Genomic DNA, 288,358 nt, shown 5'->3' with positions numbered 1-288,358 from the left:
GAAAAAAAAGGGGAGGCATTAACAATATAGAAACATTTGAAAATATTTCTGGGGGCCGACACCGTGGCTCCCTTGGTCAATCCTCCGCCTGCGGCACTGGCATCACATATGGGCACCGGGCTCTAGTCCTGGTTGCTCCTTTTCCAGTCCAGCTCTCTGCTGTGGCCGGGGAGGGCAGTGGAGGATGGCCCAAGTGCTTGGGCTCCTGCACCTGCATGGTAGACCAGAAGGAAGCACCTGGCTCCTGGCTTCGGATCAGCACAGCACTGGCCATTGCAGACATCTGGGGAGTGAACCAGCAGAAGGAAGACCTTTCTCTCTGTCTCTCTCTCTCATTGTCTATAACTCTACCTGTCAAATAAATTAAAAAAATATATTTCTATTCACTGTAAAGGTAAGAGGTAGTCAAATTCAGAATGCTCGAATATGAGTACTGTAATGGTGGTACATAAATTACTTTTAAATCTAGCATAAAAGGGGCCAGCACTATGGCATAGTGGGTAAAGCCACTGCCTGTGGTGCCAGCATCCCATATGGGTGCTGGTTCAAGTCCTGGCTGCTCCACTTCCAATCCAGCTCTCTGCTATGGTCTGGAAAAGCAGGGAAAGATGGCCCAAGTCCTTGGGCCCCCGAAGCCAAGTGTGAGACCCGGAAGAAGCTCCTGGCTCTTGGCTTCAGTTCAGCACATCTCCGGCCATTGTGGCTAACTGGGGAGTGAACCATTGGATGGAAGACCTCCCTCTCTCTCTGCCTCTCCTCTCCCTGTGTAACTCTGACTTTCAAATAAATGAATAAATAAATCTTTAAAAATATTTTTAAAAAATCTATCATAAATATCAAAAGATAAAAGGAGTAAATAATATAGGTTAAACAATTTGTAATGGATGTATGCTATAAGATGTAAATTGTGATATCAGTGATGCAAAGTATCAGGAGGGTGGAAGTTCAAATGGTAACCAGCAGAGAATAGGAGTGGTTATATTCAATAGGCAAAAAAATCCTTAAGTAAAAACCATCACAAGAGACCTAGAAGATCATTATAAAAAGACAAAGATGTTAGTCCACCAGGAGTATGTAATAAACATAAGTAAATATATATATCCAACATCATATCATCTAAACTTACAGAAGTAAAATGGCCTCTATTTGAAGATGACATAATATCATATAAAAAAACTTCACCAAAAAAAAAAAAAACCGTCTGGATGAAGAAATTCATTAAAATTGCAGAATACAAAATCAACTTACAAAATTCATTAGCATGTTCACACACTAACAATGAGCTTTCCAAAAAAAAAAAAAAAAAAATAGGTGAAGGAAACAACTCCATCTGTAATAGCATCAGAATACATTAATAGGAACAGAATTAACCAAGGAAATGAAAGATCTACACATTAAAAGCTGAAAAACACTGCTGTGAGAAGTTAAAGATACAAATAAATGGAATAATATTCTATGTTCAAGTATTATATGACTTAATACAGTCGTCATATTCACGCTACTCGATCTATAGATTTAATCAATCCCTATCCAAAATTCCAATGGCATATTCCACAAACACATAAAACAATCCTAAAATGTATAGATAACCCCCAAAACTCTGAATAGCAAATACAATCTTTAGCAAAAAGGAAAAATAACCTGGAGATGCTACACTACCTGATTTTAAAATATATAGAGAGCTATAATAATTTCAAACAATGGGACTATAAATATACATACACCTACAATCACACACAAAATGGAACAGAATAGGGAGCCCAGAAATAATCTCACACATTTATAGTCAAGTGACCTTTCACAGGGGGCCAAGAATACAAAACAACAAAAGCATTGTCTCCAATAAATGATGTTAGGGAAACTGGATATCCACAGAAGAAAACTGGATCCTCATAGCACACGCAAAAGTCGATTCAAAATGGATTTAGAGAGTTCTATAAAATTTGAAACTATAAATCTGATGAAGAAAACAGGGGAAAAGTTTATGATATTGGTTTGGCAGTAACTTTTTAAATATGGTCTCAAAAAATACAGATGGCAAATGCGAAAACAAACAACTGAGATTGCATCAAACTAACAAAATTCTGCAAGCAAAGGACAAAGTGAAGAAAACAATTATAGAATAGGAGATAATATTTGTAAACCATCTCTTCCTAATTGGCTGCAATGGCCAGGACTGGGCCAGACTGAAGCTAAGAACCAGGAGCTTCATCACCTGGGGCAGGGGCCAAATACTTGAACCATCTTCTGCTGCTTTCCCAGGCACATTAGCTGGGAGCCGGATCAGAAGTGGAGTAGCTAGGACTTGAACTGGCACTCACATGGAATACCCATATTGCAGGCGGTGTCTTAACACACTACACTACAATGCTGGCCCTGATACTCTGTTTCTTAACCTTTAAAATGTGGTTAATAACACTTTATCCTACTGATACTATCAAGAATTAGAGGCAATATACAAAGCTCTTACCACATTACAGATTTATACATTTTAGTATTAGCACAAATAAGTAGCGAAAAATGAGCTTTACCTAAAGGGAGATCTGACCTTTTGTTCTGGCTTAGCTCAAAGGAGATGACCTCTAAACTGTTGGAAATTCTCAAGTGCTAGGAGCATCTTTACTGCTCAGGGTGGGTCCCCATCAGGTAATGGACTCTCTCATAATGACCCCTCTCTGCTACCTAGATGACTCGGGATGGTAACGGACTACACCAGAAGATCAAGGGTGAGGTTAGAGGGCTGGGGCTTTGAGCCGTGTGATACCAGTCTGACCTATGGAGGGGAAAGAGCTGGACACTGAATTCAACTGTCTGAGCAATCGCGCTATGTCAAAGAGTCTCAGTAAAAAGTCTGGATTCTGCAGGTCAGGTGAGCTTCCTGGGCTGGCAATAGTTATGCACATATAGTCAGCTGCCCCTTCCAGAAGCACACCGTGTCCCTCAGGGCTGAGAATCTTCAGGTTTGGAACACTTCTTGATGAAATTACACCAAAAAATTGCCCAAGAAATTATAAGGCAATTCATAGAACTAAAGGAGAAGCCAAAGAACCAAATATTAAAATTCCCTGGGTGCAAAAGAGGGTGCCATAGCAGAGTGTTGAGTTCAGTTCTTTTATTTTCAAAGCCATAACCGGTGTTTACAGAAAGGAGGAGGGGTAATTTACTGCAGAGAAATCAAATGCTACTACTATAAAAATGACAAATACATGAACAATCGAGAGGGAGGAAAGTAGTTGGAGAGACAGAGACAGAAAGATCCATACCAAGGGGAATTAGTGGGTTTACACAAAGAAGTGTAAGAGAGACATTAGTCACACCCTCAAAGGAAAGTTAAAAAAGCTAAAGAATTCCACATTTACATATCTACACAAAACAAGTTGACAGGAAGTCTTCATTAACATTAGTTTTGTGTTCAGTGGAAAACCAACCAAGACAAATGAAGTTCTGAATCATTAAAATATACTACAAATTTTAACTGGCTTATCTGATTTTCCCAATACTTTACAATATATTATAGTGACAACAATGACAGCAACAAAATGGAGATAGCATCACATCTCCCTTTAATAAATATTTAATAGTATGCATAAATATAGAATGTTTGCTGGGAACAATGCAGTTTTTTCAATACTTTATTTCTAATTTGAAAGGCAGACACACACACACACACACACAGATCTTCTATCCACTACTTTACTCCCCAAATGCCAAATGCTCACAACAGCTGGGACTGGGTTAGGTCAAAGCCAGGAGCTAAGGTCAGGAGTCTTACATGAATGGTAGGGCACCCAGGAGCCATCACCTCCTGCCTCGCAGGATGCTTTGTAGCAGGAAGCTGGAATTGAAAATGGAGTCAGGATTCAAACCCAGGCTCTCTGATACTGGATGTGGACATCTCAAATGGTAACTTAACCTTATGCACCAAATGCTTGACCCACAATGCAATTTTAAAGTACAGATCCCATTTCCACTAAGATTATCATGTCTAAATCCTGTGAGTGGTTATTCGGATTTGTGGCGCAGTAGGTTAATCCTCCGCCAGCAGCGCGGCATCCCATATGAGCACTGGTTCGAGTCCCAGCTGCTCCTCTTCTGATCCAGCTCTCTGCTGCGGCCTGGAAAAGCAGTAGAAGATGGCCCAACCTGCACTGTGGCGCACTGGGTTAACATTCTGGCCTGAAGCGCCTGCATTCCATATGGCCGCAGGTTCAATTCCTGGCTGCTCCTCTTCTGATCCAGCTGTCTGCTATGGCAGTAGAAGATGGCCCAAGTGCTTGGGCCCCTGCACCCACATGAGAGATCCAGAGGAAGCTCCTGGCTCCTGGTTTCAGAAAGGCACAGCTCTGGCTATTGCGGCCATCTAGGGAGCGAACCAGCTGATGAAAGACCTCTCTGTCTTTACCTCTCTCGGTAACCTGTCTTTCAAATAAATAAAAAATAAATCTTTAAAAAAAAAATAAAAAAAGATGGCCGAAGTGCTTGGGCCCCTGTACCCATGTGGGAGACCCTGAAGCAGCTCCAGGCTCCTGGCTTCAGATCTGCGCAGCTCCGGCCATTGCAGCCATTTGGGGAGTAAACCAGCGGATGGAAGACCTCTCTCTCTGCCTCTTCTTCTTTCTCTGTGTAACTCTGACTTTCAAATCAATAAATAAATCTTTTTTTAAAAAATTGTTCCTTTTCAACCTAGACAACAAACCAAAAGTATCTTGAGCTTGGGATTGGAAATGACTTTTCCTGAAATCAAGTTACCATCTGAAGTATATAATTTGAAATCAGAGCTGAAGATTAGCCTTAAAATTTCCAGGTGCTAAAGGGACATTCAGAACTGTATAATATTGCCATACCCTTATGTCTCATGTTTATAAATTGGACTGATTTCCTTTTATTTATGACTTCTAGAAAAGTTGTTCAGTACCTAAATCTATGGCAGAATCAAATTGATCCTCATAAGTAATTCTTTTCTGATTTTACTAGTATCAACAGAGACTTTTGGGTCTATTCTCTTCCCATGTCTCCTCTCTTGACATCCATTTTTTTTCTTGAATAAATCAAAGTAATTTAAAAAGCAAATTAATAATCACTCCTCAAGTAAGTGAAAAGAGTATTTTCCAAATGCCTTTGACCTGAGCATCCTATGGAATGCTATTTTTTTCCTCTTTACTCTTGCTCAAAAAAAGTGACAATTTTTCACAACAGGTTAATACATAATCACTTGAAATCAGATTATATTCTTAACACACTGTAACAAAAGGAGTCAATTTCCTGAATATAAACAGTAATTGAGTACCATGATAGCAAGCCTTTTATTTATGAATTGTTCATTGTAGTTCGGCACCCTTATCAAATAATTATTTTCTACCAATTTCATGAAACAGAATTCCCATTAGACTGAATTTGTTAATCCATATTTTAATAAAGAGCTTTTTTTTTTTTTGCTCACATGCATGCTTTAAAAAAGGGAAGGTAGTTGTAAAATATACCTTGTGACCCAAAACAATGAAGAAATTGATGGGCTACTCCGAGTCGGGAGTGAGGACAATGGTCTGGAGTGCTGAAAATATCACATTTAGGCATATTAACAAATACAGCAATGAGGAATTTCAAGGGATAACTGATAAATAAGTAAATCTCTTAAAAATTATTTGAAAGGCAGAGTTACAGAGAAAGAAGGAGAGAGGGAAAGAAGGAGAGAGGGAGAAAAGAGAGAGGAAGGAGAGAGGGAGAGAGAAGGGGGAAGAGAGAGAGAGAAATGAGAGAAGTATCTTCCATCCACTAGTTCACTCCCCATATGGCTACAATGACTGGAGCTGGGCCAGCCCAAAGCCAAGAGCTTCTTTTGGATCTCCCATGTGGGTGCAGGGGCCCAAGCACTTGGGCCATCCTACATTGCTTTCCCAGGCACATTAGCAGGGAGTTGGATTGGAAGTGAAGCAGCCAGGACTCAGATGGGATGCAGGCACAGGCCACAGCTTAAATCACTGCACGGGAACCAATTTCTCTTGCAAGCTATAAGTTTTACTCATGAATTTCTGAATAGGGATTTGGTAGGAAGATAAATAAAAGAAGTCATTATTAGGAACCAGAACAAGACTTTTAAATTTACTGGACTGTTACAATTTCCATAAGTGGGCGAGAGTATTTGGTGCAGTGGCTAAGATGCTGCTTACAATGCCAGCATCCAGCATCAAAGTGCCCAGATTCGTGTCCCAGCTATGCTTACAATCCCAGCTTCCTGCTAATGTGTACTCTGGGAGGCAGCAGATGTTTGCTCAACTACCTGGTACCAGACAACCATATGGGAGACATGGATTGACATCCAGGCTCCTGGCTTTGGTCTGTCCCAGCCCTGGCTACTGAGGGTATTTGTGGAATGAATCAATGGATGGAAGATCTCTTTCTGTCTCTCTCTGATTTTCAAATTCTTTTAAAAAATGAAAAAAAGAAATCCCATAATTGCACAATGCAAAGAAAAGGAGAATAGGTACAAAGAAAACAAAACTGCTGTGGTCAAGAGACATGGCATTAACTAGTTTGGTGGCCTTGTATAATTCTTTGGCTGTAGTTTCCTCCTTAATAAAATGAAAATCCTGTAGAAACTCCTTAGGTTTTTACCTCTCGTATTCAAGGAATCTGACATTCACGTAATATACTGATTGCATTTAATGGCCAACTTGAATTTTTCCATGTGAAGGGGCACATATAATCCCAGAGGTGATCTTTGGAGTAATGGTACTAGAATCTAATGGGTGAAGGCCAGGGAAGCTGTTAAATATAAAGAGACTTCAAAAAAGTTTGCAGAAAATGAAATTAAAAGATAAGTATTTTTCAGTGCAAAAAAATTTTGAAGCCTATACATACATGGTTTTTCATGAACTTTTTGAAAACCTTTTGCATGGATTTCAATGTTTTTGACACCAAAATAAACTTCTGTTTTAATTCTATTTCCATGAACTTTTGAAGTCCCCTTGTATGCTACAAAAAACATGGAAGTCCCCAAAACAAAAATTCTCTAGCCCCAAATGTCAATAGTCCTGAGGCTGAGAAACTCTGACATAGAACAAAATTTTTTATATCCAGTTTTTTATGGATCAGTTCAACAGGCTTAGTTAGAACGTATTTAAGCATTTGAATTGGCAGAATCTGGCATGAGAGATTTCTTTTGTTTACATATTTTTTGAAAGGCAGAATATAAGAGAGAGGAAGAAAGGAAAGAAGGAAGGAAGGGAGGGAGTAAGGGAGGGAGGAAAACTTCCATCCACTGATTCATTCCCCAAGTGGCTGCAACTGCCAGGCAGGGCTGTATCTAGCAAAGCCAGGAGAGCCAGGAAGCCCATCAGCATCTTTCATGTGGGTGGCAGGGACCCAAGCACTTGATATCTGCTGCCTTCCAGATGAGTTAGAGAGTTTGATTGGAATGAGAGAAGCCAGGATTCAAACCCATGTTCCAATAGGGAATGCCAGGGGCTCAAGTGGCAGTTTAATCCACTGTGACACAACACCTATCCCTGGGATCAGAGATTTCTGAACAAGTTTACCTTGAAAATATCCACTAACAGGATAAGAGTCTCAAAACCATATTGTTCATAGAATAGCTGTGGAAAATTAGTGATGTCCTATTTAGTCAAGAAAGTACATTCTGGGAACCAGAGATATGGATTCCAATGTGTTTGATCTTGTTCTGTCATTAACCAATTGTAACTGGAACAAGTAATTCAGTCACTGAGATTTGTTGTTAGGAATTTAGAGTTGATATTTGTTTTACCTTCTATCAAAGTTGCTATGAAAATCAACTGAAAGTGATTTGAGAATATAAAAGTGCTTTTTTGAAGACAAAAAAGATCATTTATGCTTGTGTTTGATGATATTTAAAGCATTGTCTCTAAATCTTGTTATAGCAAGACCCTCAAAAAGTTCATGGAAAGTGTGTGTTATGAGAAAGCTGCATGAATTTCAATTTTTTGCACCAAAATGAATGTATCTTTTAATTCCATTTTTCCACAAACTTTTTGAAGTAACTTCATATATTAAACTGAGCTCAACAAAAGTTCAGATTCCAATTTGGAAAAGCACAGCATTAGATATCATTCAGACTACAGACTCCAAAAAGCAAAGTAAGGATCTTCTCACTGAGTTGATAAGTTTGGTTTGCTAAATGTATTACTTATCTATGACTTCAATAAGGCTTCATAATAAACAAATACAAAAATCTAAGTGCCATGTGACATGAAGCATTTTATTGTTCATGTTTCAAATCAGCTGGGATTTGGCCAGACAGCTTTCTCTTGGCTTAATTTACTCATGTATGTGGACATTGGCTGGCTGTCAACTAATCTGGGATGCCTTGGCTGCAGCAACTGCCTCTGTTTCAAGTTGCCTTCATCCCTCTGTATGCTAATTATGAAAATGTCTCCTGTTAATGGGAGAGTGCAATCATCTGAGGACTTCTTGTCCCCTAACATTCTAGTGGCCAAAGCAAGTCACGTGGTTGAGCTCAGAGGTAAACACTGGTGAACAACATTTTATGTCAAGTGAATGGACACCACAAAGTTTATGGAAAAGATGTGGACACGGGAGTGGTTAAGATTGGGCCAATGGCATGATCCATTTCAGGAAATCAATACAGTCCTCGGAATGAAAAATCACATCCAGGTCTGATGGAGAGGATTATGCACCACCAGATTTTCTGGACTTTTCATTACATGAAGTTGCTAAATGTAACTCAGTAGAAGTAATGGGTCCCTTTTACAAATAAGCAAAGATATTCTCGAATATTCAGTTGGCACACTGACAGACAGTGGAAAAGCCAGCAAACTGTATCAAAGTTGGTGCTTCCTTTCCCCTCTATGGAGAATCAATGTGGAATCATGTGATTAGTTTTTTCCAGTGGAATATGAGAGGAAGTAAATGTGTCATTTCTAGTACAAGGTGGTAAGGAAGTGCGTATGTATTTCCTTTCCTTTCTTTCCCCTTCTGCTGAATAGAGGCAAAATACTTCAAGACCCTAGGAGATGACACAACCCCAAAGTCTGAGTCCAGGAATATCCATACATTCTAGAGAGTTAACTGCTAATCACAAATAATAGCTTGACTTGAGTGCATGAGTGTGAAATAAATAGTTGTGTTAAGCTACTTAAACTTTTAGATTTCTCACATCAGCTAGCATTATCCCAACACAGGATAAATTTAAGAACACTGTTATCAATTTAAAAAATAAAAAAATCTATGTATTAAAATTTTCTTAGAAATTGAGCACAGCTTCCCGACCAAATTTGAGAACTGAAATCTCTAACACATTCTTACCAAGCAAGTATCCAGTCCATTTGTGTATTTCCAGTAACAGCAAGCTTAAGTAACTTCTGAAACAGCCATTTCTCTTTTAACAATTTCTGTTGTGGCCGAGGCTTTCCCTGATTTGCTGATCACTATAGTTCTACCCTTCTTCCCACCCCAAAAGGACTAAATAGAAGCTTATTTCTTCTTCTAAACTACAAATTTTTAATTTTCCAAGATATCTATAGATTCTACCTCAAAAAATAAGTTTTTTCATCTCAGTTCTCTGTACTTTCAGGAAAATAAACTTTAATCTTTCTTTGTGAAACTCAATAGCAGGAATTATACATTAAAGCTATAAAATGCTTTATAATCTGTGATAGCTAAAAACCACATTAACACTATGACAAGTTCACTTTCATTGTATAGTTGAAAAAATCATATTAAAAAATAAAATGTAGGAAGTCACGAAATATGTCAGCACAAAAACAAATATTTGAGTCTAAGGGTTCTAAACATGGAGTGGTAGAAAGAGGCCACAAAGAAATTTTGTGAATATATAGATTTTACTATGTTTGCATTTGATAACATTTTGAGGTTTCCTTTCCAACATTTTGACATAAAGACGGATTTGTATTTAACCAAGTCAACTAGAAGAATTTTTATGTAATTTCTAAGAAATTCTGTGTTTTGAAGTTCCGTAACACCAACATCTTGTATCCATTATTTTTATTTATACTTCTTTTTCTGACTTGAATATTGGTTCAATTATGCAAAGCTTCCAGAAGGAAAGCTTCATATTGAAAACTTCTGACCCTTTTGTGCATTTTTACTGACCAATCAGACATTCAGGATTATTTTCCCTCCTCTGAAATGCTAGAAGGTGGTAGATGACGACCTCTACTGGCTATCAGAGATTGTCAACTGAACCACCTCAACAATTTAGGCAATAGCAGCCACATCTGTGTGATGCGTAGGGAAAAATTACCAGAATGAATTGAAAACTAAGTGTTTATGTGAAAAAAAAAAGACCCTTGCTTGTTTTAATTCAGTTAAAGTTCTATATGCAATAATTTTAGTTTAAAAATGCATTGAATTTTGCTCCCATTTCTGTTATTTATTTTTTGAAAAATAAAAATATAGCTGTTCTAGAGTCTGTAGAATACATATTTCAAAGAAATGCTGCTGAATACACTTATGCAAAATGACCGTGTTCAAGATATCTTCTATTCAACATAGTGTCTATTGTTGACAGCGACGGTATTGCATACCTAAAATTCTAGAGTGTAGATATCATGTTAGATATTCTTATCATAGAACAACAGGTAGAAATAAAGAATGCCCAATCAATTTTTACTTACTGCAACAGGAATATAAGCATGTTGTGAGAAAAAGAATCCAAATACTCACGAAGTAATATTGGTAAAAAAAAAAATGAGCCTCTTCATTGCCATTTGCCAGAGTCAAATTTTCCAAGATTCAGATTAATCTATCATGTGAAAATTTATTTTTAATGTATGGATTACTTGGTTTGAGATTCTAGGTTTTCAGTCAGGGAGATGAAATTTAAACATGCATAGACTCCCAAAGTAACAAGGTGAGGAGAAAAAAATTTTAAAAATTTAAAAACATACTCTCCTTCCATGACTTTAAAGAATTAAGTGTTCTAGAAGATTGCCTGCTGGTTTTGCCAAATGGAAGATTTAACCCATTTCTCCTAAAAGTGTCTGAGTGCTGTTATCAATTTTCAAATGGAAAGAAAAAAGAACCAAGTGTGCTTCTAAGTAGGTATCTGAAATGTAGGTTTTCAAAGTGTAATGAAGGGATAAAACTCAATTTTTAGATTCATCTTTCATTTGCAGTGGAATGTTGCCCAATCAGCATAAATAAAGTTCTTTTTTCATATTAGCTCAAATCTCTTTTAAAAATATTGAAAGTTGCTGAATAGCAAGGATTTTTAAGTCTCCACTTATAGATCATTTGTGACTAGACATTGAACACAAGATAATGCCAACAGAAACGAGGAATCTTAGTAGTTTCATGGAGCTCATGATTTGATTTTACCTATAGAAAAGAATCTTAGGCTGAAAAGAGCTTATTTAGAATGGAAAAAAGAAGAATTAAGAGTCTATTGCACTCTTAAGTCAGAAACCTTACTAGTATTTCAAGACATATTGATAGCTATGATACAAACTGCTAAAACGTGGGTAAAATCCTGCCTTTATCAAGTCCTTAAAAACAGGAAGAAAACAGAAGAGAAACTTATTCCAATGAATTTATTGAATGGATAGAAAAGGACACATTATTCTCTTATAAATGTAAATATTCACCAAGGGATTTAATCACCTCTTCCTAAGTTATAGGTGTTTGCTTTTAATAGAGACATTGGAAGTTTTGAGTTAGATATTAATGCTTGGCTAGGATACAGAACTAGGTGGTGCTAAAAAAGAGAATCAGGCAAAGCAGTCATCGGCTGTGGGTCTGTAGCCCAGTGCTAGTTTGTCAGAGTATTTCCACTTGTCCACAGTGAGGTTAGAACGTAAAGATAAAGGAAGATACTTTTTCGTGAAATTAAATACATTAAATTTAAAGATGTGCCCTTTAAACTATAAATGCATATACTGCAAATTATCTTTTTTGTGTATGTGAAAAATAGAACAAATCAAAGTCGGTAAAAATGAATAAAAATACTGAACTTATTTAGCAAAAGTCAAACTGAGGATGCTCAGGCTTTCCTTCCCTGTACTCTCGGAATTTTACTTATTTTTAAAATCCCACAGAGCTGGTGCTGTGGCTTAGCCAGTAAAGCTGCTGCCTGCAGTGCTGGAATCCCACTTCCAATCCAGCTCTCTGCTGTGGCCTAGGAAAGCAGCGGAAGATGGCCCAAGTCCCTGGGCCCCTGCACCCGCATGGGAGACCTGGAAGAAGCTTCTAGCTCCTGGCTTCGGATTGGCACAGCTCCAACCATTGCGGCCATCTGGGGAGTGAACCCTCGGATGGAAGACCTTTCTCTTTCCCTCTGCCTCTCTCTGCCTCTCAAATGAATAAATAAATCTAAAAAAAAAAAAATTAAAAAAAAAAAAACAACTCCAAGCCTGTGTCACTGGCCTTTCAATCTTCCATTTTCAGAATTGTTTCAAAACAGACAAGTTAGCCTTACTTCTCAGCGATGCAATTTCCGATCTGTTCCCTCAGGTCAGAGTTGGTACAGAACTTACAGAATGTCCCACTTTACAGAACAATACTGTCAAAATACAATGTGACTTATCATCATTCCTAAAGAGTTATAGAATGCCTGTGTTTTTTTCTTAGAGTTTTTGAGAAACCCTGTGAAATCCACATGTAGATCAGTGGGATTTATCTTTCACAATTGGGAAGATATGTTTTGCCAGTCATAAATGAACTGTAATCCCCATAGACTCAAGTTTAATTCAAAAACACTCTCTCCAGAGCTGCTATATTTGGCAACCCACATTCTCCCCTCCATATGCTATCCTTGGGGAATCTACATACATTGTCCATAATGGTTTCTACTTAGGATGTCTGGAAAAGGAGAGATTATGGTCGCAGAAGGGCCATTAAAGGGAATTTGAAAACAGATCCATTAAGTTGAAGTATTCAATTGTAAGAGTCTTCAAGTTGGATGGACTATGCTAATTGATATTCAAGGAGTAACTCCATCTGTCCACTGCTTATATCACAGCCTTTAACTACTCATGCTTGCATAGCTTACCAACCTGGTTTGGTGTTCTCCCTGGAGAGAGAACTATTACTGGAGAACATGGTGTGCATAAAAATTACAGGAGATAAATAATGAATTGTCCCTAAATATGGACTTCATTTCCATCCCATTCTGCTGTTCAGAGACCTCACTGTTTCAAACTGCCATCTTTTTTTCATTAATTACATCAGTGCGGCTTTTGTTATGTCTTGTTGGAAAAGAGAAAAGAAAGTTTCCATTATTTCTCTCCTAGACTGTGAAAAAAAAAAACAGTTGTTGTGTTTTGGAAACACGCAGCCTTATCTTCAAATCTCTGGTCAGTTTTCGAGTGGCTTTAAAGAATAACTTTCCTGTATTTTTATGCTAAGCTTCCCCTGAATTTTGAGTTTAAGTTTCTTTTCTTTCTCAGAGCGTCTTTTTGTGGCCCTACCCTTCTTCCCGCACCTGGCTCTCATTTCCAAGCCTAATAGCTCTTAAGAACAACAAAAGTTTCCCAAAGGTTTCCCAGCTTGGCCCTGTCTCAGCAATATATGTGAGTTTCTCTCTTCCTTTTTTATATTCTAAGTTTGCTTTCCTTCCGTTGAAATGATTTTCAGGGAAGTTTCTCCCAGGCAGTGCATGCAAGCTGCTCTTGGTTGGACAGCATCTCTGAGGCCCTTGTCTTCTTGTCAGCTAAGGACGAGCAGTGTTACCCACTCTAGGTAAATGCTCACGAGACAGTAACCTTAGGAACAACACTGCCATCTGAGTGTTTGAATCTGGACAGGACTTGGTCAGTTTTAAAAGTTCTTACCCATCTGTTGTCTCATTTGACTGTCACCAAGATTCCCTCTATGTTATAGATCAGGAATCCTAAGGAGTTGCGTGACGGGGCCACAAACCGTGAGTCCTAGCAAATGGTGAGAGAAGCAGCGGCAGCTTGCTCATCTGTCTTTAGTGTTTTCCACTACTTTTCCTGGACCTCTCTTTCTTCACACTGCCCTGGTGTTGTTATGAGTATAGAGTGAGGGAATTTGGAAAAGGCACTTAGAATAGTGCCTGGCCCTTAATAAGTGCTCGACAAATATTTTGTCATGTATCAGATAAATTGGCAGAATAGCATACCAAGGTAGTTCCTAACTTTATATACACATAGGAATGTACTAATCTGAAAAGGAGAGCTTTTAAGCAGTCACTCAGAATACTGTGAGGGGAATTTCGTTTGGTTCCGGCTGCACGCATCACCTCCCTTTTCCTAAGGCAAGCTCGGGCGAGTGGGAACAAGAAGACATGAGTGTTTCCATTTTAAATCAGACTCAAACTTTTGATTAGAACACAATACCAGATGTTTGCTGATCCAAACAGAGCCTGGAGCAGAGTGCAGAGAAGAGAATCTGGGTTCATATCACGTCTCACAACTCACAAGCTGCGTGGCCAAGGTCTGAGCAAGTTATCTCATCTCTCCTTGCTTCAGTTTCCCTATCTGAAAAATATGGCTACAAAGCCTGATCAAAGTACATTTGTTGAGGGAAGTAAATGAGAATAGGGATGCTTAGTTGGAATTTTATTATTTTTTGAAAAGCAGACAGATACACAGAGATTTCGTGTCTGCTGATTCCCGCTCCCAAGTGCCCGTAAACAGCTGGAGCTGAGCCAGGACAAAGCCAGGAGCCAGGAACACAATGTGGGTCTCCTAGGTTGGTGGCCGGGACCCAACTGCTTGAGCATCAGCAGGAAGCTGCAATCGGGAGTAGAGGCGGGACTTGAACCCAGGCACTCTGATATGGAATGTGGGCATCCCAAGCAGTGACTTAACTCATTTACCAAATACCTACTCCTACCTGGAATTTTTAAAGGTTTTTATTAATATAAAGAGAACAGATTTCAGACATCTCATAGATAAAATTCTAAGAAAATAACCATACTTCCCTCCCTCCATCAATCCATACTTCTTCCTTTTTTTCCTTTAATTTTTGCAATAATATAATTTCCATTTACTTTATAGGCTTAATGCACCACTAACCATAATGATCAACAAGTCGATTTTTGATCAAGGCACCAATATATGATAAATACCAGATACCACAGACCCTCAAAATGCAAATTTACAAAGAAAACACTCCTGTGCACTGCCTTTACCCAGGAGTCCTTAAGCAAAACATGGATATAAACATGCCGGAAGAGTCAGAATCTGGGCAGGATTTGTCCAGAGGCTTTGTTGGGCCAGAGCTGCCTTGCCTACCTCCTCTTGGGGAGGGTGTGGTTGTGCTGGCTCCCAGGGCCAGGTCGGACGGAAGAGGCATTTCCGAGTCCTCTCAGGGAGCGCGGTAGAGGCTCCTGTGCCCTGTGGACTGTGGTTTACTTATCATCTGCTGCACTAAAGGCAGCTGATGACAGTAGAGCCGGACGCAGCATCTGAGAAGTAGCTACAGCTGTCCTAACGGCGGGTTCGGGGCACGATGTGGAAACCATGACCGTGAAGTCAACCTGGGTTGTTTATAAAAGGATCTCGCTCTCACACACGTCTTCAAGGGAACGGGGATTGCAGGCATAAGCAGTTACACTAGCCGGGGCTGAAACGGAGGGGAGGGTGGCACAGGCCTGCCAGAACTGAGACCCCGGCCTTGAAAAGGGAGCTGCGTTTGGAGGGTCCCTGGAGAAAGTCCCCAGAGACGCAAAGGTTCCCACGAGAGAGCGATACGGCGAGAAACAACCATTTCTGCACTCCCCCCTGCAGAAAACGCTGCCAACTCACAGAGCTCCTTTCTAGGGAAAGCGCTCTCCCTGCATCTCCTCTCGCCCTGAGCTTTTCTCCACTGCTCTCTCCCGTTGCAAGCCGCTGACCGAAGGCAGGCTCTGGCCAACGGAGCGCGGAGACAGGCTTGTTTTCACTCTAAATCAGGCTCAAACCTGTAGTTTAACAAAAACAGATGTTTTAAATTATAAACTAGACTGTATTTGTGACTTAAAGTGACTGTAGGACCACTATCTAAGTGTAACAAGAAAAGCATAGGTGGGCGCAAGCTTTCATCCCAACAGAACAAGGAATAGCCGCACTGAGCAGTACTGAAGGGAAAGAGAGGGGGAAACTAAGACCATTTTAGAATAACTGTGTATAATGCATGCTATTATATAACAGACATATTAGGTTTGTGGTCAACTCAAACCCCTCAGATTATTTTCGTAGGAAATAACCTCTCAAGTCAGCCTCTCCTCACCCTGTACTCATATGGGAGGGGACATAATTTTAAACAACCTCATTTTTATCTCTTTTCCCTTTTAGTACAATTCTGTGGAGCTATTCCTTCCCATATCCCATGGCTTCTGGTTAAGATCAAGTAGGTAAAAACTTGAATATATTATGTCTTCGAAACTATTAGTGGTGTTTTGTTTTTCTTCACTCTTCAAGCCTACATTCTTATCGGAAAAGTGAAAACTCTGAGTGCAAAAGAAGATTAAGAAAATGTAAAATAGATTCTGTCATCCAATGTAGAATAACCAAAGAGCCATGGAATTTCTCCTTGATTGCACCTTGTAACTCACTACCTCATTAAACTGACTATTGGAAACCCACATATGTCAGAAAGTTCTTTCTTAAGCAAAAAAAAAAAAAAAAAATTCATATATTTTCTATCTATTTGTTCATGTTTCATCCCCTAGAGTAATACATTAGCTAAAATTTTATGGCTTCAATTTTATCCTCATTTCCACACCGTATTTGAAGACAATTATGTTGTCCCTCGGTTCAATACCAGGCCCAGATGTAACGTAAGAGCAGCACTCATTTAGCTGTCATATAACACCCATGCTCTGTTTAGGGTCAACTCAAAATGGCTGCCATGGCTGGCGCTGCGCCGATCCGAAGCCAGGAGCCAGGTGCTTCCTCCTGGTCTCCCATGGGGGTGCAGGGCCCAAGGACTTGGGCCATCCTCCACTGCACTCCCAGGCCACAGCAGAGAGCTGGCCTGGAAGAGGGGCAACCGGGACAGAACGAGCACCCCAACCGGGACTAGAACCCGGTGTGCCGGTGCCGCAGGCGGAGGATTAGCCTAGTGAGCCGCAGTGCCGGCCGGAAGTGTCCATTATTAGCACTGAAAACTGACCACATATGTGTGATAACTCACAGAAATGAAGTAATAAGAATGGATCACAGGCTTGCTGTCCTGCTGGCCTTGAGCACTGTCCTGGCTCCTTCAGTTTATGTATTTATATCCTGACCCATTGATTGTAAATATTACTATGTGCTTCTCAATGAGTAATTCTGCTTCCTTTACTCATGAGTTTTCATGGAAAGGAAAAGTGTCACTTTTTGTACTCAGGTCCAGCTTACAGGTGTGTTTTACACTTTTTTTAAGTAGTTGAATCTGTACTCTCTCATTCATTTCTGACATCCTTGAGAAGACGGATTCTCATCATCAACCTAGTAAAAAAGGAAAATATTTGAGCTTCTGGCTCCTGCATGCTAGAGAGAGTCCTGAAAAAAAAAGTATCTAGTTAGAATTGGTGAAGGTAAGCATCTGGCCTTCTGAGTTTTCACAAATTCCTACATCATTTCAACACAAGGCTGCATTTGACAGTTAATGGGCTGGTAGAAAGTCTGCAATGCTGTGTTGGAGATGCTTACTGGCTCTGTCTGCCTGGCCCGCCTGCTCTCTTCTGGTGCAGGCGTGTTGATTTCCTGGGAGCCCTCCCTCACACCCACCCCACCACTCTCAGCTGAAGTAGCTCAGAAGGGGCTGATCTGAGTTTGCAGGCTGCAGAAGTAGATAAAGAACTCAGGCTTAGCTAATCTTGCCCTGCTCCTGTGGCGAGTTCAGGGAGATAGATAACCTGACCCAAGCTAGGCCAGAAAGGTTTAGTTGCAAAGCTTATGATAGAATTGTGGGAAAAGAGAAATGTTTCCCCTTCCTGGGGCCTGCGCTGTGGCTCAGGTTAATGCCCTGGCCTGAAGCGCTGGCATCCCATATGGGCGCCAGTTCGAGTCCCGGCTGCTCCTCTTCCGATTCAGCTCTCTGTTATGGCCTGGGAAAGCAGTGGAAGTTGGCCCAAGTCCTTGGGCTCTTGCACCCATGTGGGAGACCCAGAGAAAGCTCCTGGCTCCTGGCTTCGGATTGGTGCAGCTCCGGCTGTTGTGGCCATCTGGAGAGTGAACCAGCAAGTGGAAGACCTCTCTCTCTGTAACTCTGTCTTTCAAATAAAATAAATCTTAAAAAAAAAAAAAAAAAATTCCTCCTCCTTAGATTTTGCTAGCAGCATGCACTAGAATCACATGTCAGCCTAGGGAGGCCATGGAAAGAGCTGGCCGAGAGAAGAAAGCAAAAACAAGAGTTGACGGCCGGTGCCGCGGTTCACTAGGCTAATCCTCCACCTTGCAGTGCCGGCACACCAGGTTCTAGTCCCGGTCGGGGCTCCGGATTCTGTCCCGGTTGCCCCTCTTCCAGGCCAGCTCTCTGCTGTGGCCCAGGAGTGCAGTGGAGGATGGCCCAAATGCTTGGGCCCTACACCCCATGGGAGACCAGGATAAGTACCTGGCTCCTGCCATCGGATCAGCGCCGGTGTGCCGGCCGCGATGGCCATTGGAGGGTGAACCAATGGCAAAGGAAGACCTTTTTCTCTGTCTCTGTCTCTCACTGTCCACACTGCCTGTCAAAAAACAAACAAACAAACAAACAAACAAGAATTGACAAGAGGTATCTACCTTCGAGACAATGATATTATTCGAAAACTTGGATGCATCTGCATCTGAAGTAGATTAACCCTAAGAGTTTTCAGAAATGTGATGCGCCTTTGGTCTCCTCATGCTGTATCACAGATTGGGTAAGCTAAACAGCAGACAGTGATTTCCCCATGGTAATGGAAACTGGGAAGTTCAAGATCAAGATGCTGGCAAGGGAGGTTTCATTTCGAGGCCTCTTCTCTTGGATTGTAGGCAACTGCCATCTTTCTGTGTGCTCACAAGCCCTCTGCATGAATACTTACAGAAGAAAGGGAGAGAGAGACAGAGCAAGCAAGTGAGAGCACAAGTTTGAATAAGCTCTCTGGTGTTGCCTCTCAGAAGGACTAATCCTATGGTATCAGGGTCCCATGCTTCACCAACTCTACACCGGAGGTTAGGCTTCAACATACAAATGCCGACCATTACACAGTTCAGTTCATAGCATGATAGTAAGTCTCTACCCCCTGCTTTGATTATTTATTTATTTATTTGAAAGGCAGATTTTACAGAGAGACAGAAGCAGAGAGAGAGAGAGAGAGAGAGAGAGGTCATTCATCCTTTGATTCACTCTCCAAATAGCAACAATGGCCAGACCTGAGCCGATCCAAAGCCAGAAGCCAGGAGCTTCCTCCAGGTCTCCCGTGTGGGTGCAGGGGCCCGAGGACTTGGACCATCTTCCACTGCTTTCCCAGGCTGTAGCAGAGAGCTGGGTCAGAAGTAGTGTAGCCGGGACTCGAACCGGCGCCCATATGGGGTGTTAGCACTGCAGGTGGCAGCTTTACCTGCTATGCCACAGTGCAGGCCCTGATCCCCTGCTTTTCTTCTTCCAGAGAACTTTGGGTTGGGTTTCTAACCCTCAGTAGGACAGGATTGCAAACACTGTTGCCATTGCTGTTGACCTGAACTCTCATCTCACTCTGTGCTATCTTTGTGTGTCTGTCTGCCTTGTTAAACAGACCAGTGCAAGAGCGGGACAAGGCCTTCAGGATGGAAAAGGCCAATTAGTGATGTGGTTCCAAGAAAAGCCTCTGATGTCTGTTGCTATGGTTAAATTCCAATTCTGCTTTACTTAAACTTCCTCTGAATGAACTCTTCTGTGGAATGGTATATACAACATTCCCTCCCTCTGGAATTATGAGGATTTGATGCATTAATATTAATCAAGTACTAGAAAAATCCCTGGCACTGTGCTGTAATAATATTTGCTAACTTCATCTATAGACTGAAATGTATCTGCCTATATCTTTATTAATGTGTGTCTGTATGTTACCTAATTTTCCAAGCCTTTTTTTCCCCCAAATAGACTAAAAGAGAATGGACGGATGGCTTTGGGTAATAGCACATGTGAATTTACCACCCCGGGTCCAGACACAGTAAACACTGAATCCATGGTGCGTGAACAAAGGAGTATTTTGCAAGTAGAGAATGAAATTCCCCCTTTTTGTCTTGAAACGTTCATTTGGAAATCGAGAACATTATTTTGTGGCTACTGGTAGATTTATTAGAGTCATCTATTTTTCTCTCTTAAGAAGGTATTAGCTATCTAATGCTCAATTGTGATTACATGAAAATGACAGTTGTGCCCAAATAAGGCACAATAATTTAGATGAGTATTTGGTAATAGTGTTCTCAAAAATTCTTATAAAATCTGTTCTGAAAAAAAAAAAAAAACACTAGGGTAAAGTAGAAGTCTAACTAGACTTTTGTAATTAGCAATTATTTAGGAAGATTGCTTTTCCAAGAAACTTTCTATAATAGAACAGACCATAGGTTGCCTAGTGAAATGGCATTCTGTGTATTGAAAACATGAAAAGCAGAATGAATTGTCTCTTTCTAACTTCAGTCAGTGGAGGGGCCTGTTCAGAGTTCTACCTGACAACAGATGCGATTTATATAAACGTAATTCCACTTCAGACTCTGGAACTAGCTTGAGTTAGAAAAAAAGATGCTGATGATATGATTTTGTAGCCAGATTCACATTATAAATTAAATCGTTCCACATTGCCTGTGTCTGTGTCTTGAAAGTAGACATCTCTCTTAGGGAAATGGATTCTGGACCCAAATAGACTATGAAAGTTATTTGAATGTTTGCTTCCACTTTTGCGCTTAAAATGTTTTCCATTAAAAAATTATTTGTGAGTTGGGTGTGTTTGGCACAGAGGTTAAAGTGCCATTTGGAATGCCCACATTCCATAGAGAAGTGTCTTGGTTTGAGACCCAGCTCTGCTTTTCATTCCAGGTTCCTGCTAATGTGCACCCTGGGAGGCAGCAGATAATTCTTGTTCCCCGCCACCTTCCTGGGATACTCTGAATTCTGGGTTCTTAGCTGTGACCTGCTGCATCTCTAGGTGTTGTGGGCATTTGGGGAGTGAACCAGAGGATGGAATCTCTCTCTGTGCCTGTCTCTCCGTTTTTTCTTTCTTGTCTCAATTTCAAGTAGAATTATTCCCATAAAAAGTCAAAAATAAAGATATATTTAAAGAGAATGTTAAACAGTATATTTTTCTCTGCTCCTCATATATAGTCTTTCTGCCTAAAATAACCAATATCATCAATGTATTTTGCTTTTTCACGAACATGAAATTGTACAAATTGCTACATTTTGTTTATGTTATTGCTGTTACCTTCTTGCTATGGACATGCCTCCTCCAGGGCAGTGCATTTAGCTCAAACACATTCCTTACCTAAGGGCATCCTATTTCAACAGGGACAGAATATTTAAGAGAGTTTGCACCAGGACTTATCACCAGCATATTTAACGTGCTTTCGGGTTTTGTTTTATTTATTTATTTTTTTTTGGCCACTAAAACATGCGCCAATAAACATGCATGTGTTCTTATGTTGACAAACGATGAATGAGATTTCTTTAAGGGGCAGTTATTTTAGAGTAATTTGAAAATAGTATCACATCCTTCAAACACAAAAGAACAAAATAATGACCCTGGTCGACAGGAAACTGATAATCAAAGGACATAAAGAGCACATTTAAGTCATTTAGGTCAAAAGTGATCTTATTCATTTTTGCAATGCAGTACTCACACTCAGCCTTCTTAAATCATTTCTACATCAATGAAGAGGGATACTGAAGAGATGAATTTGGGAAGGTGAAGTTGTCCAGTTCCCATGCCTCTGCCCTTGCCTCCCTATCTCTGTGCTCTCAAGCTTCTGTCTCTGTATGGTAATTGCTGTCATGGTAACTGTCAGGTTTGTCCGCTTGGCTACTGCTCCCAGCCCCGTTAATGTAATGGGTTGACTCCAGGCCACTATTGTCTGCAGGCCCATGTAAGTCACTCAGGTATGTGGCGGGATGTAGCTATGTGTGGCTGTCTGTACACGTCTCGGTGTGTGTGTCTGACCACCGCCACAGACACAAAGGCGGATAGCTCCTGTGGCCCCGCCCCTGTGGGGGGCAGGTGACTATTCTTTGTGCATTCCACATCGCTATTGTGAGTAAAGGAGATGCAAACCAACAAATGGCTCCAAGTCGTCCTCAGACTTGTTGGCATCTGAGTCTGCTTGTCCTGGGTCCTAAGCCCTGGGCATACAAGGCACATGAAGTCTCCACAGTCATTTGACAGCCTTGAGTAATTTCTCAAAGTATGGTCCCAAGAGACTGGTGGAACTCACGTGCAGTGCGTGCTCACAGCATAGAATCCATTGTTCCACAACCCAGAGATTAGTATTCAGAGAGATTGCAGTGATGCCCAGGTAGCCTCATTTTTCAACAAGAAGTCCCTGATGGAATTGCTAGGCAAAACCCTCCACCTGTTTTTTTTTTTTTTTTTTTTTTTTTTTTCTTTTGGACAGGCAGAGTTAGACAGTGAGAGAGAGAGGCAGAGAGAAAGGTCTTCCTTCCATTGGTTCACCCCTTAATGGCTGCTATGCCCGGCACGCTGCACTGATCCAAAGCCAGGAGCCAGGTGCTTCCTCCTGGTCTCCCATGCGGGTGCAGGGCCCAAGGACCTGGGCCATCTTCCACTGCACTCCCGGGCCACAGCAGAGAGCTGGACTTGAAGAGGAGCAACCGAGACGAATTTTGTTTTTTTAATGTCCCAAACTTATGTCTTTGTGAAAATAGTGAAAAGCATTTTAAAAATAATTTTTAGACTTTTAATACATTATTTATTTATTTACTTATTTGAAGGCAGAATTACAGAGGGGCAGAGGCAGAGAGAGAGAGGTCTTCCATCTACTGGTTCACTCCCTAAATGGCCTCAACCACCAGAGGTGAGCTGATCCAAAGCCAGGAGCCAGGAGCTTCTTCCCGGTCTCTCACATGGGTGCAGGAAGCCAAGCACTTGGACCATCTTTTACTGCTTTCCCAATTCATAAGCAGACAGCTGGATTGGAAAGGGAGCAGCCAGGACACGAACTGGAACCTATATGGGGTGCCGGCAACACAGGTAGAGGCTTAGCCTGCTATGCCACAGCACCAGCTCCAATTTTTACATTTTTAAATAGTTATAAAATATAAAAAAGAATCCTATTTCATGAAATATGACAATTATATGTAATTAAAACTTCAGTGTCCACAGAGAAAGTGTTATTAGAACATAGCCTTAGTCATTAGTCTGCAAAGGCAGAGTGGAGTAGTTTCTACAGAGACCATATGGTGATGAAGTCAATGTATTTACAATCTCACACACCCCTAACAGGGAAAGTTTTTCAAGTCCTGGATGAGATGATACCTGGGGTACCAGTCCTGAGTTTCTGAATATTTTTTATTCACCATAGTGATTGACCTCCTTCGATATGCAAACACACTGCCAGACCCTAGAGCTGGTACAGATCATGGAGGTCAAAATGGGGATGAAGGTCAAAAACCCTTGAGACGAGTTTCTCACATGTCACTTATAATTAAGAAGCGCCCGGTAACAAATGATCCATTAGCACAAGTGTAAAATGGGTCATGACTGCCGTACTTCCATTGCACATAATACCCAACAGGCAGTATCTGCCGGGTCTGCCATGCATCAACTCAAGTAATCCGCACAGTTCTGCGATGCGGGTACATTGTTGGCGTTTTATAGTTGAGGAAACTGAGGCATAGAGAGGTTAAGTGACTTGCCCAAGGTCACATAATTATCAGTAGCAGAGCTGGAATTTGAAACAAGGTGGCTAACCACAGAGTCAGTGCTTAAATCCACTAAGCCTTAAACAATAAGGTAAAAGGAATTTAAAGGTAAAGGGGATCTATATGTTGAGATTTGTATCTCCTTTCCAACCAGGGGTCAGGAGAGAAGGACACCACCCTCTGATGAATAGTACCTCAGATTACACACTGTCACTAGGGTGTCCTCAGGGTCTGTTGGGAATGAGTGAAGAACAAAGCTCACTCAAAGCTCCACCTCTTTGCCTTTTTTTGATAGCACCATGGAAACACCTGCACAGGGGGTTCCGCTCACCTTTGGGTTTGCTGGGGACTGTTTACCTGGGGAGGCCATGCTCCCATGGAAAAGGGACCTGCTGCTCATCTCTGCATTCTCTTTAACACGCACAAATGAGACCAACTAAGACTTTAGTAGGATAATCTCCCAATACGTAAGAAGACAGCAATTAATTCAAATATTAAAAAGAAAACTGTCTAGACCAAACAAAGTAAGATTTCAGGTGACCACTGTGTGACCCAGGCTTTAGTGGTTTCCTCTTGAGGCTAAGTCATCTTAATTCCAAGCCTTCCCACATGGTTCTCTAGGCCCAGACCTTTAATCAGAATCATAGCTGCCGCCTTGAACTGGTGCCAAGCTTTGCAGTCATTGTGAGCTGATGAGAGTTGCTTTCAGAAGTTGGAGTCCTACCTGGAAGAGAGTTATGTCATGATCAAGGCTAATGCCCTCCTCATGTTTGTTACGAGAAATGTCTGCTTTAAATTAGAATACACCATCTTTACTGGGACCAGCGGCATTGATAAGTGCTTTTCCTTACTTGAAAAACATATTTTCATAGCTTTTCCAGGAATATCTTGGTGTTTTTAATGGAGCCATCATCCATTCCCTTATTTAATCTTCTACCATATAATGCTTGTGTCTTTGAAGATAATGGCTTATATGCCTTCTCTAATGACCCCCAAAATAGGACACTTTTTAAAATTTGGAAGTGCTGAAGAGCAGAGTACACAACAAAGAAAAGGACAACACAGAAAAATGCCAGTGGTTTATTTGAAATATTTAAAAAACAATGTTTGTTTTGAGGCCAGAGGTATGGCACGCTAGGCTAAGCCTCTGCCTGCAGCATCAGCATCCCATATGGGAGCCAGTGTATGTCCCAGCTTCTGATCCAGATCTCTGTTATGGCCTGGGAAATCAGTGGAACATGGCCCAAGTGTTTGGGCCCCTGCATCAGTGTGACGACCCAGAAGAAGCTCCTGGCTCCTGGTTTTGGATTGGCCCAGCTCCAGCTATTGTGGCTATTTGGGGAATGAACCAGCAGATGGAAGACCTCTCTCTGTGTCTCTCCCTCTCTCTGTCTGTAACTCTATCTCTCAAATAAATAAATAAACAAACAAACAAAAAACCAATGTTCGGAATATAGTAAATTTCAGTGATAAATCACTGTAATAAAAAAATGAAAATCATTTCTCATTTTGACAATCTGAAATCATATTTAAACTATCCAGAAATTTACTAAAAATCTACCTTGGGAACTTTCAGATCCCATAAAAAACAAGGTTCTATAAAGTATTATTTTAAAATATTTTTCATGAGCATTAAAAAAAATGCCTTCAAAGGAATTTCAAAATCAGTCAAAATGTATTGTTCAAATTTGACATTTATGTGTTCTGGGTAGAGTTCATGGACTCCACACAAAGTAACATTATTTTGAATATTTTCAGTTACTTTAATGTATGGTGTTATAAATAAGAGATAAGTTGTCTTCAGAGGCCTGCCTGTGAGTTTGGAGTGTGAAAAACACTGCACTTTGGCACTTAACAGCAATTCTCAAATGCACACCATTGCATTAAGTGCTTTCATAGAATCACCAAAGGACACTGAATTAAGAAATGTGGAATTTTACAAAATATTAATCATAAAAAATTTGCAAAACACTAAATACAACATGGCATCCTGGTAGATTATAAAAGACATTAGTGGAAAACTACTGAAAAATAAAGTCAGACATTAAATTAATGGTAATATACCCACAGTTCTTAGGTTTGCCAAATGTACCGCGAGAATGTAAAATGTTGAGCAAAAGTTTCCATCTCTTGAACAACAAGGGCCTTCTGGGGGAGGATGTGCATTTTACCATGAGGAGTCATCTGGGGACTCCAGTGGCCCCATTCGTCTCCTTGTTCTGCCGAGGGGAGCTGAGAGGAGTCAGGGTTTGCACCAAGTGCTTCCTGGGTAAGGATGGCTCCCACAGTCTCATTGCCAGCGTCCCTCCAGCTTACAGTAGGCACAATGGTAGGGGCCTACCGATGGGCTCCCCCTGGCGGTCAGGGTCACTCACTGGTGCTGCTGCCTCGTCTTGGTGGGTGCCTGTAGTAAACTGGAGAACTCAAGACCAAACAACCTGCCTGCCTCCACGTGGTTTCATTGCCATCCTGATCCACATGTTTTGGCTAAAGCCATATACCACAAAGGCGATGTCCGCCACTAGAGAGGGATTAGTTTCAGGATTGACAGCCAACTTCTGAAGCTTCCTCAGATTGCCCGGATCCTCTGAGATAGGAAGTAGGTCTGTGGAAACCTCTGCCTTCTCTGGGCCTCAGTATTCCAGGAGGTCTGCTGTTTGAGACACTCCCTTAGCATCTTAGGGAGGCAGAGAGATTTCTTCTTGTTCTTGCTGACCCTCTCATCTTGCTCCAAGTCCTCAGGGTGCATGCTAACTTCTTCTTGTCTATAGCAACATATCCCTGTAATGGCCCTAATTTCATTAGGTCCTTTGCCATGGTGGCACTCTAATTTGGAGCCATAAATGACTTCCACACCTCGTCAACAGGATAACTGGCAGCTGCTGGTTAGCTTCCTACAAGGCTTTTACCAGCACAGTTCTGCTATGAGAAGAGTGCTCGTTAGGGTTGGAATCTGTGCTCAGGTGGTGCTCCGAGTTGTAAATCATTCCCTGAATCAGTGGCCTGGTTTCCTGAGAGTCAGCGCTCAGGCCTTTAACACGACCCTTCCAATTATTCTGTCAGAGCTGGCGGTGGCCCATGCACCTTTATCAAGCCTTGTTCCAGTCTGGAACCTGCTGGAGGGGAAACACTCCTCCCCCAGGTGGATGGACAGTGTAACACTGATGCCCAGGTAACACTGATGGTGTCATTGTGCTAACCAAACTGCTCCTGTAGGGTGGAGGCTCACTGTAGAGCCTGGGGAGTCAGGTGGGAGCTGCTGGGTCCTCTTTTCAGCTTTTATTTTTCTCCATTAAGGGCTTTCAGAATAGAATGACTTTATTTCTTATTTGATTTTTCTCCTCTTCCTAGGACATAAAAAAGTCAGACAATAAAGGCACAGCAACTGCACATCCCACTGAGATGAAGCCAGCACCCAACAGAGCAAGTTTGCTGCAGCCCACAATGATGCTCCAGGATACATGATAGAAAAGAGCTTTGTTCCACTGGGCAGGAATTGAAAACTGGTAAAGCTCGCAAGCCGTTAGAGAATGTGTGAGCAAGGAAGAATAAAATCTCACACATAACATCAAAAACAGGAGAGACAAACCAATATATCACAAACATGAAGTTCCCTGTAACTTTCTCCCTACTGTCTGGAGAGTTCCCTAAACCTGCATAAAATGGTGACATGCCTAAGAGACACGGAAGAACAGAGTCAAGTAACCCAAGAACATGCAAAACTCACATCAGCACATCAGGATGGCCACTTGGGGACAAGCGCTGCTCCTGGACCATGGACCAGACACATGTTCTGACCTGGTCTCAGAGTGGTCAGTGGAGGGGCTGAATGGCCTGCTATTTCCTAGCCCAGCAGGATCTAGGAGTCCAGTGACCTGGTCTCCCAGATTCTTCCATGGGCACAGGTTCTGCAAGCAACCCGGGAGGGAGGAAGGGCACCTGCAAGAAGAAGGAGAGTTGCTGTGCAGGTGACTCAGGTGGTACGATTCCTGCCATTCCTGTGGGAGACCTGGATTGAGTTCCCGGATCCCAGCTTTGGCCATGTTCCACCCCGGGCTGTTTTGGGAGTTTGGGAGTGAACCACTGAATGGGTGCACTCTGTCTCTCAAATAAACAGATTTTAGGGGCCTGCACTGTGGCACAGTGGGTTAACGCCCTGCCCTGAAGTGCCAGCATCCCATATGGGTGTCAGTTCCAGTCCTGGCTGCTCCTCTTCCAACCCAGCTCTCTGCTATGGCCTGGAAAAGTGGTGGAAGATGGCCCAAGTCCTTGAGCCCCTGCACCCGCGTGGGAGACCCAGAAGAAGCTGCTGGCTCCTGGTTTCGGATGGGCGCAGCTCCGGCCATTGTGGTCAGTTGGGGAGTGAACCATTGGATGAAGGACCTCTCTCACTCTCCCTGCCTCTCCTTTCTCCATGTAACTCTGACTTTCAAATAAATAAATAATCTTGAAAAAAAAGATTTTAAAAATTTGAAAAAATTACTATATAATATAAATATACTAATTTATTTACTTTTGAATTCCTATTATCATTGCTTGAAAAACTTTACTTAGAAGTAAACAATTTTCAAGTTCTAGTTTTTTATGTGCAGATTGATTTTTTTTAATGTTTGTCTATTTTTTTATTTACTTGAAAGGAAGAGAGATAGAGTGAATGAAAGAGAAAGAGAGAGAGTCAGAGAGAGAGAGAGAGGTCAGCCATCTTCTGGGTCACTCAAAAAAATTCATGTAAGGGCCAGGGCTGAGCCACACCAAAGCCAGGAGCCCAGAACTTCATCTGGGTCTCCCACATGGGTGGCAGGGGCCCAAGAACTTGGTGTGCATTCGCAGGGAGCTGGATCAGAAGCAGAGGCGAGACTTAAATCCAAGTACTACTATATGGGACGTGGGCATCCCAAGTAGCAGCTTAACTTGCTGAACCACAATGCCCGCCTCAGCTTTTGATATTTTTAATACTAGTTCTGTGGCTCTAAAGTATCTTCAAATGTATCCCATTGAAAAGCATGGTTTTCAAACACTATCCAACACAACCTTATTACTAAGTCCTCTTGCTTCACCAAAAGGCTGCACGTGATAGGTTTTGTTTTGCTGTACAGAAAGAGGCATTCATGGAGTGTGTTGATGGGATACATGTGTCAGCATGCTGAAATAAAATTCCTAAGTCTCCTTCCAGACAGGATGCAATAGATCACAGCTGTCTAATACTTCCATTGTGACAAGGAGAAAAAGGGGAAAAAGTACAAATAAGTTGTGATTTAAAAGATAGCAAGACAAAAAGGAAATAGCATAAACATGAGTTGCAAGGAAAGGAAAACCATCCTGAAATAAACTGGCAATGCTTGGTTATCATTTTCCTTGGGAGCTGAGATCTAAATCAAGGCAGAGAGCTTCTGGGGAAAAAGAGATCCCAGCAAAGCTTTTAGTTTTCTGTGTAGGTGTGGAGGAATCCATAGGGAACTTTAGGGGTCTCAAAGACCAAAGATAATGGTGGAATATGAAATGCAAGTAGAGACTTGTGCCAGAAAATATAATTTTTAAAGCTTTTATTTATTTATTTGAGAGGTAGAGTTTCAGACAGAGGGAGGGAGAGACAGAAAGATCTTCCATCTGCTGGCTCACTCCCCAAATGGCTGCAACAGCCAGAGCTGGGCTGATCTGAAGTCAGGATCCAGGAGCTTCTTCTTCTTGGTCTCCCACGCGGGTACAGGGGCCCAAACACTTGAGCCATCCTCCACTGCTTTCCCAGACCATTAGCAGAGAGCTGGACTGGAAGAGGAGCCGCCGGGACACGATCCGGAGCCCATATGGGATGCTGGCAACATAGGCAGAAGCTTAGCCCTACTACGCCACCGTGCCAGGCACCAGAAAATATTTTGATATGGCAAGATCTTAGGAATGGGGATTAGGTATAATGATCTGATTGACACAGGCTCTACACAGAAACAAATGGTGGAGGAGGGACAAGACACGTGAATGATTCCTTTTCATCACTTCCTATCACTCCAGCAGCAGACCCTGTCGCTCAGCCACCTCTGCTCCAGTGCCAGTTCCTACGACAAAGTTCTAGCGCATGAACCCATTATAAAGAGCACCTCCAAGTCCAGTGCTGATGGTATTGTGTGCATAAGCCCTTGGGAGCAAGCCCTTTCCTGGAAACTGAAGGGATTCACAGATAGACAAAGCACAAGATGGGGGCATCTATATAGATTTACCATGTTCATAGAAGTTCCATATTCCATAAGGAACTTGGTGTCACTATTCAGTAGCTTTTATGACTCTACCCCAGGTGACACCAAGACTTCATTACTATGGAAGACCTTCAACCCTGTGAATTAAATAAGTATAACACTTTTCTTTTAATATAGATGAACTGAAACCATTTGCTTTGAGGGTGCCAGACTCTTTAGTTTGTACATAATAGGCTGCGCTAATGAAAGAGCAGCAGCAGCAACTCTGTGCAACAAATTGCACAAAGGTGAGAGAAAAGCAATGCTGCAGTTAAATTAGACAGAAACGGTTTCCTCTTGACAGTCTGTTGTTAATTTTTAAATTTAAACTCCAATGTTCTTGGCATCATTCCAACATGCATTGTTATAAGAAGCCATAAAGGGAATGTCGAATTCTAATTTCTTGGTACACTTAATTTGTCACCACACAGTAACAATGTAAAACCTGACTCAGCAGATGGATTTGCTTCTAGGCCTGTTAATTTTAGTAGAACTAAAAAATTGAAACTTGATGTCATGACCCTGGGAAATATTTCATTGTTTTTATTTCATCCTCATCTCACTATATAATCAGCCACACTTAACAATTTGCAGTTTATTTATTGCAACAAAGAATTTGTCACATGAGTTAATCTCTAAACAATTTCAGTTTGTCCTAGTTGTCTGTCATGCAGGGCATGCATTATTCAGAGTGGCTTCTGCTCACCCAATTCTCTCTCTTTCTCACATGCTCAGTGATCAAATATTGAGATTTACATAAAGTTTTTGAGCTAACATTAAAAAGGCAACAATGGAATGAATTACAAAATGCAATAATGGCTACAGAAAATCAAATCTTTAGAAACATTGCCAGTATGTGAGAAAACAATGGAGTATACATTTTTATTTTCTTTTGTTTTACTGATTATGCATTGTAAGTGCTCATAAATGAAAAGCATCAGAAGTTATTTAAAAATCTGTCAAAGTGGCTTGATTTTGTGTTTATCACAATGTTTTGCTTAGTGAGGGCTTCAATTTGAATTTTGATAATAGCATTTAATAAAAGGAAATTGGAGCCAATTTAATAATGTTTTTCTGGTGACAAAGAAAAATTTACACTTATTCTTACTGAAGATTCTAGACGTAGGAAAATAGGAGTTTAAATATTAACAAATATTAATTTGCAAACACCCTTTTTCATTAATTCACATACACAGAGCAGCTGTTATATGTTATATATTTGAACATAAACCTATTTAGCAATATTATCTATATTCATTTATTTTTTAAGATTTATTTATTTACTTATTTGAAAGCCAGAGTTACAGAGAGAGAGACAGAGAAAGAGAGAGAGAGAGACAGAGAGAGAGGGAGAGAGAGTTTCCATCCGCTAGTTCACTCCCCAAATGACTTCAATGGCCAGGGCTAGGCCAGGCCAAAGCCAGGAGCCTGTAACTCCCTATAACTCCTGTAACTCCCAGAAGCCTTTAACTCACGAGGGTGCAGAGACTCAAGAACTTAAGCCATCTTCTGCTGCTTTCTTGGGCTCATTATCAAGGAGCTGGATCAGAAGTGCAGCAGCCTGGACTTGAACTGGTGCACAAATGATATGCCAGCATTGTAGACAGAGTCTTAACCCACTGCTTCACATGCTAGTCCCTAGATTCATTAATTTACAGAAAGTCTACAGTAGATAGTAATTACCACACATTTATTAAAAGTAATACTGGTTGTAGAGGATTTTTAGAATCAAGCTAATTTTTAAACTGGTTTATATACTCGTTGCTTCCCGTCACAGCATCCTGTACATCTCTGTCATTGTATTTGTCAAATTATACTTGATTAATTGTGTATGTTTTGATAGATATAACACTCTTACTATTCTGTTTTGACCTCTAGGAGGGCTGGAATTGTTTTTTTTTAAATTTTTTTTTGTTTTATTTATTTGAAAGGCATAGTTACATAGAGAGGGAGGGAGGGAGGGAGGGAGGGAGGGAGGGTTGGAGGGAGGGAGGGAGAGGTCTTCCATCTGCTGATTCACTCCCCAAATTGCCTCAGTGGCCATAGCTGGGCCAAGCTGAAGCCAGGAGCTTCTTCCTGGTCTCACACACGCAGGGGCCCAAGTACTTAAGACACCTTCTGCTGCTTTCCCAGGTGCATTAGCAGTGCAGCCAGGACTCCAACAGGTGCCCAGATGGCACGCTGGCATTGCAGGCGGTAACTTAACTCACTCTGCCAGGATGTCCGCCCCTGGGATTGTTTCCTTACTCACTACTCAAGGGTTAATATTTAGCTGAAGATTAAAAGCATAAACATGTGGAATAACAATATGCTTAATGAACGCAAAATTAAATCACATTAATTAAATTAATTGATTGAATTATCTGCACCAGGGTGGGCAAATTCAACACCAGCCCATTGGTTGCTTTTTATAAAGGCCCTCAAGAATGTCTTTTTTCCATTTTAAAATGGGTCTATTTTTCAAGTAGTTATAAAAACACCTAAGTAATAGATTCAGTTTTGCCAGTTGACCCATAAATCCTAAAATTTTTCTTATGCAGTCCTGTAAGAACACATTTTCTGTCCATGATCCAGTCCAGCACCGTCTGATAGAATGTTTGTGATGATGTAAATATTCAGTATCTGTGCTGCCGAAAGGATAGCCATGAGCTACACGTGTCTATTGAGCACGTGAAACTTGTTCACTGTGACTACGGCATTAGAGTTTTCATTTTAATTAATTTAATTAACCCTTTGTGGTTGGACATCATATATAAATGGGTAAACTTCATGTAAATATAGGAAGTAATTACTTGGGGTTCAACTAATAAGGAAAAATTGGAAAACATGGGCTAATTTTTTGCAGTTATTTGGTCTTTCTGGCAATAAAAGTAATAAAAATTTTTTGATTATCAGTTCACTAAAACAACTAATGTCATGATTATACTTTAAAAAGGCATAACTATAAAAATTATTTCATTGATTTTCATAGGTACACAAGAACTCATTCAGAACGAGTAGAGGTTGTTCATTCTATGACCTGTGGAAAGGAAAACAGTTATTTTGAATAAAGCAGATAATGTCAATGTTCTATTAATAACTGAAAGCAAGAAATTGGCTTTATGAAGATTTTAAAGCTTTTCTTTGTATTATTGATGAAAACATCACTTATCTGCAAAAAAATTCTTGAAATGAGGAGAGGCCTATTGGAGTAAAATGTGCTGTAGCTCTGTAGAAAAACTTTATAGTATGCTAGCATGTAAAAATCTAGAAATGTCCTCAAATAGCATTAAAGTATAATGAGTTAAGATTCAAATTGTTGAGTGAAATTTACAACACCCACATCCATATATGATTTCAAATCTTTAAGACAATAATCACTTAAAGGAAAGTCTAAAGAATGTGCTATTTAAATTTGCTTGGTACTGTTATTTGTAACACCTAAAGTAAGTAAAACATTTGAAAATTGGAACACATTTCTTTTTCATGCTGATAGTGTTTCTGAGAAATACGGCTATATGAAATAATATCTCCCCAAGTAAAACAACTTTGGCTGCACTCTTTAATTTCAAATGATTTTATCATAATGGAAAAATTTGAAATCATGGTGGACAAATAATCACTTAATATTTTTCCTGTCTAGCAAGTAATTTGTCAAAGCAACCAATTTCCAAACACATACAAACTCAGTAAGACACTGAGCCAACGCATCTGTTCCTCTCTGTGTTTAGAGGCTGTACAAATGACTTTTCACTTTGGAGAAAAATGCTTAGATTAAATTTTCTAAAAGGACAATTGTGTTCTAGTATAAGATATCATTCAATTTCTCATTGATAAAACTTTAAGATTTTTAAAGTAAGACTTTTATGAGATAAAATTTATATACAATAATATTCACTCCTTTTTTTTTTTTTTTTTTTTTTGACAGGCAGAGTGGACAGTGAGAGAGAGAGAGACAGAGAGAAAGGTCTTCCTTTACCGTTGGTTCACCCTCCAATGGCCGATGCTTCTCCTGGTCTCCCATGCAGGTGCAGGGCCCAAGGACTTGGGCCATCCTCCACTGCATTCCTGGGCCACAGCAGAGAGCTGGACTGGAAGAGGGGCAACCGGGACAGAATCCGGCGCCCTGACCGGGACTAGAACCTGGTGTGCGGGCACCACAGGCGGAGGATTAGCCTAGTGAGCCGCGGCACCAGCCAATATTCACCCCCTTAAAGTATACAGTTTAATGAGTTTAAATATACAAACTAATTGTGCATCCTCCACCAAAATTAAGATACAAGACATTTTCATCCCAGAAAGTTCTTTCCTGGCCCTTTGCAGACAATGTCTATTCACTCACAGCCCATTTGCAACCAGAGATGTTTTGTTTCTACAGTTTTGATTTTTCTAGAATGTCATAAATATGAAAGCATATTGCCAAGTAGTCTACTGTGTCTGGCATATTTTACTGAGTCACTTAGTGTATCACTTTTGAGTGGCGATGATGTAGTGGCATGCATTGGTAGATTGTTCCCTCTCTTTCCAGTATATGAATATGAATACAGCACAATTTTTTAAAAGGATTTATTTATTTGAAATTCAGAGTTACACAGAGAGAAGAGAGGCAGAGAGAGTCTTCCATCCAATGGTTCACTCTCCAATTGGCCACAACGGCTGGAACTGTGACGATCCGAAGCCAGGAGCTTCTTCTGGGTCTCCCACGTGGGTGTAGGGGCCCAAGGACTTAGGCCATCTTCTACTGTTTTCCCAGGCCATAGCAGAGAGCTGGATGGGAAGTGGAGCAGCCGGGTCTCGAATCGGTGCCCCTATGGGATGCCTGCACTCAGGCCAGGGTGTTAACCTGCTGAGCCACAGCACCGGCCCCAAGCACAATTTTTATATCCATTCTCCTGTGAATGCACTCTTGACTACTACGAATAAAACAAACACTAATATTTGCTATATGGACACGTGTTTTCATTTAGTTTAGACAAATACCTATGAGTGGAATTGCTGGATCACATGATAAGCTGTTCTCCAAAATAACAGCAACATATCAGTGCTGCCATTGTTCTACAGGGTCTCCAACAGTTGGAATGATCGGTAGCTTCTGGCCACTCTGGTGGGTGATCAATGATATCTCCTTGTCCTTCTTATTCATAGCTCCCTGATAACTAAATCTTGAGTATTGATCATGCATTTACTGGCCATTTAAATATTTCCTTTACTTTAAAAAATTGTTTATTTCCATTTTGTTCGAAACAGAAGGAGTGAGAGAGACAGAGAGAAAGAATATATATTCTTTGGTGAAATGTTCTTTCAGATTCTTGGCTTCTGTTTTTACTGTTTTATTATAATGATTGTGTATTCTAGTTCTTTATCAGTCAGTCACAGGATTCACAATGTTCCCTATTTCGCTGTGTTTTGTTTGTTTGTTTGTTTTGTTTTTTAAGGAATCTGTGTCCTGTCTCCATTTCCTTACAGTCTCTTTTGGAGACCAGGCAATTTAAACACTGAAGTCCTAATTGTCAAATTTTTTAGTTTTTGTCTTGTGTTTTTTTATGTCCTAATACGTCTTTTATTTAACCAAAGGACACAAAGATTTTTTTTAACCTACTGTTTCTTCTGCAAGTGTTTTAGTTTGCCATATTTACTTACCTTGTTGTTTGAGAAGAAATCCAAAGCATGTCTAGACTGTCAGAAGGGCTTAGGGCCCAGAAGCATTTAGCAATGCTTCCTGTATTCCCACCCCCCAGGAATGCTGCTTAGGTTGTCTTCCACCCTGGGAGGTGGATTAAAATGTCTTCAGGGGCTGGCCCTGTGACTTAGCCAGAAAAGCCACCACCATCCCATATGTGTGCCCAGTTCAAGTTCAGGCTGATCCACTTTTGATCTAGCTCCCTATTGTGGCCTGGGAAAGCAGTGGAGGATGCCCCAGGTCCTTGGGCCCCTGTACCCATGTGGGAGACCCAGAAGAAGCTCCTGCGTCCTGGCTTCAGATCAGCTCAGCTCTGGGTGTTGCGGCCATCTGGGGAGTGAAGCAGCAGATGGAAGATTATACACACACTCTCTCTGCCTCTGCCTCTTTGTAACTCTGCCTTTCTTTTTTTTGTGTGTGTGTGTGGTTCATTATTTTTATTTTTTTTTTAATTTTTTAACTTTTATTTAGTAAATATAATTTTCCAAAGTACAGTTCATGGATTACAATGGCTTTCCCCCCAATAACTTCCCTCCCACCCACACCCCTCCCGTCTCCCACTCCCTCTCCCATTCCATTCATATCAAGATTCATTTTCAATTATCTTTATATACAGAAGATCAATTTAGCATATATTAAGTAAAGATTTCATCAGTTTGCACCCACACAGAACATAAAGTGTAAAATACTGTTTGAGTACTAGTTACAGCATTAATTCACATTGAACAACACATTAAGGACAGAGATCCCTCATAAGGAGTAAGTACACAGTGACTCCTGTCGTTGCCTTAACAATTTAACTCTGCCTTTCAAATAAAGAAAGTCTCAATGTTTCAGTATAGAATACTGCAGTGCTACCAACTTTTCCTTATTCAATTTACATAATTTAGTTCAATGAACCTTAATTGAACATGTGAGATTAGACAACATTCCCTGTCAAAGATGAATCAGGCGTTCTTGGGCTGGGCAGATCTTGGGTCCAGTTTTGTAGGTGGATACCCAAGCAGGCTATGGCAGCATCCTGTTGATGTGTTCGCTGAGCACACATGGGAGAGACCTATATACTGTCCCTACCTCTCTCTTCGGTGATGGTGGAGGTGTGGGCAGAATACCAGGAAAAGCTTCCCACAGTAAGACACATATGAAGAAACTAGAAGAATAAGAAGGCATGAAATACAGGTGGAAAAGGCTTGCACACACAGGAAATATGGACAAGCATCAGATTCGTTTCTCTGCCAGAAGTTACAGGGCAGAAGAATGGTCATGTGGAGAACGATGCATTGCCTGCTCCAACTGCCCCGCAGGCACCAAAGAGAAAACCATTCTTAAAATGCAGACGCCAAAGTGGGTTCCCACTCTTGACTAGACTATTTAGTTTGCATTTACCATTTTTTAAAGTTTTATTTATTTAAAAGGCACAAAGATAGAGACAGAGAACTCCTATCTGCTGGCTCATTCCCCAAATGCCTGCAAATGTGGTATCTGGCCTGGGGCCAAAGCTAGGATCTGGGGACTTAATCCAGGTCTCCCAGGTGGGTGGCAGGACATTCGTTAAATGAGCCACTTGCTGCCTCTCAGGGTCTGCGTTGGTGAGAAGCTTGACTCAGAAGCCAAGCAGGTAACCTGGGCACCTTAATTGCCAGGTTAGATGCATGTCCCTTGCCATCGTATTCTGGCAGACAAAGCTCTCTCCCGGTTAGGAGGCACAGAGCCCCTAGCTGAAGGAGCCCTCTGGCTAGGGCCCCTTCCTGTTTCTCATGCCCTTCCTCAGCCCATCCTATCACCGTCCCTCCTCACCTTTAGCGATTGTCCTTCACTCCGGGACTGGAGGGCGGCACTGGATTCTGCACTTAAATACCGCAGCAGAACAAACAGGAGGAATGCCTGGGTGCCGATTCCTGGATTCAGCTTTTCCTTCAGTGCTTGAGCCCCGGTGATGCTTTCTAGCTACTCTCTCGCGCTTGATTAAATCAGTCATTGATTGCAGACTGAGCGGAGATTATCACTCAAAGAGCTCCCTGGTTGGACTGTCCTCCAGTGTTTCCGCAAACCCCGAAGCAGCAAGGCCTGCTGAGCCTATTAGGGACAACTGATTCTTTGTCACCAATTTCAGCTATGACACAGCTTTTGCTGCTCCTGCCCGCCAGCGTCCTTGGGACCATTTCTCTGTGAAGAGCTCCATTGGCTCTATGTGTTTCAGTAGCTAAAGGAGACAGATTCTAGCTGCCCACTGGGAATATGCTCACTAAGACAGGTGTGTAGATAACAACACTTCATATCTGAGGAATTATTTAGTTTGTGCAAGAATTACTCGTCAGTTGTCCTCAGGGTGACTTGCCTTCCAAAGTGTCTACTTCTAGTTGTTGAGGTGCTACATCGTCTTGAGGGAGAGGATGGTACTCCATCAAAAGGCTTTTGCAGAGAGGGAATATTGAAAATTTTTGATATATTTATTTATTTTATTTGAAAGAGAGAGAGAGAGAGAGAGCTCACATCCATCTGCTGGTTTACTTCCCAAATGTCCGTAACAGCCAGAGCTGGGTCAGGTTAAAGAAAAGAGCCCAGAACTCAGTCAGGATCTCCCACATGGGTGGCAGGACTCCAAGTACTTGAGCCATCACCACTGCCTCCCAGGTGTTCATTGGCAGGAAGCTGCATTGGAAGCAGATCCAGGCTCAAACCCAGGCACGTTGATCTAGGACACAGGGATCCCAAGTGTCTTCTTAACCGCTGTGCCAAAAATCTGCCATCAATAGGGAGAGCATTTTAAATTATGATCTCAAAATTTCATGACTTTGCTTACCTGACATTATTTTTTTTGCTTGGAGAATAGGCTAGGTTTTTATTCCCCATGGAGGATCAATGTGTTCACTTCCTCCAACGCATGTTCTGAGTGCTTTTGCTACAAGGCACAAGACAGTTAAAATGATATCTTTTCTGCCCCTCCAGATTGAATAGGGGGATATAAATACTTTAAAATTAAATACAATAAAGTGCTATTTATGCTGTCATAGGCTTCTGTACAGGGTATAGTTGAGATAATAAAAAGATAATGATTCAGAGGCAGAGGCAGGGTCATAAATATTGAAGGGCCATGTAGGAAAGTGTTGACAGGAAGAGAAGGGAAGTTCGCCTTCCTGGAGGAGGGATCAGGGAGAGCAAAGTCCAGATGGAGGCAATACTTGAGACCTTGTGGGAGTTACAGAAAGTATGGATAATTTGAAACCTAGGGTTGGATGGAGTGCAGCAAATGACTATGTTGATGAAGTAGCCAGGGGAAGCATCAAGGAGGGTATGGGCTTTTGTGCAAGAAAATGGGCCATAGAAGAGTTATAGCAGGGTTAAGAGACTAACGCCAAGGACATCGGAAGGGTGGTTTGGCTGACCTGAACTTACACTGTAGCAGTAGGACTGGAGAGGCCAGGCAGTCGAGAGAAATGTCAGAGGGAGAATGAATATGACTGAATGATTACATGGATTTGAAGGAGAAAATATTCTAGAATAACTTTGGTTTTCCAGCCGAACGTTTCCTTCACTGAAGAGGGTACTAACGAAAGGGCAGGTTCGACAGGAAAGTTCAATGTTAGACATGTTGATCTGGGGAGCTGGTGAAATGTCCTGGGGGACTGGAATTGTCCACTCAGCAGTTGGATAAGCAGAACTGGAGCTCAGGAGAGATTCAGGGGAGATATTTACCCTAGAGATTAGGATCTAAACGTCACCTGCAGAAGTGAAAGCCACAGCCAGTTTCCCTGGGAAGCGTGAAGATTGAAAGGCATAAGGTCAGAACCCTCAATGGAAAGGGCTACTCTTTAAGGGACAAATAGAGAAGAGTCTGAAAAGAAGACTGGGAGGGAACACAGAAAGAGCGGGAAGGGACAGCATATGGGTAGTGGCATTTTTGGTTTCTAGGAACAAACTCTGGGCTTATGTGTTCCCTGCCACTTTCTGTAGCTTATAGTCTTTCTCTCTCTCTCTGTATGGACTTCATCTTCACTGTCTCCTGATCTCTCCCTCTGCTCATTCATAGTTTCTTTCTTCTCGTAACAGTAGCGTCTAGAATTTCTTAATATATTATGACCTTTCAGTCCCTATGCCCACAATATTTTCTATTCCAAATTCTTGAGAAAGAGAGAACCGGATTAGCTCTAACTTTTCCTTTTGGCCCAGGTCACACATCAAGGATATCGTTTGCCTTGACCAGATGTCCACCTCCACCTCCATCAACTGGTCCCAAGAGCCTTGGATATAAAACATGGCTGCCTGGATTCACTCTTTTGGCAGATGTGGACAGGGAGGGTAAAATACAGTTAGGGCAAATGATAGCTGTAGTTTAAGGAAGTGTAATAATAGGAGTCCATAACCTTGGCAGATGCCATGAGCATTGTCAATAAAAAGTCCTTTAGGTTTGGTGATATGAATGCCCACAGGGAGGTGTTGACATGGGACATAGACCCTAGTGGTAGCTGACTCTCTTTTCCCCTTCTAAAACTTGTCTTCTAGGATTTTAGGTGTTTGCTTTTTTTTTTTTTTTTTTTTTTTTTTTTTAGAGTATAGGGGTGTATCTGGACTTACAATTAGAGAACTATCTTTAGAAAAAGGGATTTCTTTAAATGAGACTGAGAAGGAGAAATGGAGATGAGTGTGAGGTTGGTCAAGTGCACTGAATCCTATCCTGCAAAGTCTTTCTCCTTTTTCTGCTTTTCCCTTCTCCAAGAGTTAACTGATAATCTAGGGCTCTGGCAGATGCTCAGAGTATCTCACATAATACCACAGGCAATCAAATACATTATCCTTGTTCTTTAAGGCTGAACCAGTTCTGTTGTTCAGGGCATCTCCCCAGGTAAAGCTAGGCTTCTGGCAGATTTGCAACACACTGCAGTTTTCCCGATGGCCACCCACAATGCTCACCTGTTCACAGGGTTTTCAGCCAGCCCAGCATTCCAGAACAGCAGCCCTACTCTGCATTCTGTCCCCTCAACCTAACTGTGACCATGGTGTCATGAGCTATCCATAGGTAGTTTAGAAATTGTCTAAATTAACACTCTCATTATAAACATAAGCAAACTAAGACCTGGAGGGGTGAAGTAACTTCTTCCAGGTCATACACCTTGCAGAAAAGCAGGAAGAGAGCACAAGCTTCCAAACTCAAGGCTCAATATTATTTTATTTTATGTTGTGTATAATCATTTGCCCACTAATCTAATATCCTACTTATATCCACAATGAATGTCTAAGTGAGTCCTGCCTTTGAATTAGATTGATATTTCAAGGTTCCAACCCAAGTCAGATTTCAGACTGTATTCAGCTACCCTGAAATAAGATTTTTCACTACTGGGTAATTAGAATATAGAATCTGGGCCACCGCCGCAGCTCAATAGGCTAATCCTCCGCCTGCAGTGCCAGCAACCCGGGTTCTAGTCCTGGTTGGGGTGCTGGATTCTGTCCCAGTTGCTCCTCTTCCAGTCCAGCTCTCTGCTATGACCCGGGAGTGCAGTGGAGGATGGCCCAAGTGCTTGGGCCCTGCACCTGCCTTGGAGACCAGGAGAAGAACCTGGCTCCTGGCTTCGGATCAGTGTGGTGCGCTGGCCGCAGTGGCCATTGAGGGGTGAGCCAATGGAAAAGGAAGACCTTTCTCTCTGTCTCTCTCTCACTGTCCATCTGCCTGTAGAAAAAAAAAAAAAAGGAAAAAGAATATAGAATCTGGAGCAAACCTAATCTAATACAGGCTTTTATATACATTTTCATTTTTTTAATAACAAACCATAAATGCAGTTGCTAATTTTTTAGTCATGGTTTTCTTCTCTTTTCCTGATGTAGATGGAATCAAGTGAAACAATGTGGAGAAAAGGGAATCCAGTACAATGTTGATGGTTATGTAAGTTAGTACAGCTACTGTGGAAATAATATGGAGGTTCCTCATAAAACTAAAACCCTCAGATGCAGAGTAAAATGGTAGAGAGGAGATGTGGCCAAAGGGTACCAAGTTTCAGTTAGAGAGTAAGTTTTAGTGATTTATTATAAGGCATGATTACCAAAGTTAATAATAATGTATTTATGTCCCAAAATTATTAAAAGGGTAAATTTTAAATGTTCCCATTCCCCCAAAAAATAGCGGGGAAGGTAATAGATACGTTAATTAGTTTGATTTAGTCACTTCACAATATATACATGCATCAAATTATCATGTTATTCTATGAGTACACACACTTACTTTATTGCACTTCACTTTATTGCTGTTGCACTTTAAAGATATGCTTTTTACAAATTGAAAGTCTTTGCCAATCCTACCTCAAGAAAGGCTATCAGTGCCATTTTTTTCTAAGAGCATGTGCTGAATTTATGTCTCTATGTCACATTTTGGTAATTTCCACAATATTTCTATCTTTTTCATTATTCTTCTATCAGTTATGGTAAATTATAATCAGTGATCCTTGATGTTATTATTAGAATTGTTTGGGGGTAGCATGATTCGTGCCCATGTTAATGCAGCAAATTAATCAGCAAATGCTGTGTATGTTTTGATTACTCCATCAACCAATCATTTCCACATCTTGTTCTTCTCCTTGGGCCTCTCCATTCTCTGAAATACAGCAATATTGGAAATAGGCCAGTTTTAAGCATACTTGGCCTCCAAAGTGTTTAAGTGAAAAAAGTGAGTTACATGCATTTCACTTTAAACAAAAAGCTAGAAATGATTCAGCTTGGTGAGGAAGACAGGTCAAAAGCCACAATAAACAGAAAACTAGGTTTCTTGCGCAAAACAGTCAAGTTGTGAAAGCAAAGGAAAAATTCCTGAAGTAAATTAAAAATGTTACTTCAGTGCACACGTGAATGATCAGAAAGTGAAGCAGCCTCATTGCTGATATGGAGAAAGTTTTAATGGTCTGAACAGATTAGAGCAGGCACAACCCTTAATTTCAATTCTAGTTTGGAGCAAGGACCTAACTCTTTTCAATTCCAGGATGAGAGAGTAGTAAGGAAGCTGCAGAAAAGAAGTTTGAAGCTAGCAGAAGTTGGTTCCCGAAGTTGAAAGAAAAAAATCATCTCCATGAAATAAACATGCAAGGAGAAGCAGCAAGTGGTTGATGTGTAGGCTTCAGCAAATAATCCAGACTCTCTAAGATGACTGGTGAAGGTAGCTTCAAAGTTTCAACTTTGACTCTCTTGTTAAAAGCTAACATATCAGGTGACTTAGTTGAATCCAATGGTCATTTACCATTCCAAAAATCCTAAAACACATAAAGTTACACCAAGTCTACTCTGCTTGTGCTCTATAAAGGGAACAACAAAGCATGGATAACAACATATCTGTTTCCAACATGGTTTACCGAATATTTTTAGTCCATTGCTGAGACATACTCAAAAAAAGATTCATTTAAAAATATGACTGCTCATTGACGATGCACCTGTCACCTTAGAGCTCTGGTGGAGATGTACAATGAAATTTCTGTTGTTTTATTCTGCCAACATGACATTTATGCAGCAGCACATGGATCAAACAGTAACTTCATATTTCAAATTTTATTATTTAGGAAATGTATTTTGTAAGATTACAGCTGCCATAGATAGTTCTTCCTCTGATGGATCTGGGCAAAGTAAATTGATAGTCTTCCAGAAAAGATTCAGCATTACAGATGCTATTAAGAACATTTGTGATCTATGGGAGGAGGTCAAAATATCACCATTAACTGGAAGTTTATTTCAATCTTCATGGATGACTTTGACTTTGAGAGGGTCAAGACTTCAGTGGAGGCAGCAACTGCAGAGGTGTGGAAATAGTAAGAGACCAGAACTACTAGCAGAGCCTCAAGATACTGAATTGCTACAATCTCATGGTAAAATGTGAACAAATGAGTAGTTATTTCTCTTGGATAAAGGGAGAAAAAGACTTTTTGCTATGAGTTCTACTTTTGGTGAAGGTGAAATAACAAAGCAATCGTTTGTGAAAGGAAGAATAAGTCCATGTGGTATGTATCATTGCTTTATTCCCCTTGTTGCAGTGATCTGGAACCAAACTTGAAATACTTCCAAGGTATATCTCTGATAGTTGTCAATTACAAATAAAATATTTAAAAGTTCAAAACAAAACATTTATAAATTAAAAAAGATACTGCAATTTATTGAATGCCCTAATATAATGGCAAGCCATTTCATCCACAAAATGATCTCTTTCCAAATCATGGAAATTTTAAACACTGCTCAGACTCCACATGAGTTCCTGATAGTTTTCTTACCTGAGGTATTGTCCATTTTTGAGTAACTTTCAATGAAGCACATGTTCTCTGTATTTCTCCAAACATTGTGCATATGTAATACAACAAAACACTTCTCTGGTAATCTATCCATCCTCATACTCCTACTTTTTATTTTTGGTTGATGTTACAACCTGGTGTCAATTTCCTCAGTTTGTTTCATACAACTGCTGTACCTCATTATTACAGACTTGACCAAAAATGCAAAACTCTAGCATCATCACCCAGTTTCAAGAATTATCAAAACTTAAAGACATGTGTTTCTTTTACACATCTCCCAGCTTCTGGATTATTCTTAAGATAACTCAAAGACATGATTTGATCCATACCTACATCAATATCACAATTATAAAGGCTAAGTCTTTTAACATAAACTTATTTGATTTTCATATTCCAAATTTAACAACAATTTCATATTGTCTGATGATAAGTTGATATTAAAATTCATTCCATTTGTTCTGTGAAAATCTATTTTTTTAATTTTTGTTCCATTTGTCTTTGTAGAAACTTCTTTTCTTTTTGAGGATTTATTTATTTATTTGAATGGCAGAGCTGTTGGTGGGGGTGGGGAGAGAGAGAAAGCGAGACACACACACACACACACACACACACACACACACAGAGACAGTGAGAGAGACAGACCTTCCATCTACTGGTTCACTCCCCAGATACACACAACAGCTAGGCTGGGGCACAGGCTGAAGCCAGAAGCAGTAACTCCATGTTGGTGCTGCTCTGTTCTCCTCCCTCTCACTCATTCCTGCACTGCTGCCATCCTTTCCATGGAGGTCTTCTGCAAATCCCTAAAACCGGAAAACCTACTACCCTATACGATGGATATTTTCACTAAATCCCTCCTCCCCTGAAGTTTTCTAACTCTCAAGGTGCTGCTTCCCCTGCTGCTTTCTCTAAGTGCTGGATGCTTATTTCCTCACATAACATTGACCATTAGGAAAATCCAGGAGGCTTAGTTGCTCTTCATCAGTAATTCTCCACTCAAGTAAAAGGCTTTGATGATGTTAGCCAGCTAGAGCAATTGCTATAATTTGTCTTCTACTCCATTGTCTACAAGACTTGGAATCTGTCATTAACTGATGGTGTAGGTTAATTTTGGAATGACATTTTTTCAAGTACGCTTCTCTTTCCAGTTTTCCTCAATAACCACCCAAACATAAATGACTTAAATACTTCAAGATCTTGAGCTCAAACATTCCTACGGGCTCTAGAGTGTATATCTTCATTTTGTGTTTTTTTTTCAGATGCAGCACATCCAAAATTGAACATTAATCTTCCTAATCCCCAAGCAATTCTTTAGTGCTTTGTCTCCCTAGTTTTGCTGCATCAACTAGTAAACGGTTTTTTTTTGTGCAACTAACTCTCCAACTTAAAAACTTGCTGTATATCCCAGACTTCATTTTCTTCCCTTCCTAAAATCAACAAACAAGTCATAATAATTTTATTTCCTTGACTTCTCTCAGATTTTTTTGTCCATTGTAATAGCCTTTGTCTTAATTTAGGTATTATCACTTTTCATTTAGATTTCTGAAATGGGGATCTATGTGCTATTCCAGCCTCCAGACAAGATGTACTCCAGCCTAGAGTGTCAGGATGAATTTTCTAAAATAGAAAAATCAATCATATCAGTCCCTTCTTAAAATCCCTTAATGGATCCTTCTGCCTCATTGGCAAGTTATTCAAGGTCTTCCATATCTAGGACTCTGTCAAACTCTATGGTCTATCTCAATACTCATGTTTCAAGCCCCTAATTGGCATCACGCTGTCTCATTGCTAACACTTATTGAAACACTTTTAAGATGAAGGTTTTTTATTAATTGACCAATTCCTTCTCACAGTCCTATGTGATATGTTGCTGCATTTCCCCAAGTTGACAGATAGGGAAAGTGAGGCACAAATAACTACAATTGCCTAATCAAGCTCACAAAGCTGGTAAAATGCAAGACTGAGGTTTGAACTCTATAAACCTTCACCTAGGGTCCATACTTTAAAAAAATTTTTCTGTTCATTTATTTTTAATTTGTATGTATCTCATAAATACATTATGAACACAGTAATCCTTACCACTGTACCACACTTCCACCCATTATCCCCTCCCTGCTACCTCTCCTGTTTTATCCGAGAAAGAAAAAGGAAAAGAAAGAAAGAAAAAAGAAAAAAAAGAATGAATGGAATAAAAAAACTAAGAGAACTGTTCCTCAACAGTCTATACAAGGGCTGTTCCATGTCAGAATCCGTACTTTTAACTACTATTTATATAGCTACCACAGTGTTTTTTTTTTTTTCCCTAGATTATCCTCTTGTTTTTCTTCACTTAGTTTACAGCATACTTAATTATCATCCACTTAATCTGGCTTCTGCTTCCTTCTAAAGTCTGAAAAATCTCTCACAAAATATTAATTCTGAACTTCAAAGGGATATTCTCAAATATTTCCTTAGTTGAACTTCCAAATGCTTTCAACCACTTGGTACTCTGTGGCCTTGAAATACTCTTTTCCTTGCTTTATGATAGGCTTTTGGTACTTATGCTGCATTTTCGGATGTGCTTTCTCAGCCTTCTCTACAGAACCTTCATCTTGGAATTATTCAAGATTCAATCCTTCTTTCCTCATTCTTCTCTTTCTATGCTTTCTACACTAACTGATCTCATCCATATCTTAGCTTAAATTCTCATTTGCATGTTATAACTTTTTTTTTTGAATTTGAAGGTTTTTAATACAGAGCAGGCAGCTAAGAACATTTTCAATCAACATTTCTAGGACATATACTCCCAATTAGCTAAATGAAAAATTAGGTTTGATTTTTGCAAATTCTCCGGTGAATTATTGAGTATAAATCCAACACTGTGGCTATGTTCTTCACCTTTTAAAAATGTCTTAGAGTTACTTGTTTATTTGCAAATTTATTTATTTTTCAGAGTAATTTTTTTTGTATCAGCATTTTTAATGTTTTTTTTTAACTTTTATTTAATGAATATAAATTTCCAAAGTACGACTTATGGATTACAATGGCTTCCCCCCCCATACCGTCCCTCCCACCCACAACCCTCCCCTTTCCCACTCCCTTTCCCCCCTCTCCCCTTCCATTCACATCAAGATTCATTTTCGATTATCTTAATATACAGAAGATCAGCTTAGTATACATTAAGTAAGGATTTCAACAGTTTGCTCCCACACAGAAACATAAAGTGAAAAATAATAGATGATTTTTTTTAAATGATGGTGAAATCAGATCAGACCTATTGTCATGTTTAATCCCAGTGAGAGTCAAGTTGGGAGTTGATAATTTCTTTTTTTTTTTTCTTTTTTTTTACAGAGGATCAGTTTAGTATACATTAAGTAAAGATTTCAACAGTTTGCACCCCCATAGAAACACAAAGTGAAATATATTGTTTGAGTACTCGTTATAGCATTAAATCTCAATGCACAGCACATTAAGGACAGAGATCCTACATGAGGAGTAAGTGCACAGTGACTCCTGTTGTTGACTTTACCATTAGCAATCAGGGAAATGCAAATCAAAACCACAATGAGGTTTCACCTCACCCCGGTTAGAATGGCTCACATTCAGAAATCTACCAACAACAGATGCTGGCGAGGATGTGGGGAAAAAGGGACACTAACCCACTGTTGGTGGGAATGCAAACTGGTCAAGCCACTATGGAAGTCAGTCTGGAGATTCCTCAGAAACCTGAAGATAACCCTACTGTTTGACCCAGCCATCCCACTCCTTGGAATCTACCCAAAGGAATTTAAATTGGCAAACAAAAAAGCGGTCTGCAGCCTAATGTTTATTGCAGCTCAATTCACAATAGCTAAGACCTGGAACCAACCTAAATGCCCATCAACGGTAGACTGGATAAAGAAATTATGGGATATGTACTCTTTAGAATACTATACTGCAGTAAGAAACAACGAAATCCAGTCATTTGCAACAAAATGGAGGAATCTGGAACACATCATGCTGAGTGAAATAAGCCAGTCCCAAAGGGACAAATACCATATTTTCACCCTGATCGGTGACAACTGACTGAACACCAAAAAGGAAACCTGTTGAAGTGAAATGGACACTATGGGAAACGGTGACTTGATCAGCATAGCCCTGACTGTTAATGAACAACTTAATACATTATCCCTCTTAGTAGTTTTTTTGTCTGTTCTACTTAATATGACTGGTTTAGATCTGTAATTAATACACAGTTATTCTTAAGTGTTGAAATTTAACTGAAATGTGATCCCTGTTAAACATAAGAGTGGGAATAAGAGAGGGAAGAGATGTATAATTTGGGACATGCTCAAGCTGACTTGCCCCAAATGGTAGAGTTAGAAACATACCAGGGGATTCCAATTCAATCCCATCAAGGTGGCATGTACCAATGCCATCTCACTATTCCAAGTGATCAATTTCAGTTCACAATTGATCATAATGAAAGGACTAAGAGTCAAATGAAGCACATAAACAAGTCTAGTACCTGCTAACACTAACCGATAGAATAAATAAAGGGGAGAGTGATCCAACATGGGAAGTGAGATACTCAGCAGACTCATAGAATGGCAGATGTCCTAAATAGCACTCTGGCCTCAGAATCAGCCCTAAAGGCATTCGGAGCTGGCTGAAAAGCCCATGAGAGTATTTCAGGCATGGAAAGCCAAGACACTCTGGCAAAAGATCTCTGTGAGTGAGATCCCAGTGGAAAGAACAGGTCTTCAAAGAAGGAGGTACCTTTCTCTGAAGGGAGGAGAGAACCTCCACTTTGACTATGACCTTGTCTAAACAAGATAAGAATCGGAGAACTCAGAGGGCTTCCATAGCCTTGGAAACTCATGACTGGAGCATAGGGAGATTACTGATGCCATAGACAGGAGTGTCAATTTGTAAAGTCAACAACAGGAGTCACTGTGCACTTACTCCTCATGTAGGATCTCTGTCCTTGCATGTTATAACTTTTAAATTAAATTTATATCAAAGTCTCCTCTTGTGCTACAGAAATTTAAAAAGACCAGCACTTCTTTAACAACACACTAATGTTTCAAAAGCATCCTAAATTCAATGTATCCAAAAAAGTAATTTGCATTTTTCCCCACAAATACTGCTTTTTTTCAAATATTGCTCTTACGTGAGCTTTAGCTATACATTTTATCTATTCAAATAATCTAAAAGTAACCAAATCTTTTTGAAAAAGATTTCTTTCTTTTTTTTTTTTTTTTTTTTGCAAGGCAGAGATACAGAGACAGAAGGTGAGATAGAGATAGAGATAGAGAGCGAGAGAGAGAGAATCTTCCATTCACTGATTCACTCCCCAAATGGCCACAGTGGTCAGGGTTGGGCCAGACCAAAGCCAGGAGCCAGGAGTTTCTTCTGGTCTCTCACATGGGTTTAGAGGCCCAAGCACTTGGGCCACCTTTCGCTGCTTTCCTAGGCACATTAAAGGAAACTGGATAGGAAATGGAGCAGCTGAGACTCAAACCAGTGCCTATATGGGATGCCAGCACTGCATGTGGAGGCTTAGCCATCTATGCTACAGCATGGCCCCTATCATATCTTTTTGACTAAGGAGTACTAGGACCATACTTACAGTCTCTGCCTGCTTTACCTTGCTTTCAGCAGCCAGAAAGAATGCATTCCAGAGGAACAATGGTTATCTCAGTAAAAAGGACTTTTCAGAAGCTTCTTGTAGGATTTGGGCTGGTATTGCATGGCTGTAGGGTGGATTAAAATCATGGAGTCCGGTTCTGGATTATTTATTGCTCTCAAAAATCTGAGAAAATTCAAAGAATGGAATATTTTATTATTATTATCTAGGAGAGAAGAGGATTAAAGTGACCCTGGAGTAGTTTTTATGTGAAATAAATAGGCTGGCAGATGGTTAGGTCTTCACAGCCAAAAGTCACAAACTGCCCTCCTACTCCTCCATCTCCCACCCCATATGCTCTCCTACTTGTCAACCAAAGCGCCAGCCTTCCTATGATGCACCTGTTCTATCTGGAAATCTGGTGCGTAGGGGACAAAAGGAGGTGGAAGGTGTGAGAGTGCCCTTGGTCTTAGATCTCACTTAGAGCTATGGCATGCATCTTTCCAGCAATGCTCAGATGAAGCTCTTCCACTCTTCTACCTTCCTATTCTTAGACAGGCCTTCCCATCCACACATAATTTATAGGCAACTCTGCCTGCTCATGTTGTGTATTTCTTTGTGTCCGATGGCCCACGATCACATGTGAATGTATGTTTATTCCCTCACTGCCTAATAAACTTTATTTCCTTTTGTACACAATACCAGTTTTTGCTTAGTGTTTATATCTCTGTGATATACAAGAACTTGGATTGAAAATGAATAAATTCATTAACCACATCAGTTATTGCTGTAGAAGTCATTCATGCTTATTTGAGTCTTAGCATTTTCTTATTTATTTTGAGTTTTAACTTTTTCAAGTTTTAGCTAGTTAATTTTGGGAAAAGTGATTTTAACTTGTTGTAATTTTTCCAATATAAAAATTAAAGCAAACATATATTATTTTCAACAGAGACTTCAAATTATAGAGTTTTAGTTCTATACCTATTTCCTTCTGTTTAATACTGAGTCATGTTTAACATGACTACAATGAAGCCAAATATTATGTTACTAATTTGCAACAACAGTTCCATCTACTTGGCACACCATAAGACCTACTCTTGCAGAAGCAGAGCAGTCACGGTATCACCATGACTATAACGTTATATGTCCAGGAATATTTTGCTTTTCTCATGAGGCAACTATGAAATGCAATATCAAAAGAGAATCCTCAAATAATTAAAACAGAATCAGGAGTGGCTAAATGATTAGACTAAAATTAGACTAAGATTCAGAATGCTTGAATTTGAATCTTGATCTTACCATTCATTAGCCCCCTCTACTTACCCCTACTTGTAGTAAGTTGCTTGACCTCTCTGTATCTCAATGCGTCTTTAGTAAAGCAGGAGAAATAATACAGCTCCTTCCTCTTAGAATTCTTGTGAGGATTAAATAAGTTAATATATATAAAATGCTTAAACAGCACCTAGTGCAGAATAAGACTAAAAAAAAATACTTAGTTGGCATTATTTTTATAATCTGCCATATCATTTGCAGTTTAAAAAACTTTTGAAAGCTGAGAGGTTGCCAAAAGCACTGTGTTTATGAATGACATAAAGGCATAAAGGAGAAATCTAAAGTTCGAATTGCCTCTAAAATTTTTTAAACAGAGCTGACCACTCAAGAACACTCCTTCTGAGAGACTTACTCATATGCCAGCACACTTGAGAACAGTGAATCTGGAATCATGTTAACGCACTAGAACCTTGTATGGAGACTGGGATGGTGAAACAACAATTTGAAGAGTAGACTTTCAAAAATGTCAAAAAAATTGATGATGTACTTTTTCTTGCCAAGAACTGGCTTATGTAACACCTTTGGACTGAATATGAGGTCAGCAAAACTGGAAATTCAGTGGGATTCCACGAAATCTATAACTCCCCATTCATCAATTGCTGTCGAGCTGCCACTTTGACATCTATTGCTAATACAGGTATATGGAGTAATGTTTTTGATGTCATCTGTTTAAACTGGGCTTTGGTGTCTATTGATAATTTAATTTAAGCTATATACGGTTTTGTATTTACTTCATTGGAAGTAATTTATCTGGGACAAAGAAAACAATTTACAACATTGATGAAATTATAGGTTACTTTGTTAGTTATAAGTGGCACATATGGAATGATATGTGTATATTTTGTGGCTGGCCATTTTGGGGGGGAATATATTTGAATTAAATTTATTGGCACATTTATGTGTAAGATTAGTTATATAAATTGATTTATGTCAAATCATTAATAGATTACTACCTTTCTCATATTTTATGTACAAATATCTAGGCATAAGAATGACTATCAATGATTTCCTGAGCTGGCAGCTTTTATAAGAGGAGCACATAAGTTCAATGTCTCATATATTTGCTTAAAAATTGGAAATTTGGCCATAGGAGTTTCAAAGGGGCTTATAAAAAACACATTTCCCAAACAGTAGTATATCAAATATCCCTTACTTCTGGGATTATATCCTCTGGGAGAGTAGAAATAATTGAGGAAAATAAATACTGCTTTATGTTCAAAGGCATTCACAATAGTCTTATGGATAATAGCAAGAAATTAAAAACAACCTAAAGATCTAAAAATGGAATAATGGGTCAAAAAGTATATTTAATTAGGATGGACTCCTATGATGGCCTTATAAATAATCATGAAGGCAGTATAGAACGTGGGAAAATGTTTACTATATTTGTTTAATGTTAAGAAATCAAGGCAGAATGTAAAATGACATGTTCACTGTTAAGGCAAATATAGATGTGTACATTTGAGCTAAATGGAAATATCTCCTCAGTGGTGGGACTATGAGCAACTTTAAATATATTTGCTTCATTTTTTCTTAGCAAAAAGAGACAAGTAAACAATTTAAGATGGTATGACTGTATAATTCAAGAGCCAATTCCCTTGCTCATTTTTTATGAATTTGTAAAAAGCACAGCTTGTATGTTAAGGTAATTTTGAACTTCAGCTCAGGAAGTTGATTTGATTGCTTCTATAGAGTCATAGAATCTTGATTTTTCTTGATAAATTTTCTTGATAAATTCTGTAACAATTCCAATGCCAACTGATTTGCTATTATTAATTAAAATGTTTATGATATGAAAAGATTCCATGTTTGAAAAGATAACCATAATCAGAGATAAATAGGGAGAGCATAATATATGGTATTCAGAGCTCACAAAAGATACAAAGGCCTTCTGAAAAATTATGTTTCCCAAATTACAATATATAAAAATTAGAAGTTAGATCTTATGGTAGGTATATAGATGTTGAACAACATTTATACAACTTTAAGTTCTATTTTCAAATGAAATCTCTTAGTGTAATTAAAAGATACAGCCATATTCATTTATGAGAAATGGTTAAAAAATACTTTGAAACTAAACTTCATTAATAAACTCCCTTACAGAAATCCCCATCAAAAACACCAGGTGAAGGCAGGGGGTATTTGGGAAGTGTTGGTCACTTACCTGGTTTTTAGTAGTGACTGCAGGGAAGTTAAGTCGGAGCTTACAAATAAACTTCTTGAGGATGACTCAAGAAGTGGATTCACTTCATGCAAGGCTGAGAGACTGCTTATGGGACTTGCATGCTCTCCCACTATGGAGTACAGCAGACACTGTGGAGCCAGACAGAGCTCTCTGCGTTCTTGGGCACTATCTCAGAGACACTTTCTAAAGGCTGTAATTCTCAAACAAGAGTTACTTGGGAAGCTTCTTAAATTGCTGTTTCTGCCTGAGTAAGACAGGGTGAGGACTGAGATTCTGCATTTTTAACAGGCTTTCAGGTGATGCTGATGTTGTTGGTACTTGGGTTGTATTTTTGAATTAGTGAGATTTCAAGCTTATTTACTTGACAGAAAGAAGTGATATAAGAAATTCTCAATTCTCATATTATCTCTGGCACTGAAAATTTAAACTTTGGACAAGAAAGCATGTCATTTGAGTAGAATCCAATGTAAAAAGAAGTGTTGTACCTGGGAACAAGATTTTACACTTGTGTCCAGAAAGGTGTGTTTTGATTATCAACAAATGTACCCTGTAACTCTAGGTAGAAGTCTCAGGCATTGGTACATGGCCATCAGCTTTCTGAAATGAGAAAATGTGATTAAGCTGCTTGTTTGAGATTATTGTTGTATTAACATCAAATATTATATTTTATTATTGTATTATTGCATATTAACTATTGTATGTTCGTGTCAAAACACCTAACAACAGCTTTGGCAATAGAGAATTGCCTAGACTTAATTTTCAGAGGTCTTGATAGTTAGGACTGCTAATCATGTCAAACACAAGACATGGAAGTCAGTGATAAAGTCTTTAAAAATATGCATATGATATTGGGAGGTACAATAGGGATGTTTCACAAGAGAATTTAGAATCTGTAAAACATTTTAAAAATTATTTCCATGACCGATTCTTCAAGAACAACTTTAAAGTTTTGATTTTTCTATTCAAATAAAAAGCAACTGATTTTTTAAAAAAACAAATGGCTTAACATTATGACATATGTTCAGTTGACTGCTTTTGAGAATTTGCTTTGGAATTTTTCAAATTTCATTTCTAGATATATTTCTTTTTAAAAATTCCTCTCTGATTTTTTGGTGACCCTTAGGTATATGATATATAAAATGCCTAAATATTTAGCATTATTAATCACCAATTATTTTAAAGCTTATTTTTAGTACTTATCTTTTTTTATATTTATATAATTTATTATTATGGTGCTAATAAATTGTGTACATGTCGACCAAATAATAAGATAAAATAATCTATTGTTTTTATATATACATTTTTTTTATTTTATTTAATGAACATAAATTTCCAAAGTACAGCTTATGGATTACAATAGCTTCCCTCCCCCATAACTTCCCTCCCACCCGCAACCCTCCCCTATCCCACTCCCTCTCCTCTTCCATTCACATCAAGATTAATTTTCAATTATCTTTATATACAGAAGATCAATTTAGCATATATTAAGTAAAGATTTCCAGTTTGCACCCACACAGAAACACAAAGTGTAAAATACTATTTGAGTACTAGTTATAGCATTAATTAAACACCTAAGAGTAATTGTGTATTTTTTTTCCCTCCCACTCACACCCCTCCCATCTCCCGCTCCCTCTCCCATTCCACTCACATCAAGATTCATTTTCAATTATCTTTATATACAGAAGATTGATTTAGTATGTATTAAGTAAAGATTTCATCAGTTTGCACTCACACAGAAACACAAAGTGTAAAATACTGTTTCAGTACTAGTTATAGCATTACTTCACTTTGGACAACACACTAAGGACAGATCCCGCATGAGAAGTAAGTACACAGTGACTCCTGTTGTTGACTTAACAATTTGACACTCTTGTTTATGAGGTCAGTAATCTCCCTAGGCTCTAGTCATGAGTTGCCAAGGCTATAGAAGCCATTTGAGGTCGCCGACTTCGATCTTATTCTGACAGGGTCATAGTCAAAGTGGAAGTTCTCTCCTCCCTTCAGAGAAAGGTACCTCCTTCTCTGATGGCCCCGTTCTTTCCACTGGGATCTCACTCGCAGAGATCTTCCATTTAGGTCTTTTTTTTTTTTTTTTCCCAGGGTGTCTTGGCTTTCCATGCCTAAAATAATCTCATGGGCTTTTCAGCCATATCTGAATGCCTTAAGGGCTGATTCTGAGGCCAGAGTGCTATTTAGGACATCTCCCATTCTATGAGTCTGCTGTGTATCCCGCTTCCCATGATGGATCGTTCTCTCCCTTTTTGATTCTATCAGCTAGTATTAGCAGACACTAGTCTTGTTTGTGTGATCCCTTTGACTCTTAGACCTATCAGTGTGATCAATTGTGAATTGAAATTGATCACTTGGACTAGTGAGATGGCATTGGTACAAGCCACCTTGATGGGATTGTATTGGGATTCCCCTGGCATGATTCTAACTCCACCATTTGGGGCAAGTCTGATTGAGCATGTCCCAAATTGTACATCTCCTCCCTCTCTTATTCCCACTCATATTTAACAGGGATCACTTTTCAGTTAAAATTTAAACACCTAAGAATAATTGTGTGTTAATCACAGAGTTCAACCAATAGTACTAGAACAAAACAAAGAGAAAATACTAAAATGGATAAAGTATTACATTGTACATCAACAGTCAGGACAAGAGCTGATCAAGTCACTGTTTCTTATAGTGTCCATTTCACTTCAACAGGTTTCCCCTTTGGTGCTCAGTAGTACTTATCTTAAAATTATTTATAAATTAAAATTTGTATCTTGGACAGAAATCTCAGCTTCCATCAACCTTCCTAAGTTATAATTGTTTAATTCTCTCAAAAGTGGCTTCAAGCTGAACTTTTTCTTTAAATTGCTAAGTTCTACCTCTAACTTATCATATAATTATAAGAAAATTAAAAGTAAATATGTGTGGGCTCTCGATTCTATTTCATTGATCTATTATGACAATAGTACACTGTTTTGCTACAAGAGCAGCCTTCAAATTTATAGTCAATTTAATCTCAATAAAAGTGCCAAACAGTTCATTACAGAAAGAATAACCTTTCTGACAAATGACTCTCAGCTACCAGGTATCCTCATGCAAGAAAATGAGGCTGAAATACTTTATTTACACCATATCAAAACATTAATTCAAAACTGATCATAGACCTAAATGTAAGTGACAACACTATAAAACCTTTAGAAGAACACATAAGCCAAAGTTTTTATGACTTTGAGTTAGAAAAGACTTCTTAGTCATGGCACCAAAAGCTCAGACAAGAATAACAACACAAATAGATAAGTTGGATTTGAAAATTAAAAATTTCCATGCCCCAAATCCATCATTTAAAAAAAAGCAAAGATAACCCCCAGAGTGGGAGAAAATATTTGTAGCTCATGTAATAATAAGAAACTTGTATCTAGAATCTATAAAGAAAACTTACAACTTAATAATAGAAAGCTAAATAATCTGTGTAACTTTTTCAAATAACTAAATCTTTAAAAAAAAAAAAAAGATATAAACACTATGCCAACAAACCTTGAGAACACTGCCCCTTGTGAGAACAGAGAAATGGCATTTCTTCCGCTGACTGCTCCATTCTCTAAGATGAACACAGAAATGCCAAGTGAAAAAGTTTATTCTCGCTCTGAAAGTAAGCATTCAGGTTCTTCACTCACCTGTGAGCCCATGAAAAGAGATATTTTGACCTCTCACTGTTCAGGAGTTTCCCAGACCATCAGAAGCAAAGCACAGATACCAGCTCTTCTGAAGTCCAAGTCTACTAGTAGGTATAAAGAACTCAATTCTGAAGCTACAGGGCATTTTCCTGAGGTACAGCCACGAGGATGTTTAAACGTTCCTACCAAACCAAAGTGCTCAATTCTGCAGGAAGAGTATGCTGAGGTGAAGACCCTCAGCACCAATTAGAAAATGCTATGGGAAATGAAAGTCGATGGGCTACTGTATTTATCTGTACAGAACTCACCTGTACACTATTCTATGATGGATGGAAACTATGTAGAAAGAAAACCCAAGGCCCAGGAAGATGATATAAATTTGGATGTGAAAAACCCTTTGGTACAAAAAGAAGTAAAATTTGTTGAGACGTGTACTGAAAAGAGTAAAAAGCATGATGAAGATAAGCCAGTAGGAAGTAATGATCAATCCTGGAATCAGGAAATAAAGTTGGAAATTCCTTCATTCTGTGAAGGCGCCAGCTTCCTGGTTAACCTGCAGTAGAGCAGAAAACGGCGATTTATCTGAATCTGACATTCCAGAAAATAATAAAATGCCTTTTAATCAGAATAACGAGGTATACATAAAAGAATCTATTTGCATTAAGGGAAATGCTCGGGTGGTTAATGCCTGTGGAACACCAGAAAAAGAGTAAAAACAATCAGTTTCGTGTCTGTCTGAATCAGAACGTCCACAAATTGACTCCTCTCTGAGTAGCAATTCTAGGATCTCTGATGACATTACAGACATGTTTTCTAAAAGTCATACTGATAGTGAAGCTCTTAATGGTGTGCATGAATCTATAAATAATGTAACACAACCATTTTTGAAGATAACTTTTAATCTGAACCATTTTGAGATCAGTGACACTGAGGATGAATCACAGGAAAGCAACAAAATTTCCCAGAATTCAGAAAATGGAATAAAAGAAATGTTGGTTAATGATAGCAATTCGTGTGTTCAGAAGAGATGTAAGGATATAAGCCATCAAGGTACAGGTAGTGAACATTGGTGGCAAACCTACAGAAACATGTCCTATTAAAGAGATTCTGCCATCACAGTTTTGTGATAAAACTTGTGTGGGTTTTGACCTTGCAAAGCTAAAAACGTTGGGAAAAAATAGAGGAAGAGTATCATGACATATTAAGCAATTTTGATTCACCTTTAGAGTAGACTAATAATGTTTCTGTAGATAATAAAGAAGATGCTAATAAATATCTCCAAAAAGTCAGAATTAGCTATGATTTTCCTTCACTCCCAAATAAATCTAAAGATACAAACATAATCACAATCAGATGCCTGAAAACAATAGTCTATTTTCAGAAGATGTTCAACCTCAACCTTCTATTTTAGGAAGTGAATTAGACAAAAGTGATCAGATTTTACCATCAACCTCTAGCAATGACAACAATATCCAACTATTAAATACCAATCATAATCACTCTGGAAGTACAGAGTTTGATAAAACAAATACTCCAGATTCCAATTCTTTGTTTACCCTCTAGATAAAAGACTTCCTATTTCCTCAGGCACCAAACTATATATTCCTGAATCTGAAGATTTATGAAAGTTTAGACATTTACCGAATGATCAGATAGAAGTCAAAACTGCCAGACAGAGCAAACAATACTGGAATAATCCTAGAAATTCCTCAGAACTTTCTGGATTAGTAAATATCATTTTACTTTTAAGGTCACTGTCTGAACACAGTACAGCTTTAGACAGCTTGGAAATATTGAAAAAGAAAAATACTAACCTTCAACAACAAGAAACTCAGCAGAGGAGCCAGATTGTTGTCCTAAAGTTAGGAAACCATTTATTACGGTAATTCCACAATCTGTACCCAAATCTCCTCATTGGAACCAGGATTCTCAACAGATACTAAAAGAAAATGAAGTTGAACCAATGAACCATTCCAGTCTTTGCCATTCTTTTCCTCGGGGAGTGAAGAAGAGAATGGTTTTCTACCTGGTACTCCTAAACAAATACAGAGAAAAACCCGTGAGACTAAGGGCACCTGATGAAAGGATCAGCTACTGGCGGTGCAATGACCAGAGGCTACATCTCACAGCTAGGAAGCAGTCAGTTCCCAAGTACCACTGAGTATGAAAACTTCATGACAAAACCTGCTTTTTTGACACCGAAGTTGTCTAGCACTTGTATACAGACAGAGTTCTTTCAGTGGGTGAAGCTGCCACCTGAGGTACCAGCATCCCATATGGATGCCAGTTTGAGTTCCAGCTCAAACTTCTGATCTAGCTCTCTGCTATCGTCTAGGAAAGCAGTAGAAGATGGCCCAAGTCCTTGGACTGTTGCACCTGCATCAGGGACCTGGAAGAAGCTCCCAGCTCTCGCCATTGCTGCCATTTGGGGAGTGAACAGCGGATGGAAGACCTCTCTCTCTGCCTCTGCCTCTTTGTAACTCTGCCTTTCAAATAAATAAATAAATCTTTAAAAAACAAAGGCTAGGTAATATTCCATCACACACACACACACTCAATTTAACTATTCATTTGTTGAAAGATACTGTTTTTTTTTTTTTTTTCCGTGTCTTGACTGTTTTAACACTGCAATGGATAATACTGACTATAGTTAATTATCTTTAATTGTATACTGGAAATTCGCTGAGAGAAAATCTGTGTTCTCACCATATACACACAGAGAAATTTTGTGGTACATATGTTCATTAGTTTGATTACAGTAATAAGTATATGTATTTCAAAACATCATGTTGTATACATTAAATTATGCAGTTTTTATTAAAAATGCCCAAATCAAAAATAAGCAATACATCCCACATATCTTTATGTATCAGTGTATGTACTAAAGCTTCCTCAATCTTTTTTAACCTCATGCTTATTCATGGATGCATAGTATGCCAATATATAGACATATTATAATATTTATTATCTTAAATTTTATTCAAGGTATATAAATTTCATGTATTTCCCATATACAGACTCAGGAACAGGATGGAAAGTATCACTACATGTTTTTGTTTTTATGATGTAACTCCACTAGGCTACTGTGACCTTCAGAAGTCCACATCATTTATTTAGTTAACTAAGCTCTATGATAATTAGTTTTAGTTTTGGAGATTTTGGTTGTTTTTTTTTTTCCCTTGCTTCATTGTCTTAAAGGTAGGAGGTATGTTATTAATGGTAAATTTTTTAATGAAAGCCTTTCTTCTCCAAGCATTTACATCCAACATATTAGAATAAAAACAGTAACAATAATCACATTAACAAGAGTGATTATGAAAACTGTGTTAGAGAACTAAATATATTTTTGAGAACTAAATATTTTTGAAAAATGGAAAAATCACCAGCACCGTGGCTCACTAGGCTAATCCTCCACCTGCGGCACCGGCACCCCGAGTTCTAGTCCTGGTCAGGGCACCGGATTCTGTCCCGGTTGCTCCTCTTGCAGTCCAGCTCTCTGCTGTGGCCCGGGAGTGCAGTGGAGGATGGCCCAGGTCCTTGGGCCCTGCACCCGCATGGGAGACCAGGAGGAAACACCTGGCTCCTGGCTTTGGATTGATGCAGCGCGCTGGCTATAGCAGCCATTGTGGGGTGAACCAACGGAAAAGGCAGACCTTTCTCTCTGCCTCTCTCTCTCACTGTTCACTCTGCCTGTCAAAAAAAATTTTTTTAAAGATAATAAAAAAAAAGAAAAATGGAAAAATCGTCCATGTTATATGGACTGGAAGAATCAATATCATCAAAATGCCCATTTTTCCAAAAGCAATTTAAAGATTCAATGTGATACCAATCAAAATACCAAAGACATTCTTCTCAGGTCTAGAAAAAATGATACTGAAATTCATATGGAACCACAGGAGACCTCAAATAGCTAAAGCAATCTTACACAACAAAAACAAAGCCAGAGGCATTGCAATACCAGATTTCAAGATATACTACAAGGCAGTTATAATGAAAACAGCCTGGTACTGGTACAAAAACAGATGGATAGACCAATGGAACAGAATAGAAATGCCAGAAATCAATCCAAGCATCTACAACCAACTTATATTCGACCAAAGAGCTAAAACAAATCCCTGAAGCAAGGACAGTCTCTTCGACAAATGGTGCTGGGAAAAATGATTTCCACATGCAGAAGTATGAAGCAGCACCTCTACCTTACACCTTACACAAAGATCCACTCAAAATGGATTAAAGACCTAAATCTACAACCCTATACTATCAAATTACTTGAGAGCACTGAAGAAATCCTGATAGACATTGGCACAGGCAAAGACTTCCTGGAAAAGAAGAGACACAGGCAATAAAAGCCAAAATTAACGAATGGGATTATATCAAATTGAGAAGCTTCTATACTGCAAAAGAAACACTCAGGAAATGGATGAGATAACAGACAGAATGGGAGAAATTATTTGCAAACTGTGCAACTGATAAAGGATTAATAACCAGAATATACAAAGAAACTGAACAACAAAACAAATTACCCAGTTAGGAAATGGGCAGAGGACTTAAACAGACATTTTGCGAAAAGGGAAATCCAAATGGCCAAGAGACACATGAACAAATTTTCAGGATCACTAGCTGTCAGGGAAATGCAAATCAAAACCACAATGACATTTCACCTCACCCTAGTTATATTGACTTTTATGCAGAAATCAACAAACAACAAATACTTGTAAGGATGTGAGGAAAAAGGTACCCTAGTCCATTGTTGGTGGGAATGTAAACTGGTAAAACTACTATGGAAGATGGGTTAGAGATACCTCAGAAATCTGAATATAATCCTACCATGTGACCCAGCCTTCCCACTACTGGGAATTTAACCAATGGAAATGAAATTAGCAAATAACAGAGTTATCTGCACCCCCATGTTTATTGCAGTTCAATTCCCAATAGCTAAGACATTGAATCAAACTAAATGCCCATCAACTGAAGTCTGGATAAAGAAATTATGGAATATGTACTCTATGGAATACTACACAGCAGTAAAAAAAAAATTAAATCCCGTCATTTGCAACAAAGCAGATGAATCTTGAAAACATCATACTTAGTGAAATAAACCAGTCCCAAATGAACAAATACCATATGTTTTCCATGCTCTGTGATAACTAACAGAGCACCTAAAAGGAAACCTGTAGAAGAGAAATGGACACTTTAAGAAGCAATTACTTGAAAAGCCCTTGTCTTGACTGTCGAGGAGTTTTTTTTCTCTTCCTTCTTAATACCATTGGTTGAGCTCTTTACTTAATATATAATTAATCATATGTGTATAAAGTCAAGTGAAAATAGATCCCAGTAAAAAACAAGAGTGGGAATAAGAGAGGGAGGAGCTGTATAGTTCTGTATACATTCCTACTGACATACTTCTAAGGGTACAGCTAACAACTTGCCATGGGACTCCAAATCCCATTAAGCTGGGTGATAATAACGCCATCTTAGGTGTTAAAGTGATCATGTTAAGTGTTACATTGGTCATATAGATAGGATTAAGTGTTAAATGGGACACAGAAGTAAGATCAAGTGCCTGGCAATACCAATAGATAGAACTAGGGAGAGAATGCTCCAACATAGGAAGCAGCCCATACAGCACTCTAAATAGCACTTTGACCTCAGAGTTAGCCCTTAAGGCTTTCTGGTCAGGCTGAAAAGCCCATGAGAGCATTTCAGGCATGGAAAGCCATGACACTGTGGAAAAAAAAAAATCCTGCATGAAGGATCTCTGTGAGTGAGACCCCAGTGGAAAGAAAAGGACTTCAAAGAAGGATGTACTTTTCTATGAAGGGAGGAGAGAACTTCCATTTTGCTTATTACTGATGGAGACTATGGACTCAAAAGACTTCCATAGCCTTGGCAGTTCATGTCAAGAGCCTTGGTGATCACTGACTTCATACATAAGAGTGCTAATTCTTAAATTACCAACAGGAGTTTCTCTGTACTTACTTCCTATGCAGGACTTCTGTTCTCAATGAGTTGTACTGTGAGAATTAACTATAAAACTTGTTCTCAAACAGTTTTTATATTTTGTGTGTATGTGTGCAAATTGTTGAAATCATTACTTGTATAGAGTTGGTCTTCTGTGTATAAAGTTAATTGAAAATGAATCTTAATGGAGTATGGGATGGGAATGAGAGACGGAGGAGGAGGTGGGGTGGGAATGTGGGTATGGTGGGAAGAATCTCTATATTCCTAAAGTTGTACATATAAAATTTGTACTCATTCAGTAAAAGGTTTCTTTAAAAAAAAACTGTGATAGAGAACTAAATATAAAGTGTGCTTGTGAAACAATTTCAAATCTAATTGTAATATAAATATTGTTATAAGTGAGAGAAAAACTTACCTAAGAAATAATTCATCTGTGACAGCTTTCAATTCTCACACGCTAAAGGTTGAACTTCAAAATCTTTCAAAATCATTCTTCAGTACACTGTACTTGCTGTTAAGGAGTGGCTGGCTTTCTGAACTTCCTACACCCAATAGCAGCTGTCATGTGAATGGAAATGTGAAACCTTTAAAGGCCTTGTCTGTTTACATAGAAAAATGTCCAACATTTATACGTTACAAGTGAACCCTCTTTAGTCTTCAATTTTATTTTTAGTTCTGCCCTTTTGAGTTAAAGTGGACGTACAGAAATGGTACTTTTCGTTTGTGATTTAAAATTTGCCTCATGCATTTATTCACAGAGGTTTACTTATACAGTTACACTGTCTACTAAAACTAGAAATATCCTGAAACTACCAGAAATCCGAAATGTCTGTTATTATCATCGGTATCTGGAATTGTTTTATCTTTCCCTTCATGTTTGTTATTCGAGTTCACTTTGCTTGATGGAAAACCACCATTCAGATCAAGTTCTTTTCTTAGGAGCCGCAGAGGTCTTAGAAGTCTGTGGCTTCTTTTCTGAGACGGCAGCTAACTCAGAATGTATGTGCATTTAATTCAACAGGATCAGCTAAGGCACACAAAAATCCCATCTTGACTGACAGGAGGTACGTGGTGAATTTTAGGCTGGAATTTGCAAACTTTGTCTATTTTTCTAAAATTCAGCATGTTCAATCATAGCTGTCTTAGCACAAGTTAAAGGCGTTTCCTCCCATGAGGTATAAATACATGCTACTTCGTTCTGTGTTGAAATGTGTTAATTCTCTTATGCTGGATTGTGCACTGGAAAATTCTAATAAAAACAGCAAGGTTTTTTAAAAAAATCCTTCCATTGACAGAACATCTGCAAACTTAATGAGGCAATCCACTGAGATAAATACATCAACTAATAAATTCCCACGCACACAGACAGTAGCATCGCCGGCCAAGTACAAGCCATCTGGGGAGGTTTGGGGGAAAGGAGTTCCTTTGGTCACAGGTTAACCAGAGCACATATTTCATACAGCAGATTATTTCTTAAACAGTTCTATTCAATGAAAACAAGCCATTCTACTGAACACATTTTAAAACAATGTAACGGAAACTATAATTAACAAGGAGAATAGGACCGAAGTGAATGATTCTAGGATTCTGTATTTGTGTAGCAATTTTCTTTTCCTCTGCCCCAAAGTCATTATTTAAATATTAACTCTTCCATATATTTATATTGTGATTCAATGACTAACTTATAAACTCAGGAAGATTAAGAACTATAGTAATGTTAAAATATTTCTTTTCAACCTTTAGTTTCCAGCATAGTAGCTATCTAGCAACTAAGTTTTTGATGTCTTAGTCATCTCTGTGTGTTTTTTTTTCTTTTACTAACTACTAATCTTTTGATTTTTTTAGTCTTTAATGGGTTTTACTTCTTTTAAAAATTTTTTATATAAGGTGAACAAATTTCATGTATTTCAAATACACAGATTTAAGAGCATAGTGATACTTCCCACCCTCCACTGCCTCCTGCCCATGCTCCCAAACTGAGTCCTCTACCTTTTCTAATTTTCTTTAATTTTTACAATGACATACTTTCAGTTTATTTTATAATCACAAGTTTAACCCTCCACTAAATAAAGAACTCAACAAGCAGTAAGTAGAAATATACTCATGTTTGAAGCTAATGTTCTTCCTTTTAGTATGATTTTTATCCCGTTCCACAGGTTTTACTTTGTAATTTTTTTCACTACAATTCAATTTTTCATTATTATTCACATAAAAATGTTTTCTAATTTCCACTATGATTTATTTGATCCAAAAGCTATTTAGCTGTATAGCTCTAAAATTTAAAGCACATGGCGATTTTAAAATATATCTTTAAAATACTTTTTTTAGCTTAAATACAGTGTAGTCAGAAACAATGTATATGATTTCAGACGCTTGAAATACATTGAATTTTACTTTAAAGACCAGCATGTCAATATTTTAAAATTCTATGTGTGCTTGAATAAGCTACATGTTCAGTGGTGACTGGGTAAAGTGTACTACATTTGTTTACTGGGCCAATTACAAAACACATCATACAGATGTCATACCTTCATTTTTCTAATCTATCTGCTTTATCCATCTAATAACTAGGAGTATGTATATAATCTCACATGATTATGTATTTATCTACTTTTGTTTGTAGTCATTGTAGTTAATTTTACTTTATATATTTCATGATTATATTTTCAGCTGAATATAAATTCAGAATTATTATGTTTTCCTGGAAAATTGAAAAGTTTTCAGTTATGAGGGATATTTCATCATTAAGAATATTTTTTGTCTTACATTAATTAAAATATTACTTAAAGTCCATTTTGACACTGACATGGCTTCCTTCTGTTGAGTTTTTACAAGTATGCCTTTTTCCCTCTCAGTAATTTTAACATTTGGTATCTCTTCCAAATAGCATATTTTTGGGCTTTATTTTTCCAAATAGAAAATCTTTGTGTCATAATTGAATGATTTAATTTAAATTTGATTTAATTGCTGATATATCGGAAGTCTACCAATCTCATTTTTTACTTTCTAAATGTCCTGTTCTATGTTTTTTTTTTTTTTTATCTCTCTTTTGTCTTTTTTGAGGGGGAGAGAATGAGGACCCATACCACACTCTCATCTGGGCTACAGGGTCACTTGTCTTGAGCCCCATACCTCAAGGGTTCCTGCACACTGGAATCCTCTCTGGTGCTTGGGACCATCTGGGTTAACACTGCCATCTTAGCAGAGCAGCGCAAACCCAGAATAAAATCTGCTTTTGTCCTTTTTATTCCCTTTGTGTCACTCTTCTACCCAATGTGTGAGCTCAATCAGATATCTCCAACCCCATTCTGAGAATTATTCTTTGGAATTTAATTTGTGGCACCATTATTATTATTATTATTATTACTATTGCTGTCAACAGTCGTCTGAATTACCCATAATTTAGATGTTTTGCTGGCCTTCCTTTGTTCTATATTACACAATCTTTTATCTTGAACAGTTTCTCTTCTGCTTGAAGAATACCCATTATTATTTTAGTACAGAAAAGCCACTGCAATTCTATTATTTATCTGAAGCTATCTTTATTTCACCTTAACTATTATTATTATTATTATTATTATTTGGTGTATAGTATTTTTACCTAGAAACCTTTTATTTAAGAAATACAAAGTTCATGCATTTCACATACATAAATTTGGGAACATAGGGATTCTTCCTCCCTTCCCTCCCTCTTTCCCACACTCCCGCCCTTCTTCCTTCTCTCTCTCCTATTCCCATTTTTATTTTTACAAAGATCTATTTTCAATTAACTTTATGCTCATAAGATTAACCCTACACTAAGTAAAGAGTTTAACAAATAGTATGCACAAAACAAAACTGTTTCTCAACAGTCCAGACAAGGGCTGTTCAAAATGGAATTACATGTTTTCCTTCAGCAATATAGCTCAATTGTCTTGTGGAGGCTTTTGGTTCTACCAAGAAGCTCAGTGTCAGACCAATAGCTGTTTCTAAGTAGTGATGTGGTTTGTCATTGCTGGCCAGGTTTTAGACTTTCATGTTGTTTCTGCTTTTTAGCAATTTTGATTTGCCTAGATATGCATTTTCTAATTTGCTTCTTAAATCTGTGACTTGATTATTTTTCATTTAAAAATATTCTGAGTCATTATTTTTTCAAAAGTAATTCCTTCCCATACTTTATCCTTCCTTCTGAAACTCCGGTTATATATGCTAGATGTTCTCAATGTGCCTTATCTGGTTTTCTGATCTTTTTCTATCTCTGGGCTTCATTTGAATTCTTAATTTCAAATTCTTTCAAGTTCATTAATTCACCCTTCAGCTGTGTCTAAACTCTATTAAGCCCATTTAACTCATTCTTGATGTTACTTAACGTATTCTTCACTTCTAGAATTTCCTTTTTTTTTTTCTTTGACAGGCAGAGTGGACAGTGAGAGAGAGAGAGACAGAGAGAAAGGTCTTCCTTTTCCATTGGTTCACCCCGCAATGGCCGCTGTGGCCGGCGCATCGCGCTGATCTGAAGCCAGGAGCCAGGTGCCCTTCCTGGTCTCCCATGCAGGTGCAGGGCCCACTGCCTTCCCAGGCCACAGCAGAGAACTGGACTGGAAGAGGGGCAACTGGGACAGAATCTGGTGCCCCGACCGGGACTAGAACCCGGTGTGCCAGCGCCACAGGCAGAGGATTAGCCCAGTGAGCAGCGGCACCGGCCAGAATTTGCATTCTTTTTTTTATTTTTATTTATTTTTATTTTTTTATTTTTTTGACAGGCAGAGTGGACAGTGAGAGAGAGAGATAGAGAGAAAGGTCTTCCTTTTGCTGTTGGTTCACCCTCCAATGGCCGCCACAGCCGGCACACTGCGGCCAGCACACCGCGCTGATCCGAAGACAGGAGCCAGGTACTTATCCTGGTCTCCCATGCGGGTGGAGGGCCCAAGCACTTGGGTCATCCTCCACTGCACTCCCAGGCCACAGCAGAGAGCTGGACTGGAAGAGGAGCAACCGGGACAGAATCTGGCGCCCTGACCGGGACTAGAACCTGGTGTGCCGGCGCTGCAATGCGGAGGATTAGCCTAGTGAGCCGCGGCGCCGGCCAGAATTTGCATTCTTTATAGCTTCTAGTTTTCTGCTGAAATTCTCACTCTCTTCATTTCTGGGTTATGTCTAACAACTGAAATACATGGGAAATCTATGGGTTTATTTCTATTCTGTAGTTCCTATTAATTTTTAACCTCCCTGTACGCATGTTAGGTCATTTTTGATAGTGTACCAGACATTTATTTGTAGAAAATCTTGATGGTGAAATTGTATGAATACTGTGAAGCCTAGAATGACAATTTTTGCAGAGAAGATTAATGTTAATGTTTGCTAGTTTTCTAATATACAAAATGGGGATAATGACAGACCTGCTTTGTGAATTGTTGTTAGGATTAAATAGGTTAATACACACAAATGTGTGAAGCAAAGGTACCGCTTTCTGTAGGCTATTTTGGTAAGTGATTTAAGGCTGATGATACATTCATGTGGCAAATAGTGATCTCAGTGTTTATGTTGCAGAGACTGTGGTAAATGCTAAGAAAAAAAATCATATTTCTGGGGCCGGCACCATAGCACATCAGGCTAAAGTCTTGGTCTGAAGCTCCAGCATCCCATATGGGTGCCGGTTCGAGACCTGGCTGCTCCTCTTCCGATCCAGCTCTCTGCTATGGCCTGGCATAGCAGTAGAAGATGGCCCAAGTTGTTGGGCCACTGCACCCATGTGAGAGACCTGTAGGAGGCTCCTGGCTCCTGGCTTTAGATTGGCACAGCTCCAGCCATTGCAACCATCTGGGGAGTGAACCAGTGGATAGAAGACCTCTCTCTCTGTCTCTACCTCTCTCTGTAACTCTGTCTTTCAAATAAATAAAATACATCTTTAAAAAAAAGTCGTATTTCTAATAGTGTTGGGGTGATGCATTCCACCATGATTCCAGAGTGGCAGGTTGGTGATGGAGTCATTTTTTAGAAGTTACACCCAGAAGTATTGTAGGAGGCTCGTTTGTGCCCCTGTTCATTCTAGGCCTCCTGAGTAATGGTTCTTAAGGCAGGATGACCAGTAGTGAATTTAAGGTTAGAAGCCTGTTCACTGTGTCTGCTATAAAAGCATGTCTCTACCAAAAACTGACGGCAGCAATATTCTTATATGGCTCTAGGGTAATTAATTAAAGTTGGAGAGATTTAAACAAAATGTGTTTTCTTGTTTCCACAAAAGAAACTTTATAGAATGGACAAGAATAGCAAGAAGCCAGAAATTAAACAAAACAAAGAATAATCAACTTAGTTCATAACCCTCTAGGAAATGATGGAATTTCATGAATAAGACTATAGATTAACGATGTATATTAAACTGTGTAATAATAATACATATTAACAATAAATAATAATATACGATGATTAGAACCACAAATAAAAGATTAAACTTCAGATGCACGTAATGGGGAAGGACTTTTTGTATTAGTCCTTGCATTGCTTTCCACCAATAGATATAGGAATAATCACTAAGTTAGAAAAGACGGAAACATAGTAGGTAGAAATTAATCTAGAAATTAATACTAATCTGAAGGTAATACATCATCCTAGCAAGCAAAATTACTGTAAAACTAATGTATTTAAGGTAATGTGTTTAATCCAGGAGTCAAATCTACTCTGAAAAGTGGACAATTTCTCTGATTTTTGAATATTAAAAATCCATTTTTTAAATTGATTACAATTTAGAGCACACATTTTTCCTATAAAATCACTGTTGTAAATATGATTAACTTCCCACTTTGTCCTTCTAGCACATTTTACAAATACAGCTATTAAATACTATGCCTGGGGGCAGTGGGGAACAGGTGTTTGGTACAGGAGTTAAGATGTCAGTTGTAGAACTCACCTCCCATATCAGAGATGCCTGAATTTGAGTCCTGGCTCACCTCCTGATTCCAGCTTCCTGATAATGTATGCCCTAGAAGACACCAAGTGATGACTCAAGTATTTGGGTTCCTGCTTCTCATAGAGGAGACCTACATGGAGTTTCAGGCCCCTGGCTTTGACCTGGCTCAACCCTGGCTGTTGTGGGCATTTGAAGTCTTCAGTGGGAATTCCATCTATTATCTCTATCTATCTATCTATCTATCTATCTATCTATCTATCTATCTATCTCTTACATCTGTCTTGCAAGTAAATTAAAAAATAAATACTATGCATTATTTGCCAAGCATGAAGTTTTTTACATCAAGAACTACAACCGTGTACATCAGCATGATGGAGCTCTTGAGTCTAAGAACTGAAACCACCTGTGTCAACATGATTTATTTGTTTGTTACAGGAAAACTTTGCCTAGGAAAGATAAGCCTCTAAACCAATAAATAATTTTATTGTTTATTTCAGGAAATTGTAGTATTCTAACTTATCTCAGACAAACAGTTTTCTCACGTTTGCAAAGAGCTTACTTATCCAGTGACAGTTTTCTTAAGACTTGCTTTGAGACCCTTGAATTGCTGTATATACTAATCCTAAAATATTACATCATGAACTTTCTCAAATTCCACTCTGTTCTACTCCTTTTGACCCAGACACACCAGCCCTGTAAATATTTTTTTCCTGATTTTGCCTTTTACAGACATGGTCATGACTGTCAAGGCAAGCTCCACCTGTACAATTAGCTTCACTTTTTTTTTTTTTAGTGCTATTTTGGAGGAGTTCCCAACACATATTGATTCACTTAATTCTCATAATAGCTTCATCTAGTTTGTGCTTATATATACTATAGCTGAGACTGGGTAGTTTATGAAGAATGTAAATTTATTCTTTTATGGTTCTGAGGGCAGCAATGTCCCAGATCAATGTGCTGGCACCTGATCTGAGTCTCCCTATTGTGTCTTCACATGATGGAAGGAGGAAGGGCAAGAGAGAATAAACTCATTCTTGAAAACCTCCTCATAGACGCATTGATCCATTCATGAGGGCGGAGCCCTCAAAAACTAACCACATCCTAGAGGCTACACCTACCCACAGATCTATTGGAGATTAAGTTTCCCCTATATGACTCAAACAAACATCAAACAAGTTTATATGCTTCTAAAATAAAATGGTGGGACACGGATAGCATAGTCATTTCCATTCTAGAAGTGAGAAATAGGAAAACAGAAAAACAGAGGAGTAACAAGTTCCAAATAGGTGTGAAATCCAGCAGGGCAGACATGATACCTCAAGGTTTAAAGGCTTGAGAGTAATCTTTTTTTTTAAGATTTTATTTACTTATTTGACAGGTAGAGTTACAGACAGTGATAGAGACAGAAAAAGGTCTTCCTTCTGTTGGTTCACTCCCCAAATGGCCAAAATGGCCAGAGCTATGCCGATTCAAAGCCAGGGGCCAGGTGCTTCTTCCTGGTCTCCCATGCTGGTACAGGAGCCCAACAACTTGAGCCATCTTCTACTGCTTTCCCAGGCCACAGCAGAGAGCTGGACTGGAAGAGGAGCAACTGGGACTAGAACTGGCGCCCATATGGAATGCCAGCACTTCAGGCAGAGGATTAACCTAGTGTGCTACAGCGCCGGCCCCTGAGAGTAATCTTCAACTTCATATCCTGGGGTACAGTGGGGCAGGGGTTGAGCCCTCAAGGCCTCAGGTGTGCACAGTTCTGAAGGGCCCAGCCCACACTAAAGCTCTCATGCATTGGGATTACATGCCTATGGCTTGTCGAGGTTGGTGCTGCATGTAGTTGGCTCTTCAGTTGTAGGCTCTTAGGAGATGCGCTGCTCTCACAGCTATACCAGGCATTGCTTTAACTGGTGACTCTCTAAGGCAGCTCTGACTCTCAGTTCCACTGAACAAGCCTTAGTCAGGGCTTTCTGTGGTAGCTCTGTCCTGACATAGATCTCTTTCTGGTCCTAAGGCTCTTTGAAGCTCATATGGCACCCATATGGGATGACGGCAGAGCAGGTGGTAGCTTAACCTACTACAGCCCCAACCAAAAAGTATTTCTCAAAGAGCAGTTTTTTCAAGATGGTGTTCTGGAAACATTGCAATGGGATTACTGTGTATAAAGCTGCAATCTTGCTAAATATTGCTAAAAATATTGCTATCTTGTTAAAAATATTTTGTTTTTTTTTGCTGAAACACTGTCTCAGTGTGATCATGCAGGTTGTTTCATTTTGATTAATTTTTTTGTAATACATTTGACTAATAGAAATGGAAAATATTAATTAATACAATTTCACTTAAAACACAGGGAAATTACTATGTTTCCTTGCATTAAATCAGTTGTAATTCAGTTCTATCTATTAACTGGTGTCTTACAAATGAGGTTTTAAAAACTGCATTTATAAAGAGAAACAAATGTTACACGAATATATGAGAACTAGGGAAGGGCTTAAAAATTTCAAAATTTTAACAGGAGGTAGAGTTATGAAAGGGAAGAGAGAATAGGCTGCAAGGGCTTTCTAGTCCTTCAAGACAGCTACTTATACAGCAAACAATACCAGGAAATAAAGTACCAGTATGCGGAAACAAAAAGGCAATTTAGCAGAAAATAATGAAGAATGCAGTCATATTGAAACTGGAGAGGATTCCCAAGCAAGCAGTATGAATATGGTAAATCAACTCATAGTGTGTTTTTCTCTCTTACTGCTTTCAATCATTGTTAGTGGTTGCTAAAACCATTAAGAGGAAGGTTGATGGAAATTTTATACTTGGTAAGTCAGGCTCAAACCAAATGAAGTCGCTGATCAATCTCAGTACCACTAGTTGTGGGACAGCACTCATGGTACACCTCCTGATGTGATACAACAGAAGGTATAGAACACACACACACAATATCCTCATCTAATCAAGATTCTAGATCTAAACGTTTACAGGAAATATTTGGGATGGGTGAATGCATTAAGGAGTTCTACAAAGGCATAATTAGATAAATCTCAAAGTGGAATAGTCTATAGAATAAATGACCTGACCTGATTTTATTTTTAGAAAGATAAAAAAGGCATGAGATTTTTAAAAATGGAGGCTGATATTTTGAAAATAACCAGAGTCATATCAAGTGTAAATACGTAACTCTGGTTTGGATTCTGAATTGAACAAACTAACAGAACAAACTGCAGATATGGGAATGAGGACAACCACCAATGTTCTATGGGCAGCAATTAAAAGATAACGTGGGGGCCGGTGCTGTGGTGTAGCGGGTAAAGCCGCTGCCTGCGGTGCCGGCATCCCATATGGGCGCTGGTTTGAGATGCCGCTGCTCCACTTCCAATTCAGCTCTCCGCTGTGGCCTGGGAGGGCAGTAGAGGATGGCCCAGGTCCTTGGGCCTCTGCACCCATGTGGGAGACTCGGAGGAGGCTTCTGGCTCCTGGCTTCAGATTGGCGCAGCTCCGGCTGTTGCGGCCATCTGGGGAGTGAGCCAGCGGATTGAAGACCTCTCTCTCTCTCTCTCTCTCTCTGCCTCTCCTCTGTGTAACTGTGACTTTCAAGTAAAATAAATAAATCTTAAAAAAAAAGGATAATGTGAATTAAGAGATAGTATAAGCTTTTCATTACTTTTTAGCAATCCACTCATATATAGTGAAGCATTTATGAGAAATAACAGACTGCTTGGGGCTTGTGTAAAAGTGTCCAGGGGAGATGGGTGTGGGTGAAGTGTAGGCATTATGTACCTTCAAGTTTGTACACAGGACTCAAGATTGGTAAAATACTGATTACTGTTTAAGTTTGTGAATGACTACATATGAGTTCTTATATTCTGATTTGCATATTTGGATAGTTTTGAAATCTTATCTAATATTTTACTGCTGTACAAACTACCTGCTCATTTATACACATCCTGCCTGCTAACTCAGTATCAATACTATAACCTACAGCAAAACAATTACTCTCCTCATCTATGCGGAGACTGCAAAATTTAAGAAAGTTACTTTTTCTGCTTTGAAGAACTTTATAATCTCTTTGGCTCGGCATGAAGGACACTTGATCCTAGCTGTCCATTTCTTCTTTGTGCATTAGAAACCACAAGCTTTCTGCTAATGAAAGGAACTTGCTCCGTTCTGAGCAGGATGCTGGCTTCATTCTGTCCACTCTTTATTCAGGATTGCTTTAGAGAACATAAGGTAATTCCATGAAGTGCCAACCCGTCACCTTGTTTCAGTAAGACAAATAGTCCCACGAATCCTTAGAGTGAATAGCTCACTTACAAGATGTTCATTTCTTTAACAGTATAGAATATTGCCACAAGTAACTTAAAGAACAGCGCAAAATGTGCTTTATATTAGGCAATTTGTATAGCTGGCTTGGTTCCTGGGTTGTTCTTCCCTTTAGAAGTAGATTTTTCCCTTTTGGTAATGTGGACAACTCTTCCAAATGAAAATGCAAATAATCTTCAAATACAACTAATTTACAACTCTATCTACACTCGTACCTTTCATCTGCTTTTATTCATTAAAAGTGAAAATGTTATATGTAGCAAATATCAAGAATCTCAAATATTGAACAAGAATTACAACTCAGATTACAATGTCCTATTGACATACCAACTCAGGAATGCAGGTCGACCTTTTCATAATATTTTCACGGGTGCTTATTTTATTAGTGTATGCTTGTGCAATGAAAAAAGTGGAATATGACTTTCTGTTAGCCATTATTTCATTGTTTATTTAAAATATATAGCAGTGATTTAAAAATATTTACACCATAGGACATTCGTGTTTAGAAATGCAATCTTAGCAACAGTTTCAACAGATACATCGAATAATTTGCTTCAACTGAAATCACTGCTGCTTCTTCAGAGCAATAACAGCATAACATCTGGGAGATTTCACAGGATCAAACAACTTCACGAGTGCAGACCATGCAATATCTTCCTGCAAATTGACAGGTGTTTTAGATATACAACGATTAGAAGAAGAACACAAGGAAAAATAAGTCAAGCCATAAACTATAATTATGACCACATAAAAATTATGTAAAACTACTCTTTGCAAAATAACATTAATATTTACAATTTTATCTTCAAGAGTTTATGTTGAAGGAATTATTAGAGATGTACATGGAAAGTGAATTACAAGGTTTATTTGCTGTGATCATGAAAAATTGGATATTGCCAATAACCCAAGAACATTTCAAATAAAGGAAACAAATTTGATGCAAAAATGCATTTATAATTTGATTTTAATTTTAATGAAGGTACAAATAATGTGTACACATATATTTGAGAGAATCACTAGGAAATACAACAAAAATTTAACAGGCTATTTCAAAAGATGGTATCTTGATTACTTTCAATTTTCTGTCTTATATTCTATGTATTTAACAAATTGTAATATAAATATGTATTACCTTTATAATGTTTAAAATATTAAAATTAATACTCATATGATTCTATTGTTTCATTACAACATAGCACTCTTTGTGAATACTGTTTGCCTAAATACTGTACTTAGATTAATACAAATTGTTTTGAATAGGAAAATGAAGGGCAGGCATTTGGTTCAGCATTTAAGATGCTGCTTGGGGTACCCATAATTCCATACTAGAATGTTTGGGTTTGAGTCTTGGCTTCACTCCTGATTCCAGCTTCCTGCTAATGTGCATCCTGCAGGCAGCCATGGTAGCTCAAGTAGTTGAGTCCCTGTCACCCACTTGAGAGACCTGGATTGAATTTCTAGCTCCTGGTCAGCTAGGCCCAGCCCCAGACATTTTAGGTATTTGGGGAGTTAATCAGCACATTGAAGATCTTTGTCTCTCTGTCTCTCTGTTTTCCCTCTCTCTCTCTGCCTTCAAATAAAATGAAAATTAAAATAAAAAAGGAAAAATAAAGTTGTGAAATAGGTATTAATTCTGTCATCTACCAACTTGGGAATCAAGGTTATTTGGAGTTAGCAGTCCACTTAAGAAAGTGTTTATTTCAATATTTAAAAATTGCCTTTCTCCATAAAAATATAAATTAGGACAAAGCAATATTTATTCAAATCCATTTGTCCCTAGCAGACTATTGAGGAGAAGAAGGCAGAACTCCCAATATGGTAAAACAATTAAAATAAAGGATTTATACTTGAAATATTAGGCTGAGTCCACAAATGGGTTTGATTTGAACATCTCATCTGCAAAGAATATTTTCACTAAATATAACCAAAAAGCAGTGTTTTTGTCACTCAGATAAATAAGAATGTTTAAAACAGAAGTAATATTCATTGATCAGAATCAAGTTTTTCTACTGCTAATGATTATATCCAAAAGTTCATAAGTGAATTAAAAAGGAAACTCTCACAAAATGTAATATGTACACAATATCTTTTATGCATGGTATTAATTTTTGCTATATAATATGTCATATATGGTAGCATGTGTTCACTGCCTATGTATGGCAATTGCCACACAATTAAAAAGAATGTGTACTTTATTATAGCAACTTTGCTGAAAACATCTGTCATACACATGCTTACATGTTTAAAAGAGGTAAAATGAATATTTAAACTATGAAAACATGAGAAAAATTATCTTACTAGTTTATGTAAAATAACCTTATTTTAAGCAAGTAAGTTCAGATCACTGTATTAAGTAAAGATATTTGTTATGCATTAAAAATTTTTTTACCTGCTCTTTAAGGTAGCAAAGTCGATCCAGAAGAATCAGTGTCTCTATACAAGGAGCCAGAACAACTTTCAACTAAAAGAAGAATAATATAGAGTGGTGCTACTTAAAAACAAACAAACAAACAAAAAAAAAGAGAAAGAAAAAGAAAAAAGAGACCAGCTTATTTCTTTAACACTCATGTTTAGGAAAATATATCCACATAAGTTTTTATAGATCAGATTTCTAATACCCACTGTGCATCTTCAGAAAAAGAACACTGAAGAGATAGTTTTTAATAGTGACAGGAAAAGAATGGCCTCTAAGTGACTTTGGAGTAGAATCCAACAAGCAATCATATGTGGTAGAAAGTTTTTTAAAAGGGGACTAGGAATGAAATTCATTAAAAGGAATGCTTGTGAAATAACTGCCATTGAGACCAATACGTGTTCAAAGGATTCTGAAACTTCATTCCATGCATTTATAACACACTCTAAGAGAAATGCACCATGTGTTGTCTTTATTACATTACTGACACCTAATACAGCTCTGAAATAGGAACTGATCCAAAACAGTCTTTCTACAGAAAGAAAAAAAAAAAAACAATACAGATTGGCTGGCTCCATAATAAAATTTAATAAGACCCTATTGAAGTCTAGCAATGTATCCAATTTAATATGTTTAATTTTGAGATTTACCATATTAAAAGCTTCCAGTTCATTCATTCTAGGCTTATACTTCTCGTAGTATTCCATTATAAGTTTTTCTGGTAGCTTCAAGATAAAAACAACAATAATGAACTTGATAGTATTTTTCCTTATCAAACATCTCCCATGAAAAATAAACATGGCATCAATCTAACACAACATTAGGTGTCTGAAAAGTTCTTTCTAAGGGCATTCACAAAGCAAATCTATAAAACAATAATTTCATTTAAATCTTCTCCATTGTTATAGGTTATTAGGCATGCATAAATAAAATTATTAGTAACACCACATTAATATTTTTTAATGTCAGTAAATAGTGATGAAATATTTATTATCACTTATTTCCATGCTTGATGAATATAGGAGTTCACTAAACACTTTTTTGAATAAAAATAATATGTAAATACTGCATCTAAAACTATATATCCTAGAGAAAAATTCCAAGGCAACAGGAACACAGTAATGGTGTTGCTTCATACTCAACATAATTTCTCTTAACATTCAGCTAACAAAGCCATCTATAATCACTATCATCTATTTTTTTCCCTAAAACATTTACCCACAGTATACTGAATTCTTGTACTTAGCAAATTACATTCTAGTTCACTTACATGTTTCCGTGCCTCCCAGCTGAACTTTGATTACTGAATCAATTTTGCCTATTTCTGGACTTCTTAATGACAATTATGTTATTGTAAAATAACCAATGAAATACGAATACAAAAGGAAAAGATGTTTCTGAAGTTGAATGCCTTTGTGAAAGGCTTAATAAAGGAAATTCAACAGAAGAAATTGCTGTCAAAATACATGTGGTAAAAACAAATGAAAGACTGGATAAAGAGCCAAGAATCTTTTTAAAAGCCTCTATTCTTTTTCTTTTTTTAAAGATTTATTATTTATTTGAAAGTCAGAGTTAGAGAGAGGCAGAGGCAGAGGCAGAGGCAGAAGCACACACACACACACACACACAGGTCTTCCATCCACTGGTTCGCTCCCCAGATTGCCGCAACTGCTGGAGCTGAGCTGATCTGAAGCCAGGAGCCAGGAGCTTCCTCCAGGTCTCCCACATGGGTGCAGGGGCCCAAGGACTTGGGCCATCTTCTACTGCTTTCCCAGGCCATCGCAGAGAGCTGGATCAGAAGTAGAGCTGCTGGGACTTGAACAGTTGCCCATATGGGATGCCAGCACTGCAGGTGGCAGCTTTACCTGCTATGCCACAGTGCTGACACCTATATTCTTTTCCTTACTGAGCTCAAATTTTTTTGAATTAGCAGAAAAGGGTAACAGTGAAAGCATGGCTTTGTTTAATCTAACTTCTTGAGTAACCTTCAAGAAAAGATCTCTCCCTTAGTATAGAACCCATGCAGATTATCTACTTCCTAATCCTTTTAAAATTTCATCCATCTTTGAATTAAATGAGTATCTCCTAGACCAAGTGTTCAAAGAACAAGTTGGACTGGATTCATGCTTGTGCTTTAAGGCAGCAAAAATCTGTGTCTCACAAACTTGCATGTGTGTGTGTCTGTGTGTGATTTACAACCTTTAGTCCTTTACCTCTACCATCCTGAGAATCAGCCATTGCCAGAAAAATCAGAACTTATAATCTTTGCAATTTTGCTTTCTACAAATAGTTTTTCATTGTGATTCTTTGGGTCTTTTATTTTTTGTGTTCTTCTTTTGTGCCAAACAAGAAAGAATCACACTGAGGGTTGTTGATTTTGTTTCTCAGTTGATGACCTTTTGGAGAATTGTGTTCCACTAGGTTTGGTTGAGATCTGTAATTTGAAGCATTTCCTCATGGCCTCTATCATCATTCTATTAAGTTCACTGTATCTGATAACACACATAGTTTGAGATTTAAAGGAAGTACAATTTCTAATGTTCTATAGCACAATGGGAAAGCTATTGTTGACAAAGATTATTTGCACATTACAAAACAGCAAGTAGTGGTAACTTAGAATGGTCTTAACACAAAGAAGTAATAAATGTTTTAGGTGACAGAGATGCCAATTATGCTGATCTGGATATTTTATATGTGCATCAAAATTTGTCAACTATAACCTATGAATAAGTAATATTTTAAGATGTCAGTTAAAAATTCAAAAAAATATTAAAAGACATTAATTAAAGTTCACATTTTAATCAGATATCCTTAGTTTTAACTTGATACTCTTTTCCAGTTCTAGAATGCCTCCAAGATACCACATTACATTTAAGCCCTCCTGGCTCTGATGGCTTCTCAGACTTGCCTTGTCTGAATGATCTTGACAGCTTTGAGCAGCAATGCTCAAGTATTTTGTAGAGTACTCCTCCGTTGGCATTTGTCAGATGTTTTTCTCATAAATAGACTGGAGTTAGGGTTTTTGAAAGACCACAGGAGCAAGGTGCTATATTCCTCACATTATACCAAAGATACATATTATCAATAAGACTTTTCATTATCAATGCTGACCTTGATTTAGTGTTTGTCAGGTTTCTTCACTCTTTGAACAAAAGTCACAATACGTAGCTAGCACCTAGCAATGGGAATTATGTTCCATTTCCTTGAGGGTAGAATATCCACATATATTACTTGATATTCTCTTCCATGGGAAATGTGCCTCTTCTTCATTTATGAAAAGTATTTCAAAAAGTTCATTAAAAGATGGGATTAAAAAAATAAGTGTAGGGGCTGGTATTGTGGTACAGCAGGTTAAGTCACCACTTGTGATGCTAGCATCCCGTAAGAGCGGCAGTACGTGCTTTGGCAGCTTCATTCCATTGCAGCTCCCTTGCTAACATGCCTGGGAAAGCAGCGGAAGATGGCCCAAACTGGGACCTTGTACCCATGTGGGAGAATGGAATGAAGCTCCTGGTTCCTGCCTTTGACTTGGTCCAGCCCTGGCCGTTGTGGCCATTTTGGAAGTGAACCAGTGGATACAAGAACTCTTTTACTCTGTCTCCCTCTATAAACCTGCTTTTGAAATAAATAAATAAATCTTAAAAAGAAAATACAAGGTTGGAATATAAAAAAGATAAGTTTATTGTGGTGCAAAAAATTGGAGACCACATACAGTTTATTTATGATGCACATTCTCCATGAATTTTTGAAGATCCTGTGTACAAATAGATTTCAAAATATTTTGCAACAAAATAAGCTTACCTTTAAATTCCATTTTTCATGAAATTTTTGAAGTACCCTCATCCAAACATTTTGTGCTTCCCCAAATGTTATTTTGAATGTAAACATACATCTGAAGTACACAAATTTCAAATGTTTTTATTTGCTAATAGAAATAAAATTTGAACCTACTAACATTTGAACAGTAAATTTTACCATACGATATTTTGAGATTTGATTATTTACAGCCTTTGTCTATACTCCTGAGGAATAGTGGTTTTCCTAGTTACTACTTGTTGAATTCTTTATTTAGTGGCGGGTTAAGCTTGTGATTATAAAGTAAACTGAAGGCATGTCACTGCAAAAATTAAGAGAAAAATAAGAAAGGAAGGAGGGAGGTAGGAGCGAGGGAGAAAAGGAAGGTAGGGTGGGAAGTATCATTATGTCCTTAAAAGTATATATATGAAATACCTGACATTTGTTCCTTTTATATAAATAGAAATTTTCAAAAAATATTACTTTCAGTTCATAGTCATCCTAAAAATGAGGACTGGCAAATCGTATAATTAAATATTATTTCATCTGAATTAAATAAACCATTGCATAATATAAACTTCAATAATTCTTATCAAAAATCACACTAAAATTGTTTTTTCCTATATTAACAGTAGTATTAATAATTCAGAAGCTTTTAATTTTTTCCTAAATAAAAAATAATAATGCATTTTCCCTTTATTTGTTCTTATTCTTTTAGTTATAATATCTTTTACTACTCCTCAGAGCTATTGGTTGCCAGGGGAACATCTGTGTACCTAATGTTTTTCTGTAATTAGCTTGAAAAATAAAGACAATTTTAAAAGGCACTATGGTTTTTATACAGAATTAGACTAACATTACATGAGATTTTTCTATTGTTTAATGGCAATATTTTTATCTTCAATGTATGTGAAATTAGATATTATTAGATATTATTTGAATACAATTATACTGATTTTGATGGCTATTTGGAAGTATAATTATTAGTTCTTGTGGTTTTCTTAAAATTTAACTGGCTCAAATCTATACATCATAAGATACAAGAAAAAGTAATATGTTAATTCTAAAGAATATTTTAGGAGGCTTAAAATTTGAGGCATAAAATTCCTCAAAAAACTAAAAATAGGTCATTGTGTAACCCAGCTAACCCATTACTGGCCCAAGGGGAACAGAATCACTCTATTGAAGAGACATCTGCATTCCCATGTTTATTGCAGCAGTATTAACAACAGTCAAAAATTAGAAACAACTTAGTATCTATCCACTTGTGGGGTCTAATAAAAAAAGGTGATCTCATAGAAGTTAAAAGTATAAGGGTGATTAACAGAGGCAGGGGTGAGATGGGAAGAAGGGAAGAGGAAGAGGTTGACTAATGGGTAGTAAGTTATAGTTTGACAGATACAAGAAGTTCTGTGCTTCTATTGCATGGTGGGGTGACTATAGAAAACACACTATATTTTCTCTTAAAAATAACTTAGAAGGTTTAAAAAAACATTTATTTACTTACTTGAGAGGCAGAGAGAGAAAGAGAGAGAGACCTTCTGTTGGTTTACTTTTCTAAACACCTGCAACAGCAGGGCTGGGCTGGGCTAAAGTTGGGAGCAGGGAACTCCCTTTAAATTTTCCACATGGTGGCAGAGACCAAGTACTGGAGCCATTAACTGCTGCCTCACAGAGTGCCACATAAGCAGGAAGGTGGCAATGGCAGCAGAGCTCAGATTCAAATCCAGGAACTCTGATGTGAGATGTGGATGTCTGAAGGTGTCTTAACTGGTACACCAAATGCCCTCTGTTATTATGGGCTGTTTTGCATCCTGCCTATAGTTAACAATGTACATTGATGAGACTCGGCCGTCATCCCTTTGTGGGTTCCTCAAAACTTGAATGATTCTAGTCTTTCTGTTAAGTAAATGCATGCATGGAATAATCTTCTACCAATGTTTGAAAAAATATGAGTAAGTTTTTATTTCTTGCAATCAAATAACCAAATAGCACATCTCCTCCTCTTTTAAACCTTGATAAAAGTAAACTACTTAATCATAATTCTGATAATGTATCCATATGGGGATGATCTATGATGAGTGTAGACATGTAAACACAGGAGTATAGCTCTCTAGTGATGTAATTTGATATAGAAATCGGGCTTGGATATCTAGAATTATGTATGGATAGCATGTCCCTTAAAAGTAGGAAGATAACATAATTTGTCACACTTTTTAGAGTGAAGCATTAGTGTTACTAATAATTAGGGAAATAAAACAGGTGTAAAGCAGGACTCTCTGGGACAAGCCAGGACATATGTTCACTATATTTTTTAAAAATCATTTCAAATCACAAATTTCTCAATCTGGCTTTTGACAGGAAGCAAAATAATAGTGATTTCTTCTCTTCTCAGTTAGAATGTTAGTTTTTTGAGAGAAGGAAATTTTGTGTCCTTTTTACCTTACAACTGTCTGAACATTTGATTTTGGAGTCCCTGATAAACACATAAAAGTCTGGAGCTCGGTTTGTAAGAAGAGATCTGCCTAGTATAGACCAATCCTTTTCAAATTTTAAGAGTGTATAAAATCATTTGGACCTTGTCAGAAGGTATTTTCTAATTCATTGTGTCTGTCCCAGAGGCTGCTGTTGCAGGTGCTCCTTGTACTACACTTTGAGTTGAGACAGTATATACAGCTTGGTCACCTGCACAAAAATGGACTGGTATTAGGTTAACCTGCTAGGAAGAGGGGCAAAGGAAAGAGCCAAGGGAGAGATTAAATAAATGAGGGTGTGAATCTCAGGCCCATACTGGGCTAATACATTTTGGCATCTTTTTCGAATTTTTCAATTCTTTATCTATAGAACAAAGGTGGTATGAAGTCGCAGTGGGGTTTAGTACAGATCTTCACTGTTAGGGAGGCAAGACCAAAAAATCATTGATGATCCCATGAGACACTAAAGGTGCTTCAAGTCTAACACTTGCTGGGGGATTAAAGGTCACATGATAAAGCAATGAAGGCTTAAGAGAGAGAGAATTAAGGCATGATAGGCTTGGGGTTTTGTCAGAATTACAAATCTGTAATCTATTCTTTTCTTGTTACATATCTAAAGGAAACGAAATAAGCACCCTGAAAAGATATCTATACTCCCATTTTCATTGTACTGTTAATCACAATAGCAAGATACAGTCACAATCTAACTGCTCATCAATGAATAAATGGATAAATGCTACATATACACAAGGGAATATTATTCAGCCTTAAAAAGGGGGATCTTGTGATCTGCCACAGACGCATAAACTTTAAGGATATTATACTTGCTAAGTGAAATAAACCAAACAGAAGAAAAACAACTTTGTGTGATCGATCTCATTTGGAACCTAAAAAAATAATTCAAATCTACAGAAACAAACCATAAAAAAGTGATTATTAGCATTGGAAGGCAGGTGATGAGGTACAGAATAGAAGATGCAGGTCAAAGAATATAAGTCAAAGATACATAGCATATACATAAATATTTGAACTCTCAGCCAGGAAAATCCCAAACTGACTTCTAAATAGGATTCTCCTTAAAGCTTCCCCCAAAGTCTTAAAACTCCATGCCTCGCTGAGTATATGAAAAGTACTGTACTTGTGCCTGTTTAGTGGAGTCAAAAGGTTCCTAGGGAAGAAGTGTGTACTAGAGTTCTGGTACATATAATATCAAAGCAGTAAGAAAAATGACATTCTTGCAAAGAAGTGATCTCTTCAGAGCTTCAGGTCCTGGTATGGTGGATAAGAACTAATTAATTAGCCTCTGGAAGAGGAAATAATTTACTGTCTAGTTCTCAGAACAGTGATTTCCAAATCACCTTCCTGTGATTTCTTTTTTCCCTTCCAACATCTACTGAAATTTCAGAATAGCCTTCCAACTAAGTCTGTTCTGAAATTTTTTATAAATATCAGCAATACGCATAAAATTAAACACCTCCATGAGCCTGATGAATTTGCCAAAAGAAACCATCATATATGAATTTTTAGGTTTTGGTGTTTTGACTATTGACAATCTGTCAACAATCAATTAGCAAAGAGATGGTATACTATAAGACACTTTTAAATTAAACTATTAAAGTGGAATCTTCCATAATATTTTGCTACAGAAAAAATTCAAGTTGATTAAAGTATGAATTCTAATGCAAAGTGCCTTTCTACATAGAAGTTAGAGAAAAGATGCTATGAACGCAAATTAAATTGTTGTTCAATGTGCTTGCTGGAGTATTTTCCTAAAACATGAAATCTTAATGAGAAAATGAGAACAATGAGTAATATGTTGTGTGGGGCAAAAGTCAGCTTGATTGATGGGTGAGGAATCTGTCCAAACGTGTTTTTTCATGGCTGTTGGCCAGCAACTTTGGTGGGCAGTCATGTCAGTAGGGGTCAGGATGACCGGCCACATAAGGACATAGTTGTTTGGTCAGAATCAAACTGATAAAGAGGCCTGGTCTGGGCCACAGTAACTGTCTCAAGGCTTAATGAAGCTGTCTATTAAGTTTGACTCTAAAAAGGCTTGAAACAATTGCTGTCCTTTTATTACAGCCAGTTCATCCTTTCTTACTGCTCCCACTCTTCTAGGTACTAAATGTTATGGTACTTCAGGATAGGCTTTGATTTCCAAGAATGCAGGCTACCTTTGCATTCTACGAAGCACTACTTTGTCTTAACCTGGTATGAAGATCACCTCCTTTGGGTTTGGAGGATGCACCGAGGTTTTACAAATTTTTTAAAAAATATCAAACATTCAAAAAAGTATAAAGAACACTGATATATCTATTACTTAGATTCACCAATTTATGCACATGCCTTTTCAACCCATCCATTCATTTTTATTAATATTGTGATTATTGCTAACCCATCTGACAGTAAACTGAAGGTATCATGACTCTTTATGCCTAAATTGTTCAGCAAGTAGCCCCAAAGAATCAATGTATTCATATAAATGCAGTAATCAAATTCAGTAAATTTAATATTGATACAACACTATTAACTATTCTACAGTCTATATTGAAATGTTACCACTTCTCCCAATAACGGTCATTACAGAGTTTTTAAAAAGCCCCCAATCCAGCATGAGGCACTGCATTTAGCTGTGATGGCTCTTTAGTCTCATTTAATCTGGAATGGTTCCTTAGCCTTCCTGGTTTTTCATGATATTAATACATTTTGAAAAGGCCAGTTGTCTCAATGTTTCCTCATGAGTAGATTCTAGTTAGGCATTTTTCAATAGAAAATATTACATAAATGATATTATGTCCTTTTCAGTGAATCTCATTTTGAGGCACATGATGTCAGTTTGTGCTATTATTTGTTATAGTAACTCTGATCATTGGTTCTGGGGTTTTAACCAGGTTTATCCATTTTGAAATGGATAGATAATCTGGGAGAGATACTTTGAGAATGCATAAATATCATGTTACTTCAAAATCTCTCACCAACATTTCTAACATCCACTGATGATTTGTATTGGATTAGGAAGATAATCTTGGTTATGTTTTAAAAACTTTTCCCACTTCCAACTGTTCTGGGCAAGAGAGACACTCTGTGTTCTTTCAATTCCTACTGCTTAAACTAAAAAACAAGCAAGAAACTAATCCCAAAACATACTTATCTATTTGCTTCCTTTCCCCAGCACGACCTGTTTTACGCTTTATCATGTTGTTTGGTTCTCTTCTCTACCCCTGTGCACAACAGTCTGTGTTTCTTACTCTCACCAGGGTGGCACACAACAGTTGATGAACCTACACTGAAATATCACCACCCAAATGCTACAGTTTATGTTAGGACTTCCCATTGGAGTTATGTATCTTATGAGTTTGGACAAAAGCATAAGGACATGTATCCCCATTATAATATACAGAGTGGTTCACTGCTGTAAAAATCTGTGCTCTGCCTGTTCACCCCTCCTTCCTTCCTTACTCTAACGATCACTGGCCATGGTTTTTACTTTCCCAGAATGTCATATAATGGGGAGAAACACAAAAATCAACAGTAAAAGACAACTACAAAAAGCTGTAAATATAACTAATGAGATTATCAGAAGAGAGGAGGAAAAAAAAATATTTGAAGTAATAAGGACAGAAATTTTTCCAGATTAGTGTCAGGCACCAGACCACAGATCCAGAAATATCAGAGAAAGAACGTAAAGCAGGATAAATAAATAAATGACCAACCAAACAAATAAACAGCTAGGAAGCAGATAGTAATTTTACACGGTAGGAAACTGATTACTACCAGTCCAACTGCTTTAAGTATGAAAACAATTGGGGATTAGAGAGAGAATTGATAAAATAAATAGTAATCCTTTTTTAAGATTTACTTATTTACTTGAGAGGCAAAGTTACAGACAGAAAGAGAGGTCTTCCATCCACTGGTTCACTCCCCAAATGGGCACAATGGCTGGAGCTGGGCTGATCTGAAGCTAGGAGCCAGGTGCATTTTTCCAAGTCTCCCTCGCAGGTGCAGGCCATCTTCTACTGCTTTGCCAAGCCATCGGCAGGGAGCTGGATTGGAAGTGGAGCAGCTGGGACTTGAACTGGTGCTCATATGGGAATCTGGTGCCACAGGTGGATGCTTAACTTACTATGCCACAGAGCCGGCCACTAATAATTTTAGCTCTGATATAACTTAATCATGTCTGTGTAACTATTCTCTTTTAAGGAATCCATTTTATTCTTTTAACCACCTGTTTGTTGCAACTTATAATAAATTTAAACTATCAGAGTAATCCAAGTTCAAATTGATATTTCAGTTACTGACTTATTTGAATGTTTTTTTCCTCAGTTTTAAAATATTATCACTGTCAGTCAATCAGGTTACCTTTATGCCTTTGATAATGTTATCAGTTATTAGCTTGGGACTCCTGTGATGTTACATCTCTCCAGAATTCTTTCATGCAAAGGCTTTTGCAAATTTACAATGTTTAGTTTTTACTGGTTACAAAAGCTATACATCAATGCTTTTCAAAATTATAACCAATTTTTCTTTCTTTACTTATAACTTCTGTATTGTTACCTTGCTTCTTAATTCTTTGTTGATTAATGATTTAACTCAATAAAACTCAAGGGCGAATCTCCTGGAGGTATAAAACAGCAAACTATCTATATTCATAGGAAAGATGAATTGGAATAAAAATTTTGGAAGTTTGCTATCAATATAATTTATACTTTTTCACAAATAGAAGAAATGTTAAAGGTGAATTATATTTATTCATTATATATTCTTATATATAATATATAATTTAAAATATATATTATACTATATATATATTTACCCCATAGAAATTATTTCATGAAAACCATGGGTAATAATATACTCACTTTTGATTCATCTAATCCAAGCTTCTTAAGAGACTTTCTGACATACTCCAGAAAGGAAGAACATTTGGAATAAATTTTACCAACATGTTGATCACTGTAAAACAAAATTGAATATATTTTTCAGTTTTTCCCAATTTAAATTACATATGGTTTTATATTTTGCCACTAAATATTTTTAATTGTCTCCTGAATATATGGTAAAAGCTCCCGATGTGATCAAAATGTACTAGTACTTTTGTGAATATTTTTAAGTTGCAAAACATTCAGATCTACTTTTGAGAATTTTTACAACCTACAGCAGTGGTAGGCAACATTATGAAGATAATACTATGAGAAGGATGTCTTAAGTTTGTGGTAAAAAAGCTTAATTTTAAAAATGAATATACAGGTTTTACAAAAGTTTCCACTGTGCTACAAAAGATCCCTTAATTTTATTGGCTGAATATTACTGTGCACATATCACTGCAACACCTGCTAATAATGGCAATAATTCAACAGTTTTGCAAAGAGAATTTCCTCATGCCAGCCACTGATCAAGTACCATATGCTGAGTTGGGTCTGACTTGATGTCATTTATATTGTACAGACGTTCATTATAATTTTAAACAATAAAGCATGAGATGGTTTTGAATTTAATGAATATAATACTAGTCTACAATATCTCACAATTTTGGTTACATTTTATACATAATGTAAGAATCAAAGCGATTAAAAATAAATCACCACCTACAAATCATCAAAAAACAATGAAGAAAGCCTTACTTTTTGCAGTAAAACTAATACCCCTATGACTGATTAGCCATGTCACTCTAACAATTCTTCCTTTGAAATACATCTCCAACTTATTCCTTCAGCCCAGTTTCAAGACAGCCACCCCAACTACACTTCTTATTACCTCATTCATTTCCTGATTATTCCAATTATTTCCTATTTAAGAACTCTAACTTAACCCTCTGTCCTTCATTTTGGTCTGCTTGTTACTTTCTTAGAAGAACAGTTTTATTTTGTCACTTTCCTGCTCCAAAACCCTTCAGTAACTCTTCAACTTTTGGGGGATAGTTAAATTATCAGGCCCACTATACTCACATTTTCCAATCTCTCATATTGCATTATATTCCAGAATTTATTCTTCCCTCCTTAGATCAATCTATCATTATTTTAGACTGTTCTCTATATTTCTGTTCATGCACACACCTCTTAATGAATTATATTTCCCTCCTCTTTTGTTCAGCTTCAGCTAGTTATACTTTATGATAAAGTTCAAATTTATGTGTTCTTTTGGTAACATCATTAATAATAATCTTTACTAAGTTTGAGATTTTATAACTCTTACCCTTCTTCCATTCATTTGTTATATTTTTTTAAAGATTTATTTATTTATTTGAAAGTCAGAGTTACACAGAGAGAGGAGATGCAGAGAGAGAGAGAGAGAGAGAGAAAGAAAGAGAGAGAGAGACAGAGAGAAGCCAGGAGTCAGGAGCTTCTCCCAGGTCTCCCATGCGGGTGCAGGGGCCCAAGCACTCGGGCCATCTTTTACTGCCTTCCCAGGCCACAGCAGAGAGCTGGATCAGAAGTGGAGCAGTCAGGACTTGAACTGGCACCCATATAGGATGCCGGCACTGCAGGTGGTGGCCTTACCCGCTATGCCACAGCACCAGCCCCTGATTTATTATATTTCTATCACTGCCTTGAGTTAATAGTTATTTAAATTGGTATAAGTTTTAAGAAAATATAAACTATATTTTTATAGGTTTATGTATCATTATCAGATTGCACATACACTTATGCAACTTATGTATAGAAGATATGTTATAGACAGGTGTATCTAATGTATCACAGAATAATGAAATAACTAGATAGTCAGCCAAAGACATCATTTCATATGAACTTCCTGATCCTTACTTCAAAAGAATGTTCAAGTTTTCATTTTGTTTTTAACCCACAAGGACAGATAGGTAGTTAAGTTTCTTCCATGGGCCAGTGGTTCTGGTTCTTATTTTATATTTTTTATAGGCATCTTCTGAATAGCTCAAGAGAAGAGCCACAGCACGGCAGGTAAGTATGTGGTTTCCAATCACATAGGTGCTGTCATCTATGAGCTCCTTGTTCACAAAAATGGTAGAATCAGTTAATACTTTTAGATTCTGTGAGTAGTAAAATAGATTTACTGTGAGTAGTAAATAAAAAATAAACATATGGAGCTCAAAACAGAGCCATGATATGTGCTTGTGATGTTAATATCATTATTTTTGTTGTTGTTGTTGTTTATCACTACTGAACTGTTTAGACTTTTCTTTGATTAGAACTAAAAGAACAGAGTTAAGATGATCACAAGTGCTAGCCATTGTAAGTTGAAGGCAGAATATAATGTTACTGATTTGTGGGGAGCAACTCGGACTAGACTGTTACTGGAATTAAGACTTATTCTATGCATCTGCTCTCCCACAATATGGCGCTGAGAAGGGAGTAACAACTTCTACGCAGCTGCCTCTCGCCAGGTTGAGTGATGACCTGCAGGAGCTGATCCTGCTCCTGATTGCAGGAGAGCAGCGTACTCGGCGTGTGGGTAGCAGAGTTGGGATTGGTGGAAGAGGACTATAAAGGAGGAGAGAGACAACATGCACCAGGAACATCTAGCTGAAGGAACACCTGTGCAGCCCCCGAGAGAGCCGGCCGGCGGTGTGCCGCTCCCCCGCGGAAGTGGGGAAAGTGGCAGGGGGAACCGCCCTTCCACGGAGGTGGAAGGGATAGTAGCCAACCCGGGAAGAACCAGCAGCAAACCCGGGGAGGGCCGAGCAGACAAAAGAACAGCGCAGGGTCCTGTGTCGTTCCTCCACGAAGACGGGGAGCGACATAATGGTGCCGTGACTCGGATAGGAAGCCTAGGCAGGGTTTAGTGTCGTTCCTCCACGAAGAGGGGGAGCGACACTGATTCAAATGAAATAAAATAATAATTAGGAATTATTACAAACAGACTTATGTCAATAAATTGGAAAATCTAGAAGAAATGGATAGATTTCTGGACACATACACTTCATAAAAATTTATGCATGAAGACACAGAAAACCTAAATAGACCAATGACAAAGATGTAGATTGAATTGGTAATAAAAGCCCTCCCAACAAAGAAAAGCCCAGGCCTGGAAAGCATCACTGCTGAATTCTACCAAACTTTTAAGGAAGAAAGAATTTCAATTCTTCTCAAACTATTCATAACAATGATAACAATTAAAAGGGAGGGAATCCTCCCAAACTCCTTATCTTAATTCCAAAAGCAGAAAAAGATACAACAAAGAGAAATATGGACCAATATCACTAATGAACATAGATACAAATATCCTCAACAAAATATTAGCTAATCAAATCCAACAACACATAAAAAAGAACATTCACTCGAAACAAGTAGGATTTATCCTTGGTAAGCAAGGATGGTTCAACATATGCAAATCAATAAATGTGATACATCACATTAACAAATTGAGAAATAAAAATAATATGGTTCTCTCAATAAATACAGAGAAAGTATTTAAGAAAACACAACATCTTTTCATGATTAAAAACCTTAAGCAGGGTCTGGCACTATGGTACAGTGGGTTAACACCCTGGCCTGAAGCACTGGCATCCCATATGGGCACTGGTTCGAGACCTAGCTGCTCCACTCCCTGTTCAGCTCTCTGCTGTGGTCTGGGAAAGCAGTAGAAGATGGCCCAAGTCTTTGGGCCCCTGCACCCACATGGGAGACCTGTAGGAAGCTCCTGACTCCTGGTTTTGGGTTGGCACAGCTCTGGCCGTTGCAACCAATTGGGGAGTGAACCATTGGATGGAAGACCTCTCTCTCTCTCTGCTTCTCCTCTTTCTGTGTAACTCTTTCAAGTTAAAAAAAAAAAAAAAAAAAAAAAAAAAAAAAAAAAAAAAAAACCTTAAGCAAATTGGGTACAGAACATACTTCAATACAATGCAGGCAATATATGACAAGCCCACAGCCAGCACCATACTGATTGGAGAAAAGCTAAAAGCATTTCCACTATGATCTGGAACCAGTTTCAGCCAGAGCCATCATATAAGAACAAATAAATCAAAGGGATACAAATGGGAAAGAGGAAGCCAAATTAGCCCTGTTTGTGGATGATACGATCCTATGTATAAGGGAACCAAACAACTCCACTAAGAGATTACTGGAACTCATAGAGTTTCGCAAAATTGCAGGTTATAAAATCAACACACAAAAATCCATTGCCTTTGTTTACACAAACAATATTGTAACTGAGAAAGAACTTGTCAGTCAGTCCCATTCACAATAGCTCCAAATTTTTTTTAAATGCTTCAGGAAAAATTTAACCAAGAAGGTGAAAGACCTCTACAATGAAAATTTAAAAATGTAAAGGAAAGAAATAGAAAACACACACAGAAAAATGAAAAAAATCTTCCATGTTCATGGATAGGGAGTATTAATATCATTAAAATGTCCATACTACCCAAAACAATTTATAAATTCAATGTGATCCCAATCGAAATACCAAAGACATCTTTTTCAGAACTATAAAAAATGACCCTAAAGTTCATAGGGAATAATAGGAGACCTCAAATAGCTAAAGCAATCCTAAACAATAAAAATAAAGTGGAAAGCATCACAATAACAGATTTCAAGACATTAGAGGGCAGTTATAATCCAAGCAGCTTGGTATTGGTACAAAAAGAGACATGTGGACCAATGGAACAGATTACAGACCCCAGAAATTAATTCATGCACCCACAACAAACTAATCTTTGACAAATGAGTAAAAATCACTCCCTGGTGGAAGGCCAGTCTCTTCCACAAATGGTGCTGGGAAAACAGGATCTCTGCATGCAGAAGTATGAAAAAGGACCCCTACTTTACACCCTATTACAAAAATCAACTTACAATGAATCAGGTATCTATACCTAAGACCTAAAACCATCAATTAGTAGAGGAAAACAGATGGATCACTGCAAAACATAGGCATAGGCAAAGACTTCTTGAATAAGACCCAAGAAGCACAGGCAATAAAGGCCAAAATAGACAAATGGGATTATATCAAGCCAAGAAGCTTCTGTACAGCAAAGGAAACAATAAAGAAGCGACTGACAAAATGGGAGAAGATATTTGCAAACCATACATCTGATACAGGATTCATGTTCAGGATGTATAAAGAGCTCAAGAAACTCAGTGACAACAAACAATCCAGTTAAGAAATGGGCAAAGGATAGGAACAGATATTTCTTAAATAAAAATAAAATTAAAAATAATAAATAAAAATGGCTAACAGACACATGAAAACATACTCAAGATCACTAGGCACCAGGGAAATTAAACTACAAACCACAATGAAGTTTTACCTCACCCTAGTTAGAAATAAAAAAAAAAAAATAACAAATGCTGGTGAGGATGTGGGAAAAAAGGTATCCTAATGTACTGTTAGTGCAATATAAATTAATACAACCATTATGGGAGACAGTATGGAGATTTCTCAGAAATCTGAAAATAGACCTACCATATTGTCCAACCACCCCACTCCTGGGAATTTACCCAAAAGAAATGAAATCAGCATATGAGTTACCTGTATCCCCATGTTTATAGCAGCTCAACTCACAATAGCTAAGATATGGAACCAACCTAGATGCCCATCAATGGATGACCCAATAAAGAAACTGTAGTCTGTAAACACAACGGAATACTACTCAGCCATAAAAACAATGAAATCCTGTCTATCCCAACAAAATGGATGTATTTAGAGACCATTATGCTTAGTGAAATTAGCCAGTCCTCAAAAGACAAATATCACGTTTTCTCTGATTTGTTTAACTAATATATAAAGAGTATAGTTAGGTTTAACTACACAAATAAATGTAATTTGAAATATATGGAGAGGACTGCAGGAGAAATACATTAAACTGCAAAGTGAATAACAACATAGTAACAGATAACAATGTGTCTTGTCAGTGACTTAAATATTTTGCTGAAATTACTCATTTTTTTAAAAATATGTATTTTCATTTTATCTGAAAGAGAGAGAGAGAGAGAGAGAGAGAGAGAGAAAGAAAGAAAGAAAGAAAGAAAGAAAGAAAGAAAGAAAGAAAGAAAGAAATGCCAGAGAGCAGAATCTCTAATCTACCAGTTCACTTCTCAAATGCCTGCAAAAGCTGGAGGCCGGGCCAGGCTGAAACCAGGAACTGGGAGTCAGTTCGGGTCTTCCAAGTGAGTGGCAGGAACCCAAACACTTGAGCCATCACTTGCTGCCTCACAGGGAGTGCATTAGCATGAAGCTGGAAATTACGTGAGAGTTGTAATATGAACTAGGCACTCTGATATCAGGTGCAAGCATTCCAAGCAGCATAGAAACTACTTTACCAAACACTCATTCCTGCACATATTCATTCCTATGACAACTCCATGTTGTAGGTCCCATTATCATACCCATTAAAGTACACAGAAGCTAAGTAAACTACCCAGTGTCTGTTTTCAGAATCTGTAAGTAATATAATTAATATTACTATTTTCAGAAAATGTGTAAGACCAGGGATTTGAAAGCCATTTCTTTCAGTCATGTCTTCTGTATCTTCAGTATCTCCTTACTTACTGATCTTTAGTTCCATCATATGAAAAAACTCAAGGTTTTCCTCTATGAATCAAGCAAAAAACTAAAAAACCTCACAACAAAACTTCTTATCCATATCCTAATATAAGTTAATATGGTGTAATATGGTGGGTGTTACATGACCAAAGGATAAAGGAGAGTTGAATCCTATAAATAATATTTAATGTATAAGAAGTCGGGGCTAGCACTGTGGCTCAATGGGTTAAGCCACAGCCTGCAGCATTCCCCATGGACATGGTTCGAGTCTCAGCTGCTCCACTTCTGATCCAGCTCCCTGATAATGTGCCTGGGAAAGCAGTGAAGGATGACCCAGTTCTTTGGGCCCTGACACCCATGTGGGAGACCCAGAAGAAGCTTCTAGCTGCTTGTTTCAGCTTGACTTAGCCCAGGTCATCGCAGGCATTTGAAAAGTGAACCAGTAGATTGAAGGTCTCTCCCTCTTTCCCATTCTCCCTCTGCCCCCATTTCTCTCTCTCTCTCTCTCTCTCTCTCTCCTTCTTTCTTTAAAATTAAAAAAAATCTAATTAAAGAACAAAAAGAAAAACAAAACAAGAATTCAGTAACATTCATTTGGTATGTCATTAAAAGCACTGTAAAAGATTTCACTATGTTTTCACACTCTTAAGTATTTCATACATTTATATTACCACACTGGGTTGCATATCCAAATCCATATAAATGTACTTCAAAGGAAATATAAGGAATTTTCAAGGGCAAATTTCACTCCAATACTGCCACTATATATTATGGAGTTCCTATGTGAACTTTCTTACTCATTTGACCAAAAAAATGTTAAATAATGTGCCCAAGACCCTACTATGATGATACAGAAGATACTGAGATTAGAAACAAGACAGTAGAGCTTTGTGCTTATTTTCTCTCTCCCCACCCCTGGCTAAAATTCATTTTTTATGTATTGGAAATGCAGAGTGACAGAGGAAGAGACAGAGAAGGCAATCTTCCATTTCCTGGTTCACTCCACAAATGGCCAAAGCTGGGCCATGCCGAAGCCAGGAGTCAGGAATTCCATTCAGGTCTCCCATGTGGGTGCCAGTGGTGAAGCATCTGTGTTATCTTCCGTTGCTTTCATGGGCACAAAAGCAGACAGGCAGCTGGACTGGAAGCAGAGCAGCCAGGACTCAAAATGGAGCTCTGATATGAGATGCCAGCATCACAAGTAGTGTTGTAACCTACAGTGCCATAATATTGGCCACTGTGCCTATTCTTTTTTTTTTTAATTTAAGATTTTATTATTTATTTATTTATTTGACAGGCAGAGTTACAGATAGTGAGAGAGACAGAGAGAAAGGTCTTCCTTCCATTGGTTCACTCCCCAAATGAACACAAAGGCCGGAGCTATGTCAATCTGAAGCCAGGAGCAAGGTGCTTCCTCCTGGTCTCCCATGTGGGTGCAGGGGCCCAAGCACTTGGGCCATCCTCCACTGCACTCCCGGGCCACAGCAGAGAGCTGGACTGGAAGAGGAGCAACTGGGACTAGAACCGGCACCCATATGGGATGCTGGTGCCACAGGCGGAGGATTAACCTAGTGTGCCATGGCGCCGGCCCCCACTGCACTTATTCTATTAATGGTAGGGATATTGCTGTCTCTTGTCAAACTTTTGGGAGTTTTTAAGACATAAATATGCAACTCGGGCTATTAAAGAGGAAGATATTACATGTAGCATTCGATTCATTAAGGAATTTTTTTTCCAAGTACTGTTCCACAATATATGATGTTTATGGATGGAGAACATTGTTACAGAACAGTCATAATCTGATTTATTCTCTTTTTACAGCTTTTAAACAATATTCTGGGGCTAGATTACTTGGTTCTACACATGTAGTGAGCAAAAATAAAAAAACAAACAAAAATCATTTGATTTTTAATAGATGATCAATAAATATGTAAAACCTACAGTATATCAGATACAAGAACTGATGAAAAGCTGATACTAGAAAAGAGAAGCCAGATATGGAATATTACTGAGGAGATAGTGAATTCTGGCTATTTCATATATGGTAATTTTCAGGAAAGTCCTGAAAAGAGTAAATGAGGCAGGCAGACACCTGGGAAAGATGATCAAATGGAGAAGTGTTTCTATCATTTTCAAGGAATATCAAGGAAATTAGTATTTCCTGTGCAGGTATAGACAAAGTGAAGAAGAGTAGAAATGAGAGGGAATAGTGCCCTATAATGTAAGGTATTGCAGGACATAGCAAACATACTAGGTTTACTTCTTAAAGAGAAGCCATTGAAATACTGTGAGTTTAAACTATATTAATGGGATCACAGTGGCTGCAGGGCAGAGATTAGACTGTGGGGGTGAAAGCAGAAGCAGGAAGATCAATCAGGAAAATATTACAATAATCTAGGTGAGAAATGATGGTGGCTCATAATAGCTGTTGGCTCTTCGGATGGTCAAATTGAAAAAATTTTGATGTATTTGGAAGGGAGAGAAGCTGCTGAAGGACTGGATCTAGGTAGTGAGAGGAACAGAACAGTCAACAATGCCTTCAGGATTTCTGGCCTGAGGAACTGAAAGAATAAGACTGTCATTAACTTGGGATTTATCAGCATACAGGTGATATTTACACCCATGAGATGGCATGGAATCACCTGGGAAGTAGCACAGACGAGGCCATTTAGGGGGTGAACCAACAGAAGGAAGACCTTTCTGTCTGTCTAACTCTGCCTGTCCAAAAAAAAAAAAAAAAAAAAGAAGAAGAAGAACATTCTAATAATTAGATGTTTCAAAGAAGAGGAATCAGCAAGCCAAACTGAAAAAGGAGTGAGAGAAAATGGTACCTTGGTCCTTCCCTAGAATATTAAAGAAAGTTTCAATTAAGAGTGGCAAATTGGCTCCAAGATGGCAGGCAAAGCAGGATGAGGGTTGAAAAATGACCATGGAATTTAGCAATGAGCAGTCACTAGTGCCCCTGGGAAAGGTGGTTTGCTGAAGCAATGGAAATAAAATCTCACTGGAATGTGGTTAGAAAATGGGAAAGAGAATGGCAGCATTTTCAAGAAATTTTGTTGTAAAGAACAGAAACAGCACAGAGGCTGGAAAAGAAATTGGCATGCAAAGAGGATTTTGAGAATATGTGGTCTTAACTACCACAATACATCTTTTTATCTATTAATCTTGAAAAGTGGCCCTCAAGGATCTCAGAAGGTGGTAGAGGAATAAGAATGCAATTAATTGTATCGTTAGTTCAATAATAGCAGAGAATTGTAGCATATATATGGAGGGAAAAAGAGGTAGAGGAGGAAGAAAGATGTTACAGAAGGTTTTTTAAAGGACACTCGAGATTTCACTTGACAGAGGTCCTGAGAGAAAAGGGTGGTAGAACTTGGGAGAATATGCCAGGTAGACCACAGTTCCAAGAAATTACAAGAGGTGTAAAAACAGTTGAATGAGAAATAAATGAAGGACGGTGCGCATGGGGAGCAGCGTATGGTGTAGGAAATAAAGAATGGGGCGGTGGAATTGGCTGGAATAGACAGTAATTATAGATCAGAAGTGGCATTCACTGAATGTCATAATCAGGATATTTTGGTTCTGGAGTATAAAAATAAGATAAAATCTTCAGAAGTTAGAAAAATGACTTAGCTGTTTCCAAAAGAGAAATTATAGGAAGTTAAGAACAGATTAAAACAGGGCTCTGTGTCAGAATAAAACATGGTCAGCATACTAAAAAGGAATTAGTATTCTTTCTTTTAATAAAAGCGAATGCAATAGATCTAATTAGAATTCTGCTCAATTGAATCTAACACTCCCCACATGCTTTTCCAATAATGTAATTGTAAGAGAATGGTTTGCTTGTAGCACTTTCCACAAAACAGTTCTATTGCAGATTTTAGGAGAAGGTGAATTGTGTATACAAAATAAATGAAAACATATTCATGTAGGACAGAATAAGAAGAGACAAAATTCAGTCTCTTATCATAAAATATTTATGAAATTAATTATTTTGTGCCTTTTATATGCTAATACTTATTGAAAGACTTATTGGCAACATAAAATCTGGTAAAACTGGTAATCACTTTAGGGAATGGAAAAAAATCTTCAAATTACATTTCAGTTTAAAAGATATACAATTCCTAATCTCAATTTTACCAGACACTATGGATTAACAACTAGCTTTAATTTGGTAAGACACTTTTTAAGATCTTGATTTTCTCTTCCCTATTTGATCAGCAAAATCAAAATTAAAATTAAACCAGGTAACTCATAATTATAGGTAGCAAAAATTATTTCATATATGGCTTTATAAAATTCTTATGAAAGAGTAATAAAGTGAACAAAATGTGTATACTCTATTTCCCCTGCCACAGTTTCAATCGTAAAGAGGATTTTATCTGATGAAATTTCCTTTCTGGAATTTTACTCCTTTTAAAAGTCTCAAGATATGGATTAATTACAAAATAAAAATTTTTCTATAAATGATTGAGTTTAACATAAACATTAAGTGCTAAATTATAGTTATATCAAAATGTCATATTTAAGTCCATGAAAAAGGTTATTTCTAATCTTTGGCCAAGCAGAGACTAACACTGAAGGAAATTTTCAAAATAACGTTCCATGTATTCTAAAATGGCTTATCACAAAAAGATAATTCTTTCTGTTAAACAAAATATGAAAGAATTAAGTGATCTTAATTCCTATCTTTACTATCCTAGTTTGATAGAGATTCTTATCAAATAAACTTTGATTTACAATCTTAAAACAAAGAGCCATTAAGGATGGGATTAGTGAAAACAGTTACAGACCATTGTGGGGAGCAACTCGGACTAGACTAAGTTACTCGAATTAAGACTTATTCTATGCATCTGCTCTCCCACAATATGGTGCTGGGAGAGGAGTAAACAGCTTCTACGCAGCTGCCTCCAGTTCAACCAATAAACAGCAGGACCTGCTCCTGATTGGAGGAGAGCAGCGTACTTGGCGTGTGGGTAGCAGAGTTGGGATTGGTGGAAGAGGACTATAAAGGAGGAGAGAGACAACATGCACCAGGAACATCTAAGGGGAACACCTGAGGAACATCTGAGCAGCCCCCGAGAGAGCCGGCCGGCGGTGTGCCGCTCCCCCGCTGAAGTGGGGAAAGTGGCAGGGGGAGCCGCCCTTCCACGGAGGTGGAAGGAACGGCAGCCAACCCGGGAAGAACCAGCAGCAAACCCGGGGAGGGCCGAGCAGACAAAAGAACAGCGCAGGGTCCTGTGTCGTTCCTCCACGAAGAGGGGGAGCAACAGACCATGAATGTGGACCTAGTCCTGGTTCTTTCAGGCTGTTAACTTCAGACAAGCTTGTAATTACTGTAATCTGAATTTTTCATCACTATATATAAAGAAGTGACTATATAAAGAAGTGACTATACTAAAAATTAGAATATGTTCAATACATGTCTCAAATACACCTGGGTGTACCCTGATAAAATATTAAAATTTTATTTCTATCGAATAAGCATTTACAAGCACTATAAATGTGTATTTAAAAGCGTTATGAATATGTGTAAGGTATAAGGAATATGAATAAAATTAACCGTTGTATGAACCCCAGACTCCAGAAATATATTAGCAGTATACTGACTTCCCCATATTCTTTATCTCATCACTGCCAACTTCATAAGTCATCCTTCCAAAGGAAACTATGATACTGAATCTTAAAGTTATTGTTAGTTTCTCTTGACTGTTTACAGTCTTCATACTCCTAAATAATTTATTATACATTTTTTATTTCTGAATTATATAAATGGAACCATCTTATTGGATGGAATTTTTCCAGGACTTATTTCATTTAAAATTACATCCATGGGGCCAGTGTTGTGGTGTTGTGAGTAAAGCTGCCATGTGCGGCACGACATGTGGCTGGTGGTTCATGTCTTGGCTGTTCCACTTCTGATCCGGACCCCTGTTTATGGCCTAGGAAAAAAAGCAGAAAATGGTTCAAGTGTTTGGGCCCCTGCCACCCACCTGGGGGACCCAGGTGAAGCCCCTGGATACTGGGTTTGGCCTGCCCTAGCCCTAGCCATTGCAGCCATCTGAGAAGTGAACCAGTGGATGGAAGATTTCTTCCTCTTTGTTTCTCCCCCTCTCTCTGTAACTTTGACTTCAAATAAAGAAATAAAAACTTAAAACAAAATAAAATTATATCCATAAGATTCATCCACAAAGATGCAAGCAGTTATTTTATGCATTTCATTGTGTACCATATTTCACTATATGAACGTACTACAATTTATCTATTCTTCTGTTAACAAACTTTGTTTCTATATATTTTTGCTCATAAACATTGCTGCTATTGATCACTATTTAACATTCTATCAAAGCACATATATACGTTCATGGAAAATGGATTTTAAAGATAGGTCAATTTTGACATAAAACATCTTTGAAATCCATGAGTAATTTTCTTCATAATATCCATTTTCCATCAACTGTCTAAAAGACTTCTGGTATATTTTCAATTTTATTAGAAAATACTAACTTGTTTTCAAAATATTTTTTTTCTTGCAGCAGCAACCTGGAAAATTTCAGATACTCTACATTCTCACTAACACTTGATTTTGTCAAATCTTTCCATCTTTGCTAGTCTAATGATTATAACATTTCATAGTGGCTGTATTTTGCATTCTCCTGCTTGTTGACTGAGATTCAGCATCTTCTCCTATGTTTACTGGCCACATGAGAATTCTCTTTGTGAAGTAATAATCATGTCTTGAAGCTATTTTTCTTTTGAGTCTGACTATTTTTCTTTTGAATGGGTTATTTTTCTTCACAGATTAGCAGGCATTCTTTATATCATTTGGTTATTATTTTACACATTGTCTTTTTGCTCTTTTATGACATTTCAAGAAACAGAATTCTTCAACGTTACTGTATGAATTTTAAATATTTTATTTTTGGCTTATTTATATTCAGTTTAAGAAATATTTCTCCATTCCAAGGTCATAAAGATAATTTTCAATACTACCTCCTAATAGTATTGTAGTATTGTGTAATTAGTTATTTGTCCACTAAGAATTACTTTTTGTGTTTGATATAAAATTAAGGATCAATTTTTTTCTGCATGTGGCTTGCAGAGTAATGGTTTGCCAAAAATGTCCACTTTCCAATCCCCAGAATCTGTAAACATGCTATATTACATGGCAAAGAGGAATCAAAGTTGCAGATGGAAGTAAACTTGCTAATTCACTGACCTTAAAATACAGACAGTATCCAGATTATCTATGTGGGCCCAATATAATTAAAAGGATTCTTTAAAGTAGAAGAGGGAAACGGGAGAGGAAGAGTCATAGTAAGATGGTAATACTGTTGCTTCGAAGACAAAGGGAGGAGCACTGAGCCAGGTATGAGGAATGCCACTGAAGCTGTCAAATGCACAGAAATGAATTATCTCACAGATCCTACAGAGAAAAGGCAGCCCTGTTGGCACCTTCTTTTTAGTCCATTTGGAGAAATAGAGAAATCCATTTCATACTTCTAATATTCTGGACTCTAGATAATAAATTTGTGTCATTTTAAGCCACCAAATTGGTGGTAATTTGTTATAGCAGTATCCAGTATAAACATCTACTTAATAATTAGTACCTCTTCTCTTCAAACCGTCAACAATACCGAAAGAGTTTGTTTCTGTGTCCTCTACTTAGTTTCATGGGTCAATCTGGCAACTGTAGCTCAAAAACAAATGCTGGAATCTGTGAAACAAGACTCTCCATCTCGTTTTTCTTCAGCAGTGTCTTGGCTTTTATTGGTTTTAACTCTTACATATAAATTTTGAAATAATTTACCAATTCTATACAAACATACAGACACACTAATGCCCCTCTGGCATATTTGTTAGATATACTGAATTGCAATGGTCTAGCAACTACTATGGAGAGCTAAAATCATTACAACATTGTATCTTTCTACCCACTAACATGGTATGTATGCCCATTTGTTATTTTATTATTTTTAAAGCATTTTACATGATCCTTTTAGTTACTCTGCTTTTCTTACCTGCTCCATAAATTAAAAGAAATTATGCTTTTACTTTAGAGGCAGAGAGATTCCCACATCCACTGGCTTATTCCCTAAATGCCTGCAAAAACTCGGGGGCTGAAGCTCGGGGTAGGAACTCAATCCAGGTCTCACATAATCAGTGGCAGACTCCCAATCACTCCAGCTATCACCACTGCCTTCCAGGGTACACACCAGAAGGTCTCTGGAGTCATGAACTGGAGTCAACATTGAACCTAAGCACTCTGATATGGGACACAGGAATGAAAAGCAGACTCTTAATTGCTAGGCTCAACACTTGCTTGTATTTGTCAATTTTCATAGGAGACATTTTTGTTTGCTTTAAAATATTTATTTACTTATTTGAAAGGCATAGTTTTGGGGGAGAGGGAGAAGGAGAGGGAGAGAGAGAGAGGATATTTAAACCACTAAACCACAATGCTGGCCCCTACTTAGGAGGTATTTGATGCCTTCACACTTTGTTATTTTCCTTATGAAAGTCTCACATTTTCCTTGTTAGGTTTATATATATAAATAAATAAAAATAAATAATTAAAAAATTCTAACTGGGTTTTCAAAATCATATTTTCTAGCCATTATTAGGTAAAGAAATAGATTTTAAGTATCTAACCACCTTCCTAATCGGTTTTATTAAATAACTTGCTAATTTTTATATATTCAAAAAATTTATCATATATTTTTATAAATTGTATATACTTATGGGATACTATGTGATATTTTGTTACATCATATATTGGACAATGTCCAATCATAGTAAATGTATTTATTCTTTAAAGCAATAAATATTTTTTACAGCAATAAAATACAAAGCTATATTCTAGGTTATTCTAGGTTTTTTTTTTTAAGAAATACAGAGTACACTAACATTGCCCATAGTCATCGTACTGTGAAACAGAACTTCTATCATCTATCGAACTATAACCTAGTACCCATCAATCAACCTTTCCACATCCCTTCCTCCTCACTCCCCGCCCCCCACCTCTGGTAACCACAATTATATTTTAACTTCTATGAGATTACATACTCTTTCAGGTTCTATATATGAATGAGATTATGTGATATTTGTCTCTGTGTGCTTGGCTCATTCGACTTAACACAGCAACTTCCAGTTCCATTCATATTGCTAATAGCAAATGACAAGATTTCATCATTTTTTATGGTTATTAGCAGATTGTATGTACCACATTTTCCTCTTCTAATAAGCATCAGGTTGTTTTCATTTTTTGGCTATTGTGAATAGTGGTGCAATAAATATGAGGATGCAGATATTCCCTTTAACAGATGAATTTCATTTTTCTTGAGTACATACCAAGGAGTGGGATTGCTAGGTCTATGGCAGTTTTATTTTTAGTGTTCTATGGAACCTACACATTGTTTCACACAATGGCTGTACTGATTTACAGTCCCATCAAAAGTGTGCAAGCATTCCCTATTCTTCACATTTTGGCAACACTTGTTGTATTTTATCTTTTTGATAACAGTCAATTTTACTGGAGTGAGGGGATATCTTATTGTGGTTTTGCTCTCCATTTAGTGACGTGGAAGTTTTCATGTGGCATTGGCTATTTTTATATTTTCCTTTGAAAAAGATTTAAATCTACTGCCCATTTTCAAATGGGATTCTTTTCTCCTTTTCCTCTCCTCTCCTCCTCTTTTTCTTCCCCTTTCCCTTTCCTTCTCTTCTTTTATTCTCTATCTCTTTCTTTTTTGCTGTTAAGTTCCTTACACATTCTGGATATTAACTGTCAGATGTATAGCTTGCAAATATTTTCTCCCATACTGCAAGTTGTCTCTTCATTCTACTGACTGTTGTCTTTGCTATTCACAAATTCTTTAGTTTGATGAAATGTCATTGTCTATTTTTCCTTTTATTTCCTTTGCTTTTAGGGTCTGAAACAGAAAATTCTTACCCGTTTTATTGTCCTGAAGTGTTTTCTTCTAAATTTTCAAAGCTTCAGGCCTCACATTTAGGTCTTTAATACATTTTGAGTTCATTTTTGTACATGGTGATAGGTGTTTAGTTTCATTCTTCTGCACATCAAATTTTTCCAACCACCACTTAAGTTTTCTTCCAAAGCATGTTCTTAGCATCTTTGTCAAAGGTCAATTTGCTGAAGATCTATGGGTTTACTATTAGGGTCTCTACTGTGTTTCATTCATCAATGAAATTCGTTAATGCTATTTTCAAGCCAAAACCATTTTATTTCAATTTCTGTAGCTTTGTAGTATATAATGTCAGATATCGCAATGTCTTCTGCTTTTTTTTTTTCAGGATCACCTTGGCTATTGGTAGTCTTTTGTGGTTCCACACATTTTTAGTAGTGTTTTTTTTTTTTTTTTTTTTTTTTTTTTTTTTTTTTTTTTAGTTCTGTGAAAAAGGTCATAGGAATTGTGACAGAGGTTGCACTGAACCTTAAATTGCCTTGGGCAGTATGCTGTTTGATGGTATCAAGTTTTCCAAACCATGAACACAGAATGTCTATCCAGTTTGTTGTGTCCTCTCCAATTCCTTTCATCAGTGACTTATAATTAATTTTCATCATAGAGATTTTTCACCTCTTTGCTTAAACATACTTCCACATATTTTCTCATTTTTTGTAGCTATTAGAAAGGGGATTGCTATCTTGAATTCCTTTTTCAGAAGATTCACCACTTGTGTATAGCAACATTATTCATTAAGTATATTGGGTACCCCACAACTTTGCTGAACTTTTTCAGTAATTCTAATAGCTTTTTGGTGGAGTCTTGGGGATTTTCTATATATAAGATCATGTCATCTGCAAACAGCAAAAATTTGACACTTTTTCTGATTTTCTAATTGCCCTAAAGAGGACTATGTTGAATAAAAGTGATGAAAAGCAGATTTTAGAGAGAAAACTCTGCTTTTCCCTATTCAATATTGTGTTAGTTGTTGGTTTATTATAGACGGCTTTTATCATGTTGAGGTATGTTCCTTCTAAACCTCTTGTTTAGAGTTTTTAACATGATGGGATGTTGAATTTTATCAAATGCCCTAATGTAGTGATATGATCATCTGATTTTTTTTAAAAAGGATCTATTTATTTGAAAAGCAGAGTTAGAAAGAGAAAAGAAAGGGGGGGGAGGGAGGGAGGGAAGGAAGGAAGGAAGAAAGAAAAAGAGACAGAGATATGGGAGGGAGGAAGGATGGAAAGAAAGAAGAAAGAAAGAGGAGAGAGACAGAGATACTCCAACCGATGGTTCACTCCCCAAACAGCTGCAATGGATGGAGCTGGGTCAGTTAAAGACAGGAGCCAGGAGCTATTTCCAGGTCCAACACATGGGTGCAGGGGGCTAAGTATGTGGGCCACCCTCCATTTTCTCAGGCACATCAACAAGGAGCTGAATCAGAAAGGGAGCAGCCAGGACTTGAACTGGTGCTTATATGGGATGCCGGCTTTGCAGATGATGGCTTCACCCACTATGACAACACCGGCCCCATTTTTTTGTCCTTCATTCACATTTATTGATTTGCATATGATGAATCAACTTTGCATCCTTGTGTTGAATTCTACTAGGTCATAGTGAATGATTTTTTAATGCTCTCTTAGATTTGATTTGCTAGTATTTTGTTAAGGATTTTATACAATCATGTTCATCAAGGATATTGTCTTGTAGCTTTCTACTATTGTTTTTTGCTGTATTTTGTTTTTTAAATTTTTAATTAGTTTTTTAAAAAAATATTTATTTATTTGAAAGGCACAGTTAGAGAGAGAGAGGGAGAGGCAGAGAGAGAGAGAAAGAGAGAGAGAGAGAGAGATCCTCCCTCCCTCCTCAAATGGCCGCAACGACCAGGGCCAGGCCAGTCCGAAGCCAGGAGCCAGGAGTTTCCTCTGGGTCTCCCACATGGGTGCAGGGGCCTAAGGACTTGGGCCATCCTCAGCTGCTTCCCCAGGTGCATTAGCAGGGAAGCTGAATAGGAAATGGAGTAGCCAGGACTCAAACTGTCACCCATATGGGATGCTAGCAATGCAGACAGCAGCTTGGTTGCATCACAGTGCTGGTCCCCATTTAAATCTTTAGTGTGAAGAAACAGGCAATACACAAAGATTCAAAATATGGGGACAGGTGATGTAGTGCACATATTAAGCCACTGCTTGTGATGCTGGCATCCCTTATCAGAGTGCTGGTTCAAGTTCCACCTGCTTGCTTCCAGACATCTTCTTGCTACTGTGCCTGGGAAATTAGCAGAAAATGCCCACATATTAGGCCTCTTATGCCTATGTGGGAGACCAGGAAAGAGTTCCTGCCTGGCTCCTGGCTTTGGACTGTCACAGTCCTGGCCGCTGTAGCAATTTGGGGAGTGAACTAGCACATGGAAGATTCTCTCTCTCTTTCTCAGCCTTTCAAATAAAGAAATAAAATAAATAAATCAGAAGATTCAAAATGTGGGGAAGAATGGAGCACAAAATATGGAGTTATTAGAATTTATGTTTGCTTTGTTGTCTCCATGTCTGTATAATCAATGTTAACCTGTTATCATTTCAAGACAGTTTGTTATAGCCAAGAGTAGATTTTTGCAACCCTCATGTAGATTATTTTTGATATTCTACATAGTCTAACATACAGCAGCAAATAATCATAGCTTTGCTCCTTCTTTGTACTGTCAACTTATTTTTCTAGTTTTAAATGTTGGTTTTGACTTCTGCTATAATACTGATTATAAGTGATAGTAGCCTCTCTGTAACCCTTTCAAATAAACAAACAAACAAACAAAAAAAACTTAGAAAAAAAAGTGATAGTTGCAGACATCTTTGTCTTGGCCTTAATAGCAATGTGACTACTGTTACTGTTAATCTATTTGGCATAGCATTTGATGTACAATTTAAGATACATGTTATTTTCAATTTAAGGAAGTACCTTTATCAGCTGTTTTTAATTTAAAAGCTTTTAAAATTGTTTTTAAATTAGGGAATAATACTGAATTTGTGCTATTTCTTCTGTTGTTTCTGGTTCATTTCTTTCTCAACCATGTAGCCCCTTTTAGGCTGATTTAATGATTAGGTTTTCTTCTTTTTATGTAGACTAATTTGTAAGCTAGAAACTATTTTCATTTTTCCAATGTTTAATTTTTAAAATGGACAAATATTTGTATATATTAATTACATATACCATGTTGTTTTGCACTATACACAGTGTAATCACTAAATTGAAGTTAAATTTAAATTACTAAATTAACATAAACACAAACATTAATCAGTTACTTTTTGTTATCAGAACACTTAAAAGCAATTTTTAAGAATACATCATTAACTATAGTCAGAATATTGTACCATAGTTCTCTTGAATGTATTCCTCCTATCTCACTGCTCGACTACACTTTCAAACCTTTTTAAAAATTTCTGAGATTGTGCTAGACGTGTTGTTACAGTTCAATGAAATAATTTCTTTCAATGTGTCTGGTTATTGAGCAGTTTCCACCTTAACTTTGGGCATATTCAGATTGACAAGTGTTCCCAGGTTGGTTATGGTAACAATTTTTATCAATACATGCTCTACTTAGTCAAAGAAAAAACTAGTCTAATCCTGTGTTAGCTCCTGGGATATCATTGTTGGTTCATCAGCAATTAAAGCATTTCAGTCTGTGTTTTTTTTTTTTAGGTTCCTACTTATTCAGCTTTTGGACTGAGTGAACATATTTTATTTTCATATACGATATATGATATACATTCTATTATATTAATATATTTATTTTATTATTCATTCATTATGTTATTCATTATATTATTTTTCCCCTGCAATTAGTTTAATGGATATACATCCTTTTACCATTACTTCAATATCAGCACAAATGTTTTAATATACATTCTTAACTTATACAAAGGCTAATATAAAATTGGCATTTTTCATTTCCTTGAACAATTCAAGCTGACTGGAACATTTTTAACTCCATTTAGTTTCCTCTGATTTACATAAATACTGTTTGTTTTAGCTCTCAAGATTTTATTTCTATATTTTTGTACATAATTTTTATTTGGATTTAGCCTATGCTCACACTTTGTACTATTTTTCTTCCTTCCTGTATCTTTAAACTTCAATCTAGGATCATGTGTGGCAGCATATCTACAGTTTTTGTTCATCTGAAAATGTCTTTTTATTACCTTTATTTATAAAACTTTAAAAAGTTCTTTGAGAGACTGAAAGTGACAGTGAGAAGGGGTGGAGGGGACAGATACAGAGTTCCCAAATATTTATAATGGTTTGCAAAACTGAAGTTAGTAGCCAGAAACACACTCCAGGTCTTCTGCCTTCCAGCTTGTATGGGCAGGAAGCTGGACTCAGGAGCCACAGACAGGAATGGAGCCAAGAGATTGCAATATGGGATGCACACCTATCCCTGTGTCTCAGTGTTGATGTTTCTTTCTTTTTTTAAAAAGTTTTATTTACTTGAAAGGCAGAGTGACACACACACACACACACAAAGAGAGAGACAGAGAGAAATCTTCTGTCCACCTGTTCACTCTTTTTTTTTTTTTTTTTTTTTTTGACAGGCAGAGTGGACAGTGAGAGAGAGAGAGACAGAGAGAAAGCTCTTCTTTTGCCGTTGGTTCACCCTCCAATGGCCGCCGCTGCTGGCGCGCTGTGGCCGGCGCACCGCGCTGATTCAATGGCAAGAGCCAGGTACTTAGCCTGATCTCCCATGGGGTGCAGGGCCCAAGCCCTTGGGCCATCCTCCACTGCACTCCCTGGCCACAGCAGAGAGCTGGCCTGGAAGAGGGGCAACCGGGACAGAATCCGGCGCCCCGATCGGGACTACAATCCGGTTTGCCGGCGCTGCAAGGTGGAGGATTAGCCTAGTGAGCTGTGGCGCCGGCCCCACCTTTTCACTCTTTACATGCAACCCAACAGCCAGAGCTAGACCACAGCCAGGAGCCTGGAACTCCATCTGGGTGTCCCATGTGGGTGGCAGGTACCCAAGTACTTAGGTCTTTATCTGCAGCATTCCCAGGTACAGAAGCAGGAAGTAGACTAGTGGGCACTTGAACCGGCACTCCTACATGGGATGTGGGTATCTCAAGCCACAGCTTAACCCACAGTGCCACAATGTCAGCCCCTTGTCTTAGGTTTTAACAAAAAATTATAAAAAGTAAAAAAGTTTAAAAACAAAAAAATCTCATTCATTAAGGATACAAATAAAACATTTTTGTACAGGTATATCTTTATGTTTTAAGCTGTTACCAAGAAATAGAAAGCTTAAAGGCTTATAAAGTAAGTCTGAGGTCTTGACATTCACTCACCAACTCAACCACAGCACATTCTAGTCCTTCAAGCTCCATTCATTATGGGTTCCCTATATGGATGTACCAATTTTATCTTTTATATAATATTTTTACTGTACCTTTTCTATATTTAGACATACTTAGGAAAACAAGTACTTCCCATATGTTACAATTTCTTAAGGTATTCAGTACAATAACATGCTACACTGGTTTGTAGCCTAGCAGCAATTTTTAAGTACACTCCATCAAATTCCCACAAAGCTGAAATTTCTCAATGATAGATTTTGCAGAATGTATCTACATCATTAAGCAATAAATGACTATAATTATTGGTTTTTAAAAAAACTTAACATGTACAAGTCTTGACTTGAATGTGTGGTCTGCTGATGAAGAATCAAATATGATTTCGAGATTTCTAAAGCTTAATAATGGCTATGCTAATGCCAGAAATAAGAAGTCAAAGGAAGGAAAAAAATTGTTAGGAAGATCACATTGGTTTCTAGATACAACCAAATTTGATGCATTTGGGAAGTACTTAAGTGAAGCTGTTCATATAAACATGAGCACTTTAGATTTGGATTTCTAAAAACAGGTGGAAGTAACTTACATGACTGAAGAGTTGTTTGTGGGAGGGTAATTGCTAAGAGAAAGGAAATGTAAACAGACAGGAACTGCATATAAAGCATGAAGGAATGCTCAGATGCACTTAGGGGATGGAATAATAAGAACCCTTAAAGAAAACAGATGAGCAGTCAGAGTAGGAAAAGGAGACTCCAAAGAATGCAGTTTAATGGAAGTTAATGAGGAAGGCAGTTTAGAGGAAAAACAATTATCAACATGGTCAAATGTGGTTGAAAGGTCAATGAATCTCTGGAATGAAAGAAATCTTATAATAAATATCATCTATCATCCGAGTAGTAAAGGAAAGCAGGAAGGAGCAGGATTGAACAGTATTAAATATTTAAGTGAGAAGAAAGGCTTAGAAAAGAATGGAGACAAATTTAAGAAGTCATTAAGAGAACAATAAATGTATGAAGATTTGAAGTCTTAAGTGGTCAACATGTACAAGTTTGCATAATTTTATTAAGTTTTCAACAAAGTTAGCATCAAGGAGTGATCTCAAAAGAAGCAATGAATTTTTAGGACAGCATGATAAATTCACTTTTGGGCATTGTGAAGATGAGAATGGAGAATAGCATGGATCTGGGAACTAACTACATAAAAATGACAGCTGAAACCAATTGAGTATTTAGATTTTACATATAATAATTTCTATTGGTAATAAAAATATTTTTTCTTACCGAGAAATAAGAGTTAATCTAAAAATCCCTGCCATGTCTTAGTAAATGTTGTTTGTTTTTACTAGAACCTGAAAATTGCCGTATTTTAATTTGCAGAATAAGCCTATTATTCCAAATGGCTATCAGAATCCTAAAACTGTAATTAGTAAGAAAATATTCAGGAAATCTGTCTGATTGTGAATGTATGCATGAGTATAGCATACTTGGTTGTTGAACCAAGATGACAAAATTTTCATACTGTTTTTCTTCTTGTATAAGCAGTATATTATTTGGCAAAAACAGAAACAAAACAAAACATACAAAGGGATACTATTCTACCAATGGAAACCTGAATGACCATAATGGTGATTTAACAATAGATATCTGTTGTAATTAGTTAAGTGTCTATGCTGTATTGGATGTGAAACATTCTAAATATAACTCCTGCTCAATTGATAATTAACTGAATTACATATATACAGTGTTTCAATATTTCAAAAATTCTTAAGTATATTTTTCATACATTACTTTAGGATTACAACAAACTTTCAGGATAAAAAAAAAAAAACACCAGAGCTCCCACTTTAATGATGATTAACTTAAGATACAGTTATTGTCTATTTCTTTGTTATTGATACTATGCTGAAGTTAAAGCTTCTAATAATAATGACTGAATAAATTCACCTGAAGACTAAAAGTTACTTCACTTGCAATAGAACATGATTATTTTTATTAAATTATATGAGGTTAATAAGTATTAGATTATTCTTATTAAAATAAAATCCTCATACCATTTGGTGATGCCATAACAATCTTTTATAATATTCTGAAGAACAGCACGATAGAAGAGTGATTCAGTAGGCAGCTGAAAAAAATGTAGACATATATAAGTGGAAGAAACAAATAAAAAACAGAAACCAAATCAATACCAGAAAGTCATAACCATAAGTGAATGTTAGAAGGCTAACTTTGTTGCTAAACAGAGAAGAGGACTTTGTAATTTTTCCATTTTAACTTAAAGTGTTACCCTGAGGCTAATCCTCATTGCAAAAGTAATTTTGCAAGAAAAGAGAGGAAGCCATAAAAGAAACAGCAGTGTATGAGGGAGAAAAGTCATAATCAATGAAAAATGAGTTAATGCTCCAAATGGAGTGCTTGTAAGTTAAAAATGCAGAAATAAACTTTGAAGATCAGCCAAGCCAGCGCTGGAGCCTCTAAGAGTCAAGATGGATATGTATAAAAGAGAAGGGAATGTGGCTTTGTCCTAAGGGAGGTAGAACAGATATGATATCAATTAGAAGATAATATCCTAAGTAAGGAAATACTAAAAATATTTCCGGGGCCTCAAAGATCATGGTATTGACTACAGCATAGTTGAAAAGTAGAGCTTTGGCAAGGACGTAGGACGAGACTGATTCTTGGAGAGGCTTCACTTTTAGCATGAAAGAGATGAGAGGTGAAGCAAGGGCTGGAGAGAAGGGCTCCATGGAACATGACAGTTTCTATCTTTCTTCTTTCTTTTAAACGTTTATTTATTTTATTTGGAAGGCAGAGTTAGAGAAAGAGAGACAGAAAGAGATCTTCCATCTGCTGGTTCACCCCTGAAATGGCAGGAGCCGGGTCAAACTGAAGCCAGGAGCCAGGAGCTTTTTCTGGGTTTCCCATGTGGGAACAGGGGCCCAAGCACTTGGGTCATTTTCTGCTCTTTCCCAGGTACATTAGCAGAGAGCTGCATTGGAAGTGGAGCAGTGGGAAATCGAACTGGTGCACATATCAGATGCCGGCGCTGCATGAGGCAGCTTAATCTGCTATACCACAACACCAGCCCCAGCATGAAAGTTTCAAAGAAGTAGAACATAGGAAAATAACATCTGTGAAAGAAAAATCTTCAATGAAGTAACTAAAGAGGAACTCCTATAAGAACCATAAAAGTCATGAAAAACCCTTCCACATCTCCACAAATTTCTTGATATTGAGAGTATAGGAACATTGAAGACAAAACAATGTTAGCAACAACAATCCAACTGACAAGCAAAGTTATTCTTGGGAGAAAAAAGAGAAGAGAAAAATAAGTAAGAATGAGGTGAGGCCAACAATATTTAATGCTTTGGAGAAGTCAAATCAAGTAAAACATACACTGTCCAATGACAGGTATACTTTTAAAGACAGAAGTTTTAGAACGTATATTTTCATGAGTTACCCTTCAGTAACTTATTTTCTTTCAGAGACAAATCATTTAGTTTTATGTTTCCAATCAGAAAAAAATATGTTTGAATTCAGATGGAATTTAGCACGAAATAAAAATTTGTGTGCTCAGGTGGAAAACCTCCTCTATTGCCCCTCTCCCCAGTTCAATGGTAAGTTCCCTAACTGTGGTGCTAAGACAACAAAAAAACAAAGTTGGGGGGTAGGGGTTACTGTCATTTCTTGGGTCATCAGGTGACTGTACTGACCTAAAAAGTCATCAGACTCAAAGGCACCTTAACACAGCACATTGCTTCAAACAGAAATTGTGTTGAAAGAACACAAACAATGTGATCTCTGGAAGATGAGGTAATGCCAGTAGGAAATACTGTTAGGAATATACTAGTCCCCAAATTAACTCCTAAAATAGCTCACCGAGAGTAGACTCATGCATATATTTGAGTGCCCACACTAAAATGTATAACCTTCAAAAGATAACTTTCTAACATGATATCCCTTTCCAATTACAATTCCTTCAATTGAGACAAGAAAAAAACACCAATTTCAAAACTTGCTTTTCCTTGAAAGCTGTGCTAAATACTTTACTTAGAATTTATTATGTTTGAACCAACGGCAAAAGAAAGACCTTTCTCTCTGTCTCTCTCTCTCACTGTCCACTCTGCCTGTCAAAAAATAAAAAAAAATTGATTATGTTTGATTATATTTTTAATCTGACAATTTTCATCTTGAGTAACTCTTTTCTATAATACTGAGATCTTTATCATCTTTTATTTCTTTGAAAATCCCTTTACTTCTCTTACAACAAACACTAACAAATCTTTGCAAATATTAACAACTATTCTTATAATTGTTCTATTGAAAATCAAGACATTTTGACAAATCTATTGGATGAAGTGGAATACTGTTATTTGTACTATAAACAACTTTCTGTTGTATTAGCTAGAATAGATGGACTATTAATTTTACATAAAACTTCTAAAAATAGTTAAAAATCTTCCTTCTCATGCCATTGAGGAAAACAATATAACTTGGTATCAAGATAATTTAGAAATCAAAGTGTATTTATATTGTTATTAAAAGCAGATTATAGAAACACAAGAACAAAAGACCAAGAAATTGATTTTAAGCAAGAGAACATACAGATGGAACACACAGAGAAATACAGGACAGAATCAATCACTATTCCCAAGTTACCCTGAGAAATAAGAGCTTTACAGCTGTTTCCTAAGAGAAAGGGAAGGGAGTTATGAAGTGCCTTCAAATGTGCATTCCTGGAATAAGTAGAACTATTCATCCTGGTAAATACAGATGGGGGTAAATGGGAAGGGAGTCAACATCTCCCAAGCAGCCTATGCTGGGCTATTCCAGGAATAAACTGGATATGACTCAGAGTTTACGTTCTTCTCTCACAAGTGGTAAATCTTCTTAACACTTTAATTCATTTTAAAAATAGGAGGGAGCAGAAAGTGTATACTCTTAAAGCATACATGCTAGACATGCATTTGACAGGTCTAGTGGAAAAGGTACTAAGCTGAAAGTGAGGGCTCTACAATTAATTATGGAAGCTAGAACACATTATTTAACTTCTGCTGTGGAGCATGCTCTCATGAAAGTCTGGGGTAATACCCAACACATAAGATTGACAAATATTTGGAAAATTAAAAAATAACACACATGATCAAAGCTCGCTTTCCCAGCACCTGGAAAATGACTAAGTTGATATGCAACATAGTAGGTAACAGCCTGAATTCCAGAGTGATACAGATTCAAATGAGCATTTACTACCTAATATTTCCCTCATGTGTATCATGGGATTATTTTTAAGAAAATATACCTTATAATACTATGCATCTATTACCTTAACTGATGAGAACTTTGAACAGTACTTTGGTAAGGTTTGGGTTAGATTTAGCTAAGATTTTCATGACCATAATTATCTATAACATCTAATAATAACAACAGTTTTTTTTTTAGTTTTTAAATATGAGCTGGCATTGTTTTAAGTATTTCACATTTTCATTCATTTAATACTGAACATAGTCCTATGAGGAAAATATTATTACTATTATTATTATTGTTTACCTATTTTACAGATAAAGACATTAAACTATATAGAAATTGTGATACTGTCCAAAATGATGAAGTGATAAAGACAGGATGTCAACTGGTAGTCAGAGTCTACAACCTACATTCTTCATACGTTCTAATGCTTCACCAGAAATCGTTTTTAACCATTTTTAGATAGCCTGTGAATACATTCAAAAAACAACGACACACAAAGTGCTTATTAACGTTCCTAGCCCAGAGTAAGCACTCTGGATATAACACTTGCTATTGGTATTATTATGTTAAAATCATCATTTAAAAAAATGCAAATGTCAATTTTTAATGTTCCTTGAGGCCGGTGCCGCGGCTCACTAGGCTAATCCTCCGCCTTGCGGCACTGGCACACCGGGTTCTAGTCCCGGTCGGGGCGCCAGATTCTGTCCCAGTTGCCCCTCTTCCAGGCCAGCTCTCTGCTGTGGCCCGGGAGTGCAGTGGAGGATGGCCCAAGTACTTGGGCCCTGCACCCCATGGGAGACCAGGATAAGCACCTGGTTCCTGCCATTGGATCAGCGCGGTGCGCCAGTCGCAGCGCGCCAGCCGCGGTGGCCATTGGAGGGTGAACCAACGGCAAAAGGAAGACCTTTCTCTCTGTTTCTCTCTCGCACTGTCCACTCTGCCTGTCAAAAAAAAAAAAAAAAAAAAAGTTCCTTGAAAAGAAGTGAAAGAGTGGTTTCTTAAATTTAAGTTCAACAATAATCCCATGAAAAGCTCTTAAAAAATTCCTAACATGTTTCATGAGTGTAAGATGGAGGATAATGCAATTATATGGATATTTGTGGGATATATTTAACTTTTGTTTATACATGCAAGTCCAGTTGGCTGCTACAATTAATGACTAATCAAGTTAATTTTTTTAAAAAGTGATCAAACAACCAACTGAAATATGTTTTGGATTATAGTTAAATAATACATTCGATGTTATACCTTGTTTATCTTTGCTTGAACTAAGCCCATAAAAGCCTTATATTCAGCAACAACATTCTTTGGAGATATTTATGGTCTGTTTAGTATATGAAGAAGTGAGAGGTAAGTACAAGAGTATAATGTGGAAATTCTCCTAAAAGCTCAATTTACTTTTTTAAAAGTTCACTTTGCTTTTAAAGTAAACATATAAGAATTGTAAAATTTGAATATGTAGCAGTGACAAGAAGAGGTGATATTTATTAAGATCCATCAGGTTTTAAGTTCATCAATAGGTCAAGTATGAAGAGGGTTTGCAAGAAAAACTATCATGATTTAGCTGGATTACAATAAACACTCTCACTTACCCCTTGGCCAACTGCAACTCGCTCCAATGCCTTTAAAAGAAAAAAAAATACAAAGACTACTGATATATTTAGTATATATATCTTATAAGAGTTATAAACACACTGAATAAGAGTTTGTAAAACTGACATTTAAAAAGATTAATTGATAACATGTAAGTTTACACACTTGGGAGTATTAATATTATTAAAGAATGTTAACTAGTGTGCTTATATAATTTAGGACTGATTTATACTGGATGTGTGTCATATACACAAACACATACATAGTCCAATTACACATACTCCTTGAATTTCAGAATGAATTAGCAAACATGACAGAAATGAAAGGACACAGTCTCAACTCATTTTTAGTGTAGCTGAAATAATTATATATAACCAAAGCAATTATTCAATAAACATAAAGACATATAGGTATAACTTACATACTACATTTTGATGTTTTCTTACAATTTTAATGAACATATAATTTTACATTTTACTAAATTAAAATGAACACATAGTTGAACACATAGGTCTAACACTTATTAGAAAAGTATGTATATTTGGATCTGCATGTTCTGCAAATACAAATCAAATTCATAAGTGACCACCAAGTGACAAATGGAAGAGAAAGTGATATATCTCTTTTTACAATTTTATATGTACTAGTTTTCCAATTCATATAACATTTTTACAAAATTTTTCTTAACATTTCTAACAAATAATCATAATCTGTCACAAAATAATTTAAACATAGAATAAAGTCTTCTGAAATATTTCTTTTTTAGAGATATACATTTCCATATTTATAAAGCTTTATAACTAAATTAGTTTTAAAATGCAACAAACTAATTTTACATTTTCCATCAATATTTTTTTAAAATTACAAACATAAAATTTTACCTACAAAAATATTTGAAACAAAGAAAAGCAGTGAAAGTAGAGCAGATTTGCTTATAGTTACTGATCAAAATAAAAACTTACTTCACATTTCAAGGTTTGGATAAGACTATTTAGATAGAGTTGAATCATATGCTTCCAAAATTAAAAAATAATCAGATTATCTTATGTAGATGTGATTTTACAGATGGTTTAAAAAGTCACTGACAAGCCTGACTACTTGCATGAAGAAGCATAACTAGTTAGCAGGTGACCAGTAGCTAAAAAATTTGCTCTTTAAACCTTGGTTTACCTCTGACGTTCCTGCAACATACAGATTTAGGGGGAAGGAAAGAGTTTCTTGTATGAAAATCTGCTATACAATAATTATTTGAAAAGTACAGAAGCAATATAATTTTCCCATTTACTTCAAGGATAATTTCACTGAACATCTAGAGCCAACTAGGATGTTACGAATACAGAAGACAGTTATCACATAATTTTCATATTAAGTTAAATAGTAACAGGCCCAGAACAGATTTACCATTAAAGATGAAAATGAGTTTTCATTTATGGTACTGTAGCCCTATTTTCAAATTAGAATTTTTTATGAATTTTTGCTAAAAGTTTAACAGAATAAAAAAACAAAAGAGCTTAAAATTTTTGGTGTCAATAAAAATGTTACATAACACAGGAGTATTTTTGGTATGTATTGCTAATGAGCTTTTTTAGAAGTACAAATGATGAATTTTGATTACATAATAAAGATAATCAGGAAAGTGATAGAAGTCTCTTGTAAATAATAATATTGTTTCTGGCAATGAATAAAGATACCATATGTTTATCTCATACTAATCTAGAATGTTTTTGCAGTTTTATTATCAGGCTTAAAGTATGCTGACAAATTGCTTAATACAACCATACAAAAACGTACCAAAAGAAGTATGCCTTACACTTTCATAGATTATTTTGCAATCAAAAAAAGAAGTCAAGGTAGCCAGAGACTGGGATGGGAACCAAAAAGAGGGGTATTCCATGGGCAGCTGATATTGGTCAAATAAAGTGCTTAAGCACAGCAGAGTTCCAAATTCATTTTTTTGAATTTAATTTTCAGAATTTCTTCCTTTTCATTCTTTGAATAAATTTTTGGTTTGTGAGTTCATTATATTCCTTTTTCTTTTTAAGATATATTAATAGCTGTCATTTTATTTTGAATAGTCTCCATATCTTCCAAGTTGCTTTTTTTCAATTTATTTTTATCTGATTTCCATTTTAAAAACAGATTTAGTTATTTATTTGAAAGGCAGAGTTAGACAGAGACAGGAAGAGACACACACACACACACACACACACTTGGGGGAGAGGGAGAGGGAGAGAGAGATAGAGAGTTTTCATTCTACTGTTTGACTCCCCAGAAGGCCAAAAAAGCCAGGAAAGGCCTAGGTCAAAGCCAAGAGCCAGCAGATCTTCTGGCAGGGACCAAGCACTTGGGCCATTTTCTGCTGCCCTTCCCAGGCACATCAACAGAGAGCTGGATTGGAAGTGGAGCAACTGGGATATGAACTGGCATCCATATGGGATGCTGGTGTCACTGTAGATGACAGCTTAACCTGCTATGCCACAATGCTGGCACCATGATTTCCATTTTTTTTTAAATGTTAGAATTTCCTTAGACATTCAATGATTCTTGGCTGTTTTTGATAAATTAGAATGAAGATACCATAATTTTGATTATTTTTGTGGTTACGAGTAAGGATTATTAACTGGGTGCCTCACTAGTTCTATCTTGTTTCACTGTGATATCCCTGATGCTAGTATCTTTTTGTCTTTCCTCCTAGGCTAATAAGATTTCCTGGAAAAACTATTTCAATTTCTTGCTTAGAGCAAGACCCTAAACAAGTAAAACTGACAAATAAGATGAAAGAACAAGACAAATTTCCAGAAAAGTATTTTAAGTGGGTCTACATAAGGGAACTATTATTTCAGCATACATAGATTTCTAAGATATATAACCTAGAACACCGGTATAATAGCTCTTAAATTGCTATGTAACTTAAATAGAAAGAGCAGGTCCTAAAATAAAATAATTAACTTATCTTGTATTTGGTCTTTAAATGTATTATTTAACCATATAAATAAAATGTTTTATTTTGAAGTGATTTTGTATAAACTGAAAGTCTACAACATGATGCTTTTATGTTTAAATACATAGTGAAATGACTACTACAGGTAAGAAAATTCTAAAATCCACCATCTTAAATAGTTACTGTGTGTATATAGGAAGAACACCTAAAATCTACTCTTAGAAAATTTCCTGTGTTGAGTATATAATACTCATAGTCATGATTAACTGTGGTCCTCATGCTATATTTTAGGTCTTTAGATTTATTCATTCTGCATAACTACAATATTTTAAGTTTTTGACAACAAAAAGAGCCATTTACACTATTTAGTTTGATCCTTTGTAAATCAGTATTACACTGCCAACAGAAAACACCATAGGCTAAAGTTTCTAAATCTAAGCACATTTTTCAAATCACACACAATGAAAATTTTATTTGACTAGCAACTTCATATCCCAGTAATTTAGTATTTTTCCTAACTATATAAAAATTAGGAGACCAAACATTAACACTCTACAGAGCTGTGAATAAAATACTGAACTTATTCTTTGTATAAGACTTGGTACTTGGAACATCTTATAGAATAATTTTTATGTAAAAATGTGTTTGACACTTCATGTAGACTGGATAATGTTGGAAAGGCAAATCATTTTTTTCTCACAATTCGTTATGTACAAAAGTATTAATGGTGTTAATGGTGATGCTTTACAAATATGGCATTTAATGTATGATATCAGCCAAAAATAATAAATTCTATAACATTTGGATAAAACTGTTACTCTAGAAAAAAAATACCATACCAAACAGGCTGACATTCTGGCATTGCGACCACAGCACCACTTCTCTTCCTTTAAATAGCGGCACATTGGAAATCCCCACGTTTCTTGAGGACATTCTGCAGATGGGTGAAAAATACATATTTAAATAAAATTCATCCCCTTTCAGTTAAAGTAAATCATCTACTGAGAAAGCAAATCAGTCACTGAGAAAGTCAAACAGTAGTTTAACATGGAAGTAGTGATGTTTAACAGTTCATTCCAGTTTGTTAATTAAAAGCATATTAAGGTTATGAAAATGGTATTTGCTCAACAACAGCTGCTTTGTGTTAAAGTTCCTGGTCTGATACCAACCAATTTACCAAAACCATTTGTCTAAGATTAAGCAAAAGCAATTTAAAATGCAAATTCTCTTCACATTCAGTGCATAGGAGATAAGTCATGAGATACTGGGCATTTATTTCTGACCTGATTCTCCAAAAAAAGTGACTTACACATGACATTTGGGAATTTATTATGGAATAACATGAATTCATTCCTAATAATGTTGAAGCCTCCATATTCACTTTTCAGAAAAATAATACCTGTACTGATTTTTATTTATTCCTTATATTAAGAGGTTATAATATTTTCAACTATGATTCACTTTGGCTCCATTGCACTTGTGATTCAAATAACTAAAGCAATAATCAGCATTCACTGCTGTGAACACTATGATAGCACAAAAAAAGAGGTGAGAATTTTCCAGGGAAACAGAATTCTGGGTTTCCTAACTGACTTCTGGTGATACAGGAAGACACTAGTAGACATATATAGGATCTCCTAATTTCAAAAGATACTGCATTGGAAATCAACAGGAGAGCAGTTATAGACTCAGCATTTGAAACTCTCACTATAGATATGGAGGCTAGAAACAAATGATCATCTTTCAGTTATGTTCCACCACCTGAGCTCATGAAAGTGATGAGGTTGGAGGAAGGTTACGGACTTCCTAATAGTTTATAAAGGTGCTATTTATCATCACAATGAAGCCTTGGAGAAGAGCACTTTTAATCTGCTTATAAGAGAGCTCTGGCTAAAATCCAAAGTGCAAAGGATAGAGGACAGCCTTACTCCCATTCAAAACATGTAGGAACTTTTTAAGATCCAAAGATAATTTGTAGAAGTGCCAAATGTGGCTCAACGCTATGTGAAGCTGTATCATTCTTTTGGACACCACAAGGTTATAAAACCACCCTGAAGTTTGTGAATCTGCATCATAATTTCCTGTGCAGTTAAGATTATGGTGGCTTCACAGCTTTGCTCTTTTTATAAAGGAGTAAGAACAGAAAACTGATAAAGAGGCAGGAAACCTTGGAAGTTAAACAAAGCCTTTCATTCAAAAATTCAATATTGTCTTGAGAATCTATTAGCTTCATTCTGACTGTAGTGAAGAATGAGTTCCCTTATGTATTCTGAAGTAAAGTCACTGAGTTTCTACCACTACACACCAGTGTCTTAAACTGTGTTCATAGACCCATATTCAATTCTACTGCAACTGCACATTAATCACCCTTACAGCAAATCAGGTGCTTTCCTGCAGCATCTCTTCCATGATCTCCTTAAATCAGAACTTTGAAACAGATGAAGTCACTTGTTTCTTTCCTTCTATTTCTTAGTCTTTCTTGTGGGCTCCAGAAATTCATTAATCTTTTATATGTTAAGATTCTACTAATTTTCCCTTTTGTATTAATGTTTTAGTATCCATCCAGTTAAACAAACATGAACTTTAGAACCATTTTCTATTATTTCATTCTTTAATCCCAAATTCTTATATACACTTCATCTTTTTTAATTAACCTTTTTAAAGATTTATTTTTATTTATTTGAAATACAGAGTTACAGAGAGAGGTAGAGACAGAGAGAGACTTCTTCCATCTGCTGGTTCACTCCCCAGATGACCGCAATGGCCAGAGCTGCACTGATCCAAAGCCAGAAGCCAGGAGCTTCTTCCAGGTCTCCCATGTGGGTGCAGGGGCCCAAGGACTTGGGCCATCTTTACTGCTTTCCCAAGCCACAGCAGAGAGCTGGATCAGAAGAGGAGCAGCTGGGACTAGAACCAGTGTCCATATGGGATGTTGGTGCTTCAGGCTAGGGCTTTAACCCGCTATGCCACAGTGCCAGCCCCTACACTTCATCATAATTGTATTTGCTTTTTATTTTCAATCTTCATTAGCTCTTGACTAAATGAATGCAATACCTCCTTACTAGTTAATCCCCCTTTTTTGCTTTCTTTTAGTCATCCTGTCCATCCTTCATATTAAGAGTAACATTATATTTCCAAAACATTCCCATCTAACCATGTCACTCTGATAGCTCTAATTTACCTCACCACTAGCATCTCTGAAAAAAACTTAATGGGTTGAAAAATACTCATTATAGATTTTCAGGAGTGTTAGACACTCCATCCTTAAAACATTCTCACCTCTGGCTTGCATGATCCCTTAATGGCTCATTCTTTTCTATCCAGCTATTGCGTGTTGCTTTGGCTTAGTTCTGTTACTTCCCACTCCGCTTTTATACTTTCTTTAAAGACTCATTATCATTAAGTAAAATGCCCACAGTTTTGTGAGAAGTGGCTAGGTTAGAATGCAGTTGGTATTGGGCCGGCACCGTGACTCACTAGGCTAATCCTCCGCCTGTGGTGGCGGCACCCCGGGTTCTAGTTCCGGTTGCTATTCTTCCAGTCAAGCTCTCTGCTATGGCCCAGGAAGGCAGTGGAGGATGGCTAGGTCCTTGGTCCCTGCACCTGCATGGGAGAACAGGAGGAAGCACCTGGCTCCTGGCTTCAGACCGGTGCAGCGTGCCAGTGTAAGTGGCCACTTGGGGGGGTGAACCAACAGAAAAAGGAAGATCTGTCTCTGTCTCTCTCTCTCTGTCTAACTCTGCCTGTCCAAAAAAAAAAAAAAAAAAAAATGCAGTTGGTATTAAGTCATTTGTATGGTAACCGGGTATCCTATCTGCCTGGTACTACTACTATTTAAGGTACAAATTAGGTATAGTGAGTCTGTCCAAAGAGCCCAAAATAAATCTGTGAGGACTCTGTCAATCACAGCCAGTTTGCTACTTTTGCTCTATCTATATTCTTTCCCTAGGTTATATTATCTAAACCTAAATACATATTCATAATTCCTTATTATTATATTAGTTTCTAAGGGTTTTGGTAACTAATTACCACAGAGGGGCTTAAAACAACAGAAATTTATTCTCTCAAGTTCTGATATTAGAATTCTGAAATCCAGGGTGTTAGTTGAGCCAGGTTCCTTTGATATCCATAAGTAAGAATGGTTTAATGGCCTTCTAGGTTCTTGTGGCTACTTGTTATCCTTGGGTTGCAGCTACTTCACTTCAATATCTGTCTGCCATCACATGGCAGTCTTCCTACTGTGTGTTTCTGTCCTCTTATTTGGATTCACTGAATTTAGGGCCGACCCTATACAGTATGATCTGATCTTAATTAATTTTATTTGCCAAGGCCCAATTTCCAAATAAGATCACATTATGAGGTTCTGGGTGGACATAATATTTTGGGGGGCATTACTCAACCCACTATAATAATTAAATACATAGATAACACCATCTTCTCCAACTAGATCTACTTTAACACCTCCAATATTCTAACCACTATCTCTAAGTAGATACTTTATTGGCAGCTTAGTATCAAAATATGCCTAAAATCTAATTAACCTAAGGACTCAAATCTATATCCTACTAAGTGTCCTATTTCAATGACCCAGTAACATTTATTAATTTGCACAAGTCAAACAATTCAGAAGCCTTCTCTGAAAATTCCTCATTCATGGAATGTTTTAGAAATTCCTACTTATTTTCTCCTAAAAATACCTTAAATCCATAAATATTCTCTATATCCACCATTCCAAACTACCTGGACTGCTATGATAGTTACGTGATTGGTGTGCTAATATGTACTCTTGCTCTCTTTAATTCCAATCTCAATTATACAACCATAATAATCTTTTAACATTTAAATGTGTCATTCATTTTCCCTCTTAATAAATACTTCTTGGGGCAGGTACTGTGGCATAGTGGGTAAAGCTGCTGCCTGCAGCATATTAGCATATTAGCATCAGTTAGAGTCTCGGCTGCTCCACTTCTGATCCAGCTCTTTGCTATGCCTAGGAAACCTGCAGAAATGGCCCAAGTCCTTGGGGCCCTGCTCCCTTGTGGGAGACCAGAAGAAGATCCTGGCTCGTGGCTTTGGATTGGCCCAGCTATGGCCATTGCAGCCATTTGGGTAGTGAAGTGAACCAATGGATGAAAGATCTGTCTCTCTCTCTCTCTCTCTCTCTCTCTCTCTCTCTCTCTGCCTCTGCCTCTCTAACTCTTTCAAATAAATAAATAAATCTTTAACAAAAAGTAAAACTATAAATAAATAAATAAATACTTCTCCTTTTAAGATTATGACCTTGTTCCTTAACTTGATTGACAAAATCCTCTATGACCTGCTTATGCCCACCTTTCTAGTTTCATCTCCTACTTTGTTCTCTGTTTCAGCCCTTTTTGTTGTTGCACTTTCAATCTTACATATACACACTTAGGGGTAGTTACTATACACTCAAGACCAATGGCTAATGTAAATATTCTTTAGTTTAAAAAAATAATCCAAAGCTGATGTACATATATATGCATATATATGTATATTATCCCCTCCTGTTTAAAAAAACATTTTATTCAAGTATGACTGAAGAACAAACAGCTGTGCACATTTAATGTACACAACATGATGTGTTTGGGATAAGCATATACCCCATGAAACCATCATTACAAGCAATGCTGTAAACTTAACCATCATGTACAAATTTTTCCCCTCAACCCTGTTCTTTTTTCCTTTTGCAGATTTTAAATAATATAGTATTGTATTCTGCTTCTGTGTTCATCTACTCTTGGCTGTTTATTTTACATTTACTTGAAAAGTACAGCAACACAGAAAGAGACATGTCTCCCATCTAGTAGATCACTCTCCAATTGCCTGCAACAGCAAGAGCTAGTTCAGGCCAAAGCCAGGAATCTACATCTCCATGTGGGTCTCCCAAGAGAGAGACAGAACCCCAAGCAATTCAGCCATCATTTACTGACTCCTGTGATGAATTATTTGGAAGTTGTTTTCAAAGTAGAAGAACTGGGACTGGAATCAGTACTCCAATATGGGATGCAGGCATTCCAAGCAATGGCTTAAACCACTGCATAATAATGTCTGCCCTTGCATTTGATTATTCTATTATTCTATTCATTACTTCTGTGTTTTACTATTTGAGATTCTACACAGAAGTGAGATCACACAGTATCTGTCTGTGTGTGTCTGACTTATTTCATGTCTCACACTTTCTTTGAATTTTATCAATGTTGCCACAACTAGCAGCATTTCACCTTTTTAAAAGGTATATTAATAATTCCCCTGTATATATTCACCACATTTTCTTTAATTATCTGCCAATGAACACTGAGGTTGATTCCCTATATTGGCTATTGCAGTTATTACAATAAACACTGTAATGTTTAAACATGTAAACATGGCAGTGCAGGCATCTCTTTGTGACCCAGAACTCAATTCCTTTGGCTGTACAGACCAAAAAGTGGGACTACTGGTCTAAACAGTAATGATACTCTAATTTTCTGAGGAAACTCCATACACATTTTCATAGTGAATGCACCACTAACAGTGTAAAAGGGTTTCCTTTTCTTCACATCCTTGAAAATGCTTGTCCTTTGATTTTTTTTTTTTTTTTTTGGTAACAGTCATTTTCACAGATATGAGGTGATACTCACTTTGAGCTTTTCATTTCTCTGATGATTAGTGACAATGGGCAGCTTGTCATAGGCCTGTATGTCTTCTATAGAAAAATGACTACTCAGTTTTTTTTTGCTCATTTCTTTTTTTCTCTTCCTTCTCTCTCTTCTCCCTTTCTTCATCTTTCTCCACCATATATTTTGGGGGTGAACTATTGCATTTTCAGGGGCTATTGCTATATATTTCAAATACTAACTCATTATCATATATGTTCCATAAATATTTTTCCCATTCCACAGAGAGCTTTTTTCAATTTATTTCTTCTTCTTCTGGGCCAAAAATCTTTTATTTGATGTAATTCCACTTTTCAATTTTTGCTTTTGCTTTCATTTGCAAGAAATCATTATCTAGTCCAATGTCTAGAATAATTCTGCCTATGTTTTCATGTAAAAATTTAATTGACCCAGGTTTTACAATTAAGCCTTTAATATACTTTGATTAAAGAATGATTAGACTAATGCTTAGTGTTTAATCTATTTTGATTAGGCTTTTGTATATTATGTGGGATAGGAAACTAATTCCATTCTTTTTCATGTGGTAAATTCAATTTTGCAACATCATATATCGAAAACTATCCTTTCCCCATTTTCTTACTTGGATATCTGGACTCCTCTCTATTTTCTTTCACTGTTTTTTATAAATCTATTTTCGTGCTTGTGTCATACTGTTTTGATTACTCTAGCTTTATAATATGTTTTGATATTAGGAAGTGTGAAAACTATAGCTTACATTTCTAGTCAGAACAATTTTGACTACTTGGAGTCTTTGGTGGTTACAGATGAATTTTAAAATTATTTTTCCTATTTCTGTAATTTATGTTATTGGCATTTTGATAATGATTGTATAGAATTTATAGACTGCTATAGGAGATGGATATTTTAATATGTTGATTCTTCCAGTGATGTCTTTGCAGCTATTTATACCTTTTAAAATTTATTTCATTTGGGGGCCAGCTCTGTGGCATAGTGGACAAAGCCTCTGCCTGTGGTGCCAGCATCCCATATGGGTGCTGGCTCGAGTTCCAGCTGCTCTACTTCTGATCCAACTCTCTGCTATGGCCTGGGAAAGGAGTAGAAGATGGCCCAAGTCTTTGGACCCCAATACTTGCGTGGGAGATCTGGAAGAAGCTCCTGGCTCCTAGCTCCAGATTGGCTCAGCTCCAGCCAGTGCAGCCATTCAGGGAGTAAACCAGCAGATGGAAGACTTCTCTCTCTGCCTCTCTGTAAATTTACCTTTCAAATACCTTTAAAACATTTATTTAATTAAGGTTTCATAGTTTTTCATCTATAAGTCTTTCATTTCTTTCATTTAAGTTCATTCTTAAACACTATTTTTTTCATGTGATTGTAAATGAAACTGTTTTCTTAATTTCATTTCTGAACAAGGTTGTTGTTAGAGTATGGAAAGACCAGTGATTTTTCAAAGATTATGTCATCCACAAACAAAAACAGTTTATATCATTCCAATGTGTATGTACTCCTGCTTTGCTCTGTTATCTTAGATGAAAAGTTTTCAACTTTTCATAACTGAGTATATTAGGACTTGTATTTGGCCTTTATTTGTTAAGTTTCTTCTTTGTTGAGAGTTTGTATCATGAAAGGGTATTTGATTCTGTCAAATGGTTTAATCTGAATTTATTGACATTTCAAGGGATTTTTTTTATGTTTAATTCTGTTAATGTGTTGTATAATACTGACTGGTATACACTGAACCATCTTTGTACCTCATGTTATAAAACCTACTTGGTCATAGTGCATGATTATGTTACTGAATTTATTAGGGACACTGGCCTGTGATTTTCTTTTTATGTGATGTCCCTCTCTGGCTTTAGTATCAGGGTGATGATGACCATAGAAAATATATCTGGAAGAGTGCTCTGCTTTTCAGTTTTTAAGAAGAGTTTAAAAAGAATTTGTATCAATTTTTTAACAAAAAAAAAAGTTTGGTAGAATTCATCTGTAAAGCCATCTGGTCCTGGGCTTTTCTTTTCTCTGAAGGAACTTGATTACTCATTTAGTCTCCTTATTCGTGATTTGTCTGTTCTGGTTTTCTTTTATCATTCCTACTTGGTTGTGTATTTCCAGGAATTTCTCTATTTCTTTTAGGTTGTCCAATTTGATGGGTTGTAATCATTCATAACTGTCACTTGTGATGATTTTTATTTCTGTGAAATAAATTGTAATATCTCTTCTTTCATTTTTGATTTTATTATAGGCTCTCCCTTTTCTTAGTATAGCCAAAGGTTTATCAATTATTTTTAAAAAATTTTTTCAAAAAGTCAAGTTAGGTTTGTTAATTTAAAAATTGTTTTCTATTCTCTATTTTTGCTCTAGTCTGTGTCTACTTTCTTCCATTAACTTTGGGTTTAGTCTGTTCTTTCATTTACTTCAGCTATAAAGTTGGGTTGTTTATTTGATATCTTTCTTCTTTTTAATGTTAAAAATGTATCAGAATTTTTGGTTTTAGATTGGTAATGATTTTGATGTATCTCACTAGTTTTGATATGTTTTCATTTGCCTCAAGACATTTTTTAATACCTTATTTGATTTATTCTTTGATCTAATGGTTATCTGTGTTATTTAATTTTCATGTATTTGTAAATTTGTCGATTATATTTCTACTATTGATGTCATTCATTCTGGAAAAGATACCTGAAATGATTTCACTCTTCTTGTATTTGTTAATATTTGTTTTGTGACTATGCATTGTGATTTATCCTGGGGAAGGTCTGCGTGGACTTGAGAAAAATGAATTTTTTGCTGCTATTGAGTGGATTGTTCTGTATACATCTGTTAGATCCTCTTGGTCTACAGTGCTGTTCAGTTTTACTATTTCTTTATTGATTTTTCTGTCTGGATGATCTATGCATTGTAAAGAGCAGAGTATTGAAATCTCCCACCATTACTATATTGCTGTCTATTTCTCCCTTCAGCCTGTCAACATTTACTTACATATTTAGGTGCTTTAATGTTGAGTACAATATATTCATTTTTATATCTTCCTGTTGAACTAACCCTTTTTTCATTACTCCTATGTAATGCCCTTCTTTGTTTCATGATAGTGTCAGAACTCAGGAGGAGGAGGAGGATGTCTGTCCTTGTCCTTCGCCAAACAGCAATTCCCACAGGACAATGGTAGTGAGCAAAGCCAGAATTTCTACTGAAAGCAAGGAGCCTCCTGTTGCAGCAGTCAGGAGCAAGGTTCCAAAGAAGGAGCTGCCTGGGTAGCTTCCAAGTGAGAGATCCTTTTTTTTTTTTTTTTTCCACACAAAGTAGCACCAAAAAGGGTGTGTTGCTTTTTAATGTGCTAGTTTAAGTGATTGAAAGTATTTCCAATCTGTGGGGAAGAAAGGGTCATGGAAATACTCACTTTTTTTTTTTTTTTTGACAGGCAGAGTGGACAGTGAGAGAGAGAGAGAGAAAGGTTTTCCTTTACCGTTGGTTCACCCTCCAATGGTTGCCGCGGCCCGTGCGCTGCGGCCGGCACACCGCGCTGATCCAATGGCAGGAGCCAGGTACTCATCCTGGTCTCCCATGGGGTGCAGGGCCCAAGCACTTAGGCCATCCTCCACTGCACTCCCTGGCCGCAGCAGAGAGCTGGCCTGGAAGATGGGCAACCGGGACAGATTCTGGCGCCCCGACCGGGACTAGAACCCGGTGTGCCGGCGCCGCTAGGCGGAGGATTAGCCTAGTGAGCCCCGGCGCCGGCCGGAAATACTCTTTTGATAGGTCTATGAGGGTATGGGATAACAACCAACAAGGGAGGGAGGAATAGAAATTATATTCAGTTAGCAAGCAACGGGTCTCATTTTTTATCACCAGAGTCAGTGGAACATTTCTGGGCTTATCTCTACTGGACACTCAATTGTTGAGGCTTCTTCCACTCTTACAGGGACCCTGCCCCTTTCTCACTTCAACAGGAGTCTTACCAAACTGCTTATTAACCCATCTAACTCCTCACAGCAGGTTTTTTTTTTTGTTTGTTTGTTTATCTTTAAAAATACATTTACTTATTTGAAAGGCAGGGTAACAGAGGGAGAGAGAGAGGAAACACAGAGAGAAAGAGAGAGGTCTTCTGTCTGCTGGTTCACTCCCCAACTGGCTGGAATGGCTGGGGCTGGGCTAGGCTGAAGCCAGTAGCCTGGAAGTCAATCTGGGTCTACTACATGGGTGCAATTGGGCCATCTTTGCTTTACCACGCACGTAAGTAAGGAGCTGGATCAGAAGAAGAGTATCCAGGACTTGAACCTGACAATGAAGTGAGATGCCAGCATCATATGTGGCAGTTTAATGTACTGTGCTACAACACCAGGCCCCTCATGAGAGTTTTAATCCCATAGTCTATTTTTTCTGAAATAAGTATAGGTACCCTCTTGTTTGTTTGTTACCATTTGCAGCAACCATCTCCTTCTACCCTTTAAATTTCACACTCAGACTTCCAAGCTAAGTCTTCTGTATTGTGAGGGCTTTTTTCTTTTCTTTTTAAAAATCCAATCACTCTAGGTTTTTTTGATAGGGGAGATCAGTCCACTCACATTTAAAGTAATTACTTGTAGGTAAGGACTTAATATTGCCATTTAGCTAATTATTTTTTCTCTCTCTCTCTCTTTTTTTTTTTTTTTTTTTTTTTTTTTTTTTTTGACAGGCAGAGTGGACAGTGAGAGAGAGAGAGACAGAGAGAAAGGTCTTCTTTTGCCGTTGGTTCACCCTCCAATGGCCGCCGCGGCCAGCGCGCTGTGGCCGGCACACCGCCACAGCAGAAGCCAGGTGCTTTTCCTGGTCTCCCATGGGGTGCAGGGCCCAAGCACTTGGGCCATCCTCCACTGTACTCCCTGGCCACAGCAGAGAGCAGGCCTGGAAGAGGGGCAACCGGGACAGAATCCGGCGCCCCGACCGGGACTAGAATCCGGTGTGCTGGCGCTGCAAGGTGGAGGATTAGCCTAGTGAGCCGCAGCGCCGGCCAATTATTTTCTCTTGTGTAGTATTCTTGCCCCTCTCTCTGCCCTTGTCTGTGTGGTTTAATTTCTTTTTTTTGAAGTGGTATGATTTCTTTTATCTCTTATGTACCTACTATACTTTTGATGTGCTTATCATAGGTTCATATCAAATATTTTATGAATATAGTTTTGTATTTTAATCTGATAATAATTTAACTTCAACTGTATATATAAAGTTAAGGGGCTGGCGCTGTGGTGCAGCAGGTTAACGCCCTGGCCTGAAGCGCCGGCATCTCATATGGGGGCCGCTTTGAGACCCGGCTGCTCCACTTCCAATCCAGCTCTCTGCTATGGCCTGGGAAAGCAGTACAAGATGGCCCAAGTCCTTGGGTGCCTGAACCCACATGGGAGACACAGAGGAAATTCCTGGCTCCTGGCTTCGGATCGGCACAGCTCTGGCTGTTGTGGCCAATTGGGGAGTAAACCATCGGATGGAAGATCTCTCTCTCTCTCTCTCTCTCTACCTCTACCTCTCCTCTCTCTGTGTAACTCTTACTTTCAAATAAATAAATAAATCTTTTGAAAAAGTTTATAGTTTACTTTCCTCCATCCACTTATATATGTTATGTAACGTCAGATTTTATTTCATTCTACACTGTTTCCATTAACAAACAAACATTTATAACCCAATACTACAACTATAACCCAATACAACAATATGTTTGTTTCTCAATTGCCCGACACTCTATTAGAATACATCTGATGAGGGCAGGGGCATTCTCTTCATTTATTTTTGCATCCCTAGTAACTAGAACCATGACTAACATATAGCAGCAACCCAATAAATATTTCCTATATAAATTGAAAAAAAAAAAAAAAACCCAAAATCCTTAGGGGAAAAAAAAAAACACATTGAATCAGGCAAGATAAGCATGGATATCTGAAAGCAAAATAAAATAGAGAGATAATTTATGCTCCAGAAAGGAAGAATTTACATCATAAAGATGCTAATGTTCTCCACAGTAATTTATAAATTCAATGCATGCCGATCAAAATCTTAATGGTTTTTTATGGTCTTTAATAATCTGATTCTAAAATCAATTTGTAAGAGAAAATGCATGAAATAAGCTAAATAAATTCTGAAAAACAAAAAGCTTAAGCAACTTGTTTTCCCAGACTTCAAAGTTTCCAACAAAGTATACTAATTAAAACAGTACATTTGAAGTACTGCTATAGGAGTTAATGATCAAGAGAAAAAAGAATTCATAAATATACTAGTATACAAAAAGAGCATCATTAAGTAGTATTTAAAAATATTAATTCAGAGATATATCTCAAATCAAGTAAAAATAAACCCAGAGAGATCATGAAACTGGATAAAACAAAACTATAAAAGTCAGAGGAGAATGTTACAAGCTCAATCACAACCAACAGAGGAGAAGTTAAACAGAATACATTACACAAATTCTAAGGAATACTTTCTATTGTGAAAAAAATATTTAGCAAATTTCTATACATCAGTGATGGAGAGATTTATAAGAAATGCTGCTGAGTAAAGGGACAACACTACACTGTCTTCCTTCTCAGATTATCTTGCTGTTTTTCCTTATCTTTCCAATCTCCTTTGGGTTCAAACCCCGTACTTCCTTTTTTCATATATGTATTTCCAGGGGGATTTTATTTAGAAATGATTTAAGTAACAACTGCATGCTCATGAATTTCTTATCTTTAACCAAGATTTGTCCTCAGAAAGTCAGAATCATTTATCCGACTGACAACAGAAGTTCTGCACTTGAACTCCTAAATGGCATGTCAAACTTAACCTATTTAAAAGTGAACAACTTCCACCTTCAGTTTTCTCTTTCTGCAGGCACATCCAGCTTGATTAATGACAACTGAATCTTCTTGTTTTGGGTAAAAACCTTTGATTTATACTTGAAAGCTCTTCTGTTTCACACTTCCAGGGATTCTGTCAATAATTTCTTTTGGCAATACTCTCATATTCAAAATTCAACTACTTCTTTCTTCTAAGCTGCCCTCTTGTGTCATTTGATTGGAATAGCTCCCTAGAAGATTGTCCTGCTTCTATTCTTGATACTTTTGTTTTAGCTAGCCATAACTGTCTTTGCTGTTCCTTATAAAAGGCAGAAAATACAGTTTGCCACAGGTATCCCATACAACCCACAGTGACAGGCAATCATTGAAAGAACTCCCAGGACGATTAAAGATCTCTTACAAAGACAAAAAAACAACCATATGCCTCAGACCCACAACTTGCTTTGACTGAGGTCCTTTTCACTATCAATTTTCTTAGTTTTGATTCCCATGGGATAAGCCCAACTTATAAACACTGGGGATCCTTTCCATCCCAGCCCCCAGCCCCTATGGTTAGGTGGAAAGACCCCCTGACAGGAGAATGGAAAGGACCACATCCTCTGCTACCCAAAGGTCGAGGATATGCTTGTGTCTTTCCAGAGAATGCGTAACAGCCCATTTGGGTACCAGCCAGAAACATCAAGCCTGCAACTGACAGCCAACCAGAACCAGCTGAACAAGACTGAGAGTCCACCTTGTTAGCAGACACACCTGCCCTATCATCCTACCCTGAGAAACTGCCCATAGCCATATCTGTTACTGTTTTGTATCCCACTAGCTCTGGTCAGCCACTCAAATGGCCCACAGCCTGTGTGCAGTCATGCCATTCCTATACCCATTATTCCTACCCCTATCTGAGCAAGCAATCCTGTGGTCTCTCGATTTGAGCACTGGTTAGTCAATGACGGGTAAGATCCCCTGCGGGACAACCTAAGGCATAGCTGTGTACGGAGACCACAAAGAAACGGGGTCAACAATGGTATTGCCAAGAATCATGCCTCCCATTGCTCAAAAATAAATGAAAGGGGGGAAATGTGGTAGAATGAGGTGGAAAGGTCATATCAAGATGGCCACTGAGTGAAAAGTTCATGCCAAGATGGCCGCTGAGGTGAAAAGTTCATGCCAAGATGGCCACTGAGGTGAAAAGGTCATGCCAATATGGTCGCTGACAACAGAAACTATCTGGCAACAGGCTATGATTGGATGGCTTCAGAAACCACATGACAACAGAGGAAACCACATGACAACAGAGCCTGACTGACGGCAGGCCGTGATTGGATGGTTTCAGAAACTGCCTGGCGACAAGAGCCTGCCTGGCAACAGGCTGTGACTGGATGGCTTTGGAAACTGCCTGGCAACAGGCTGTGAATGGTTGGGGCATAGACTGCCCCTTGACCGGATTGGCTGGTCTTGGCTATATAAGCTATTATACTAACTCAAATAAATGAGTCTGCAGGCTGCTTGCCTCAGGCCTGCTTTCACCCAACTCCCGGGGTCTGTGTGGTGACTCTGCACCTCTTGCCCCCACCACGCTCCTCCTCTCAGAAACGAATCCACTGCAACATCGTTGAGAAATCAACTGCAACAAATCTCTGCCTTAGGGCTTTGTATTTTACTGTTTCTTCTGTCTGGAACACATTGTTTCCAGGACAACTATATATTTTGCTCTCTTATGCTTTAACTTTCTGTTCAAAAGCTTTCTTAAAAATAGGACCTTTTACCTAAATAGACAATTTTCAAAAGAGGAAATCCAAATGGCCAACTGACATATGGAAAAATGTTCAGGATCACTAGCCATCAGGGAAATGCAAATCAAAACCACAATGAGGTTTCACCTCACCCTGGTTAGAATGCCTTACATACAGAAATCAACTAACAACAGATGCTGGCGAGGATGTGGGGAAAAAGGCACACTAATCCACTGTTGGTGGGAATGCAAACCGGTTAAGCCACTATGGAAGTCAGGTTGGAGATTCCTCAGAAACCTGAAAATAGCCCTACCACATGACCCAGCCATCCCACTCCCTGGAATTTACCCAAAGGAAATTAAATCGGCAAATAAAAGAGCTATCTGTACCTCAATGTTTATTGCAGCTCAATTCACAATAGCTAAGATATGGAATCAACATAAATGACCATCAACAGTAGACTGGATAAAGAAATTATGGGATATGTACTCTATAGAATACAAAACAGCAGTAAAAAAAAATGAGATCGGTCATTTGCAACAAAATGGAGGAATCTGGAAAACATCATGCTGAGTGAATTAAGTCATTCCCAAAGGGACAAATATCATATGTTCCCCCTGATCGATGACAACTAACCGAGCACCAAAAAGGAAACCTGTTAAAGTGAAATGTACAACATGAGAAACAGTGACTAGATCAGCCCATGTCCTGACTGTCAAGGAACAACTTACTATTTTATTCCTTTTAGTATTTTTTTTGTTCTATTTAATACCATTGGTTGAACTCTTTAATTAACACACAATTATTCTGAGATGTTTAAATTTAACTGAAAAGTGATCCCTGTTAAATATAAGAGTGGGAGTAAGAGATGGAGGAGATGTACAGTTCAGCACATGCTCACTTGGACTTACCCCTAATGGTAGAGCTAGAAACGTGCCACGGGATTCCATATTAATCCCTTTAGGGTAACATGTACCAATGCCATCTCACTAGTCAAAGTGATCAGCTTTAGTTCATAATTTATCATAATGATAGGATTAAGTGTCAAAGGGATCACATAAACAAGACTAGTGTCTGCTAATACTAACTGATACAATTAAAAAAGGAGAGAACGATCCAACATGGGAAGCGGGATACACAGCAGACTCATAGAATGGCGGAACCCCTAAACAGCACTCTGGCCTTAGAATCAGCCCTTAAGACATTTGGATCTGGCTAAAAAGCCCATGAGAGTTTCTCAGGCATGGAAAGCCAAGACACTCTGGCAAAAAAAAAAAAAAAAAAAAAAAAAAAAAAAAAAAAAAACAACAACTGTGAGATCCCAGAGGAAAGAACGGGCCATCAAAGAAGGAGGTATCTTTCTCTGAAGGGAGGAGAGAACTTCCACTTTGACTATGGCCTTGTCTAAATAAGGTTGGAGTTTGTGAACTCAAGAGGCTTCCATAGCCTTGGCAGCTCATGACAAGAGCCTCGGGTGATTACTGACGTCATAAATAAGAGTGTCAATTGTGAAATCAACAACGGGAGTCACTTCGCACTTAATCCCCATGTAGGATCTCTGTCCTTAATGTGTTGTACTATGCAAATTAATGGTAAAACTAGTACTCAAACAGTAGTTTATTATTATTTTTTTGACAGGCAAAGTGGACAATGAGAGAGAGAGACAAAGAGAAAGGTCTTCCTTTTTCCATTGGTTCACCCCCACAGTGGCCGTTGGGGCCAGCGTGCTATGGCCCGAAGGCAGGAGCCAGGTGCTTCTCCTGGTCTCCCATGGGGTGCAGGGCCCAAGTACTTGGGCCATCCTCCACTGCACTCCCGGGCCACAGCAGAGAGCTGGCCTGGAAGGGGGGCAACCGGGACAGAATCCAGCGCCCTGACCGGGACTAGAACCCGGTGTGCCAGTGCCGCAGGCGGAGCATTAGCCAAGTGAGCCGCGGCGCCGACCTCAAATAGTACTTTATACTTTTATATCTATGTGGGTACAAACTGTTGAAATCTTTACTTAGTATATACTAAGTTGAACTTCTGTATATAAAGATAATTGAAAATGAATCTTGAAGAACGGGATGGGAGAGGGAGTGGGAGATGGGATGGTTGTGGCTAGGAGGGAGGTTATGGGGAGAAAAGTTGCTATAATCCAAAAGTTGTACTTTGGAAATTTCTATTTATTAAATGAAAGTTTCAAAAAAAATAAGGCGGCCAGTGCCGCGGCTCAATAGGCTAATCCTCCACCTTGCGGCGCCGGCACACCAGGTTCTAGTCCTGGTCGGGGCGCCGGATTCTGTCCCAGTTGCCCCTCTTCCAGGCCAGCTCTCTGCTGTGGCCAAGGAGTGCAGTGGAGGATGGCCCAAGTGCTTGGGCCCTGCACCCCATGGGAGATCAGGAGAAGCACCTGGCTCTTGGCTTTGGATCAGCACAATGCGCCGGCCGCAGCGTGCTGGCTGTGGCAGCCATTGGAGGGTGAACCAACGGCAAAAGGAAGACCTTTCTCTCTGTCTCTCTCTCTCACTGTCCACTCTGCCTGTCAAAAAAAAAAAAAAAAAAAAAAAGGCCTTTTGTAGCTACCCTATATAAAACAACATCTCTTCAATCTCATTCATTTTTCCTACATAGTTGTTACAATCATCCACTATACTAGATACATATTTGCTAATTAGTTTGCTGTCTCTACCCACAGAAACGTAAACAATATTAGCATACAAACTTTTCACAATTTCTGCTCCATATTTGGTCCATTGTAGACACTTAATAAATATTTATTTGCTGATAGGTTGGCACTGTGGGGTAATAGGTTAAGCCGCCATCTGCGGTGCTGGCATCTCACATGGGCGGTGCTGGTTCAAGTCCCCACTGCTCCACTTCCCAACCAGCTCCTACTAATGTGCCTGGGAAGGCAGCAGAAGATGGCCCAAGTACCTGGGCTTATGTGGGAGACCTGTAAGAAGCTCCTGGCTCCTGGCTTTGGTCTAGCCCAGCTCTGGCCATTGTGGCCATTTGGGGAATGAACCACCAGATGGAAGATCTCTCTCACACTCTCTAACTCTACCTTTCAAATAAATAAATGTCTTTAAGAAATATTTCCTGAAAGAATGAAAAATGCACGCATGAATGATTATAATAAATTTGATTTCTTTTGTTTAAAAAACCTGCTACAGATTTGTATAGGTACATACTGTATATTTATGTGCCTTATACATATATGTATATATATAAGAAGGGAGGGTCACTGGAGGCAGCGATGCTGAGCAAAGACTTCTGCTTTTTACTGCATATGCTTTTACACCATGAGTATTTATTTCACAATAGAATATATTTATATGTTACTTATGCTGGAAGGTAAACATAGAAAGGTCAGGTAGAGAGCTAGACATGAGTGACTAGGGAGGAGTCACATGACCCTTCCCAGGGTTGAAATCAAGGACCCTTTTGTACATTCTGGGCCACCGAAGATTGTGTACAGTTTAACTTGTGGATAAGGCATCTTGATAAAATGGGAGCTCAGCTAAAAAAAGAAAAGTCTACTTCATAGCACAGGTACAGAGCTCAAAGGTATGCTGCTTCCAGAAGTCAATCACAAATGCCAATCATGCCTGTCAAGGCTACATCACCAGTCAATACCCTTATGCTTTAGGAATAAAAGCCCCAAACCAGAAAGAAAGGGTGTCACATTTTCTTTCAATTGGTCTGCCCCTTTCTAGGAACCTACTTTAATAAATTTTGCTTTCCTATTCCTACTTTAATTTCACTGAACTGTAATTCATTAGTTCAGTAGCAAAAATCAATCGAGGCAAACTGGCCATCCCTGGTGATATAAATACCTAAGAATAAATGTAACCGTTTAAGTTCATTCATAAAGTCCTTTATTAAAGCTTCCTTGGGGTATGCCATGTTTATAATGCTTTGTATAAATAAGATAAAATTTAATAAACATCCTTTAGCCTTCCACAAAATAGTGTTTTTTAAACCAAAAAGTCAAGTATATATTTACAAGATGTTTTATCTTATTTTTAAAGTTTTGTCTTTTTTCTGTCACTGTCCTCAAGGATTGACTAAAGCTCATTAGGCTTACAAATATTCTTAACAACATCCTTTTAAGATACCTGAAGACTTACTAGAGACTAACTCTCTCTCAAATAAGAATGACATTTTCGTTTTAGTTGCATGTTTAGAAATTTATTTCCAACCTTAGCTTTTTATGGTTTAAAACTAGCATTAGAGGTTAGAGGACAATTCTATGAAAATGTCTTAACTTTCATTAAAGTCTTTAAATGACATATAGTGAATATAGTATTCAAAATATGACCTAGGGAAAAAGGCATATTAAATGTTCATGTGAGCTGTGAAGACTTCTAAAGTACTAATAACTTAATTAGTTTCTTAAGCATAGTAAAAGGATAAATATAATTAGGTAAATCATACCTCTACTCTTAAACAATAATGTATAAAGAAAAATAAAAAATTTAAAACAGCCTAATTTTAGGTAGGAAGGGAGACATTAGCCTTTGTGTGAGAGAAGGTAAACAGAAAAAAAAAAGGAGGGGGTAGAGTTTATGAGGTTGAATGAAGGAAGAAAGATAGAAGGGAAGTGGGCAGGTGTATAGGTTAAAATCCATTAGGTTTGTGAGCTGGAAGACTATGCCTTCACCACGCCCCTGTGTGACCTCATGCCCCTACCTGGCCACACCTGGGTGTCAACCAGCCAATCAGGGTAATTAACCACTCCCCTTTGGAAGTGGGTTAAAAGCCTAGGACACAATGTGGCCAGGGCCCCTGCTCTTCTTCCCTGGCCTCTTGTCAGGAGGGGGCTTGCTGTAGCCCTGAGCCTCCAGGGCGCAAGGCCTTTGGGCCATGTGTTCTAGGCTTGCTGGCCCAGATACAGGCATAGATACTCTTCCACGTGGCTGGTTCCTGGTGCTTGGTATGAACCCCTATTTACCTCTCTCTCTTAAATAAAGCTCTCACTCTCCTATGCATCTTTCTCACCAAATAAAAGCTTAATATGTACCATGCTGCCTTGTTTATCTGTGCCGGTATTTAGAATTCTTCTCTGAATATTAGGCAAGAACCCTCTTGGGCTCATTAATTTTGGGGAGTTAGTAATAAGCCCGCGGTGAAATCGTATGGCACCCCAAATTCCGGTAGCACATGTGGCACCCCGGATAGTATTTCTAGGGAACTTTAAGGGGTCACATTTCAGTGTAAATTTTAGGGGGTCTTGTCCGATTTCAGAAGCATGCCCTAGAAGCGGCCCAGCATTCACATATCAAAAATCTTACCAATATCCAGTCCTTATCAATATCCACTGGACCCTCCCTTGTAGGTGGGTCCTAGTCCTACCACCTCAGGGTAATATTCTCAGAATTGCACCAGGGGGGCTATTTCGACTAATACTGTTACAGAAAAATGGTGAAGGAGAATTAGTTACCTCAGTCCTTTGTCTCACATAGAAGAAGAATTTCCAGGGCTGGCACCGCAGCTCACTAGGCTAATCCTCCACCTGCGGCACCAGTACCCCGGGTTCTAGTCCCAGCTGGGGTGCCGGATTCTGTCCCAGTTGCTCCTCTTCCTGTCCAGCTCTCTGCTGTGGCCAGGGAGTGCAGTGGAGGATGGCCCAGGTCCTTGGGCCCTGCTACCTGCATGGGAGACCAGGAGGAAGCACCTGGCTCCTGGCTCCTGATCGGCGCAGCGCCGCACTGGCCGCAACACACTGGGCATCGGCTATAGTGGCCATTTGGGGGGTGAACCAATGGAAAAAGGAAGACCTTTTTCTCTCTCTCTCTCTCTCTCTCACTGTCTAACTCTGCCTGTCAAAAAAAAAAAAAAAAAAAAAAAGAAGAAGAAGAAGTATTTCCAAGTGGACAGCTAAGAGATTTAAAAGTATTTATTAGAATCAAAGGCCTCCAGCCACAGCAGTGTGGAGGGGGCTTCCAAAAGAGAAAAAACCAAAGGGATTGGTGGCAGTGGCTTTTAAGTATAATTTCCAAGGAAAAAAAAAAAAAACTTGACAATCAGATTGGCATTCAGTTATCAGGCAGGAACAAAAACCATCAAAAGACCTCATTTACAATTCTCCATCCTGTCTGGCCTGCTAATGGTGGGATAGCTAACTTGTTTTCACAGTAAGCTGCCAGCTCAGGGAGAGCTCCCTTGCTATTCTCATGGTAAATTTGGAGAATTGAAGGAAGTAGGGCGGCCAGTCTGTTCTTCCTTCTTGGGGAAGGAAGCAAATATTTTACACCCCAAATTCCACTAGGATCCCCTGACTATCTATTAACCCATCTGAATCCTCACAACACTACTGGGTTGATAAAGCCTTGGGAGGAATTTCACAAATTCCATGCCCAGAATCCCTACCTCTGCCTGCCAGCAAAATCCCAGAAGAAGGGGAGAGGGGAGGGGGGAGCCGGAGAGGGGAGAAATGGTGTGCCCATATAAAACACCGGTCAGATATACTCTTTTCATTCATCTTTGCCAGTCTGCATTGGGCCTATCAGTTAAGACACCTTAAGACTATATCAGAATGCCTGGATTTGATACCCCAGCTTCCTGCTAATGTAGATCTCTGGATGCAGTGGTGATAGCTCAAGTGGATTGGGTTTCTGCTTCCTGTAAGGGAGACCTGGATTGTGTTCCTGGCTCCCAGTTTTAGCTCTTAGGGCCACTGTGTGGGTGTTTGAGAAGTGAACCAGCAGATGGGAGTAAGCATCCTCTCCCCATCTTCCTCTGTCTTATCTGGTTCTGTTCCTCTGACCATCAAATAAAAACAAACAAACAAACAAAACAACAACAACAACAACAAAAAACACCATCCAGATAGTACTGTCTCCACAAAGTTATGCATGATCATAGAATGCCAAGTGCTGGTGGGGGAGGGGACATTGTGCTGATCTGGGAAACACTGTGACACAAGCTCCCCAATGAAGTTTCTCACTTTACATGATAGGTTCTCTGCTGCAAGGCATTGCTTTTGACTAAACAATTTATATTGAGAAACACGTGGAATATCAGACAATCTTTAAACTGCTATTCCTATTAAAAAATAAGTCATGGTATCAGATTAATAATGAACAAGGAAATTTAGACAAGTTTGCTTATAACTTATTTACCACAAGGAAAAGATATGTGAGAACACTGAATGTACAGTAAAATACTTTTCAAGGACATTTGCTCTACAAACCTAGAAAGTATATTTATCTATTTACCAGTAGATTGTAAACTTGTTTTTTGAAGACTTTTATATTATTGCAATAGTCAACTATCAGACAAGAAATTCTATCAGCTTTCCCTTCATATTTCCTTATATTTGAAACAAACTATTTCTTTTTATTACTTTTTTAAAGAGGACAAGTTCATTTCCTATTTCAGATTAATCACATTCCAGGCTTTTATTTATCATGAACACAGGGAGAACTTTTTTGTGCTGAATAAATTCAAACATCATGAACTGAAAAAACTACTTTACATTAGTCACAAAAAATGAAGTGCAAATTAAAGAAAGAAAGGAACAAAGTGTATTTAAGATGCATTTTTAACTAGTTATAGGCAGTAAGAAGATGCCCCATGGCAAAAATAAAATGAATGCCAACATTCTAGAAAACATGCAGCTGACTGTAGATCAGACACAGCTGCCAGTGTGAGGTAATTGTACAAGGAATGCCAAGTACATCTAGAAATCTCTGTACTCATCCCATATTATTTGGCAAGAATTTTTCTGAAACATAGGTTCAGTTGCACAGTGAAAAGTAAGGTGATATTATAACAAACATTTATAAACAGCTGGATCTATAAGGCTGGCACTAGAGTCTACTTATCTGCTCTAAGATTGCAAAGAACAATAGCTTGTGTAGCCACCTCAGAAACTAGCTGCAGTGGATCCTGATTGTTTCACAGTGAATTACTAAGAAACTGTTAATACTGGTAAATTAAAAAGATGAAAGCTTAAATATGCATTTACTATGAATTATGGTTAGGTAAATTTATTACTTAAAAAAACACAAAACTCTGGGAAAAAAACATTTACTGCATTGTTATGCTGGTATAAATATAAAGTATGGTTTTCAAAAATGTCATATTGTATCCAAATGCAGAATCATAAAAGAAAAGCAGAGTATTTGTTTATGAAACCCAACATAATTAAGAAGACACTAAAACTAAACCCAAATATCCTGGTAAGTATGAAAGAGTTTCAGTTTAAATAGTAAATGCATTTTAGAAAACTGCAAACAAGTCATAAGAGATATATCATCTAGTTTAACCTCTCTGGTGTTTCACTACTTTACAGTGAATGCCACTTGATTTAGCCAAGGGCACTACAGACATGAATGAGAACTGTAGGAAGTCAAACAATATTCTCTACGTTGTGTTTTGTACGCTCTTAAACACTTAGCTATCACTCTGTGCTTTCAATGGAACTTATACATAAATGTAATTCAGCATGTACCATACTGTAGATCTTTTTAAAATCTGTAACAAAATTTACCTATTATATATTTCCTTAAGTCATTTCATTTAAACATCCCTTATACCTAGCAAAGCAGGTAGTGGGTGGGTACTCAGTGTCTCCTAAACTTCAGCACATTCTATATTGAATACTGTTCAGTAATTTTAACAATGCCTAATGTTGTGGTTACTAAATCAGCTTTATGGTCTCATAATTTCTGAGTCTTCATTTTAATTTCCTATTAGTTTGAAATTAGATGGAGAATTTCCATGACTCAATCACCAGATTCTTGATTCAATATTAATGATTTATGGAAAGGCTGAACGAGTTCACTGAGAATTAAATCAATGACTTATAGGTGCCGGGCTGTAGCACAGCGGGTTAAAGCCCTGGCCTGAAGTACAGGTATCCCATATGGGCGCCGGTTCTAGTCCTGGCTGCTCCTCTTCTGATCCAGCTCTCTGCTATGGCCTTAGAAAGCAGCAGAAGATGGCCAAAGTCCTTGGGCCCCTGCACCCACGTGGGAGACCAAGAAAAAGCTCCTGGATCCTGCCTTTGGATAGGTGTAGCTCCAGCCTTTGTGGCCATCTGGGGAGTGAACCAACAGATAGAAGACCTCTCTCTCTGTTTCTATGTCTCTCTGTAACTCTGTCTTTCAAATCAATAAAATAAATCATAAAAAAAATCAATGACATTTTTAAAGCATTAATGGTTTTTTTTTTTTTTTTTTACAGGCAGAGTGGACAGAGAGAGAGAGAGACAGAGAGAAAGGTCTTCCTTTGCCGTTGATTCACCCTCCAATGGCTGCCACGGCCGGTGCACCGCGCTGATCCGAAGGCAGGAGCCAGGTGCTTCTCCTGGTCTCCCATGGGGTGCAGGGCCCAAGCACTTGGGCCATCCTCCACTGCACTCCCTGGCCACAGCAGAGAGCTAGACTGGAAGAGGGGCAACCGGGACAGAATCCGGCGCCCCGACCGGGACTAGAACCCGGTGTGTTGGCACCGCAAGGTGGAGGATTAGCCTAGTGAGCCGCGGCGCCGGCCTAAGCATTAATGTTAACATACATTGTGTTTCAAGATTAAATATCTATGAAAGAATAAATATTAATCACAACAAAGTTTGAAGGTATTATTTAAAATAAAATTTAAGTACTAAATACATTAAATTTGTTCACCTTATATAAACAATTTTTTTTTTTTGACAGGCAGAGTTAGACAGTGAGAGAGAGAGAGACAGAGAGAAAGGTCTTCCTTTTTTGTTGGTTCACCCCCCAAAATGGCCGCTATGACTGGCGCACTGCGGCCGGCGCACTGCACCAATCTGAAGCCAAGAGCCAGGTTTCCTCCTAGTCTCCCACGCGGGTACAGGGCCCAAGGACTTGGACCATCCTCCACTGCCTTCCTGGGCCACAGCAGAGAGCTGGATTGGAAGAGGAGCAACCAGGACAGAATCCGGCGCCCCAACCGGGACTAGAACTTGGGGTGCTGGAGCCATGGGCAGAGGATTAGCCTGGTGAGCTGCAGCGCCGGCCTATAAACAAAAATTTTTAAAAATTTAAATATCAGTGTTATTAATCTATCTATATACATAATATGTAGATAGGTAAAATGGATTTCTTCACGTGGGTCCATATCAAAACAACATGTAATGATTACTATAATCAAGACAATGAGAATATATTTTTCAAAAATATGCTTTACAGTCTGTAGTTATCATATGCTTTGTGATTAAAAATTAGAGAAAATAAAATCTTTGTCACTAATAAGTAAACATTTGGAAGCTTTTTGTCTCTTCTCAAGAAACAATGAAGACAGGAAATGTAACTTATGATCACAAAAGAATCTGAATCAGGGTAAAGTTACATAAGATTTCTGTGTCATCTAAGGAGTATGCTTTCATCATTTTACTCCACTGGCTGCTGGAATATAAAGTTTCTCTACCCTTCTGTTCTCTTTGTTAAGAAGGGAAAAGCCAACCCACTATCTACCAATTCTCAAATGACTTATGTCAACATAATTATTTCTTCTCTATAGGATTCACAGAACTCTAATGAGAGATTTGTCATTTCTTAACTTGAACCCCTTTGTTTTTTGCAGAGGTCTGAATGTGCCTCCCAAACCTCTTAACCTGAAACTTAACCTGTTATGTGTTAGTACCAAGAAGTGGGCCTTTAGGAGGTGATGAAGTCACTGGGCGGTACCCTCAGAATTAGCAAGATTATAAAGGCTACCAAGCAATGAGCATATCAGAGATTCTGGGTTCAAGTCATGGCTCCAGTTGCTAAAGCACAACCTGGGAGGTGGCAGGTGATGGCTCAAGTTCTTAGGTCCCTAGGAGATCTGAATGGAGTCCCAGGCTTCTGGCTTCAACCCAGGCTACCCCAGCTGATGTGGGCATTTGGAGAGTAAATCAACAGATACAAAATCTCTCTGTGTTTATCTACATCTCTTTGAAATTCTGTCACTCTGCCTTTAAAATAAATAAAAACAATGGGGCCAGCGCTGTGGCATAGTGGGTAGAGCCGCTGCATGCAGTGCCGGCATCCCATATGGGCACTGGTTTGAATCCCGGCTACTCCACTTCCGATCTAGCTCTCTGCTATGGCCTGGGAAAGCAGTGGAAGATGGCCCAAGTCCTTGGGCCCCTGTACCCACGTGGGAGACCCGGAAAAAGCTCCTGGCTCCTGGCTTCGGATCGGCACAGCTCGTTGCAGCCAACTGGGGAGTGAACCAGTGGATGGAAGACCTCTCTCTCTGTCTCTATCTCTCCTCTTTCTGTGTAACTCTTTCAAATAAACAAATAAATCTTTATAAATAAATAAATAAAATAAATTTCCAAAATAGATAGAAGAACAAAATAGATAAAACCAGTGAATGAGCACTGGTCCCTTTTGTTCTTCCATCCCTAAAGTTTAGTGAGGATACAGCATTTGACACATCTGAGTGATGCTGCAAAAGCCATTGCCTTGGGAGCAGAGTGAGCAGGCTCCAGCAGATACCAAAGTTGCATGTGTCATGATCTTGGACTTGTTAGCCTCTGGAAGACTGGGAGGAGTAGTTTATAAACTACCTAGTCTGTAATATTTTCCATAGTGGCACTAATGGACTAAGATATTGCTCAGACTTGAAATGTTTTGCATAGTTACATCCAACATTAAAAACCTGAACTCAAATGTTACTACACATGATCTTAGCCAAAAGGCTGAGGAGCGACTGAACTCAAACGTTACTACCTAAGTTAAGTCTGTCCCGGTTTCTTGAGAGGAAAAAGAATTTCCCTTCTGGCTGAAATAGCTTGTCTAACATTTACCATATTCTCTTTTCTTTTCTTAGAAATGACATAAACATTATATATCTGCATAAAATGCATTCATTATATATAAATGCTTATTTGTCTATTACTCTGGCTGTTCCACATTCATAATACAATCTCAAAATTTGAGTTTGACATAAAAGAAAAATATTCAGAACAAAATTTCAGATTCAGTTGGACAGGGCATGATATCAAAGAGCATCTTAGAACATAGGTTCATAAATAAAACAAGCCATTTCTCTCTTTTCATAGTCCATAGGAAGACAGACAATATACAATAAGTATTCAGAGACCCATGTGGGAAAGGTAGCTCTACTATCAACTTTGGTATCAAGACTACTGCTATTCCATAACTAGTAGAAGGAATGAGGGAATGGGGGAGGAGGGAGAGAAGGGTAGAGTAGAGGAGGAGGAGCAAGAGGAGAGAGAGGAGGGGGAGGAGGAGAAGGAGGACGAGGACGAGGAGAAGAAGAAGAAGAAGGAGAAGATGATGAAACTAAGGGCAAGCAGCATCCCCTTAAAGAATGGTACCTGGAAGTTATACACATTACTCTGATTCACATTCTATTGGCTCAAACTTAGTCACCTGAGAAACAGCTACCCTAGCTGAAAGAATGGGAGATGTTTGTTCTGCTAAACTAAGAGGAACTACATGAATAAAAAAGGAGAGGGCAATGGACACTATTACACTCTGTTACAAATGCTTCCATGTACCCAAAATCTTACACATTACACATATAGACACATACTCTGGGGCAGAAGAATATAGTACGCCCCCCCAATATCGTGTTTGTCCTTGTCATTCCCAGAATGTCCATTTGTTTTGCAGTTGTAACATGCCCATTTAAAACGTTTTATGTTTTAGCTTTCTAGATTGGCTTATAAGAAGAAAAGCAAGTAACTGGATAGAATTCCCAGGGAGGTTATTTAAACAAGGCTGTTTCAGATGGGAGAATCTCTTTCACCTTTATATTTCAATTCATATGTACTGTAATGGCCAGAGAAGTAGCAATTATTATGTAACCATAAGTGAAAAGCCAGTAAAACTGCAGAAAACTTGGCCCTTACTCACGTCTTTGAACCACATAAACCAATGTCAACTACTACTTCTTATGTTTTCTGTAAAATATGAGAAAAATAAATCCTATGTGTTTAAGCCACAATAGTTCCATTCCCATGTGTTTACATCTTGAAATTTACATAAAGCTTTTCCAAAATATGATCACTCATATACAATCTCAAAGTAAAACTCAAAATGTCACCCAAAATGCAGTCCTTCCTTCATGTTTACCATTATGTAAGTTGCATCTGTGGGCAGCCACAGGTAGTCACTCCCTTTGTTTACACTTAAAAATATGAATGGAGACTTCCCAGCACAGACAATTAGGCTAGGGAGATTCCAGGAAGAGGCAGGAAGAACCTAAACCTCTCACAAGAGATAATATCAGTCACACCAGAAACCTGCATTTATCACCTAAGTGTTTTATTGTAACCTTAAAAGCCTTTTTGATATGTAAATCTTTTGTGCTCCTTCTTGTAAACAACTGGTCATGTTTAAATACTACTGGATTTATTCAATAAAGGAGCCTTGATCAGAACTTGTCTTGGCTCCATTCTTTGCGTCCTTGTGGCTGCATTCCCACTCTCTGTTTCAGGAAACCCAGTTCACTGTGCCGCAGGTCGGCACAGCATCATCTCTACCTAGCTGCTCAAAGAATATTAAGAAATTAATCATAACTGCATGATACAATAAATAGTTTATTTATTTATTTATTTATTGAAAGGCAGAGTGGATAGTGAGAGAGAGAGACAGAGAGAAAGGTCTTCCTTTTGCCATTGGTTCAACCTCCAATGGCCACCACGGCTGGTGCGCTGCGGCCAGCGCACCGCGCTGATCCGAAGCCAAGAGCCAGGTGCTTCTCCTGGTCTCCCATGGGGTGCAGGGCCCAAGCACTTGGACCATCCTCCACTGCCTTCCTGGGCCACAGCAGAGATCTGGCCTGGAAGAGGGGCAACTGGGAAAGAATCTGGCGCCCCGACCAGGACTAGAACCCAGTGTGCTGGCGCTGCTAGGTGGAGGATTAGCCTATTGAGCTGCGTCGCCGGCCACAATAAATAGTTTAATATAGATATTCACAAGTCAATGCTTTCTTAGCAGTTTTTAATACCACATGCAGGATATCTGAGAGGTCTAGAGATATATGTTTTTCTTTTTAAGATGTTTTAATTTATCTGAAAGGCAGAATGACACAGAGACACAAAGCCAAAGGAGAGAGAGAACTTCCATCTGCTGGTTCATTCCCCAAATGCCTACAACAGCTCGGGCTGGCTCGGGCCAAAGCCAAGAGTCAGGAACTCCAGTCAGGTCTCCCATGAGGGTGGAAAGAAGTCCACCATCTGCCACTTTCCAAGTGCATTGGCAGGAAATTGGATTGGAAGTGGAGCAACCAGGATCTTAGGAAGCTTTCTGACACAGGATGTGTGCATTCCAAGTGACAGTTTAACACACTGTGCCACAGTGTCAGCCCTAATAAAAGCTCATTTTTAAAAGACGTTCCTTCATACAACAGCTCAATAAATTTTTCTGCAACCTCTAAGCACCTTTTCAGATGAAGTACTTCTAAATTTAAAGCAGTGGAACTAGTTTTTAAATCTCAAAAGGAAGTAGGCTATGGACCCTGCCTCCGTCCTATGGGTGACACAAACTGAGAAAGTCTTTACTTGCATAGGTATCATACACCCTTGACAAATTTATCTTTGATACAGAAATGGCAACATAAGCTTTTAAGAGGTCACCAAAAGATTATCTGTTACCCTCTGCTAATTAAAACAAAACAGACAACAAAACACAGAAAGGTAAATGGAGGGATCTATGGGGGGATCAACTTATTACCTTGTATCACATTAAGGGTAGAGTAATCATGAAGGTATGCTGTAGGCTTTCAAGGGTTACACCACTGATATTTGACTCTGTAGATCTACATTACTTGGAGTGTACTAATAATAAATACTAGAAGGCTCCCTGGTATCGGGCTAGCAGGAGGTAGGGAAAATGCAGACCAGCCACAAATTTGTGCCTTGACAAGGGTTGCTCCTAGTAGGGACTTCTATTAAAGTCAAGTAAGCAGCACCCTGGAACGGCTTTTTTTCCTATTCTTTCTGCACTCCTAAGTCTCTGAGATGATCATATAATCCTGCAGTTAGGCAAAATTACCGTTCATTCTTCTGACTAAACCTGAGGGGCTCAATCAGAGCATGGACACTGATTTCTGAATACATTTTGAGCCAACAATGGGCAGACACAGATGCCTCTGTTAGGCTGAACACCTATAGATGACAAAGTGCAGAGGCAGGGAAACAAAAGAAAACAAAAACCAATGTTCTGACCCGTGTTTGGTTTGAAGAAAAAGAAAATGCCCAGAGACTGTGCTTGGAGACACGCCCTTTCTGTCTCACTGATTAGGTATTTTATCTCATATTCCTTCATAAATCAATGCAGTTACTACAATAACCTCAGATTAATTGAGATTTCACCTATTTCTGACACTACATAAGGGCTCAATCTCCCCAGTAACTAATGGCTAAACAAAATCATGGTTCAATTATCAGGAAAAAGAGATACGTGGATCTAAATTGTAAAGTAGCAGTGTTTCTTACAGTCTGTTTCTACTTTTATGAGAAAAACAATGAAGTTATACTGAGATTTACAAAAGAAATTCTCTCTCCAACTTCTCAAAGAAATAATACAAACATTTCAACTTAATTAGATAACACTAATCAATATTACAATAAAATACTGAAACATTAGTTAAGCTTGCATAAATGTACATTTTATAAAGTACTGCAATGGAATGGTTTCTGGTATTTCTAGTTCTACTAGGGACTATTGGCTCACAATGTAAAAATATTTAAATGTAGTTTTTAAAACATATGGTATAAATTCTGTATTCATAATGCCTCAAAGAGGTTTGAGGGATTTTTGAAAACCTGACATTCATGACAGACCACCACTATAGTCTACCACAGTGAATTGGGTAAACATATTCATGTAAAACGTATACTGTTTACAGAGTAAATATCATCATAAAAAGTTGCAATGTACATACCAGAATTTTCTACATTATGTTAGACTATTAATAACTCAAAATCACATCCCAAAGGATAACCTTGCTCTAATTCAAACTTAAAAAACAGCTGTGCAAATAAAGTGAGGGTAAGGGGCAGGTGTGTAAGATATGAAGGGAGGGAGACATGACATAGTTGATCATTCAGAGACAGAAAATTATGGAATGTAGTGCTTGGCATATGGCACTGTGCATCTAACTTCTTGCTCTGTAAGTCACTTATTTTAATATTATAATCAAACTACATAGTGGTATATTTCTTTTTCAGTAAAGAATACTAGGACTTACATACTATATATATATATATATATATATATATGCAAAATAAAACTACATCCATATTCTCTGTCAAAATAGTTGTTGCTGGACATCCCAGAACTCTATCTGCCATCTTCTACCATCACACACACACATACACTCACACATGTGCATGTGTGCGCACCTATTTTTTAATCAAGGTAAGCGGTCAAAATTATAGAGATGTCCTTAATAATTTTGTACATCTCTTGCTTGTTCTAGAATGCTTCCCTTGACTTTGTTTACCTTCTAATTCTTAACTTCATTCACTACTTAAGTCCCTATCCCTGTCCTGTTAGATCTGTGTTTGGCTTCCCCACATTTTCTGAGCTCTACACTTCAGCAACTTTGTGGGGAGCTTATTACTCCAACCCTCTGGATTTTGATATACCCTTCTGGGTCCTCTGGGTTCAATCTGTAGTTTGAAACTAAAATCTGGCATCAGTCTAACTCTCTGCATGAGAGAAGTTGAATCGACTAAAAATAATCTTGAACATATTTAGAATTCCAAGTTTTCCTATATAATCATAATACCTTGTTTTCAACCATGCTGTTCATCAGAATAACTGAAGGAGTTTCTTCAAAATGTTTAAATTCAAATCTTACAATTTTAGATAATAATTCAGAAGATCAGAGGCAGGTTTCAGGCATCCATGTACTAAAAGTGTCAAATATGATTCAGCTGGGCAGCCAAAGTTGAGAAACACTGTTATAAAAACTGCAAGAAATGATTCATATCTTCTCTCTTTTACTATCACAAAGATAAGATGAGAAAAATGGGGATGGAGTGCGGGAAAGAGAGAATGGAGTGAACTACCTTTCCCATCTGTTTTATGAGCTGAAAAAAAGTGGTAGCTGGGGTTAAGCAAAACTGCAATGTAAACCAAGTTTGTTTTATTCTTCCTACCACTTATTTTTCTACATTTTTCTCTTATCTCTTGGCTTACCAACTCTTTTCTTAACCTCCAGAGTAACTAAGGGTATTATGCTTTACGTACCCCACCCATTTTATCACATCCCTTAGTTGTTCTTATTCTTTGCTTTTCTGACAAGTTAAACTCCCAACCTCCTGTCCATTTCAGGATTTCAGTTATGTATTATTGAACTGTTAATATCCATGATTCTTAGTTTTTCAATGAAGGCTTTTTAAAAAAAAATTTCATTTTTTGTTTGAAAGGCAGAGAGGGAGAAAGGAGGGGAGAGGGAGAGGGATATTAGGAAGCTGGAATCAGGAGCAGAGTCAGTTATGCAGGTACTCTAACGTGGACGATACAGGATGTGGGCATTCCAAGCAGCAGCATCTTAACGGCTGTGCCAAATATCAAACCCTAGTTATTTTTAATGGATATACATGTTTTGGCAGGCAAGGCTTTCCATGAATTGATTATGCTAGTGACAGCTTATAGTTGCCATTCATTGTTCTGAGAAACGTTCTAATTTTTCTTTTTTCCTGATACCCAAAATGTCTCATCAACCCAAAGTGAACAACAGCAATTAGAAGAGAAGGTGAAACTGCCTCTGCTCAGGCAGGATCCAGGTCTGATGCTTGGTAGTCTGTTAACTGACAGAGTTTTCCTTTCAGTGGGCAGAATTTGCTATTTTGTTCAACTCACTCCCAGCAAATTGAAAGGTTATTTTATGAATGACCATATACTAAAAAAAAATTGACTGAGTAACCAAGGAGAGATTCTGAAGAAATAAATTATGGAGTACCCTGAAATGAGAAAGACATCATATTCACTTTGAAAACTGGGCTTTGGATCTGGCGCTGTGGTATAGTGGGCTAAGCTGGCACCGGCATCTCAGAAAGGAGCCGGTTCTAGTCCTGGCTGCTTCTCTTCCAATCCAGCTTTCTGCTATGGCCTGGGAAAACAGTGGAAGATGTCCCAAGTCCTTGGGCCCCTGCATCCATGTGGGAGACCTGGAAGGCATTCCTGACTCCTGGCTTCGGATGGGCCCAGCTGCTGTGGCTATTTAAGGACTGAACCAGCAGATGGAAGACCTTTCTTTCTGTCTCTCCCTTTCTCTGTCTGTAACCCTGCATCTCAAATAAGTAAATAAAAATATTAAAAAAAAAAAAACTACCATGCCTTTATATTTATTGTAATGACATGAGGCTTACCATTATCATTTCTGAGATTGATTCGAGGAAGAATAAGAGAAAAGACAGTTACAAACATAAAGTGACAATAAAATTTAAAGAGAATTTGATTTTAAACATTTCTAGACCAATGCTTTTGTTGATTCTGCCTGCAGTACCCTTCCCACCTTCTTGCTTGATTAAATTCTACTCATCTTCCAGACATAACATAGTGGGTATTGCCACAAAAGAACATATCCTTAAACCCTCATAGGCTGAGCTATATGCTACTTTGCTGTTAAATAGTATACATATAATATCCGGTCTTTCAGCGCCTCCTATACTATTTCAAAACTTATGTTTGGGGATAAGAAAACAAGGATATAGACACAGGTGTCCTATTCTCTCCTAACTCTACACTGAACTGCCCATCTGTTTACTAAATTTTGGGCTATTAAAGAGAAGTACCATTGCTTTATGCAAATAATAACTATTTAACATTGAAAAATAAAATATAGTTTATGAGGCCAGCGCCGCGGCTCACTAGGCTAATCCTCTGCCTTGTGGCGCCGGCACACCGGGTTCTAGTCCCAGTCGGGGCGCCGGATTCTGTCCTGGTTGCTCCTCTTCCAGGCCAGCTCTCTGCTGTGGCCAAGGAGTGCAGTGGAGGATGGCCCAAGTGCTTGGCCCTGCACCCCATGGGAGACCAGGAGAAGTACCTGGCTCCTGCTATCGGATCAGCGTGGTGCGCCGGCCGCAGTGGCCATTGGAGGGTGAACCAACGGCAAAGGAAGACCTTTCTCTCTGTCTCTCTCTCTCACTGTCCACTCTGCCTGTCAAAAAAAAATAAAAATAAAATATAGTTTATGAAATACTTTGGAATCATTAAAAAGAATAAGGCAACACTGTCTGCTGACAAGAAAAGATTTTTGCTGACATGAAAAGATCATCAAGACACAGTATGTTAGAAAAAGGTAATGAATAGTTTTATAGAGCTGTTTTTCTAAAACATAATATAAAATATGTATGTGTATGTATATTTTTCTGCAAAGATACATAAGTAACCAGTAACATGAGTATAGAGACTTATTTGTATTTTCATATTTTTCCATGTTAATTTAATTTCCTAACTTAAATGATTTCTACTAAATTTTTTTAAGTTATAAACAAAGATTATCTGAGTCCTATGACTGAGAGCTTTTTTTAATCTTTGTGAGTGAAGATGATATCTTACACATTTTTATATAACTACCACTTAGTGCAGAGCAGAACATGGTTGGCATTCATTGATGTTTGCTGAACTGAACTATCTATCTGAGTTTCTTACTTCTTTCCTAAAGTACTCTTTATGTACTGCAGCCCATTTGTTTTTATTACATACAAAGTGCCACACACAGTGACTTGAAAACAGCACTGGCTACTTTCAATGCTTATTCAATCCAACCAAATATTCTTACCTGTATGAAATGGATGTGCCAAGGAAAGGACAGTGATTTTTTTTTTCTATTCCTAGTCACTTGTTTTCAATAATATATTCAACACACACTATATAAACATTCATTTTGAGTCAATGAGTGAACTAATGTTAATGATACCAAAGTAAACAAAACTCAGTGTCTATACTAGGACGCCTCATGAAGCTATACAAAGTTTCTTTGGCAGGAAAGAAATGTTAGTGACTGAGTATGTGGAGACAGCCATCTTCCTTCTCTCTTCAGGCTCATTAAAGGTCTCTCTAATACTAATATTCAAGTCCATTTTATTCAGAGTACACGGTCAATAAATCCTGTTATAGATAAATGCAAAAATGTTAGAAAAGGTACCTGAAGACTGATATTAAGGGGACTGGCAAAGGAATAAGTAGTCAATCTCTTTTATTAATTCTTTTTACCTTAGTGAGCAGCTTTCGCCAGTTCCTTTAAGAAAAAAATTAAAGAATCAGATATCGGATGAAACTGTACCAATGACATTTACTGGTTGTCATAAAATAAGGAGAGACACCTAAAGAATCTCATTACATATTTGAGGAAAACTGACAAAGAAGAAATAAAATTACTCAGAACCCACACATACACCCATTAACTTTCATTTAAATATGAGTTAGGAAATAAACATCTCAAATCAGCAGAACCAGGTCTGGGCATCATTCCATAAGGACAGCAAGATGGGCAATGTGGAGAAAAGGACATGCTAGTGGAATACATGGGTCAAAAGAGAATCTCTCATTCTTGGTGGGGAAGTACAGAGACGAGATCTGAGAGGAATGGCTGTTAGGGTCCAGTAGGATCAGAGATGAGGTTCTAAGGAAAGTCCTCCTGAAGAGGAGAGGGACGCAGCTAGGAAAAGGAAGGCATCCTTGGGACAATGATAATTAAGTGAAAGAAGGAAGCAGGAAGCTGAAATTAAAGATTTTAAATGTAGGAAATTATCTGAATCTAAAGACACATCAAACATCTACATATGTCTCTAAATTGGGCGACAAGATGGTGGAATAGGAAGGGAGTACACTGATAGTCCGGGAAGAGACAGTTTAATAAAAGTGGAGATACTGCAGGTTCAAGGAAGAGTAGGGGAAGAAACAGCAGAGGAAACTCTTCTGGAACTAGTGATTCACGGTGGACCTGCGTGGAGTGCGTGGGAGCCCACAGTTCGGGACACCAGCAGCAGACTCAAAACACCAGCGAGCTGGAAAGCAAGCTGTGCGGAATTACTTCCCTTCTGAATCAAAAAAAGAAAGAGAGAGAGAGAGAGAGAGAGAGAGAGAGAGAGAGAGAGAGATTTACCACGCCTAACCTGGGAGTGTCACCTTTGGCACACCCTTAACCCTGAGGAACCAAACAGAGCTCTCAGGCCACACCCATTTCAAGCCTCTAAGGCTCCATCAAAAGCAGACAGTCCACTTAATCTAGAGTCATAGTATAACAAGAAAAAACACCACAGCAAAGAAACCAAAGAATATCTCCACAATGCCAAACAAATGCAGAAACCGAGGTAACAAGAACAAGGAAGACACTACGACACCCCAAAATGATAAAGACACCCCAATTCAAGATTATGAAGATGACAAGACAGAAGAAATGCAAGAAGCGGATCTCAAAAAATTGATAAGAACATTAAGAAGTTCTCAAAAAAATTCTTGAACTACAGAAATCCCTACTGGACAGGATAGAAAATCTCTCTCATGAAAATGAAATATTAAGGAGGAATCAAAATGAAATGAAGCAACTAGTAGAACATGAAACTGTGATAGTGACGAGAAATCATAATGAAATGAAGAATTCAATAGATCAAATGACAAACATATTAGAGAGCCTTAAAAACAGAATGAGTGAAGCAGAAGAGAGAATATCGGACTTAGAAGACAGAGAACAGGAAAGTATACAGTCAAACCAAAGAAAAGAACAGGAAATTAGAAATCTAAAAAATATTGTTGGGAATCTACAAGATACTATTAAAAACCCAACATTCGGGTTCTAGAAGTTCCTGAAGGCATGGAGAGGGAGAAAGGATTAGAATGCCTTTTTAGTGAGATACTAGCAGAAAATTTCCCAGGTTTGGAGAAGGACAAACTATAGAGCTCTGATTGTAATTTTTTTCATTTCTTTTAGGAGAGATATAGAAATATTATAAAAGTAATGTAAAGATTTGGAGTACACAGTTTAGAAGAAATGCTATTCTCTATTTTTGCATTCACATTTTCCTATAACTTTTATCGTGAAAATCTTTATACTTCAGAGCAAGTACTGATGGCATGACAATCATGTATTCCCTCAGTAAAACTATTGCTAAGTTTTTGCCAGTTTGCTTTCTCCCTCGCACCTCATCTCTACTTAGTCATAATTTTATTATTATGCACCTTTCCTAAAATATGCTTTCTACAACATAACAGAGAATTCTAATTTGATTAACTCTATTTCAGAAAAATCTTTGCAGTTATAGGGATGACTTTTGTTTTACTTGCTTTCATTTCAATAGACATATGACTACTTTTTAAAAATTTTATTTAAGGTATATAAATTTCATGCATTCCATCCCTCCCTCCCGCCCATGCTCCCATCCCTATTCCTCCTCTCTCTCCTACTCCCACTCTTAATTTTTACGAAGATCTATTTTCAGTTTTATACCTTTTGCATTGGACTAAATTTTAGATGATCAAAATTTCATATTGAACTGGGTTTTAAAACTTAGATAAAGAGCCATCAATAACTTCCATATACACATAATTTCCTGATCTAAAAATTACTAGAAAGGGCTACTGTACATTGATAAAGATACCATTAAACTAATATAAAAGAGAACTTCTAATGTTGATAAATATCCTCTAATGTGAAACAGCTGTTTTGAAAACATCTTATTGAAAGACTGGACGTATAAAATGGGCCAAACATGTAGTTCCAGAGCTGCTCTGAATGAAAAGCTGCAGAGCACCTCAAACCTTCCCACCTACTATTTGAGCACCTTCGAGTCCAGCGGACTTAGTTTGAATACAAATATTTTAATGTAGTCACACCATTTTACAGTGTTCTAAAATCCTAGTTTGCTGGCCCTTCAAAATGCAAAAGAACTTTTGTTTTTGGAATATCAGTGTTCATTCAAAAAAGGGGAAGACAATGAAAGTGAAAGCAAATCAAGGGGCTCTATAATCAAGACAAAAGATTTACCATCTAAGTAAATATATGCCCCACAAGTATTTTTAAACAGAATTCCTCTAAAATACATACTACATAAAATCTTCAAAATTTCCAGCTCTCACCAAGATTAGAAATTCAAAATATAATGAAAAAGAGATGATATATCAAATTTCAATAATACTGAAAAATTAAAATTGCGAGATGTCCTAAATATTAATTAAAATCACAATAATGCTCAAAAAGGAGAAATAGAAAACAGCCATTATGTTCCAATAAATAAACATTATGACACATGGAGAACTTTGTACCTTTAGGCTGGTTTTCAAACTCTTCAGATAAGAGGTGGTAGCAACAACCCACACTGCAAACTCCCTTGATTTCAGAGTTGGAAGTAAATATTCGCAGAGTATTTGGAGCAAGATCACCACAGGTATGTAGACCCACCATCAAACAATCCTTTACAGACAAGAAAAATAAATAGTGGCAATTAAAAGGAGGGATAAATTCAGGATAAAACATTCAAAGCCCAGTAGCACTGTAAAGTTTTTTTTTTTGTTTGTTTGTTTGTTTGTTTTTGGTTTGTTTTTTTAATTTGAGAGGCAGAGCTAGAGAGAGCCAGAGACAGAGAGAGAGAGAGAGACAAAGGTCTTCCAACAACTGGTCCATTTCCCAAATGGCTGCAAAGTCTGGAGCTAAGCAGATCAGAAGCCAGAAGCCAAGAGCTTCCTCTAGGTCTCCTACAAGGGTGCAAGGGCCCAAGCACCTGTGTATCCTCAACTGCCCTCTCAGGCCACAGCAGAGAGCTGGATTGGAAGAGGAGCAGCCAGGACACGAATCGGCGCCCATTTGGGATGCCAACACCACAGACAGAGGTCCAGCCCATTATGCCACAGCAATGACCCCTGTGAAGTTTTTTTATACTTACGAAATTATACATAGAAGTATTTTTTTAATTTTCATAACGAATAATCATTTCCTTTAAAGGCAAAATGACTGTGGTATATTAGCAAAACAATTACACTGTCATCTGTGCTTTTGCTTCCTTGTTAATCTTTGTTTTCTCTATTCATTTACAACTAATATTTGCTTAAAACTAGTAAAAGTTTGGATCAATTAAATGTCGCATACATTACCAGGCAAACTCATGATTTCAGACATGTTTATAACATACCTTGGTCATACTAGTCAATTTTTTTCACTGACTTCACTTCACAGATTGTTATGAAACATTAGTGTTAAATTTTAAGATGCACTAAGTGGGCATTCCTACTCTAACTCTGACAAATTTACTTAGATCATTCTTTGTACAAAATATGACAATATTAAATTTAATATAAACTTTTTTTCTAGGAGTGGCATTTATCCCAGCAGTTGAAATACCAGTTAAGATGCACACATTCCATACCAGTGTACCAGTGTCTGATAAACCGCTCCAGCTCCCGAGTCAGCTTCCCACTAATGAGACCATGGAAGCAGTGGTAATGGTTCATCAGATTGGGTTCCTGCCACCATGTGGGAGCCCTGGATTGAGTTCCCGGCTCCCTGCTTCCGCTCTGGACCAGATTTCACCATTATAGGCTTTTAGAGTCAAACCTGAGGATGGGAGTTCTCTATTCATCCTTCTGTCTCCCCCTCTCTCAAAATCAAAACAAAGTATAGATTTTTTAAGTATGAACTTTATACAAAAATTCTACAAAATATTTTTTTATAATTAACCACAGCCTAATTAAAATGTATTTACACCCACACGGGTACAAATGTTCAATATAGCAATCATTATTGTCTCTGACAAGATTCTTAGAAATTTGGCTAAAGTGTTAATAAGGGAGATTTTCATACCTATTAGAATGCAACTTTTATCATTTGGAAATAAAAATATTTTTGGAGAACTTCTAATATTATACTTCTGATTTTCTAGCTGACATTCTTTTTTTTTTATTTTTTATTTTTTTTACAGGCAGAGTTTGACAGTGAGAGAGAGAGACAGAGAGAAAGGTCGAAAGGTCTTCGAAAGGTCTTCCTTCCATTGGTTCACCCCTCAAATGGCCACTATGGACGGCACCGATCCGAAGCCAGGAGCCAGGTGCTTCCTCCTGGTCTCCCATGCAGGTGCAGGGCCCAAGCACTTGGGCCACAACAGAGAGCTAGACTGGAAGAGGAGCAACCAGGACAGAACCGGTGAATCAAAAAAAGAAAGACTAGAACCAGGGTACCGGCGCCGCAGGCAGAGGATTAGGTTAGTGAGTCAACCCCAAACAGTTCAAAGATCACATTATTAGTTTAAGATCTGTGATTCTATTAAATGTATATTTATTTCTAATAAAAAAAAAAACACTAAATCATCATCATGGGTCTCAAAGCATTATCTTTGCAAAACCCTGGCTACTGCAGTCATATGAGGAGTGAACGAGCAGATGGGAGATGTCACTTTCGCTTTGCCTCTCCCTCAGTCACACTGCCTTTCAAATAAATAAATCTTAAATCAAAAATTAAATAAGATAATTCCTATAAATGACAGTAAGTAGAATCCCTGACATACAGCTGGCGCTGCGGCTCACTTGGCTAATCTTCCGCCTGTGGTGCCGGCACCCCAGGTTCTAGTCCCAGTCGGGGCACCGGTTCTAGTCCTGGCTGCTCCTCTTCCAGTCCAGCTCTCTGCTGTGGTCCGGGAGTGCAGTGGAAGATGGCCCAAGTGCTTGGGCCCTGCACCCGCATGGGAGACCAGGAGAAGCACCTGGCTCCTGGCTTCGGATCAGCGCGGTGCGCTGGCCGCAGTGCGCTGGCCACCATAGGGTGAACCAACAGTAAAGGAAGACCTTTCTCTCTGTCTCTCTCACTGTCCACTCTTCCTGTCAAAAAAAAAAAAAAAAAAAAAAATCCCTGACATACAAAAAAATTCACTAAATGTTTTCTATGCTTTCTTATTAGATTTATCTTAATGATAAATTAAATAATAAAAGTATGAACTTATAACTCAAGTATATTTTTATAATTATTTTCTGAATACAATGGTTTCATTTAAATATCATTTAACTAAAAATGTTATCTTATCCTATGTAATCTAGACATAATTTAAACCTTTGTTTAAATTCCAGTTCAGTCACAAGTGTTATTTTTACAAAGAAGTAGCTCCGCATAGAACACTCAGTTACTTCAACTACAATTCTTTTAAAGCAGTTTTTAGAGGATTGTGTAATTATTTTTTCTTGATGATTAGATGTTCTGAAAAGGCATTATTTAGATGCTAAAATGTTACAAGTAAAAAAGAATTCAGTCAGAAAATGTTTCCACAAAGGTATACTTTTCTCTTTAAAATTAATTTAGTTCTCCCTAAAGACAATACAAGAACATTTAATCTCACTGTTCACATATTTATCATGTAGGATTGGTTAATAACATTAGCAAATAGTAGCTAAGAAACAAAAATATCACAAGCTTATCCCAACAGGAAAATATATAAGTACTGTGTGGGGGGCTGGGTGATGGGAAAATGAGAGGTGTTTGCTAATTCCTATTACTAAATGCTAATGCACTATGGAATCCAAGAAACAGTGTTCTAGTGTATCTTATTTTAGACACTTTTATGAGCTTGCATATAATTTTGATCATATATTTTGAACAAGATTTTGAAAAACTTAAAAAAGTAACAGTATGCACTAAAAGTTCTTATTTTCTAAAGTCAGCTTAAGGTTGTTGGGGTGGTTTAACCCTATTAGAAAAATTAAGGCTAATCTAACTATGGATTTCATATATGGGAATGACAATTTAGTGAGGATTAACTAGTTTCCTTTCACTTTGGTGCTACTCAAAATTATCAGGGGAAAAATTTTCTTCAGTTTAAACATGTAAAAAAACCGGTTAGCTACCAGGCAAGGATTTAAACTTATAAAAGAATTCTATCCTTTGCTTATTTATTTCATCACCAAAGAATTTTTGAAATGTTTAAAAGAGTACAAAAGGCAACTCCAAAAGCTATCTTGTATTTTGAAACAATGAGTTAGGTCAATTGATCCAGGAACTTCTGTACAATATTGCTTCAACATATAACGCTACCTGTATTTATGATTTACTGTCTCTCAGTTATATAATTGAAATTCTTGCAATTTAGAAAAAGTTCAAGCTTTAAAGAATACTCAAGAAGCTATTCTTGCTCAAGGAAATTGCCTATGTGGTCACTAAGTAGTAAACATAACTTGACTTAGATATATCTTTACTTCAAATTTACATTAAGATATTAGAGTTTTCTTGTGTTGTAATCTTAACAAAGCCTAAGTTGCAAAATGATAAATTAGCTTAAGTACTAGCTTTTGTTCTTATGTTTGATTTAGGAGGATTGAAATTAGCAGATTACTCTAAAACGTGCTCTTCTCAGATTTTGATAGCCGTGGGTATAATGAAAGCCTGCTTATGATTTTATCATAATCTTTTATATCAATGTGATTAAATATGACATGTATGTTAAGTAAGCTATTAAAACTGAATTCTATGTTTAAAATATTTTTCAAAGTAAATTGAGAAATTTAAAACAGAAATCACCTCCAGATCTTTAATAATATCATGCAGTTCTGAATCAGCAGTGATAAAAGAGGTTAAAGGTGAATATATATTTGATTCATGTGACTTTGATGTCATTTTTCTTCTCTCTTTATTTTCTTCAAGCATTTCTATTTCTTTACTAGGTATTTGTGATGAAGAAGTAGGCTCCGAGGAATTAACAGGCAAAAGGTCTATAAGGGACAACGCATTATCAAAACAAAAATTTTCTTCTAGATGTGACTGAGTACGTAGGTTTTCCATTTTTTTTCTGATGTGAGAAATTACAGATTCTGAAACAGCTGGCAAAAAATTTGAGGCTGATATTTTTTCTTGATTTGCCGGTCTGTTGTTACAAATTTCCACAATATCTGCTTTATATTTCATTTCATTTCGTTCTTTGGTCTCTGTTGCCATTTTTAATGTCAGTCCACTGACATCCAATCTTGACTGAGTATGATAGAGTTTCCAGTGTTTCTTCAATTTCCTGTTTCTCTCTTCAGCTCCATGAGTATTAGTATTTGAGGAATCAATTCCATATACTTTTAAGCCATATTTCAAGGACAAAAAGGAGCTTAGGTAGCCTTTACCAGAACCCAAGTCAATTATCTATAGGAAGGAAAACAAAATGAATTAAGAATTTTATTGAACTCATAACAGAAAGCATTCCAGATGTTTTTTAAACCTAAATAAAAAATGAGTGGGATACTTTATATAATCTGTTTATGTTTATTATTCTATTTCAATTTTTTGATTCCTATTAAAAACTACTCTGATTATTTTTATTCAAGTTTTCTTGCAAGTTCTAGCAAGAATAGTTAAGTCAAAGAAGAGAAGTAAAATATATAAATATTGGAAAGGAAGAAGTGAACTGTCTTCGACCATAAATGATATGATTGTATCCACAGAAAATCCTAAAGAATACACATAAAAGCTAACAGAAAGAGTAGGTGAATTTTCCAATGTATCATGGCCCAAAACCACTATTAATCAGCCATAAATAGTTGGAAAGATTATTGTATTGAAGCAAAGAATAATTTAAGACAATTGAACTAAAATAATATAAAAACAGAACATTCTGGAATTAGTGTAAGACCTATAGACTGATAAACTAAAATATTGTATTGAAAAAATTTCAAAAGATCTAAAGAGCTATACCATGTTCATAAAATAGCAGGTCCAATACTAAAACAGCAATTTTATCAAAACTGACACACAGATTCACTACCACCCTAATCAAAATTCTAGCAGGGCTTTCTGAAGAAACTGATAAGCTGATATTACAATATGAGCTGGCACAGTACCTATAACAGCAAAAACAATTTTGAAAAAGAATGAGGCTGAAGGATTTTACAAAATCAGGAATATAAAAATATTGTATGTAGTATTTAGTAGTACTAATATAAAAATAGACATATAAATCAAAGAAAAAAACAGAGTCCAGAAGAGATCCACACTTAAAGAATAAACTGAGTTTTGACAAAGTATCCAACATAATTCAATGGAGAGGATACTCTTTTCAACAAATAGAATAACTGGATATTTGAATGGAAAAATTTTAAAAACTGAACTTTGCTCATCACACATTAAACACAAAATTAATTACATATGGATCATGGAATGAGATATAGTAGTAAAAGCTGCTAGAATGTGGAAGGAAGCATAGGAAAATCTTTTTGACACTGTGTTATGCAAAGGTTTAAAAATATGGACAACGAAGATTAACTGGAAAAAACTGACTTCATTGAAATTAAAAATTTTGCTATTTAACATATATAGATAAGTATAGACAAAAGATTTGCAAATATTTGCTAAATATGAACAGAGGTATGCGATCTGAGAAAGAACTGTGTATGTCTGTACATAAAAAGCTCACATAACTTAATAATAAGAGAATGAGCAATTTAACTAGAAAATGGACAAAATATTCCAATGTATTCTTCACAAAACAAAGCATAAAACTGGCCACTTCTGAGAAATTCAAAGTCACTGGTGATTAGGTAAAGGCAAAGTAAAGCCATAAAAACATAAACATAAAAGTAAAATGGCACAATTATTTTGGAAAACACTGGCAATTTACAATACAGTTAAACATACACTTACGTATTACCCACCAATATTACTGCTAGCTATTTATTCAAGAGATATGAAAACATGTCCACAAAAATTGGTATATGTGAATATTCACAGCAGCCTTATTTATAGTAGCCAAAATAATGGAAATAACTCAAATGTCCATTAACTGATGAATGGATAAATATGGCATTCCATTCAGCAATAAGAAGGAACAACGTATTAATATATGCAGATGGAAGAACTAAAACATGGATGTCTATATACTATCACTAGAAATGTCAAAACTATGAACAGATCTCTGCTTCCTTGAGAATAGAAAAGAAAGTACCCTACAGAGCACAATGAGGAAGCTTTTTGGAGTGCTGAAAATATTCTTGGGGCCCGTGCTGTGGCGCAGCAGGTTAATGTTCTGGCCTGAAGCGCTGGCATCCCATATGGGCTCTGGTTCTAGTCCTAGCTGCTCCTCTTCTGATCCAGCTCTCTGCTAAGGCCTGGGATAGCAGTGGAAGATGGCCCAAGTCCTTGGGGCCCTGCACCCACATGGTAGGAAGCTCCTGGCTCCTAGCTTCGGATCAGCGCAGTACCAGCCATTGCGGCCATCTGTGGAGTGAACCAGCATATGGAAGACCTCTCTCTCTGTCTCTACCTCTCTGTGTAACTCTTTCAAATAAACAAAATAAATCTTAAAAAAAAAAAAAGAAAATATTCTTGATTATGCTGATGGTTATCCAACTGCATACAACTCCAAAGTTTTTGAAACCCGTATTTTGTGAATATCTAAATTATACTTCAATAAAACTAAAAATAATAAAGATTTTAAGACCACAAAGATTATTATTGCAATGTCATTTCATAAGAAATGAATAGACAATTATAGAAATACTATCACAACAAATGACTACCCAGTCTTTTTATATTTATATCTAACCCTTAAAGCCAATGAAAACCTAGTCTAAGTATGAGCCACTCAAGGAAACAGACTTAAGTAACACATATTAATAAATCCTTGAGACTTTAAGGATCTTAAGCTGCTATGGTAGCCATGGCAGCTGTTCTGGGTGTGGCCATGGTGGTAGACCTAGAAGTGGTAACAGCTCCAGCAGAGGCAAGTGCAGAAGTAGGGGCTTTCAAGTCCTCCTCTTACAGTTCTGATGAAGAGTCTCCATTTACAGGCCCAAGATACTAACAAAACCTGAGTAATCAATACAATTATTGAAGAAGTGACACATAAAGCAAAATTCCTTTTGTCTGTTGTTCCATCAGAAACTAAGAAATGTTATTATTAAATTGCATCAAGATCAAAGAGGCTCCCTTCACACAGGCCAATATATACAGACAGACTGAAAACAAAATCTCCAAAATTGCACTTCAGTCTTAATGGTCTATGGGAACAAGTTTATTCCTTAAAAATGTCTAAAAGGTGTCTTACTGTTTCTGTATTTCTTCTTTTCATTTTATCAGAAAGTTATCTTTAATGGATAAAAGGAAAAAATATTTTACCATTTTCATTTACTAATGAATTTCAGAAAACGTTTTTAATGATGCAGACTTAAACTTAAGATAAACTTCACTAAAAAATGAAATCTTAAGTAGGAAATTAAGTCACCAATAATTCCCTGTATTCCTACTTTATGGTAATCTCTGGCCAAGGTACTATGGAAAACACAGAAGCATTCTATATATCCTAGACTTTAAAATACCTCAATCTAATTGACGATACCATAGCCACCTACACTCATGAATATGAGGATATGTGCTCTGATTCAATACAAATCTATTAGATTGCCTGCATCTCCATCTCCAGAGAAACACATTCATGATGCCAATGCAACTTTTTTTTTTTTTTGACAGGTGTGGACAGTGAGAGAGAGAGAGACAGAGAGAAAGGTCTTCCTTTGCCGTTGGTTCACCCTCCAATTGCCGCCGTGGCTGGCGCACCGCGCCTATCCGAAGCCAGGAGCCAGGTGCTTCTCCTGGTCTCCCATGCGGGTGCAGGGCCAAGCACGTGGGCCATCCTCCACTACACTCCCTGGCCACAGCAGAGAGCTGGCCTGGAAGAGGGGCAACCAGGACAGAATCCGGCGCCCCAACCGGGACTAGAACCCGATGTGTTGGCACCGCAAGGCGGAGGATTAGCCTATTGAGCCACGGCGCCGGCTGGCAATGCAACTTTAAGACTTGCAACTAGTAAGCAGGTTGCTTGCAAGCACCAGCACATATGTTCCCAACAATTCAAAAGTTTGCTCAACAGTTCGGCACTGTGGTGTAGTAGGTAAAGCTGCCGCCTGCAGCGTCAGAATCCCATATGGAAACTGGTTAGAGTCCTGGCTGCTCCTCGTCCGATTGAACTCTGCTATGGCCTTGGAAAGCAGTTGAAGATGGCCCAAGCTCTTGGGCCCCTGGCTTCAGATTGGCCCAGTTCCAGCCGTTGCTGTCATTTGGGGAATGAATTAGTGGATGGGAGATTTCTCACTCTTTGTCTCTGCCTCTGCAACTCTGTAACTCTGCCTTTCAAATAAATAAATCTTAATGTTTCTTAATGATGGAATGGTTCCATACTTCAGAGAGAAGAATTACTCCGTTTTTTGATTTGGAGATCTAACTATCATTTAGGCTAATTACCCTCAAATTTATAACTCTAGTTTGGAATTCTGCCATGAATTCCATATTCATATATCTAACAATCTACCTAATATTTCCTCTTGAATATCTAACTACCATCTCAAATTTAACATTTTTATAATTGAGCTTTTGAAATTTTCTATAAACTTGTTCCTCCCATGTTATTTTTCTATCATAGTTAATGCTATATCCATACTTCAGGGAGAGAACAGGACTCATTTCTTTCATAATTTTATCTGAATTGTGAGCAAATCTATAATCTGACCACTTACTAAAGATATTTCACACCATCCTTAGCCTGTGTCAATGCAATGTTTTTCCAAACAATCTCCCTGCTCCCACCTTCTTCCACTCCCCTTCTTTCTATTCTGAATAAAGACAAACATAATCTGATCATACCACTCCTCCTATTAAACTCCCTCATTGCCTTTTTTTTTTTTTTTTTTGACAGGCAGAGTGGACAGTGAGAGAGAGACAGAGAGGAAGGTCTTCCTTTGCCGTTGGTTCACCCTCCAATGGACACCGTGGCTGGCGCGCTGTGGCCGGTGCACCGCATCCGATGGCAGGAGCCAGGTACATATCCTGGTCTCCCATGGGGTGCAGGGCCATCCTCCACTGCACTCCCTGGCCACAGCAGAGAGCTGGCCTGGAAGAGGGGCAACCGGGACAGAATCTGGCACCCCGACCGGGACTAGAACCCGGTGTGCCGGCGCCGCAAGGCAGAGGATTAGCCTAGTGAGCCACGGCGCCAGCCAAGTAAACAAATCTTTTATGGTAATATACCATTATTATATTGGTAATGAAAAGAAAAACATTTAAAATTAAGCATAAAGGAATAATGATTAAAATCCCTTTCAGAAAGTATTACTGTGCCCTTTGGCAGTTCTATATTTCTCCTGTTTACATTTTGCAATTCCCAACTAAATAACTGAGTTTTTAATCCTAGTTTCTACAAAAGACAAGTCTAGTTCTTATGATCTCTATTGCTACTTCATTCATATCAGTCTTCCTGTCAAGACTGAACTATTATTCTATTCTCCTGTTCTGTGTCTGGATTCACACTGTCCACGTACAGGAATACTACCCATCTTACCTGACTAGCAATCACCTAAAATTTTGATCTCTAGGACTTTGTCCTCTCCAACAGGCCTGATGTTATTAATCAACACCTTAACTGCCCCATCTTGCAATGTACCTTGTAACTCTAACTAAACTACCCATTTGTTCCTCTGGAGTTCATATCCTTTGTTAATCATCTTAGTGGTCATTCATAAGCATCTGAAGGATCTGAAGGATACTAGAACTAGCCCTTGCCCTCGGGATTCTGATATGGCAACACATGGAAAGTTTTGTGTATGGGTATATTTTCTCTTTGTACCTCAGCTGAATATCAGTGCCATGGTAAAACTGTTACTGATGGCCGACGCCATGGCTCACTAGGCTAATCCTCCGCCTTGCGGCGCCAGCACACTGGGTTCTAGTCCCGGTCGGGGCGCCGGATTCTGTCCCGGTTGCCCCTCTTCCAGGCCAGCTCTCTGCTGTGGCCAGGGAGTGCAGTGGAGGATGGCCCAAGTGCTTGGGCCCTGCACCCCATGGGAGACCAGGAGAAGCACCTGGCTCCTGCCATTGGATCAGCGTGGTGTGCCGGCCGCAGCGCGCCGGCCGCGGCAGCCATTGGAGGGTGAACCAACGGCAAAGGAAGACCTTTCTCTCTGTCTCTCTCTCTCACTGTCCACTCTGCCTGTCAAAAAAAAAAAAAAAAAAAAAAAAAAAAAAAAAAAAAAAACACAACAAAACAAAGCAAAAAAAAAAACTGTTACTGATACTGATACTGGCAGGTATTGTTCAGATATGGTACAGCTGGAGAAAAGGCTGCAAACTCTTGTGTTAGCCACTGCCTTTATCCCCTACCCAAGAGATCCATGTTGTCACACAGTGGCTCTGCACGCCTCATTCAAGGTATCATAGTTTTCTAGTCATCCTCAAACCCTCTACAAATCTGGATAAACACATTAAAGAGTTTCTAATATCTTATATAATAATCACAAGAAAGAAAAATCCTCTATTACCAGCACAGATCATGTAGGGGTAAGAAAAACAGCTATTTTTATAAGATATGGGTAATTACTAGTTATACTTTATAATTTATTTTCAGAGATCACTATCTTTCATCAAAACTATTTTTCCAAATGAGAATACATCAGGATTAAGATATTATGAAACAGGGGCCAGCATTGTGGCATAGCAGGTAAAGCCACCATCTGCAATGCTGGCATCCCTTATGGGTACAGGTACGTGTCCTGTCCAATCCAGGTTCCTATTAATGGCCTGGGAAAAGGAATGGAGGATGGCCCAAGTATCCGGGGAGACCTACCTGGGAGGCCTAGATGAAGATCCTAGCTCCTGGCTTTGTCCAGGGTAGTGAACCAGTGGATGAAGGATCTCTCTGTCTCTCTGTGTCTCTCCCTCTCTCTCTCTGTGACTCTGCCTTTTAAATAAGTAAGTTCTTTTTTAAAAAAAACTTATTTACTTAAAAGGCAGAATCACACACACGCACACACACACACACACACAGAGAGAGAGAGAGAGAGAGAAATGCAAAGACAGAGAGGGAGATCTTCCATCCTCTGGTTCAACACCCAAATGGCCACAATAGGTGGAGCTGAGCTGATCTGGAGCCAAGAGCCTCTTCAGGGTCTCCCATGTGGGTGGCAGGGGCTCAAGTACTTGTGTCATCTTCTGCTGCTTTCCCAGGCATGGTAGCATGGAGCTGCACCAGAAGTGGAACAGTCCAGACACAAACCGGTGGCCATATGGGATTCTGGTGCCACAGACGGTGGCATTACCCACTATACCACGGCGCTGCCTCATAAATAAATAAATCTTAAAAAAATTTTCTTTATGTCATTATAATGAGGCAGGTATCCTATACCACAGCTTGTAACTTGGATCCTGAGAACACCTAGAGGCTAACAATTGCATAGAATGTCATTTTATAATTCTGCCTCAAGTTGGAATTACAATATATCAAAGAGAATTACCCTTAACTTCTATCCATTCCAAAAGAGAAACATTTGTAGCAACATGTTATTAGCTGTATCTTCCTTTTTACCATAACAATTTATAATTATAGCACACTGGGGGAATAAGAGCATATGTTTAAGGGATCTCTTGATTAAAGGATCTGATGTTTAAAAGATTCTATTATTTACTGATATTTTAAAGACTAGTTATTGTAGAAAATGAAATTTGAGTGATATTAAACATATAAGGAAATACTCTTACCTGTTTGATTCCACAGTAATCAGCAATACTGCTGATCAGCTCTGACATTGCCTGAACTTCATGAGATTTTTTCACATTCATAAACTCAACTGGCTTCACATTTTCACCTGAATGAAAATAAACAAGATTAACATACTGCCATCAAAGAAGAAAAATTTAATAAGAATTATCAGTTGAGTCACATTGTTTCAAGTTAAAAATGGAAATACAGAGATTTTATTGTGGTGTCTAGATGTCAGATCTTTATAGGATTAGCCACTTTGAGTCAAATTTGAAATATAAATAAATTAAAGGATTACTAAACTATTACTAACAGTTGGGGTTGGTGTTATAGCTATACTTAAAATGCTACCATCCCACATCAGAGAGCAAGTTCAAGTCCTGTATGATCTACTTCTGATCCAGCTCCTTACCAATGCTCCTGGGAAAGCAGTAAAAGATGGCCCAAGTACTTGGGCTCCTTCCATCTAGACAGGAAACCCAGATGGAGTTTTTGGTTCCTGTTTTTGGCTTGCCCCAATCCTGACCATTGCAGCCATTTATTAAGTGAACCAGTGAATGAAAGATTTCTTTCTCTCTGTCTCTCCCTATCTCTCTGTCACTTTGTCTTTCAATGAATGCAATAAATCTTTTTTTAAAAAAAGAATAGTAGAGGGGCCAGCGCTGTGGCTCACTCGCTTAATCCTCCGCCTGCGGTGCCGGCATCCCATATGGACGTTGGTTCTAGTCCTGGCTGCTCCTCTTCCAGTCCAGCTCTCTGCTGTGGCCCGGGAAAGCAGTGGAGGATGACCCAAGTGCTTGGGCCCCTGCACCCGCATGGGAGACTGGGAGGAAGCTCCTGGCTCCTGGCTTCGGATTGGCGCAGCTCCGGCCATTGCGGCCACTTGGGGAGTGAACCAACGGAAGGAAGACCTTTCTCTCTGTCTCTCTCTCTCACTGTCAGTAACTCAACCTGTCAAATTAAAAAAAAAAAAAAAATAGTAGTAAGAGTCCTTCTTGCAACAAAAATTAATTAATTATAAAGAAAAAGATTGATAAATTGGACTACAAAGAAATTTTTTCACCAAAATATAATCATTAAGAAGGTGAAAAAAGCAAGCCAAAAGTAAAATGGGCAAAGTATCTGAACAATCACTTCACTATCTGTGCTGTCCAACATAGTTGCTACTAACCACATACTATTAACTTTACATTTAAAATAACTTTGCAAGTTAGATAAGATTGCAAGTTAAGTTTCACAGCTACCCTAGCCACATTTGAAGGGCCAAACTGCCATACATGGCTAATTTCTACTGTACTAAGCAGCACAGCAACAGAATATTTCCATCACTGTACAACATGCTACAAGATAGCACCTTAGAGTATACACCACTATACATTATAAAGCATACTGAAATGGATAAAGAGCATATGACAAGGTAGTCAACACCAGCAGTCATGAAAGAGTTGGGTGGTGGGGAATTGAAATGTAGGGCTGGGATGGCTATTATGGTATGACAGTGTTCACATTTGAGAATGCCTTGATGTAGGCTTACCCTGGTATCATCACTTTGGGAAACTGGGTTTTCAACAAGGTCTTTCCAAGTATAAGTGGTGGTTACTCAGGGTCCTGTAGATGGAAGCCAGAAACTTCTTGGTAACACACCAACAGCACTTTAGGACATGGTCTCTGTTAGAGAGGTTTGGATTCCACAAAGGGCAAAGTGCTATACTGCTGGCAGACACTAACCTAGCAAACAGAACTACAATAAATTTAGCAAAATATTAAAAATGTGAATCTAAGAGAAAAGTTTACAGGATTCACTGTACTGTTCTGCAACTTTTCTGGTTTAGAATTTTTCAAAATTAAAAGGTGAGTTAATAGATATGAAAGACCTTTGCGATGATAAAGAGGGTGTGAGATTATTTTATTATTCATGTAGTAATATCTATTAGATTATTATTGTTATTATTATAGCTGATTCTTTACTCAGGTTTGAAGAATAGCTTTTTTTTAAAACCAGACATCTGATCTTTTTTAATTGTGGAGTACAGAGTTTATTTATCATAGTTATGATGCGGTTGAGTTTTAATCTATGATGTTGCTATTTGGTTTTTCATTTGTCCCATTTTCTGATGGTCATCTCATCTCCAACCATCCCCTTCCATTCCTCTTATCTGCTTTCCCACAAAAATATTGACCTTGAAGAACATTAGCCTACTGCAACAAAAACAGATGTACAGATTTTGCAATCTGTAGTAGCCCACCACAATTCATGTTTCGAGGGCCAAGAACTATATGAAGTAATGGTTGCCAGGGTTAATGTAGGAAAAAATGTAGAAATCTTTGAAATGTTCTGTCTAATATGGAAACAAGAAAAACTACTTTTCTAGGTAATAGCTAATTTATCAGAGCTTATGACAGAGAATCTAACACTAAATTAAAAGCATATTGGAAAGATATCTACGTAGTGATGAACACTATAAAAATCACTCATACTTACACATAAACACACATACCAGTTTTCTGCTTTTGATTTCCTTGAAGGGCTACAAGCAACTGTTCAAAAGGAGTACATATTCCCAAGTTCTGCATGGAAAAACATTTTGCAGCCAGAGCAAAGGCTTCTGCACTCACCAGCTTCTGAGAAGTTTCACTAAATATTTTGGGAAAATCAGTAATACCTAAAAAATCAGGCAGAAAAGGAACATGAATAATAATTAATAGCTCATTTATATATATCTTAAAACAGTAAATGAATACCATTGGATTTTTAGAACAAATTACAATATTTTTCATTGTGGTGTAAAATTTTGGAATTTCTGATTGAGCATGTCCCAAATTGTACATCTCCTCCCTCTCTTATTCCCACTCTTATATTTAACAGGGATCACTTTTCAGTTAAATTTAAACACCTAAGAAGAATTGTGTGTTAATTACAGAGTTCAACCAATAGTATTAAGTAGAACAAAAAAAAAATACTAAAATGGATAAAGTATTAAATTGTACATCAATAGTCAGGACAAGGGCTGATCAACTCACTGTTTCTCATAGTGTCCATTTCAAGTTAGAAATGTGCCAGGGGATTCCAATTCAATCCCATCAAGGTGGCATGTAACAATGCCATCTCACTAGTCCAAGTGATCAATTTCAGTTCACAACTGATCATACTGATAGGTCTAAGATTCAAAGGGATCACATAAACAAGACTAGTATCTGCTAATACTAACTGATAGAATAAAAAAGGGAGAGAACAATCCAACATGGGAAGCGGAATACACAGCAGACTTATAGAATGGCAGATGTCCTAAATAGCACTCTGGCCTCAGAATCAGCCCGTAAGGGATTCAGATCTGGCCGAAGAGCCCATGAGAGTATTTTAGGCATGGAAAGCCAAGACACTCTGGCAAACAAACAAACAAAAAACCCAAAACCCTAAATGAAAGATCTCTGCGAGTGAGATCCCAGTAGAAAGAACAGGCCAGCAAAGAAGGAGGTACCTTTCTCTGCTGAAGGGAGGAGAGAACTTCCACTTTGACTGTGACCTTGTCTAAATAAGATTGAAGTCGGCGAACTCAAAAGGCTTCCATAGCCTTGGCAACTCATGATAGAGCCTAGGGAGATTACTGACGTCATAAACAAGGGTGTCAAATTGTTAAGTCAACAACAGGAGTCACTGTGTACTTACTCCTCATGTAGGATCTCTGTCTTTAATGTGTTGTTCAATGTGAATTAATGCTATAACTAGTAGTGAAACAGTACTTTACACTTTATGTTCTGTGTGGGTACAAACTGATGAAATCTTTACTTAATACATACTAAATTGATCTTCTGTATATAAAGATAATTGAAAATGAATCTTGATGTGAATGGAATGGGAGAGGGAGCGGGAGACAGGAGGGTTGTGGGTGGGAGGGAAGTTATGGGGGGGAAAAGCCATTTTAATCCATAAACTGTACTTTGGAAATTTATATTTACTAAATAAAAGTTTAAAAAAAAAAAGAAAATCTAAACATTCCAACAACCAAGACAGAGAAAAAAAATTTGGAATTTCTGTACTGGTCCCTTTCATATGCTTGCTATTTGAACTATTAGCCAAGAAAGAAAAGAGAAAAAGAAATATTAAAGTCTGAACAGTAATGTACTTATCTAGTTTATGAACTGTCTAAGATAACCTACAGCTGAGTATTTGAAGGAAGTCAGCTTGTGTAACACTGTTATTCCCAATCCACAATGCATGTGGAACAATGGTAAAAACCTTAGGGTAAAAATGTTCTTGAAAACAAGTTCACGCATCATCTGGGCCACGCGGAAGTGTGTGTGGTGTGTACATATGTTCAATACAGTCAACATAACAGTTCTTAAACTAATCAGGTAATGATCTGGTGAAAACAGGTCATTTTATTTTCACAGTGAGTTTTAAACCACACATCCTTAAATCTAATGCAGTAAGGCTCATGAACTTAAAATAGTATGGAAAAATGCCGTACTATTCACGAACATACATTGACTCTTCTGTTTGAGGATTACACATCATATTGAACTCAGGAGTGTTTAAATCTTGTTCATGCAAACTGAAATGAAAAAAACATTTTCAGTCAGAAGTTTTATGAGTTATCAGAAGAGTCACTAACTTTTTTTCCAGCTCTGTAATTGAAGAAGTGTGTGTGAAGATGGAACTTCCCTCAACCTAAATCTCTGAAGGATTACAATAAGGATAGCATTGTTACCAAACTACAAAGGCACATGCAGCATACACGAAAATACACTTTACTGCTTTCAGTCGCTCAGGTTTTGGCATATTGCTACAGCACAGTCCCACAGATTCTGATGCAAGTACATTGGTATCCTGACAGAATTATGCAATCTTAGTAATCTATGGCCATTTTCAAGACTTTTCAATTTATGAGTTTAAAAAGGGCATTCCAATTCATCCGTAGTGGTTCTAAGAAATTCTTTAGACAAATGAGTCCTAGCAGATGACTCACTGAAAATTACTTTTAATACTTGAAAAAAAATACCCAGACTTAGTGGTTAAGTGAAAATATTCACCTAAGGAGAAAGTATGGTGCCATCTAGGAAACAATTGCAGTCCTACCAAAAAAAATAAAAAATTAAAAAATTATAAAACAAGCCATACTATCTGCTATGAAGTTTTCTCTTGCATAGTTTATCTCACAGTTCTTAATAAAATTAAAAATATCAACCTAGACAAACCTGAAAATAAGAAAACTGATGGCATACAAAATTTAAAATAAAAAAGTATATATTTAAGCTTCTATTTTTTTAAAGCTAGGATCTATTTCTATTATGTTGGTAGTGGTAATATTGATCAAATCTATTGATAAGATGAACACAGGCAGGAATGTGAAAATTAGATATTTGACTGAACTAAACAGAAATTTAAATTACAAAATTACTGTACTGACTTTATTTAACATCCATTTCATGTATTATATACAAAGTTCTGTGGACATTTTACACTGAATTTACTAAGGCAGCCAAAAGCAATAAAATCTACGTCAAAATATTTAGGCATGCTACAGAAGGGAAAACTCAGTCAACTATTACGTGAGACTCTCAGGTTTAAGAGCAGTCTCAACATCCCCAAGTTCCAGGGCAGCAATTTCTTATAGTGTGATAGAATAAGAGCATTAAATCTCAAAGTGCAGAGGGACTATTATAATAGTCAGTTATTGGACAAAGTTGCCAACAGAAAGAAATGTGATGTTTCTGTTGGAGAAGTAAAGGTTCAAACCAACTTAACCATCCTACTGAAAATCCTTGAAAAAATTCCAATCTAATCTGAATTAAATGTTGTTAATTTGGGTTTAGTTATAGGACTCCCAGTAATTTCAGGGAGCCCTAAATTACAGGTCTAAATTATAACTATATTACCTGATCAGCAATGATTTTTTTTTAAAAAAGTATAGTGTTCTTATTCATTCCACTAGTTTACTTGGACAGTCTAGAACTCTATGAAAAACATCTTTGAATTATGGAAATACATTTGCTGTACATTTTTTGCTTTCAAGTGATCCAGACAGTAACTTCTGTGACTTTTTATTTTTAGAGGTTCAGAGAGAGAGGAGCGTACTGAATGGTCTTGTCTTTACTTCCATCCCTGACACAGTATGTGAGAAAGTTAAGTGGCAGTATATCTATCTAGCCTTCACAGTGCTTCCCCAAGTACTTGTATAATCAGTTTGAGTGTGGCAACCAACAAACCAGAAACCACTGCATCGTTTAATTTACATTTAGTTACTTCTTAGGTTTTTCAAAGGAGGAAAGCTTTGTGTTTAAATTTGCTGCTCACTGCACCTGCATATTTGGTGGCTTGATTCTTTTGCCCATATCTCCCTCTACTGGAAGTTCCTGTTCAGGTTCTAATTTAACATATGCTTATCTTGTAATTTAACATATGCTTATCTTCTTTTTATTTTTTGTTCAGTCTTGATAGAAAAGTCATATACACATATTTGATTAAGAAAATCTAAAGGTACACAAATGCATAATAAAATTTCAAAACTAAAAATAAGAACAATGAATGTATATTAATTAATCCATAAAACAAAATTTAAAACATGAAAGTTATCTGAGTGTTATCCAGCAATTTAAGGAAGATGATTACTGTTAGAATTCATAATACCTCATGACCATTATTGCTAACCGTTAATGCATATATTCCATGTACCAGATACCATGTTAAACACTTTACCTTTCAGGGGACAGTTTTATGAATTACATAGTGCTCTCATAGCCATTTGGAGAGGAAAAAACTGAGACTTAGGAGGCTACACTTTACCCAAGTTTGCACAGAGCGTGGCAGGGCATGTTACAGGGCAGTCTGACATCATACTTTACTCTCAATTCCTGCATTGTATTAGCATGTCACTACAGTAATTACAATGGATAATAAAGGAAATCAACCAGAACAACACTAATGAAAAGGATTAGGTTCTGAGTCAATCATGGCAAGAATTCTCTCTGGTAGAAATCAATAACTGAAACATCTTAAGATACTGCACACTCATTTTAACATCTAAATTCTTCCACTTTCTTCATTCCCCCACTCCATGAGAAGTAATCTTAAAGCTTTGATAAATTTTAAAGAAATAATTTTTATATATACAACAACTGAAAGGTCTCTGAAAAGGGGATAACATATTTCAATAAAATATTATTGTGGTACCTAGTTCTAGAAACAAAGTGATGGTACTGTTTCATGCCTAGAATTTCAAGAAGAAATTAACAGTTCCTTGTCAACAATAATCTTCACGAGGACATAAAAATACTCTATATCCATTTCTACTTAAATGTCCACAAATTCAAACAATTCAAAACTGAACTGAATGTTCTCACTATCTGCAATGCTTTCCCTTCAATTTTCTATCTTGTAATAACATGATGGTTCATGGAGTGAAAAAGTTAAAAGCTACTTTATTTTCTAAATGCTTCTTGTACCCTTAATCCACATGTCCAACCACACATCAATTTTGATGTAAAAGTATCTGTCATTTGGAAGCCTCCTCGCCCATCACTGCTATGTTTCAAATCCTATTAACTCTCACCAGTGCTACTGTAATAGCTCCATAGTTGAGTTTTCCTGTTATCCATACAACTCCCAGAGCACAGTGCTCAGTAAGTATTGGCTGAACTGAGTTGAACAGGTTTTTTAAAATGAAAAATGACTGTTATCCAATGCATATTTAATCAAATAATTTATGCTTTGGCTTCCCCAACAGTATTTTTGGTTTCAATCTTTGATAACTGTGTTAACAGAGTTTAACCAAAAGTTGACTTCCTAAATTTTCAAACTAAAGCAGGGTGAGTTAAATTCTATGAACACATGAGTCTAATCTAACTATGATCCTGTAGTCTATAGAGGGAAAAAATAAAAATACACGCTGCTGCTTTTAAAAGAAATAATTTATATTGCCTTACTATGTGCTGGGAATTTTTTGCCTAAGCTATTCTAATTTAAGTTATACATGAATACGAAATTTAAAAATGTTATTTAAACAACACAAAATCAAAATCTTTGAAGGAATAAGATACAAGTAACAAGGAATTGACATGCACGTCCTTATTGTACCAATTTTATCATCACACTGAACATATTAAAGTACACTTAATCATTCAAAAAGCATTTCCACATTCAACTAAGTTATTTATAAACATGAAATTAAACGTAAGAAGAGAAACATTTAACCACAGTATTTTAACTCTAAAGTCCCTTTCATAGTTTAATTTGAGGAAAAATCAAAACATATATTGAAAAAAAATTAGAAATTTATTTGCTAAATAAAAATAAGCTTGATAAAAATAAATAAATCAGCAGTGCCCACAATGTATTCAGATACTAACTGAACCCTAATGAAGTTAATTTATTTGAACTTATGGTTCATCTAGGTGACAGTGTTTTACAATTATTGGAGCATATGGATAACAAATGTTCAACCAACATGGATTCAAGGGGGCTCAGTAATACCCAATTAGAATTCTACGGAATGCCACATTGTATGAGCTTACTCAGGCCTTTGTACTTGTGTTTTTTTCTCTGTCTGAAACTATGTTTTTCCATATATACTCATGGCTCACTTTCTGACTTCTTTCAAGTTGTTAAATTGGTAAGTTTGCCTTAAGTCAGTTCCATATTTGGGTGAAAATATCTGGCCCAAAGTTGCCTTCATATGTAGTGAGCTGCAAATTAAGAGTGTTTTCTTAACAGTAGCTGTCTCAGTCAATTACAGCAGTTGAGTCTCAGCCTATCACAGGCTGCCAATTGATCACACCATGTTCATATAAGACAAACACCTCATCACACCATGCCCAAATAAGGAAATGCTGACTGCAGTCAATCAGGTTGCGTGTCATTTTCTTTTCTCTGACTATAAATATAACCTGCATATGTGGGGGGGTGGGATATTCTGAACCAAACTGATCCTCAATGTTGCTTGGTTCTAGAAACTTTTTCTTGCTCAAATAAACTTTGTTAAATTTAACTCATCTCAGATTTTTCTTAAGCAGATCTTTGTTTAAATATTGTCTTCAAGGAAGACATTGACTATCTTATTTAAAATTGCAACCTCACTCAGCTCTCATTCCCCTCCAATTCTTTAACTTTTTTTTAATAGCATCTGATACAGCATGTAATATCTAAAAGGATGTCCATATAACTAACAGAGAGTTCTCCCAAAATAATTATTTATAATTATTTTTATTTGGGAACAGAGCTTTGCAATGCAAGTATTTTCAAGGAGGTTGAGACAAAGCGATGTTTTTAAAGGGAAAAACAAAAGCCACTTGGATACACGGGCTCATTAGTTTTCTGTTCTTACTTTGGATAGTGAATGTCCTCCTTTCCCCAAAAGCCCTTGTGTTAAAGGATTGGTCTTCTGAGTGTCACTAATGGGAGCCAGGCCATGTGCGAGATGCTTCTATCACTGTGCATGTGCCTGTAGGGCAGTTCTTGTGAAGGAGCTGTTTTGAAAGCCTGGATTTGGGCCTACTTTCCTTGTGCTTTCTGGCTCATCATGTGATTTTTCCTCTGCACCTGCTGCACCATGCCACATCTGCCTTGGGTCCTTTGTCAAAGCCAAAGCCTGTGCCATGCTGTCTAGATTTTGGCCTCCAAAAACAACTGCAAAATAAACAGTTTCTCTTTATAAGGTAGTTGCTGCAGGCATTTCATTATTGTGATGAAAAAGTCAATTAATACAGTCTGGAAACCCAAGGTGGGAGTTGGCTCCAGTTCATTGGTGGAGGTTCCTTTGGGGGACAAGTGACCTATCCAGAATATCTTGTCTGAGTTGTTGCATTCTTGAAGAGTTTTAAAGATAGACAGTTACAGAAAACTGCAGAGCTGGGAGGCATGCAAAGCAAGTGTATGGTTAGAATGAGAAGTAATCTCCTGTGGGACTTCAGTGGACCACTGAAACAGCATGTTTCTCACACAAACAAGTGTAAGCCCTCCCTTCATTACCTACTGGCTCCAATTTTGTCTGTGTCTGATAAGAATGACTTCATCATGGTATCACATGACTTCTGTAAGGACTTTGATTTTTATTCACTGCTACATCACCAGAGCCAAGAATAAGTCCTGCCACATAGTAGGCACACAATGAACGAAATGAGTACATGAGTGTGCAAGAACTAGGGTTTGAATTCTGGCTCTCAAACTATTTATTCCTGTGGCTATGGGTAGTGTATTTACTTGCTCTAACGCTCAATTTCTTCATCTATAAAATGCTGGAGAAGTACCTAATTTATAGTGTTGTAATACACACATACACATATATATGTATATATCCATATAGACATACACAACTGTATTTTTATTTTTTAAATATTCCTAACACACATCCTAGACCATAACGGGCAACCCCCAAGCCAAGAAGTCTATCTAAAGTTAGTGAATTTCCTAACACTTGGGACTTAGTTGGAATAAATACTCAACTATTTAGGGCCACAATACCATATAGGCTAGTAGAGAACAACTTGAAACAAAGATCAATACAGATATAAATATAGGGTCTGCTGTGACAAAGGAGGTTTGAGTTCTGAAACTTCAGCATAAGACTTTTGCTATTACAGGGAACCAATGTGGTGCAGCAGATAAAACCACTACTTGCAATGCAGACATCCCATATTAGAGTAAAGGCTGAAATTCTCACTACTCCACTTCTGATTCAGCTTCCTGCTAATATGCCTTAGTTCCCTGCAACCCAGGTGGAAGATCCAGATGAAGTTCCTGGCTCCTGGTTTTAGCCTAACCTAGGTCTGACTGTTGGCAGCCATTTGAGGAGTGAATCTGTGAATGGAAAATCTCCCTGTCTCACTCTCTACTTCCCTCTCTCTCTATTGCTCTTTCAAATACATTAATAACTAAATCTTTTTTAAAAAAAACTTCTAGGGACGGACACTGTGATGTAGTGGGTAAAGCTGCCACCTACTACGCTAGCATCCCATGTGGGCTCCAGTTCCTGTCCCTGCTGCTCCTCTTCCGATCCAGCTCTCTGCTATGGCCTGTGACAGCAGATGAAGATGGCCCATGTTCTTGGGCCCTTGTGGAGGAGACCTGGAAGAAGCTCCTGGCTCCTGGCTTTGGATCTGCCCAGCTCTGGCATCTGGGGAGTAAACCAGTGGATGGAAGACCTTTCTCTCTGTCTCTCCCTCTCTCTGTCTGTAATTCTACGTCTAAAATAAATAAATAAATCTAAAAAAACCCCTCTATTAGTAGAATGAAAGTACAAGAAATAGATGAGTTGAAACATAAGAATCAACATGGAAGTCAAACAGTTAACAGTGGGTATTACCATACTATAGATAAGTCAAAAATAAGAACTCTGTTTGAAAGCCCACTAAATAACACTGTTACTGTGTCCCACAATCAGCTTTAAAGTACAAAAGAGAATTTTAGTATTAATGATACTTCTCACTAAACCTGATATGAAATTTGGTAGTTTATAATCTTGACTATGCATTCAAGACCTGCAGTAGTGCTTTTAGTTTGCTTTAACTGAATGTTTTAATTTCCTATTAACTCTATTGTCAGAAAACAAAAGCAAGAGATAAGAGATTCACAGAAATTCACAGTAATTAACTTAAAATTAGTCATTTAATGACAAATTAAACAATTATTTTAACATGTTTTCTAATTTTTTATAAAAATATGTATCTGAGAGGCAGAGAGGCACAGAGATAAAAAAAATTTTATCTGAGAAAGAGAGGGAGCTCGCATCCTCTGGTTCACTACCCAAATGCCCACAAGAGCCAGAGCCAGGCCAAGCGCAGAGCTGGGACTACAAGTCACCTCTTCCCCAGTAAGGGCAGCAGGGAGTCCAATGACCTGAGCCTTCACTGCTGCCTCCTAGGAGGGAAGCAGGAAGCTGGAGACAGGAGCCAGAGCTGGGAAACAACTCAGGAACTCAGATGTGGGACACAGAAATGTCAACTGCTAGGCTATACATCTGCTGCTTGAATAAAAAATTTAGATTTAATAAATCAAATAAAATTTAGTCTAAAAATACAAAATAAAATCCATGTTGTAAAGCTTTAACAAGTGATGGTAAGATTATAAAAATTATCTATGTCAGTGCAGTAATTGGTTGGAAATCAATCTCGTGTCTCTCCTCTCCTTCGTGCTGTAAGAGACAGAGAGAGATCTCCTCTATTTTCCCCTTAGCTCTCTTTTTTAAAGATAGATTTATTTATTTATTTGAGAGGCAGAGCTACAGAGAGAGGGGAAGATAGAGAGAGAGAGGTCTTCCGTCAGCTGGTTCACTCCCAAATGGCTGCAATAGCCAGAGCCGGGTCAATCGAAACCAGGAGCCAGGAGTTTCCTCCAGGTCTCCCATGTGGGTACAGGGGCCCAAGAACTTGGGCCATCTTTTACTGCTTTCCCAGGCCATAGCAGAGAGCTGGATGGGAAGAGGAACAACCAGGACTCGAACTGGCACCTATATGGTGCCTACTGCACCACAGCGCCAGCCCCTTCCCCTTAGTTCTTATGTGGTATCTCTGATTGGACTTAGGAAACTAATCAATAATACAAATGTTAACAAGTGCATAAAAAAGTTTTATTAAATTTACATGTATATGAGGATCTTTACAAATAAGTCTGAAGAGTAACTAAAGCACAATCCTTTTACACTTTTTAGACAAAGAATAAATGTGTGAAAGAACAGGACAAATGACTATTTAGAGTAGGGTAGTAAATTCCAGGGCTGTCATTAAGAGATTATATAGAGGGGGGGGCCGTCATTGTAGCACTGTGGGTTAAGCTGCTGCTTGTGATGCCATAATCTCATAATAGAGTGCCAGTTGGGGCCCTGATGGCTCTACTCAGATCTGGTGCTCTACTTAGTAACCGCCACTTCTGATCCAGTTTACCGTGAACTGCCTGGGAAGGCTGCAGATGATGGCACAAGTACTTGGGCCCCATACACCAGGGAGACCTGGATGGTGTTCCAGGCTCCTGGCTTTAGCCTGGCCCAGTCTTTGCTGTTATAGCCATTTGGGGAGTTATCCAGAGAATGACAGATTCTCTATTATTCTTCCTTTCAAAATAAATAAATAAAAAAATCTACAAGAGAAAGAAGTAAGGGGAGGGGGTGATGTAGAAGCTAGTGAAAGATAAGGCTTTCAGAGTCATTTTATTCAGATTTGTTGCAGCTCATATTATTCAGTCTCTGATGATCAAGGCTAATTTCTGGCATAGGTGGGTAAGAACATCCCTCCCAAAGAATCATTTGGCTTGTTTCATGTAGGAAAAGACAGGTCAAATGATTGTTTCTGAGGTTACCTATCCTGCATTGACTTTGGCTTGAAATAACCAATAGACTCATCAGCAATTTTTGAGATAGCAGGTCCTTAACTCCATCACTAACAAAGATACCTGATTTCCTACCTCAATCGTCATTTCTGAAGATCACTGTAGACATTGCTGCTCCACAATGCCTCAACATACCACTACCTTAGTACCTGTCAATTGCACCATCATCCTTTTACTGAGAAGACCAGTATTTACTTTCCATTCATTAATCTGAGCTTAGGCTTATTTTCTAAGAACAATTAATTCTTATCAGTGTGTTTATTACTGAGGTAAGGTACATAATGGGCTTTTTGTTTCAAAGAATTATAAATATAATCAAATTACTAATAAGAGACTTTTGGAGGGCGTAAAATCAAGTCACACTTCTTTCTTAAAACTACTTTTTTCCCATTGCGGATTTCATGAATTTGACTTTATTTTTTTATTTTTTGAAAGCCAGCATGTGCCTTGTAGAGAAGAAACATGCATTAGCTCAGCTCTTTTTTTTTTTTTTTTTAATTAGGCAGAGTTAGACAGTGAGGGAAAGACAGAGAGAAAGGTCTTCCGTCCGTTGGTTCGCCCCCCAAATGACCGCTATGGCTGGCACTGTGCCGATCCAAAGCCAGGAGCCAGGTGCTTCCTCCTCGTCTCCCATGAGGGTGCAGGGCCCAAGCACTTGGGCCATCCTCCACTGCCCTCCCGGGCCACAGCAGAGAGCTGGACTGGAAGAGGAGCAACCAGGACTAGAACCTGGCGTCCATATGGCGCCACAGGCAGAGGATCAACCAAGTGAGCCACGCCGCCAGACCCATGAATTGAACTTTAATTTCATCTTCCATTCTTATTCTAAACTCCCTTAAATTCATTTCAACATTAATACAAAATAGATGTGTGTTTATCCTACTCTTAACTGAATGCAGTTACAAATAATTATTGTGGAAGATATAAAAAGTGATTTGCACCAAGTTCACACTTTGCACTATCCCCTATCAGTCCCAGATCAGATTTCTGGTTAAGAGTCCTGGCTGCTTCACTTGCAATCCAGTTCCCTGCTAATGCACCTAGAAAAACAGCAGAAGACTAGTCAAGTACTTGGATTCCTGCCACCTAAGTGGGAGACCCAGATGGAGTTCCTTGCTCCTGGCTTCTGGGCTCACACAGACCTGGCTGTTGTGGCCATTTGGGAAGTATATCATCATATGGAAAATCTCTTGCCTTGCCACTCTGCTTTTTGAATAAATACATCCATCTAAAAAATAATTAAGTTTACGGAAAATGGAACGAACAGTTAAGCTTACTTAGTTCACTAGCAAGGACAAGGGCCAGAAAGCACTGATGCAAAGGAGAGTACGTCCTGGGAGCCTGTTGACGACTTCTTATCATTCTGCCTGCAAAATATACTCGCCTTTCTAGAATCTAAATTTCTTAACAGCATGGAACTCTGGAGCCTACTAAAATTCATGGGATAGAACAGACACTTTGCATAAATAGTTTTTGAATAATCCACTGCTACCATTCTTGTCCAAGAGAGAATCCTTTCCTTACGGTACGACTAAAATAGTTCCCTAACTGGCCCCTTACCTTGTGCTTTTGCCTCGCTGCCTGGGAGTCTATTCTGTAAATAACGGAGCTATCTTTCCAGAAATAACGTTAGGTTTTTACATTGCCTGAGATGTGGCCCCTGCTAACCTCCTTGCCCGGCCCTGCCGGTGCTGCCCCCTGGCTTGTGACTCTGCACAGGCTGGTGCCTTCCCATGTCCCTCAACTCCTAAATTAAGGCCATCTTTTTACGCAGCCGCCGTTTTTATGTTCTACTTGGCCATTACCACTGATCGACTTCTTTTTTTTTTTCTTTCTTGTTTACATTGTTCTGTTTCCCCCTGGAATGCTATCCACGCAAGCACAAACTTACTGCTGAATTACTAATTGAATGAACGCCTCTGTCCTAATTCTCGTTTTCCTTAACTGTGGATACACAGCAGCGCCCAGAGAAAAGAGCGCGCGGCACCCTGGGGCTAACCTGCTCCCTCCTGGGCTTCCCGAGCCCAGCCGCCCAGTTCCCGCCTCGGCCCCCCCGGCTCCCCGGCTTCCCGGACACGACCACCAGGGGACGCGCCGCACTGGGCCGGTACGGGAGAGGACCCCCGCCCGCGTGACCCGCCATTCACCTGACCCCATCTCTGCTTCCAGCAGGGGGCGCGACTCCGCAAGCCGGGCCTGCGCCTCCGCCTGCGGCTCCAGCGCCGACTTCCTCAGCGCCGCGAGCACCGTCTCCGGGGGCAAGTCGACCAGCTCTTCCCACAGGGACTCTGTGTAAAAGTCCACCGTATGGGCATTCGAAATGGATAAAGCATCCCTGAGGAACCATAGCAGCCCCTGCAACTTAGCATGCAGAGTGGGCAGGTCCTGGGTCACCGGGAGAAGGCCGGCAGCCGCCATGACGCTCACCCTCCCAGGCTGTAGGTGGCGCAAACATGGGAGGCCAATGGTTCGGCCCAAAGCAGCACAGGCCGTATAAGTAGAGCTCCGAGCTAGAGTCTGGCTGCGTAATGGATTGCTTCAGCCTGGTGACGTATTTTGCAGGCGTCCGTTTCTTGCGACACACAGTTCGCCATGGCGCCGGTAAGGCCGGCGGCGAGGTGGCAGTTTGATGGTGTTGGAACGCGTGGCGAAGGGGTTTCTCCAGTTGGTTTCAGGAAAAAGAACGGGAAACAGAGAACCTGGTGGCCTAGTCATACGCAGGGCTTCGCGGGGAGCGTTCGCCAGGGTAAGGAGGTAGCCATTTATAGGTCCTCGGGGCTGAGATGCTGGGATGTGAGACCCGCCGCACCTCGGGAGATTTAGATTTCACAAACCCAGTGCTCCTCGGGCCGTAAAAAGCCGTTCTTAAGCCAAGGGAGGCTGTGGTCTTCACGGCTCTGGAGGGGAAGGCGGGACAGTGTTTGCTTTGTCTTTCACCGTCTTCATCTGAACCCGAAGCAGTGCCCATTCGTTTATTGCCCGGTGAATTCGCAAGCACAGCGCGCCTGCGGATTAATTTCGCTTGTATTGTGGTAAAGGTTAGAGAGAAGGTTGGAGCTAGAAATCCGTACACCACCTCAAAGCCTTCGTCGCGATACCCCAATCTTCACTTTTTCCCTTCGATGCTTTCAATAGACTTTGACTTTTTGTCTGTAAGGTCCCTCAGGTCGCAGTTGGCATACATATTAAGTCAATTCCCTGTTCAGATCACTGCTAGCTATTCAGAAATTCATAGACCACCATTTTGGGGGGTGGGTGTTGAAGTATTTTCGAGTCAGTCGTGTAATAGTAAATTTCTAGGTAAGGTATTAGGTTGGAGGTTTTTTTTTTCTATTTTAAAATATTTATACGAAGGAACGTAATAAGTACTTCACATAAATTAAGAAATTTGTTTTGACTTGTGACTACAGTTATAAACTTGAATTGTTCAACAGCCTTACATCTTTGAGATCCTTACCTTGGGTGTCTGCAGACTGTTTGCTATTTTTATAGACTTGTTATAGACTTGTTGTTTCTCCTTCAGCTTAAATCTGTTGTTTAAAATAATGTTAAAGTAAAACCAGGTAGTTCCCGTCTCTGTGCTGATATAAAAAAATTTTCATTTTTACTAACAACTTCATTTTTTACTCAACTTATTTTCTGTGAAATGATTTTTACTGGTATTCTTCAATGTAGGGCAAGGCTTTGCATTTCGAAGAAAACTGAAGATTCAGCAAAATTACAAGAAGTTGCAACGGAGGGAAAAGAAGGCTCAGACATCGCAAGAATCCCAGTTCACAGATCGATACCCAGATCATTTGAAACATCTCTATTTAGCTGAAGAGGAAAGGCTAAAGAAGCAACTAAGAAAAGCTGACCGACCGCTGTCAGAAAAGCAAGCTGATCAGCCTTTGCCTGAAGAACAGTATAGCATTGACCAGGCCTTGTCTGAAGATCAGCGTACTGTCCGCCTGCCTGAGCCGGAAGAACAGCATACCAGAACAGTAAAGTATGTTTTTTATTCTTTGGAATTCTTTATTTTAAACATATGTAGCATTTTTGGAAGGTATATTAGAGCAATTAGGAATTAAGAGTTTTCCTTGTTTACCCATTTAGATGTAAACAGGTAGACATATTTTTGTGAAAAAAAATTTTTTAAGATTTATTTACTCATTTGAAAGCAGATTTATGGAAAGACAGAGGTCTTCCATCTGCTGGTTCACTCCTTGAAATGGCCACAGTGGCCAGGTATGAGCCAGGCCAAAGCCAGGAGTCTGGAACTCCATCCGAATCTCATACATGTGTGGCAGGGGTCCAAGCACTTGGGCCATCTTCTGCTGCTTTTTCAGGCACATTAGCAGGGAGCTGGATTGGAAGTGGAACAGCTGGGACTGGAACAAGTGCCCACATGGAACGCAGGAGTTGCAGACGGCAGCTTAACAAGATATGCAACAACACCAGCCTGTGGAGGCTTTTTAAAATAACCAAATTAAGCTGGTTTTGCATAGTTGAAGAAGTAATGGAATGGAAATTAAAAAATCTGGATTTCAGATTTCTACCTCTCAAGGACAGATAACTTACTTGGAGTATAGTTAACTCCAAGAGTGTGTGTAATTAATACACGGTGTTTGAAATGACGATTTGACAGATATTACAAGTGTAGTTATCAACCAGATTGTATTCTAGAGTGAGATTTAAATTGGAGCCCTGCTGTCCTCTCCTGTAAAATGGGCATGTATTCAGAGCCATGATGTTGGACAGTCTGTAATGCATCATACACACAGATTCTGTGGTATTTCTGAAGTAGTTCATGACGTTGTTGTGAAGGCTAAATGAGTTAATTTGTGACCCACTTAGAAAGTTTGTGGGTACGTGGTAAATGCTAATGAGTGTTAACTGCTACAGATGCTGTTAATTTGGATTCTCTCAGAAAAAAGGAAGTGAGTTGCAATTAAGAAACACATAAAGCTTTATAACGTTTGGTTTTATAGGATCTAACGTAAAATTTTTGCACATAATTGACATCTTTCAAAAAAGCTGAAATCCAAACTTCAAAGAAACTAGGTATTAATTGGTGCCATAAACTTTTATCTTTTTTTTTTTTTTTTTTTTTTTTTTGACAGGCAGAGTGGACAGTGAGAGAGAGAGACAGAGAGAAAGGTCTTCCTTTTGTTACCAGTTAGGATCCCAGGAAAAAGTATACTTAGGGTAAAGGCAGAGACACAGAAAGTTTAGGCTTGTCTGTTACATTAAGTAACAGGCTTAAAGCACAGGGAAAAGAGTAGCACAGCAGCTCAGATTCGAGTCCTTTCCAGAGGGAGAGAAACATTTGAAGTGAGAAGTTAAATCATGAGACAAGAAAGAAGCTAACAAAAATATTTTGAAAGATTACCTCATATTTTTAGGTGAAAACAGGAAGAAGTTGAAATTACATAAATTTTTCAAAACTGAATAAAAGGAAATGCCACATCAGAAGTAAAGAGAAATAAGGATTAGTTAACTATCAATACTATAAAGTCCAAGGAAAACAGAACTGAGAACAGGTCTTTAAATATGTGAAGTAGGCAGTCATTGGTGACTTTGAAGAAAAATTTCACAGTGGATAACATTGATTAAGCTTTCAGCTCTTTGTGCTCGTGGCATCTTAAGCCATAGTCGTGGATAGCTGCTTGAAGACAAGAGCATGGAAACCAGGAGGAGAAATACCTTGTAGGAAAAAAAGTAAAAGAAGTGGAAGAGGCTGTACCATGACAGACTAAGAAGGAGCAGTTAGAAAGGATCTGGAAAGAATATCACCCAAACTAAGGGAGTACAGCATTCAAAAGTAATGAATTCAAACTGTGAAAAGTGTGCATTGATCATAGTTGACTAGAAGATGATCACTCTCTTTAGATACGCAGTTTGTATGGTGTGAGAATAGAAATCAGATATCAGAGAATTAAAATGAGACTAGAGAATAAAAATCATAGTATATTCACTTTTCTTTCTAGAAACTTGACTCTAAAAGGTAAGGGAACAAAGCTGGAAGTTAGATGGGGACATAATGTGGGGTAATGGGCAGTTTCTATATTTCCTTATGAGAGAAACTAAAATGCAAAGGGACTTCAAGATATATATATATATTCATAGAAAAATGTCACAAAGTTTTTTTAAATTTTTTGATTCATTTAAGGTGAACAAATTTCATCTATTGTGTTTATACAGATTTAGGAGCATAGTGATACTTCCCTCCCACTCATGGTACCACCCCATCCTCCTTCTTACTTCCTTTCATATTCTTTGTTTTAATTTTTACAAGGACATATTTTCAGTTTATTTTGTAATCATAATCTCAACCTTCCACTAAGTAAAGAATAAATATTATGTAAAAAAATGTTCCTCAACAGTAGAAACAAGGGCTGTAAACAATAATCGAATCTCAAAATGTCAATTTGCTCATATACATTACTTTTTTTTTTTTTGTACTCCATTGATAATTCCAGATAAGGGAAAACATGTGAGATTTGTCTTTGGGACTGGCTTGTTTTACTAAGGATAATGTTTTCCAGTTGCATCTGTTTTCTTGAAAACGACGGGATTTCATTTGTTTTTTTGTGGCTGTATACAGTGTATATATATATCACATTTTCTTTATCCAGTCATCAGTTGATGAACATCTGGTTGATTCCAAATCTTAGCTATTGTGAATTGAGCTGCAGTAAATGTGGAGTACAGATAACTCTTTCATATGCTGATTTCATTTTGTTTGGGTAAACTCACAGGTGTTGGATGGTGGGTCATTTGGTGATCTGTCAAATTTCCATACTGTCTCCCACAATGGCTGTGCTAGTTTACATTCCCACCACATCCTCACCTGCAATTATTTTTTGATTTCTATATGAAAGCCGTTCTAACTGGGGTGAAGTGAAACTTCATTGTGGTTCTTATTTGCATTTCTCCAATGGCTAGTGATCCTGAGCATTTTTCCATGTGCCTGTTGGCTTTTTGGATTTCATCCTTTGAAAAATGTCTGTTTAAATCCTTTGCCTGTTTCTTAACTGGATTGTTTGTTTTGTTGTTGAGTTTCTTGAGCTTTCTATAGATTCTGAATTTTAAGCCTCTATCAGTTGTATAGTTTGCAAATATTTTCTTCCAGGCTGTCGGTTTCTCTTCACTTTGCTGGCCCCTGCTGCTGTATTTTTAATATCTGATTTTGAAATTTTGTTCCTTACAAGGCTGAGTACTCCCATCTACTGCTCATTCCCAAGTGCCCTCTATGGCCAGAACTGGATCAGGCCAATGGTAGGAGCTAGGAACACAATCCAGGTCTCCCACATGGGTGGCAGAAACCCAGTTATTTGAATGATCACCATTGCCTTTCAGGATCTGCATCAGCAGGAAGCTAGAGTTAGGAAATGGAACCTAGTACCCAGTATGGGAAACAGGGATATTAATGGCTAGGTTAGATGCCTACATCTTTATTTGAGCGTTTTCATAATCAGGTTAATACCTTGTTTCTGATTCCTTCTCTCTTCCCTCCTCAGTTTGTGTTGGTGCAGTTTTACTGTGCAAGTACAATCTCTGATGTAATTGCATCATAGTTTTGGTGTAGTAATATTAAATCGTTGTGTCTTATATGTCTAATTTACTTTATAAAGCTCCATTACTGTTCCAAAGAAAAATAAAAAGAAAACATCAAATCAGAAAGCACAAGAAGAATATGAACAGATACAAGCTGTGCGTGCCGCTAAGAAACAAGTAAGTACCATTTTAAAAATATTTAGGTACATTTTTCTTTATGTCTCTTAAATGTATGTGCAAACTCTGCTTCAAACTATTGGACATTTTGTAATTTCTCTGTAAATATTCCTGGAATGAATGGATTGTCTGAGCAGAGTTAGAGAATTGAATAATGCTATAATTCCTTGATTGTTGAAATTATTGCAAGCAGTACTAGTAGGAATTTTAATGATATTGCTTATAGGTTAATAATAGAGCATCTTGGACAGTGTTTGTCAAAGTAATTTGACCATCACTGACCTAAGAAACATATAAATAAATGATTTTCAAAATCTTAAACTGAAGCAAGTAGAAGGCAAAAGAAAGCTGGTAGAATAAAGTGTTTCTTTATAAATGGTTGGTCTTGCCAATAAGGAACCTACTGATTTAACTTAGCAAAAAGTTAAGATCCAGAAAACAAGAATTAAATAGACTTTTTAAAAGAGTAGAACAAAGGGGCCGGCACTGTGGCGTATTGGGTAAAGTGGCCACCTGCAGTGCCGGCATCCAATGTGGGCGCTGGTTCGAGTTGCGGCTGCTCCACTTCCATCCAGCTCTCTGCTATGGCCTGGGAAAGCAGTAGAGGATGACCCAAGTCCTTGGGCCCCTGCTGTTGTGTGGGAGATCCCGAGGGGGCTCTTGGCTCCTGGCTTCAGATTGGCACAGCTCCAGCTGTTGGGGCCAATTGGGGAGTAAGCCAGCGGATGGAAGACCTTTCTCTCTCTCTCTCTCTCTGCCTTTCCCTCCCTCTCTGTGTAACTCTGACTTCCAAATAAATAAAGCAAAATATTAAAAAAAAAAAAAAGGTAGAACAAAATTACCCAGTTTCAACAAGGTTATCATTTTGTGGAAGTAGTGGTTAGTGCTTGATTTTTTTTTTATTGAAGTTTTATTATAAAAGGATAATCTGTCAATCAGACATACCCCAAAGGTAGCACTCACGTAATATTCTTTATATTTTTACATTTAAATTTGGGCGATTCAGGACGCTGGGTCTGATGTCTGAATTGGTCATGATTGCTATGGCAGACTAGAATTAAGCAGAAATAATTTCTCCATGGGAAGATTGGACCTCTGTTGTATGCCTTATTACATTATGTGTTTCTCTAACCCTTGAAATAGTATACCAGATGAAATATACTAGCAAACATTTAGTGTACTTTAAAATTTTCCTTTATATACAGCTAGGGCTTTGTAATCATGAAAATGTGACAGCAGCTTATTCTTACAGATTTCAAATGTTAGTATAAATGTCACCACCATTACTCTTGGGAAACCAAAATTGTTAAGAACATTAATTAAAGACTGATGATTGATGGCAGAGATACTAAAAAATAGTTTTGAAATGTAAACTCTGCTGTATATACTTAACACAAATAAGTTTCAGTTCTTTAAAATAAAGAATGTATTATGTCATAATGTAGCATCAAGTGATACAGAAAAACATAGTGGAAAATTGCAGACTCTGAATTCTAAAGTCTGAATTTGAGATTCACTTCTGCCACTTAATTGGGATCATGAGTGAAATATTAACTTTTCATCTGTAGGATGAACATTAAACTTAGCACGAGTGCCTTTTAATGAGTAGAATATGTTATATCATATATGATGTATATGAATGAACAATTTATAAGGCACTACAAAAATAAAAGGCTGTATCATTTAGGGGCTCTGCATCATAGCAGAAATTAAAGGCAGTGTCCATATTACATTGTTTAAGAACTTATGTTTAACTTCCATATTTTAGTGAGAATGTTGTAGTGCTTTTCTGATTAGTACATTTCAAGTTTATATTTAACACTTGGTAATTTTTCCTCATATTCAAACAAACTTGAGTCTTAGAAGTACAGGATTGCTGGCGCTGCGGCTCACTAGGCTAATCCTCCGCCTTGCGGTGCCGGCACACCGGGTTCTAGTCCCGGTCGGGGTGCTGGATTCTGTCCCAGTTGCCCCTCTTCCAGGCCAGCTCTCTGCTGTTGCCAGGGAGTGCAGTGGAGGATGGCCCAAGTGCTTGGGCCCTGCACCCCATGGGAGACCTGGATAAGTACCTGGCTCCTGCTATCGGATCAGCGCAGTGCGCCGGCTGCAGCGCTGGCTGCGGCGGCCATTGGAGGGTGAACCAACGGCAAAGGAAGACCTTTCTCTCTGTCTCTCTCTCTCTCACTGTCCACTCTGCCTGTCAAAAAAAAAAAAAAAGTAAAAGAAGTACAGGATAGCCTTTTTTTCTTTTTTTAAGATTTATTTATTTGTTTGAAAGGCAAAGTTACAGAGAGGGAGAGATAGAGATTTCCCTCTGCTGGTTCACTCTCCGAATGGCTGTAATGGATGGAGCTGGGCCAGTCCAAAGCCAGGAGCTAGGAGCTTCTTCAAGTCTCCCACGTAGGTGCAAGGACTCAGATACTTGGGCCATCCTCTGCTGTTTTCCCAGGTGCATTAGCAAGGAGCTGGATTGGAAGTTGGGTAGCCGGGTTGTGAACTGGTGCACAAATGGGATGTCCAGGCTGCAGGCAATAGCTTTTCCTGCTACTCTACCTGCAGGATAGCTCTGTAGTGATCAAAATTATATTGCCTAGCAGAACATTTTGCACATAAATACTAAGGAACAAATGTTTTATTAAACTTGTAAATTACATGTTAAAAAAGGTTATCAGATACAAATACTGGAAATGAAGTTTTTAGTGTTATATGGAAAATTGGACAAGATAAACTCCAGCATCCTTTCTGCTTCTCTGGTGCAGTGAATTAAATGAAATTATTAGATAGGTATGCCTTCTATTTTCATTCACCCAGTTTTATTTTCATGGGGATGATTGAAACTGTTGAATAACTTTATTCCATGTTAGGTCATGTATCATAGTTTGAAAGCAAAATGGAGCATTGCTTCAATTAAAAAAAAATGATTTACATTTTGTAAAATGTGAGACAACCCTTCGAGTATTTGCATGGTGATAGCTGTTTGAAAACAAGATCTGAATTATATCTTCTGTTTGTACTAATGAAGTGACATGTTAATAATTTCAGGAATTTGAGAGGAGAAAACAAGAGAGAGAAGCAGCTCAAAGGCTCTACAAAAAGAAGAAAATGGAAGTCTTCAAAATATTGAGCAAAAAGACTAAAAAGGGCCAACCAAACTTGAATTTGCAAATGGAATATCTTCTTCAAAAAATACAAGAAAAAAATTAAATCACACCTTCGTCCTTAGGGATTAAAATATTTACTGACTGTCCATTCGATTATTTTGCGTAACAAGTGCCTCCTGACAATGAACTAAATTTGTTCATAAACTGGATTGCTGACATAGACTATGTATAAAGTATATGTTTTATATATTTTGTTTATGTTCCACATAACAGGACTTGTATCTTATTTATTTGCCTCTAGAGGCAGGTAAACTGAAGAACTGATAAAACCCATTTTGGAGACAAGATTCAAGCACATATCTTCTTTTATACATGTGAAATAAATTGCCTTAGGAAATGAAATGTTTCAACTTAGTGATTAGCTCTGTATTTTTACAATTTAATCGTGAAATAAATGCTCCCCTTGAATTTTTTAATTATTTTAAACTAAGTACATGTGACAGGCAAATGGATTTTGTACATTGCTGAGAATATAGCTGGTTGCTGAAGTAATCTGTTCCCACTGTATAACAAGGGGGGCCTTCATTAAGCCATGTGGTGCAAAAATTCCCAGAATTTTGTGCTTGCTCTGTGACATGGTAGGTTAAACCACTGCCTGCAGCACCGGCAACTGATATGCGCGCCAGTTCATGTCCTGGCTGCTCCACTTCCGATCCAGCTCCCTGCTAACATACCTGGAAGAATATTGGAAGATGGTTCAAGTTTATGGGCTCCTGCACTGACATTGGAGACCCAGGTGAAGCTCCTGGCTTTGGCCTAGCCCAGCCCCAGCTGATGCGGGTATTTAGGGGAGTTAACCAGCAGGAGGAAGCTAACTATCTGTCTCTCCCTCTGTAATTCTGACTTTCAAATAAATAAATAATATCTTTTAAAATAATAATTCCCAGAGTCTGATACTTAAAAACAATCTCTTAAATGGAACTACTTACTACTATAAGACTTTGAAAGGGTAATGATGATGGAAACCCGAACAATGTCTAGCATTAAGCTTTCTAGATCTCATGGGAGAGACCCTGTTCTGTAAAAAAAACATTGTTGCCTCTTAAATCCTTGTGGGCTGAGGGAAACTACTGGGATAACTGCTTTTCCTGCCTCAAAATTTTAATGAAATGAGGAGTACTTACAATCACTGTTAAAAAAAAAAGGGCGGGGGGGCTGTACAAGATTTATAAGACATTGCATAATAGCTTTATAAATGGTAAATATTTGAGGTTTGAGGGAGCCCCATGCTCTACTACTGATTAATTCTTAAGTTAAAAATGTAGTAAGAGATGCTTAGCAAACACCAAATTTGTTATTTATTAAGAAGTAGTGCTTAGACATTTGCAGTAAACTATTGTTTTTACAATAGGCATCTCAGGAAGCCTAAATTTGTGTTGGTGAAGACTGTATACTGTGATTCAAAATAAAATAGTTTGTAATGATTTCACACGTGATTTTACTTCTAGATATTTTGTCATGGCACGCTTGGAAGGGGATCTAGTCTTGAGATGTGAGTGAAAACCAAGTTTATTTTAATAGCTTTTTTGTCGGGGTTGGCATTGTGATGCAGCAGGTTATGCCACCACTTGCAACACTGGCATCATGTATCTGAGAGCTGGTTGGAGTCCTGGCTACTTGTGATCCAGCTTCCTGCTAGTGCACCTGTGAAGACAGCAGGTGATAGTCCGGGTGCCCATCTGGAAGACCAGGATGTAGTTCCTAGTTCCCAGCTTCAACCTGACCCAGCCCTGGCTGTTGCAGCCATTTGTGAAGTGAACCAGTGGATGGAAGGTATGTCTCATTCTTTGCTTCAAATAAATCTTAAAAAGAAACAAACAGAAAAACTGTTGAGCAGCTACTCTTATGCAAGGTCCTTTTTAAGTATTCTTTAAATATAGAATCCAAGGATCTTGAAGGATAGTCAGTGCTACAAATGGGAAAAGGTGATCAGTGGCAGTGAGGTGCAAATTGAGGTTCAACCTAGTGTACCAGAGAATCCAACCCCTAGAGATTTGGATAGATCAAATAAGCTCAGTAATGTACTTTTTAATTTGCTGTTCCAGTGATTCTGTTACTGGTCTTTAAGCCACATTTTACAAAGTAGTTTCATTTGGAGAAATTCTGGAAAATGTCATGAGTGAAGCAATGTTGAGAAAAGTCTTCAAGGTTGTGAAGATTAGAAGGGAAGTCAACATAAGAGGAATTTCAGAGGGAAGAAGCTTGGGATGCATTTTGATGTCTACCAAATAGTTTGTGTATATTATTACTGATAGAGGAAACACAGCCATTTCTGATGTTTCATTCCACATGGAAGAGACACTCTCAACCTAATACACATATTCTCCTTACTGTCTGTCACACTTGTTCTATGCACAGGTGATAAAAAGACATATAAGTAAGTTTGGGAGAAGGACCTGGGCTGGTATTGTACATGTACTGTTAGTCTTGATTGCTTTTGTAAAGGATATCTATTGATAGAGGCTATGAGGAGGATGCTTGTGTTTTTAGGAATGTAACATCTAAAAGTTTGTGCTGTATAGGTCACTACATCAAGGGATAAAACAGGTAAAGTTCGAGGAAACACAATAGATAAGTAGAGAAACTTAGGTTGGCCAGTACTTGTGGTTTCAGGCTTCAGACTTAAATGTGTATGTTGAGAGTTTTGGTCTCAGCAGTCTGTAGGGAATTATACTGCACCATTTGTAAGTGTGCAGTATATTTTTGCAGCAGTTTGGCAAAAGATTTTAAGACAACTGTGGTTTTTTTTGTTGTTGTTGTTGGTTTTTTTTTTTTTTTGAAGAAATCTGCCATCCTCTGCTTCCTTCCCTAAATGTCTACAACAGGTGAGGCTGGACCAGAGTGAAGCCAGGAACTCACTCAGTCCAGGTCTCCCATGTGTGTCAGGGACCCAATACTTAGTATCACTGCCTCCCAGGCTGTGCGTTAGCAAGAAGCTAGAACAGTGAGTGATGGAAGAATTCAGGCCCAGGCACTGCAAAATGAGATGGGAGTGTCAACCACAAAACCAAATGCCTATAGCAGGTGTGCAGTTTTTAACTACCAAAGTTAAGGTAGGTTTGTTCCTGGGAAATAGGTTGTTTCTACCAGAGAGAGGTAAGGTGCAATATTGGGCCTTACTCAGATGTACGCTGGCCTCAACCAAAAAGTGAGGGCGTGTTTTCATGGTGATGAAGACATACAATCTTCAGCAAAGGCATAGAAGGTGGTAATTGTGTTCACCCATCTGCTGGCCTCTTGGATGGCCTCAGCAGAAGCCAGTCACAGTGAAACTTAGCAAGCTACCCTGGCTGTGCTGGCATCAAGAAGGACACTGATTGAGGCTGAGATTCAGGCTAATGCAGCTTAACTGACCTGCATTAAATATGCATGTGTGAGCAATAGGGGCCTCATTAGACTCTGTAAACACTAAAAAGCAATCTCATTTGAAGTAAAGATTTTTTTTTTAAACTTTATTTTTTGACAGGCAGAGTGGACAGTGAGAGAGAGAGAGAGAGAGAGAGGTCTTCCTTTTGCCGTTGGTTCACCCTCCAATGGCCGCCGCACCCGGTGCCGATGGCAGGAGCCAGGTACTTCTGGTTTCCCATGGTGTGCAGGGCCTAAGCACTTGGGCCATCCTCCACTGCACTCCCTGGCCACAACAGAGAGCTGGCCTGGAAGAGGGGCAACCGGGACAGAATCCGGCGCCCCGACTGGGACTAGAACCCGGTGTGCTGGGGCTGCAAGGCGGAGGATTAGCCTAGTGAGCCGCTGCGCCGGCCGGAAGTAAAGATTTAATAATAGAATATTCATAGATAATGCTAGATGTTAGTGACTATAAGTATTTTCTATTTTCTGTTTTAAACTTAAAAAAATCCTTTTATGGATAAAGCATTCTAGAAAAGGTCAAGGTATAAATTGTTGATACCAATCATTGAAATGTAGAAAGATTTTGAACAGACTAGTCAGAGAAGAACAAGGTCAAAGGAGAGCTAATGATTGAGACTGCACCACTGCAAATTCTGTACTTTTCAAGCTAGTATCAGTGTCTCTGAGAAGATACAGTATGACATGGAAAATCAGTGGTGATAAATGTAACTTCTTGCCAACAAATTTTTTCCAGTTTAGTGTGCAGGCCGTGTAACTGGCATTTTGATGAGACTTAAGGCTTTGTCACCAGCTATTCTTCCTACAGAATCGTGAGTTTCTATTGCAGTTTCTACTGAATGTTGTCTTTGGTGGTAGCAACTACTGTGTCTGGAAGCATAGTTTTCTATGGGAGAGCTGCGTGTTAAATTTGATGTGTAGAAGGTAAGTGTCATCACCTTGGGTGTTTTAAGTCTTTGGTCCTTTTAAAAATGTACACCATAGACTTGATGTTGAATTAATTTAACCTTTGAGGAGCTGAATGTGTCATATCCATTGTTAAGAAAGATACAAGGGTTTCAGCTGCTGAAGAAACTTAGCATTAAGAATATTTCTTTGCCGGCGCCGCAGCTCACTAAGCTAATCCTCCGCCTTGCGGCACCGGCACACCGGGTTCTAGTCCCGGTCGGGGCGCCGGATTCTGTCCCGGTTGCCCCTCTTCCAGGCCAGCTCTCTGTTGTGGCCAGGGAGTGCAGTGGAGGATGGCCCAAGTGCTTGGGCCCTGCACACCGTGGGAGACCAGGAGAAGTACCTGGCTCCTGCCATCGGATCAGCGTGGTGCGCCAGCCGTGGCAGCCATTGGAGGGTGAACCAACGGCAAAGGAAGACCTTTCTCTCTCTCTCTCTCACTGTCCACTCTGCCTGTCAAAAAAAAAAAAAAAAATTCTTGCTATGAATGAATGAAGTAAGAAACTGGGAAGGATTTTAATTTTGTTGAACTCTATAATGGCAAAAATATTTGCATTCTAATTTTTTGTTCTGTGGATATTGAAAGGTAATTTAGTTGATAGACTTCATGAAAAATCAATACTAAAATTGGAAATACTACTTTGCTAGCATTTTAATATTAGCTCTTTTCCTTATTTGAATAATTCTTGTTGAGAAACCTAATTGAATCATCACCTATGGCGTTAAAAGAGAGCCCTGTGACAGACATGGACACCTCAGGGGCCTGTTGACCCTGGGTTTTACATATGCATTGAGATATATTTGAACATACTTGAAATATACAATTTTGTGTTTTTGATACATACATATACTTATGAAATCATCACTGCAATTATGTATTCATCTCCATCACTTCTGAAACTTTCTTCATGGCCTTTTGTAATCAATAATGTGGTAGTTCCTGAAACAGATTCTAGACAGCCATAAATCTGTCTGTATAAAGATCTGTCCCTTTATACTCTGCATTTCCAAAAATATTATATTATTGAAATAATATGGTATATACTCGTTCTGCCTTCTAGTCAGCTTGGTTATTTAATAAATGCATAATGATTTGTTTCTTTTTTATTGCTGAGTATTCTGTTATATGAGTATACCATGATTCTGATCCACCTGGTTGGAAATTTAGCTTGTTTCCAGTTTTTGCCTCTTAGAATTAAGCTACTGTGAGCATTTGTGTCTAAGCCTTACATGATAGGTATATGGTTTCATTTTTGTTTAGTAAATACCTAGAAGTAGAACAGTTGAGTTACATAGTAGGAACTTATTTCATTTTTTAGGAAATGTAATATCTGTAAAGAGTTTGAGCACTGGAAAAGTGACTTTTCTGCTGAAACTAGGTAAGGAGCCTATGAAAAACTAGCTCCCAACGACACCACTTAGAGGATCTCAGTAGCACTCCAGTGTATCCCCTGTATTTTATCTATTTGTAAGGCAAGCCTTCCAATTCCTGGTGGACACACATGCTATGTTTTCTACCTTAAGTAGCATTATTTTATTCTAACATATTTTCAGAGTACCAATAAAATAACAGGAAGATGTCTCCAATAAACACTGGTAACTTATAATCTTACCAGTGTTGCAGCTTTTTACCAAATTTGTATACCTCTGCTGACTTACTCTGTAATGATATGAAATTAAATGTTCATCAGAATGTTCCACATTAGTACAACCCATATTGTAGCAGTTCCTTTGCATGGACTGAACTGATGCACTGTCAGCTTACTTCTAGTCTTTGGGCTAAAGATGCTACTGACATACATTGAATATTTGAAATTAATGACTAAGACTCAAATGAATATAAACCTTCACCAATGTCATCCTAATAGCCACTGAAACCTTTGTAAATCTCAGGAATTATAGCCATTATTGAGTCTACTAAAGTAAATATGTCCACATGTCTATTGTTGCAGTATTTTTATATAGTTGGCTAAGAAACCTACCTGAACAAGCTGCTTGTGTGTTCAACAACTCAGGGTAAGCAAAAGAACCATGATGCCTAGATTCTTAGTTGTTCCTAATATTAACTTTAGTTTCCACAAGATTGTATCCTGTCCTCCACTTGAAGAAGTGAATATTTAGTAGTGGTAGATTTATGTGCAGCTTTCTTTAGTATATATACAGAGAAAGACAGTTAACATGTGTTGGCTATTTTTGTGAGAAAGTGGACGTATATAAGGTTGATTATACCACATGTGGAATTTATAGACCCCCTCTTCATATTTCTTTCACTCTAAACAATTTACAAAAGGGTTTGATTCTTCTTTGAGGCTCCATCCTTATATAAAACATAAATGATTTATTACTGTGCCCCCCCCAATCTAAGTAACTCACAGGAATACTTCATAAATCTGTTTTCAAGTTTAACTGAACAAGGGGCATTAGCAATCTAGAGAAAAGTCATGATTTTGTCAAGACACAAAAAATTGTGCCTCAAATCTGTCAGCAGGATATTTTCTGTCCAACAGAATGGAGACAATTCCATTTTATTAAATGTCTACATAAAAGACAATGAAAAGACAAAGATTTACCTGTTGTTACAAACAACAAATTCTTAAAAAAGAAAACTGGGCTGGGTGTTCGGTGCTGCAGTTAACAGTGCCTCTTGGGAACATTTCCACACTGGAGTGTCTGAGTTTAAATCCCTGCTTTGCTTCTAGTTCCAGCTTTTTGATAATATGTACTCAGGGAGGCTGCAGGTGATGGTTCAAGTACTTGAGTTCCTGCCATCCACACTCTATGTCTGTTGCTCTCTCACTCTGTCTCTTTTCAAATAAGTAAAATAAGGAAACGAAGGGAGGAAGGAAAGGAAAGGAAAAGAAGAAGAAAAGGCAACTCATGAGCCTCTCCCATGGATGCAAAATGGAAGACATATTCTCTGAATTCTTCTCTTCAATAACCTCTCACTTTGGGCATTCCTATCCTTGTTTTCTTCAAGGAACACAAGATGATGAATTGGTGGAATTAACTCACCAGGAGCCTGTTTATTGCCTCTCAGCATATCTCTTGGTTGTTTGCAAGAGGTGGCAGTAGTTGCCAAGTTGGTTGAAGCTTCTGTTAATATGGTGCTAAATCTCTGTTGTGTACCTACTGCATAATCCTTGTTATTTCTTGCAACTCAGTATTTCTCAACTTTTCCATTAATGAAATCCTTTTATTGTCTCTTTTATGTATTCCTATTTAATGTAGTTCAAACATTATTCATGTAACTTGATTTCCTCTTCAAGATGAAGAGAAAACATGAGTACAGCAATAACTCAGGAGTTAAGAATACCCAGGTCAGATTTTACAAGCATCCTTTTAATTAATTCTTATTTAATCTAACTCATAGATGAATTTCACTTTTGTAAATGGCAATGCCATTCCTTTTTGTTGTAACCAGTGAAAATGCAGCCATGCAAGCAGCTCTGTTATACTGTGTTTGATCTTCCCAGGTAGCTGAGTTAATAGCTCTGACTGAAGCCTGTATTGTGGCAAAGGATAAAAAGAGAGTAGATATGCTTTAAGAACTATTCATTATTTTACAATATTGTATAAACTGAAATGATTTATGACCTCTTTTGACTATCAGTACAAAAGATAAATGATTTAGTGGAAGTTATGAAAAACTCACAAGGAGATAATGGTTGTTAAGCAAGAAGTTCATAAGCAGACCAAAATACAAGGCAATGTCCTTGCTGTGTTACATGCTAAATGAACAGTTTTGCCATCCCAGCTATATGAGTTGCTTCTAAATTGAGATCTATCACCACCAAATGTTCAGAAGGATGATTATCCCAATTTAAGCTGGCTATGAATGACTCATAGTGATCAGCTTAACCTTCTGAAAGACAAAATTGTCCATCACAGGAATTCCCTTTTGGTATAGATAGGTTTTGATGATTTGGATATGGCTATTGTATTGTACCATAATCCTTCCAATAAACCCTGGTCAAATTACTGTATGTTTATTCACATTGTGAGATTTAAAAAAAAAGATTTTACATTAAATAAATAATGTTGGACAACAAATATAAACCAAGTAAATCTATAAAAGCAAGACAGGATACAATCCTTTTCTTCAAAATCTTTTTGTGGATTTACAAATAGTCTATAAATCTGCCTAAATCATTAGGTTGTGCGTACACATCTGGCTGAATAGAAGCCCTTTCACCTTAACATTGTCATAGTTGTTAAGTTTGCCCTCATGTATATTTTGTTATTGTTATATTTATAATTATCCAATTCTTTGGTCAGAGCTCACACAAATTTTCTTTGCTTTTTAATTTTTTAAATTTTTATTGATTTCAAAGAGTAAGCAAGAGAAAATTTCTCCTCTGGTTGACTCTCCAAATGTCTTCAACAATCAGGGCTGGGCCAGGCAGAAGTTAGGAACTGAGAACTCAGTCCAGACTCCTAGGTAGGTCGCAGAGATCCAAGCCCTTCAGGCATCACTTGCTGCCTCCCAGGGTTTACAATAGCAGGAAGCTGGAATCAGAAGCAGAGCTAGTATTGAAACCCGGGTACTCTAATATGGAATACAGGCACCTCACAAGGGCTTAATCACTAGGCCGGACGCCCATGCTTTCTTTCTATAAGGTCATTCCAAGAAGTTTCCCTAAATATTGTCAGAAACTAACATGTTTTATTCAGTTAAGCCTAAAAAAAAAAAATTTTGAAAGCTTTGCATGGCCTCCAGCCTAAGAAGTATGTCATTTAGAATACACATTGACTTAGTTTCTTAGCTACTACTAACAAAGTGTGGTATCTTAGAACAACAGACATTTATTGTCTTACAGTTCTAGAAGCCAAAAATGTATAATCCAAAATCAAGATCTCTGAAAATCCCTGCTCCCTCTGAAGACACTAGGGGAAGATGCGTTTCAGGTCTTTGTTGCATCTGTTGAGAGTTCCTTGGCTTGTGGCAGCATAATTCCAGTGTTCACGTGGTGTTCTCACTGAGCACATATGTCCTTGTCTGCTATTTTCCTTTTTTCTAAGGGCACCAGTAAATACATTAAATCCCACCCTAATGACATAATTTTAAATTTGATCACATCTGTAAATACCTATCTCAAATAAGGTCACAGACCAGTCCGTGTGGGTTTGAACTCAACATATGTTTTAGAGGGAACAGAATTCAATGCATAACACACATCAATGATGAATATTTTACAGTACTGAAAGACCATTTGTGCTCCTTCTAGGGGCTCATTTGTCACTGTGAAAGCAAACTACCAGCTCAAATGGATTTCTTTTCTCCTGAGATTAAATTGAGGCTATATCAAAAATGTTACCAGATGGCTCACTACTCTAAAAGCCAGTCAGGTCACCTGCCCAAGAGCCCTAAACCATGAAGATGACAGTGATGTTTTCTCCTGTGCCTGATACAACAAAATAAGGTACAGCAAAATGAATTTCCTAATCATTCTCCTTTTATAATTTTTGTATTAGTATTCTTTGATGATTTACCACCAATTCTGTGAGATTATTGTTTGTTTCAACAGTTGAGCCTAACAATATTCAGTTCTTTGGTATATTTAAAATATATGCTTACGGTTATCTTGTGCATTTGCAATCACAAAAATGGTTGAGTATATGAGAAATCTCCCTGTTTTGTACAGGATATCTCTATCCTATCAGTCCTTTGCAGTTAGTTATTTTTTCACTTTTTAAAAATATTTATTATTTATCTGAAAGTATCAGAGAGAGAGCTGTCTTCCATGCATTGGTTAACTCCCTGAATGGTTGCAACAAGTAGAGCTGGGTCAGACTAAAGCATGGATTCAGGAACTTGATCTTGTTCTCCCACATGGATGGCAGGGGCCTAAGCACTTGGGCTACCACCTGCTACTTCCCCAGGTACATTAGCAGGAAGCTAGATCAGAAGTAGAGTAGCTGGAACTCAAAACAATACTCTAATATGTGATGCTAGTATCCCAAGTGCAACTTAACCTTGTATTCCACAATGCTGGCCCCCTTAATTCCAGTTCTTATGCGCTGGCATTTGTGATTCTTGTAGTCTCCAGTGACCATAATCCACATGAATTTTGTGAACTCTTGATTTTCTGTTTCACTCCTATTTACCACTTTCGTTATTACTCAGTTTCACGTGTTAGAAATGATAGAGTGCTCATGACAAGTATGTATTACCTTCAGCAATATTCCCAAGATGAAAAATAATAGAAAAATAAGGGAAACTAATACAATAGGTCTTTAGCAAAGGTTTCTGAAGAGTTGATTTTTGCATAACTCCTGCCTACCTATAGTGGTTTTAATGGAGCTAGAGATCACTGGATGCAACCTGCTAAAGGATTAGGCTGAGTAATTTTCCATGATTTACGTCAGCCTTACAATGTTTTATCCTTTCAAAAAGTTCATCCTGACTAAGAGAATTGGTTGTTTCAAGGGAAATACTTTTGGTGTGTTTATAATGAGAGTGTAACTGTATGGGTTTCAGAAGATTATCAGCTGAATGAATCAGTTATGTGGCTGAATGAATCTTTGGTATTTGGTGACATTTACCTGATGATTCTATGCCAAAGTTAGCTGAATTCCTTATGATCAAACCTCCTTTTGGATATGAGAAGAACTTTATGAAGGGATTTAGGAACTTTACTTCTTGTTTCATCTACAGATAGCCAAATGCCATAATTCCAAATTAAGAGACTCATGTAGCAGTGGAGTTTAGATAGTATAATTCCATAATGGACAACATAGAAATACTCCAACTAGTCTAGTGTTTAAATTAACCTTTAAATGCAGATAAAACAATTCAATTGACATCACAGAGAGACCTTGCTTTCCTATTATGGAATAGAGATGGCTCATGATAGCATGGTCATAGACCTATTCCATTGGTGCTCCCCCAAATTTTTTGAGAAAACCCCCCAGTATTGTATCTTTTGTTGTTCTGTATGGATTACTATTATTATTAGAACATAAATTTTAAAAAAGTAGTAGAAGTTGGCTTGGGTTAAAAAATGTTGAATTTGTTCAATTTTTGTCTCAATAGGTAAAAGCAGTTTAGAAAATCAAGTACATGTTTAATGACATCATCATCCTCTTTCCATTCTTAGAAGGCTTTTCGAAATTCTGCTGGAGTTAATTAGCATGGCTTTAGGTTTTGAAGGTTAATTTTCATGCTTTTAAATGTAGATTAAAATATGAATTCATTTTAAAACATTAGCATTTTTGTGTGACTTGCATTTTATACTTAAATATTGAGAAGGGTAGATAAGCTTTCTTTCATCTTACTCTGTGCAATTTATTATAGTACCAATGTGTCATCTTACAAACATTCACAATAACTTTTTGCTGAATCAAAGTAATAAAAAACAGCTAAATTCATCCACTATATTCTGTATACCTCTCATGCTTTTTCAGACAGGTTTACTTTGGACTTGGTTTCTTAAAAGAGTAATAAAAATAAGTTTTGAATCAGAGAAGAGAGGCTTACCATTTACAGTAACCCATGACTAGCCACTTGAAAACATTTGAGGTGTATTCTGTGATCTGAATAACCACAATTTGTAATTTATTATGGACATTTATAAATTCTTTGTAGGTGTATGACCTACCATCAGCTCTGAAGGCTAATCCATATTCTTTGATTTCACAGAAACGATTTTGCATTAGTGGCCTAAGAAGTAAACCATGAGCATGAGTCAACAGCTTTTTGTGTTCATAGAAATTTCAGCAGTCATAGATTACATTCTGTCCAAGAAATCAGAAACAACCTAGTGTTAAAGCTGGGAATTAATCTTTTCTTATGATTGAAATAATTTATCAGTGTTCTGCATTCTGTTGTCTTGATTACTACTGAACCTGAGAAACATCCATAATCAGTTATGTAGAGTATGATAGAAACAAAAATGCTTGAGTTACTAACTTACACACTTATAACTTGAAAAGGATGAAATCTGTGTTTAGAGGTGCAAATATAAAAAATTATTTATTTGCCACTTTCTAAAAAGCTATTACAAATTTTAAGAACCAGCTTAAATTTGCTTTCTTGGGACACACTGCAGATGATAAAATTAAGTTTGTTTCTGATATTATGCAACTGATACTGTTTCAGAATTAATTGCTAAAATAGTAAATACTAGGTTTGGACTCTCCAAAGAGTTGCTCATTTATCTATACTCATGAACATTCATTTTTTTAGATTTTGTGAAAACAAAAGTCTAAATGTAGAAATCTGAATAGGAAATAAATAAAAAACTGAGTTTCCCAACATCCATCCCAAGATGTGAGGATATCTCTTGAAATTCAATTCTCTTAAAATTCAATTCTTTTGAAATTCAATTTGTAAAATTTCAGTCAAGACAGATGTATTTAAGCCCTTTGAAAACTTTTCCAGCTCAGTAATTCCCACATTGCAGACTGATTATTATATAGTAATTCTCACTGGTTTTTTGGACAGTCCATGCTGCCAGTGCATTGGGCATTCTGTGTGAACAGCCGTGCCACATACACATACAAATAAATCCATGTTCCCGCTTCAGTTGACTCATTGAGAATGACCTACTTGATCCACCTCCTGAAAAAATGAAATTATTTTTAGCTAGTAACGCTGTTGAGCAATAAAATGTTCTAGTTTAAAAAAGAAATCATCTTCATATCCATATATGTGCATTCAAAATTACATGTTCAGAATCTTTACTTAGTGATAAAGGAAGAATGGGGAAGCATTTTAAATCATAGTAAATGCCTACATGGAAATGAATCCCATTTCAACTGCTTACTAGCTGTGTGAGTTTGAAAAATTAGTTATCTTCTTTGTGCTCCAAGTGCCTATCTGTAAAATAAACAAGATGTAGGTTCATAAATTACTTTCCAAAACCCTTAGCCCAGGAATTTCATAACTTGGAATGTTTGGAATTTTAGAAAATAAATCAGTGCATATACCATATAAATATATTTAGATAACAGTCACAGGAAGATCTCAGGCAGGAAATTAAAATACTGAAATGTTTGCAGCAAAATAAATTATTCAAACTAAGTGGGATAATTCAAGAATGTAAATGGATTCATATTGATTCAGTTCAGATTTCTGCCTGTGTGGGAAAAAACAAAATTTTCAGTCTTTTTTTCACCTATAATATTGTAGTTGAAAGATTGTAGACCAGAAATAATATGTAATAGAGTAATTTACATGGATAATGTATTCCATGTAAGCCCAAAGGTACACAGAAGAAGTGCCTTTATGTTAGTTGTTACAGTATTGTGTGTATCATTGTGTCTTTGAGGTGCTACACATTTAAACATCTTGTTTGCACTGAAGTATGGTCAGCCAGTTTAATACTCAGGAATCTTAGATGGATTTGGCTGGCTCATTGACAAAGTTTTCAGTGTAAGGAAAAATTTAATGCTTAAAAAAATTAGAAGCACATGAAGAAACTTCAAAGATAATGAGAAAATTGTTAAAATGACTATTTTGTTGTGAAAAAATTTTAGAATCCACGCATTGTTTCTCTATAACATGCTTTTTCCATTAACTTTTTGAAGAACCTACATATGCAGGGATTTCAAAAATTTTTTAAACAAAATAAAGTTGTCTATTCTGTTCCTACAAATGTTACCAAGTACTCTCTTACTCAGTCATGTGTTGAATAAGAGCATTTTATGTCTATATAAGTATAATGGAGCTGGGGCCGACACCGTGGCTCACTTGGTTAATCCTCTGCCTGTGGTGCTGGCATCCCATATGGATGCTGAGTTCTAGTCCTGGTTGCTCCTCTTCCAGTTTGGCTCTCTGCTGTGGCCCAGGAGGGCAGTGGAGGATGGCCCAAGTTCTTGGGCCCCTGCACCTGCGTGGGAGACCAGGAGGAAGCACCTGGCTCCTGGCTTTTGATCAGCATAGCTCCGGCCGTAGCGGCCATTTGGGGGGTGAACCAATGAAAGGAAGACCTTTCTGTCTCTCTCTCTCTCACTAACTCTGTCAAATAAATAAATAAAAAGTATAATGGAGCTGAAAAATTCCTATCATCTGGCACATTTGTAGCCTTTGTAACATCATGGCACAAAGAATTAATCACTTCTTGTGATGCTGGTATAAACAAACCAACTGTGCGCCAGTTGCATAAAATATCACACAACTTGTATATACATATTGATAACAATAAAAATTACTATTTTATTTGTGTATTTAGTTCAGTAGTTATTTTGCATTGTATTCCTACTTTTTTTACTGTAAAACATTTTGCTGTGTTACACTGGTGGCAGCCTTGCTCATCCCTTTTACTACTCGATTGTAGCAAGAGACCAAAATGTGATTGACCTGTACAATCTCTGTTTTATGTAAATACAAGCTATGATGTTCATACAACCATGAAATGAACTAACGATGCAGTTCTTAGAATGCAGCTCAGTTGTTAAGCGATTTATGACGTGTGTTGATGGTATGAAGTGTTTGTGATTACCTCTAACTGAATTACTTCTCTATAATATATTAAGTCTTAATCACATTATTTTCTCTATCAACAATCTTGTGATGTGTGTTTGTTGATGGTATGAAGTGCTTGCAATGACCTCTAACAATTATTTCTCTGTAATATGTTAATCTTAATCACATTATTTTCTCTATGAAAAATCTTTAATAACATATTTATATTAACAAACTGAAAAGCATGCAAGATTGTCTTTGCCAAAGAAGTAAACTCAGTCAGTGAGTAATGGCAATCAAAACATTAAGGAAGCACACAGAAATTCTCACGTGACAAGTGTTGGATGAGTTATATAAAAATCTATCAGCTTTTGGCCGGCGCCACGGCTCAATAAGCTAATCCCCCGCCTGCGGCACTGGCACACCGGGTTCTAGTCCTGGTTGGGGCGCCGGATTCTGTCCCGGTTGCTCCTCTTCCAGGCCAGCTCTCTGCTGTGGCCCGGGAGTGTAGTGGAGGATGGCCCAAGTCCTTGGGCCCTACACCCGTATGGAAGACAAGGAGAAGCGCCTGGCTCCTGGCTTCGGATCAGCGTGGTGCAGTGGCCATTGGAGGGTGAACCAACGGTAAAGGAAGACCTTTGTCTCTCTCTCACTGTCCACTCTGCCTGTCAAAAAAGAAAAAATCTATCAGCTTTCAAATTAGCCACCTTTGTTTTAGTATCCTGGAGGACATTTTAGTCACTTTTGTTACTTAAAAAATAATATTTTCAGTATATTGTCCTTCAAATTTAATAACAAACTATTTAAGTAGGATAACAACAGAACTGGGTGGGATCTGGACCTTTTTTTTTTTTTTTTTTTTTTTTGGACAGGCAGAGTGGATAGTGAGAGAGAGAGACAGAGAGAAAGGTCTTCCTATTTTTTTTTTTGACCATTTCTTAAGTGTGCATTTCCCTCCCTTCATGTGTACATTTTTTTTTTAGATTTATTTGAATGGTAGAGTTACAGATAGAGGGAGAGACAAGGAGAGAAGTCTTCCATCTGCTGGTTCACTCCCACAATGGCTGAGAGCTCGCTGACCTGAAACCAGAAGCTTGGTCAGAGCTGGGCTGACCTGAAGCCAGGAGCTTGGAATTTCTGTGTCTCCCACATGGGTGCAGGGGCCCAAATGCTTGGGCCATCTTCTGCTTTCCCAGGCACATTAGCAGGGAACTGGATAGGAAATGGGGCAACCAGGACACAAATTGGCACCCATATGGGATGTTGGCACCACAGCGCCAGCCTCTCCTGTGTTCATTAAAAATAAATTTAAAAAGATGTAGTGATTAATTGCAGGGTAGCTGAAAAATATAGCTATTCTCTTGACAGTTAAAAGGGAATGCTTTGGGGCCAGCGCCATGGCGCGGTAGGTTAATCCTCCGCCTGAGGTGCCGGCGTCCCATATGGACGCTGGTTCTAGTCCCGGCTGCTCCTCTTCCAGTCCAACTCTCTGCTATGGCCTGGGAAAGCAGTAGAAGATGGCCCAAGTCCTTGGGCCACTCCACCCACGTGGGAGACCAGGAAGAAGCTCCTGGTTCCTGATCTCGGATCGGCACAGCTCTGGCCATTACAGCCATTTGGGGAGTGAACCAACGGAAGGAAGACCTCTTTCTGTCTCTCCCTCTCACTGTCTGTAACTCTAACTCAAATAAAATAAATAAAATCTTTAAAAAAAAAAAAAGGGAATGCTTTTCTCAATACTAATGACATTTATTCTTTCTAATAGAAAATTCCTCTGTGAAGCAAAGCTAGACAGTTGTTGAGACCTACCTGGCCTAAATCCTTTGTGGAGTTTAGAAAAGAATGGGAAAGTGATCCTTCCACCTAGCACTCATTCTTATTTAACAAGATGAACATTAAATATAATAATCTATTTTTAAAGAAAAATATAAAGTAGAGTTATGCATAGGTGTAATTATAACATTTTAAAATGAATAAGGACTGTGAATTTAACTTTAATTTACAATTAGTACAGAAATCCACAGTTTCCATTATCATATGTAACTGCAACACAGATAAGAGACCTATGGTATGCTTTACCTTTACATTTGTTATGTATTATGTAATTATAGCTAACATCAAGTATATAGAAAATATAGCAATTCTAAGGAGAACTATGTGTATATCTCACCTTGATACCGACAGTCCAAAAATGGTACTTTGGTTCAGGTTGTAAAAACTGAATACATTGGCCCTATTTATCTCATGTAAAGCCTTTTATTTTTCACAGTGATACTAATCAAAATAAAGAATTCAGCAAGTCTATATTTATGCATTATATTACAGTTTTTAATTCCCAGGTCATAATTTAGATTGGGCTTTAATAGGATACAGTTTTGTTTCTAAAATAAGATGAGACCATGTAATTTGCATTCTGTGGAGTCACAGCAAGGGGGGACTGCTTAAATTCTGCCTTTGGATGTTTATAGCACTTTTCTCTAAATTTTCTTTGTAGGACTGTAACAGGATATGTATGTATTCAAATACACATAATTTGTGCTGATGTTGCATGAATGCATTTTCTCAAACTTACCATTCAGTTGCAGAAGCACAAATAATAGGGACATGTGAAGGATTCTGGTACCCCCCCCTTTTTTTTCTTTTGATGTATTGTGAAGGGGAATGAATTTATGACACTGAAGACTCTCCATGACCACCTTATTATTTCAACTTCATCTCCAGCTTGTCCTATATATATTATCTAGGCTATGATAAAATCCTTAAGACACATGCAGTATTGAATCCTGATGCCACAGCATAGTAGGGAAGAGAAGATATTTTATATGTGCAAATATGTTTAGGAGGAGAAATGGGTAAGACTGAATTTTTAATTAATTGAAAGCTGGCTGTAGTAAAAAAGGGAGGATCATAAATGACTTTTTAATTTATATTTTATATGAATAATAAAATTAAATACTAAACAGAAAAGGCATGCTAAGAACCTGCAAATATTAGCATATTCATGATCCTTGTGGTTTTCTCACACCTTGTCGATATTTGTATAAATTCCTTCTTTTTGAATTTTTCTAGTTTTTTGGCCACATATTCTTGCCACGACCTTGACTGGTACCAGAAATGGTCCCAGGAAGCAGAACTTTAAATTTAGGAATGGTTCTCATAATTGAGGGATGCTGGGCAGAAATAGTATATAGGGGCAAGTGTTGTGGCACAATGGGTTAAGCCTCTACTTGATATGTTGGCGTCCTGTATGGGCACTGGTTGGAGTCCCAGCTGTTCCACTATCCAGCTCCATATTATTGTACCTAAGAAAGCAGAAGATGGCCCAGGTACTTGTACTTAACTTACACATGTGGTAGGTGGAGTTTCAGCATTCCCAGATAGGAGTTCTAGGCTTCTGATTTCATCTTTGCCCAGCCCTGCCTCTTGTGGCCTGTGGGGAGTGAACCAGTCAACAGAAGTTCTCTGTTTTTCTCTCACTCTCTCATGCTGTCTCTCTCGCCCTCCCACACCGGTCTGTCTTGCCCTCTCCATATGTAACTCTTTCAAATAAACAAAAATATAAAGATATAGATAATTAATGATATGCAAAGACATTATTATTCAAATGATCACTGATGTTGGCATGGATAAAGTACATGAGCAGGTCAAGAAATGAGACTGTCAAGTGATTATGAAGCTAGGTTGCTAGGGTAAAAGCGTGGTTGTGACATTTTTGGCCTTACCTGGTTTCTGCTGATGACTCATTTAAAATATCTCACATGCATAACCAGAAAGTCTGAAGAGCAGTGTTAAATGAGTCATTTTCTCTGACCAGAGATGATACTGGTGAGAACCAATCCCAAGGACTGATTGTGAGGATTGCAGGATTTTAATACAAATGAATTCTAAATTCTTTCTAGACCTCCGTGCTGATAGAAATTGGAAGAGGTAGGATGATGAGATATGGATGTTTAAGCAGTATGGAGGAAGCTGTGAACTTTGATGTTCTTCCATTCCAGTCATCAATTTCCTAATGTATAAGACATCTGTGAAAGAGAGAAAGGAGGGAGAGAGAAAGAAGCAAAGCTCTTCTATATAAAAACCTTTTAATGACTTCACTTATCCCACAAACTGCTTCTCCTCATAACCCACTTATAATTGCTCCCAGAACTAGAGTGGGTAAGAAGTACAAGATTTGCTCGAAAGGGAAGTAGCCCACACACCAAAAGTGTTTCAGCTCCTTGCTAATCTGAATTAGTACAAAAGTAAAAAATGTATCTGGGAGTGGGTTTTAAGGGATTAGGCCAAGAAGCATAAAATATAAGGTGCAACTGGGCTGAATTTATTGTCACAGATTATCTCACCCAGAATGTATAGTTCAATATATTGGCTTAAGCATGTGGGAATGGCATTGAAAAACCTGGTAAGTTAAATAATTGAAGGCTGGAATCATCAATAACCCATAGGTTAGAAAGTGGAATTGTCTGAACTTTGCTGGTACCCTGTAAAGGAAAACTCTAAAGGCTAAAAAAGAGAAATGTATCTGCTTATCTCCTTACCACATCCTAAAGAGGGATACTTGAGGATACTTCATCAAAGCCCAACTAAATGGGTTATTCAGAAGACTGCAATTGGAACTTACATTGCGGTAGTGAGATCTCTGTGTGTATAAATGAGAAAAGTTATTTCCTTGAGTACATCTTAAATTGAAGGGGTTGGGATTTTAAGATTAAAAAGTTTGAGAACCAGTTTTTTTTTTTTTTAAGATTTTATTTATTTATTTGAGAGGTAGAGTTACACACAGTGAGGGAGAGACAGAGAGAGAGAGGTCTTCCATCCACTGGTTCACTCCCCAGTTGGCCGCAACAGCTGGAGCTGCGCTGATCCAAAGCCAGGAGCCAGGAGCTCCTTCCAGTTCTCCCACGCGGGTGCAGGGGCCCAAGGAGTTGGGCCATCTTCTGCTCTCCCAGGCCATAGAAGAGAGTTGGACTGGAAGAGGAGCAGCCGGGACTAGAACCGGCGCCCATATGGGATACAGGTGCTACAGGCGCCTGCACCATGGCACCAGCCCCGAAAACCAGTTCTTAAGACTTTTTTTCTACCATATACTCATTAGCTCATTCTTGCAACTCTAAGGTCTTCATTTAAGATCCTCTACAAAGATTATCATAATTAAAGTTGTGATTCATTCCCCCCTATAATGTATCACCTATCTTCCTTGGCTATACTTTTTAAAACTTAGTAACTTATATGTATATTATTTATTTGGTTTGTCGTGTGCTTCTTCAGGTGAACACAAGTTTTCTTAAGGCAGCAAAGTGGTATGCCATGTTTAATATTATATCTGTAATGTGTAGTGGAGACATTGTTCATGATTGGTATTTAATACATATTTTTAACCGAATAAATGAATTCATTTCAGTTATCTGTCCTATAAACTTCCATGAATTCCCTAATTAGCTGGAGCAAGGGTTCTTAGTTTTGTGCCATGGACATGTCGTATATTTTTACAAGGGTAAAAAACTATCATAAATCATTGAAGAAGCAATTGTTCAAAATTTGCTCTCCTCAACTAGCAGGACCACTATGCTCTTTCTAAGGAACAAGAATTCTGTTCACATTGGGCAAATAATATACAGTGATCTTGCCAGTTTAGGCAAACACACACACACACAATAAAATCAGTAATACCAAAAAGTCTGGGGTTATATTTTCTACTGAAAGAAAATAGCAGGCAAAAATATACAAGTTAACAGGCAAAATCACACACTGTAGGTCTTTAATCATTATTAGGTGACAATTTAAACAAATAGTGAAATTAATGATTCTCCCTTTATAATGAAAGATTTATTGGGTATTCCTGTTGAACAGTGTTCCGATATGACATTGAAAGAATGTGCTGCTCTTCTTTGCTTTATTTACAAATACTGTATGACTTTTCTTAAGTGTCTCCCCCTTGTGATAACCAGTGATATCCAACGATTATTACTGTTCACAAAAAAATGGTTGCTCTCAGTGTCTTTTTAAAAAAGATTTATTTATTTGAAAGGCAGAGTTATAGAGAGGTAGAGACAGAGACAGAGAGAGAGAGAGGGAGAGATGTTCCATCTGCTGGTTCACTCCCTAGATGGCTGTAATGGCCAGAGCTGTGCCAGTCCTAAGCCAGGAATCAGGAGCTTCCTCTGGGTCTCCCACATGGGTGCAAGGGCCCAGAGACTTGTGCCATCTTCCACTGCTTTCCCAGGCCACAGCAGAGAGCTGGATTGGAAGTGGAGCAGCTGGGACTCGAACTGGTGTCCATATGGGATGTAAGTACTGCAGGCAGTGGCTTCACCCGCTACACCACAGTGCTGGCCCTTCTCATAGTGTCTTGATGTGATTACCTACATATGTGCACTGAGAGATGTTAAGTAATACCAGCAGCATAGAACACAGAAGGTTGAGCAAATAATGGTTAGAAAAGTAGCTTTTATCTGTCCTTTTCATAAGTACTGTATGATTGGACTCTTAAATTGCCTTTTCTCTTTTAGTTTGATCTAGAAAACTAAGAGCCAGAAATCTCTACAAAAGATTTTTTTCCAGTGCTTATCAATTTGGATGAAATACCCTTCAAGATTGCCCAAATATTTTAAGATCCTTGACCTGCCCAGGAAGTAAATTTTCTTAACACTTGTGGGAGTGGGTCCTTGCAAGTCAAACAGCTTTCAATCCACTGTGGCATGAGCAGACTGTGTATGTTGCTTCCAGATGTGAAGTGAACTACTTTGATAGCTCTAGAGAATTATCAAGTCTAACTCTGTTATGACTTTGTTTCCACTCTCAATTTGTCAGATATATCCTGGTGAAAGGAAGGATGGATTCTTATTGAACATATGAAATAAATGCATTACCAGATACAATAAGAAGACCCATTAAAGGCATCTGTTTCTGAATTCTTGAGAGGTCAGTGAGAATCAGGTACCATTTAAAAAGCATTCAATTTCAATTTGTAAAAGCTTAGTTGAATAACTTGAGTTTATAGGTAGGTTATTAGATAGGGAAAAGCTTATTCAAAACTCCATGAGCAAATTTGAGCTCTAGAAATAATAGAAGCAGTATGCCCAAAGAAATAACCATAATTAAATATGTCTCATTAGTACATTTGTCTCCATGTAATTAATTTCTATGTTTCTGGATCTAATTTACTGAATTCTGCTTCTGAAATAAAATAATTCCTAGGAATCAAAAATCAGTCTTCTGGTACAGTTTGCAAAGTGAGTAATGTATGTTTAAACTCCAAAGCCTGTAATATGAGTCTATTTATAGAAAGTATATTTATAGAAAGTATAACTGGTCCACTGCTTCAAAGAGTCTCTGAAATAGACTCAATTTTTTTTAATATATATATACTGGATAGCAGAGCTTTCAAGAAAACAAGAAAAAATAATTAGTTGCTAATAAAACTGAATGGCGGCCGGTGCCGCCGCTCACTAGGCTAATCCTCCGTCTTACGGCGCTGGCACACCGGGTTCTAGTCCCGGTTGGGGCGCCGGATTCTGTCCCGGTTGCCCCTCTTCCAGGCCAGCTCTCTGCTGTGGCCAGGGAGTGCAGTGGAGGATGGCCCACGTCCTTGGGCCCTGCACCCCATGGGGGACCAGGATAAGTACCTGGTTCCTGCCGTCGGATCAGTGCGTTGCGCCGGCCGCGGCGGCCATTGGAGGGTGAACCAATGGCAAAGGAAGACCTTTCTCTCTGTCTCTCTCTCACTGTCCACTCTGCCTGTCAAAAAAAAAAAAAAAATGTAAAAAAAATTAGAAAAAAAAACTGAATGGCAATAGTTAATTTATTAGAGCAACCAAAACTATCAGAATAAGAGGTCAGACTGGTCAGATTGTAAAACCATATTCTCATTCATAGATAGAAATTAACTTACTGACCCTGTGTAAATCAGATTCATACACATATTTTCCCAGCCTGAATGTCCAACACTCTGGATGACTTTAACCACTTTGAACTCATTCCTACTTCAACACTAGTCTGTCATCCTGGACTGGCCTGTTGCTACTACTGTTAATGGGAATAATGTTCAGAGGACCTAGAATAGGTAAGACAATACTTGAAAAATAAGAAAAAAAACTTGGAAAATATAGTCATTTGATTTGAAGCTTTCTATGCAGTTAAAACAGTGTGCTGTTATATAAGAATTGTGCTGCTAGCAAAAGGCTAGAAAAAAATGAGGGAGTCAAGAAATAGGTCTATAGATTATGATTCATAATTTTATTGTTGACAAAGTAAATCAGTGGGAAAACATTATCTTTTCAATATATGGTGTTGAATCTTAGGCAAAGACAAAACAACAACAAAAATCGTGACCTGTAAAACTTGAAATGGCTAATAAATCTAAATATAAAAGCTAAAAATATAAAACATCTGAAGAAAACATATGAATTTTTATGATCTTGGTGTTGAGGAAAGTTCCTTGGATATGACAACAAAAGCATAATCTGTTAAAAAAATTGGTGAATTTAGCTTCATAAATATTTCACATGTTTGCTCTTCAGAAGGTAAAGCACAAGCCACATAGTTGCAAAATGACATGTATTTAGAATATGTGTATTACAGCTCGATAATAAGAAGGCAATTCCATGTTAAAGAGAATTACTAACTTGAATAGACCTCAAGGAAGATGTATGGGTAGCAAGAAGCACATGAAAAGATCCTCAGTATCACTCATTATCACGGAAATGAAAATAAAAACCACACTTTGTAAAATTGACTAAAATCCAACAGGAACACTAAGGACTGGTTGATAAAATATGAAGAAACTGGAAGCTTCAGAAGTGCAATTAATTATCCTACATTTAATAAATAAAAGTAGAAGAAACAAGATTCCAAACTGATTCAAGAGTCAGTTTCTTATCAAAAATAATTTAGGCAGTAGCCTGAGCATTATAATTTTTGTACCAATTCCCTGAGCCCTGATTCCCAGGTGGATGCAATGTATACGAGAAAGACGTTACATTACAGGAGACAGCAAACAAACTTGTTCTTGGCCACTTCAAGGTTCTTCACCATATAAACATTGTCTTAAAAAAAAAAAAAGGTAGTCTGAAACAAAAGAGAGATTAATTCATCTGCTTGGGAAATGTGTAGAAATGTGAAAGGACACAGGAGAATTGTCTCCTAGCTTCTTCATGTATTCCTGGTGAGAAAGTAAAATGGTACAACCACTTTGAAAAAAAAAATTGTCAGGTTTTAAAAAAAGTTAAGCATTTTCTCTACAATTAGATGAGTCTATTTCTAGGTATTTACCGAATAAAAAAAGGAAAACAAACATTCACAGACACCCATGTGTGACTATTTGTAGCAGCATCATTCTTAGTGCCCCAAACTGGAAACTGGCTATATTCATTTCAGATGGAGAATGCGTAAGCAGAGTGGGATGCTGTTCAACATTTCAAAAAGAGTACACACTGACCTATACAACAGCATGGCATTAAATATTGTAGGGAACCTCTTTATGCCAAGGGCCAGATATTGATATCATTTGCAGGCCAACAAAATCATCAACTGAAGAATTAGCCTTGGTGTCGGCATCCCATATGGGCTCCAGTTCGAGTCCCAGCTGCTCAATTTCCAGTCCAGCTCTCTGCTGTGGCCTGGGAAAGCAGTAGAAGATGGCCCAAGTCCTTGGGCTCCTGCACCCAAGTGTGAGACCCAGAAGAAGCTCCTAGCTCCTGGCTTTGGATTGGCCCAGCTCAGGCTGTTGTGGCCATGTTTGAAATGAACCAGTGGATGGAAGACCTCTCTCTAGCTGCCTCTTACTCTCTGAAACTCTGCCTTTCAAGTAAATAAATAAATCTTTTAAAAAAGGTGGGGAGGGGGGCAGCGCTGTGGCATAGTGGGTTAAAGCCCAGCCTGCAGCAATGGCATCCCATGTGGGGTCCAGTTCAAGTCTCGGCTGCTCCTCTTCTGATCTGTGGCCTGGGAAGGCAGTGGAGGATGGCCCAAGTTCTTGGGCCCCTGCACTCCTGGGGGAGACCCAGAGGAGGTTCCAGGCTCCTGGCTTCTGACTGGCTCAGCTCTGGACGTTGTATTCATTTGGGGAGTGAGCCAGTGGAATGGAGGACCTCTCTTTCTTTGTCTCTGCCTCTCTAATTCTGTCTTTCAATAAATAAAAAAAAAATGAATCTTAAAAAGGGGGGAGGGGGCTAGCACTGTGGCTCACTTGGTTAATCCTCCGCCTGTGGCACCAGCATCCCATATGGGCGCCGGGTTCTAGTCCCAGTTGCTCCTCTTCCAGTCCAGTTCTCTGCTGTGGCCCGGGATGGCAGTGGAGAATGGTCCAAGTGCTTGGGCCCCTGCACCTGCATGGGAGACCAGGAGGAAGCACCTGGCTCCTGGCTTTGGATTGGCATAGCTCCGGCTGTAGCGGCCATTTCGGGGGTGAACCAATGGAAGGGAGACCTTTCTCTCTGTCTCTCTTTCTCTCACTGTCTAGCTCTGTGAAATAAATAAATAAAATTAAAAAATTAAAAAAAATAAGACAGCACCATAAAAAAAAGGGGGGTTGAGTGAAAACTCTCAGGGACTTTGTGGGGAGCAACCCGGACTGGACTGAGTTACTGGAATTAAGACTTATTCTATGCATCTGCTCTCCCACAATATGGCGCTGGGAGAGGAGAAAGCAACTTCTACACAGCTGCCTCCAGCTCAGCCAATAAACTGTAGGACTTGCTCCTGATTGGAGAGCAGCGTACTTGGCGTGTGGGCAGCCGAGTTGGGATTGGCGGAGGAGGACTATAAAGGAGGAGAGAGACGGCACGCACCAGGAACATCTAAGGGGAACATCTAAGGGGAACACCTGTGCAGCCCCCGAGAGAGCCGGCCGGCGGTGTGCTGCTCCCCTGCGGAAGTGGGGAATGTGGCCAGGGGGAACTGCCCTTCCACGGAGGTGGAAGGGACAGTAGCCAACCCAGGAAGAACCAGCAGCAAACCCGGGGAGGGCCGAGCAGACGAAAGAACAGCGCAGGGTCCTGTGTCGTTCCTCCATGAAGAGGGGGAGCGACATAATGGTGCCGTGACTCGGATATGAAGCCTAGGCAGGGTTTGGTGTCGTTCCTCCACGAAGAGGGGGAGCGACATAATGGTGCCGTGACTCGGATAGGAAACTTAGGAGGGAAGAAACGGGAAAAAGTGGGAAAATACTGGAGAGAGATTAGAGAGAGCCTAGGGGAAAGCCGGACGAAAAAGGTGCCGGAAGAAGCTATTGAAAGCCTAGGCATAGACTCGGATATGGACTACGGGGGAAGCTGGGAGAAATCTCTAAGGTCGAAAGTGAAAGTGAAAGCTAGAACAAACAGACTTGGATACGGACTGTGGGGAGAAGCCAGGAGAAATGAGGGAGGAGTATTGTTGGAGGAAAGCTTGGGGAAACATACTGGGTAGAGAAAAATGTTAGGGAAATTGAAGCCGCGGGGGGCAGGCCGAGGCGGAGACGAAAGCCACTTTGGGATTCTCAAGTTAGCCCGGGAATGGGGGGCGAAGAGTTGAAACCAGAAGTGGAAACGTAAGCCAGGTTGGGATCCGTCTGATTAGCCCGGGGAGCAGAGGACGGGAAGCCAGATCGTGGGGCGGAAACGTGAGCTGGGTTGAATTCGCCAGGTTAGCCCGGGGAACTTAGATTGAATGCTAGTGGCGGAGACGTAAGCTACGCTGTGTGACTCGCGGAGGCTGCTGCGCGCAGAGAGAGCGTGCGGGGCACAAGTAGATAGGGAACGCTGGGCTAGTGCGAGACCGCGGAGTGTGCGCGCGAAGCCGAGCCGCGCAGATAAGAGAAGCGGGCTGAAGCGGCTCAGCCGGGAAGCCACCGAGAAGCAGCCTCGGGGCGGGCGCCGGGAAGCCGCAGGGATAAGAGAAACAGAAGTTTAGAAGTAAAGTGAGAGAGATAGGAATGTTGGCAGACAGAAGTAAAATGGGAGAAATAGGAATGCCCGGAGATAGAGAAATAGAGAAATAGAAAGGCCTCCCCACAACATGGCAATGAGAGAGCTTGGATTCGGTCTGCCTGATTAGTGAGGCGATGAGCACCTGCGGGCGGCTAGCAGCTTATGCACCGCAGGTCACCGAAGACAGGCACGTTATCAACACCAATAAGTCACCCCACAACATGGCAATGAGAGAGCTTGGATTCGGTCTGCCTGATTAGTAAGGCGGTAAGCACCTGCAGGCAGTTCTAGCAGAGCAGAGCATGCGCTGCAGGGACCGAACACAGGCACGCATCAGCGCCTAAAAACCTCCTCACAACATGGCGAAGAGAGGACCCGGATTCGGTTTGCCTGATTGATAGGACTTGTAAGAACCTGTGGCAACTCTAGCAAGTAGAGCAGAGTGTGTGCCGCGGGACACCGAAGACAGGCGCGTATCAACGCCAAAAAATAAAAAGAAAGGGGGATCTGTGGGGAGCAACCCAGACTGGACTGAGTTACTGGAATTAAGACTTATTCTATGCATCTGCTCTCCCACAATATGGCGCTGGGAGAGGAGAAAGCAACTTCTACACAGCTGCCTCCAGCTCAGCCAATAAACTGTAGGACTTGCTCCTGATTGGAGAGCAGCGTACTTGGCGTGTGGGCAGCCGAGTTGGGATTGGCGGAGGAGGACTATAAAGGAGGAGAGAGACGGCACGCACCAGGAACATCTAAGGGGAACATCTAAGGGGAACACCTGTGCAGCCCCCGAGAGAGCCGGCCGGCGGTGTGCTGCTCCCCTGCGGAAGTGGGGAATGTGGCCGGGGGAACTGCCCTTCCACGGAGGTGGAAGGGACAGTAGCCAACCCGGGAAGAACCAGCAGCAAACCCGGGGAGGGCCGAGCAGACGAAAGAACAGCGCAGGGTCCTGTGTCGTTCCTCCATGAAGAGGGGGAGCGACATAATGGTGCCGTGACTCGGATATGAAGCCTAGGCAGGGTTTGGTGTCGTTCCTCCACGAAGAGGGGGAGCGACAGACTTGAAGCAGTATTAAAAAAAAATAACCTGCCATATATTTATTCAGTTCTGAGTCCCAGTTGCAGTTGCCCTGACAGGCCTAGGCCAGATGATCTTATGGAATTCATACAGCCAAAAGACTGCATGATCCCCAACCCCAAAATAAGTCAGAAACAAAAGACTACGTAGGGTATAATTCCAATAGATTTTTCAGAAAGGCAAAACCGTAGAGGCAGAAAGCAAATCATTGGACATTTCAGACGGGGTTGGGGATTGAGATGGATTATAAATGGCATGAGTAAACATTTTAGGGATGATGAAATTGACAGTTGTATTATAATTTGCATTGATGCTTGCACAACTATACAGCGCTATTAAAACTATCAAGCTATAATTTAAATAGGTAAATTTGTGATATGTAAGTTATACGGCAATAAAGATGTTTAAACTAAAAAGGAAATAGCAGACAACCATGGGTATAGCATTCCAGGTTTTTATTTTCTTCTTGCAGATAAACCATCTTCCCCTCTTTTCATGCTGCCTGCCTGAGGCACACAGCAGATTCTAGCTTCCACTTCCAGTGCCAGGTTTTCAGCACCTGTCCCATTAATGGTACCTAGAGAGCTTTTTAAAAATATGAGGCCAGTACAGGAGAATCAATCCCCAATTCCAATATTTAGCTTCAGTCAGCTGGAGCAGAGTTTTTGTTTTTTCATTTTCCAGTTGATTCTCAGATGAAGCCAAGGCAGGAAGAACACTGCACTACTTTTCTAGAGTAGTTTTTAAGCTGTGTGTTACTAGCCTCTTCCGTCACAGCCACCCCCATTGAAACCCAGGAAAACAAGTGGGGGAAGGTTTTCTCTACCTTCCTGTGAGGCTGTGGCTCTTGACAAGGGATGGGGTTTGTGGGAATGTTTTCAACATTCTATTGGTGGGATTCCCCATACACGTGTGTACTTCGGCATTGTTTGCCCCCACAGTGTCTGGACATGCCCCCGCACCTCTCTTCTCTGCTTACTCAAATTTTATGGACCCACACTACTAGTCGGTTAAAGTTTCCTTTACCTTTTTTGGAGAAAAAAAAAGAGCAATTAAGATAGAGCCTATGACTTAAATCTGTGTAAAATATGCCTTATGTCCTTAAAGGTAAACATGAATACTTCATACTGACTTTTTCTTTAAAAATTTTATTGATATTAATATAAAGATACTGGTATTAATGTTAACTAGGAAAAACATTTAAAGATGTGTATGTGAGAAGTTGAAGTTTTTTCCCTGCTCTTTCCATTCTTATTTCTCCATAAGCTACTAGTAAGGCCTTTCCTTCAGTTCTACAGTATCTTTTATGCTTACCTAAATATGAAGAATCATGTAGAAATGGCATAGTGTTGTTCCTACTATTATTAGTGATTCCTTGTGATCAATAAACATTCCCTTTGATTAGTAGATATATTCCTAATTATGACCTTTTCTTGAAATAAATTCAAAATAGAGCATCCTGAAACTTACTCATATATTTTATCTTTGATACTTGAATGTTCTTTAGCTTTTGGTTATTACAAATAGAGCACACTAAGTGTTACTACATGTATATTTTTAGGTGTTTTCTTTTAATTGTGATTAGATTAATGTCTCCAAATGGGGTTACCTTGTCAAATTTTGTGTGTATGTATATTTGATTTATAGTTATTGCTAAAATGCTTCTAGAAAGATTACAGCAGCTTACACTGATGAATATTATATATTTTTAATGTTTACCATTTAGCACAGGGTTTAAACTTACTAAACTATTAATTATTTTTAACCCTCATGGAGAAACTCATCCTTGTTTTCAATGTGCTTGACTATTTTTGAGGATGAACAGAATTTTATATTATTTGAGACGTAGAGTTACAGACAGTGAGAGGGAGAGTAAGAGAGAAAGGTCTTCCTTCCTTTAGTTTATTCTCCAAATGGCCGCAAGGGCCGGATCTGCGCCCATTCTTCCCACGTGGGTGCAGGGGCCCAAGGACTTGGGCCATCTTCTACTGCTTTCCCAGGCCATAGCAGAGAGCTGGATTGGAAGAGGAGCAGCCAGGACTAAAACCGATGCCCATATGGGATGCCGGCGCCGCGGGCAGAGGATTAAGCTACTGTGCCAGGGCACCGGCCCCTATATGTTGACTATTTAGACTACTTCTGTTCATTTCCTTAGCTTGAATCTTTGCTTGTTTTTCTAAGTTCCTTTTCTTTTTCTTACCAGGTTAGAGAAATTTTCTGTTTATTAGAGAATTCATGGCTTTATCTATCATGTATGTTACAATATTTGCCACCAATCAGTTGTGTTTGATTTAGTTTATGGTGTTTTCCTCTTTGAAATTAGTGCACACTATTAGTTAAATATGACTACTTTTTCTTTATGACTTCTAAATGTCTTGTTTTATTTCAGAAGACCTTTAACACCTTTATACAAAGGTATGAAATTCATCATAATATCGTAATATTTACATTGGGGTAGAACTTACGTTTTAAACTTTTGTGATTCTACCTGAAATTTGCTTTTGTGTAGGGTATGAAATGGAAGTCTGTCTTTGTTTTCTTCTAGCAATATAACAAATTATTTTAGCAGACATTATTAATAAACTCCTTCCGCACTCGGCTAGACTATCGTGTTTATAATGTATTAAATTCCTGATAAACTCTTTGGGGTGTACTATTCTTTCCATTGAGCTTTTTTTTGTCTTTTCCTGTGTCTTTCTGTTTTTATTATTGTGGTTTTATGCCAGTGTCCTTTTAGTTTTCCTTTCTTTTCTTTTCTTTTTTTTTTTTTTTTTTTTTTTTGACAAGCAGAATTAGAGAGAGAGACAGAGACAAAGAGAGAAAGGTCTTCCTTCCATTGGTTTACCCCCTAAATAGCTGTTCCAGCCGGTGCGCTGCACTGATCTGAAGCCAGGAGCCAGGTGCTTCCTCCTGGTCTCCCATGGGGGTGCAGGGCCAAAGGACTTGGGCCATCCTCCACTGCCTTCCCGGGCCACAGCAAAGAGCTGGACTGGAAGAGGAGCAACCTGTACAGAACTGGTGCCCCAACCAGAACTAGAACCTGGAGTACCAGCGCCACAGGTGGAGGATTAGCCTAGTGAGCCGCGGCGCCGGTCTAGTTTTCACTTCTTAGGACCATGCTCATTTTTACTTAGATTTTATTATGATTGCAGTCCTAATATAAGATTTAATATGTTTATAAGGTGTTTCTGTTTCTCTATGCTAGGCTACTATACAAATATATGAATGTAGTTTAAAGTTAAATACCCTTATAGACCAGCAGAGGGAGAAAAAGACACTATTTTACCAGTGTGGAATTAAGGATCATTTAAAAATGTGTTCTTTTATGATTTATAGAACAAATTTAAGAATCCAAAATATATCTTAATTCAGATGTATTTACTGATCAAAGTTTATGCCTATGTAATACAAAACTTGCCTAAATATGTATATCCTCTCCATAAGTCACATAATTTAAGGATGAACCTTTTTAGTGAGGGGAATTTTTCACATCAATTTAATTTATGCACACAATGCAGATAGCACAAAATTGAAATGATTTATGGAATCTATCAAATGTGATTCCTACTTATTTTTGGAACTCAAACCAGGAAAGATTTAGAACAAATTACTGTAGGATAATTAAGAACTGTGTATTATTTATAATGCCCTTATATTTGATTAAATGAACACAATTTTGTAATGTGAAGCTATATAGACGAACTGATGAAAATCTTGAATGAATAACACTTCTAAATATTTTTGAAGTGCTTGTTGTTTTCAAATATAGGAAATTAGAAATCATTGCAAACATGATAAGCTACATGTGGGCTGACAATTTAGTAAGCATTTAAAAATGGACTAATATTGAGTGTTTTAAAAAACCTGTACTATTCCATTGGAAGTTTTTGTTTGCAGCCTGCTGCTCTTGCTATTTATAAATATCAGAGTGATGGAGACTGCTATGGAGTAGAAAATGCTCCAGTGAACCTCGCAGTGGCAGTAATTCAATCAAGCAAAGGTTACAAAAGCCCTGTGGGCCACTTGTTATGAGAAAGCAAAGGTAGGCCTGATTTTGTTGTATCAAATATTTTTAAGTCAGAAAGCTTAGTGTTAAATTTAATGCTTTATCAAGGTAACTCTATTACTCTGAGTTTGATATATCCATTTCATTTTTGTTCTAGATTTGATTCTGTTTGTTGTTAATGCATATTATCTACACTCTCTCTGTCTCTCCCCAAACACACATATATTTAAATATAAAATATTATGATGTGTAAATCTGTTTTACAAAGGACTATATATTAGGAAGATAAATAATGTACAATAATATGTTGAGAATGATTTTTAAATTTATTTTAATACTAAAATTTCTCTAATACATATTTTTTGTATTATACTCAATTAAATTTTTAAATAAAAATCCAAAAGGGTATATTTATTATAATTGCTGACATTTTCATGCTTCCATTTTAAAATATTTTATACAAGATGAGCACTTGAGTTTTGGATTTTGCTAAGAAACATAAATTTTACTGGAGTATTTTACATTCCTAGTTATACTTCATGAAATTTATATTATATTGGGGCTGGCGCTGTGGTGCAGCGGGTTAAAGCCCTGGCCTGAAGCGCCAGCATCCCAAATGGGCTCTCGTTCTAGTCCTGGCTGCTCCTCTTCCGATCCAGCTCTCTGCTGTGGCCTGGGAAAGCAGTGGAAGACGGCTCAAGTCCTTGGGTCCCTGCACCCATGTGGGAGATCTAGAGGAAGCTCCTGGTTCCTGGCTTCGGATCGGTGTAGCTCTGGTCATTGTGGCCATCTGGGGAGTGAACCAGCAGTTGGAAGACCTCTCTCTTGGCCTCTACATCTCTCTATAACTCTGTCTTTCAAAGAAATAAAATAAATCTTAAAAAGAAAGAAATTTATATTATAAAATATACTCAATTCAAAATGGGTTTATAAAGCAGCTAGAAAAATATCTGATTACCTTTTCTTGGAGGTAAGAAATAATTGAACTTTACTTCAAAATTAAATCATAAAGAAAATGATGGGTATATTTTACTGCACAAACTTGAAAGTATTTCTGCTCATAAAAATAGATAGTTGACTTTTTCTGTTCTTCATACTGTATGCTGAACTCTTTATGTAACATAGAGTTAATCATATGTATTTTAAGGCAGTTGAAAAAAGATCCCAGTTAAAAATGAGAGGGGAATAAGAGATGGAGGAGGTAGTCTGTAACTGTTTAGTTCTGCATAGTATAGTTCTACATACAGTCATACAGACTTACCTCTAAGGGTTCAGCCTAAGAACTAGTCATGGGGCTCCAAACCCATAAAAATCGGTGGCATAAATGCCATCTTAACTGTTAAAATGATCATATTAAATGTTAAAATCAACATATAGATTGGTTTAAGTATAAAAATGATCATATAAATAACATCAAGTGCCTGGTAAAAATAATAGAATTAAAAAGGAAGGAAAGTCCAATATGGGAGGCAGTGCACACAGCATACTCCTAGAATAACATTCACTGTAAATAACACTCTGACCTCAGAATCAACCCTTAAGGCTTCCTGGTCTGGCTGAATGGCCTGTGAGAGCATTTCAGGCATGGAAGGCCAAGACTCTGTGGCAAAAAAAAAAAACAAACAAACAAACAAACAAACAAACAAAAACCATACATGGAGCATATCTGTATATAAAATCAAACTAAAAATGAACCACAATGACAATGAAGAAGGAGATAGGAGAGGGAGAGGGAAGTGGGATGGGAGTTGATGGGGGGAGGGTGGGTATGGGAGAAAAAAACCACTATGTTCCTAAAGATGTATCTGTGAAAAACTGCATTCACTAAATAAAAACTTTAAAAAAATAGATAATTACTTCAAAGAGAAAAACCAAATTGGGAAAAACATTTGTATGATATATAAAAAGTCACGGAATAAACTATCGTGATTCACAGAACAAACTTTTCCAAAAGTACATTTCAGAGAATAAATGTTTCTTAAAAGACAAACCTACAGTTGATTACAAAATACGTGAAACAGATACATTCTCAATAGAAAATGCAGTCAACCAATGAAGCATTTTGTCTGTTTTGTTTTTCAACTTCGTAATAAAAACAATGATGTATATAGTGTTGGAATTTGTGGACCTGATTACTCACATACATTTTCAGTGAGTGTCTAATCTGATGTTATCTGCCAGGCAGCTGATATTTATCAAGAATCTTTTTTTTTTTTTTTTTTTTTTGACAGGCAGAGTGGACAGTGAGAGAGAGAGACAGAGAGAAAGGTCTTCCTTTTGCCGTTGGTTCACCCTCCAATGGCCGCCGCGGCCGGCGCACCGCGCTGATCCGATGGCAGGAGCCAGGAGCCAGGTGCTTTTCCTGGTCTCCCATGGGGTGCAGGGCCCAAGCACCTGGGCCATCCTCCACTGCACTCCCTGGCCATAGCAGAGAGCTGGCCTGGAAGAGGGGCAACCGGGACAGAATCCGGCGCCCCGACCGGGACTAGAACCCGGTGTGCCGGCGCCGCAAGGTGGAGGATTAGCCTATTGAGCCACGGCGCCGGCAAGAATCTTAAAAATATACACACATTTTGACATTGGTGATTGTTTTTCTGAGAATTTAACCTAAAAACATTCATTGACATTTTTAATTTACATTTTTTTACTTAAAGGTTCTTGAATAACGTCATTGTTAGCTGCCTATACTCTTCTTGTCCGTCTTTACTGAAATGTCAACTATTCAGAAAGACCTTTCTGAACCAATCCGTTTAAACTGCAGATTCCACTTGTTTAGCCCCAACTCCCTTTTTCTGTGCTTTTTCTTTATTTGATTGCACATAATACCTTCTTCTGTTTTTCTACTTTTAAACACTCATTTTGTTATTTGAAATATAGATAAGGAGAGATAGCGAGATCTCCCATCTCCTGGTTCACTCCTCAAATGGCCACAACTATCAATGCTGTGCCAGGCTGAAGCAAGGAGCCAGGAGCGTCTTCCTGGTCTCTCATGTGGGCCCAGGTGCTCAACCACTTGGGCCTTCCTCTGCTGCTTTTCCAGGCACATTAGCAAGGAACTGGATAGGAACTGGAGCAGCTGGGACTGCCCCCATAATGGATGCCTGTGTTGCAGGTGGTGGATTTACCTGTAACACCACAATTCCAGCCCCGCGCATACTGTCTTCTCTAACATAACATGTACATTTGTCATGTGCGTTGGGTATTATCTGTCTCCCTTCAATAGAAGGTGAACTTAACAAGGACTGAAACCCTGACTTGTTTCAGGATGTCTTATTCCCCCAATTATCTGTAACACTATATGGCAAGTAGTAAGTACTTTTAATAAATATTGTTGAATGAATGAATGTCAAAGGTGTTCCTTCTGGCCTCATTTATGGTAGCAAAAGACAAAAGGAAAAATACCTTTGTGTCTGAGAATGGTTACATAAATTTTGATCTGCCCACAAGTGTACTACGTTCCTAAGGCTATCCAAACAAATGACCACAATCTGGGTTTTTGAAAACAAAAGTCACTATTCTACCACAGTTCTGGAGGGCAGATCTGAAATTAAGACATTGGTAGGTTGATTCTTTCTCAAGACTTTGGGAACTGTTCGTTACTGACCACCTTTCTGTTGTATTTCCTACAACCTATACCTCAATCTTCATATCGCCTTCTTTCTGTGTCTTTTCTCCCCCTATACATAAGATGCCTCTCATTGCATTTAAAGTCCACCTTAATCCAGGATGATCTTACCTTGAGATGTTTAGATAAATGTTTGTAAAAACTCTTTTCTCAATTAAGATCACATTCACAGGATTCCTATTGACATATTTGGAGGGGAGGGTCATCATTCAATTGACTTTAATACGTTACATTATTATGGTGCCATTCAAAATCTTAGCTTGATTGGTGTTCAGAAACTATTCATTTGGCTCACTTGGCTAATCCTCCGCCTGCGGCGCCAGCACCCCGGGTTCTAGTCCCGGTTGGGGCGCTGGGTACTAGTCCTGGTTGCTCCCCTTCCAGTCCAGCTCTCTGCTGTGGCCCGGGAGGGCAGCGGAGGATGGCCCAAGTGCTTGGGTCCCTGCACCTGCGTGGGAGACCGGGAGGAAGTACCCAGCTCCTGGCTTCAGATCGGCTCAGTGCCGGCTGTGGCGGCCATTAGGGGAGTGAACCAGAGGAAAGGAAGACCTTTCTCTCTGTCTCTCTCTGTCTCTCTCACTGTCTAACTCTGCCTGGCAAAAAAAAAAAAAAAAAAAAAAAAAAAAAAAATCATTCTGTACCATTTAACTACAGAAGGATGATGCAAAACTATGGTTAATATATATGTACATGTGTATACATACATATTTTTTAACATACACTTATACTGAGTAATCCTAATTTTAACTAAAATTTATGAATTAATAATGTCCGTGAAAAAGCATATCACAATACTAAAGCACATCTAAGTCTGAGATAGTGGCTGATATGAATATATGCGGTTTATTTTTTCTTTGTAACCTCCAGTATTTTCTAGAAATTTGGCAAAAAAAATAGATTTGATTTTTTTAAATATTTATTTGTTCATTTGAAAGGCAGTTACAAAGAGGCAGAGGCAGAGGCAGAGAGAGAGAGGTCTTCCATTTGCTTGTTAACTTCCAAAATGGCTGCAATTGCCAGAACCATGCCAATCTGAAACCAGCGCAAGGAGCTTCTTCTAGGTCTCCCACATGGGTTCAGGGACCCAAGGACTTGGGCCCTCTTCTACTGCTTTCCCAGGCCAGAGAGCTAGATCGGAAGTGGAGCAGCCGGGACTTGAACTGGCGCCCATTGAGATGGCATCCCCTAGATTTTAATTCTTATACAGTATTTACAATTCTCTTCCCATAAGAAAAATAAAAATTACATACAAGGTCAGCACTGTAGCATAGCGGATAAAGCCACCCCCTGCAGTGCCGGCATCCCATATGGGCACTGGTTCAAGTCCTGGCTGCTCCACTTCCAATCGAGCTCTCTGTTAATGGCCTGGGAAAGCAGTGGAAGATGGCCCGAGTCCTTAGGTCCTTATCCCTACGTGGGAGACCCAGAAGAAGCTCCTGTCTTCAAATCAGAACAGCTCTGGCCATTATGGCCATTTGGGGAGTGAACCAGTAGATGGAAGACCTTTCTCTATCTCTCTGCCTCTGCCTCTGTAATTAATTCTGCCTTTCAAATAAATAAATAAATCTTAAAAAAAAAGAACCATTATCTAGGAATAGGAGTTATAAATGATTTATTGGGAAACTAAGAAAATTTAAGTTACAATGGTCAGGTGATGAATCATCTCCTTTATTTCTAACACCCATCACGTTTATCTTCATGAAATTTTCCTGTCAGTCTGTTCAGGAGGACATAGGAGTATTTGTATCCAGAGGTATCTAGAGATTTTCTAGAAAAATGAGAGAGCAATTGTGTTGGGAAGTTTAGAAATTCACCTTTCTTCAAAAAAAGAAGTAGAGCTAATGCATTCTTGGATTCCTTTAGAATCTTATAATTTTGCCTGTTTTAGCATATTATACATTTTGTGATTTATCAAAGTCACATTAATTCAGTTGCAAGTTCTAATCATCTTTTTTGACTCATCTTTTTTCTGCCTTTAAAAATAATTATGCTCAATTTTTTGGATTCATCCTCTTCCCCTTATAGAGTAATTAATTTAACAAGTTTCATATTCAGTGTGGTTTTTCTCTCTCCCTCTCCCCTCTCCCTCTCCCTCCCTCCCTCCCTCCCTCCCTCCCTCCACTTCTTTTCTCTTTCTTTCCTTAGCCTGTGAGCTTGGATTTGAATTTGGTAATATGTTAGTCATGAATATGGGAGCAGATGCTCAAACAGTGGGCTTGCATTTGGATTGTCTAAAGAACTGTGTCCCCTATGAACCAATTTAGTAGCACAATATAGCTACTTCCTTTGTGCACAACAGGCTCCATACTAGACTAGCTTTTGCCAGCACTGGATATGAACCTGGCAGGGAATTGTTACAAATATAACTTCCAGAGAGATTCTAAGATCCTGTCCACATTTACTTGAAACTTCATTGACCTCATTCTTATGTGAAAAATAAATTTACAAAAAAGAACACAAAAAATGGAAAAGATTACTGTGGATGTATATTCTTCAAGATAGTTGGCTATATCCATCAGATAATTCTGGAAGGAGGGAAGGTATAGGGAATAAAATTGAAAACACTAGTGACTTATTTCACTTTTAATCCTAATGATTAAATGCTGTGTTATGTAATTTGTAATGCTTTCTCTAGTGATGTGCTGTGAGATGTCTCCTGGCAGTATATCCTGCACCAAGATCAAATATACTTTAAATAAGATACATTCGCATGTATTAACAAACATAAATTCATCAGAGGAAGAAAAAAAAGTCGATTTGTAATCATTACCTATATTAATGGAGGCATAAATGAGAGCAGTTTCCTAAATTTGCTAGTTGTTCTATCCTGCTGTGGGCATTAGCTGGCATTAGGCCTTTTAGCACCAACATGAATACTTCCTTTTTGAATCTCATTCAGAAGATTATTTCTCTAGGAATTAAGCAACTCTGTACTTTGAAAATCTAACTAGTAATCCTCTAAGGAAATCTACTGAATAGTCTCTCAGTTAACTAAGTCTAATTCTCTGAAAGCCATTTAGTGCTACATCAACGATCCTGAGAAGCTCCTTTCCTCAGTTCACATTTATACTGGGGAAGAGTCACTTCCCCTATCCTGAACTTGATGCTGAGTTCAACACTGGGACTCTGGGGAACCCACAACTAAGCCTTTAAATGTGAGTACACCTCTCACACATGGGGAAAATAAGGAAGTCCTTGACAGTGTTCTTGATTGCATTTTTCTGGTGCTTCTGTTCACGTTAGCATGTATAATTATAAAAAAAAGAGGTTAAATTTTAAACAAGGTGATCTATATATTTCTTACCCACTCTATTATGACTTCAGGGAGTAAAGGAGTCATCACGTGGCAAGGAAAAATGACCAGTAAGTATTAAGCTGCTGACTTACTTCCAGGATCAAATGTTTTCCAAGAGGTAGAATTTTTGCTGGGTTAGCTCTAGAAGAAACATGATTGCTGGAGTTAAGAACAGTGAACTATGATCTCAGTGAAATACTTTCAAGTCAGGGCTATACAATATTGATTCTTATAATATCCATCATGTGTCTGATACATCAAAGGAGTCTAATAACATTTTCTTATATGCACCTAGGTTCTAGTTCTAGCTATGTCACAGAGATTTGGGCAGCCATTTCAGTTCTCTGAAGCTCATTTTTTCCATCTGTCAAATGAATATTTCAGAAACTTCTATTGCTACATTTTGAGGAAAACACAGGCTAATGTCAATAAATATTTTAAAGCTGTGGCATCATCTGAGAAAATATCTACTGTGTATGCATTCTAAAAGTGTTTATAGGTAATCACATGATATAATGTTGAGATTGTGAATAAGGTTAAAAGAGCTTGTTGGGTTTGAGTACTGACAAGGGATATTAATTTTATTTCTGTCATGTTACCAGATTTAATTTCTCTTCATACACTTATATCACATATTGTTTGCTTTAAAATATCTTCTTACCAGTTAACAACATCTACCAAAGAGATAAATTGCATGCTATATTCCCACCTGAATCCTGAACACTTAAAATAATGTCTGACACCCAGTAGACGGTCAACTATTTTTGAAATAAATCAATATCAGCTTGTGGCACAGAGTCACTCACCACTGGATCCCAGTTTGCTAATATTTATTGTGAGTCAGTATTTTTTAACCTACTTTAGAATACAGAAGAGGAATGATAAGAAAATCACAATTTTTATACCTTATAGATGGATATAGAAAATACTTTGCAAATCCTGTGTTTGTAGAAGTATTTCACTATTGAAAATTGTGTGATTATGCAAGAAGATAAAATCATAATTTTATGGTAGGAAATATGTTTTACTTTAGATCATTAAACAACCTTTGTGTAACTAAAATCACACAAAACAGATTTCAGTAATGGCTGTCCTACTAACAGAAAACATTTTTAATGGAATCTTACAATCTCTAACATAATTTTGTTTTTATTCAGTATATACAAATACTGTTTTATGTTTACTCATGCACACTCTAAAGAGGTTGGCATATTTTTGGCAGTTCTGGTTAGATTGCTCCCTCTTTTCAGGAATATTCAAACCAAATTGACAGTTTGTACTATGTAACAGCTTTCAACTACAATTGTCCAATTTTTTCACAATGTGAAGCAAATTATTTTCCTATGCATAAAGTTAACAAAGAAAGGGTTGTTTCCTACAATTGTTACTTTGAGAATTTATGGAAACATTATAACTATGGTCAAAGACATGTGTAGTTGACATGTTCCCCAAGCACTTGGGCCATCTTCTGCTGCTTTCCCAGGCACATTAGCAGGGAACTGGATTGGAAGTGTAGCAGCTGTGTTTTGAACCTGCACCCATATGGGATGCCGCTGACACAGATGGAGGCTTAACCTCCTATGCCGGAACCCCCGGCCCTGATATGCTATTTAAAACCCCTCCCCTGGCCTCTGCTTTGCTCCTCTTTTAGCCCTGTGCTCACACTATCTTTCTGCCTCTGTATTAGAACCCATTTTATTCTGTGATGCTGTGTTGCTGTTGTAAAGATTCTTGGGGGACACATAGACAAGGGCATTACAGTGTATCAGAGTAAAAACTGACCTAGGAGTTAGAAGACATTCCTTCATTCATTTATCAACCATGTGAACATGTGTCATTTTTTTTATTTTATTATTTTTTTATTTGACAGCTAGAGTTAGACAGTGAGAGAGAGAGACAGAGAGAAAGGTCTTCCTTCCGTTGGTTCACCCCCTAAAATGGCCACTATGGCCAGAGCTATGCCGATCCAAAGCCAGGAGCCAGGTGCTTCCTCCTGGTCTCCCATGTGGGTGCAGGCATGCAAGCACTTGGGCCATCCTCCATGTGGCATTTTTTAATCTTGGGACACAGTTTCTCCATAAGATAATGAATCTTATCTTTCAGCATATTTATATAAATGCTTAGATATGTTTCCTAAGGTATAGCTAGGCATCGTTTTGCTTGCTTATTTGGCCAATGACTACAAACATAAATTATGATGAAAGCATATAACAAGTTGATAATGATTACTTTTAAATCTTATGACTTCTAAACTTTTATTTCCTTACTCTTTCTTAAATTATACTAGAATATAGCCATGAGTCCAAATGACCATTCAAGTTCCACATTTCAAAGCAGTACAGATCACAACTTGGTGGTGATGTAACTAAAATGCTCATTGGATGCCAATGAATGGTCATAAGTTTATAATCCTGCATCTATGTTTCTGGCTATGTATTGTGACATATCAAAAGAGGTAGTGATATGACATTTGGGAGATGGGAGCAATCTTTGTATCCTTTCTGACTGTTATTCTCTAAAGAACAAAATTTTGGAGTTGGGAGGTCTGTGTGCCCCTGCTTCTTATGCTTCATTCTCCAGCTTTTTGTGTCAGGCAGCACATCTGTGGAGGCACCAATAGTGACTTAATGTCAGCATCCTGACATCACCTAAAGTTACAAAATGTACTCTTCAAACCAGTTGCTTTAGGAGACCACAGGTGGTAAATTCCTGGAAGAGAGCTCTGTTCTGTTCTTTATTTCTGGATGCCCAGTTCAGAGCTTGCTCTTGCAGCTTTCTCAACATTACTGTAAGCACTCAGCCTTTGTTAAGTCTATGTTTACATAAAATACCTCTGGTAACCTTTGTTAATGTTTAGCATGCCTCAGAATGAGCTGATGGACTTTGAGAAATGCAGATACTTGGGTGCTGTTAGTGGAGGAAAGTCTTTCTGATCAAGCTTTCCATCCTCTCTGCAAACAGACATCCCGTAGTTTACTTGACTGCACTGTCAGAATTTATGACTTATGAAGCATGGGATAGGATCCAAGAATATGGTATTTAAATTCCCAGATTGCTGAACCGGTGCCCACACTTGCAGAACTTTGATCTAGAGTATTTTCTGTTTCCCACTCAGAATCTGTATGAAATAGGTCTTGTCCTCAAGTGAATCAAATGATCTGTATTAGTCATAATGATTTCTGCAAAGCTCAGTAATTGAGCTTATTAATAAGTTCTGTATCCAAATGGAGAATATTGCCTGATTTTATGGTAAAATGTATATTGAGGTTTTGATTTTAATTTAATAATGAAAAGGTACGAGAATGAGTTATGTTGGGTATATAAGAGTACTTCAGGAGTTATGGGAAAATGGAATTAAAAGACAATTGTATTTTGCAAAATTTTTTGAAAGCCATGAATTTTTTGTTTCATAATAAATATTTTTTGAGAACTTTTTGAATATCACTTGTATGTTTTTATTCTTATTATTTTGGAATAGAACTTACTTTGTTGATGTCATATATCAACTTTATCTTACAGTGACATGTTTTTCCACCAGTATGATATTTGATATTTTCCCTGTCTGAATATCAAGTAAACACAGAAAGATAATGTTGCCTACTTCATATTTTTATCATTACCCTTTCAAATCATAAGTGTAATACTTACTTGGAAGTGGAGATACTATGATCACAAGTCATATGTATATATTGAAAAATATTCTTACTTCATTTTAAAAATATTTACCATATTTATTTTCATTGGAGAGGAAGAGTGAGAAAGAAAAAGGGCTTTTCCATTCACTGGTCCAGTCCCCAAATGCCTGCCACATCCAGGTCTCAGCTTGGCTGAAGCCAGGAACCTGGAACCCACATAGGTTGCAGGGGCCTAAGCACTTGAGCATCATTTGCTGCCTACCAGAATATATTAGGAGGAAGCTGGATCTGAAGCAGAGTTACCTGTACTGCAGCAAGCACTCTACAGGTATCTTAATCGACTGTTTAATCAGTTGTGCCGCAATATCTGCTCCTCTTACTTTAGATTTTAGCTCAAATGTTATAGTTTAACTTAGTGCAGCCTCATTCTTCTACATAAGGATTTTGAGAACCAAAGATATACACACTCAGAGAAAAGAGTTGATGCTAAGAACTAATTTATTTCTCAATTTTGATTGAGATTACACTGAATCTGCAATGAATTGTGAAAGAACTAATATAATATTAAGTGTTCCTTTCATAATCATGGACTATCTCTCCATTTACTTAATTATATGTGGATATCTTTAATGAAAATTTTGTTGTTTTCATATAGGTCTTGTACATATTTTGTTAGAATTATATCAGAGTATTTTATTTTTTTGAGAAACTGATACAGATACTAGTCCAGTATGTTTTTTAAATTAATAAGCTTTATTTTTAGGACAGTTTTATGTTCACAGCAAAATGTAGTAGAATGTAAAGAGTTCCATATATCAAGGTTTCTGACACTTATAGTATCTCCCACTATCAACATCCTCCATCAGAGTGGCATATAGGTGACAATCAGTGAGCCTACAATGACACATCATATCATCCAGCGTTTATAGTTTATATTAGGGTTCATTATTTCTGTTGTACTTTCTATGGGTTTGGACAAATGTATGACATGTGTCTACCATGGTAGTGTCATACAAAAGAGTTTCACTTCCCTACAATCCTCTCTATTCCTATTCATTTCTCTTTTCCTTATAGGGCCTGGTAACCACTGATATTTTACTGCCTCAATAATTTTGCCTTTTCTAGGATATTATATAGTTGGAATCATGCAGTAGATAGCCTTTTCAGATTATTGTGTTTGATTTAGTAATATGCATTTAATTTTCTCCAGGTCATTTTCTAGACTGACAATTGAACAATATTCCATTCTCTGGACGTGCCAGTTTATCTGTTCACCTACTAAAGGACATCTTGCTTACTTCTATTTTTTTGTAATTATAGATGAACGTATCTTTACACATTCAAATGCAGATTTTTGTGTAGACAAAAGTATGCAATTAATTTGGGTGAATAAGAAAGATGCAGTTGCTGGAGTATATGGTGAGAATATCTTTAATATTATCTTTAGCATTTAGTTTTGGTTCTTTCTTGGAATTTCCATCTAAGTGTATTTTCAATTTATTCTATCACATTGCCTTTTTTTTTTTGACAGGCAGAGTGGACAATGAGAGAGAGAGACAGAGAGAAAGGTCTTCCTTTGCCGTTGGTTCACCCTCCAATGGCCGCCGCAGCCAGTGCGCTGCGGCCAGCGCACCGTGCTGATCCGAAGGCAGGAGCCAGGTACTTATCCTGGTCTCCCATGGGGTGCAGGGCCCAAGCACTTGGGCCATCCTCCACTGCACTCCCTGGCCACAGCAGAGAGCTGGCCTGGAAGAGGGGCAACCGGGACAGAATCCGGCGCCCCTACCGGGACTAGAACCCGGTGTGCCGGCGCCGCTAGGCAGAGGATTAGCCTATTGAGCCGCGGTGCTGGCCCCTATTTTTTAATCAAAGTCATTAGTATCTTAGTAACAAACTTTTAAAAAATATTTCTGGTTGAACTTCTCAGTTTTTGCCATATTTAAATCATCCAGATGCTCATTCAGTTTCATCAATGTGCATTTCCTTGTCCTTTAGTATGTTTTGTAATTTTGTGTTGAATGATATACATAATGGCCTGTGTAAAAGAAACTCTAGTAAATAGACTTGTAGTGGTGTGATAGTAAAGTACACGAAAAGTAGAAGAATTACATACGATTTTAGGATTACATTTCAATCTTTTGGTGAGTGTGTATCCTTAACTGTGAACTTCACCAATTATTTTCTTTCTTTTTTTTTTTTTAGATTTTTATTTATTTATTTATTTGAGAGGTAGAGTTACAGACAGCGAGATGTAGATACATGAGAAAGGTCTTCCGTCTGCTGGTTCACTCCCCAAATGGCTGCAATCTGATCCGAAGCCAGAAGCCAGGAGCTTCTTCCATGTCTCCCACAAGAGTACAGGGGCCTAAGCACTTGAGCCATCTTCCACTGCTTTCACAGGCCACAGCAGAGGGCTGGATCAGAAGAGGAGCAGCTGGGACTAGAACCAGTATTCATATGGGATGCAGGCACCGCAGGCGGCGGCTTTACCCACTATGCCACAGCGCTGGCCCCACCAATGATTTTCAATTTTCTACCCAACGTAGGTGGGACAGAGTGGATAGAGTGAGCTGGAATTGGGCTATTTTCCCTACGTGGAAGGCAAGAACCCACTGGGTTTGGGTATTTCCTTTTCTCTAGATAGATTAGGTTCTGTTAAATACCAGCATGTTCACCAGCATGATGAATTAATTTGTTCTGACAGGCCTGATTGAGAAGAATGTGATGCTATGATTTATTTCAAAATGCTTACTTCTTCCCTATTGCTGCTGGAGTCACAGGATATTTTTCTACAATATTGGCTCAAGGACCTGGTAGAACTCAGAGAAGTAAAACTCACAGAAAGGAAAAGCTGTTTTTAACTTTTTTTTTTTTTTTTGACAGAGTTAGACAGTGAGAGAGAGAGAGAGACAGAGAGAAAGGTCTTCCTTCTGTTGGTTCACCCCGAAATGGCCGCTACAGCCAGTGCGCTGCACCGATCCGAAGCCAGGAGCCAGGTGCTTCCTCCTGGTCTCCCATGCGGGTGCAGGGCCCAAGGAACTGGGCCATCCTCCACTGCCCTCCCGGCCACAGCAGAGAGCTGGACTGGAAGAGGAGCAACCAGACAGAAGCTGGCACCTTGACCAGGACTCTAGAACCCAGGGTGCTGGCGCCGCAGGTGGAGGATTAGCTAGTGAGCCGAGGCGCCGGCAGGAAAAGCTATTTCTACAACTGGGACCCCCTGGAGTTTTCAACTCTGATACTTCTCCTTGAACCTCCAGCAGTTTGTCAAATTATACGTCAGGTTTTCCTACCCCGGGACTGATTTCTATTTAGCTTTCTTTTTGAGATTCATGCTTGGTAAATTGTGATTCTAAGTGTCTCTCTGTCTGATATTTCAGTTTTGAGGGTACTATTTTGCTCTGTGACCTCATTTCTTTAGAAGGTTTACTGACTTTTCAGTTTGTTCAGCATTTACTTGTTCAGATGAAGTGGTGACATTGAAGTTCCTTTTCTGTGTTGTTTTCATTGTGGCTCCTACTGTCCTGGGAGTGTGAACATCATCTTTACCTATTTTATGTATATGTTGAAACCAGCAGTGGACAATGTGGTATTTGAGGGAAATTAAAAAAAAAATCACTAATATGAATCACTTTGCCAAACTCAACATAATATTTAAGTATTTATGAGATCACTAGTTGTGGTCAGATTTTAATTTTTTATTTATTTCAAAGTCGGAGAAAGAAAAACAGACAGAATGTCTCAAAGAGAGAGAATCTCCTATCCATTGGTTCACTCTGGAAATGCTTACAACAGCTGGGCTGAGCTGAAATCAGCAGCCAGGAGCTCAGTGTCATTCCTAAGTGTGTGGCAGGGAGCTGATTACTGAGCCTTCACTTGCTGCCTCCCAGGATGGGCTTTAGCGGAAGCTGGAATGAGGAGTGGAGCAAGGACTAGAACCTCGGTACTTAGAGGTATCCCAAGTAACATCTCAGCTGCCGAGTCAAATGCCTGCCCCAGTGTTGCCATTTTTAAGTGTTATTTTTTTGCTATCTAAATTATCATTTTATGCTATTTTGTTATATTTAATTCTTAGAAATAAGTAATATACTTGGAAGTCATCCAATATCTCACTATGAATTAAACACCCTCACTCTATAATCATGTTATTTAATCAAAAATTAATTTCCTGCCAGAGTGGTTTGTTAAAGATTTGCTAATTCTGACTTTCTTCTCTGAAACTTAATTGAACTCAGCAGTCAATAGCTCCTCTCCCCAGGTTTCAGATAACAGAATACTTTTTTTCCTTCTTTTAATGTTTCCTGCAGACTTATCATCTTAAAATGTTATTTTTCTTTGAATAATGCTTTTCTGTTTTCTTACAATGATTAAAGCAATTGAAAAGGATAAACAACTCACCATTAATTGATCATTCTTGAAGCTTTGCTATCTTAAATCAATTTGAGATGTTTATCTTTCTAGTAAGTATTCATGTGCAGTTAAAATATATATAATGAGAAACTTTTTGAGCAGTCTAGCATCTTGGGCAACTCAAAGAGGTTTATTCACTCTTGCCTCTGTTGTCAGCTGTAATCCATGTAAAATATTTTATTATGATGTAGATGATCTCATGATGAACCAGGATTATACTGAAATTCTTTCATGGCATTTAAAAGCTTTACAATCTAGAATAGGAGTTACAGGTATAAGCTCATAATTTAATGAAGTTTCAAGGGATGAACATATTTTAGCAAAATAATTTTTGATTAGGATTTGTTGGAAAGTTATGATACTTGTTAAATGGGTGATGGGTAGGGAGGGCTTAATCTACCGATCACTGTAGTTCTATATGATGAAAATTTTCTAAAATAATAAAATTTTAAAAATAAGATGTGAATGACAAATAGAATAATGGAATGGCAAAAGGTATGGTGCATAGAGAAGTTTAGAAAAAACTTAAACACAAAACAAATATCTTTACTATGATGCATGCAACTAAACCTAGGAGAAAACATTTTTTTTTTTTAGTGCCTTCATTTTTTCTTTTTTTTTTTTAACTTTTATTTAATGAATATAAACTTCCAAAGTACGGCTTATGGATTACAATGGCTTCCCCCCCATAACATCTATCCCACCCGCATCCCTCCCCTTTCCCACTCCCTCTCCCCTTCCATTCACATGAGGATTAATTTTAGATTCTCTTTATATACAGAAGATCAGTTTAGCATACATTAAGTAAAGATTTCAACAGTTAGCTCCCACACAAACATAAAGTGAAAAATAATAGATGATTTTTTAAATGATGATGAAATCAGATCAGACCTATTGTCATGTTTAATCCCAGCGAGAGTCAAGTTGGGAATTGATAATTTCTTCTTCTTCTTCTTCTTTTTTTTTTTTTTTTTTTTTTTACAGAAGATCAGTTTAGTATACATTAAGTAAAGATTTCAACAGTTTGCACCCCCATAGAAACACAAAGCGAAATATACTGTTTGAGTACTCATTATAGCATTAAGTCTCAATGTACAGCACATTAAGGACAGAGATCCTACATGAGGAGTAAGTGCACAGTGACTCCTGTTGTTGACTTTACAAATTGACACTCCTGTTTATGGCATCAGTAATCTCCCTATGCACCAGTCATGAGTTTCCAAGGCTATGGAAGCCCCTTGAGTTCTCCGACTCTTATCTTGTTTAGACAATGTCATAGTCAAAGTGGAGGTTCTCTCCTCCCTTCAGAGAAAGGTACCTCCTTCTTTGAAGACCTGTTCTTTCCACTGGGATCTCACTCACAGAGATCTTTCATTTAGGGTTTTTTTTTTTTTTTTTTGTTTTTTTTTTTTTTTTTTTTTTTGCCAGAGTATCTTGGCTTTCCATGCCTGAAATACTCTCATGGGCTTTTTAGCCAGATCGGAATGCCTTTAGGGCTGATTCTGAGGCCAGAGTGCTGTTTAGGGCATCTGCCATTCTATGAGTCTGCTGAGTATCTCACTTCCCATGTTGGATCACTCTCCCCTTTATTTATTCTATCAGTTAGTATTAGCAGGTACTAGACTTGTTTATGTGCTCCCTTTGACTCTTAGTCCTTTCATTATGATCAATTGTGAACTGAAATTGATCACTTGGACTGGTGAGATGGCATTGGTACATGCCACCTTGATGGGATTAAATTGGAGTCCCCTGGTATGTTTCTAACTCTACCATTTGGGGCAAGTCAGCTTGAGCATGTCCCAAATTGTACATCTCTTCCCTCTCTTATTCCTACTCTTATGTTTAACAGGGATCACATTTCAGTTAAATTTCAACACTTAAGAATAACTCTGTATTAATTACAGAATTAAACCAGTCATATTAAGTAGAACAGAAAACATGTTTTGTAAAAGAAGTTGTTATGTTAGAGTAGAGATACATTGTTTTTTTGTTGTTGTTGTTTTTGGTTTTCTTTAGTATGGTCTTTGATTTATATTATTTTTTAAGTAAAATATGTAAAGTTTGAGTCTTCTTAATTTTTATGTAACTTTCTCATGATTTTAAGTTAAATGAAATTAAATTCCAAAAAAAATGAAATTAAATTCAAGAAACATATTCTAGAAATAAAAATGAAAGTCACATTTTTGAATTCTAATTAGATGAATCAGGTATATAGGACCAATGAAAACAAGTACCCCAAAGACTGAAAATATGATGCTGCAATTCATGATTAAAAAGTACTTTTAAAAACATTGTTGCTTAATATGGACCAATACATGAGAAAAATGGCATAAATATAACCAAAATATTGCAGTATTAGGCTGCATGTTCATGAGACCTCAGGTTAGGACCAATTTTATAAAAGCATTTCTCCTCTGGTTTTTTTAAGATAGGTTTCAGAAGTATGTTATCTACAACTTGTAAAAGTATACCACTAAAAAATTATGTCAAGAATATGGTTATACTGGGGCTGGCGCTGTATCGCAGTGGGTTAACGCCCTGGCCTGAAGTGTCGGCATCCCATATGGGCATTGGTTCGAGACCTGGCTGCTCCACTTCCAATCCAGCTCTCTGCTATGGCCTGGGAAAGCAATAGAAGATGGCCGAAGTCCTTGGGCCCCTGCACCCATATGGGAGACCTGGAGGAAACCTCCGGCTCCTGGCTTCGGATCAGTGTAGCTCCGGCCGTTGCAATCAACTGGGGAGTGAACTATCAATGGAAGACCTTTCTCTCTCTCTCTCTCTCTCTCTCTCTCTGTAATTCTGACTTTGAAATAAATAAATAAATCTTTAAAAAAAAGAATATGGTTATAATACTGGCTTATTTCATTAAGCATAATAATCTGCAGTTGCATCCATTTTGTTGCAAAGGCAGGATTTCATTTTTTATGACTAAGCAAAATTCCATTGTATATATGTGCTATATTTTCTTTATCCAGTCATCAGATGCTGAACATCTAGATTGTTTCTGTATCTTACCTATTTGTGATTGAGTTGCTACAAACATGGAAGTAAGGTAATGCTTGGATATGCTGATTTCTTTTCCTTTGAGTTTATTCCCAGCAGTGGGATAGTGGATCATATGGAAGATCTGTATTTGGGTTTCTGAAGACTCTTCATGCTATCTTTCATAATGCTTGTATCAGTTTACATTCCCACCAACAGTGTATTTGGGTATCTTTTTCTTCACTTCCTCGCCAGCATATTTTATGTTTTGACTTTAGCATGACTGCCATTCTACAGGGGTCAGGTGATACCATACTGTGAGTTTTGTTTGCATTACCCTTATGCATATTGATACTGAACATTTTTTCATGTGTCTGCTGGTAATTTCTATTTTATCCTTTGAAAAATTCCTGTTCATGTCCTTGGTCCATTTCTTTTTTTTAAAAAAATATTTATTTATTTATTTATTTATTTGAAAGGCAGAGTTACAGAGAGGCAGCAGAAGAGGCAGAGGCAGAGAGAGAGAGAGAGAGAGAGAGTTAGTTAGTTAGTTTTCCATCCACTGGTTCACTCCCCAAATGGTCACAATGGTCGGAGCTGTGCCAATCTGAAGCCAGGAGCCAGGAGCTTCTTCCAGGTCTCCCACATGGGTGCAGGGTTCCAAGCACTTGGGCTATCCTTAGCTGCTTTCCCAGGCCATTAGCAGAGAGCTGGATCAGGAGAGGAGCAGCCAGGATTTGAACTGGTACCCATATGGGATGCTGACACTGAAGATAGTGGCTTTACCTGCTGTGCCACCTAGCATTTGTCCATTTCTTTACTGAATTGTTTGTTTTGTTGTTGTTGAGTTTCTTGAGCTCCTTATATATTCTGGATAGTAATCCTTTATTAGATGCATAGTTTGCAAATATTTTCTTCCATTCTGTCAGTTGCACCTGTTTGCTGTGCATAAACTTCTTATCTTGATATAGTCCCACTTGTCTATTTTTGCTTTTGTTGCTTGTGCTTCTGGAGTCTTATCCAAGAAATCTTTGCCTGTTCCAATATCTTACAAATTCTCCTGTTATTCTCTTGTAATTTGATGGTGTCAAGTCTTAGGGTTAAATCCTTGATATATTGTAAGTTGATTTTTGTACAGACTATAAGGGAGGAGTCTTGTTTCATACCTCTGCATGTGGAAATCCAGTTTTCCCATCATCATTTGTTGAAGAGACTGTCCTTTCTCATTTCAGCTCATTGATCAAAATATTGGTTGGTTGTAGATGAATGAATGAATTTCTGTGCTTTTTGTTCTGTTCCATTTGTCCACCGGTCTATTTTTGTGCCAGTACCAAGCTGTTTTGGTTATAACGGCCCTACAGTAAGTCTTGAAATCCAGTATTGTGATGCCTCTGGCTTTGTTTTTATTGTTTAAGATTGCTTTTGCTATTCAAGGTCTTTTGTGTTTCCATATGAATTTTAGGATTGTTTTTTCTACATCTGAGAAAAATATGCATGGTATGTTTATTGAGATCACATGGAATCTGTAAATTGTTTGGGACAGTATGAACATTTTGATGATAATGATTCTTCCTTTCCATGAACATGGAAGATTCTTCATTTTTTTTGGCTTCTCCTATTTCTCTTTCATTAATGTTTTGTAGTTTGCATGGTTAAGATGTTTTGCATACTTAGTTAAATTTATCCAAAGGCATTTAAATTTTTATAGCTATTGTGAATAGGACTTAAAAGTTCTTTCTCAGCCAGAGCATTGTTGCTGTTTAAGAATGCTACAGATTTTTGTGTGTGGACTTTATATCCTTGCCTTTGTCAAATTCTCTTATGACTTCCTATAGTATCTTAGTGGAGTCTTTTGGTTCCTTTATATAAAGGATCATGCCATCTGCAATGGGATAACTTGATTTCTTATTTTCAATTTGTATCCTTTGATTTTTCTTTTTTTTTTAAACAAAGTATAATGTAAAGAGAACAGATTTTATGCATTCCAAAGATACAGTTCCAAGAAGAAAACCACACTTCCCTCACTCTCTTGCCTCTCAGAGTTATCCTCCTCCCTCCTTTTCATCAGTTCTTGCAAAGCCATAATTTTTATTTACCCTATATTCACAGGCTTAATTTGCTACTAATCATACAGAAAAAAAAGAGTAGGATGACGCTGACTAAAACTTCAGAAATATTTTGAGTAATATTGATGAGAGTAGGCATTCTTGTCTGGTCCAGATCTTAGTAGAAATGCTTCCCTTTTCCCCATTCAATATGATGTTGGTTGTGGGTTCATCATATATTGCCTTGATCATGTTGATGCATGTTTCTTCTATATCAAAATTTTTAATGTTTTCATCATGAAAAAGGATGTTATATTTTATTAAATAATTTTCTTGCATCTTTTGAGATAATAATATGGGTTTTAATCTTACATTTTGTTGTTTTGATGTTTAACATTTATTGATTTTTGTATGTTGAATCATCCTTGCATTCCTGGGATAAACTCCAATTAGTCTGGGTGAATGATCTTTTTGATGTGTGGTTGGATTTGATTTGCTGGTATATTTTTGTGCATTTTTGCATTTAAGTTTATCAGGTAAATTCTCTCTGAGTTTTCTTTTTTTGTTGTGTCTTTCTTTAGTTTTGGAATTAAAGTAATGCTGGACTGATAATATGAGGCTTGAATAGTTTAAGAAGAATTAGGATTAGCTTTTTTTAAAAAAAAAAAAAAAGTTCGATAGAATTCAGCAGTGAAGCCATCTGGTCTTGGGTTTTTCTTTGTTCCTCTGTGGCTTACACTGGAGTTTCAGAGGTGTGTGCTGTTTAGGGGCAGCGAGCTGTGGCCATGTTTGTGGGAGAGACAAGAGTCCAGAGTGACACCCAAGTCTGGTATCGTCGAGCTCCTCTGAATATAGTCAGGAAGGGGAGAGGATACTGTTTCTGGCTGATGTGGTGTTCAAAGCCCCAGCCTTTCTCTGGGCCCAGGTGAACCAGTTGATGTATTACCCAGACCAAGCTTGTGGTGCCTGCATACCCCACTCACTCAGGCAAGCAAACTGCACAGGGCACTGATGAGCACTGTTATGTGTCCCCTGAGACCTCCATGAAACCCATCCCCAGCATTCAGGGAGCTCCCATCTGGAATTTTACAGGGTGGGTACCCAGGAACCAGGCACAACACATATCCCTCTCAGCTCCTTGGCCTATGCCCAAAACTCACACAGTCACAGTGTGCAGGAGCCCTGTTCTCCACGCTGCAAGCTGCCCCATCCTTGGAGTGATCCACCTACCATTACCTGAATCAAGACAGAGATCAGGTGCCGCTCTACAAGAGCACTTTGATTGGGGAAGGGGAGGGTAGCAATGTGGCCTCCCTTCATGCAGCAAAGTGGATGCCCTGCCCACCACCAGCTCCCCAGGCTAGACTGGAAGTCAGTGGGGATTGTGGAGTTCTCAGTCAAAACTGCACTGACATGACTCACAGCATCCTTCTCTCACCTTGCCCTGGCAAGATGATGCCTCACAGCTGAACACCAGCTGCAGGAGTCACTTAGTCACTTATGGAGCTGGTGGCCGCATGTCTATCATCTCTCCTCACTGGTCTCCAGCGTCTCTGTTCTGTTCTGTTGGTTCTCCACTGAAAAATTTCTCTGAGGCTGGCGCCACGGCTCAATAGGCTAATCCTCCGCCTGTGGCGCCAGCACACCGGGTTGGTTGCTCCTCTTCCAGTCCAGCTCTCTGCTGTGGCCCAGGAGTGCAGTGGAGGATGGCCCAAGTGCTTGGGTCCTGTACCCGCATGGGAGACCAGGAGGAAGCACCTGGCTCCTGGCTTTGGATCAGCGTGGTGCGCCAGCCGCAGTGGCCATTGTGGGGTGAACCAACAGAAGGAAGACCTTTCTCTCTGTCTCTCTCTCTCTCTCACTGTCCACTCTGCCTGTCAAAAAAAAAAAAAAATTCTCTCAATCAGTCCCTTGGGGATGTGATCCTTCCTTCATTTTTCTGGTATTTTTCTGTGGCTGAAATCAGTGCATCTTTTCACATATCAGATATCCTGCACTCCCTCAAATAAATTTTTTAATGTTGAGAGGAAGTAGTACCTATGCTTCATGGCTCATGGAAGAACTAATAAAGTGAACATATACAAACATATACAAAGTGATATTATTCTAGTTAATATTTCTGGGTTTATTTTTCACACAGTACATATATTGCTAGCAATGTGTGAAGACAGCTTTTCTTATGTGCTAATATATTGCCTTGTACAATATATTATTGTCGCTCCCCGTCTTCGTGGAGGAACGACACAGGACCCTGCGCTGTTCTTTCGTCTGCTCGGCCCTCCCCGGGTTTGCTGCTGGTTCTTCCCGGGTTGGCTACCGTCCCTTCCACCTCCGTGGAAGGGCGGTTCCCCCTGCCACTTTCCCCACTTCCGCGGGGGAGCGGCACACCACCGGCCGGCTCTCTCAGGGGCTGCACAGGTGTTCCTTCAGATAGATGTTCCTGGTGCATGTTGTCTCTCTCCTCCTTTATAGTCCTCTTCCACCAATCCCAACTCTGCTACCCACACGCCGAGTACGCTGCTCTCCTCCAATCAGGAGCAGGATCAGCTCCTGCAGGTCATCACTCAAGCTGGCGAGAGGCAGCTGCGTAGAAGTTGTTATTCCCTTCTCAGCGCCATATTGTGGGAGAGCAGATGCATAGAATAAGTCTTAATTCCAGTAACTCAGTCCAGTCCGGATTGCTCCCCACATATTATATTATATATTATAATGCCTTATATAATAGTGCCTGGGAATAGATTTACATGTATTTTGGAAAAGGTATTGTATATCTCCAGAGGAAGAAAAATGGAATTTTTCCTATTTTGGTTTTAGTTGGGGTAAATAATTTTCTGGGTTACATATCCAGGAAACACATTCTATAGCATACAAGTCTTACCTCATGGTTTGTTCTTCTTGATAAATCCGAAATACTTCCAGGGATGGGTGTTTGGCTTGCCTGTTGGGACATCTATATCCTGTATCGGAGTACCTGGGTTTGAATCACAGCTTGGCTCCTAATTCCAGCTCATTAATGATGGGGACCTTGGGGAGAAGCAGATTATGGAACAGGTCTTGGATATCTACCATCCACCGGAAGACCTGGATTTGGTTCTTACCTCCCAGCTTAGCTTGGCCCAGCCCCTTCTGTTGTGTGCATTTGGGTAGTACCTCTCCACTCTTTTCCTCTCCCTCTGTGTGCATGTTTCTGTCTCTCAAATAAATAAATAATTTATTAGTTTTTTATTTCTTATTTTTATTAGTTTGTTTTTATTAGTTTTAGTAGCTGGGGTTAAAATTGTATATTTCTCTTTATAATAAAAGACTCAAAAGTTTTATTGTCCATGTGTTTTATGCTTACAAATTCAGCTTGCACTTGTAAAATGGATCGTTTCTTCTCTCGTATCATACATGTTTTTCCCCCATGTGTGACCTACACGCATTCTTTCCTTTTTAAAGGAATGCTTTTATTGCCCTGCCAACATAATGTAGCCTGAGCTGAAGGTTACCATGGTGATATGGCAATACAGATGACTTCAAGAATACATCTTGCTGAGCTGTTTTCAGAGAGAATTCAGGGTTATTGTCTTTTGCTGATAGAATCTTCTTAGACTTGACCATCTCTACCATTTTCAAAAAGAATAATTAAAGAATTTTACTACTGGTGGATGTCCAGCTTGGCTGCTTTAAATGGCATAAACACTTCTGTTTCTGTCACCTTTCCCCAGTGAAAGCATCTTTCATTTTATGTAGGCATTTGATGACCTTATATGAGGCTACTTCAAAAAATAGATGGAAAAAACAATTAGAAGATATGTTTATTTGGTGCAAAAAAATGAAATCCTCACAGTTTTTGTAATAAACAATTTCCATGAACTTTTCAAAACCTTTGAATTACCTCAGACCTTTCTTTTTTATTTTTTATTTTAATTAGTTTTTAACAGATTCAATGTGATTTATATATACAGTTCTAAGATCATAATGATAGTCCCTTCTTCCTTCCCTCCCTCTCCCTCTCACCCCCTTTCCTCTCCTCTCCTCTCCTCTCCTCTCCTCTCCTCTCCTCTCCTCTTTCCTTTCCTTTTTTTCCTTTTTCCTTTTTCCTTCCTCCCCCCCTCCCTCCCTGTCTCTGTCTCTGTCTCTGTCTTTCTTTTTGAGATAACATGTTTTAAATTTGCATTATAGTAAAAAGGCTTAATACTTCACTGAATAAGAAATTTAATAATGAGCCAGCACTGTGGCATAGCTGTTCAGGTCTCTGCCTGCAACACCAGCATCCCATGTGGGTGCCAGTCCAAGTCCTCGCTGCTCTTCTGATCCAGCTCCCTGCTAATGTGCCTGGGAAAGCAGTAGAGAATGGCCCAAATGCTTGGGCCCCTGTACCAACGTGGGAGACGCAGAGGAAGTGCCTGGCTCCTGGAATCAATCTGGCCCAGCCCTTTCCCTTGAAGCCATTTGGGAAGTGAGCCTGCTAGATGGTAGATGGAAAATTCTCTCTCTCTCTCTCTCTCTCTCTCTCTCTCTCTCTCTCTCGTCTCTCTCTTTCTGTATCCCTCTCCTTTCCCTTCTTATTCTCATTCTCCTTCTCTCTCAGTATCTCTGACTTTCAAATAAATACATAAATCTTTTTTTAAAAAAAGAAATTTAACAAGTAAAAAAGCAAAAAGACCCTAATTTAGTGGGAATATAGACAATGGTTATAAATTATAATGGAATGGAGGCCGGCGCCACAGCTCAATAGGCTAATCCTCCTCCTGTGGCACCGGCACACTGGGTTCTAGTCCCGGTGGAGGCACCGGATTCTGTCCCGGTTGCTCCTCTTCCAGTCCAGCTCTCTGCTGTGGCCCGGGAGTGCAGTGGAGGATGGCCCAAGTCCTTTGGCTCTGCACCACATGGGAGACCAGGAGAAGCACCTGACTCTTGGCTTCGGATCAGTGCAGCGCGCTGGCCGCAGTGGCCATTGTGGGGTGAACCAACGGCAAAAGGAAGACCTTTCTCTCTGTCTCTCTCTCTCACTGTCCACTCTGCCTGTCAAAAAAAAAAAAAAAAAAGAATGGAATGGAAAAATGACCATTTTACTCCTTTACAGTAAATTTTAAAGTAATCACAAATCCTTATAACTGTAATAGTATGACGTTCTTAACCATTGATTTGACAAATATATAAAACAAAGCTTTACAAGACTGTATTTGCAGCAATACTGATACAAACAGACATTGCTTTCTTTTTCTTTTCTTTCCTTCCTCCCTCCCCCTATTTCTCTCTCTCTCTTTTTCTTTTCTTTCCTTTCTCTCTCTCTCTCTTTCTTTCTCTCTCTCTCTTTTGTAAATTTTAGCTCCCACATATAAGGGAATACATGCAGTATTTGTCTTTCTGGGTCTGGCTTATTTCACTCAACATGATGTCCTCCAGTTGCATCCATTTTGCTACAAATGGTAGAATTTCATTCTTTTTTATAGCTGAATAATATTCCATTGTGTGTAAATACCACATTTTCTTTATTCATTCATCTGATGATGGACACCTTGGTTGATTCCAAATTTTGGCTATTGTGAGCAGTGCTGCTATAAACATGATGGTGCAGGTATTTGATACATTGTGTTCAAGTCTTTTGGGTATATGCCAGGTCGTGGGGATTGCTGGATCCTGTGACAAGTCTATTTCTAGCTTTTTTTTTTTTTTACGTAATCTCCACACTGTTTTCCACAGTGGCTGCACTAATTTATATTCTCACCAACAGTGTATCAGTGTTTCCCTTTGTTAGCTATCCTCTTTATCACATCCTCGCCAGGATTTGTTACTCTTTGCATTTTGGATTTTAGGCATTTTGATAGGGGTGAGTTGTGAGGTGATTTCTCATTGTGGTTTTGATTTGCATTTCTCTAATGGCTAGTGATGTTGAGCATTTTGTTATGTATTTGCTGGCCAATTCTATTTCTTCTTTTGAGAACTGTTTATTGAAGTCCTTTGTCCATTTCTCAACTGGATTGGTTGTTGTTTTGGTTGTTGAGCTTTTTGAGTCACTAATATATTTGGAATATTAATCCTTTGTCAGATAGGTGGTTTGCACATACTTTTTCCCATTCTGTTGGCTGTCTCTTCACAATATTGATAATTTCCTTTGCTGTGCAAAAGCTTCTAAGTGTGATTCAGTCCCATTTATTTAGTTTTGCTTTTGTTGCCTGCTTTGGTGGTTATCCAAGAGGTTTTCTCAAACACCAGTGTCTTGGAGTGTTTCCCCAATGTTTTCTTCCAGCAACTTTACAGTCTCAGATCTTATATTTATTTCTTTTATTCATCTTGAATTGATTTTTGTATATGATAAGAGGTATGGATCTAATTTCATTTTCTATGTATATAAATCCAGTTTTGCTAACACCATTTGTTGAAGAGACTATCCTTAATCACTGTATGGTCTGAGCACTTCTGTAAAAAGTTAGTTGGCTGTATGTATGTGTGTTCCTAACAAAGAATAAGCCAATCTGTTAATGCCATCCACATTGTTATTTTAAAAAATCATGTCACTATATGTGATATGTAGGGTCACCTTGAAAATCATGGACTGTGAACAGAATTGTTCTATGGGAAAACTTAGATGTTTAGAAAGTGTCACAGGTGTTAGAAATTATGCAATTAGAAATAGGCAGTAGATGCTTTGTTTTAAAATTATGTCTATACCATGTAAAGCAAAATCTCAAAATTTTGTTACCAGATTGTATATGGAGTTAAACATCAAGATCTTTAAAAAGTCAATTACCAGCCGGCGCCGCGGCTCACTAGGCTAATCCTCCGCCTAGCGGCACCGGCACACCGGGTTCTAGTCCCGGTCGGGGCGCCGGATTCTGTCCCGGTTGCCCCTCTTCCAGGCTAGCCCTCTGCTGTGGCCAGGGAGTGCAGTGGAGGATGGCCCAGGTGCTTGGGCCCTGCACCCCATGGGAGACCAGGAAAAGCACCTGGCTCCTGGCTCCTGCCATCGGATCAGCGCGGTGCGCCGGCCGCAGCGCGCCGGCCGCGGCGGCCATTGGAGGGTGAACCAACGGCAAAGGAAGACCTTTCTCTCTGTCTCTCTCTCTCACTGTCCACTCTGCCTGTCAAAAAAAATAAAAAAAATAAAATAAAAAAAAAGTCAATTACCTTTCTTCCAGGAAGGAAGCAAAAGCAACGTTCCCAATAATTTTCCTATAAAATAAATACATTTGGATCCTTCAATAGTCCTTATTCTTACTTGTATCGGTTATTCATCTATATCTGGAAATTGCTGCCTGGCACCTAATTAGCTTTTTATGTGTACAGTTGTCTCCTCTTCTAAATTGAAGACTTCTTGATATAAATGATTGTGCCTAATGTTTTGTTGTTTATTTTCAGATAGGACCTAGCTACCAACTTAAGAAACACTAGTTGATTTAAACTTTTATTTAGAAGCAATTAAAGAAGGTATGTGAAGTTTCAGTGAAAGTAATTACTCATCCTTGTATTTCCCTCATCTCCCCACACCCCCACACCAAAATGTTTTGCACTGGATTGTCTTCGAGTTTTAGTTCTTCTTTGGTAAAGAATGTTAATATGTACATTATGCATTCACTTAAATTGTACTGTGCTGAAGATAAGTAGTGCTAACCTCTTCATAAACACTGTGATTTGGGAAAAAGAGTATGATAAATTTATCTAATATAGAAGCTTCTACTTTGGATTCCCAGAGCTAAATATATCAATAATCAATATAATTTATTTAAACCTTTTGTCTATGGAGCAGTATCTGATTTACATTGCATTTCTTTACTTATTGTTAAACAGGTAGAGGAAAAATTAATTGATAGTTGTAATAGTAATTGCTTTGGGCTCATACATACTATTATTATAAGTTGTTTCCATACACATGATCTTAATATTGAAAGTGATCCTGTGAAAGTCTTTAGAGAGGAGAAAACTGAGGCTCTGAGTATTAAGTAACTTGCTCAAAAAATCACATCGCTAATTTCAGGCCTGGAGTTTGGTTGTAGGTCTGACCTGTTTTTTCTTCTAATGTGGGTGTACAAAACTACTTCATTTATCTATATGTGACTTCAATAAAGATTTTTGAATACTTCAGAATTGATTTGAAACCAATAACTAAACATCTGGTTTTCAAATATACAGGATGATTGCCTACATAACAGTTGACCTAATAGAAAAATAACATTCTGAAAATATTTTTGTTATACATGCTTTGTAAAGAAGTACAAAAACTGACAATGATGGCACAAACGTGCTTATTTGATGTTGATGGATAAACAATGCAAAAAAATTAACCTGTTTATGTCTATATTCAATATAGTGATCTGAATCTATAGTGTAGTTCCCATTATGAATTCAGTGTTAAACTAATTATGTATTCCTAAGCTATAGTGACCGTTACTTAGGTAACCATAAATATATATAATGATGAACTTAATTTATTAAATGAAAAATTTTCCTTTGGATTGTTGCTATTGCTATGTGTAAAATGAAAATATGATTTAAAGTGTTTTAAAATTATGAAAAATGGTTTTTAAATTATACTTTTGTATAACTAGAAATAATTACAACATTTGTTTCAATTGAATAACTCAATATGTGGTAATGATTCACAATTTGTGATATTTTCCCCTAAAGAATTGAATGTGCTCTATATTGTTCTTGGAAATTGTGAGAATTTTGTATGAAATATCTATTTGTAGGGATTTTTGTATTATACCCACTTTTTTAATGGGAAGAGAAGCACTCACAAATTTTTCAAAATTCAGTTAAATAGAAATACATCTTTAATTCCTACTTATCTTTTTAATTACTATGGCATTATCATATGGTCATGCTGCTTTGATTTGGAGGAAAAGTCCATTCATAACCCCCTCCCCTCAGCCACACCACATGTGTCTATGTTCACACACACACACACATACTCACACACGTACAATCTGTTTTCTAAGTTAGATCATATGGTTAACTTTTCTCTGTATGTAAGTGATATGTATCCCTTCTGGACTCAGCCTTGGATATATTCCAACACACTTTTGTTTACGTCTTAGTGAGATGCAAGCTCAATGTGGCCAAGTCCCAACTTCAACCTTAGAGACAAGGATAAGGCACTAAGGAGTAATAGAGGAATGTGAAGGAAAAGGCCTTGTTGACTACATGGGGCAGTGTCGCTCCCCGTCCTCGTGGAGGAACGACACAGGACCCTGCGCTGTTCTTTCGTCTGCTCGGCCCTCCCCGGGTTTGCTGCTGGTTCTTCCCGGGTTGGCTACTGTCCCTTCCACCTCCGTGGAAGGGCGGTTCCCCCTGGCCACTTTCCCCACTTCCGCAGGGGAGCGGCACACCGCCGGCCGGCTCTCTCGGGGGCTGCACAGGTGTTCCCTCAGGTGTTCCCCTTAGATGTTCCTGGTGCATGCCGTCTCTCTCCTCCTTTATAGTCCTCCTCCGCCAATCCCAACTCGGCTGCCCACACGCCGAGTATGCTGATCTCCTCCAATCAGGAGCAGGATCAGCTCCTGGAGGTCATCACTCAAGTTGGCAAGAGGCAGCTGCATAGAAGCTGTTTTCTTCTCTCCCAGCACCATATTGTGGGAGAGCAGATGCATAGAATAAGTCTTAATTCCAGTAACTCAGTCCAGTCCGGGTTGCTCCCCACAGGGCAGGGCAAATTATTGACCTGAGCTTCTCATTTTGCAGTATCAGGTGAGAGAAAAATACATTTCTGTCTTTTCAGAGCCACTCAGTTATTGCTGATTCTCTGTATTACTGTGGTACAGTCTGAATAATGCACACTGATTTGAGCAGATTCTGTGAGAGAAGCAAAAGGACCAGAAGCTTTCTCAATTTCACAGATTCAAGTTAATCCATTTATATATGCCATATTATTCCCAATAATGCTATCAGTCTGGGTAATACAGTCTTTGTTACTCTCATCTTCAGTTCCCTCATCATGATGACCATATATGGCTCCACCTCTAATTAATCATTGCTCTACTTTCTTAATTTTTATTATAATGTTATTACCATAAGTGGAAGTGGGGCTAGTGTCTATTGCTAAGAAAACCAAGAGAAACATAGGTGCATTACAATTTTACAAGAGATATTTAACTTGACTTGGTTAGTTTCTTCATATGCTCTTGGCTACCTTTACTCTTGTGATTAAAGTAATCCAGAATATTCTACAATATCTGTTAGTTTTATTTTTTTCTATCTCTAATGATTTATATCAGATATGACAAAAAATACAAAGTTAATGATATGATGCTTTGTTCTATATACAAAATACACAGTTTACATTTTCTTTTCTTTTTTAAAGATCTATTCATTTATTTGAAAGGCAGAGTCACAGAGAGGCAGAGGCAGAGAGAGAGGGAGAGTCTTCCATCCAGTGGTTCACTTCCCAAATGGCCACAATGGCCAGAGCTGCACTAATCCAAAGCCAGTAGCCAGCATCTTCTTCCAGGTCTCCCACATGGGTGCAGGGGCCCAAGGACTTGCTTTCCCAGGCCAGAACAGAGAGCTGGATCAGAAGTAGAGCAGCTAGGACTGAACCAGTGCTCATATGGGATGCCGGCACTGCAGGTGGCAGCTTTACCTGCTATGCCACAGGGTTGACCACTACATTTTCTAGTATATAATATATTACTAAATATGATATATAATCTGATATGTGTATTAGATATCAATTTATAATTTGTATATACAATTTTATATATCTTATACTATCCTGTACCATTTATTTCCATCCTTCATTGATTCCCTTACCAACACTTTTTCATTTTACTTGCTTTTCTGAATGTCAGTTGACATTTGTTTTTGTTTTCTAATAACAGTGTAATTGGGCTATCCATTGTATAGTGGAATTCAGATGGAATCACGAGCTTGAGAGAAGGAGAAATGCAGAAGAATTAAAAAAAAAGAACTAAAGAGATAATTTTAGGCATATGGAGAAACTAGCATTGTTCTAGTTGGGCTTGGTTTGTAGAGATGCTTCATTGACAGTAACGGTTCTCAACTTTAGAAGAAAATGTTCTAGCCAGAAATGATTGAACATTTCCAGTGATCTTTATGGCTGCCTTTCTGTGTCCAGAGTAGAGATGTGGGTTTTGATTTCAGTTGGGAAATATCATTGCTTGACTGCATGTGGTTGCAGGCCCTGCCTTAGGTATAGGTCTTCTTGACAATATAAGAATTTCTTTCCTGAACCTGCTGATTTTTAAAATGAAAGAACCAACAGAAGAATTTTTACCTAGGGACTGGCATTGTGGAATAGCTGGTAAACCCACTGCCCACAATGCTGGCATCCCATGTGGGTGCTGGTTCGAGTCCCAGCTGCTCCACTTCCAATCCCGATCCATGCTAATGTATCTGAAAAGGCAGCGGAGGATGGCCCAAGTGTTGGGCCCCTGCACCTATGTGTCAGGCCAGGAGTAGGCTACTGGCTCCTGGTTTCAGACTGGCCCAGCCTCAACCATTGCTGCCATCTGGGGTGTGAACCAGTGGATGGAAGCTTGCTCTCTGTCTCTCCTTCTCTCTCTATAATTCTGTCTTTCAAATGAGTAAAATAAATCTTTAAAAAAAAGAAGCAATTTTTCCTAGTGACTGCCCATATTCTGAATCCTATTTTTGCATCTCTTATAGATGTATTTATGGATTTATCATCTTCCTGTTTCTATTTATCTGATCTCCCTGTACTTGTACACACATGATTGGATCATGTGTGATGTAATGAGTGTATTCTAACTAGTACCAGTGACGACAGAAAGGAGATCTGTATGACAAGTGTTACGAAAAACATCAACAATTAAAAATCTAAGAGAAACTACAAATGTTTTAAAAAGTGGAATAAAATATTTCATGTTTTCTTTAATAGCTCATCAAATCTTATTTAAGAAGATGTAACAAGAATTAACTGGAACTATTCAGCCACAGGTAGTAATGTAACTATAATAGGTTGCTAGGGTTATCTTCACAAAATACCACAGACTGGTTGGCTGAAACAACATAATTCTTTTAAAAAGAATATCTCTTTGAAGATGGTTAACTTTTATGTAAGAAAAAAGAAAGTTGTATGAATCAAATCAGTTGTGAAATTGCTTTACACGAAACAAAAAATGAAGAAATTATTTCTTTCATCCATTCCATGGCAAAATTCTTTCTATTACCATAAAAACAGTAATAAAAGTAAAATAAATTAATAAAAAAGATATGAATTCAAGGTAAGTTAAGAGTAAAAAAAAAGCAAAAGCCTATTAGAAATACATTTTCTCATAGTTTTTTTTTTAATATTTTTATTTAGTTAATTTAGAGATAGAGTTACAGACAGTGAGATGAAGAGACAGAGAGAAAGGTCTTCCATCTGCTGGTTTACTCTCCAGATGGCCATAATGGCTGGAACTGAGCAGATCCTAAGCCACTACAGGCAGAAGCTTAACCTACTACACCACAGTACTGGCCTCTATATGTTTAATTCTTTTTTTTTTTAATTTATTTATTTATTTAAAAGTCAGAGTTACACAGAGAGAGAAGGAGAGGCAGAGAGAGAGGTGTTCCATCTGCTGGTTAACTCCCCAATTGGCCTCAAGGGCCAGAGCTGTGCTGATCTGAAGCCAGGAGCCAGGAGCTTCTTCCAGGTCTCCCACGCCGGTTAGGGGCTCAGGGACTTGGGCCATCCTATACTGCTTTCCTAAGCCCCAGCAGAGAGCTGGATCGGAAGAGGAGCAGCTGGGATTAGAACTGGTGTCCATATTTGATGCTGGTGCCACATGCAGAGGATTAACCTACTGTATCACAGAGTAGCCCCTCTCACAATTCTAGAGATGAGAAATCTGAAGTCTTTTTCCTTTTTCCTATACTCAAGTGATTGATTGTCTCTCTGTCAGTGTCCTTATCTGATTTTATTTTTTTTTTCAAGATTGATTTATTTATTTGAAAGACACACAGAGAGGAAGGGTAAGAGAAAATGAGAGAGAGGGGCCAGAGCTGTGGCGCAGCGGATTAAAGCCTCTGCCTGAAGCACCGGCATCCCATATGGACGCCAGTTCTAGTCCTGGCTGCTCCTCTTCCAGTCCAGCTCTCTGCTGTGGCCTGGAAAAGCAGTAGAAGATGGCCTAAGTGCTTGGACTCTTGCACCTGCCTGGGAGACCCAGAAGAGGCTCCTGGCTCCTGACTTCAGATCAGTTCAGCTCCAGCTGTTGCAGTCATTTGGGGAGTGAACCAGCTGGTGGGAGACCTGTGTGTGTGTGTGTGTGTGTGTGTGTGTGTCTCCTACCTCTCTCTGTAAATCTGTTTTTCAAATAAATAAAAATAATTCTTTTTCTTTTAAAGTGAGAGAGATCTTTTATCTTTTGACTCACTGTCCAAATGGCCACAATGGCTTGGCCTATTCCAGGTCAAAGCCGGGACTGTGGAACTCCATCAAGGTCTCCCATGAGTGGCAGGATCTCAACTGTTTGGATCATTGTGTGATATCCCCCAGAAACATTGGCATGAAGCTCGATCAAAAGCACAGAATAATTGGGACTTGATTTGGCACTCTGATGTGGGATGTGCACAGCCTAAAAGGCAGCTTACCCCACTGTACCACAGTGCCAACCCCAAGAAATGTGTTGCTTACAGGAATGCAAGCTAGCAGTCCAAAAAGTGATGGGATTGCATATGGCAAGGGCCTTTTTAACATGTCACCCCATTGCAGAAGACAGGAAGATTGAGCACAGGATGGCATGAGGAGGTGAGGAGGTCTAAAGTGCTTTTATAACAAATTCTCAGGATGACTAATAACCTCCTGCAATAAGAACATTAATCAATTCATATTGGCATAGTCCTCATGATCTAATCACCTCTGACTGGGCCCTACCTCTCAGCACTGGAGATTAAATTACCAACACTTTTTTGTGTGTGTGTGCAAGGAGTTTGCAGCACTTTAAGTCCTTTCATATACTGACTTATTTAATGCACAAATCAAACTACAAACTAAATATTAAAAATTCTATTTTACAGGTGTAAAAGTCAAGGAACAGAGAGCTGGAACAACTTTCAAAAAACCACAAATGTACTAAGTGGTGAAGTAGGAAATAAATGGGGATACCCTGGTCCCAGATTGGCTTTCTCAGCCACCATGTTTTTTGTATTTTTCTGTTGGACAAATTAAAGGATGAATGTATTAAGTGGACTCTCCATTTGGCTCCACTGTCTATGCCCTTTCAGAAAGCTATCTGATCTCTCTGGGTCATCTATAGCCTCCTTTTTGTGAAGAATAACTGACAAGAAGATGTAAACCTCTTTTGCAAATAGGAAGGATTATAGAAATGTCAACTGTCATGGTAATTTAATCAGCAGGAGTATGTTTGTCACTTATATTTATGGTCAGCCCAGCTACTCAGCTGAGACAGGGCTATGTTGAGAAAACAGTTCCATGACAACATGAATGAAAGAAGGTCGAACTATGTGTGGCAGTAAACCATTCTGGCTCCCCTAGTAGTTACAACATTGTATGATTTTGAGCCTAGTGCATGTGTACATTCTAACTTCACAACGAAGTGAAAGATAAATTATTAAAAAACACTTGAAGATGAGAAATAAAAGCACAGATTGTGACTATGGGGAACTAGTGTGACACAGCTCTAGGCTTTAGTATTATTTGATGCTTCCCTGGCATTCCCAGTGTGCTGTTCTCCTGTTGAACATAAACACATACCATAAACATAAATATCTCATCAAACTCCAGCATAGGCAAAACCAATACGACTCCCTGATGGAGTGAGACAAAGCAAGCCTGCAGAATAACTTTTCTAAAATGCAGACAAAGACAAGGTCTCTGTGCCAAAAGTAAACAGCAGGGGCCGAGGTTATGGCACAGTGTGTTAGGCTGCCGTGTGGGAAGCCAGCATCCCAGCTGAGCGCTGGTACGAGTAGCAGCTGCTCTGCTTCTGATCCATCCAGGTGCCTGCTGATGCACATGGGAAAGCAGCAGACGATGGTCCAAGTACTTAAACCCCTGTCACCCACATGAGAGACCTAGGTGAAATTCTAGGCTTCTGGCTTTGGCCTGGACCAGCCACAGTCATTGCCGCCATTTGGGGAGTGAACAAGTGGATGGAAGATCTCTCTTTCTGTCTCTCTCTGCCTCTCCCTTTCTTTAATTCTGCCTTTCAAATAAATAACATAAATAAATCTTTTTTAAAAACAGCACAACAAATAATAGTAAAAAAGCAAACGTAACAGTCTCCTGGCTAACATGAGAGACTGCTACTTCTTTGCTAATTACTGCTGTGGCTTCAACTGTAGTCTACCTTCTGTGGATGAAATTCACTAAAATGCTTGACCACAGAATTGCCCCACTTTATGATACCACTGAGAGAGAAGCCCACTTTCTTATACTCTCCTCAAAACCATCCAACCAAAGCCCAAGTACAATAACAGATTTGTTATAATATCTTCTGTTTATAGTTTGCTAAGGTTGCCTTAATAAAATACTACACTTGGTGGCTTAAGCCACAAACATTTATTTTCCCACAGTTCTGGAAAATGGAAGCCCAGGTTCAAGATGTCGTTGGGTTTGATTTCTCCTGAAGCCTCTCTCCATCCTTGCTGATGACCCTCTTCTTGCTGTGTCCACACATGATCTTTCTTTGTGCATGTACCTCTCAAATGTCTCTCTTTGTGTCCAGCTTCCTGTTCTTATAAGACTAGCTGGAAAATTGGAATAAGACCCATCTGAATGATCTCATTTTAATTTATGATTCCTGTTGTAGTGGCCCTATCTCTAAATACAGTCACTTTCAGAGGTTTTGAGCATTAGGACTTCAACATAGGAATGTGGTGGGGGCACAGTTCAATCAAGCTATCTTTCCAAGAGGTTCTGATGATATCCCCTGTGTGTTCTCCCTCACTGCAATGAGTCATAAGCCAATTTGCCCTACTAAAGGTGATTTTCTTGTTGTCTTTAGCAGTAAGGCATTAACAAAGGTAATGCAACTGCCCAACCATATTTTAAAGATTTATGTTCTTTCCCCAACTGCTGGAAAAGTAAATAGTTCTGTTTGTTTCATGAGGCTTCATGTTCTTTGGGAGGAAGGGGGTGGGGGAGAGAAGGGGAGTCATCCAAAATGGAAACCATTTCCTTAGCAGAGAACAACATCTTTCATTTAAACATTTGCGTTGTGCTTTTGATCTTATAGATCACATAAGCTGAGGTAGTGATCCATTCACTTATCTTTCTAGTGTAACCTTAAATTTTGCTTGCATAAAAGTTGGAGTTTCTGAATATTATGTATTCCATTCTGTCACAAATAGTATTACCCATGATTCAGGACAAACCTCTAGATCTATATATTCCCATGTGGGTAGCCACAATAGAAGCCAAAGAAAAGAGTTTTTACTTGTGTGAGCTGCTTGCCCAATTTAGTTGCTAACTGTCCACCCACTGTTCTTTTCTTTGCGCCTTATGCCTGTGCTGCAGTTTGAACCATCAAATTAAACGATAGACCTAATTAACTCTAAGAACATTGTAAGCTTCTAGCTGGAAAAGTCTGCTTCTTGTGGTTTATTTTTTCATTTTCCTCACAGAAAATCGGCTTTCTACTTTCAGCTTATTATTGCCTGATCATTTATTCAGTATTGGTCTACACACACACACATAAACATGCAACTAATTTCATTTTAAAACCTTAATTCACGTGTCCATATTCTGTGGCTTGAAATTCTCTCTCTCTCTCTCTCTCTCTCTCTCTCAATACAGTTGCATAGCAACCTCGGCGAGTTGTGAACAACAAAAGGACTTGCTATTGAGTGCTAGGAGAGAGCCTTTCAAGTAACACTGAGCCAGAAGTTCCATAAGTAAATGTTTTCCTCTTGTAGTCTAATGGAAGTATATTTAATATGGGAATATTGGAATCTGTGATTAATCAGAGAAAACCAGAATTATTTGTCACCAAAGAGAAATGTTTAGACAGGTTGATAAATCAACTGAATCAACAGGTTTGAAGACTTTTGTCCTTTGTTGAAATGTGTTTCAATTTTTAACTTGAATGTTAAATGGTGTGAGTATTTGGATTTATTTTTAATGTAGTTTGAAGAATCCAGTAATATTTTGAAGTAACAACCTTATTGCAGATGTTAGATGATAGACACAAACCATATTGTAATAAATTTCATAATATGAATAACTTCTATTTTTCATGATAGTCATTAACCTTCCTTGGTTTGGGAATAGGATCTTTGATCTGACTGTGGGTAGAGAGATCCAAAGCTTCAGTGTCTTAGGACTCTATTTCATTGCAAGGATGCTTCATTCCTTCATAATAAAATCTGTGGCTTTCTATGGGCAGTATAATATGGAGGAATTCAAGTTGAAACGATGTATACGTTTTTTGTTTTATTATCCAAGCAGGTAGCTATTTGTAGGATTTGTAGTGTTGAAAACTTCACCTTTAATATCCACTGTATCCCTAATGAACTTAATGAAACTATATGCACAGAGAGAAAATTCCTCATGTTTAATGCAGCACACTAGGAGTGTTTTCTAGTACTGTCCTTTTCATCTGATTGTGTTAGACTATGCCCTTTAAAGCCATTATCTAATATCTTATTCCTCCAGTAATTTTTAAAGCACTTTTTTTTCTGTCTGAGGTGCTTATTATCACCTAAGTAGCTTCAGTTTGCCAAAAAGTAGTGACCAGAAAATAATTTTAGTGTTAATGGGCTACTCCTGGTGTTCTGAGATTGCACAACAGGGATCTGAAATTTATATTTTGTACTTAAAAACTGAAGAAAATATTTTTGTTGTCTCTAGATCTGATGTCTGAAAGAAGCTGTAGGCTCATGACTTCATAAACTTGATTTCTTACTCCAGGGGAAGCTAATCTTAAACTTACTAAACAAACACATACTTACAATGTAACAGTGTCCAAGCACATACTATTATCACTTAATACACACAGTAAGAATTTAGGTGTTGTTATCCAACTCTTAATTTATGAGATGATCAGGTTGCAAAGAAGAAAACTGACCCATGTCACAGAGCTAAGAAGTAGCAAATGTAGCATTCAAACCTGTCTGGCTGACCCCTAAACTCTTTCCTACCATCCATTCTGAAACCCAGGGAGCTGTGGGGAGCAATCTGGACTGGACTGAGTTACTGGAATTAAGACTTATTCTATGCATCTGCTCTCCCACAATATGGCGCTGGGAGAGAAGTAAACAGCTTCCGCACAGCTGCCTCCAGTTCAGCTAATAAACTGTAGGACTTGCTCCTGATTGGAGGAGAGCAGCGTACTCGGCGTGTGGGCAGCCGAGTTGGGATTGGCAGAGGAGGACTATAAAGGAGGAGAGAGACGGCATGCACCAGGAACATCTAAGGGGAACATCTAAGGGGAACACCTGTGCAGCCCCCGAGAAGAGCCGGCCGGCGGTGTGCCGCTCCCCTGCGGAAGTGGGGAATGTGGCCAGGGGGAACTGCCCTTCCACGGAGGTGGAAGGGATAGTAGCCAACCCGGGAAGAACCAGCAGCAAACCCGGGGAGGGCCGAGCAGACGAAAGAACAGTGCAGGGTCCTGTGTCGTTCCTCCACGAAGAGGGGGAGCGACATAATGGTGCCGTGACTCGGATAGGAAACTTAGGACGGATATGAAACTTAGGAGGGAAGAAACTGGAAGAACTAGGGAAAATATCGGAGAGAGAAACTAGCAAACAGACTAGGGAAAATATCGGAGAGAGAAACTAGCAAACAGCCTAGGGAAAATATCGGAGAGAGAGACTAGCGGACAGCCTAGGGAAAAGCCGGACGAAAGGGGAGCCGGAGGAGGCTGTTGAAAGCCTAGGCATAGACTCGGATACGGACTACGGGGGGAAGCTGGGAGAAATCTCTAAGGTCGAAAGCGAAAGTGAAAGCTAGAACAAACAGACTCGGATGCGGACTGTGGGGAGAGGCCAGGAGAAACGAGGGAGGAGTATTGTTGGAGGAAAGCTTGGGGAAACATACCGGGTAGAGAAAAGTGTTAGGGAAATTGAAGCCGCGGGGGGCAGGCCGAGGCGGAAACGGAAGCCACTTTGGGATTCTCAAGTTAGCCCGGGAATAGGGGGCGAAAAGTTGAAACCAGAAGCTGAAACGTAAGGCAGATTGGGATCCGTCTGATTAGCCCGGGGAGCAAAGGATGGGAAGCCAAACCGTGGGGCGGAGACGTATGCTGGGTTGAATTCGCCAGGCTAGCCCGGGGAACTTAGATTGAATGCTAGTGGCGGACACGTAAGCTACGCTGTGTTACTCGCGGAAGCCGCCGCGTGCAGAGAGAGCACGGGGCGTGAATAGATAGGGAACGGGGCTGGCGCGAGGCCGGGGTGCAGACGCGAAGGCGAAGGGCGTGGAGACCGCGGAGCGCGCGAAGCCAAGCCGCGCAAAGCCGGGAAGCTGCGCAGATGAAAGAGGCGCGGGCTGAAGCGGCTCAGAGCCGGCAAGGCACGGAGAAATAGCCTCGGGGCGGAGCCTGCCGGCAGGGCGAGGCGCCGGGAAGCTGCAGGGATAAGAGAAATAGAAGTTTAGAAGCAAAGTGAGAGAAATAGGAATGCTGGAAGATAGAAGTAAAATGGGAGAAATAGGAATGCCCGGAGATAGAGAAATAGAGAAATAGAAAGGCCTCCCTACAACACTGCAATGTGAGAGCTTGGATTCGGTCTGCCTGATTAAGTGAGGCGATGAGCACCTGCGGCGGCTAGCAGCTTATGCGCCGCAGGTCACCGAAGACAGGCACGAATTAACATCAGTAAGGCCTCCCCACAAAAAGGCAATGAGAAGGCTTGGATTCGGTTTGCCTGATAGGGCTTGTAAGCCCCTGCAGGCTCGACCAGAGCATGCGCTGCAGGGCACCAAACACAGGCATGCATCGGCGCCTAAAAACCTCCTCACAACATGGCGAAGAGAGGACCCGGATTCGGTTTGCCTGATTGATAGGACTTGTAAGAACCTGTGGCAACTCTAGCAAGTAGAGCAGAGTGTGTGCCGCGGGACACCGAAGACAGGCGCGTATCAACGCCAAAAAATAAAAAGAAAGGGGGATCTGTGGGGAGCAGCCCGGACTGGACTGAGTTACTGGAATTAAGACTTATTCTATGCATCTGCTCTCCCACAATATGGCGCTGGGAGAGAAGTAAACAGCTTCCGCACAGCTGCCTCCAGTTCAGCTAATAAACTGTAGGACTTGCTCCTGATTGGAGGAGAGCAGCGTACTCGGCGTGTGGGCAGCCGAGTTGGGATTGGCAGAGGAGGACTATAAAGGAGGAGAGAGACGGCATGCACCAGGAACATCTAAGGGGAACATCTAAGGGGAACACCTGTGCAGCCCCCGAGAAGAGCCGGCCGGCGGTGTGCCGCTCCCCTGCGGAAGTGGGGAATGCAGCCAGGGGGAACTGCCCTTCCACGGAGGTGGAAGGGATAGTAGCCAACCCGGGAAGAACCAGCAGCAAACCCGGGGAGGGCCGAGCAGACGAAAGAACAGCGCAGGGTCCTGTGTCGTTCCTCCACGAAGAGGGGGAGCGACAGGGAGCCAGCTTACTGAATACCTATTATATGCCAATCACTGGCTGGAAGATTTATACGTGCTTTATACCATATTTCTGGATGCTACAAAAAAGAATTCCAAGACAGTATCTGTGAACTCAAAGCTTTTGTAATTTATTTAAGAAGAATAAATATATGAGGCAACATTAAAGGACCAGAAGAGAAGTGAAGGTAATTTCTATAGGAGCTGAGAGGAAGTACTTAACGAATCCTATCAGGTCATTGTGCAGCTTGACACCCAAGAAACTTAGGTTCATTTTCTACTTTTTATCTAAAATATCCATGGGAAGTTTGCTGCTATTGTCATAAATTGTGGGAACTGCTTTCAACTCTGCATTTTTTAAAGATTTATTTATTTATTTGAAAGTCAGAGTTATACAGAGAGAGGAGAGGAGAGAGAGAGAGAGAGAGAGAGAGAGGTCTTCCATCCATTGGTTCACTCCCCCCAATTGGCCGCAACAGCTGGAGCTGCGCCGATCTGGAGCCAGGAGCTTCTTCCAGGAATCCCACGTGGGTGTAGGGGCCCAAGGACTTGGGCCATCTTATACTGCTTTCCCAGGCCAAAGCAGAGAGCTGGATTGGAAGTGGAGCAGCCAGGTCTCGAACTGGCACCCATATGGGATGCAGGCACTTCAGGACAGGGTGTTAACATGCTGCACCACAGTACCAGCCCCCCAACTCTGCATTTTTATAACTTCTTTTTCCCCATCTGCTTGAAAGGCAGAGTAAGAGAGAAAGAGAGCAAGTGAGTGAGCTATCTTCCATCTGTTGGTTCACTAATTGTGCACACACAGCCAGGGCTGAGCCAAGTGGAAGCTAGGAGGCCAGGACTCCCATCTGTGTCTCCCATGTGGGAGGCTGGGGCCCTAGCGCTTGAGCCATCTTTTGCTACCTCTCAGGATGCAGCTGAACTTGAACCTGCTATGGGATGTGGGCATCCCAAGAGTGGCATCATTGGACTGCAATGCCTGTCCCTTTTATGACTTTTTGAATCTTAAGCGATGATGGTTCAAATGGGAATGTCCCAGCTCTACAACTTACTACATAAGAAGCTCCAGGCAAGTTAACAATGTCTTTGTTTCTAAATTTCTCTATAAAATGCACATGATATTAGTACACTAGCTTCTGTAGTTGTTGTAATAATAGGAATTAGGATTGATGATTAGTGATGATTAAATAAAGACTTAGAATATTTTAGTATTGTTATTATATAAGCATAATTTTTAAAAGTAGACCATATGGTCTTAAAAGAAGATAAAGTTAGGGAGGCTGGTTAACATGGTTAGAACACTAATAATAGAATTTGTGCCTGCATGGGATATGATTATAAATTTCAGCAAAAAATCAATTAAAGTAACTTTCATGAGTACTTATTGAACACTTGCTGTGTTCAGACAATAATTAATGAACTTGGAATAAATAAAGACAAAATCCCATGTCCTTGTGTCCTTCTCCTAAGTAGAGAGGACAAATAACAAACAGCAAAAATATTGTTATATGAGTATATACCTGACAGTCAATGTGCTGATTGCTCAGTCTTAGAGTTTCAGACAAAAGGGAGTTACTGTACTTTAAAAAGAGGTCACAAAAGCAGTTAATCACCTCATTATTTTCTTATTTTGAAACTATATTTTTGTGAGTTCTTGCACTAATTTAATTGTTATGCACATGTAAACTTTTTTAAAAATATAAATTCTTTCAACAACACTGTTAGAGGAATTTTTAGCCCTGGTTTTAGATGAGGAGCAAGAGGCTCATGGAAGGAAAATCCTATGCTGGTGGTGAGCTAACTGAAGTGGAAGAGTTAGGCTGTAGATTCAGCTCCATCTGACTTCATATCCAAGTTTTCATGTACACACATATGGGAATTGTATCTGTTCCTTCTTGAGAGCTAATACTTTCACCCTGACAGCAAAGACAAGATTATTAGAATAAAGTTACTAGTGTCTGACTTTATACGGTATACCTTTCTTTTTATCTAGATTCTTTCTTGGTAGTGTTGAACTGGTGGCAAGGGGTTAGTAGAGAAAACTAGGAGACAGCACCTGATATCAGAAGCAGAGCCATATTTTTTAAAGTAAATTATAAAAAAGATCCAAGCAAATAGGAGATAGTTGAAAATTATAGTTATAGAGTCAAGGACCCAGAATCAGAGAAATGGACAAACTAGCAGGAAATTAAATTGAGGGGAACAATATTTATTTGAATTGATTGAACAAACTGACAGAGCCACATTTCAGTAATAGCAAATTTTATTTGAGTTCTTTTTAAAAGATGTATTTATTTATTTGGATGTCAGTTACAGAGAAAGGTAGAAACAGAGAGAGAAAGGGGGTGGGGAGAAAGAAAGTGCTTCCATCTGCTGGTTCACTCTCAGAGACTGCAACTCCTGGGTGTTCCACATGAGTGACAGGGATCCAAACACCTGTGCCATCATCCACTGCTTTCCAAGGTGCATTAGCAGAGAGCTGGATCAGAAATGGAGCAGCCAGGTCCCAGGATGGCACACATATGGCTTGCCAGTGTTTCAAGTGGCAGTTTAACCCTTTGTACCACAATGCTGGCTCCTGTGTATTTTTTGTTTCTTAGATTTCAGATGTTCTGTTTTCCCCTAGTAGAAGAAATGCACCAACTACATTCAGGCAATAGAAAGTGAATTAAAAATGTAGTTGACTTTGCTATGGTGGTAATAAGAAAAATGCTGTGGTCTTTTAATAATAAGTAGTTTCCACACTGTGTCCTCACTATTCTTACTAAATCACAATCGAGTTATATCAAGGTAAATAATCCCTTCAGTGATTTTCTATGCTCTTGGTATAAATTCCCATTTCCTGTTATATCCCTCATTGACTTTCATTACTTCACCCCTCCATCCCCAGCCAGATGCCCTCTTCTTCTTATGTGCAGCTAAAATAAACCCCTTTAAGTTCTTCAGTTTTACTTTTTTGCTTTGTATCACAAGCCCCTTAAAGGCACTGATCTCTCTGCTTAGAACATAAATTGTTTCTTAAATTTCATCCTCCCCACAACTCCTTTGATGCTTGTGTAGTTGTTTTACGAATCTCAATTGAAGAATAACTAATAAGGAGCTTTTCTTGACACAACCCCCACCCAGTCACCCATCTCTATGACTGTTTCATCCTGAACTTTGTATTTTTTCTATCATGTTGCTGAAATCACATCCATGTATTCTGTTAATTGGTTGTTATTCTTAGTCTCTAAATTCTGTGAGAGTAGATAATCAAAATTATTCCCTCATCATTGACTCTCTAAATCCTAGCATATTGTAGGCAATTAGTTAAACATTTGCTAGATATTTCATATTATAAATTATCATTATTAATCTTTGTCACCTATATGCCTAGTATTGTACAGAAATGGTGACTCTATGGTGTCATTTGGAAAGCTTAATGTGGAGTTTTTTATGAGAGCCTTTTACAAATATAAAATGATTCCTGTCTAGTCTGTAAGGCTGTGTGTTATATCTGTCATAGAAAATGGGGAACATTTTGATGAGGGTGGCTACATTCAAGCAGGATATAAGATGCGCCATTTACTTGAGAGAATCGATGATGATGAGACTGGCATAAAAACAAATGAGGCCTCTAATATGTTTCTCTATGGTTGGTCCATGGAGACAAGCATGAAGAGTAAAAACTTGGAGGTTTTCAGAGTAGTCTGTTTTAGGCATTAACATCATACCTAAAACTTACTAAGTTAACAAATGGCAAAGAAAAGCGAAGGGATGATCATACAGACATGAAATAGATTATCATTCCAGATAAGGCAGTGGCACAATGAGAATAGGTATCCATGGGCCTTCCTGCAAGATACAGGCAGACAGAAGTGCACACACACCTGAATTTCAATAGTGTTTTTGGGGCAAATGGGAGTTAACGTGAACATCAGCAAGTCAGTTAGCAAGTAGATCAGTTTACGTTTCTGTCAGGTGAGAAAGATGAAGTTCAACGTAGGATGGATGATGGTAAATTCCCAAGTGAACAAGAGAACAGGCCATTGCTAAGGATGCACAGTTTCAGCACAATCAGGTAACTTGCTTTTTGGTTAGAAATCTATATCATAGTTCAGAGTTCAGGCTTATTTATGATTTTGCTGTGACACTGTACAAAAAACGGCAGTTACCGTCCTTGTCACATTAATTTCACAATCATGTGGAGTTGTTTTAAGTTGTTATGCCTACTGGTTGCACTTGATATGTCACGGACGCTCCTAGTAAAGAAAGCCCACCATAAATGTACTTCTTGAGGGTCCGTTATCCACATGCAGTGTGTAGTTGTGTTCTGAAGGACTGAGCTCCTTTAAGAATTACATGCACATGGCTAGGAGCCAGAATTTAGATTCATTCTGAGCTTCTATAGCAGCCATGATCATTTAGGTCCATCAATTTCAATCACGAGGAGCTGAGAAAGTTTTCAAAGTAAATTTAAATTACAGACTCTGGAGAATATATTATGCCAACAGCAATCACTAAAATGAAGGATTCTTCTTAAGGAGGTGTGTGAAAAGGAACGGATGATATCAAAAATTGGTGAAAAGATCCTATAGGAACCAGATTACTTTTTCTGAATTATTGGATGTCTTTATTGGTAGCTTATTACTATAACACTATTTTTCTCAGGAATTCGACAATTTTAAAAATTGTAGATATGACATTCACTTCTAAGGCAAAAAGAATTAATTTTGCTTAAATATCATTAACAAATGATTCTGATGCTAATGGCCCTGGATAAATAGGCTGATAGAACCTTTTGAGATAGGATATTTAAGTATAATAAGTTGTCAGGAACCAGGTAATTCCTTACCCTAAAAGCCTGTGTGTGTGTGTATGTGTGTGTGTGTGTTGATGGTGGCAGTAGGGTGTTTTGAGTGAGGATATAACCCTAGGAAAATTGTGGGTACAGGGCCAGTTTTGTGGCACAGCATGTTAAGCTAATGCCTATGATGATTGCATCCTAAATGGGCAACAGTTCGAATCCTGCCTGCTCCACTTCTGATCTGGCTCTGTGCTAATGTGCCCAGGAAAGCAGTGGATGATCGCCCAAGTATTTGGGTCCCTGGGTTCACATGCGAGACCTGGATAGATTTCCAGGCTCTTGGTTTTGGCCTTGCTCAGCGCCAGCCAATGTGGTCATTTGGAGAGTGAACCAGTGGATGAAGACCTTTCTCTCTCTCTCCCTCTCTCCCTTTCTATAACTTTTTCAAATAAATAAATAAATAATTTTAAAAAAATTGTGTGTGTGTTTTATGGGCCAAAGTTTATCAACAGACATTCAAATGTTCCAGTACATTTTGGTAAAGTATATTATTGTATTATATTGCATACCCTTCCTCAAAGAAACTTGCGGAAACATTTTGGAAGGATTCACAAAAGTTCAGTTTAATCTCCTGATATTATTTGAATATATGCCCACCTCATAGCCCTTTCCCATGCTAATCCCTCTTTCTGGAATGCTCTGCAACAATCTTGCCTCTTTATGTCATTCAGCTCCTTGTTAAAATGTCACCTTCTCAGACAGCCTCTGGTATCCTGTTCATGATATTCTCTTAATATGCTTACCACTGTCTGCCTTTATATTCTGTATTCTATATTCTATATTTATTTGAATGCCTACTATTTGTCTCCTCAAAAACAAATTCTGTAAGAGTAGGTCCTTCTTTTGATCATCACTACATACCCCCTTCCCAACACCAGGTCAATAAATATTTAATGAATGAATTGGTAATATTTAAACTTTGTATAATCCTAGAAGCCTTTTGAATTTCTTTCTAAAGTGAGCAATAATATAAAATATTTTTATTTTCCTATATAAAATATTCATAACTTCCTAAAATAATGTCTTTGGAAGGAATTTTACAATATGAAGGCAGTACTATGACCTGATTTTGAGGACCTATTTAAGTGCTATTAAGTTGGAGCTTCAAGAGTATGTATTTCTAGATGATTGAATTACAAAGAAATATTTGTAATTATAATATTGGACTGGTCTTGCTAATTATATATTTATATTACTGTATATCTTACCCAGAGCAATATCACATTTTGTTAAGCAGAGGTGAGATGCTTTTGAGTATAGCTCAATTAAGGATATCCATAAGGAAAATGGCACTGGGTTAATACTTTATTTATTTATTTATTTATTTATTTATTTATTTATTTTTGACAGGCAGAGTGGATAGTGAGAGAGAGAGACAGAGAGAAAGGTCTTCCTTTGCCATTGGTTCACCCTCCAATTGCCGCCACGGCCGGCACGCTGCGGCCGGCGCACCGCGCTGATCTGATGGCAGGAGCCAGGTGCTTCTCCTGGTCTCCCATGGGGTGCAGGGCCCAAGCACTTGGGCCATCCTCCACTGCACTCCCTGGCCACAGCAGAGAGCTGGCCTGGAAGAGGGGCAACAGGGACAGAATCCAGCGCCCCGACCAAGACTAGAACCCGGTGTGCTGGCGCCGCTAGGTGGAGGATTAGCCTATTGAGCTGCGGCGCCGGCTATTTATTTATTTTTTAAAGATTTATTTTATTTATTTGAAAGGCAGAAGTACAGAGAGAGGTAGAGACAGACAGAGAGAGAGAGGGAGAGTCAGTCTTCCATCTTCTGGTTCACTCCCCAAGTGACCACCCCTAGCCAGAGCCAGGAGCTTTTTCCAGGTCTTCCATGTGGGTGTAGGTGACCAAGGACTTGGGCATCCTCCGTTGCTTTCCCAGGCATATTAGCAGGGAGCTGGATCGGAAGTGGAGCAGTGGGGACTCAAAACGGCATTCAAATGTTATGCTGGGGCTGCAGGCTGATGCTTTAATCCTCTGTTTCACAGTGCGGGCCCCTCAATGCTAAATTTAGACAACTTTCCACCCTCAGGATTTACAAGGACATTCTTTTTCTTCCTTGTCTGTCTCCCTCCACCACTGTCCTTCCTTCTTCCTATTCCTCTCCCCGCCCCTTCTCTTCTTTGTCCTTCTCCCCCTATTGCTCTTCGTTCTTCCTCTTTTTTTCTTTAAACTTCTGTCAGAAATCCTCTGGAAATTATGAAGCTAGTTTTACCAGAAAAGAGCAATAGAAAGTAGTAATTAAAATAGTGTTGCTGTCTAAAAATATCGATCTGACTAACCTTAGCATATCATTCTGTATTCTTAGAACTTCTATTATTTGATGGGAGAAGTGACATATGGTATCATGGGTTGTAGATATGTGATGTATTGGAAAGACTTGTCCAGACAGGTCAGTTATTAATTTACTTTAAATGTCATCAGTTGGGGCCAGTGCTGTGGTATAGAAAGTTAAGCCTCCTCCTGCAGAGCCAGTGTCCCGTAAAGGCACCGGTTTGAGTCTAGGCTTCTCCACTTCCTATCCAGCTCCCTGCTAATGCACCTGGGAAAGCAACAGAAGAAGGCCCAAATGCTTGGGCCCTTGCACCCATGGGGGAGACCAGGAAGGAGCTCCTGGCTTCAGCTTGGTCCAGCCCTGGTTTGTTGCTGCCATTTGGGGAGTGAACCAGCTAATACAAGGTATCTCTCATTCTCTCTATTCTCTCTCTCTCTCTTTCTCTCTCTTTCCTCATTCTCCATATCTCTGCCTTTCAAATATAAATAAATCTTTAAAAAAATTTAAAAATGTCATCAGTGTACAAGAGGATCAGTGACAAAAGTCCTATAGAGTTAATTGTTTTGATAGCACTGTTTCCTTAGCTGCTTTAGAATTCCTAGGCACATAAGTTGTACAAATTCAGCTTTTCATTTATCACAATTTGTGAAAAAATTGATAATGAATTTGTAACATAGTTAGCTCAGGGGACTTAGAAAATGGATAATGCTAGTAATAAAATTATGATACATGGCTTTATGTTGGTGCCTTAAGCAAACATTCAGATTTATCTCAGAAGAAAACTTTCAAGTGTGGGGTCATATTCAGTCATGTCCTATTTTCATGTGTTAAAACATGTTTCAAAACCTGTTCAAATTTCACAGCAATAAAAATATAAAATCATTATAGACTAAAATATGTCTGTGTATTAACTGGGGATCTTGCATATAACTAAATGAATCAACCAAGTAGGTGTCAGAATGAACATGTGGATTTGCATTGAAAAATAAAATGTAGGTTTCACTTAATAAATTCCAGAGGCAGGTACCACCAAAAGATGCTTGCCGGTTAGTTACTAAGATGGCATGAATGTAGGCAAGCCATCTCCATGGCAATTCAGACAGCTCTGGGCTTCAGAGGTGGGAATAAATACCTTAATTTGATATAAGTGTGAAAAACAACTCATCATGTACTCTGATTTATTCAGTGCGATGAAACAGCAATTTGCTGTAATCCTTTGCAATGACAGTCTTGGCTTCAAAAAGGGAAGATAGGAGCACACAGATGAAAAATACACAGACTGCAATCCCATATTGCAGCCAGAATTACCTTTGGAAATATAAATCTGATAATGTCACACTTTTTGATAAAACCCTTTATTTCTTATTATTGTTTTCATTTCATTTCGGGATCTTTACCCTGGACTGTGAGGCTCCTCTTTATTTTCCAGGCTCTATTTTAATCACTGTCTCCGTTTTCTGCTCCACTGACATTGTACTTTTTTCATTCGTTCCAATGAGCTGTGTTACCATCAGTTATAAGTTCTTCCTGCTCCCTGGATACCGAAAAGTTCCCTGGTGCACTTAACTCCTCATACATCACATTTTAAGGCTCAGTTCCTCAAGGAAACCCCCCCTGACCTCTCAGACCAGCTAATCCCCTCAGTTTCAAAACTCACAAGTCATTTTGTATTTTTTCTTTACTGTATGGCTATTTGGTTATTGTGTTTTTAATCCTATTATACTATAAACTCTATGAGGGCAAGAACTCAGATTTAAATCACCATTTTTTCATAGCTCTAGTATCTTACCTATGGCAGTATTCTCTCTGTGCTCTTCACTGTATTATTTTTTCTGGATATTGATTTTGTTTCAGCTGTTATAATAATCCTAGTACTGTCCACTTCCAGAAACAGCAACTCCTCCCTTTCTATATACATGTGAAGACCTCAGGTGTTCAATAGAACCCAAGAGGTACTGTTCTAAGACAAATGAGGTCTCATTTGAAAGGACCTTGGTGTCACTGTGTGTAAAAGGCTGTGAATTGTCTTAATTTGACTCATCAGAGAACAAAGACATGGATGTAGGAGAAGATCCACTATGAACCAAGAAAGCCAGAGCTGTTGAGAACTTGCAAACCGCATCTTGGGCTGTTTGTGACATTGACTTCCATGCTGATTTTACTGTAGTTGTCTATTTTTAAGTGCAGATAGAGTAAGTGGTAAGATTGGAACACCGAAAAGGAAATATTTTCTTCACAAATAATAATTAGTGCTTTTTATGTATGATTGATATTTATTACATTTTTTTCTAGTTCAGTAGTAAAACCACCATCTGAGAGAAAAATGATACCCATAGTAGAATAATTGTTTGTTCACTGGGGAGAAAGAGGGGGAAAAGAAAATAATGTCTTATGGTTTAATTACCAGAGCCATCAACTGTTATCCCATTAGATGAAAATCCCTACTTTGCTCACTGATTTCCTCAAAGTTCCTAATGAAAGAGAGCTAATTACAAATGTTTCTTACCTACAAATGTGGGAACCTTATGTAAAGAAAAATTGTTTCCTTTTTTTTTTCTTTTAATAAGTTGCTAGGCTAGAGGTCATCCAATCCAAACTCCTCATTAGCCAGTGAGAAAATAATGAATGCATTATGAATTTTTGATATGGAGAAATGTGATTTTTTCCATTTTATTTATTTATTTATTTATTTATTTATTTTTGACAGGCAGAGTGGACAGTGAGAGAGAGACAGAGAGAAAGGTCTTCCTTTGCTGTTGGTTCACCCTCCAATGGCCGCCGCGGCCGGAACTCTGCGACCGGCACACCACGCTGATCCGATGGCAGGAGCCAGGTGCTTCTCCTGGTCTCCCATGGGGTGCAGGGCCCAAGGACTTGGGCCATCCTCCACTGCACTCCCAGGCCACAGCAGAGAGCTGGCCTGGAAGAGGGACAACCAAGACAGAATCCAGCACCCTGACCGGGACTAGAACCCGGTGTGCCGGTGCAGGAAGGTGGAGGATTAGCCTAGTGAGCTGCGGCGCCGGCCGATTTTTTCCATTTTTATTGACTTATGTTGAGTGTGCATGCGTGTGTGTGTGTAAATACATATGTGTATTTTTCTAGTGATAAAATGTTACTTACTATATTTTAGTAAATTAACAGTATATTAAAATATAGTATATATTTACTATATTTTAAAAGATTGCTTATTTGCTCCCAAATAAGGTTGCCTTCTCTCCATCATACTAACCCAGCCACAGCTTCATCTAAATAGTTAGGGGCGTAATCCTAAGAAAATCCAATAGAAAATGAGGAACATAAAGAACAAAAATATTTGGAAAGGCAGAGAAGTTGAGTGTGCTATGCTGTGCGTTATAATCCCCTCCTAAAGGCATTTCCATTACTGCCTACGAAATCTGAGACTTATTCTATAACTGCCTTCCCGGGTCACAGCAGAGAGCTGGACTGGAAGAGGAGCAACCGGGACAGAATCTGGCACCTCAAACTGGGACTAGAACCCGGTGTGCCGGCACCGCAGGCAGAGGATTAGCCTAGTGAGCTGCAGCGCCGGCCTATATTTGGATATTGATACAGTATGTTTTAGTAGAATGAACCAAGAAGCAGTTACATAAACTGAGAAAATAAGGAGGCTGTACAGCTGTGTACTGATATTAGGTTGGAATAGAAAAATGCTCTGGATTTAGAAAAAGCTACAGATGGAATATCAACGATGGCTTTAAGATGTGATGTAACTCACTACCAATTTATGATGAAAACCACAGCTGTATTGAAAAGTCACTATATTGATGCAATACATTATAAATAGACAGCATTTTGAATTTTAGAAAATGATATAATTTCCCATAATTATGCATATTTACATTTTCTGAATAATTATCCTAAGACCACAGACACAATGTATGTGAATTTTCCAGAAAGTCTTATTTGGTGATATTTTTTCCCTCAAAACCATCAGAAATCCAGAATCAACTGAAGGGGAGGTGATTGAATATTTCCTGTTTTGCATATAGACTTAGACATGTTCTACAAATAAAGTTGAATATCTTCACTTTGGTTACATAAAATTATAGCTATTCATAGTGTAGTTATTTTAAGTCTTCAGATGTTTTCTGGACAAATATCAATATTTCTTTATGTGAATATCTATGTATTTTATTTTTCATTAAAATGTTTTATTTTCAATAATTGTACATACTTATGGGATACAGCATGGTATTTCAGTGTGTCCTGATTAAATCAGAGTCATCAAAATTTCCTCTTCCTTGAAATTAATGGCTAATTAGGGACTTGAAACTCCTTTCTTCTATTTGTTCATAAATTATACACTAGATTATTGTGACCTCTAGTCACTGAACTATGAAGTGCAATACTAGGAACTTATTCCTTTGTTCCAGATCTGATATAAGTTACCCCTTTTACCCTTACCAGTCTCTGGGAATCACACTTCTGTGTTCAGACTGTTTTTTTTTTTTTTTTTTTAGCTTCTACATTTGAGGGTAAATATGTGGTATTTGTCTTTCTGTATCTGGTTTATTTCACTTAACAGGATGTTGTGTTATGAGTTGCTTTAAAAAGTAAGGTTCAATACACTGGTTTACTATTAGGAAGTGATATAGGTACTAGAAGTTATAGGTTTAAGAAGATATCAAACATGGAATTATAGCACCAATGGATGCAAATTACATTAATAAAATATTGACTGAAAATTCATTTATAAATCCAAGTAAGATTGAGATGCTAGGCAGGGAAAAACAAAGCAATCAGACTTGATATGGGGAACCCTAGTGTGTTCTTGATGAGAAATCAGACTAAAATTACCATGTGTTTAATATTTCCCTGGGATTTTGATATAACCAAAGGGATAACAAAATATTACATTATTGCAAAGTAACCCAAGAGTGTGGGGACCAGATTCTGGATATTTTAATCTAGGACAAGAAGCTTGTCTCTCTGTGTCACAGTATCAAATTTGCTTGGTTGTTGAGGGGATTAAATGATTGGATCTATTTGAAGATTCTAGCACATATTAAATTTCTCCCAAATGTTTTTGGACAATTATTACTGTCACCATTATTAATATTTATAATATGTAAGGAACTGCTGAGAAGATGGGAGATGGCTGGGAGTTGAAGGGAGTAAAGAATATGGAATTGATAACTACAGCCTTGAGACCATGGTGTGCTTGATGTTGATTCTTGAGCAAAAAAAAAAATGGAATGAGGCCAGCAGCACCCAGCTCAATAGGCTAATCCTCTGCCTGAGGCGCCGGCACACCGGGTTGTAGTCCCAGTCGGGGTGCCAGATTCTGTCCCGGTTGCCCCTCTTCCAGGCCAGCTCTCTGCTATGGCCCGGGAGTGCAGTGGAGGATGGCCCAAGTGCTTGGGCCCTGCACCCCATGGGAGACCAGGAGAAGCACCTGGCTCCTGCCATTGGATCAGCGCGGTGCGCCAGATGTGGCGGCCAATGGAGGGTGAACCAATGGCAAAGGAAGACCTTTCTCTCTGTCTCTCTCTCTCTCACTGTCCACGCTGCCTGTCAAAAAAAAAAAAAAGGGGGGGGAATGAATTATTTAAATGATTGGTTGTGCACAGCTAGAAAAGGAGGACATGATCATCAAAAGCTAAAACAAATTCATTTCAAATGAATAATATCTATATCGGTAAATTTCTTTTGACAGCAATACCAGACATTACTACTACACTGATAATCAATGATAATCAACCTGAAAATATTATTAGGCGTAGTGTTTCTAAACTTTAATAATTCTATAGAATGACTTTTCCTCATATTTTCAATAAAAATAGAGAAAAAAAAAGTCAGGGCCTTGAATGGCTTGTTAGGAAAATAATTGATCTAGGAACTATACCCAAAGGTCTTTAATAAATTGATATAAGCATTAGGAAATTTGTAAATATGTTTCTGGCTCTGGCTTTGCTTCATTCTTTGTAGTATATTTTATCAATTACCAAATGAGGATGAATAACAAGAACTTTAGAAGATACTATTAATTTCTATTCACAGCCAATGCCCTGCTTCTACACATAATAAATCCTAATTTTGTTCTACTTTTGACTCGCATACATCCCTGTACCCAAAGGAAAACCATTATCCCTAGCCCTAGAATCATGGCTAATTTAAGAAAATCATTCTGGCTTTATACCCTTTACCAATGATTGATTTATAAATAGTTATATAAGAACCTTCTGACCTATTAGGAAAATTGGCTTGGATGTAAATTTTCTGAGTCACAGAGGATGGAGAACAATGCTTAAGGCCTTTAGACTTTATCACGAGTAGAAACATGGTTTCAGATACTTTCTTCATCTAGAAATCATGAAAGGAACAAACCAACATGTTAAATCTGGGAAGAAAGATTTAGGGAACCTGGTCATTGATAATGCTTTTGAACTGCAGAACAAAATCACCTGGAGCTTTCCTAATGTGTGAAGTACGACTTCCTTCTGTGACAGTTGACATAGGATTTTCTGCAGCTTGCACCCTAAGATATTTTAACTAATGTATCTTGAGTGCCAGGACTGTGCTACATGTCATAAGCTCACTCTGACATTTGATAACACTATGAGGTACTTTAATTATCTACATGTTGCTAAGGAAGTATATTGAGATTTGGAGAAGTAAAAGTGAACACGTTGCTAGTATTCTGCAGAACTGAAATATACTCTTAATTTCTCTTGACTTTGGTATATGTATTATTATCTATTATAATATAAAGCCTATTATAATATAAAGCCTTTCAAGTTAAAAATGTAGGAAAAAATGATTGTAAAGTTTTTAGAGGGATAGTAAAAGTGTTGACTAGCAAATACAGATCCCCAAAACTTTGGAGGTAGGTTAGGAGTTGACACCCTTTCTACTCTGTGTTTTTGAGTTTTGATTCTGATGACCTGGTGAAGAACTGTGTGTAGGTCAAAGACTGAAAGACAATAATGGAGTGGGGGGATGGGGGCCAATGCAATAATCTGTATTAATGCATAAATCTGAGACCTACTATAGGCTCAGAATAAGTATGAAATAGAAGCTAAACATGCTTTCGCCCTAATTTCTAATACCTTAAAGTAAAATGTTTTGGACATTAGCAGAGGAGAGGAAAGAAAAAAAAATCCATGAAAAATTACCACCATCCATGGGAATTTAAATTGAATAGTAGTAAAAATTCTCCCCACTTGGATAGTAGAAACAAGAACAGCTGTAGAACTGTGTGCAAGTCATGAATAATTTACCAAGCAAAAAATAAGAACAACAGCAAAAACCCAAGCACAGTTATATTACCATCAGAAAAAAATGACTTTATGTACAAAAGAATATTTACAGATAGAGATACTAATTTCATAGATATAAGATTGAAAAATTTTCAGCATAAATAAATCCTCAGTCATTGTGGTAGATTTTAGAATACTAGGTGTTAGAGCAAACATAAAAATAACTGATATGAAGAATACAGTTATCATATTTTGATCTCCAAATATAAGAATAAATATAGTTAAAAATGTATGGAAGACTTTAAAATGTGACTATATTCCATAAGCAAGTTTAAAAATTTTAAAGACACTGAAATTACATATAACACATTCTCTCACCAAAGTTTATTTAAATTTGAAATGTTCAATAACAAAAAGAAAAGTGAACAGGACAGTGTTAAAAAAGTAAAATATTGGATCATTAGAAATTAGGAGGTATTTCAACTTAATAGATACATAGATTTTGGAGAGGAAAATTGCTAAGGAAATATTTAGGAATTTGTGTCATTAAAGATTTATCTTAGAAAATAAAAGTAAAATTTATGTAAAATACTTATTTTGAAAAATTAAAAATGTACATCAAAATATACCCTAAAAATTATATGAGAAAGAATAAAATTAATTTAATAGCAAAGAATAAAGAAGCAGAAAACAAACATTCAAAAGATAGTCTCCACCAAGCCAAAAGTTCACTGTTTTGGAGGGAAAGATCCATACACTTGACAAATTTCTGGCACTTTGTGACCATAACAAAGTGAGAGGAGACATATATAATTCATATAATGAAAGTAAAAAGGAACATAAATATAGATGCTGATGACTTTGAACAAAACATGATTCCAAGGAATTTGAACATTTTTCCAGCTTTTAAAATTTATTGGCATAAACTGATTACAGTAGCATCTATCTATTTACTATCAGCAAATAGATAATTATTGTATATGATAATTTGTTTATCCAGTCAACAGTTGATGGACATCTGGGTTGTTACTTCTGTATCCTCGCTGTTGTGAATTGTGCTGCATTGAACATAGGGTACAAATAACTCTTTGGTATGCTGATTTCTTTTGGTTTGGGTAAATTGCAGGAGTGTGATGGCTGGATCATATAGTAGCTCTATATTCAGATTTCTGAGGTATCTCCATAGTGTCTTCCACAGTGGCTGTACCAGTTTACACTCTCACCAACAGTGGATTAGGGTACCTTTTCCCCCACATTCTCACCAGCATGTGTTGTTTCTTGATTTCTGTATGAGAGACATTCTAATTGCCATGTGTTTAAGACTCATTGTGGTTTTGATTTGCATTTCTCTGATGGCCAGTGGTCCTCCTGAGCATTTTTTTCAAGCCTCTGTTGGCCATTTGAATTTTCTTCTCTTTAAAATGCTTGTTCAAGTCCATTGCCTGTTTCTTAACTGAATTGCTTGTTTTATTGTTGGTGAGATTCTTGAGCTCTTATAGATTCTAGATATTAATCATTTGTCAGTTGCAGAGTTTATAAATATTTTTTCCCATTTTATCCATTGCCTCTTCACTTTCTGAGTGTTTCTTTTTGCAGTGCAGAATCTTCTCAGCTTGATGTAATCTCATTTATCAGTTTTGGCTTTGATTGTCAATGTTTCTGGGGTCTTTTTCAAGAAGTTTTTTCCCTATGCCAATGTCTTGCAGCGTTTCCTCAATGTTCTCTAGTAATTTGATTATATTGGGTCTTAGATTTAGGTTGTTGATCCATTTTGAGTGGATTTGTATATAAGGTGTAAGGTAGGGGTCTGGTTTCATACTTCTGTTTCCCCAGCACCATTTGTTTAAGAGACTATCCTTGCTCCAGGGATTGATTTTAGCTCTTTTGTCAAAGATAAGTTGGTTGTAGATGCGTGGGTTAATTGCTGGAATTTCTGTTCTGTTCCATTGGTCTACACACCTGTTTTTGTACCACTATCAGGCTGTTTTGATTATAACTTTCCTGTGATATGTCTTGAAATCTGGAATTGTGACCCCTCGTGTTTTGTTTTTATTATATAAGATTGCTTTAGCTATTTGGGGTCCCTTGTGTTTCCATATGAAATTTAGCATCATTTTTTTTCTAGATCTGAGAATAATGCTGTTGGTATTTTGATTGGGATTGCATTGAATCTGTGAATTGCTTTTGGTAGTGTGGGATATGTAAAAATTTCTTCATTAAGACATGAAAACCCTAAAGGAAAAGACTGATATATTTGATTACATTAAAATAAAATTTCTTTTCTGCAAAAAAAAGACCTACAAAATAGAAGTTGAAGTATATAATAACCTATGAATTATTCATATGTATAGTATATAGAAATTCCTACAAACCAGTGAGGAAAATCAGATAGTTCGAATGAAAAATGAGCAAAAGGATAGTCAGATGCTTCATAAAACAAAAAATCCAAATAGTCAATGAACAAGACAAGCAAAACTAATCTTGGACATGTATCTAGAGTATCAGTTAAGATGCTGGCTAAGATTCCTGTATCCTATATCAGTGTCTGGGTTAAATTCCTAGCTCTAGCTACTGAGTATGGCTTCTCCCTCATGCAGACCCTGGGAGGCAATGGTGATGGCTCAGGTTGTTGAGTTCCTGCTACCCATCTGGGAATGACCTGGATTGAAATCCAAGTTTCAGCATGGTCCAGCCCTGGCCATTGGAAGCATTTGAGTAGTAAAGCAGCAGATGGCCCCTATCTGTCTCTTTTTCTCTTTCCTTCTTTTTTTTTTTTTTTAAAGATTTATTTATTTATTTATTTGAAAGTTAGAGCTACACAGAGAGAGAAGGAGAGGCAGAGAGAGAGGTCTTCCATCCGCTGGTTCACTCCCCAGGTGGCCGCAATGGCCTGAGCTGAGCTGATCTGAAGCCAAGAACCAGGAGCTTCTTCTTTGTCTCTCACACGGGTGCAGGGGCCCAAGGACTTGGGCCTTTCTCTACTGCTCTCCCAGGCCTAGCAGAGGGCTGGATGGGAAGAGGAGCAGCCAGGACTGGAACTGGTGCCCATATGGGATGCTGGCACTGTAGGCGGCGGCTTTAGCCACTATGCCTCAGCACCAGCCCCTTATCTTTCCTTCTTAAAAAAAACCTTATATGTCTCATTTATTATTAAATAAATACAAATTAAAATCACAGCTAGGTGCCCTTATTCACCAGACAGGCATGTGGAAGTTAAAAATGAATAAATGTTGCATGATAAGAACCAAAAGTGTAGATATTTTTTAAATAAGTATTTTGGGAAACAATTTGACATTGTCTAGTAATGAGGAAGATATGAAAATCAAATACTATTTTCCTAACATATTCTCTAGAGAATTCCCTGCATGTGTGTACCAGGAGATAGCTTTAAATTTTTTTATAGTGTCAGATTTTAAAAATAACCCCAGATAGAAAGCAAATGCAAGTATTCATTAGCAAGAAAATGGGAAAAATTGTGGTGTACTTGCACAATGGAATGTCATACAGCATGGTTTATATGACAGATATAAGGATAAGCAAAAGAAGCAAGTCATTAAATAATGTGTATAATATTCTAACTATATAAAGTTCAAAACCAAAGAAAACATGCTTAAAGTGAAGAATAATTATTATTTAAGTCAAGATATTGAGTATCTCCAGACAGGAGGGAAGGGTGCAATGGAAAGTGTGTGATTCCTCTCTAAGTATCTCCTTTAGTTCAGTGAGGTACATTTTTATGTATATTGTACAAATATATTTAATGTAATAGTTAATATATGATATATTACAAAAGGCTATATTTTAAAAGAGAACAAAGAATGATATTTAAATTTTTTATTCATAGATGTCCATTGTAATTGATGAGTATCTTGCTAATCTTATGTGATTTTATGTGTGTTTCAATGTACTAAATATTGAAATGCATTTGATTCTTTGAAGAATAATTGCACATCATTTAAAGAATGCTTACTTTCACTATTATTAGAAATACTATGGCAACATTTTATATCCATACCACAAAATTTATAATAAAAGATAGTGCATTAATTAAAAATAATGTTGGTTACAGTTCTTTTTGTACTAATAGAGAAAACAGCTTAGATATTTTACATATCTTTAAAATCAACATGATCTGATAAGAACCAGTGTTTCAAGTAGAGTAATTAATGCAAAGGAGATAATATTATTCATCCTACCTGGGCTCTCTGTTCACACTTGAAGGTGGCTGTGTTCAGGGTAAAATTTAGAATATATTGAAAATATTTGACATTATAAAATGTGATGAAGAAATATAGATCAGATGTAATAGAGACTTCCTGCAAATGTAAGAACTGACTCCAAATATTTAAAGAACCATAAGGGAGCTTATAATTAATCTTGACAAAAATGGACCAAATGATAGAAGAATCACAATGAGAATGATAGATAAATTGGACTCCATCAAAATTAAAAGTCCTTGTGCTATAAATAGTATAATCAAGAAAGCAAATAGAATACTCACAGAATGAGAGAAAACATTTTAAAATTACATGTGTGATAAGACTTATACATAGAATACACATGGAACTTTTATAACTCCACGATTAAAAAGTAATCCCTACAGTAGTTTTAATTTATACTCATTGAGGAACTTCCATACTGCTTTTTGTAATGGTGATTCCAGTTCACATTACCACCCATAGTGGTCAAGGGTTCCCTTTTCTCTATATCCTACCAATACTTTTTGATGCAGCTATCCCAAAATGTATGAGGTAATATCTCATTGTGGTTTTGATTTGCATTTCACTTTTGGTTACTAGAATTAAGCACTTTTTCCTATACTTGCAGGACATTTTAATGTCTTTTTTGCGACATGGCACATTCAGGTCCTTTTCTCATTCTGTAACTGGGTTATATTCATTCACTTACTGTTGAGTTGTTTGAGTTCCTCACATATTTTGAAAATCAATTCCTTAGTAGATTTATGACTTTCAAATGTTTTCTGTTATGTTGAATCTTTCTTTCACTATACAAAAGATTTTCAGTTTTATTTTTTTTTAACATCTGTTGCCTGAAATTTTGATGTGATACCAAAAAATCATTGCCAAGGCCATTATGAAGGAGTTTATCCTGTGTATTTCCTTCTGAGAATTTTATGGTTTTGGGTTTCATGTGTAGATCTTTAATCCTTTTTGAGTTGATTTTGTGTAGGATATAAAGTAAGGGTCTAGTTTCATTCTTCTGCTTGTGGATATATACTATTCCTTGAAAAGATATTTTCCCTATTGTGTCTTCTTGGTGAGTTTATTCTCCAGGAATCTTTTTTTTTTTGGGGGGAGGGGAGGAATACACCTCAAAGAAATGAAATCAGCACCTTTCAGAGATACCTGTTCTTTCACGGTCATTGCAACATTATTCACAATAATTAAGAAATGGAAAAATCTAATATCCACTTACACTTAAATAGACAAACTGTGGATTATATGTATGTAGCTATATACTATATATATTATTCAGGTTGAAAAAGGAAATATTTCCATTTATTACAACATTATTGAAACTAGGAAATTATCCTAAGTGAAATAAGTAAGATACAGAGTGAAAAATTCTGTATGATCTTACAAGCAGAATCCATAAAAACCTCCAAGTTGAATAGAGATAGAAAGCATAACAATAGTTACCAGAGGTAGGGGAGAGCACACACAAAGAAGCAGGTAAAAGGGTACAAATTTACAGTTAGGTGAAATGAATAAGTCATAGAAATTTAACGCATGGCATGAAGAATACAAATGATATACTCCATTATATAATGAAGATTTGATAAGAGAATGGATTTTATGTGCTCCTATCACACCCACAAGTACACGCTTGTACTTGTACAAGTACAAAAGTTAACTATAGAAAGTGATAGTATGTCTGATGATTGTAATAACTTCACTATGTACATGTAAATCAAAACATCATCTTACACATATTAAATATACATTAAAAGTAAATTTAAAATACTTTAAAAGTAACCCAGTTAAAAATGTGCAAAAGACTTGGGTAGACATTTCTCCAAAGATGGTATACAAATGTCTAAAGCTCATGAAAAATGGATCAGCATCATTGGCCATTAGGAAAATACAAACCATGACAACAATGAGATACTACTATAAAAATAAGAAGAGTCTCTACATTGAGAAAGATGGAGAATAACAAATGTTGGTAAGGATGTAGAGAATTTGAGACCCTCACAACCTTTGCTGGCAGAAATATAAAATGGTGCAGCAACTTTGGAAAATAATTTGGCAGTTCCTTAAAGGTAGAGTTACCATATGACCTAGAATTTCACTCTTAGGTATATACAACAAAGAAAAGAAAACATACACCCACCAAAAATACTAAAACACTATATAAAGATGTTTATATTATAGTGTTTAGTATATAAATATGTTATAAATAGTATATACAAATATAATGTATTTATTTAGTATAAAATATTCATTTTATATTTTAGATATACATTAGGTATATTATAAATTAAATATATAAAAATTTATGATAAAAATAAGTATTATATAACATTTTCATTACATTTTATAAATACATACTTATTGATTACATTATATATTTATAAATGTTTAGCAAATAAAGCCAAAATGTACATATAATTCAAATATTCACCAACCGAAGACTATCAATCAAATGTTGTTTATTCATATAATGGAATGATATTAAGCAATAAAATGTAATGAAGTACTGATACTTGATATAATATATGTTAGTCTTGGAAGCATGTTAAAGGAAAGAAGCCAGGGCAGAATATTACACATTGTGTAAGCTCATTCCTATAAAATATTCAGAATTGGCAAATCTCTAGGAAAAGAAAATAGAACAGCGGTTCTGAGCTAAAGAATTGGGGTTAGGAGGAGGAGTGATTGGTAATAGGTAAAATGTTTCTTTTTGTGGTGATAAAATATTGTAAAATGGATTGTAGTCATGGTTGTAGCAAATCTGTGAATATACTTTAAAATATGGATGAATAAATGGTAGTGTATGTGAATCTTGATGAAGCTGTTAAAAATATGGAAAAAGATGAAGTTAGATTAAACAAAAAGAATGTTCAGGAAAACAAATTTGGCTCAATATTTGGGTCAAAGCTTTGTAATTGAATTGTTACTGATAGAACAATCTATAGACTGTATACATAGTAAGTTTCTCCTTACTCCAGAAGTTTAATCATAGATAGGATTCAGTGGAAAGTTGGAATAATATGTGGTTGGCATAGATATTCTTCCAGACGTCTTTCAGTCTTATAAATCATGGTTACATGAGGAGAGACTGAGTTTGATATCATAATTAATAGTGTCTGAATAACTTTATTCTTTTGGCAATGGAGTAGGATCTAAATACTAAATAATATAGTTGATAAAATATGGAGGCTGGAGTTGTGGCACATGGGTTAAACCACCGGCTGCCCTACTTCCTATCTAGTTGCCTGCTAATGCTCCTGGGGAGGCAATGGAAGATGACCCAAGTACTTGGGTTCTGGCCACCCACATAGGAGACCTGGATGAAGCTCCTGGCTCCTGGCTTCAGCCTACACCAGCCCTGAGTGTTGAGCCATTTATGGAGTGAACCAGCAGATGGAAGATTCTCTCTCTCTCTCTGTGTCTCTCTCTCTCTCTCTCTCCCCTTCCCTCCCTCTCTCTGTAATTCTGCCTTCCAAATAAATAAATATTTAAAAAATAGCCGAAAGGTTGTATAGTATTTGTGTAATTGCATCATAATCAATTTCCTTTTTTATAATGTGAAGACAACTCACCAATTTGGGAAGATAGTGACCTATTTCCATGAAGAGAAAATACATAAATTGCCCTGTGCTCAAATTAAGGAGACATCATCCTACCCTCCTCTTTACAGGATGCCATTTCCTTGGAAAAGAAATAAATCTAAATATCAATGTAGAAACTGTTTACATTTGAAGAAAAGGAATGTCTCATTACCTGTGCTTGAGGGATCCTTCTGAGTTAA

General features: G+C 38.2%; 2 protein-coding genes and 1 pseudogene across 6 annotated transcripts; 2 read left to right on the top strand and 1 right to left on the bottom strand.

Annotated features, from left to right (window-relative positions):
- The first annotated feature begins 55,090 nt into the window (after positions 1-55,090).
- On the top strand, positions 55,091-58,988 carry LOC100338731 (5'-3' DNA helicase ZGRF1-like; annotated as a pseudogene).
- A 15,261-nt stretch (positions 58,989-74,249) lies between these two features.
- On the bottom strand, positions 74,250-185,408 carry METTL25 (methyltransferase like 25). 4 transcript variants are annotated; one of them, XR_001793373.3, is made up of 12 exons: positions 185,071-185,408; positions 172,107-172,271; positions 169,608-169,714; positions 161,628-162,233; positions 157,400-157,547; positions 119,885-119,979; positions 116,104-116,133; positions 111,316-111,389; positions 87,370-87,463; positions 76,892-76,966; positions 76,218-76,316; positions 74,250-74,485 (listed from the first exon to the last, which is right to left on the bottom strand). XR_001793373.3 is itself a non-coding variant. In XM_002711367.5 (12 exons), exons 1-12 carry the CDS (start codon positions 185,339-185,341, stop codon positions 74,393-74,395), a joined length of 1,830 nt encoding a protein of 609 aa, XP_002711413.2. In that variant the 5' UTR covers positions 185,342-185,408; the 3' UTR covers positions 74,250-74,392. The 4 variants fall into 4 exon arrangements, 3 of the variants coding, with proteins under 3 accessions (XP_002711413.2, XP_008255073.2, XP_008255072.2); XM_002711367.5 differs by having other exon boundaries at positions 76,218-76,289; XM_008256851.4 differs by having other exon boundaries at positions 76,218-76,289; positions 185,076-185,407.
- Positions 185,130-195,229, top strand: CCDC59 (coiled-coil domain containing 59). 2 transcript variants are annotated; one of them, XM_008256852.4, is made up of 4 exons: positions 185,130-185,524; positions 186,599-186,911; positions 190,540-190,639; positions 193,682-195,229. In XM_008256852.4, the coding sequence occupies exons 1-4, from the start codon at positions 185,452-185,454 to the stop codon at positions 193,841-193,843; spliced, it is 648 nt and encodes a 215-aa protein (XP_008255074.1). In that variant the 5' UTR covers positions 185,130-185,451; the 3' UTR covers positions 193,844-195,229. The 2 variants fall into 2 exon arrangements, with proteins under 2 accessions (XP_008255074.1, XP_002711314.1); XM_002711268.5 differs by having other exon boundaries at positions 185,469-185,669.
- Positions 195,230-288,358: the final 93,129 nt, after the last annotated feature.

The sequence above is a fragment of the Oryctolagus cuniculus genome, chromosome 11, assembly GCF_964237555.1.
Source record: "Oryctolagus cuniculus chromosome 11, mOryCun1.1, whole genome shotgun sequence".
Taxonomy (NCBI): Eukaryota; Metazoa; Chordata; class Mammalia; order Lagomorpha; family Leporidae; genus Oryctolagus; species Oryctolagus cuniculus.
Note: the sequence above shows the minus strand (reverse complement) of the source record. Positions and strands in the feature narration are given on the sequence as shown.

What these genes read in the sequence shown, in the direction of transcription:
- CCDC59 (XM_002711268.5), top strand. Translation starts at nt 185,516, where the DNA reads ATGGCGCCGGTAAGGCCGGCGGCGAGGTGGCAGTTTGATGGTGTTGGA. An exon ending in CGCGGGGAGCGTTCGCCAGG is followed by an intron (nt 185,670 to 186,598) that starts GTAAGGAGGTAG and finishes TCTTCAATGTAG; the next exon opens with GGCAAGGCTTTGCATTTCGA. An exon ending in CAGCATACCAGAACAGTAAA is followed by an intron (nt 186,912 to 190,539) that starts GTATGTTTTTTA and finishes TACTTTATAAAG; the next exon opens with CTCCATTACTGTTCCAAAGA.
- METTL25 (XM_002711367.5), bottom strand. Translation starts at nt 185,341, where the DNA reads ATGGCGGCTGCCGGCCTTCTCCCGGTGACCCAGGACCTGCCCACTCTG. An exon ending in GTTTGAAAACCAGCCTAAAG is followed by an intron (nt 119,980 to 157,399) that starts GTACAAAGTTCT and finishes ACCCATCTGCAG; the next exon opens with AATGTCCTCAAGAAACGTGG. An exon ending in CCAGAATGTCAGCCTGTTTG is followed by an intron (nt 116,134 to 119,884) that starts GTATGGTATTTT and finishes TTTCTTTTAAAG; the next exon opens with GCATTGGAGCGAGTTGCAGT.